Source organism: Boleophthalmus pectinirostris, unplaced genomic scaffold (assembly GCF_026225935.1).
Source record: "Boleophthalmus pectinirostris isolate CB_2022bp ecotype Guang Dong unplaced genomic scaffold, ASM2622593v1 HiC_scaffold_9, whole genome shotgun sequence".
NCBI lineage: Eukaryota > Metazoa > Chordata > Actinopteri > Gobiiformes > Gobiidae > Boleophthalmus > Boleophthalmus pectinirostris.
Window position 1 is genome coordinate 25,714,821 of NW_026571541.1, and position 288,358 is coordinate 26,003,178.

At 38.2% G+C, this 288,358-nt stretch overlaps 1 protein-coding gene and 1 pseudogene across 1 annotated transcript; one reads left to right on the forward strand and one right to left on the reverse strand.

Annotated features, from left to right (window-relative positions):
* The first annotated feature begins 64,328 nt into the window (after window positions 1-64,328).
* On the forward strand, window positions 64,329-198,550 carry si (sucrase-isomaltase (alpha-glucosidase)). Its single transcript, XM_020940582.2, has 46 exons — window positions 64,329-64,593; window positions 66,114-66,234; window positions 67,641-67,750; window positions 69,009-69,160; window positions 71,583-71,754; window positions 73,761-73,860; window positions 76,671-76,783; window positions 76,888-77,013; window positions 82,383-82,514; window positions 84,990-85,109; window positions 91,818-91,931; window positions 92,584-92,668; window positions 94,609-94,726; window positions 101,306-101,477; window positions 106,134-106,250; window positions 112,151-112,305; window positions 115,876-115,960; window positions 140,749-140,805; window positions 147,514-147,638; window positions 148,336-148,424; window positions 149,247-149,296; window positions 150,167-150,346; window positions 153,944-154,093; window positions 154,702-154,908; window positions 154,992-155,146; window positions 157,972-158,140; window positions 160,760-160,856; window positions 163,535-163,647; window positions 163,928-164,053; window positions 165,553-165,684; window positions 166,624-166,740; window positions 166,816-166,878; window positions 166,952-167,068; window positions 167,148-167,238; window positions 167,436-167,574; window positions 168,202-168,335; window positions 168,496-168,530; window positions 168,784-168,900; window positions 177,279-177,427; window positions 178,327-178,411; window positions 178,528-178,584; window positions 182,225-182,349; window positions 184,027-184,115; window positions 188,817-188,866; window positions 193,948-194,118; window positions 198,461-198,550. Exons 1-46 carry the CDS (start codon window positions 64,417-64,419, stop codon window positions 198,530-198,532), a joined length of 5,430 nt encoding a protein of 1,809 aa, XP_020796241.2. The 5' UTR covers window positions 64,329-64,416; the 3' UTR covers window positions 198,533-198,550.
* A 26,213-nt stretch (window positions 198,551-224,763) lies between these two features.
* LOC129407332 (5S ribosomal RNA) lies at window positions 224,764-224,880 on the reverse strand (annotated as a pseudogene).
* Window positions 224,881-288,358: the final 63,478 nt, after the last annotated feature.

Here is a 288,358-nt window from a genome sequence, read left to right on the forward strand (position 1 = left end):
TCATAGCATGTCCTAGAAGTTCCTTGTTTGAAAACTACAACGGGAATGCTATGTATAGTTCTTAAATATTGTAAGTTTAAAAACAGCAACAACAAAAAACGTCTTATCTCTTTGCTCCAGGCCAAATCTCAACTTAGCCTACAACTCTTTTCACAAGTGACAAAAAACGTTTTCTATATTTGATGGTGAACACAATGCACTGAATATTCTAGGTGTCCCCTCCTCTCAACATGTGTCTCTCTACACTTCCCTGTACTCGTGTCCATTCATGCATCCTTGATTCAGACCTGCTGGCCTTGTTGCCGGTCTCCGCGGTTACGCTCGGCCGGCTAGTATCTCCATGACACTAGTTTGGCGCTTGTACTCGATGCTTTGCCTCAGCTGACACGCTCCGAGTCGCTGGGGACGGCGCTGCGTGTGCGTCGGCCGTGTGTGGGAGAGAATGCGTGGGGAGGTTTTTGGCCAGGTGCTTTGCTTTTTGGAGAAGATTCCGTCACAGTTGCAAGCGAACCAAAAGAAGAGGGTCAAAGTAGTTGAAGTAACAGACTGTTCTTTGGAGTCATTGTTTAGTGAGGCCCCTGGGAGTGTAGTTGCTAGGGATCATATCTATCATATTAAGAAAAAATGACATTTGAACTGATCTTTAAGCCATGTTATTATGTGGTTACTTCATCAAAAACATACTGAGAGTTGTTTTTTGTTTTATTCACACACATTTGAGTAAACCTTAATGATTTGTCTGTCTACGTCTCCAAAGCTCAAATTCAGTTCAATTCAATCTTTATGAAGAACACATAACATCTGGTTCATAGTATATATAAAATAAATAAATAAATAAATGCATTAATAATAATAATCATCATCATCATCATCATTATTATTATTATTATTATTATTATTATTATTATTATTATTATTAAATAAATTATAAATAATATTATATAAAATTAAATTGAATTAAATAAGAATAATATATGGTTCCACCTTAAAATGTCATGAAGAGGTAGTTTTCAAATTATCAGCTCCTTTTAACTTTAGTTCAGTAGAGATTGCCAATTCCAGGGCTGAAATGATCCAAATGTTTCTAGTGAATTTGTATGGAGTTTAAAAACAAAATGGAGCGCTTCCTGCATTACCACATGACATCACAAGGTGAAACAGTGTTTTCTGATTGAGAGAAGAACTCAGCCTGAATATCCAAGGTTTGTGGGTTAAACCTGTAAATGAAACAAAACACAAGTCCGAGTATTAGGGATGTAACAATAACCAAAATAGCATGATATTGTATCATCAAATGTCTCACAATAATATCGTGGGCTGTCACAGTACATCAAATTACAAGTTTCTTTGCTTAAATTCATTGTTATGGTGCAGCAACAGCGTAAAAAACAGACAGAACTACGTAGACCATGATCCTTTGCTCTGTTTTAGTCCAATCTACATGATAAAACAACTGTTATTAAGCACTTTTAAATTTTAATTATTTGGATTATGACAGACAAGCAGCATATTCACCGTTTTCTTAGCTTCCACAAAATATTGCAATAAATATTGTACCATGAGATGCATATCATGAAAATATCGTATCAAGAGATTTGGATATCATTACATCCCCATCGAGTATGTTTCTGAGGATGAAACAACATCATAAAATAGTAATATGGGCCATTAAAGCTATTAAATCTTTTAGTAAGCTTAGATATCAGTGCAAGGTTTCATTATTACAAAAGCCAAACCAAACAATAAACACAATTGTGGCGATTAGCATGCTGAATCATTGAAGGATGTAAAATGCAGAGAATTATTTTAGTCTATGGGTCACAAATTGCAGTTACTTTTTAACATTTAGATTTTATGCAACTACAGTGAACCAGAAAATTAATCTTGCTAACATTTTTGACAATCTAGCAAATATATTTTTCCACCCAAATTGTTACCGTGTTACTCTCCGTCTGGACCAAGGTTATTTCAAGGACACCTTTTGCTACAATTCAACAAATAATTTCTACTGAGATTTTGTATTTTTACGACTGTCAACTTCAGTCACAATAATTGAAATGTCTTCATGTAACCGCTTTGAATTTCTCCTCAAAGCAATGGCTCTACTATTTTAACTTAAAGGTGAGGGTCCATCACCGTATTGTTCCTATGGAGATGTCATTGCTTTGCCTGGAATGTTCCACAGTATGTCTACTTTACATTTATTTAATTACAGGTGGTTTTATAGCTCAAGAATATCTTTAAAAAAAATAAAAATAAATAGGCATTCTGACTGTGAGCAGGGTTGTACTTCCACAGATCTGACCTATAACTGGGTCTGGTTTGGTCTCCATGAACACAGAAAGCAATAACATCTCTGTGGAAAAAAGCATTTGACAGGCCCTCCACAGGAAAAGTTACACAATGCACCTTTAATTAATACTACTACTAATAATAATAATAATAATACCACTGGCTAAACAAAACAAAATAATCTTGAACTAAAACGTATTGTTAGAATAGTAGTAGACAGAGGACCCAGAATTGGATCCACTTCCTATTAATTTATATTAGAGGGGGGCCATGTGAGGCTTCTTGGCCTGGGCCCGCAAATTTCTCTTGACGGGCCTGCAGAGTAATAGTACTTTCTTTATTACCACGTGGTCTTATACTGATTATCTGATTAGGGCTGAACGATCTATCGTTTTAGACTGAAAATCACAATCTGAAACAACATGATTTTGAGGTTGTCAAAGCTGCGTCTTTTTGCAGTGCTCCTAAAGCCCAGTTTTGAGGGAGAAGTTTAGTTCTGTGTTGACTCAATGCACACTGTTGCCGTCGCCTTGTCACCATCATTTTTGATTTATGGGTCTGTGTTAAGGTCTATGTGCCGTGAAGTCATTCACCGCCACAATGCTAGGAGGTGAGGATTTAAACCTGGCGTTTGTGTAAAAAACACAATAGAAGCACAAAACAGACTCACCGTCATCAGCACATCTTCTGTCACAGAAAGAACAATCATATTCCACTGAGTCGTGTCCTTTAGTCCGACAGAAGCTGACCACATCAGTGCAGAAAGGGTAAGCTGTTTTTTCTGTGCTTATAGTTTACTGGCCAAGTTTAATTTCTGTAAAATGTAAACAAATGTGAGCAAACCATCCAGCGTCAAATCATTGTTGCAGAAATCTGGTATGATGCAAGTTTCTGTGACGTTTGCAACTGTTGCAAACTTGATTTGAAAAAAAAAAAAAAAAAATTGTGCATAGAATCGAAATCGCAATATCTGCCAGAAAAATCACAATAAAATGTTTTCTTAATCGTTCAGCCCTAGTTCTGATCAATTGGAAGATCCTTCAAAAACTGTTCACGAAAGTCAAATCTTGCCTTGTTTATTCTCAAGAATTCTCTGTCCAAGGTTAGTTCAAGGACTTCAAGGTCTTTCCTACAACTTAACAAATAATTTCAACTGAGATTTTGTAGTTTTATGACTGCCAACTTCACTTACAATACTTTAAATATCTTTCACTTCATGTAACCGCACAGAATTTTTCTTCTACTCAATAGCTCTATTAGCATTAGCATCAAAGCGCCCTCATTTTCACTTTGTAATTTACATCGATGACATTTATCTAATCAAAATGCTGTCTGTGGATGAGTTTTTATCTTGTGTTATCTTTGTACTCACTCATCTGCTTCAGTTAGTAGTTTCGTCGACCAAGGCCACCTGCTGCTAGCTGCTATAGCTAATAGCTGCATAAAGCTCTCGCCGTCAATGCTCCAGCACATGTTTTGAGAGATTTCGTGAAAGGGAGATTAAGGCGCTGATGTAAAAATAAAAGCTTCAAAGAGTATGTGAAATTTATGCCTGAAAAACAAGCCTGCAATATTGCTGTGCCAGGCGAGTAATTTGAGTGAGTTTTGCAGTATTGAAAGCAGATCGGAAGAAAGAGTGGTGATGACTGCAGACAATGATGGAAATGAAGAAGAAGCCCAAATAAGAAGCTGGGAGTGTGAGATGTGCAATTTTATGTTTATGCTAAGCCTCCTAGACTTAAAACATCCATTAAATACTCATGTATGATATTTAAAGGTCCTATATTACACAAAATTGTCTCTTTTGAGTGTTTAGCCATGTTATAATGTTGTTATCTCTTCAAAAACATACTGTACCTGGAGTTGTGTTTTGTTTCATTCACACGTGTTTGAGTAATCCTGCATTGTTAGTCTTTCTACAGCTCCAAATGCTCAAGTGAACAGCTACTATTTACCTTTTGATTAGTAGAGATTGGCAATTCCAGGGCTGAAATGATCCAAATGATTCTACTGAAGGTGTATGGAGTTTAAAAACACGGTGGAGCACTTCTTGTATTACCACATGGCTTTATGTGGTGGAACTAAAAGTTTGAGGAAAGAACTCAGCCAATATAGCATTTTCGAAACAATAACAAGTAGGGCTGGGTATCATTAAGAATTTGGCGATACAATACATGCCTCGATAAATTTTTCGATACAGCGCACTTTAGATTCAATATAATTTGATATGATACATTTGATTTGATACAGATCTGTGAAAAACAAAGGCTATATCGTGGCTGTGATACTAAAAGTCCCCTAAGTTTGTGCAAAGTTTATACAAAAAACTAGCCTAATTCATCAGCCCGGTTTCACTTCGTAGAAACCGTCTGACCTCGCAGCATTAGAATTTGTTCACTTGACGGTAGGTGCGTACTTTTTTCATTTAACCAATCTCTGATTTGTCGTGACATATGTAATGTGCTGCCAACAGGGCTAACTGGTATATTAAGCTTTTCCCAAATCCCATAGGAAGAAGGACAATAAAGTCTTTCCCCTTGATAAAATTCACCAAACATTCTCTTTGGTTCCTGCTTTAAATCCTCGATCTCGGGAATCTTTGCCAACACAGAATGTATGGCTCTTCACTGATTTGGCTGATGCCCAACCTCGCACTTCTGGGGTTTTTGAGAACAGTCTACTGTATTCCGATTCCTGACCTAGTCGCTGGAGAGAAATGAAACCGAGCAGAGGCATTAGGTAGCGCCACCCTGGCTAACGAAAAACACCTATTTTACTCAAAACAGTAAAAATGTAAACACAACTGTAGCTCTTACACAAAATAATTTAGTAAAATATACATAAAAATACTCTTGATGATATATTGATACAGCAACTCAGGATATGGATACTGTATCATCAAATTGAACAATACTATATATCAATATTTGAATATTTTTGCACACACCTAATAACAGGCAAAATGGTGATTTAAATATGTTCTGTTTTAACACTCTTTAAATCACCTGAAACAACTTAAAACTTAAAGGTGAAAACCCATTTTGTATTTTTAGATTTCAAAAACAGTGAATTTTTTTGTCTGAGTCCTATAGCAGTACCAGACCATATTTTTGCAGGGGCAATGACAAGTGCTGATTTGGTGGAATTCTATTAACAGCGCTAACAGTGCAGCCCACCTCAGATCTCCCATTTGTTTGGTTGTTGTTGCCTCTGACTGTTCGATCAGCGTGCTAACTTCCTATAGCTGCAGGCTACTGTGGGAGAAAGGCCAGAGCAAGCAGAAAGGAGTGACTGCCACTACTCGAAAATAAGACATAGTTAGCCCGAACCTTACCTAAGTTTTTCAAAAAGTATTGACTTGCTTTAGATGCTCTAGGTTGACATTTTTAGCAAGTACACAAAAATTGCTAACTCAGATTAACATGGTCAGTGTTAAAGAGACAATATTACACTATTTTGTGATGTGTGTTGTTTCCTCGTCAAAAACATGGCGGGAGTTGCGTTTTTTCAATCACACACGAATCCTACATATTTAGGCTGAGTTCCTCTCTCAAAGAAAAAATACCCTGTTCCACCTTGTGATGTCATGTGGTAACCCAGAAAGTGCTGCACTGTGTTTTTAAACCCCATACACATTCACTAGAATCATTTGGATTATAACAGCCCTGGAACTGCCGATCTCTAGTGAATAAAAGGTAAAAGATAGCTGATAATTTAGAAAACTACTGCTTCATGACATCACAAAGTGGAACAGAGCATTTCAATCTTGGGAGATGTGGACAGACTACAGTAATAATCCAGTTTTACTCAAACATGTGAGAAAGACGTTGAAAAAAATAAACATTAGGCTAAGCAAAACAATAAATACCTGGAGCTGAACTAAAACTTTTGTTGTCAGAATAATAACAAAAATGTGAAGCTTGATTTTCCATACTACTTTAAACAATAGTAGTTTTTTCTAGCAGTAATTTCCAACACTAAATAATACAGGTGTAACAATATCCAGGTCTCATGATATGATATCGTCACATTATGAATCTCACGAAATCGATATTTATTGCGATATCATGGGAAAGTTCACGATATTTTGGGAGGCTCACGATTCGGGATGTATCAATATCCAAATCTCTCTGTACGATATTTTCACGATATACATCTCACAGTCCAATATTTATTGCAATATTTTGTTTTCTGTTAATATGCTACTTTTTCCTTTTAAAATTCCCTGACAAGACTTAATCCAAAGAACTAAGACTTAAAAGTGCTTAGAACTGTTATTTCTTCTTGTAGTCTGCACTGAAATGGAGCAAAGGATCATGGTCTATGTAGTTCCCTCTGTCTTTTTTTTACCTATTGCTGCACCATAACTCTTAATTTAAGCAAAGAGACTTGTAATTCGATATATTGTGATGGTCCACGATATTATTGTGAGACCTCTGACGATACGATATCACAATATTTCAGTTATTGTTGCATCCCTACTAAATAATAGTACTTCCTTTATGTTACCCTGTGATTTTATATTAGTTCGGACTCATCTCAAGATCATTCTGGAAAGTGTTCAGGAAAATTCAAACCTTTTATTATTATTTTTCAGTATCTATACTTAGTTTTAATACCTTAACTAAAAAACAAATACAACTAAATAAACCATTAACCTTCTAGCTTGTAACTCCTGATCACAACTATGAGTAAGACTGACCCTATAGAAATGAGATTGTGTAGATGGCTACTGTTACCATTAGCAACACCCATCCTCTTACAATAATAGTACTGCTTCACCATTGGACAGAGGCTAAACCATCAATGTTGTGAACTTGAAGAGATAAGCACCAGCCAGACAAGATAGCTTTTTCTGACTTTTTGAACCCACAAACCTCACGAGATTTCTCAGGTAATAGCAAAAAGTGAGTGTGTGAAATCGTCCGCTACACTTCTCTCACCGCATTCTTTCCACTATGACATGGTATTATTCATCAAAATCTACAATAACAGAACACGTAAACATTTTGACAAGCCCCACTTAAAAAACAACAGAAAAGGAAGACGAATTTCACCATTTGGAACAAGCCTTGGCAGGTACTGATGACTGGGTTCAAACACCAAGGATTCTGACAACAGGGATGAATCTCAAAATGATCTGAAAATACACCAGACTAGCAGGACTTGCTTTGTGGGCCATATCTCAAGTGACAGTGCAAAGCAAATTTTTGACAAGGCATTTTTCGTATGACAAAGTATTGCATGAGTTTTGCAAAGACATTATCAGCTACTTTTAAGTTCAGTGTAGCTGCCTGTGGGACTGTGTTGTCAAACTTCATAGAGTCAAACCAATGATAAACCAATGGAGATTCTAAACAGATGCTAAACAATAAAAGACATATACTACGCTATTTTCTGCTTGATGTTATAATGTTGTTTCTTCATCAAAAGACACCTGGAATTGTGTTTTGTTTCATCCACACATGGTTAACACACAAATGCTGCATATTTAGGCAGAGTTCTTCTCTTTGATCGTTTCTGCCTTGGAATTGCCAATCTCTATCCTTTACAAAAAAAAAAAAAAAAAAAAAAAAAAAAAAACTCCCACTACATGATGCCACAAAGAGCAAAACTCAGAGTATTTTGAGCTTTGGAGATGTAGCCAGACTCATAATAAAGGGTTACTCACACATGTTTTTGAGGAGGTAACAATATTCTAACACGGCTTAAAGCTCACAAGACTCAATTTTCTGTAATATAGAACCGTTAAACTGTATTCACTACAGTGGGAAATGTATTTACAAGTAGTGATTAGTTTTGTCATGATTCTAAAATACGATTTGGATACTAAGGAATACACTCAATACTCAATACCAATTCCGATACCATGAAAATAAGAAAAAAAAAAAACATTCTTATGTTTTCATTTTCAACACGAAATCATAGTTTCTTTGTATTACCATATGGCCTCATATCTGTGTAGTCCCTCAGTCATCCAAGTAAGTTCCATAGTGGTCCATGGGTGTATATTAGTCTGCACAGTCTTATATTTGTTCTAAAGCTTTTCAAGAAAGTTTTCATTTATGTCTCAGGAATGTGACCTTTTTATATCAATAACTGTTCAAATGAGTATGTGAGGTTTTTTTTTTTTTCTTGTTTGTTTTACTAATGGATCTGAATGGATGTTTTGCCAAAAAAGCATTATGTTTTTTGTTTTGTTTTTTTTGGTTTTACATTGGATTCAAGGCCTTGCACATCTGACTTTCTTTAGGTTGTGAGTCAGTCTGGTTATAGTCTTGCCAGTTAACTTAGCTTTTCCGATATGGTACCAATGAACATGATTGACAGGTAGTTTAGTCATTCAGAGCACCATGGTGGCTTCTATGTGAAAAATAAAAATACAGAAAACTAGGGAGGGATGCACCGATATTGGTATCGGATTTCGACACTGACGGAAAAAAAAACAAAAAAAAACGCTGGATCAGGTGTCAGCTCCATGATATCGGTTCAGTCGATACCCTGGTTGGACCTTTATTTGGCTCTCTACAGCTGATTTTGGCCTGGATGTCTCATAATGTTTACTTATTAATATGGTTTATTTAGCAGGGACCGTGTACATTAATCAGCATTTCTGTAAATGTACCAGGATTAGTCAGAGAGGCTATTTTTCATCCATACTCCCTGGACAGATGGTAAACATGGTCAAAAGATGGTAAACATGGTTATGTTTGAACTTTTATTCTTGCAAAACTGTTCACTAGTTATTTAAAGGATAAACAATTGTGCTCTGTGTAACATGTTACATACACGTGTAATAAGTTAATAGTGTTTTAAGGAAATAAATGTAATTTTCCATCCCAACACTGGTATAGGTCAGTATCGAGTATTGGCAGATACAGCAACATCAGTATCAGACCTGAAAAAGCTGGATCATGTACCACTTCAGAAACAGTGGATATCTAAGGTGAAAGAAGTCTTATTCAATGGATTGTCGATAAGCTTCTTTGTTTCCCATGCATGCGGCACTGAAATAAACATGATTGCATGGCTCTGTGTAAGTTTGGCCTGAGTTGCCGAAGAGGGAATAGTGAACAGACTGAGAGATCCTGTGAATAGAATATAAAGAGAATTATTCTGGCTGCTACTTTGGTAATGGTCTCTTCCAGCCCATCGTTGTTGACCAATCATAGCGTGCACTACCACAGAATGTAAAATGACTGTGCTTAAATGTATTTTTTTGTGGCACTGAACAATAATGGACCAGACGCAGACAACAACTTCCACTGGCCAAGAATAAATGTCTTAAACTTCAAGGGGGTATTATACAAAATCAACTTCTTGGAGCTTTCTATCATGTTATTATAATGTTGTTGTCTCTTCAGAAACATGCCTCAAGTGTTTTACATGTCATCAGTGCATGTTTGAGTATTCTCTATTCAAACTCTCCTTATGTTTAGCAATATGAGCTCACACTTCCTGCACAAGACTCAGCCCACAACGTAACCCATGTCACCCCATGCACCCAAACAGCCATTTTTTCCACAAATATACACAAGCAAGATACAAAACAATACACTACAACTTCACAAACCTGGAGATGTGCAGTAGTTTCATTAGCAGGATGAACTCTGAATGTGTTGTGATAGCGCTCTGAAGGGGAAGCGCAGGGAGCAAAGGGAAGGGGGGACTCAAGAGCGCAAGAGAGTCATAAAACCAAAACTAATTGCACTTTTTGATGCGTTGCTCTTTGCAAATATAGCATTTTTCAATTACAATAAAAGGTAACATGGCGGGCTAAATATGCCCTTCAGAGATGAAGAGGAGGGAATGGTGAACAGACTGAGAGATAATGTGAATAGAAGATAAAGAGAATTATTCTGGCTGCTAGGCAAGCATGATAATGATCTCCTCCAGGCCATCTTTGCTGACCAATCATAGCACTTAAAGACCCAGCGTATCCAGCATCAGAATTTCATAGACAAACATAAAAGAATAATGACCAAGTTGGGTATATGTGCAAATGTAACCTCAAAGTAAAGACATATTTAGACTTTTAGTTATTATGATTTGTATTTTGTATTTCTTTATATTTTGTTTATTTGGTTATATCTTTACAATGTTTACAATATTAAACTGCACAAGGATGGGGGGGAAATCGGGATAAAAAAGCAGAAACAAAACATAAATATTGGGTGTATGTCAGGGATGTAACAATAACCAAAATTTCATGATATTGTACGTCAAAATTCTCACAATAATATCGTGGACCATCACAATATATCGAATCACATGTTTATTAGCTTAAATGTATTGTTATGGTGCAGTGATACCTAAAAAACAGAGGGAACGACATAGACCATGATCCATGCATCATTCCTTTTTTTAGTATAAAACCAAAAACAAGAAAACAAAAAAACAACTATATTCTTCATTATTTGTCTCCAAAACTAAAATGAAAAAACAGATAACGAATAGTTTTCGATTTTGTGTTTAAATGAATAATGGCTGTTTCCCATTTCCGTGACTTAAACTGCGACGCCGGACTTTTGCGCTGCATATGGACTGCACCAGGAATAAACCAGGTCTAGGACCAGACCGTAACCAGACTGGGACTGAGACCATGACTTAGACCAGGACCAGCCCAGAACTGAGACAAGGACTGAGACCAGGAACAGGACCAGGCATCAGACCAGGACTGACACCAGGACTGAGGCTTGGACCAGTTTAGTCCTGGTTCAGTCAGTTTTGCGGTGCAAAAGTCCAGCATCACAATTTAAGTCATGGAAACGATGGCCATTATCCATTTTTTCCATTATTCATCTAAACACAAAATCGAAAAAAAACTGAAAAAAAAAAAAAAAAAGAATCATTATCCATTTTTTTCATTTTGACAAAGACAAAGACAAATAATGAAGAAAACTGTTGTTTTTATTTCATTTTCTTATTTTTGATTTTATATTGAAAAACAAATGAACGAATGATACAAGGATTGATCATGATCCTTTGGGCTGTTTCAGTCCAATTTACACGTTGAAATAACAGTTATTAAGCAATTCTAAATCTTAATTGTTTGGATTACGACGAGAGAAAAGTAGCAAAGTAGCATATTCACAATATTAGTTAGCCTACTTAAAATATCACAATGAATATCATCCCATGAGATGCATATCGTGAAAATATCGTATTGAGAGCATTGGATATCGTTACATCGCTAGTGTATGTCAACCAAGAATATACATTTTTTTTGTATGACATGATAAAGTACAAACAAAAAGGCCAAAAAGTAAAGAAATCGAACAGGTAGACATTTATTAGACTAGTTTAGTTGGTGCCTTTTAGCCCTGTCTTAAATTAGTCCTGAATGAACTACCAGAGAATGTAAAATGGCTGTCCAGACCAAGGTTGCTGGCCATGGGCTAAAACTGGATAATTCTGTGTAACATTCTATCTTCCTTTTCCATTATCATTTTTGAGGCTTCCCAAACACCAGCTTATTTCCACTGACCTATCCTTATTGGAACATTTCTGCTCAGTTAGCTTGCGTAATGATGCATACGGCGTCTTTGCATTAAGCGCGTCTGGACTGTTGTTTGTGTGAATGTGTGTGTAATGGTGTGGATCCTTTAGCTCGTCTGTAACTACCACTACTGCAGACATGGGGAGATTTGTGGAGATTTTTGCCTAATGAGCAGGGATCACTTGCATTGTTAGCATTAGCTCAACAATGCAGTAGGTGGTTTAATTAAGGGCTGGCTGCTTTTAGAGGATCAGCAGTCATCCACGCACACACACGCCCAACTACATGCCCGTATGCAAAATGGAGTCGCTAACGGCTGTATTGATTTCGCCTTGGAGATTTCGCTCTGCTTTTAATTGTAGGGTGCAAAGTGTATCATTCGTTTTTGACTGTCCTCTAAAACCATTTACTTTTACTCTGACGCAACTCAAAAAAAACATCTGCACTAATTATACATTATCTAAAAGTTAGTATATATTTATTTTATTGCATAATTTGCATTACACTTAAAGCATTTAGAGTTTTAGCTTGGGAGATCCAAATGATTACATTAAAGTTCCTATATTATGCAACACTGACTCTTGTGAGCTTTAAGTAATGTCATAATGTTGTTGGTAGAGCCCTGCACCCATAGGACCCAATGCAAAACAGTGTGGCGTGGGACACATTTTGAAAGCTCACTGCAGGCACGGGCGGGGGCGGGTGGGTGAAATAATAAACTGCAGTCCCGCAAACTAACTCTGAGTGTAAAGTAAAATGTACAAATGATCAATGTATGCCTATCATACATGTGTGTTTGTGCTGGATATTTCATTTGGCTTTTATACAAACATTTTAAGCAGCCTAAATTTAAGGACATGGTGTAATCTTGAGCACATTTTAGACAATTCCTTTCTGCTTCTTTGTGTTTGCTAGAGTTTAAGAAAGCGGGATTTGCCTGCAGGAGTGGGACAAAATATCGCAGGTGCAGGCGGGAGCGAGAATGGAAATGACAAATTTTTGTGAGTGGGAGCGGGATTGAAAATTCTGTCCTGCGCATACCTCTAGCTGTTGCCTCATCAAAAACATACCAGAAATTGTGTTTTGTTGCATTCACACACGTTTGAGTATTGCTTTATTATTAGTCTGTGTCTTTATTATTACTCTCTTAGTGGTAATTTTCATGTTAACAGCTACTTTTTACTTTTTGTACAGTAGAGACTGGGCTGAAATGATCCAGATGATTCTAGTGAAAGTGTCTGGAGTTTAAAAACACAGGGAAGCACTTCCTGTATTACTACATGACATCACAAGATGGAGCATACGGTTTTCAGTCTGAGTGAAGAACTGAGCCTCAATATGTAGGATTTGTGTGCAACAAAACACAACTCCGTTTTTGATGAAAAAACAACATTATAACAGAGGTCAGAGGTCAGAAGAGAGTAATAAGGGCCCTTAAAGGTTGGGGAAAAGGTTTGAGCTAACATAGTCAATCAGGAAATGTGTCAGACTTTAATGTTCTAAAATGTCCTTGGAAAGGGTACTGAAATATTAGAAATCCAGGCTAAATTACCACGCTGAAAGATAACACGCTTGTCCGTAGTTAGTGATGTAGCCTAATAAGGACCATGCAGAGTCGTGACAGACCGGCTCTTCACGACTTCATCTTAGTGAGTGTCACTAAGATCTGGCATAATTTCACTGTAATGAGAAATAGAATAACATGAAATAAAACTGTGGGAAATGTACTTAAAGTATTTGTCATTTGCTAGTGTTTAAAGTGGTGTGCGTGTCAGAGGAGCTGTTTCGCGAGCGTGTGTGGGTTCTGGAGAGATTTCTGAATGCGGCGCTGTAATTCAAACAGAGCGCTGATTCACGATCACAGCCGGGGTGATGGTAAGGTGGGCGTCGGGAAGTCATGACTACTCCATATTAGTATGAGCCTATGCCATCCGAGATGAGAGAGGTTTTTATGTATAATTGCCTCTTTCCAAGCTACTTTGAGTTTAAAGCACCTATATTACTCTATTTTCTGATCTGTTATAATGTTTCCTCATCAAAAACATACCTGGAGTTGTATTTTTTTCATTCATACATGTTTAACACACAATTCCTGCCTCTCTTAAACAGAAAATATGCTGTTCCACCTAGTGATGTCATGTGAACTCTATACTACTTTGCTTCAATTATTTTTCTTACCTTGAATTGCCATTTTCTCCTCAACTAAAGGTAAAAACTGTTAACTTTAAACTACCATTACATGACGATGGAAACAGACTAATAAAAAAGGATTACTCAAGCAAGGCCTAAAGTTCATAAGAATCAATTCTGTGTAATATAGGATCATTAAAGCAGTTCCATTTTTTAATAGTTGTTAGCTTGTCAAAGAGTCATATGTTTTTCTTCAATTCAATATAACTTTATTTGTCACTGAGGGGCAACTTAAGCACACTGAACAGTTCAAATACAATTATACTAAATGGCTCAAATAAAGATCTGAGAGCAGCGTAACAGGAGGACTGGTCAGGATCAAGACTCTTATGGTAGTCTGAGGAGAGTAACAGCCCTCTGAACAAAAGTGTCCCACCTCTTTGTCCTGTAATCCAGACATCAGATTTTCTGAATGTAAGTCATTTTAACTTACCTACATATTGTTTTTTTTTTTTTTTTGTTTTGTTTTTTCCAGTGTGGGTCTCCTTTGGGTGCTCCAATGAAAATCCCAAAATATTTGCAGTATAGATCAATCCTCCAGGTAAGCTTCTGACCAGCTGCCCACTGCTAGTTTCAGGTTAGCTCGAGGACACTGAATGATGAGTCAAATGCAGAGGATAAGAACAATAAAGAATACTCAGACCGTTACTTAAACCTGTCACTTTGACTGAGAGTCGGGTTCATCTGAGGCAACTGTGTGCAATGTGAAGTAGCAACATTAACATTGAAACCTGGCTTACTTAAGTGACAGATAGCTCAAGACCAAAAAGCCCCTAACTACTTCCCCCTGAGCTGCTGTCACTCCTCTATCTCCTCTTCCTCCTCCCATCCCTCTCTCCATTCTGCCCGAGGACAAGGGGCCACAGCGCGATAAGAAACCGGCAAAATGATAAGATGGATGGGGACTATGGCGGAGATAAAGTTTGGACACCTCCACTGGGGAGAGAAGACTAAAAGGATTGTTTAATTTTTCTAAAACCGAAATGCATTTAGCTGTTCTGGATAAATCGTTTCTGTCACAATAGCCAATATAGGCTTGCGATATATTGCTGAAGAAAATATAGATAATACTGAATGTCCGTGTACCATTCGTTTTTTGAATATCAATTAAGAACAAAAAACATTCAAATGGGAATGCTGTTATTTCATTTTTCCGTTTTAGTGTCAAAAAAAAAAAAAAAAAACAGATTTCAATTAATTAATTAATTGGGCCTTCCCCCACGGGGCCCGGCCGGGCTTAGCCCGAAGGAGCGACGTGGGGCCGTCCTCACGTGGGCCCACCACCCGCGGGAGGATCCATATGGGACCGGTGCAGAGAGATCTGGGCAGCAGTCGACGGCGGGGGCCTCGGCGACCGGATCTCCGGACATGGAGACTAGCTCTGGGGACATGGAATGTCACCTTGCTGGGGGGAAGGAGCCTGAGCTTGTGCGGGAGGTTGAGCGTTACCGACTAGATATAGTCGGCCTCACCTCCACGCACAGTTTGGGCTCTGGAACCCAACTCCTTGAGAGGGGCTGGACTCTCCATTTCTCTGGCGTTGGCCGCGGGGAGCGGCGGCGGGCTGGTGTGGGCCTGCTCATTGCCCCACAGCTCAGTCGCTGTGTGTTGGAGTTCACCCCGGTGAACGAGAGGATCGCGTCCCTGCGCCTTCGGGCCGGGGACAGGTCTCTCACTGTGGTGTCGGCCTACGGGCCGAACAGCAGTGCTGAGTACCCGGCCTTCTTGGAGTCCTTGGGAGGGGTACTAGACAGTGCACCGACCGGGGACTCCGTTGTTCTCCTGGGGGACTTCAACGCCCACGTGGGCAACGCCAGTGACACTTGGAGAGGGGTCATTGGGAGGAACGGCCTCCCTGATCTGAACCCGAGCGGTGTTTTGTTATTGGACTTCTGTGCTAGTCACAGTTTGTCCATAACGAACACCATGTTCGAGCACAAGGGTGTCCATAAGTGCACGTGGCACCAGGACACCCTAGGCCGGAGGACGATGATCGATTTTGTAGTCGTGTCATCTGGCCTCCGGCCGCGTGTCTTGGACACTCGGGTGAAGAGAGGGGCTGAGCTGTCAACTGATCACCACCTGGTTGTGAGTTGGGTTCGCTGGCGGAGGAGGAAGCCGGAAAGACCTGGCAGGCCCAAGCGTGTAGTGAGGGTCTTTTGGGAACGTCTGGCGGAGCCCTCTGTCAGAGGGACCTTCAACTCACACCTCCGGGAGGACTTCTCCCGGATTCCAGGGGAGGCTGGAGATATGGAGTCCGAGTGGGCTTCATTCTCGGCCTCTATTGTCGATGCGGCTGCTCGGAGCTGTGGGCGTAAGGTCTGTGGTGCCTGTTGCGGCGGCAATCCCCGAACCCGGTGGTGGACACCGGAAGTAAGGGATGCTGTCAAGCTGAAGAAGGAGTCCTATCAGGCCTTGCTGGCTCGGGGGACTCCTGAGGCAGCTGATGGGTACCGGCGGGTCAAGCGTGCTGCAGCTCGTGTGGTCGCGGAGGCAAAAACTCTGAGCTGAGAGGAGTTCGGGGAGGCCATGGAGAAGGACTATCGGACGGCCTCAAAGAGATTCTGGCAAACCGTCCGGCGCCTCAGGAGGGGGAAGCAGTTCTTCACCAACACTGTTTACAGTGCGAGGGGAGAGCTGTTGACCTCGACTGGGGACGTTGTGGAAGGAATACTTTGAGGATCTCCTCAATCCCACCGTCACGTCTTCTGAGGAGGAAGCCAAGGCTGGGGACTCGGAGGCGGACTTATCCATCACCCTGGTTGAAGTCAGTGAGGTGGTTGGCAAGCTCCTTGGTGGCAAGGCTCCGGGGTTGGATGAGATCCATCCTGAGTAGCTTAAGTCATATCCAAGTGGCCTGGGTCGCATTTGAAAAAATCGGATCTGTGTTGTTCAGACTGTCATTAAAAGATCGGATACAGGTCACATAGAAGCCAAAGAATCGGATTTGGGTCACTTCAGGGTGCAGTCTGGACGCAGCCTTGGATATGTGGTCCTGAAACCGATACATATCCGATCTTTTGACATGCGACTTCAGTGTGACCGGCCAAAGCGCATTCATCCGACCTACACGTTATCAACAAGCCACAAACAAGTCACTATTCTGCGCTGAAGTAGGCGAAAATTGTTAATGAACTCCGTGTCACTGAAGCGAAGCACATCGCCACTCACCACTCTTGACTACGTCTCCACATCCACACGTTCCTTTCAACGGACGTCGCTGCCGCTGTCCTACAAAACGCCACGGCCCAAAACCTCATCCTACTCCTTTTCAATCTCCTCCTTAAAACAAGTAAGTTGTACATGTTCTGGCTCCGGTACGAGAGGAAGTTTAAAATCTCCAGGTGCTCAATGCTCGCTTCCATGTTTGGACAACTTCCGTAAACACAGAGCACACTCGATAAGGTTGAGGTCATCGTGTCCTCCAGTGCACATGCGGGACACTTTCGGGCCGTTTTACGTTCATACAGCTGATTACATACAAGTCGCATTTAATTGGAAATGTGAACGCAAAAACATCGGATTTCACAAAAAAATCGGAATTGAGAGTTAAGCCCTGCAGTCTGAACGTAGCCTGAGTGTTGCGACCCAGTCTTTGGGAAACAGAGTTTTAGACAGTAAAAAGCACAGTATTTATTTAACACTTTCCACCTTAAATTCTAAATGGAGTACAAAAAAGTACCCGTGATAAATATTTACTCCCCAAAAATTATTCTTCCATCTATCATGTATTGAACAATATCGTAAAAGTGTTTTTTGCAGTTGCTGAGCAGGTGATGGACAGGTGGAAAAAAACACATAGAAATAACGATGAGCCAATGCCGACCCAGACAGTAATTTTAACTGGCACTCAAAGCCAAAAGCCATGGTGATTTATCATGATTTTCAACGGTCATTACGCTAAATTATTTGAGCAAAAAAAAATTTCAGAGAGCGGATTTGCGAGGGAAATTGCGGCTTCATTCATAATCGCAGCAGTTAGCATTTTCCGCAAGGGACTGATAAATAGAATGGGGAACGCTAATAGAAAGGCTAAGAGAAAAAGATGAGCAGTTATGTGTGGAGGAAAAGGTCACGTTTTTTTTTTTTTTTCTTGGAATGGACACACGCTTCTTGGCTTTCTCCTTAGCGGGAGTGCCGGGGCCTGATGGATAGCCCGGGTCAGTGGGGTTGACAGGCAGGTTGATGTAAGAGACAGGGAAGAAGGCGAGACCCAAAGTGCACGTTCTAGCACCAGTTTGTTAAAGAAAGAGCTGCTTTTTATCTTATCCCGACAATGTTTCTCTACTCTGTTTCCACTCTGACCCCATTTTTTTTCCCCCAAATACATCGCATTACAAGTACATTACCGGACTATAACAGTACATGAAATACTAAGGTATAGACTGAGGAAGTTACAGTGGGTTGAACAGTAAGCTATAAAGAAAAACGGTGGAGAAACAACTGTCGATAAATATTCCAGGCTGTTTTTCTGTCATGGTTCCACCTCACAGTGAAATAAATCTACGTTATTATGTTGTTTCCTCATCAAAAACATACATTGAGTTTTGTTTTGTTTCATTCACATATTTAACACACAAACCCTGCATATTTAGGCTGAGTTTCTCTCTCAAACTGAAAAAAAAACCCCACTTTGTTCCACCTTGTGATGTCATGTTGCAATACAGGAAGAGCTCGACTGTGTTTTTAAATTTCACTTTACACCTTAATCATTTGGATGATTTCAGCCCTGGAATTGCCAATCTCTACTGAAGAGAATGTAAAAGGAGCTGTTAACTTGAAAACTACCGCTTCATGACATCAAGGTGGAACAGGACATTTTGAGCATTGGAGATGTAGACAGACTAATAATACAGGATTACTCTGCATGAATGAAACAAAGTACATCCCCTAGTATGTTTCTGAGGTGGTAACAAGATTCTAACTTAGTTAAAAGCTCACAAGAGTCAATTTTCTTTAATACGGGCTTTTAAACTTATTCACTTGTTGTTCAAAATTGTGTATACAGTAGGTACAAGAGGAGATAAACCATTAGTTGCCCGTTTAGTGTCAGCCTTAAATCTCCAGCAGGGACCAATATTTTGTTTTGGCCTAAAGGATATGTATAAAGCTTTATTTGAACACTTGTAAAAAGGTAACTGGACGTGATACACTGCTCTCTTATCGCTTTATGGTAAAAAGAAAGCCATTGGTGAGTTTGTAGTTGTAGTTGTGATTTAAATGATATAATTTGGGGAAAATAATCCAAATCAGCCCAGAAAATATCGGCAGAGCTTATGGACCATTGGCTGCTCTGGATTCTAAACAATTGGTCATGAAAAAAACCATAGCAGTCGATGTCCAGGTACAAGCATACTATGAGTGTGTCCTTAAGCTAGATACTTTTACCACCATGTTCATGTGTGAAAACTGTAGCTGTGGAAGTGAAAGAATATACAATATAAAAACAATCATTAATTATTATTACTAATGTCTGATCATTTAAACTGATTCTTGGGGATGGTAATTTGTCTCTAGATCTTGAGGTATTTCTTTGTAATTTCACACTTTCTGAATTAATGGTGGGTGAAATTGACAAAAAATAAACATATGTTGTTGTTTTTAACTTTTAAATTTTTTCTTCCAGTGACAATAATCAGACATTGTTTTTGTGCAGCACATCAGGAAGATGCATACTGTGCCTCTCTTTAGGTTCAAGTAAAAAAAAAAAAAAAACAACTTATTTGACAGATTACACAATGGGCCTCATTCATGAATCTTTTCATTAAAAAGTCATAACTTCAATTTACGAAGATGCTGAGAAAACTCTGCACCAGATTCGCAAAGCATTCTTGAGATAGCAAATTCCTTTTAAGTGACAGTTGCCCCTAATTCACCAACACTCAGCTACGAACACATCCACGCTCATTTTACATTTCATTTACATAGAACTTATAATAATAATATAATAATAATAATATGTATTTGGTTAGAAACACCCTCTGAACTTCCACATATGACCAATATGGGTTTGGCATTATGATATGTCTGTTTTACAGCTTCAGCGGTGACTTCAAATGTCCAATTCACATAAACACACTCACTGAGCAAATATGTACATCCTAAACTTGTTGAAATAACCGGTCCCTTTCGTTGTATTTATTGTGCTTTCCACGATCGCAAAGCTGTGGTAAATAGTGAGGGAGAGGGGCTGGGGTGGGGGGGCATAAGAGTGTGCTCTGGTCATGAGGGTGGTGGGAGTGATGGGGGTGAGGGGGGTGTTTAATCCAGCGTGGAGACCAGGTGGAGGGCTTTAACAGTGGTCCATATGGAGAGCACTGGGACTGGGATTTTCAGTTAAGAAAAAGTTTTGTGAATGCCACAAATGCTCATAAGAAGACTTAAGTACAAATCTGTTCTTAAGAATGTTTCATGAATGAGGCCCGATGCGTGGATGATTTATTATTATCACCTTTTTGCTGCCTTTTTGTTATAAACAACAAACTTAATACTCTAATTTTGTATATCTCCAAGACCACAATTCTAATTTAATTCATAAATATCTCCCCCATCTACTCCCTATTCCCAGTTTTAATATGGAGCTCACTGAAAATGGGAACCATTTGATGCTTTTATCCCCAAACTTCATATTGATATTTCACTTCTTTGCATTTCAAAACCTCTTGTTTCACTTCCCATGTGAGCAGAGGGACAGATGTCTGAATGGTGTTTTTATGACATAAATGTGCTGGATTTGTGTATTTGGGGGAAATGTCTGTGGGTGAATGAGTGATGCTGAGAGAGCTGCCCACAAGTGAAGCACTGCCCAAGGACAGATCTGGTACAGCCCCAGGCTCCAGTTTGGATCTTTAGAGACTCCAAACTGAAGAGAATGCATAATAAATACCAGCATTCAATTTCACAGATTGTGCTGCAGTGGATTTTAATAGTGAAGGTAATAAGGGCTGCCAAGCATGTCCTCCAGTTTTAGAAAAAATTGTGAATTTAAATTTGAATGAAAGATGCATTATGTAACTTTTGAGGTGGAGGGTCTTTCACCTGCTTGTCTCATAAGGAAATTATTGCTTTTCTTGGAATGTTCCAAAGTATTGCATTAAACCTATGTATCTCACATTTATCCAATTACAGGCTGAAGAAATAAAATGAAAGGAGGTTTTGACATCTGACCTCTAACTTTGCCTACTATTTCTTTTATATTTATTTAGATGTAGATATTTATTTAAGGCAGTACTATGGAAAACTTACAGCTAAGTGAAGCTTACATGGTGAACTTTTGTTTGCAGTAATGTTTTTTGTATGTCTGCATTATGTTCCTTGATGAAGCCCCAAATATTTTATACTGCCTACATCAAAAAAACACTTCATGTATGGGAAAAACATGACAATATTTCAGGCTGAATTGCTGGGTCTCTACCAGCCGAGTTTTGTCCACAGTCCTCTACTGCTCTGCCTCCCTGTCCTCCTCCTTTCAGGTGACCATTCAGCTGCTCCAGTTCTGCCAGTACTTTCTGGCAGTCACTTAAAATGCCACATTTCTGTGCCAGCATACTCCTGGTTTGACCCATCTCCCTTCAGACTTCTTTGCAGCTATTGTTTGCCGTTTGTATAGTTTTTAAAGTTAGTAAAATAAAAATGAGTATGAAATGTTTCTTCAGGTTCTGATTGATTAAATGGCAAACTCAAAATGTATATCCCGCTGATATAGAAAATGTGGGTGAGGTGTCTTGCCTCAAGGCTTTGGCTGTTGCTGCCCAACCGTGACACCTGCTGTTCTCAGTGGTCTCCCATCCAAACAATGCAGGCCCAACCCAGCTCAGCCATCGAGACCTGACAAGACCGGAAATTGAAAAATATACCGACTTTCTTGCAAACCCAGTAGGAAGACTGTGTCAAAAACGGTCAAGGTATGAAATAAACAGAGGTCTATCCATACATGACTTCCACGTTAGAAAACTGTGGTTTCCAATGGGAGCTGACGTCACCGTAAACATCATCACAACAAGGAGTCTGCACCTCCAATGGATACCTGCAGATCACGCTAGTAGTAGTAGTACAGTAGTATTTTTATTTTTATTTTTTGTACCAAAATGACTACACAGCGCTGCCGAATCCTGCATGTATCACCGAATAAGAACACAGAACCTGACCTCGAAGCATTAAGATTCATTCACTCGACAGTAGGCGGGTACTTTTTTTTATTTAACCAATCGCTGCTATTTGGTTGTGACGTATGTAATATGCCAAATCCTGTAGGAAGAAGGGCAATAACGTCTCGGGAATCGTTGCCAATACAGAATGTATGGCTTCATCTACATCCATCTCGACCACTTTGTTTAGCTGTACCACAAAAGGGACCCAGACAGTCGCTTGAGTATGACGTCCTGGCTTCACAGCTCTTCGCTGATTGGCCGGTGCATGGTCTACAACTACTGGGTTCTTGCAAACCGTCTAGTGTGTTCCGAGTCCTGACCTAATGCTGGAGAGAAATGAAACTGAGCAGGCACTAGGTGGTGCCAGCCTGGCTAGTGGAAACAGGGATTGATCGGTAATATGGCGTCTTGAAAATAAGTGATTAACGGTTGCTCGAACATGCACGAATCACTTTAAATACATCTTCGGGTGAGTAAATGGTAAGGGGAAACAATTATATCATGGTTAAAGGCTCTAATAGATTTGCTTTAACAGTATCTGCAATTGAATTTGGTCTTATTAGTCTCAATATAATATAATATGTCTTCTTCAATGGCCCACTTTCTGTCATGGTTCCAAAACACGTGCCACATTTTACCCCCTACTGTGTATAACCGTCCAATCAAGAAATCCTGCTCATATTACATTATATTCTATTCCCATCCTTTTACATTCATTTAAATGCACATTACCTTATTGCATTATGCACTTACCTTATATGAACGCATTACCCCTTTGACTCAATACTAACGCTTTCCATTTTACACAATTAACCTTGTGACTGCTGTAATCTCATGTGTGAAGTCTTCTCAGCACGTTACGTTCTATATAGAGCTTTTGATGCGCAATTTACTGTAGATAGACTGCCATGTCTTAAGAATCAAAAAGAAAAATATTGATTACCTTAAGGGATACTTGGGTTGTGTTTCTCCATGAAAGAGTAACATTACATCAATGCAGCTTTCATCCTCTACCTCCCCCTGTGTCTCGCTTTGCTGCTACAAGGCCATTGGCGCTTCTGAATTCACTTCATTTTCCTGGGAGAGGAAACAGGGCAAGAGTCAACATTCAAACATATTCTGACTATTTTAAAATGGATGAAATGATGTTGGAGCATGCATGAGTAAACCGGCTGGGGTCGCAAGAGAAGGTGGAAAGGAAAGTCGTATTAAATGGCCAGAAGATATGTTTTGGGCAACTTCATTTTTGTGGTTTTATGTGGAAGTAAAAAAAGAACAGGCATTGTAAAACAGAGGATGCTTGTTTGGCCCATGTCCCGCCAGACTTTTTTGCAGTCATTGTTTGCCTTTTTGTACAGTTTTTACTAGTAAAATACTTGTAAAATAAAAATGTATACAGCACAAGATAAAATGTATATGTTTCCTCAGATTCTGGTTGATTAATTGGCAAACTCTAAATGTGTATCCCATTGATGATAGACAATGTGGGTGAGGTGTCTTGCCCTAAGACTCGTATTAAATGGCCAGAAGATAAGTTTTGGGTGACTTTGTTTTTGTGGTTTTATATGGAAGTAAAAAAGAACAGGCATTGTAAAACACAGGATGGTGAATTCAATATTTTTCTCAGTGTGTTTCTCAAACTATTATTCAAATGTTGTCATTATAAAGCAATGTTTTTTATGGTTGTATAAACCTATTCTGGATCTTATTTATATGAATCCCATGTGCGTGTGACATCTGTGTCTCTGGTGGTCATAGGATCATTTCTTTTCTGCCTTTTTGGTGTTTAATGCTATGCTGTGGAACATTCATGCAAAGCAATAACTTCTTGATGGAGACAAGAAAGAAAAAGTTATACAGAGCACCTCAAAGTTCATCACATCAGAATCAGGACATTGCTGTTTATGAAATGTACTGTGTTGTTTACTCATTTCACATGTCACTGAACATATTTGTACAACAGATGGGGCATAATTACTGTTAATTTAATTACTGTTAAATATATACAATAAAAACTTATGTGACTAATATAATTTGTATCTGACAAATCATGTTAACAGCCCACTTTACATGAGATAAACAAACACATGGCACACCTTCTAAAAGCACTGCAAAATCAGAAACTGGTCTGAAAAAACAAGTGACTGTTACAGAATGGTAGAAATAAAGATGAGAAGTTAGTTTTAACCAGCTTTGCTTTAGCTAGTGTTTGTCTAAGGGTGTATCCCATAATGCTTTTCACTATGATGACACAATCTATTTTTAGCAAGTATTAAAAGTATTGGTAAAGTAAATAATATTAGTAACAAAAAAGTGTTCCTTAGTCAGTCCAAGTACAATGCTTTGTGATTTTTTCTTGTGTAGCTTAAAGGCTACACAAGAGTTTCAATCATCACATTTCTGCCTGTTACTCATAAATTGGGTTTAAAATTAATTGTGCTTTTAATTCATTAATCTCAGATTTTATTTCATTAATCACAGTGTCTCAGTTGCTCTGAACTTACGGCACAAAATGCCACATTACCATATACATTGTACACGTTTTGTCCTTGCAAGCAGTTACTACACCCTCTGTGCTTATTGTGTGTGCTGTGTAATAATGTGTGTAGGTAGTAGTACTGCTGAAAACATCAGGTGTATGAGTCAGGAAATAAAAGACACTTTGCTGCATAGAGGATAAATTGAATGTTCTTTGTGGTATAACAAATAAGCTTGTGTTAAACCTAGTGTAGGCAGATTTTTGTGCCATCTCAAGGTAAAACACTGCATCTGCAATGGGCTCTCAGCATATTGTAGTCCAGTATAAACAATATCACCTTGAATGGGCCTTCTGACCTTTTAAAACGAGTATTAGAGCTGTGGATTTAATGACGGGAAAACAGTGAGGCAAGGTACAATCATAAAGGGATAGTGTGGTATAGAGGAAAGCTAGTACCACTAATAACTATAAAACTTAACCTTCATTTGAATTACTAAATCATAGAAAAAGACAAATACTTAATTAACAATGAACACAGTTTGTAAGAATAATTCAGGACTAGTAATTAAAGGGCAAGCTTTAGGGAACTGAAGTAGTTATTATTTTATTTTATTTATTTTATTACAAAAAAGAAAGAAGAAAAAGAAAAATACAACAGACAACCCTTTTTCCCCTATCACAGTTGAGGAGATGAGCTGAACTGGATATAGCAGAATATTAGTTCACGATGGACTGTTGCTTTTCTATTTCTAATCAGCTTTTTTGGGTGCATTCACATTTGCACACACAGAGCACCAACACTAGGACTAAACTGGGACTAAGCCAGATCTAAAACTGGACAAGATGAGAACTAAACCATGTATAGAACTAGAGCAAACCAAGTCTACATCAGGACTAAACTGGGAAAACCAAACCCAAAAAAACTATTATGTGAATGCACCGCAAATTTGAAAAAGTGTGAAAAGTCGGGACTATCTGAGAGAATGTAATGGTAAAAGACACATGTTGTTACTTGTGTGTGTGCATGTCGGGTATTAGCCGCCTGGAATGAGAAGCACTCCAGTGATTGTAGCAGGCATGAGTAAAGCCTGACATGGCTCTGGACTACTGCTGAGCACGCACTGCCTTATTTACTGCCCCAAAGTCAGTGGGATGTAGTGTGTGTGTGTGTGTGTGTGTGTGTGGGCTAGAGTGTGTGGGCTATTACCTACACCACTGTGGAACCAAAATTATGTGGGTAGGTGTGAGTTAATACTATTATGATGTAACATTGTAACATGTTTATTTTTATTGATTTATTTTTTTCATGTATGTTTTTATTAGAACATGCTGGCATCTTTACAGTCAGTAACATATCAGAAAAATCTTAGTCCTCCCCCTTTAAAACAAATAAATTCAGGCAATACAGGGAATTTATTTATTTTTTTTAGCCAACGACAAAGGTTATTTCAAAAGACCACTCTGCAATTAAGTGCAATTAAGAGGATGAAGAAATTTGACTTTTTTTGTGCTAAATGGCAGAGATTAAAAGTCAGTATTGTTACATTGAGGAGATTATTATACGGAGTCAATTTTTATTTGTTTGTTAATATGACAAACAACATTGAATACAAAATGATCAGTATGAGGGAAAAATTATTTTTGTCATGTCATTCTTTCCTGAAAAGAAATGTCTCAAAGCACAAGGCTGCATTTGTGTAGATAAAACATACAGACCCATTTAGCCAAAGCCAGAGCCTTTTAGCCACAATACCCAGAGTCAGTGTATACTGTCATTGTATCCTTGGGCAAGATACTTCACCTACATTGCCTGTATAAATGAGTTCTGTACTGTTGTGGTTGGAGGAGTCACTGGTGCAGAGTAGCACTTTGTTTTTGTGGGACTGTGGAGTGAATTTATAAATATATCAAACAGCTTGTGTCCAAAAAGTGCAGAATCATTTTAAAATTAAACTAGGCTATTTGTTTAAAGGCCCATATTGTGCAATCTTCTGATCTACTGTTGTTAAAATGTTTCCTCATCAAAAACATAACATTTAACACACAAACCCTGTATATTTGTGTTTTTTCCACTTGAGAGAATGGAGAATGTTCCTGTTGTAATACAGGAAGTGCTCCACTGTGTTTTTAAAGGCAGACACCTTCACTAGAATTATTTGGATTTCAGCCCTGGAACTGTCAGCTGAACTAGAGGTAAAAGGTAGATGTTAACTTGAAAACTATGGATTCATGACGTGACATATAAAAGGTGGAACAGAGCATTTTGAGCTTTGGAGATGTAAACAGACTAATAATAAAGGGTTACTCAAACACGTGTGAATGAAGGCAAAAGGAGAAATGCAATTTGTCAACTGGACAAATGTTTATTTGGTCAAATATGTTTCGCAGCTCATCCAAGCTGCTCTTCAGTTCTGGTCAAAATGCTGGTGAATACTTCTTAGGTCAAACCTATATCAAAACAAAGAGAACAATAGGGTAGCCAGGTCAGGTCCAGAGGTGTGAAAGCTCCATTATGGCCCTGAATGATAATGCTAATAAGACCCCAGTTCAATAGGCCTCAGTTCAATAGGCCTTACAGAACTGTAAACAAGTAGATATGTTAGTTTCAGAGCAGTTTCACTATAGTTAGCTCCTCCCTTCAGGCAGATATAAGGAAGTATCCACCAGCATTTTGACCAGAACGGAAGAAGCAACTTGGAAGAGCTGCGAAGCGTATTTGACCAAATAAAATTCAATTTGTCCAGTTGACAAATTTTATTTCACCTTTTGCCATGGATTCTACCTGGAAGACTGAGGGATTTTTCACACATGGGTGAATGAAACCAAAACACAACTCCATGTATGTTTTTGAGGAAGTAACAACATCATAACATGGCTAAAATCTCGTAAGAGTTGATTTTGATAGATTTATCTAAGCAAACTGACTCATCATTTTACACACAGCACTTGTACCCATAACCATCTAACAAAATCACTATTACATCTTTGTTATTTTTATACACATTACATATTTGAACCTCAAGGACAGTGACGAGGGTTGAACAGAATTGTGGCTGTGGGTGTGTGTGTGGCCGGCGTGTACTTACGTATTTATAACACAAGGACGGCGCTGCGGAGAAGGCCCTGCATACTGACGAGGCCCAGACGAAGAGAGCCTCTGTGTGCTGGCAGGCTGAGGCGAGCGGCACTAACAAGCAGTCATTCACCTCATTTATACTCCAAACTGTTGGGATTCTGCTAACATGAGCAAGCAAATCAAAGAATAGTTGAATACCTGAGTTTCAGATGGCATCATAACATTCTATAGGTCTACATTATTTAATACAGATGGGGGGCAGCTCCAATCAATATTGTTCAACTGCAGATTTTTGATGCAATATACTGTAGCATGGTCTTGGGTATAGTCAATAATAGACATGATCAGGTTCCATCAGGGGTGGGACGAGACAGAATTCTCATAAGACAAGACCAGACACAAGATAAGGTCCACGAGATCGAGACAAGGCGATTTTTTAAATATAAACTATGATAAATAAATTGTGGTGTTTAGTTCACAGTTTTGGCCATTACGTTTTACTTTTGCGGCCATTTTTGCACTGTTTTTTGGAACTACGGCTTCTCAAAATGCTAACTCACGAGCGTTCCATCACTTTTTTGCCCAATCCAAATGTAAACACATGGTGAAAAAAATCTCACGTCATCATTTTCCTCATGTGTGCACAATTTTGTGGCACATTGGTCTCACGAGATCTTGTGGTACGAGGTCTTGTCTGATCCCTAGGTTCCATATTTGAGAATTTACCTTTCCGATATTTCATGGCAGAGTACCGTGTAATTCATAGGAAAAACTAGTTTTTGCCCCTCCATCAGGAAGCATGACATCAACAGTCAGACAGGCAGGAAGATGTTGTGCAAAGGTGTTGTAAAAAAACATATGTATAATCAGGGGAGGGTGTGCTAAGGTTTTTAAGTAAGTCAATTTTGTGGTTGGAAAAACTCACTTATTTCTAGGGTACATAAAAAGAAATATGTGATCAGGTTGGAGAGAGGATTCTATGCGTCAGCTAAGTTGTGAATCAACTATTTACATATGATAGAAATGACTGAAGTTCGATGTAACAACAACAGATCGGCAACAGCAACTTGTGCATGAGTAAAATCTGACTCAGAACTAAAGGTGCCAAAAAAAAAACAAACAAAAACTTTTCTATTTAAAGCATAAGCTCAGACTTAAGCTCAGAATTCACATACGTCTTCAGATCTGTGCCTGTCGATTATAAAGACCCAACCATATCATTGACAGTTCGTAATAAACTAATCTCAGTCTCGATTAAAATTCAATTAATAACCCAGCCCTAGGTTTCCAGGTATATTGATTTGTTGCACCTTTGCTTGGTTGCATTTCTTACTCAGTGTCGGTTCTTCATGTGGGCCTGCTGTGCTGACCGTGCCCTCGTCTATTTGTGGAATGGAGACAATTTATTAGCTCTAATTAACAATCAGGGCTGCCTCATTTTTACAGGCTTTTGGGTGATTATGGAGCTTCTGAGAGCGTGTTTAAACAACCCATATCACATTTTTTCCCCCTGATTTATGATAAAATGTTATTTCTCCATCAAAAACATACCTGATTTTTAATTTTTTTTTTTTCCATTGACACACAAACCCGGATTATTTAGGCTGAGTTTTTCCCTCAAACTGAAAACAGTGGTAATACAAAACATGTTCCACTGTGTTTTTAAACTCCATACACCTTCACTAGAATTATTTGGATGATTTCAAGCCTGAAAATTACAATCTCTATTAAACCAAATTCGATTAAGACCCCCCAAAAATCATGAGCAATATTGTTCACCCTAGGTTCACCACAAAATAAATATGTTTTCATTGCTGTGAGCTTTTTAGTACCAAGTGATTTTATATAAAGCACACAAACCTTGTTTTTGTCAGTTTTTGTGAAGACACTTGAGCGGTCAGATCCACTGACTCACAGGTTGGCAATGCGATTCCATCTCCTACAGATGAATGCTGCTGTTGTGTCCTTGGGCAAGACAGTTAAAACCTTCTCACCCCCAGTGTCTCCGTACACTGGTGTATGAAAGGTTGAGTGGTTCCTTGTCGTAAAGCGCTTTGAGTGCCTTGAAGGCGGAAAAGTGCCACCAGCTCACCACTCTGCTACTCTACAGAGTCAATAGGGTTCAAATATATAGGACGTTAAAGTGCCTATGACAGGTTAGACCACTTATTTTACTCAAACACACTTAAGTTTCTTATATTTAAGATTCTTGTATAAACATTCACACTCGTTTTCCCAATTTTCCAGGCAAAAGTGTGAGGTTTCACTCACCAAAGCATGTCTGAGCGCCATGGTAATGAAGTAGTAGTAATGTGGCACCTGTAGTTTTGTATAAACCTCGACTTCTGTTGTCATGCATTTAGTCATTAGATATTGGCTTCTGTACAGTATTTTTCACACAGTTCAAATTTGACCTTGTACAATTTGGCAGTGTAAAAAAGACAGGCCTTTTTCTATTATTTTTGAAATAGTAGAAGGTTCCAGTTGGGCTGGGGGTGGGGAATGGGATAAAAACATTACAAATTTTTTCATCATATTGATCGATTTACTGGGCTTGACAATAACGGTTGTCCGCTAGCCTGAGGCAACTTAAAGTTTTGTTCAGGTAAGTGCTCTCCCCTGCTTAGTTGCTCGAGTGGGCAGGTGAAAATACAGCAAAACAAATCTAGTCCCTCATTAATAATAACTATTTATTTGGTTGAAAACCAAAGCGACGGGTTGTCTGCTCGTAAACCCGTTACCTATAATCCTGTTTTATTCTTATTTCTTAGTTTAGGTTATTTTATGTACATATTTTAGCATGCTATGTTAATTTACCCTTTTACATCCCTATTAATTAAGTTATTACTTAATTTATACCATTTTTCACCTTGTTTTTTGTTACTTCCCAGACCCCAGCAAACTGGATCGTAACAGGAGATAAGCAAGTAGTGGTCGCTACACCTTAGAAGTTACATCGTGCACCTTTAAGAGGGAGCTAAGACTAACTGCTGCTTCGGAGAGTTCACATTGGTTAAATCCACCTGTCACTCAATCAGAGTATCACAGAGGCTGACCAATAGGAGGAATGGGTGTTGTCTGTGTTTGAGCATAGAGCTGCATTAAACAGAAAAACAATGAATTATCATATGACGATCTAAGCAAAATAAATGACATAAAATCAATCAAAGTAAATTCACACATACATTCATACACCAGTGAACACAGATAATATGGGCAAGATGGGTTAAGTGTTTTGCCCAAGGACACAACAACAGCATTCATCTGTGGGAGCCGGAATATTGTATGTTTATGTCGAAAGTGGGATTCAAACTACCAACCTTCAGATCAGTGGGCAAACACTGCCAACTCAGCTACTGTCGCTAACTAGAACACATTTTTCTCACTAATTTAAAAGAGAAAAGGTGTACAAAATTGACAATTTCTTCCCTATCCCTGCAAACTATTTACTTTATATAGGCAATTCTCCAAACAAGCACATCTCCACACTTCGCTGTGGAGTAAAGAGGTAAATACTGCTTCACTGTCCATCTGACAAAAACATTTACACACCCATAGACAAGGCGAGTGAATCGTCTTGCCCAAGGACACAATGACAGAATGCATTTGTAGCGGAGCCAATTTTTTGATTTGTATGCAGACATCTTTACTTCCATCCAGTGCCAAACAATTTATACATCACTGGTGACACTGCAATAAAAAAAAATCAAGGAAACAAAACCAAAAATACGCTTGAATGCACATCCAGTTTTCAAAATCAAATTCAAACAAGTCCCTTACTCTAGAAAAAACAAAACATTGCGCTCCTTTTGACTGCTTTTCTACCGGTCAGAGAGCTGTTCTTAAAGGGCATTTTTGTCTTGGGCTTAAGTGCTGCTTCCATCTAACTTTTATTGTAGCCTAATAGGTTTTTCTAATTATCCTAGCAGTCATAGAGTAATACAGATTCCATAACTCCTCATGAGTCAGCAGAGAGGTCATTATGACAAGACTAAAGCTGAGTGGAGAGAGGAGAAGGGGAGCCTGTATTCTATATTTGATTCCTCCTTGCTTCTTGCTTAGTAGCTGGATCGATACATCTGCATATTATGGTTAAGGGCAAGAACAAGAAAGTATGGATTCCGAGCAGCTGTAGCGGGGGCTAGATTGTGTTTCCGTGTGCGCAGGAGCCAGGCAAATGGAGGAAGTGTGAGGACTATGGATTGATGGCAAGAGAGGAGGGTTTTAAAGCCTTACAAGACAGGAAAAAAAGGAATGAAAAATGTAAACACAAAAGGTAATAGATAAGGTATGCAATCTAACCTCTCTTTAGAACAATCCCAAGTGTGGATAAATAAAGAATTGTCTATTTCTATAACATAAACCTACACCATGGAAGTGCTCAGTCTACATTCATTATAGTAAACATGAGGCCTATTCACACAGGACAGGTTTGCTGTGGAGCTAAAGAGAGTTGTGATAGGACAGTTTTTGCAGCACCAATCTGAATGGGATGTGCTTAAAGAGAGAGAGACCTTTCCAGAACTTTCTGGAGGTTGAAAATCTACACTGAATCCAAGGAAATAAAAGCTAAAACCATACTTTGGAACATTCTCATTGGAGATAGAATAGTTTTGTCCTATACTGGTGAATATTAGCCAGGCTGGCACCACTTAGTGCCCCTGCTCAATTTCATTTCTCTCCAGGGACTAGGTCAGGAATTGGAATACACTAGACGGTTCGCAAAAAACCCCGGAAGTGCAAGTTCGGGCACTAGCAAAGAGCCATATATTCTGTGTTGGCGACGATTCCCAAGATCAAGGAATTAAAGCTGGAATAAAGAGAATGCTTGGTGAATTTTATCAAGAGGAAAGACGTTATTGTCCTTCCTATGGGATTTGGGAAAAGCTTAATATACCAGTTAGCCCCGTTGGCAGCACATTACATATTGTAGGAGCCATTTTTCTTTCATTTAGGCTGGGGTTAGTTTGGGTCACTGTTTGTCTGGGCACAGGGTGACCTATATTCGGCTTGGCCACAAGGGGGCAGGGTGGAGTCAAGCCCTATATAAATGCACAGGTGCCAGTGCACTGGGTGTATGGGTGACAGGAGGTCACACGGTTTTTTCCGCTCTCTTTACGGCCGGTGGTCTAGTTTTCACTACTCAACTCTGTAATATTATTGAACATCCTTTATCCATTCTACTTCCTACTCCTTTCTGCTTTACGATCCAATCTGCCAATCGGGTAGCGCGTTAGGCCTGGATCCCCTGCACCCAGAGACGACAAAAGGTTAGGACTAAAATTGTCGTTACACAAGTAAAAACTAACAAACATGCTTTTATTTTATTTTATTTATTTATTTTTGGCTAAAAAAGTTACATACTAGGGCTTTCACTCCATTTCTATTTGCAGAAGAAGAAACTGCATATTTTCGAACACTACAATCTATAGCATCTAACTTTAATATTATTATTTTTTAATCAGGTTATGGATGGTTTCTATGTGTAAAATTGTCTATAAACACACAATATGGCACATGTATAGTTTATTACATCATTCTCAACCAAATCTGGGAGAATCCTGAGGGGTTTGTAAAAAGATGTCCAAACTTTACTGCCTAAATTATAATGAATCAATGAGGTGTTTAAATTCCCTATATAACCTATGATTATTGATTACTGTAACTCATATTTGTGTTAAAGTTACACCTTACCACATATAACTAAAACACATTTTTTACCACAAATTTCCACAAAGAGAGGCCCAGCGTCCCAGTGAGGTAAAGAGGTAACTATTGAAACATCCATTCAATGTCCATCTGACACGAACACTGACACACTCATAGAGAAGTTAAGTGAATTGTCTTGCCCAAGGACACAATGACAGAATGCATTTGCAGTGGAGCCAGCTTTTGGATTTGTATGCAGACATCTTTACTTCCATTAAGAGCCAAACAATTTCTATTTATACACTCACAGTTAGACCAATGAAAATGGCCCATAGAGCCTATTTTATAATGGTTACCGTGTTTTTCGGACTAAGTCATACTTTTTTCATGGTTTGGGTGGTCCTGCAACTTATACTCCAGTGCGACTTATACATTACAATTTTCACACTGACAATCGCGAAAGGGTGCTCTAGGCTTGTGTGCCAGTATCTGCTACTCCTATTACTAATGTACCACTGTCACTTCGCTCTACTGCACATGTCTCCTGCAGAAAGAGCTGCTGTCCTGTCTGGTATCAGGTCAGTCGATCGCACCATTACTTCTGTACCAATTTAAACAAACTTATTAAGACAACTGAGAAAACTGAATACAAATGCCCCCAAAAAGAAAATCATATTTTGCAGATTACAAGCTGCAAGTAGTGAAATATGCAGCTGAAAAGAAAGTTTGGAGTGAGTGAGAAACTTGTGACAACTGGGAGGGTGCGCCATGCAAGTTTCCTGGAAGTCACTGAATGGATCGACAAAGCTTGGACTTCAGACGAAACTATTCTGTCGGGATTCAAAAAGGCAAGAATAATTCTAACTGGAACCGCTGCTAAGTCTGACAACAGCAATGCAGAAGAGGAAGCGGTGCTCCGTTTGCCTCCGGAGGTCACAAAGTTGCTCAGAAGTGACACAGAGGATGTAGAATTCACTGCATTTAGTGATTTGGAGTGAGAGGGAGAGTTTGGTTAACTTGTTCTGTTATGTTGTTTATTCTATAGTTATCTTAAGAACTGTTCATATGTGACGTTAACAGGCTGTTGTTCTCTGTTCTATTGTTGTATTGTTACTATAACTTGCATATAAGTGGCACTTACAGTCTGGTGCAACTTGTGTATATATATATATATATATATATATATATATATATATATATATATATAATATATATATATATATATATATATATATATATATATATATATATTTTTTTTTTTTTTTTTTTTTTTTTCTCTCTCTCTTCTTCTTCATTATGCATTTTTTGGCTGGTGTGATTTATACTCTGGAGTCCTGAAAATACCGTAATGTTCTATGGTTTAGTGACAAAAAACTATGTTATCTTTCTATTTCCACTATACATTGCAGTTGAAGAGTTTCGGGGTCACCAGCGTTCTACAGGTAAAATTGGTCTCAAAATTATTACTATTATTATAGAGGCAATGTTGAGAACATGCCTTCACCTTGAACTATTACAAGTCTAAACATAGGCTCATTCAGTGATGTACAGCAGGTGAAATTGCAGTTGTCAGTTGAGAGGATCTGTGGAGTACTTATGGTTTACTGTCCCGCCACCATGTAGGAAAATATACCAAGCCATTGAATGACACAGAATTTGCTCTGAATAACGTTTTACTGTTATTCACATTATTAACATTTTACTGCAGAGAGACAAATGGATAGGAAGCGTGAGTGGGTATGGATGACAAGATAGCTGGTCTGTTAAAAATCATTTGTACAGAAGGGGGGAAACCAATACATGCAACTGGGTGGGAAAGACAGATAATGCAAGATAAAGCAGAAAAACATGGAAGGGGAAGGGAGAGAGAGGAAATAGGTTTGTGCAGGAGGAGTGACAGACTGAAGGGGGATTTGCAGTCTCGCTCGCAGATAAGCACGAGGCTTTCCTTGCTATTTTCTATTCTCTCCAAGTGGCTCTATGTCAGAATATACACACATGCTTTGGGGGAGCATTTGAAGATTTGTCAGTGTCCTCTCTACAACTTCCAAGTGTCCAAAACATACCAGACATTACATTACTACAAGTGCGTTTTTTAACCTATCGACACAAGAGAAAAAAAACTTGGTGTAATTTTGGAGTTTTTGATCAGAGTCCTCCCATTTCTCTCTCAGGCCATTTTTGTAGAGCAAAAGGTTGCTGTGGGGAATGACTTTAATTATCTATGTAAATGTCACCTTTCCTTCACTTTAACTTTTTCTTTCTGGTGGTTCCTCTTAATATTGGCTGTTTTATGATATTTCTGTGGCAATGTGTGTGGGTTAACATAAATGTTTAAGATACAAAAATCTACCTATAAAACGCCACCCCAGAAATTGCAGCTGGAGATGACATTTATTTTATCTTCATTTAGGCTTGTTTGTATAAATAAATAGTTCCAGTGTAGTGACTTAAATAGGCAATAAATCATTTGTGAGGACACATACTTCATTCAAATGTTCATGCAGTTCCATTTTCACAGCGAGTTGTCCGTCAAACAGAAAGGAGGAATATTCCCAGGCAACAGTAGAGCTGGTAAAACAACAGTGGGCAGAGCCGTGGGCACAACATTGGCACGGTCCTGCTAACCTGCACCACATGACCACCTGAAAATGTGAACCTACATTTAACTTCTGAGAGCGTAAATTAATGGGTAATCTACCAAGCACTTAACACATACTGCAGCTGAAAAACAGTACGGAGACATCAGCAACGTGGAAAGTGGACCGGACGCTCGGAAAACAGAGGCACTAGTGTGAGGAGCGTAATGTAGCTATCATGGAAAGGCTGGAGGTCACAGGTCAGGGAAGAAATGATTGCGTGCTTATATAGCATGAGCTTGCCAGTGCGATTGACCTGAACAAATTAAATGCCCAAACTGCATAAATGCCACATTTACAAATCAGCGTTGTGATCCAGTGTTACTCACATGTGGTTGAGTGGTTGTTGGTGATTCATAATGTTGATGATATCGATGATGGTTGGAGGCTAACGCAAACTTTCTCATTGAAAATGCGTTGACATATGGAAATGTAACCATAGACTGTATATATGAATGGACATAACTAACGTGCTACCCTCCGTGTTCCAAATAGAAAGTGTGCCAAGAGGCTCTTCCGGCTCCCATTGACTTACATTGTGATCTTGTCTCCTCTCTCTGTGACTGCAGCTGTGAACCTCGTCATTTTGGTCTTAAAATGTTTGTATTAACCCGTTCTACATGATCCCGAGTATTTCATTTGCTATTTTGTTTCTAAATCAAGATATGAACATAAATAAAAGACCAATCAGATGCCTTCATTCCCCAAGGTCGCGTTACCAACAGGTCTGATTGACAGCTAGTGCGTTTCGTCGCTAAATAAGCCCCCTTAATGCATTTCGGTGAGAAGGGTGGGTACATTTCGTGGTTGGATTTCCAAATATGGAGCCGTTCATTTGAGTGAAGTCATGAACTCGCTTAGTCCAATACAGATTGGCACTGGAAGGGTCTATAACATCTAAAATCTGGGTTAATTCAAGACATTAGGACCTTTAATGTAGCATATACCTCATGACCGCACATGGATGCACTTGTTCTGTCGCAGGGACTCTGTACCTGACAAAAGTTCACCCTTGTTGAGTTACCATAGCAACCGGAAGATTGGTTGTTGCTACCCGTAAAGCCTGACTCCAGTGCGATGAGACAGAAGGAGCGAGAACAGAGCCAATTGAACTTTAATCACCATGCTTGTCATTAGTGCAGTGTTTTTCTTGATTGTGGTGTAGCATGTCATACACTGAGGATATAAAGAACACTGTAATAGTATATTTATCTTAATGTGCGTATGGCAAGATATACAGTATAGCAGTTTGCGAAGAAAAGTTATGTTGATAATTACAGGAAGTAGAGTTCTAAAACATTTTGAAGACATGACACACACGGAAGAATTATAACCAAAAGTTAGGCACAATGTACAGTGTTTCTGATGGGTGATTTGACTTTGTATTTCTGTGCCTCATCAAACATTTCAATTAAGTGTTTTTGTTTGGTTTGTTTTTTTATTTGGGAAAGTGTAAATTAATCCATTCATGCAAAAACTCAGAAAGGAATAGACAATATATGTATCTACAGCCGTGACATTTTCGTATCGGCAGTGTGTCTTCAGTATGTTAGGGGGAAAAAAAGATAAATAAATAACAACTTATTTTATTAAGAAACTGTATTTTATGAACTTAACACATTAACTTCAACTGATGGGCAAAAAATCATGAAAATAAATAAATCTGATGAATATTTTGTATTGGTTATATACATAGACATTGCTATTATGTATGTAACAGTAGTTCAAACATCACAATAAGTATAATAACAAAGAGCAAAAATACAAATGGTAATAATAAATAATCTAAATAAGTAGCAAAATAACAAGAAACTGTCAAATAAGGCATAATTATATCAATGTATATGTACAAGTAAAAATAAAAATATAGAAATACAAATATAGCTCTCAGCTATATACAAGAAGGTGTGAGGAGAAAAAGGAAAATGTAGAATAGTGATTGACAGGACATTGGGAAACGTATTACATAAGGATGAGTTGTTGTACTGTTGTATGGAGTATGGTATGAATGTAGTCCTGTATCTCTCACTGTTTGAGCGGAGCTGTAGGAGCCTGTTGGAGAATGACTTCCTCTGTGCCTCTATAGTCTGGTGCAGCAGGTGAGCTGGAGTGTGCATGATGGAGAGCAGTTTGTCCAGTGTCCTCCTGTTCCTCACTGTGACGCCGATCACCTGACCAGCTTTACGATTCAGCTTGTCAATCAGTAGTTATATTTTTAGTGTTTTATACATCTTGTTTTATCAATAAACATTATCTGAATCAACCATGCTAAAACACGAGGATAACTCTGGATTTTTCCATTTCATCCTTGTCATTGATTGAACAAACGTGTGAGGAGGCCTTGACTGTTGCTTCCCTTTCTTATCTTTCTGTTTTACAAGCGGAGAGGGGGAATGGCATTACTTAGTGACTATACAGAACAAGTGTAGCCCCATAAAATACACAGTGAACATGGAGGAGCAGAGGGAGAGAGAGAGAGAGAGTGCAGTTTCTTCGTGTTTAGGCTCGCTTTCATCTTCTCCACTCACAGGGCCAAGTGATCACAGACTGCTCCATCCAGTTAACAGCGGTGGAGATCACAGAACGCAACGCAACAAGTAATGTAATGAGGTCTGCTGCCAGGGACACCAGAATAACTGCGTGGAGGAGGGTCAGGTGTTAAAGGTGCGCTACGGAACTTTTCTGGTGTGGCGGTCCAGTACCTGCTTGTCTCCATGGTGATTTTCTGTTACCACCTGCAATCATCCCCAGTAGACCTGTCGCAAACACATTTTAAAGCATGATGTACAGCATTGGAACAGAGATATACTGTGATAAACAACAATAAAACTAAACTGGGGTTGTTCCAATACCAATATCGGTACACAGCAAAAAGTGGAGTGTTAAAATTGACTCTCACAGAATCAATTTTAACATTTTCTTAGAGTTTATGAGTCCAATCTGTTCTAGAGTTACTTTGGAAATGTTAATTAAGTAACACTGGACCAAAGTTCCTGTTTAACCCCGAAATCCAGAGTTATATTCACGTTTTGAGAGTAAACGGATAACACTTTGTAGAGTTATTCTGATTTAGCTAAACAACACACGGAGGCGTTTTATTTTATTTTTACTTTATTTGAGTTAATTTAAAATAAAATTATGTACAAAACCGGTTCAAACTGGTCTTCTCTCACAAGAGTTTGAAGTGGTGAATGGGAGGAGCCAAATTAACACCAAGAGAAGTTGAATTAACCTCAACCACATCAACTCCGGCAAATAACCCCAACTCGAACCCCCATTTAACTTTCAAATTGTTAAAATAACACTTTCGGTGTTAAAAACAACTCTGAAATATTTTACCCTAAAATTTTAACCCTCCAGTTTTTGCTGTGTATGGGTAAAAGCTCCTATACTGCATATTTTTCAGGTATCGGTACCTCAGACCAAATCCTGAATGAGGACCTGTAGATGCGAGCCACTGCTGTTTACGTCGCAGACTCTGCAGACTCTTAAAACACGCTTATAATAACAGAAAAGGCATTTGTGTAAACTCTTTGATACCTTCATTTAGCCTTTAGTGTGGACGCTGGAAAAATAACTAAGAGAGTGCAGCCCAACAACAGCAGCAACAGCACCAACTCGGACTTTATTTACTCGCATAATTAGTCATGTTCTCTGAGGATGAGCATCTTTTTACAGGCCTCACTGTTGGTTTTGTCCACACTGTGGTATAAAGTGAAAGTGCTTCAATCAGCAATACTTATCGTCAAGATCATTATACATCTCACTAATATTTTAGTTATCAAAATCTTGTGTATTTTTCCATAAAAAAAAAAAAAAAAAAGGCCTTTAAAAGATTTATTTTTTGCTCTTGTATGTTACTAAATTAAGTAGTAACTGTACTTCTTCCCACTATGGTATTGGACTGGTATCGGTACCGGTGAGTATACCAAGACGGATCAGCTCCCAAATACATTGTATCAGAATAACACTAAAACACTAGTTGAAACTGCTTTATGCCACTGATACAACAATAATGCAAAATCATCCCAGTAAAACACTTTTAAATAGACAGTATCATTCAAAAGGCCTGAACTGCAACAAATAAACAGCAGAATTAACCAAGTAATTAGCAATAGAAGTTATTCAGCTCTCTACTGCTCAAATTTTATTGTATTACAACAGAAACACGCCAAATCTCCCCGCTTTTACTGAGAAAATGTACACATGATAAATACTAATCATATTTTGAACAATGAGTTGATACAGTAAATATCGTGACAGGCATGTATTCTACAGTATATTCAATTAAAAGTGTTTTTCACAGCTTTCTGAGGCCAAAGTGGAGTTTTACCTTTATAGTAATTCTAACAACTACTACTATGCTCTGCTAAAACAGCACACCAGTATTGTTCACAGTGAAAGCTTTATATTGGATGCAGACAGAACACATATCTGTTTTTACAATTTTGGGAAAAAAAACAAACAAACAACTATATATATATATATATATATATATATATATATATATATATATATATATATATATATATATATACACACACATAAATGTGTTTCAGAATATAATCTCTTGGACATAACATTCACAAAGAGGCTTTGTCCAGATGTATGTTTAAACTCTGATCACCTTGAAATAAAATATCTGTTATCTCAACAATGACTGCAGTCAATTAAGATTACCATCCGCTTCCTCAGATATGAAGTAAACATTGTTTCTTTATTTATATAGTATTATAAAAGCAGCACTTTGTGACAAAAAGAGACCGCTGCTCAATTTACAATGGGCTAAGGGTTTGTGAGAGTGAGAGATGAGTTAGACTGATTTAAATGCATACTTTCTCCTCCTTGAAAATAGATATGATATTAAAATAGCAAACTCGAGTTCGATACCCAGGAATAGACTCCATTCTCAATACTGATTCCGATACCATAATGATAATTAAACACACTTTTTCTTTGAACAGTGGTACTTTCTTTATATTACTATATCTTGTGTCTTATATCTGTGTAATCCCTCAGTCGTCCAAGTAGGTTCCATAGTGGTCGTCTGTCAGTCTTCTACTTGTTCTGACACAGCTCAAGATTATTCTAGATTAATTTCTGTCCTGTGCATGTGACTTTTTTAGTATCAATACCTGCTCAGATGAGTATCTATTTTCAATACTAGTTTTAGCATCAATCACTATCTGGTTTCAATGCTTTTGATAACCCTATTTGAAAGTAATAAAGTCTGATATCAGTTGTTCCATGTTAATTCTTCAGATTACATTGTCACATGTGCACCTCTGACCTCCTATAATCTACAACCTTTAGTCTGTCATCCCACTCAACAATATTTCCTCAGTACTGCAACTCCTCCAAAATTCTTCAGGATCAGTACATCAAATTTAATGACGTTATTTTATGGCCACTTTTCCAACCATTTCCAAGTTTCCTCAGCCGAAATGCCAAGTTGTCCTCATGTATTTACAAAGCTATAATTATACACAAATGACATTTAGTTGTGCTTGGAGTGGCTTATCTTGAACACTAATCTGCAGTACCACTATTTTGCACTCTTCAGCACTTTCTGTTTAAGATAATTAGCTGTCAGGCTGTATTAGTCAACATATGAGTGGTGTAGTATGAGAGAAGGCCTATAGGAGGAAAAGGGGGGAGAGAGAGAGGGGTTTTGGGTTGGGTTAAATAAATTTAGTACACAGTTGGGATGTATTTGACTAAAGAAATTCTTAGTTCAACTACAGAGATGTACTGACAATGTATTAGTCTGACGTAAACTGCACTCACAAGATTACAACCGCACTGGAGTCCATTCAAAAATAACAATTTAAACGGTCCTATATTATACTATTTTCTGATCTATGTTATAATGCTGCTTCTTCATCAAAAACAAACATGGAGTTGTGTTTTGTTTCATTCATAAATGTTTAACACACAAACCCTGCATAGTATAGGCTAGTTCTTCTCTCAAACAGAACCGTTCTACTTTTGATGACATATAATAATACAGGAAGTGCTCCACTGTGTTTTTAAACTCCAGACACCTTCCCGGGAATCATTTGGATAATATCAGCCCTGGAACTGTCAATTTTGACTGAACAAAAGTTAAAAGGCAGCTGTTAACTTGAAAACTAGGTTGAAAAGATAATTTTGAGCTTTGGAGATGTACACAGACTAATAATGCAGGATTACTCAAACATGTGTGAATGAAACAAAACACATCTCCATGTTTTTGATGAGATAACAACATTTTAATATGGCTTAAAGCTCACAAGAGCCAATTTGGGTAATATAGAAGCTGTAAGCAGAATAGTAGGTACAAGGAAATGGTATCTTTATGTAAATACCCCAAAAAATACAAACTCTTCAGCTAACTTGCTTACTCACAAACTCATTTGCTACTAATGCACTACTGACCAATTAATCGACTAAACAACTGACATAAGCAAGGCCAATCAGTGCCATTAGTATGGAGTAAGAAAGCTTTCAGAAATAATCATGTGCATAGTATAGAAATCTGTGCATATTTGGAAAATCTGTGCATATTTGGAAATCTGTGTAGTTGAGCATAAAATAAATATTTGTAAAATCTCGAATGAGTCCAGTCGTACATAAAATGTGTTGTGTGTATTTTATCCATCAGAATACAAACTGAAATGTTACAACATCAAGAATTACAATCACAAAATGAAAATTTACGATTCCGCTTTTAAAATTAAACCTCATTTAGACCTGGTTTAGTCTTGGTGAAGTCGTGGTTTAGTCCGGGTTTAGTCTTGATTTAGTCCTGGTTTAGTCCTGGTTTAGACCTGGTTTAGTCTTGGTTTAGTCCTGGTTTAATCTTGATTTAGTCCTGGTTTAGACCTAGTTTAGTCCTGGTTTAGTCCTGGTTTAAACGTATTTTTGACAGTCGAATCGCGTAGGTGAATTTGTATTCGTACTGAAGAAAACGTAAACATCAGTTTTCATTTTGTGATTGTAATTCTTGATGTCTCAATTCATATTCTGATGGATAAAGTACACACAGCACATTTTATGCACGACTAGACTCATTCGAGAGTTTACGAATATTTATTTTTTGCTCAACTACAGCCACGGATTTCCCAAATATGCACGGTTTTCTATGAGATGCACACAAATATTTCTGAAAGCTTTCTTACTCCATACATTAGCCTCTCTAACCATCACCTGCACACACCACTTTCACACTTGTCAAAGTGTCTTGCCTAAGGACACAACGACAGAACATGTCCGAGCGGGAATCGATTCTCTGTCCGTACAACCCTAGTACACACACTATCCAAAGATGAGACTACGCCACCTTATCTATAGCAGCCGGTACACACATGAAATAATGAAATATTGTTACGCTACTGCAGACCGTGCACAGCTCAGCGCTAGTAGTAAATTTGAGAAGTGAACACGTAAAAGGCAAGCAGTTTTTTATATATCATTTTTTCATCAAACCTGGGTCTTACGAAGCACACATGGTTATGGCTGCTACTTTCAAAAATCACTGAATATATATTAAAGAGGTAAGAAAATAGCTGTGTAAACTTTTGACTTCTAAACATATTGTGTGCAGAGGTGGGTAGAATAGCCAAAAAATTTACTCAAGTAAGAGTAATGTTACTTCAAAATAATAGTACTCAAGAAGAAGCACAAAGTAGTGGTTCAACAAATTATACTAGTAAGAGTAAAAAAGTATTTGGGAAAACTATTACTCAAACAAGAGTAACTTAAAGAGTAACTGTCGAGGAGTATTATCTGATTTTTAATTTGTTAATGTAATTTGAAGGACATACCATTAAATTATGCTCAAAATCTGGTATGTTCATAGGATTGACACAAACATGATAAATACTAAATCGTTTCTGAAGCAGCGACACAAGAAATACAAATACTCAGACTGACTTTTGACACTTGTAGACTTACTCACAATGGAAAGAGGAACTACAATTTTTACTTAAGTGAGGGTACTGTGACTTCAATAAAAAATATTAGTCAAGTAGGAGTAAAAGTATGCTGCAAGAAAAGTACTCTGAAAAGTACAAAAAAGTTTGCCAAATCAATTATGTTATTATGTGTTGAATAATTTTTATTACTTTTTGTTTTATGGTTGATAATTAGACAAAATAACAGTACAAGGATGCTGCTAAGAAACTCCTGAGGAAAAGCGCGCCTATGATTGGTCACTAAAATGGTGTGAGGAAGTCACTTAGTTTTTTTTTTTTATATATATCTATCTGTATAGTTGTGTAACTGTCAATAAATGTTGACCAATAACGTTTCCAAAACTCATTCCACCATAAAGTTAGTGCATCTTTAACTAAAACGTGAAGAGCCAATAACTTTCAGGTGATCGACTTAATGATATCTCAATGAACCTTAATGTTGTGTTATCATAAATCATTGATAGAAAAATATTACTACAATGAATCTGCAACTTTGTACACCAAATATAATTCATGAAACTACTAGCTGTCCTAAGACAATTTGACAGCTAATTTCACAAGAGTGTATTGGTTCCAGTTACGAGAACACAATAACAGATTTTGAAATACAGTGTAATGCTAAATAAAATATAAACGATAAATTAAACTCTTAATGATTCATAAAAGTTATTTATTCAACTTTATTGAAACCCTTTATTCAACAGCTCAAATTTTATTGTAGTACTGAAAAACGACATAAATTCCCCCACTAGTACAAACAAAGTCTCCATGATAAATATTGACCCCCAAAAGTAAATGTTCCTTGGATCATGTTTTGAATGATACTCTATCTTAAAGATAAGATACAGTTATTATCGTGACAGACAAACATCACACATGAACAGCTACTGTAATTGCCAGCTCACCGGGATCCTGAGTACCTGATTTCTGCACAGTTCCAGAAAGTCGGCCATAACATCAAACTCTTGAAATGAAATGCAATTGCATGAATTTCAGAACAAGTCTAAACTACAAGTGCAACATTTTTCTATTAAAGAGTCCATTGCGCTATTTTCTGATCTATGTTATAGTGTGGTTTCCTCATCTAAAAACATATCAGGACTTGTGTTGAGTTTCATCCACACATATTTAACACATAAACCCTGTATATCTGGGCTGAGTTCTCTCAAACGGCACACACACTGTTCCACTTTGTGATGTCATGTGGTAATAAATGCTATACTGTGTTTTTAAACTCCATACACCTTTACTAGAACATGACATCACAAGGTAAAACAGAACATTTTGAGCTTTGAAAATGTGCACAAGACTAATAATGAAGGGTTACTGAAAAATGTGTGAATGAAAAAAAACACAGGGGCAGCAGTCGCTCAGTTGGTAAGACCATTTGTCCATTGATCTGAAGGTTGGTGGTTTGAATCACCCTCTCGACATGCTGCTGTGTCCTTGGGCAAGACACTTAACCCACCTTGCCCCTAGGTCTGCGTACACTGGTGTGTGTGTGAATGGGTGAGTGATTCCTTGTTGTAAAGCGCTTTGAGTGCCTTGAAAGTGGAAAAGCGCTATATAAAAATGTGACCATTTTACAACTGGAAGTATGTTTCTGAGAAAGTAACAACATTATAACATGGCTTAAAGCTCACACAAGTTTATTTTATGAAATATAGGACTTAGGACATTCTATTATCTTAAAGCCACACTATCTTTTTACCAAAAAAAAAGACTAAATCCATTTTATTTTGTATGTGTTGCTTATTGCTCTGAAAATTTACTATAAGCAGGCTTGCATCTCTGCAAACCGGACTCTTATTTGGCCAGGGTTTAGGGCTTGCTTCCATGAAATTATTGTTTCTTTGGCTATAACCTATCATCGAGGTATGGTTTTAACATTTTATTTTCATTGAATTAAGCAGCTGACGTGCCACCTTCAGAAAGTCACATCTCTTACCTTTAATAACTAGAGCCTTCGTTATTAGATAATTGCTCCAACTCAAATTGAGATTTTGTTTGTTTGTTGTTCGATTGCTATATTTTCTATCTGGCAAGCCACTTCACGCATCTGTGCCCAACCACACAACGACTTTATCCTAGAAAAGCATTGAACATGGACATCCTTAGATTGACAGATTTTTGCTTTCTCATTATACCGTGTGCACTTCCCTGGCTCTCTTTGTGTTGGAGGCAGACTCACGAACATATTTCCCCCAGGAATGATGCAGCAAAAGCCGTTTCTGCTTTTGCGGGGGTGGGCGTGACTATAGACATATGCATTTTCCACTATTCATTCACATCGCTGTACCTTTCCTATGGGACTTCTCTAACATCTGCGCTTGTGGGAGAATACCGCATAATGGCCACCTGTATTTCAGAACACGAGTGGTGTTTTGTGATAGCGGCACAGGCTTACAGAGAATGACTGGTGTAATTGCTGGATGACACTGTCCCCCAGGAAGTTAAAATGTCTATATCAACATGGACACTCCATTGTTATGCTGCCATTTCCTGCGTTTGATTTATGCCAGGCAGAAAGCAAAGATAATCAGTTCCCCAGTGCAAAGCCTTATCTCGTGGCATTTGTTTTACTGTGCCAGGAAGAGGATATGCTTTCACTGTCCAAAGCCATGTAATGTAGTTAGTGCAAATGCGAAGTGCTCTGAGAGAATGGGGGAAAATATACAAACCCTGATAAAAAGTGGGAGATCACATTTTATCCATCAAGTCTACTTCTATAATGTTTCCTTCATTCCTTCCTTAAAGGGCCCATATTAGGAACATAGGATCTCTGTTATAATGTTGTTTCCTCATCAAATGCATACTTGAAGTTGTGTTTAGTTTCATTCACACATGTTTAACACATAAATCCTGCATATTTAGGCAGAGTTCTCCTCTCAAATGAAAAACGCTCTGAAAGAATTTTGAGTTTTGTAGACAGACTAATAATACAAGCTTACTCAAACATGTGTGAATGAAAAAAACACATGTATGTTTTTGAGGTAACAAGGTAACAATATTCCAACAAGGCTTAAAGTTCACAAGACTCCATTTTATGTCACATGGAACCTTTAAAACTATAAAACATGAAGAATGCATGGTCTATCTTGTATCAAAACAAAAAGCTGTTTTAAATACAAATTGAGAAATACCGTATTTTTCGGACTAAGGCGTACTTAAAATCCTTAAATTTTCTCAAAAATCAACAGTGAGCCTTATGTATTAATTCTGGTTGTGCTTACTGACCTCGAACCAATTTTATGTAGTATGCGGCGCTCAAAAATCTGTCAGAATGTTTTAGTACAACTTTGGTAAGCTACGAAGCCGCACCGCTTGATGGATTGTCAGAGCATTACGGCTTCTGTAGTCAGGAGCCCTGCAGAGTAAGTCAACAGCGCACAAGTAGTGAGCTATTTTCTCAGTGCTTATAGTTTAAGCAAATGTAGTTATAAGTTTCATTTCTGTCAAACATAAACAAATGTGTGTAAAGCTGCATCAAACACATTATTACTCAATGTATATTTGAGTCCTCCTCGTAGGAAAGAAAAAGACAAATTTAAATTATCCACCCACATTCAGTCTCAAGTGTCATCTGTTTGTTTCGTCTAATGTGCCTTATAATCTGGTGTGCCTTATGTATGAAAATAGATGAGAGAATTCAACATTATTGATATTATGCTTTATAATCCGGTAGCCAAAAAATATGGTATCTGTTATCAGACAGATCAGAAACACACAAATCCATTAAAATGTGACGCACTAAGAAATGTTCATTAGAAGATTAAAAAGTTTGCTCTGAATGTTACAGAGATATTTAGGAGATTTATTTCATCGTCATCATGAAATGTAGATAAACGTTCAACACCAAACATGAGAGAGCACTGAGTTAGTTTAAGTATACAGAAACTCCAAGCAGTCAGAGACAGGGACAACGTACAGACTTAGAAAGGCCTCATAATACTATCTGAGAAACAAAACCAGGACCCTCAGACATGAACATTCCCAGATTATAGCCCAAGCGTAGACTGTTTTAATGGACATAGCTAACCTGCTAGCCGCCAAATAGGAAGTGAGCACACGTTTCGGCTCAATCAACTCTGGCTCCAGTTCACTTTCTGAGGAAAATAAACGCTGCCCCTCTCTCTGTAACTGCTGCTGTCAGACTTGTCATTTTGGTCTTAAAATGTTTGTGTTAGCCCACGCTACATAATCCTGGGGCTTTTATTTCACTACGTTGTCAGTAAATCAAGATATGAACATTAATAACAGATCCAATAAGGAGCCCTCTTTCGCTGAGCTTTGATTGACAGCATTGCTAGTTGCCTGACCCTTGCCAAACCAGCGACGCGGGCAGGACAGGGCAGTACCTTCAACACCATTGCTCCTGATCAGTTCTTTGGTTGCCATGATGCTCATGATACGATTTCCAAATATTTGCCTTGGGTCCAAATTAGCCACTAAAACTGCTGGCATAGACTGACTTAATTTGGCTGGAGCTGAACACTATGGTTGATGTCACACTCACTTCTTTATACAGGGTATGAGTCCAAGATATGGCATATTTACATGTGTTTAAATCATTATTATTGGTCCCACTTTTGTTATGTAGCTGGTCACTACTCAAGCACTAGCAGGTCATCTAAGAACTATGCAAGAGTTTAGTTTATTTAAATAATATTCACCAGGATGAGACATGAGTGGCAGAAGACGATTGGAGTAATATGAGCAACAATAAAACAAAACTGTTGTTGACGCTGTATTTAGTCAGAGGATGTGAACAGTAAATGTGATATTAATGACTGTAAAGGCCAGCCCACTTAACACAAAAGTAATATTTGAGTAGAAAGACGTTAAAGGTCCCATATTATGCTATTTTCTGATCTATGTTGCGATAATGATAATGTAGGTTCCTTATCACAAACATACCTGGAGTTTGTGGAGCTTGTTTCATTCACACAAACCGTGCATACTTAGTTCTTCTAGTTTCTAGTTTAGTTCTTCTCTCAAACAGATAACACTTTGTGCCACCTTGTGATGTCATGTAGTAATACAAGAAGTGCTCCACTGTGTATTTAACCTCCATACACCTGCACTAAAACTATTTGGATAACTGCAGCTCTGAAACTTGCACTCTCTACTGAACTAACCCTACAGTACCCAACTATTCCACAATATATACACTATATGGTTAATGCATAAAGTACTAGTAGAATGTACTGCAAATACTACTACACAGACAGTCCTTTATATGCTACTGACACTCCCCACACATTCACTACCACAATAAATCATTTTACAAGAAAGAACATAAAAAAATAGTCTTTTCTTGAAACAAAATTATACAGTAAAATTACTGAGTTCCCTTTCACCTCTACCGACAACAATTAATTTCCTATAAAGTATAACCTGGAACTTGGTGTACTTGTACCTGTGTACTTGGTGTGCAATTGTGAAATGCTTAAAAACAAAAACACCATAAAGTGTAATAAAATCTAGGGCAGCAGATAAGAAGCTCTCTCTAATAGGATGAGATGGATTTTTGTTTGTCGATCATGATTGCCTCTGTGCCAAATGAGGACTGAAAGACCTGTCAGAGCGAAGGCCAGGCAGCGTGCTATTCTACTTAGTAATTGGTTTTAAAGTAACAATTACAAACACTATAGTAAGAGAGACTGAAAATATGTTAAAAGGCCCTTGTGTCAGTTATGAAGATTTTTAACAAGGAATGAAAGGGACCATACAAGTAATAATTAGCTTTTGAAAGTAAAAAGTAAAACTCAATGTTTTTTGTATGGCCTTAAACTTGCTTTGAATTGGCTGCATACATTACTCAATATATGGTCAAAAGGTGAAGGATCTCTGAGTGATAAAAAGCAATAAATCTGTCAGAAATTATAACTAAAAATTTGGATATTGGGCTGGTTAAATAAAACAGGTCTATAAAAGGTTAATCAAGTGAACAGAATGGAAAATAACTACCTTAAAATACAAAATATGCCTGTAAGCTTTAAAAACTTCTTTTTTTTTTTCAGAGAGCATTTACACCAAATTTGTCTTTATTTCTGCAAAATTTGATTAGCTCCAGTGGCCACATACATATTGTATAAGCAGTTCTTGACGTCAAAATATGTCTACTGAATGCTGTCTATATCCTTTATTGTCAGACAATCAGGAAGTGTGTATATTACTATGCTAGTTATCATTAGCTTTACCGTCACAGTAAAATTCTGTTCTCAGGGTATCCCCAGGTTTGACTATCCCACATTTAAGACTTTTTAAAGACCTTTTTAAGACCACTTAAATGAGAATTAAGACCAACATCGCACCCATTATGCGGGCAAAAAACACCAGATCCAATTCTAATAATGACCAACCAACTACCGGTACTATATATATATAGAATCTAAGAGCCTCTGTGGATTAAACCTACACTTCCCAATGATCCATCCAACGTCTTTCTCCACTCTACTGATTGTTTACTTATTGCCGCTGGCGCCAGAAAACAAAGTACTGCTTGCACATACTCCAAATTGGAAGTTCATTCATGTTACGTGATTTCACGTTGTTGTTTCTTTTTCTTCCCTCCATTTAACGTTGCACTGTGGCTCGATTAAGTATACAAAAAAAAGGCTAATGAAATTAAAGATCTTTGTGAAAAAAATCAGACTTGAATGACATAATTTAATACTTTTTAAGGCCTTAATTTAGGAACATGAAATTTAAGACCTTTTTAACACTTTTAATACCCCGCGGCTGTCCTGGTTCTGGTCTGAGAGTTGTGAAAGGCATTTATGAACTCATTGCAGTGAATAATTAGGATGCTTAGGAAATGAGGAATAATTTTGGACCACTGCAAACCATTTAAAATGAACTAGTTCTGTTTTTCATGTTTTTGAGTCTAAATTGTTTTAGAATGGCCCATAATTACACTAAACACTTGCAATTCAATTAAAAGACATTTAATGATTTCATTGGCCTACATAATCCAAAATGAGGGACCCTCTTGCTCTGAGAAGAGAATGTAAACTACTGAACTAATCGCTACAACCTACATGTCCACTGATAACACGCTAACTTCACACAGAAAAGCCCAACCCGGTCCAGAGATTGAACCTCAGACATTCTTGCTATGAGAGCTTACATCCAGCAACACTGTAAAAATACTATTGTCCATGAGTCCCACAGTTATTACGTCAGTTTCCAAATTCACAGAACAACACATAGATGAAAAACAAGGAAAAATCAAATCCATTCAATAAATCAGCCTGACATTTCCTTCCCCTATTACTTTCAAAATTGCCTTTGATTGTAACATGTTCGCCATGGGTCTGTTCCAGGAATGAGCTTACACTGCAGATAATAATTCTCCGTCATGCAGCATATGTAAGGTCACAAAGTACCTGCAGGCCTGAGTAGAGGAGAAGACCCACATTTAGAAACATGGTTGCTTGGCAGCTCTCAGCGTTGAGTAGCTGGTTCTAAAATAAGTTGGGATCGATACGGGGGAGTGAATTGCCAATTTCAGTTTGTTCTATTGCAATGGACTGGCACTGTATTCTTGGAGGTCCACACCTGAAACTGAAAAGGGAATGGGAGGGAGAAGAGAACCACATTTTTATGTATTCACTACATAAACAAGTGCACTATTGTAACGCATGTTAATTAGTTATTACGTAATGTGAACTTTGGACACAATAATGCAAGACCTCTGAACTGGAAACACCTAGAATGGTCCATCATCAACAACATGGCTGCTTTCATTTACTACTGGAAGAAATTAAGAAAATGTTCATTTAGTAATTCACAAAGTCAGACACAATGATATAATGGTATAGAATTCAGTACAATTTACACAATGTACAATTTTGTAGGTAAAACAAAAACATAACAAACATGGTTATAGTTACATAATATTATATAACTTCATAATTATGCAGAAGATTAAAATATGAATTAAAATAGTATTAGTTTGCGAAAATAAAAATATAGAAGATAGTTTTTAAAGTCAAATAGGATAGGGGTGATTCTATAATTAGGGGTACATTTCACTTCGGTAAAAAAAAAAAAAAAAAAAAAAAAAAGGTTTTGCATCCTTTGCTAAACTAATTACATATTTTCAAAATAGATCTTTGAGGGTACATAAAGAATTATTTAGCCATATTCTCCAATGAGGTTCATTTGGTCTTCCAAATACTTTGTAGATCTACATTAATAGAACTTATAAAACCACTTTGCACATAGTCGAGAACCGTCTCCAGACACATAAAACACGACAGAAACAAACCAACCTGACAGTTAAAGACATAACCGGCTACTCCATTTTGTATCCACATTCACATACTTTAAATACAAAGGAAAAATATCGAGGCCGAAAGAGGGTTTCACCATGGCGGACCACCTATTGGCCATAATGAGTGGGTTCTTCATGGAGGATCTGGAAGAGGCCACAAACACAGCACCAACAAAATGTGAACTCACTATGCAGAAAAGGTACGTGGAAGAGATACTGGAAAAGATCAGAAAGGGACACTTACAGGAGCTAACAGACCACCTAAACACAGTAGACAATATTTCAGGCACTGTATTTTACTTGCAATAGCTGTAATTTCTGCCCTCCATAATCAATCGCAATTTTTTTTAAGTGTCTCGTTTTGAAAATTTAAACTCATCAACATGATTTGTAATGACACCTCCTTTCATTACAAATCACACATCTTGCTTACGTCAGTTGTGAAAGGGTCAGTAGGCCACATCACTCAGTGCCCATACTGGCAATCCTCTCCACTCTTGTCTCTGAGTAGCAAATAGCTCAATCAGTTGCTCCAGTCTCTATTACGATCTTTGGAAAAAAATAAAATAAAAAATGCCTACAGCCATCACAAAACTATGCAGTGTTTTCCCCCTTGACCAAAGTCTGGCCATTATGAAAAAATGTACACTTCAATTTTCAAACTTCTGTGTCCTCTCCATTTGCCGTGAGCGAAATCAACAAAAAGAGTGGAGTTTGTTAAACAGTGTCTTTGAAGCTAACCCAGTGCCCGTAGCGATGGACTACAGAGGATGGCTGTTCATATGGACACTTAAAATGCCAAAAATCCCCTCCAAAAAGTAAAATGTCATTGTTTTCTATGGCTTGCCACTGTCTAGCAAATGGCATACGAATCCAGTCATATCTAAAGTCTGATGGAGGTACAACTTTTTCGCTCCGAGGCACATAGCCAGCTGCCGTCTTGGTTTTGGATGACGTTACGCATGGTTAGACAATAAGGCCACTTCTGATGCTGCAATTGTAGACTCACTAACAAAATGGAACTTTTAAAGTGCACTGACCCTTGTCGCTGGAGATCCGCCATGCGCTTGTTTCTGCGGAGATGTGATTGCTTTTCCTGGAATGTTCCACAGTATGGCATTAAAGGCTATACCTTTTTTACTCTTAAATGTGAAAAACAGAACTAGTGTTTTGCAATGATCCAAAATTATTCTTCACTTGCCTTATGCATTCCGAGTATTCCAATTATTCACAGTGAGTGTATGTGCACTTTTAACAAATTTGAGAGGCCAAAGCGGAGTTTTGCAGTTATGGTAATAAATAGTATGCCAACCATGCACTTCCTGATTCTCAGACAAAAAAATAAAGCTTCATAATTAGATGCAGACAGCTTATTTTGACCTCAAGAACTGCTTAATGTAATATATCTGTACTGGCTCAAGAGAAATAATTACACTCAGCCCCCACAAAAAAATCAGGTACAGGCCCTTTTAACGTATTTTTCTCCTTTGAGATGGGTGTTGTTACCAAGCCAGGTTTCATATTTTTATCAACAAACAGCACCTGGTGTTTAGCCAAATCAAGATAGATAAGTTGCTGTCGTGGAAAATTCCTGACAAAGTAATAACATCTCCATGGAGACAAGTAGGTACAAGCCATGCCAGCAGAAAAAGTTACATAGTGCATCATTAAAGTAATTTTGCAGAACTTGGAACAAACAAGCTGAATGCTGTTTAAGGGGCAACTTGACTTCCCCAGTCACGAGCTGTAGAGGCGTAATGGACGACCTCACTTGCTCTTGTACCAAATAAGAGGGAGCGATATTATGTAGTAGCTATTTGAGTCAAGATACAGAGGGAAGATGGGGATTGTAATTTACATGTCATTTGCACGCACAGATTTGGACTGTTCTTGTGCTTTGTGACTCAGGAGCGATGAGAGGAAATCTTTGAGTCAGAGTGTTCAAGAGGGGATTGCTCACACTCTGCATGGTCAGACGTACCATCTTTTAACATGAGGAAATTATGATTTGCCTTTTGATGTGATTAGATTTTAAAGGAGACAAATTGTGCAAAATTGACTTTTTAATCAATCATGTTGTTTCTGCAATCCTGTGCAAAAAGTCCTTGAACTCTGAATCTAAGAGAGGATGCAGTTTGAATTTTCTCAGGATTGTTGCGTCACGTCAAGCCTGTGGAGTCTGTAAATCCATAAATCATTGCACGACTCGTTCAAAGCAAATGTGTCAGCAAATCTCATTCATCACAACAGTATGGGGAGCGTTTGAGCAAAGAAAAAATCAATAAATATGTTCATTATTTTGAGTGCTAAAACATGAGATGCCAAAGGAAAGGTACTTAAGAGCATGTTTAAAGGCCAATAACATGTTCACAAGTTCAGCTGCAAAGGGTCAATATTATTGACAACATCGTTCTACTTAATTTAGTCCGGAGCTAGTACTAATAAAAATGTAAACTGCTACAATAAATTTGAATAACAAATAGCTTCTTTTATGGTTATTATCAAAATTAATTAAATCTTAAGTAGGCATAATTTGATATTAATGTGAGCCATATAAAATGCTATTCTTTTATTACAGAGCTTTTGACCTTGCTATGGATTTTAGTAGCTGTAATAAAGGTGACAGAAAAACGTCTGCTTCTGATAAAAATATACGTTTTAAGACCCATTTTGTCAGTGTTTATTTGGGAAACGTTTTGAAAATGTAAATATTTCTGAGATTAAAAAAACAAAAACCTCCAGGTAGCCATCTGAAGTTTTTCTTTTTTAAGATTAATTACTAATTTAGTTTATAATCATAATTATTGTTATTATTACAGTAGTTTTAGTCTTCTTATCCCTTCTGTTTCTCAGTTCTTTTTGCACTCATAGATCTTTCTTCTTTTTACATGTAAACAGCCATGCTTGTTTTTGACACGAATGGAGCATGAGTTTCTCTGTTTGGTAAATCCACCTGTCAATCACACCGTCTGAAATCGGGGAGACAGGATACGGCTCCAGATCCACTTTGTACATTTTCTGTCAAAGCGCGTTCTGGCTGGCCACATCATCCAAGTCCATTAATCCAAGTTCCTTCCCTTGGCATGTTGAAAGAGTTTATTTCATGGACACGGTAAAGATATGTGCTGTGCCCAGGAAGGCTGTTTTTTGAAGTTCATGTATAGAGATGTTGGTGTTTGCTCTATGTGCTGGTCCATTCCCTTTTTGGTGGATCCGAGAGCTCCCACAATCCCCGGGACAGCTGATGTTTTTAGTCCCCACATTCTCTCAATCTCTATCTCAAAGTCTTTATATTTCCTAGTCTTCTCTGCAGTTTTGACAGAGGGGTTGATGTCAAGAGGCACAGTTATATCTATGAGGAGGCAGGTTTGGTTGGTCTTGTTTTTCAGCACTATGTCAGGCCTATTCGCTGCTATGGGCCGGTCTGTGTGGATTGGTATGTCATCCTTCTCAACGCTCGTGCTTATACCTTGTTGTTGATTTTTTATTTTTATTATTATTGACTTTTTTTGCGTGAGCGAGAGTGCATACATCTGCAAATGTACACAGTGCTGTTATGGTCATTACGAGCTAAAGATCACTCAGATTCAGTCTGAGTCACAGCTTACCTAAACCCAAACTTATCTGCAATTTACCTCCAACCTAAAATGGCCCACGCCCCCACACGGGCAGACACTGGGATCAAATGTGATTGATAGCACAACAATATGATATCAGGATCTTTTTGGCAGCACTTGTTTTCTCTTGCCATCAATGGTTATCTGACGTTTTACAGCTCCAGGCTCGATGTTATGAGATTGTGAAACACCCACGTGGACAAGAGAGGAGTGGTGAGAATACTTCCAGAGGATTATAGGCTACTATATCTCACTACAACTCAGCAGTCCGTTGGCTAGCACTTTGCCCCACAACACCGCCAAGGTAAGAGTCCATCTACGGAATGACATTTTCTATTGAAAAATTGCATTAAATTGTAGTTAAAACCTATGTGAAATGCACCTGGAAAATGCATTATTGTACATAGTTCAAAAAGTTATTAAGAGGGTTATTATTGTTGTGATATTTTGCTGTACAATTTGCATCCGCTCAATGCTATATTTTTACACCACTGTAAATCATTGCTTGTTATTTGCATGTCCTAAAACAAAAGACATGAATAGTGCTTCGCAACTGATTGAGTTTAAAATCATGATGTCAATTAAGCCTCTAATTGCATAAATTTAGTAATCGAAAATACATTTAATTATCTTCAGTTTAGAATGATATGTGTGATCTCACTCTGATACACCAAACTAGAAGCAAATCCACTTTTCTATTTAGGATTTTAAGATAAAGTGTCACAAAACAATACAAATCAAAAATTACATTATAAATACAATATGCCAGTGTGGTAAGTAATTGTTTGAAATATGATTTAAATTATAAATAAATCATGAATATAATTATCACCCTACATGAAATTCATGATCTTGCAATGATATTTAAACTGCTTTTTAGCCTACAAATTTCAAACTTAAACAAATATCTAATATCCATGCATGAGCCACAAACAGCTTGTCTAGTTCACTAACAAAGCTTCTTTTTAAGGTGCAATTTCGTAATAAATTCTGCACATATGGTATGATAATATGCACATTAACAATTTGTAATTCAGGTGCTCACAACACAAAAGTGAAGTGTTGTTATCATGTATGTTATAACTTATTGCATAATGTGTGTGTAGTTTATAATGTACAAAGTGAAAACTAAACACATTTCACCCCAGTTGATGATAAACTACATGATAGCACTGGTGGGAAAGACTTTGAAATACAAAAAGGTAAAAAAAATAAAAAAAAAAAAAAAAAAAAAAAATACACTTTTAAAGTCTTCATTTATCATCTGTTATTATCTGTAGCATCAACTAGTTTGTATAATATTTTAAAAAGCTATAGGAAGTACTTGTTGAATGATGAAATTGTTTGGTTTTTTTTATTCACAAATTTTCTGTGTATCTATTGTCCTATGAGATACTTTCATCTCTTATTGGCCATAGTTTTGAGTGACCGGTAGATTAGATTACAGATGTACATGAATCTGTCCATGAAAATTTGGTTTTATGAAATCTGGTTATGGTCTTAAAAACCTGAAAAACAGAATTATAAACTGTTTGCAATGGTATTAGTCATTTTTCATGTACCTTATGCATTCCGATTTTCGAACCTGCTGATTATTCACCGCAATTAAACTCTTTTCAAAACTTCCAAAGCCCAGAGCAGAGTTTTACCATCAATAGCTAGCATGCTAACAGCACTTCCTGATTACCAGACAATAAAATGCTTCATGATTTGATGCAGACAGTATGCAGCGGACATACTTTGACCTCAGCAGCTTCTTATACAATATTATTGTACTTGTGCAATTTTGCTCAAATACATGGAAATAAATCGGATACAAAGGGTACATTTTTGTCATATTGCAATAAATATCTACCTCATTCATGTGACTAGTCTAGTTAATGGATTTTAAGAAATAACTGCAAATGAGTAGTGCATAACGATTTGCAATTCACTTTTGACTGCCCTATTTTATACCTACAGAAGCACTCTATCTGTAATTATTCAAAACTAACACATATTTAAACTTCACTAAAGTAGCAATACAATCTACAATTTATCACTGAACCAAACTGCATGTGTGAAAGAAGTGTAAGAGATGTAAGTATGGCTGGAGTATTTTTAGAACACTACTGGCAGCGTTGGACAGAAGTTGGGAAGCTTAAGGATATGTGTGCATATGTTTTGTTGGTACAACCATATTTGGAAACAGTTGGCTGGCAAAATGCAAATGTGAAATAGTTTTCTCAACAGACCATTCAATAATTTTTCAGGTGTTATGCTGTAATTATTGAGGTAGTTTAAGAATCTGAGGCATCTCCCATATACCAACACTGATAAAATGAACATAAAATGATGAGAAAATGATGAGAAAAATGTGTTTGATATTCTGTTAAAAGTTGCCAACATAATAATATAGCGCTAACCATTAATTTTATATTTTTTGTGTAATATATTATGCAGCCTCAGTTGGTAGCTCCACTTCATAATGCTAAAAATACTATTACTATACTCAAGAAGAAGTACTAAGTAGTTGTGTAATAATTTTTAAAGTAGCAGTAACAAGGTATTTGGAGAAATTAGTCACATTAAAATAGCTGAAAGAACAACAATGTGGACATAACATCTGATTTAATGTTAATATAATTGGAAGAATACAACATTAAAGGTACACAAGAGTACCTCCTTGTCTCCATGGAGATGTAATTGCTTTGCCTGAAATGTTCCACAATATTGCTTTAACATACTGCATGTATCCTGTATTTATTTATTTACATCTGTTTAAGAAATACCTTCAAAAACATGTATTCTTATTCTTACCTTTAGATATTGTCTTAGATATTATGTATTTGTGCAGCACTTTGGAAACTGTTTGTTTGTGAAATGTGCTATAGAAATAAAGTGGATTGAATTGGATATGGAGATATATACATAACGCCATACTGTGGAACATTTCAGGCAATAGCATCTCCATAGAGACAAACATGTATTCTCCACCAGAAAAGTTGCTCAGTGCGTGTGGGGAAGCTGGCCAAAGTGGTTGAAATAGGGGGCAGGCACAAAAATGTCAGTTTTCACCAAAAAATGTATTCTTCCTTGCACCATGAATTTGTGGAACCAAAAATAAAAATTTCATATTTACAAAAAAAATAACAGTGCTTAAATAAAGGCAAAAGCAACACAAATTAACGAACCAAAGATAAAAAAACCACGTGCACATGGCTGCACTGATGGTGAACCCTCGATTGGCTGAGCTGCTCCCAATTTATAGTTACCAGACAGGAAGTACCTTTCCCTGGGTCAGTGCCACCAAACACAGGTTAGTTCATCTATCAACTTTCCCTGTTTCTACAGTGTGCGGTTTACTTTCTTATGAGGGCCTAAGTCCCCTTTAAATAACAGTGCTCAAAATAAACTAGAAACACTGAAATAACAAAATCATACAAACAAAATCCATAAAACAAAAGAACTGAAACCAAGTCTTCCCTCCACATGGTCTGGCCCAAAACCTCTCCCAGAGCCTACAAATATGGCTGACCTAAGTCACGCCCACTCTTTTATCTCTAGACCATGTGGAGTAACAGGCAAGGTGGTCAGTTGTCTGTGTAACAAAATACAACCAAATAAAATATATTTAAAGTAACTGGTGTGAAGTGATTAACTTAACTAAACAAATACTAACTAAAACAAACCCGGGATAGTGATATTTAGCTATTTAATTGATTATGGAAACAGATGTAACTGAAATTAAATGAATAAATAGGGACAAAGGCCTTCTTTGTCACAGGGCACCTTTAATGTTGTATTTTTCCAATTAAATTAACTTTGAATCAGATATTATGCTCAGACAGTTGTTCTTACAGCTCTTTTAATGTAGTAGTTTCTCCAAATACCCCGGACTGCAACTTTTTAAAAAAAATTACTGTATTACACAACAACTTAGTACTTCTACTTGAGTATAGTAATAGTATTTTTGCTGAAGGCACTGACCATACTGTCGGAGTATCAGGTAGAGCTTCAAACATAGGGTACCTTTAATCTTGTCTTTTCAAAGGAAAGACCACAAAAATAAGAAAAAAAAAAATCATATTTGAAGCAGAATTTTCAACAAAAAGCTGCTACCACTAGACTTGCTCACAGCGGGAATAGTCACCACTCACTAACCACCACATCTGTCAGCCAAATTCAACAATAGAAGACTGAAAAACTATAATTTACTTTTTATTTGACTTAACACCTGAACGTTGTTGTTGCTCTGTTCTGTTTTGAGTCGTTTCTGTTTTTCCTCCATAGAAAATGAAAGAGATGGCAAATGGGCAGGGCAGGCAGACATTTGGCTGTGGGTCTGCCCTTGCCCGCTCTTCACAGGACATTAAACAGCACCACTCTGAGCCTCTCATTTTCCCCAATACCCTCCATCCACTCACATTCTCACACACTCACCTTGTTTTGTGTCTCTTAACGGGACTTTGGAGAGAAGCCTAATTACCAGATTAATTTGACGGCTGCCTTTAACTCTTGTGTGACATTCGGCTACCCATTTTGAAATGAAATATAAATCAGTTATACGGTTTGCGGCTGGTATAAATTCAATGTCACCATGATTGAGAATGGGGAAAATGTTTTGGAATGTGCGCATCATTTTCTGAGCCAATTCGATAAGATATAATTATTTAAAGATGAAGCGTTCTTAAGAAAATAAACTAGCAACATTTAGAAACTGCCCAATTGAACTCACACCAAAACACTAAAGTGAAGAATTTAGAGTAGAAAAATATTCATTGGTCTGAGATTTGACTTTCATTCTGAAATATTAAAATACTATGATGCAATATTAAAATACTACTACTTCCTATGACCTCTTGTATAAAACTGTGTTTTTATATTTTATTACTTATCTTTCTATTTTATCTTTTATGTCTTATTTGACACCTTTCTCTTGCTATCTTTTTTGCTACTTATTTAGAATTTATTGTTACCATTTATATGTTTGCTCTTTGTTACTATATTATATTGTGATGTGTGAGCCACTGTGCTCAAATAATTTCCCTTGTGGATCAATAAAGTTTGTCTCAGTCTAAGCCTACTAAGCAACCGATGAGTGAGTCTGGACGACTGTATTGATAAAGACTGAACTTGACAAAGAAATGGTGGCAAAAAAGTCCTACAGGCATTATTTTAGGGGCTAAGATTGTGTCGCTGTAGCGGAAAGCAAGTATAGATACTACATGCAGGTAAAACAATGGTCCCCCCAAATATCTAGTTTACAATAAGTACTTCCTGTATTATAACTACAGGTAACTATCGCATTGCAACTGATGATTTGATACGATATACAATTAGGGATGTAACAATAACCAAAATATCCTGATATATCGTCAGAACTCTTACAATAATATCGTGGACTGCCACAATATATCGAATTACAAGTTCCATTGCTTAAATGCATTTTTTTATAGTAGCAACAGCTTTTAGACATCGAGAACTACATATCCCATGATTCATTTCAGCACAGACAACATGAAGAGATATGTTGTTTTTTTTTACTTGAATTCTTGGCATTATGATTGACAAAATTTTTGTGTGAATTATTTCCAAGTATTTTAAAAGCAAAAATGTTTCCTATCTACAATTATATTAGCCTCTCCAAAATATCGCAATCAATATCGTACCGTGAGATTTGGATATCGTTACTTCCCTATATACAATACATGGCTCGCAGTACTATAAAATATAAAATGACACTATGCAATAATTAAAATTCTCTTGTGAGCTTTAGCCATGTTATAATGTTGTTACCTCTTCAAAAACAGACCTGGAGTTGTGTTTTGTTTCCTTCACACCTGTTTGAGTAATCCTGTCTACACTCCCAAAGTTCAAAATGCTCTGTTCCAACTTGTGATTTCATGTAGTGGTAGTTTTCAAGTTAACAATTACTTTTTATCTTTTGTTCAGAAGTGATTGTCAATTCCACAGAGTTTAAAAACACAGTGGACATGACATCGCAAGAGTGTTTTCTGTTTGAGAGAAGAAGTCATCCTAAATAGGCAGGGTTTGTGTGTAAAACACGGTAAAGGTACAGGACGTTTGTGATGAGGAATTAACATTATAACATAAAATAGTGCAGTATAGACCCTATTGCTCCTGCTACTCACTATTTTTATGAACCAAATGCTTAACAATAGTATTACTTTTCTAAACCACTACCTGTACAAATTAAATATGAAATACACCCATTTTAATCATCACAACAATGAAAAGTATTGCATAAACACGTAAAACAAATTATAGCGCTGTTACAAAATTTTGTAATATATACCGAAACTCCAAAAGTCACTTTTTGAACACTCTCGGATATTGGAAAATACTGTGACATGCAGGACACCCCCCCATAATAATGATACTGTAGGCTATTACCAATTTTAGTATCACGAAATATCGATAATTTGAAATTTTAGCACACCCAGGCCGTGATCATAACTTTACACCTCTGTGTTAACTACACTGTTCTCAAATTCACTGATATGACTGCTTTCATGTTTTATTTGCTATTTTGGGACTAGAATAACAAACAGGCTACAATTTCCATTTTTTATGTTTATTTTTTGCAGGAACAAGCCTTTAAAATCCAGCTTGTTTGGTTTAATTTGATTAGCCTTCTTTCTCGCTCTTTAATCCAGGGCACTGATTAAACTATTCAAAAAACATCTACTATAGTAATTTCCTCCTTGTTGAGTGCCCTTTTTATTATTTACTTGATTTAAGAGTATAGCCTAGTAGTAATTTATGTGGCTATATTGCGTCTGTGATTTTGTGTGTGTCTTACCTCTCCAGTGGGGCTCATTAGGCGGTTTGGGGAGGACCTTGGAGACCTTGCCTGTAGTCAGAATGTTGTCATTACTGCGTGTTAATGGTTTTGGCCTCTGTGTCCCTGTGTGCTGTTACTGTAGATGGGGAAAAGGCGCTTCTCGGGACTGGAGATGATCCTCATCGCCATAGCCCTTCTGATGTTCATTGTCTGTGTCGCCCTCATCGCGCTCTACGTCACAGACAAGGGACGCAGCGGAGATGGTGAGTCTGGTGCGTAGGTTACAGGACTGCATCTTGATAAAAAGAAAGACAAAGGTATTTATATTTAGAAATGACTTCCCTAAAAGATCCACAGGCTAGAGGATATTAATTATATCACTTACTCAGCAGTGCGACTGAAGTGACAGTGGTGCAGTAGGTTGGGTGTTCGTTCACCTATTGCTGTAACCCAAAGAAAGAGAGTTCAACCATATTGCTTAACTATTCACAGCGTATAAAGGTGTCCTATACACAGATGTGGAAGAAGTACTCAATTTATTTACTTAAGTAAAAGCACAGATAACAGAGCAAAAAAATACTTAAGTAAAAGTTAAAGTATCACTTGAAAACATCTACGTTTGCGCTCTTATAAAGCAGAATCTTAAAAATAAACCTCTCAGTATTTTTAGCAGGTCTCACATTATAACAAAAAAATAAAAAATAAAATGTGTAGAAAGTAAATATCTGCTCTCAAATGTATAGAAGTACATGTAAAAAGTATCCACTTTAAAATCTACATAAGTAAAGATACTGATTTTCTTTCTTTTCTTTTTTTTACATAAGTACAGTACTTTACTACTTTTACTTAGTTGCATTTCACCACTGACTATAATTTTTCAGGTGGAGTATGCCACTTGATTGTCTCCGTTGAGTTATTATTGTTTGCCTGAAATGTTCTGCAGTATAGCAATTAAATTATGTATCTCCATGGAGACAAGCAGGTGACATCAGAGGACCAGGTCACAGGTAAGATCTATGGAGAGGCAAACCTGCTCACAGTGCATTAATATTTCATGTTTTTTAATTAAATAAATGGTTGATTGATAGATTGTTTACTACCATACTGCAGGACATTCCAGGAAAAACAATAGCAGCACTTGGGTGGCTGCAGTGTTGTCAGTGTTTCCCGCGGACGTGGTGGGTGAAAAATATTGTCGGCGAGTTTGGCCAAATATATTTTCCATGTAAAACGTACTGATTTTAGAATAATCCTAATGATCCTAGTGCTATTGAGGACAAATCTTCATAACCAAAACCATCAGCGCTCTGAGCAACTTCTATTTGTTCGAGATGCGGTGGCGGGAGGAGCGCTGCTTTCATATAAACAATGGAAAAATAGAACTACAATACAATAGATCCATAAGTGGAAAATACAGCCGTGCCATGGACTGCGTTTTTCATTTCTGGCAGCGCAGGTTGGTGGAGCCCCCAACGAGAAAAGCTACAGAGTGCACCTTTAACTGCAGAATGGGAAACTATGGCAAAAAGAGGGAAAATGGAAAATATAATGATTTTTTCCCCAAAACGCATTTAAAAAAAATAAATAAATAAAAAATAAAAATTCAAAGAAGGTAATATGTAATGTATTATGTTCTTTATTTACACAGGATAATCAGTCTGGCTAAAGCAGTTGCACAATTTTAAGCTAACACACAAACTAGCATAACACATGCAGAGTGTGCAAGGCGAGCTAGCAGAGAGCACACAGACGAGTGCAGCAAACACACTTCTGCATTGAATAGTTTAAAGCTTCTTTTCCAAATGATAGACTGCAGTTATAATTGCAATGTGTGGATTTGCTTTATGTGTTGGATTTTGTGGTCAAATGCAGACATTGTTTCTGTTTTACCAGGAGGCGCCATCACCATCGTTCCTCAGTGTCCAAATATCCCCCTGGGGAACCGAGTGGACTGCCATCCTAACGCCGGAGCCTCCAAGGTACAAGCTATTATTCTGTCTAAGACACTGTAGCACACCACAGATGGAGATACAGCCAAATAACCTTTACATGCTGCTTACTGTAAAAATATAAAACGTTTAAGCTAAAATGCACAGACAGGCGATGATAGCTATCAATATGATAAGGTTTAATCCGTGAGCACATTAAACTAAGGCCTATTTTCAACTATTATTCGAAAGTAGTCTTGCCATTTTGAAATGTTAATATCTTAAGTGAATGTAACATGACAACATTCACAACTGGAGGAAGTCATTGGAAGTCAGACATCTGTTAACATTTTCCTGTCAGAATGCAAATGTTTCCAGGTTTATGGCTATATCTCTGTAATTACAAAACATGAAACAAACATTTGCACAAAAATCAATATCTTTTCTGTCATCATAATACACTGTCACAATACTAACATTTGAAACTTGATTTTGATTCTCAGACATAGATTCGATAAAATGTGCTTTTCAATTTTAAATAGTAGTGCTTTCTTTAAAATCACCATGTGGCTTTATATCTGTGTCATTCTTCAGTCACTTAGTACCTGATTTTCAATACTTCTGACAATCAGCATACTCATAAATAAAACGTATTTATTAAAGTTTCAGAAAGTGGTGCTGGTACCATTATTGGACCCCAGTGGTGTTTGAGTTACCAGCTGACATATGCTTAAAACATAAGATTAATCTGCTTACTTTGTGGAGCCAGCTGAACTACTACTGAATTTTTTGAACATGCACGCTTTATATAGTTTGTGATCTTGTTACATATATACATATATTCACATAAATGACTAAATAAATACAGTTGGATTGGATTAATTTGTGTTTTTAATAATCAAATGTAAATAATTGACATTCTGATTGAAGCTATACATATCTAGACAAATGTAATGTAATTGATGGTAATTTACAATTTCTTATATAATGGAATGTGGTAAGAATAAAAATGCAGAGGTTCCCCTTTTTGAAAGACTTTATTTAGTTTATCGTGTATTTAAAAAGTTTCAAATTACAATAGAATTAATTAGCTTATGGCCACAAGATCTAATGAGACAAAACTGTCACAAGATCGTGCACACAAAAGAAAAATGTTCTTGTGAGATTTTTATTATTATTATTATTATTTTTCACGTGTTCATATTTAGAATGGACAAAAAGGGTCACGTATTGGTGAGTTACATCTCTCACAGTTCCAAAAGCAGTAGTAAAATGGAAACAAAAATATGAAATCAAATTTAAAAAAATGGTGAGGCCAAATTGGAAACTGAATCGTGAAATGTATATTTTAGAAATTATGTTAAAAGCTCATCTTGTCTCGTTTTTGTGGACCCAATCTCATATCTCTTATCTCGTCTTGTGGAAATTGTGTCTCATGTCATCCCTAGAAGTAATTGTTAAACTTGTGAACTAATCCGAATGAAAATGAATTGCTGACTAGTTGGCTACTAAAATAATCCTTAGTTTCATTACATATATTCCTGTATTAACGTCTTCATATTATTTGACAGCAACTATGTGAAGCGCGTGGCTGCTGCTGGAGCCCTCTGGATGAGAGGAATGTCCCCTGGTGCTTCTTCTCCTCAAATCACGGATACACGGTGACATCAACGGATCACTCCAATCCTAATGGTAAACCTGCTATTCCCTCTACACCCACACAGCTCCCTGCCCAAACTAAAATATTTGACTTCTAGTTTTGCTTAGCCTATTTTCTAAGTCAAACAATCACTGTGTTCCATCAATCTTTCAGCCTCCACATACAATCCCCCGCTCCCTACTTACTTCGCCGTGGGCATAACTTTCTGTGAAATATGACAAGGATGGCATATCAGAAAACATGATTGACTTTGCGGCATGCGGGCTTTCCCATTTCTCGCTTGATTTCACCGCATTGTTGGCAACCCGGTTATTGTGCAAAGAACAAAAATTCATTGGACATTTTTTATATATAAACGTTCACCCAACCTCGAGATAATAGCGTAACATCATTTTAAGGTGAAAAATGTATTGGCGAAGGGTTGTTTTGGTGTGGTAAAGGTGGTTAGATTGAAAAATAGGAAGTGCTTAGAAGTGAGAAGAGAGCTATGAAAGACAATTTTTCACCGTCTTGGTATTCAGTTGAGACTCTCAGCCACATAAATGAAAGACTTATATAATACTTAAATTGTCTTCAAATATTGTATATATATCACTTGAGGCAGCTATGCAAATAAGAGGCATTTCCCTCTGAGCCCTTAATGTGCATGGTCTCTCTAAGCATCAGGAATCCTTTGATCTGAATGGTGAATGAGACACATGGGGATATGGTTGTCTTCTAAAGATATTAATCTCATTTCAAGTGTTTAATTTGAAATCCTTGTGGTATGATGTTTATTGGCAGAATAAAGAATAGTTGCATTAATCTACTTATGTTTATGCATATGGGGGATCATAGAGTTACTGCTGCCATCTTATCATGAAAATACATTAAATAGTTGTCTTTCATTGTGTCCTGTGTAGGATCCATATTAATTAATACTCTATAGTTAAAGTATAGTCCATAATTACTAAGTCTTTTATATAGTCTTCTTGGGTATTTGACTCATCCATCAGCCCAGACCTTTTAAGTGCATATGGAAGATTTCATTAAAACAAACTTACGTCACATCTATTTAAGGTTTCACTTATAAATTTTGTTAGATTTCTTTAACTTTTGCTGAGGTTTATAATTGTACTTAAAATGGGCAGCTTATAGGACATATGTAGAGGTATAAGGGATAAAACTTGTTTAATTGAGTTGTTATTTTTTTAAACAATACACTGTCCCACCAAACAAAGTAATAATTCTAAAAACGTAAAAACCTGTCATACGCACATAATCCAATATTGAAATTGTGTCCTGCAGTATTTAGCTTGAACATTATATGAAAGAAGAAACATGCCAAGACACAAGGATAACCGTAGCCTATCTAGACTTCCACCATTTACTACTCATAACACAAACTACAAATAAAAATGAATACTTTTTAAATATAATCGTATATTTTTTATTTCAGCATTGAAAGCCACTCTTAAAAGGAAGACCGCTCCATCTTTGTTTGGGGGAGATATTCAGGAGCTGGCTCTTCATGCAGAAATGCAGACACCCAAGCGCCTTCATTTTAAGGTACACACTGTGACAAAGGGGAAATACAGTGCAATCATGAGGTGGTTTTCCACCATAAACATAATCAAGACACATGCTCTTTTATAGCACTAAAGGCAGGAAAAGGCGTCATGTTGCCATAACAGTTAATATTTAACAGATGATGAACATGCAAGACTAGAGCTCTCTATTATTTCACCTTGAGTTAGTTCTAATAAAAAAACTGTAAATATGTTCATGCCTTGCAGTCCTTAGATAGAGCTTTTTCTGTGCACTTGCTTAATTATAAAACTATGAACTCCAAAAGTACAGGGTTTGCCCCTACTTCATAACCTGTTGAAGTCTAATATACAGGGATCACAGAAGGAATTTAAAGCTTACAGAGGACAATTTGTTACAGTACAGTGCAGTATTCCAATTCAAACTGAACTTCCAGTTGTGATTACTTGTGCATTCCTAGTCATGTTCATAAACATGAGAAGCTCATCAATAACAGTGAAATGTTTGGATGATGCCAAGGCTTGGCTGGCTATGATTTGTTTAAATTTGAATGAGTTCAAAACGGAAATTCAATTGATATTTTTAACCCAAGCACTTCTAATTTTCAGTTTGACATGGGCTCTTATCAACAATACATCAAACCTACAGTCACCAATTTGATGTCATTGATGAAGATTTTAAGTTTGACAAGCAGATAATGCCCTGATTGAATCCAGTTTTTATCACGTTTGGCTTTTGTCTAGGCTCAAACTGGTTTTATCGGAGGCTGCACAGAGTTTTGGTGTTGGTAAAATGTATATGCTATACAAATAAACTTTAATTTGATTAGTTGCTTTTTGCGTAAATGCTTTTTCTTTGTAGCAATTGGCATTCTAATTTAAGATATACATACTTCTATAAATGTAACTGAAGGCAATTTATAATTTCTTAAATAGGATATGATAAGAATGAAAATGCAAAGAGCCTTCCCTGTTTGAAAGACTTTATTTAGATGATAATGTATTTTAAAAGCCTCAGATTACAATAGAAATAATTTCTGAACTTGTCAATGAATCAAAAAATGTATTGCTACTTAAATAATCCTTAGTTCCAGCCCTATTCTTCTTGTTTATTCTGAAGCAAAACACACATTTACAGCTACATTCATTAAAACATAAAAAAAAACAGTTATTGTGACCAATGATGGTGACAGAATGAAAGGGAACTCAGAATACAAACATGAGTTCTCTGGTCCGTCTGCAGCGCTGGCTTCATGGTGATGAATGCTCTTTCTTCTCAGATCTATGACCCCCAGCAGAAGCGGTTCGAGGTCCCCCATGATCACATCCGCGGGCTGAATGCTCAGCCATCCAGCCCCATCAGCGACACCATGGAGATCACACACGACTCCTTTGGCATTATTGTGCGCAGGAAGGAGAACAAGAAAGTCCTGTGAGTATACACCATGTATGGACCCACCATGTGTGCTTGGGCTAAACACAATGGAGAATTTGCGTGAAGATGAATTTGAACATAGATGTAGATAAGACAATGTTGGAGTTTGCCCTAAGTATAAATGATCCATTTTATGCTCTTTTCTGATCTGTTATAATGTTTCTCATCTCAAACATACTTGGAGTTGTGTTTATTAATTAATTAATTAATCATTGCATTTATATATTTATACTGTTTTCAGTTTGAAAAAAGAACTCTTAAGTTTGCAGGGTTTGTTTTCTTTAACATGTGTGAATAAACATAAACACAACTCCAGATATGTTTCGGATGAGGAAACGTTATAACATAGACCAGAAAATAGCGTAATATGAGCCTGTTAAAATAAATAAGACAGGACTGTGTACTGCAATAAATAAAAGTAGATAGCATAAACATTGTATCCTGTTGAAAGTGCAGTAAATGCCCTATATGTAATAAATTAGACAAGCCATGCCACTATGGTGCCCTGTAAGAGTATAGATGAAATGATTCAGGGTTAAGTTAAACAAACATGACCCATTCCTATATAAAACCAGTAAACTAGAGCAGAACGGTACACTGATTTGTGTATATTACATGTTATGGTACATGTTCTCATACAAATAGAAAGATATGATATATAGCAGAAGAAGCCCATGTTTCTATCGCTCCATCCATCAAGATAAAGTGAAATTCTTGTGCCGTGGTTTGATAATGCAGCCATCTACATATGTGTTTGTGCGTCTGGAGAGATTAAGATCGATCTGTACAGTCAGAACAGCAAGGACGAGCTTTATCTTTTATCAGCTATTTACAGGCTCCATGTATTCAAATGGAAACACAACATATTTTACGTTACCACTGTATAAAGGTATCGCAGCTGACAGTGAGATGTCAGACATATGTCTTCCCTGTGTTTTCTGCTCACCCCACACTGTAGGAATACACATGTTGGTGAATGGTTGCTTTATTCCTTCTACTCCTATTACTAGTATCACTACTACTACAATTTAAAATTATACTACTACTGCTACTACTACTATTACCAATAATAATAATCATCAATGCTGAATTCTGGCTACAGTACCTCCACTGGTTGAAATGGTCCTTGCTACTTAGAAAGTGCACTGTCCTTGGGAAATAATACATGCATATGTGAGAGTAAATAAATAAATACAATAAACTGATATATCCTCAATTTACCTTAACTGTGGCCACAATTAGGTCACATTTTACATAATGGAAAATGTAATTTAAAATGCGTTGTATTCAAACAAATGGAACTGGTATTTTAACTACATTTTAATTAGCCTTCATAAAGTCTAGTGACTACTTAATCAGGGTTAAGAGTTAGAGTTAGAAGGTACTAGTATCGAAAATCAGACACCAATTGACAAAACAAAACTAGCACTGAAACTAGATACTCGTTTGAGCATCACTGCGAAGAAAAAAAAAAAAAGTCACATTCACAGTACAGAAATGAACCTTTCTTGAAAAGACCACAGACCATAGACTTGTACACACCCATGGACAACTATAGAACATACCTGGATGACTAAAGGATTACACAGAAGGCCACATCTTAACATAAAATAAAGTATTACTAAGAAAGTACTGTTGAGTATCAAGTTTGACCTTTCTAAATAAATTATTTGTTCATTATGAATTAAGTTGAAGCTTAATTAAGGCTATTAAAATGCAGTCATTATAAAGTGTTACCTGAAAAATGCACCACTTGAACTTCACAAAACTATTCTTTGTAATTTATGTAATTATGTAATACACTGTTAAACCTTCCAGAAGTTGTCATCAAACATTTTAATGCATAGAATGATCTTTTACAGCACAACTGCACAATACCACAATGTGCATTTGCCATTGGGTTATGATAGGGTTTTATTATTATGGAAATAAAACCATGAATAGGCTATAAAACTGCTATTGTTCCAGCCTTTATAAACGTTTGCCCCTATCATTTTGAATCTTACTTTATTGACCTGTAAAACGGTGAATTGATGAGTCCTAGACTACTCTTTAACCTTATCTTTAACCTTATAAACTTGCTAGTGTTGCATCCTGAAGTCATGTGAATAGGTCAAAAACCAACTGGGCTCCATAGATGTGCTGTCTAGAACTAACCAAGTATATCTTGTTTTGAAGCTGTGAGCATTCCCACCCAGAAGGCTTATTACAGCTTGATGGGCCGTTCTATCTATCTTTTTTTTCTTTTTTTTTTCTTCTTTTTTTTTTTTTTTTTTTTACAGTTCATCTCCCTCGCACATCTCTGTCTCTCCTCTGCTCTGAATCTCACTTGAGTTTTTCCAAATGCTCTCCCTCTTTCACGTTCCCAGTACTGGTCTGCCCTCTTGTTTACTTCTCCCTTTTCTGAATATATTTGCAGGTTTGACACCACCATGGCCCCGCTGGTGTTTGCAGATCAGTACCTCCAGATATCAGCCAAGCTGCCATCCCATAATATTTACGGCCTAGGGGAGCACGTACACCAGAATTTCCGCCATGACACCAACTGGAGGACCTGGCCCATTTTCACCAGAGATGCTTTTCCCAATGGGGTGAGATACGTGCTGTACATATCCGTGGTCTTAAAAATTATGAAATTTTAGGACTGTTGCCACAGCAAATAACAATTTAAAACTAAATACTATGTTATGAACTGGAAAAAAGTGCTCCAAATGCTGCATATAACAATATTATACTTACATTAAGGGGTGAATTCACTTGCCAAGACCCATCTGAATGGAGAATGTAAAGAATGTACAATATACCAAACCTTATAAATGAATGTCAAAGAAGCATTCTCTTTCGCTTATCATGCTAACTTGTCATCCAAAGTACTTCACATGGTCATATCAGATGTTGTATAGTAGTTTTATAGTAGTCCATTCACAAAAAAAGTATTCCCTGATGAACGCTGTGTTGAAACTGGCTCAACATGGTGCTGGCTGTCCATGACTAGTTTAAAGAATCACAATGTAACTTTTCTGGTGGAGGGCAGGCCGTTGCTATTTGCAGCACTCTGAATTGAGTTCTACACATTATTAATCTGGGATGGCTCTCGCTGATAGTGATCGTAAAATGTGGAACATCAATTATTTGAATCTGATTGGCTGTTGTGAAAGCCCCAAAATAACTTGTTACATTCAGTAGAGAGAAAAGCACAGATATATTTCCTGTCCACAAATGCACAAAGTGCTGACCTGCATGTTTTTCACAAACTAAATAGTCTATATTGACACTAAAATATTGACACAAATGAAGTATGTCTGTCGGCGTCCATGTGTGTTTTGGTTCACTTGGGCGCTTGGAGCTTGGCTTCCACACAAACCTCAATGCTCCTCTGTGATTGGTCCACCCACCCAATTACCCTTGCAGTTGGGGCATGCCAAGATGAATTCTCATGAGTTTGTGAACTCACAAATAGCACAAGAATCCATGTTGCTGTGCAAGGTTACATGCCGTCTATTTGTCTCCATAGATCTGTTATTGCTTTTCCTGAAATGTTCCATGCTGTGTATGACATTGGACATGTTGCATGTATTAAATTACAGGTGTTTTATTACTAGTCCCTTCAAACATACATTAGTTACATATTGCAGATACATTTTTACATTTACTGCAGAGAACCTTAGCTCCTTCTCAGACTGCTACTTATGAATATTGCTATATTCTTTGCGAGTCCAATTTATGCTTTACTTAGACCCGTCACAATAACATAATTGAAAACATCTAATTTTATTATGCCCACCAACTACCCATTAAAATTATTCTCTCAAATTAACTAGTTTGAATTCAAAATGAGAAATTTTGCTGCCAAATTATAATTTTAAACTCAAGAGACTAAATAATTGTGGGGACACAGTGGACCAATTAACTGCCTTTGGGCCTGGGTGGACCGTCTGTGTGTGTGCCTGTATCTGACAATGTTGGGAGCACTAGGAAACAGGCGTTTGATTGGTGCCGGGCCAATTCGGTTGTGCATATAAAAAATGCTAATTGTGAGATAAAATGTATTTCTTATTGAACTCTTGACAGATACTGCACATTGGACATCAGATATAATTATTTAATTGAGGTTAAAGGTGAACTATGTAACTTTTCTGGTGGGTCTACTACCTGCTTGTCTCTATGGAGATGCTTTGTATGCTTTCCTCAGTGAAGGTAGAAAGAAAAATAGATAGATATATAGATAGAAGATAGGTTTAACTGGGGAACACTGCAGTCAAAGCAATAACATCTCCATGGAGTCAAGCACATTGCAGACCCACCAGAAAAGTTACACAGTGATCCTTTAATATAAAATTATTATTTATATTATGGAAAAATAAAACTAATCCAAAATTACTGAAATATAAGTGTTGTTTCTGTGATGTCCCCCTACTCAAATAACTGGCAAAGGTTTCATTTTTTGCTGTTACTGATCATGAAAAAAAAAAAAAAAACACCGCTACCTCTCCCGTCTCTCCTCTGTGACCAACTTCTCTCCCTCTCCTCCTTTCATCCTTTCATCCTTTCATCGCTTCATCCCTTCATCCCTGTGACTCTCCTGTCTCTGCTGCAGGGAACACACAACCTCTACGGACACTATCCCTTCTTCCTCTGTCTGGAAGATGAGAGCGGAAAGTCATTCGGGGTCTTCCTCTTAAACAGCAATGCAATGGGTGAGTAGAACACAAGTAAGCATGACGAAACACAGACTTTAAATGCACCAATGCCTATCACTAGCAGAGTCACTGCAGATTGGATTTGATATTCTGACAGTAACATACGTACATGCACTGCACTTAAATAGATGGTACCATATTTTTCGGACTATAAGTCACTCCAGAGTATGCATAATGAAGGAAAAAAAAAACATAAATTGCACCAGACTGTAAGTTGCACTTTTTGGGAGAAATGTATTTTATAAAATCAGAGACCAGGAACCGGCATTTCATCTTGAAAGGCAAGTTATAGTAAAAACAATAGAATAGAGATCAACAGACTGTAAATGTAACATATGGACAGTTATTCAAATAACTATAGCATAAACAACATAACAAGTTTACTAAATTCTCCGTCTCACTCCAAATCACTAAATCCATTGAAATCTTCATCCTCGGTGTCACTTCTGAGAAACTCCGTGACCTCTGGAGGTAAACGGAGCACTGCTTCCTCTTCGGCGTAGCTGTCGTGAGACTCAGCATCAGTTCCAGTTAGAATTATTCTGGCCTTTCTGAATCTCGACAGGATGGTTTTGGTTGTCATTGAAGTCACTTAAATTTAAATTTTTCACTGGTACAGAAGTACTGGTGCGATCGACTGACATGATACAGGCAGAACAGTGACTCTTTCTGGAGGAGACATGCGCAGTAGAGCGAAGTGACAGTGGTACAGGAGTAATAGGAGTAGCAGATACTGACACACAAGCCTAGAGCGCCCTCGTACGGCTGTCAGTGTGAAAAATTTTATAAGTTGCACCGGAGTATAAGTCGGAGGACTACCCAAATCATGAAAAAAAGTGCGACTTATAGTCCGAAAAATACGGTATATGAGAAGATATTACATTAAGGTTCATTAGTTAGGCTTTTTTTTTACTGTCGTTTAAAGGATTTCGTTTAAAGCACTGGATATGTCATTGCTCTGCCTGTAATGTTCCACAGTATGATGTTAAACAGCTCTACCTTACATTTATTCAATTACAGGTGGTTTTATAGCTCAGAAATACCCAGAAAAATAGGCATTCTGACTGTGAGCTGAGTTGCCTCTCCACAGATCTGACCTGTAACCTTTACCTCCAAGAAGACAGAATGGTTAAATACCTTGAAATATTTCTGACAAAGCAATAACATCTCCACAGGGAAAAGCATTTGATGAACCCTCGACCAGAAAAGTTACACAATGCACCTTTAAGAATGAACATGTCTGGGTATGCAAGGATTACTCAGACATGTAGCATAATCAAAACCCAACTCCAGGTATGATTTTTATGAGAGAACATGGATAAAACATGTTGAAAAGCTAAAGTTCAGTAAGTTTACCATAATATACACCTTTCATGTCTCACAATGGTTCAAGGACGCGCAGAACATTAGCCACACTCCATCTCTGAGGCATAAATTGATCTACTTTTGCCTCAATCAAAACTGTGCTGACAAATCAAAGGGAATATTGCATGGCTGTTTTACCCAGCAGAGGATGAGTGAGAGCGCTGGGAATGTGTGCTGACACGCTGATTTCACATGAGGACGGGCGTCTTACAAAGCACATTTACACTTTATTTTATCAACTTACAGCGCATATTGTCCTGCCCACAAGTGCTTAGAACACACTTTTAGTTTGAGATGTTTCCGTCTCAGAAAAGCGCGTGGGTTTTCAATTGTTTTTATTTGATGTGGGTTTGGCTTCGCATCCGGTCTGTAGACTCAAAATGTTGGCAGAGGAATTTTGGATAGACATAGCAATACTGACAGCAGCTTAAAGGAGAGGAATGAGATACAAAGGTAAAAAAGTGAATATAAGCACATATAAAAGCATCCCATGCTAGTGGAGATATAAAAAAGGATGATTTTAGAGTTTTAGTTAAATAATTGGAAGTGTATGTAGCCTGCACTCCTACTGACTGAAAAAAGGAACTACAACGACAACTGAATATGGGTTGCCAGTGTCTAAAACTGCATATAGAGAACACTTTTTTTCTCACGATGTGGACAGGCTTCATGTGAAAGCTCAGAACCTCCAGAATTCACTCACTGAGCTGCAGAGACTCATTAATGATTGGATGTGATGTGGTGGGGTTTAGATAGTGAGGATTCAGATCAGAGAAAGTTCTATTAGGCTCAAAATCAACTGGATTTCAGCACTGAAACTGGCAACCCAAATGTGGGACACATGGAAGGCTTATTCTGCTTTCTGGTTGGATAATTGTCCCAAACCTCAAACTGAAACATAAATAAAAGGGACACCATTGGAACTGTTATTAGTGAAAGCTATGTTTGATTTGAACAAGTCAAGTTTATTACATTTAAACATGAAAAGGCTGTATATATGAAAATGTTATTAGCTAATGTTACAAGAAAATACTATATATTGTAATTATATGAAAATGTTGTTAATAATACAGTGAAAATGATGAAGCTATGTATTCAGTAATTTGGTTTAAGTCATGACCTTCCTAGTTTAGTTCTAATTTAACCAGTTCCCAAAGATATGTACATTTTTTATATTATAGTTTATGTGGATCATAAACTAAGAATACAATACAAAATGTATACAATCTATGGTGTAACCCACTATTCCTACAGCACAGAAATTGTTGATTTGGTCTAACAATGACACGCACAAACAAATTCATAAATCATACCTGACTCGGGGCATCGTCTGTCCTTAGACCCTCCTTCTCATGTCAAAATGATCTATTCAGATACCCCATAAATAACATTTGCTCTGAATTACATCTCTATTACCCTTTGTTTTTTGTTTTTTCTTACAGAGGTGACCTTGCAGCCCGCCCCAGCAGTCACCTACAGGACCATTGGAGGAGTTCTGGACTTCTACATCGTCTTTGGGGATACACCAGAACAAGTGGTGCAGGAGTTCCTTGAAGTAAGCCTCTTCAGATCTCTCAAATGCCTCATAATATAGAGGCTGGCATATGGAGACAGTCCCAGTGCAAATGCATTAACCGTATGTGTAATTATGTTGTCCAGCTCATTGGCAGGCCTGTCATCCCCGCCTACTGGTCACTGGGCTTCCAGCTCTCACGCTGGGACTATGGCAGCCTGAGTGAAGTCAAAGCTACCGTGGAGAGGAACCGTGCTGTGCAGATTCCATATGTAAGAGCTGACCCTTATGTGACACTGTATTTTTAGACTCATTGCCAGAGGGGCTTAGGTGCATGGTCAACACAAAAATACACATTGTATCTATGGTTGTCTTTCCTCATAGTCTTCAAAATGTGGTCTATAAAATAAACATTACATCTGTACCAAAACATACATTTAAACTGAATATGGATGCGAAAATTATATTCTTTGAGATAGGTTGGCCAATATTAGCTTTTTTAGAGTATCAAACTTAATTCTCCAGCACAAGAGTACACATAAAACTTTATTTGAACACTTCTGTGCAACGAGATAACTGCACAAAATGTGATTCCGCTTTCTTAAAGGTTTGTGGTAATATAAGAAGCAAGTTAGTGTTATGTAGCACTTTTCCAGACGCTCAAAGTTGCTTTACAATTTTGGCCATTATTCATTCACTCGACACTTGCTGGTTATAAGGTATTACTGTAGCCACAGCTGCCCTGGGGTAGACTGACTGAAGCAAAGCCAATCTGTGCCATCTGCCCCTCAGACTCACTCAATCACACTCCGTCTTCATACTAACCAATGTGGGTGAAGTCTGTTGCCTAAGGACACAACTAGATTTTCCACTAGAGCCACAGCTGCCCCACTTTTGCACCCAGTATTCCCAGCTGTTTCTAATCCAAGTTTAACCAAGCCTAACTCTGCTTAGCTATAGAGATCAGACAAGATCAGTCACTGAGTTGGACGTTTTGGCCAAATATAATAGGTAGTCACAGATTTCATATACACGTAATTTAAGGTACGTCTGTATTTTGCTTTGTTAAAAATTTAAGTAGCATGCCGGGCTGTTAAAACATATTTTTTCCACTCTAAATCCCCTCTAGCTATCTTTACATTTTTATCAAGGCTTTGAAAAATACAGGATTCCACCAAAATTGACTCTTGTGAGATTTAAGCCATGTTATAATGTTGTTACCTGCTCAAAAACATACTTGGAGTTGTGTTTTAACAGCTCCTTTTACCTTGTTGTTGGGTAGAGATAGTCAAATCCAGAGCTGAAATGATCAAAATGATTCTAATGAAGGTGTATGGAGCTTAAAAACACAGTGGAACATTTTCCGTTTGAGAGAAGAAGTGATTCTAAATATGCAGGATTTGTGTGTTAAACATGTATGAATGAAACAGACCACAACACTAGGTATGTTTTTGGTAAGGAAACAGTATTAGAGATAAAAATAATAGGCTCTTTAACCAGCTTTAAACATTCAGAATACCCCTTGGATTTGCTATATCCACCTCCCCTCTTGTATCCTCCCTTCCAACATATTTGACTTGTTTCTCTTCATCTCTGTAGTCTATATCGTCATCATGGACAATTCATGCTCAGTTCTCCCCCGTCCAAAACATATTGAGCGATCACAGCCCATATAGTCGGTGGGGTCTTGGAGCTGTATAACGCATGAGTCAGGGGGCCTGGGGGGGGGTCAATCGATGGTTCACCTCATGTACCCCCTGTTAAATCTAAAGCTCTCATGCACTACTGTGACTGCACTGGCCTTAACCACCACACTATCTGGCCGGACGTGATAGGAAGGCTGAGCGGGGGGGAGGTGGACAGTCAGTCAGAGTGATAGGAGTGGCCTTTTGACTAGACGGGCTAATCCAGCTTTCTGTCAAATAATGTCACTATATGTGTTCAGAGCTGGGGTAGAGCCATATCTAGAAAACTGCAGTAACTGTGTTTAATATTCCTATGGCAATATTGCATTTTACAATATTTTAATAGAATTTAATTAATTTAGACAGCAACTTTTAATTATTATTATGTTTTTTTATGCAAATGTATATGAGTTACTGTAAGACCAAAGAACAGAACAAAGATAGATTAGGACTAAATAAAGAAAGTCAGTTATAAAATCTAACCAAACACAAAACATAAAAAAACTGTACTTTTGTTAGAATGTTAGAATGAATTAATGATTTCTCCTACTACTTTTCTACTACTGCATTTACAACTTTTATTACTATATTGTAGATTGTAAAACTATATAGTTATATAAGGATTGTTATGAGGATTCGTTAGAAGATCGTATGGTAATAATATCAAATTATCTGTTATTTTGATTTGACAATTGCATTGTATTGCATAAAAAGTCTTCAAAATTGGTATTGAACTTTTTCATTCAAAAATCAAAATTTACTTTGAAATGTTAGTATTGTGACAACACTACTCCAGTCCACTAGTTTCTTTCAAGTTGGAGCCAATCGAGTGACTACTTTTCATTATGTTAACCATCCTGCCCTGAATGGTGAAGAAAAAAAAAGCTTTTGAGTTGTAAAATCAGATAAATAAGAGTTCTACTTGACATTTTTGTGGAAATGAGCTCTGGGCTTATCTTAGGAGCAGGGCCTGGAGCGTTAACTTTTCACACAAAGATATTTAAAGATACCGGGACATCGCGTGTATAGAGCATAGTTTGAGTCAGACCTTTTATTTGATGCCATAAAGTCGGAATCATGTAGCAATAAAAGAGGCCAATCAAGGGCAAAGGCTTTGTCTTGTCTGTTCTAAGAACCAATTGTAATTCGGTCTCAAGGAAATACCTGACATCATCTTCTAAATAGGATGTGATAAAAAAAAAATAATAAAAGTTTTTGCTTTTTTATTACTTTGTTGAATAACTCAAAAACTGCACTTTCTGTTACATCTCTTTGTACAATTATAGTTACACTGAAAGGAATTGAACCCCTACACTTTGACAAGGAGGTATTGCACTTCTATGGGGTATTAAAGGTATTAATTGCTAACACATAACATATCTAGATCACCGTGTTACCTTTTATTTTTTTGAAAATGCTTTATTTGCTGAAAACAAAGTAGGCTTGTGGGCTGAGTCTTAGACAGGTTCAGTATGAACTTGTCCAAGACTCAGCTACTATGCTATCCATAAGCAGGGTTTGAGTAATGCCCAGGAGAGATCGCTAGATTACTCAAACATGGATGATGTATAAAACCTCTTCAGACATGTTTTTGATGAGGGAACAATGTTATAACGTGGTAAAATCTCCAAAAAGTCAAAAATATGGCCTGCAAAAGAAAAAATATATCTAAAGTTTGAAGACATTTTTTTCTTACTTTATACATTTTCAAAACTACAATTATACTCATGTGAGACTTTCACCTGTAACAATTCCCACATATGCAAGGGATGTGAATCAAGCATCAGATTGAATGTTATTACTTATATAAATATATATATAACTAAAAAACTCAGTACTTAGAGGAAGAATTTGCTTGTTAGGAACGCTTCAAGAAGTTATCTGATTTGAAAAAAAACTGCTGTTGCATATTACATTCATTACGATTTTGTAACTGCATTTGCTTCCTGTTTACTGTGTGCACCGTGCCCCATGTTAGTTCCTGAAGTATTAGAACTCTGCCCAATCTAAATATTTCACTCGGCTAATCTCAAATCTGTGTCTCGTACCAGAAGACATTAGCATGCAGCTGCCTCTCTCACGCTGTACTCAGGGACATATTTGATAACCATTAGATAGACCACAGAGGGCATTATCACATTCTCCCTAATACGTCTGGAGCTGATTACCATTACAGCCAAGATCTGGCACGGCCCTCACAACCATCTGCTCCATCCATATGAACGAGGCTCTGGCAGAACGCAGCCACACAACTGCATGGCGTGAAAAAGACAAAAATCAAATGAAAAATGTGTGGTAACTAGTGTTGTCGTGATACTGACATTTCAAAATCAAGTTCAGTATGAAGGAATAAACGCGATACTCAATAGCAGCTCTGACACCATGATCATAATGAAAACAATCTTTATTTTCAATCGTATTAATTAAATTGTATCTGTGTATTCCCTCAGCTGTCCAGGTGATGGTCCATGAGCATATACTAGTCAGTGTGGTCTTATTTTTGCTCTGATACAGCTCAACATCATTCTAAAACTTAGGAAAGATTAATTTCTGTCCTGTGATTTAGACTTTTTTAGTATCAGTATCTTCTTAAATGAGAATCTAATTTTGATACTAGTTTCAGTATCGATTAATATCTAAGTTTCAGTACTTTTCACAACCCTAGTAGTAACATTTCCACTGTCCTCCCAAGGTTTAGTGGCCTATTAGCGGGGTAGTTTGAATGCTGCCCGGGTCCAGTTGAGTCTGGCAATGGCAGGTCAACAAGACAAACTTGCAATTAAAAACTTTCAGCTTTTCATCAGCGCAGATGCTTAAGGCAGTGTGTGTGTATTAGCATTAGCAATGGTAATGTGCTGTACAAGCAGGCTGGAAAAAAAATAAAAAACACACAAGACATATTAGCTATATAAGAAAAAATATAGTTTAAGCAGTCATTTTTAACTTAACTTTTCTCTTGTAATGCTGAATTTTTTGACAGAAATAGGAAGATAAATACGTGACCAAGAAGGAAATTGGGCATGATTGTCATAAAACATCATTGGCAGAGTGATCCGCTGACCCAGAGGGGTGATTCCACAGATGAATACTGTTGTTATGTCCTTGGGCAAGACCCTTAACCCACTTCGCCCGTACTGTCTGTGTACATTGTTGTGTGAGTGAATAGGTGACTGATTTCTTGATGTAAAGAGCTTTGAGCGAATTGAAGGATGGAATAGTGCTATATAAAAGTGTCAACTTTTACCATTTATGGTTCGGTTTTGAGAACAAATGAATTAAAATGAATTCATAATTGAGGTTTTGTGTATGATAGTAAACAGTATTAGTAATAATCATATACTGTATTTCAGTTCAGTGATATTAAACATTGAAAATTGTGTTTCAACAAAATAAAACAAAAATATTCCATATTACTATTCTCAATAAGTTGGTTAGTTATTAAATGAGTAATATGTATCAATTTCCATTTGTTAATTTATGTATTTTTTTAATAAATAATAAAATCAGGATTAGGGTAAAGACATTGTTGACTGTAAGTTACTCCTCCATGAAGAACTTTTTATAAATATTTCTGAAAGGTTTAAATATAAACTTGCTGATTGAACCATACCATTGTTTTTTTGTTGTATTTACAGGTTTTTTACACATACACACAAAGATTTTTTACACATAGTCTTTATATCTATTCCACATTATAAAATCTTAAAAGTGCTTTTGTACTTTAAGATACAATTTCCCACATCCTCCACTGCAAGAATGAACCCTTCTCGCTTTGAATTTCATAACGCTCTGCTCGATGCAAATGTGATTTTTCTTACATATAAGTGGTTCATGCCGGCCAATTCAAATTCCCCATTAGACTGTGAATATCTAATAACATCCAATCTGTCTGATTTAAAGCAGTGAAGTGAACTATGTAATTTAATATTCATAACTCCTGTCTGCGTATTGTGCAGGACATCCAGTACACTGACATTGACTACATGGAGGACAAGAAGATCTTTACCTACGATAAAGTCAAGTTTGCTGAGCTGCCCCAGTTCGCCGACTACCTTCACGAGAAAGGACAGAGATACATTCTCATCCTGGTAAGTAAATTATATTAATATCAGTTAGAGCTGCTGGATTTGAGTGAAAAAAATCAAATCGTGATTTCAAAGTACTGTGATTGCAAGTAGATTTGTTTTTCAAAGGTTAATAACATAAAATGTATTTGTTTTAAATTTAAATAAATTTAATTTGTTTATTTGCTTTTTGAGAGAAGAACTCAGCCTAGGATTTGTGCATTAAATATGTGGGAAAACACAAGCTCCAAGTATGTTTTTGATGTGGAAACAATTTTACAACATAGATCAGAAAATAGCATAGAATGTTGTTCAAAGTGAACATTGCAAATAACTCCATTAGCATTTGAGAGAAATATGAACTGATAAACAAATACAAGAATCCCATGCATTTCAGAGCATGTTTGTAGAGATCTACACTGCAGCTACAAGATTTTTTCCATATAAATATCAGCATATTGTAATAAAACTGCACATACTCAAACTGCAGTGTACAGTCAATTGACATATACTGTGCAACCCTGTTATCAGATTTCTTTCTGCCCATTTGCATAACATGTGAACAGCAAAATCTGATTAGAGTAATCTGATTTCTCTCTGATTATGCCTGTTTGCATGTTATTTTAAGAATCAGACAACTCCAAAAACCTGTCACTACTTATATTTTATGAGCATGTAACCATTCATATGCACAATAATTCATGTCTTTATGAGGTTTATGTGTCAATAACAGTGGTTTGTTGAACAGATGTCCCACTTAGCATTTATGAGGAATGTTTACTGTAATTACATTTTATTAAAACAGGCCAAATGGTGAGTCTTTAGACAGCTCTAGGTTAACAATTTATGTGTTTTGTAGGTCTCCAAGTTACCCAATATAACATTTAAAGCTGTATTTACGTCTAATTAGAAAGGGGTATTTATTTTATCCAGTGGAGCTCAACAGTGGCTGGATGCTTCTGGCTAGATTTAAAAAGTAGGCTGATATAGGGCGTTTAAAAGTTTCATGGTGGTTATCCATTTTGCAGGATGTTTTTTTTTTTTTTTAATTCCACAAATTCTTCTTCTTTTTAATTAAATCTGGGGTACCTGATTTTCAAACCATGAATTAATGAAGCTGAAGTTTATTTAAGAATTTAAATATATCTAAGCTCTCACAAACAGTTTGTCAGATCACTGGTTTTCACATGCACGATGGAAAAGTTAAGCGAGCTCTCATCCCAGTGTGTCATATAGTGACTCACATGGCTCTTTCTTACAAATTTGCCTTAGAAACTTTTTTAAAAATTTTTATTTTTTTTTTTTTTTTTTAGAAACAACGTGTAGCAGTCTGATTTTACAAGACTCTTTCTTGTGAAACTATTTTTTCATTCATGTGCCCTTACTCTGACTGGGTTTGCATCTCCACAAACCTGACTCTTACTTTGCCTGAAGGAGGGCCTACTCCTACTTATTTCCATGGAAATTGTTCCTTTAGCTATAATCTTCCACAGTATGGCATAAAACATACCCACTTCCATGGAGAATGTTCTGAAGTATGGTTTTAACTTGCTACTTCAAGTGAAATCATGCAGTTGCCATGCTATCTCCAGAAATGTACATACTGTATTTTTAAGATACTTCAAATTTAAATGTAGTCATGTCCTCTGCCAATTTTTCAAAAGGTCTTTCTGAAAATATGTATGAATGGGTATTTTACTTCTGGAACAAGACATTCCAGCTCACTTTTTAGCTCAGACAAAGCAAATTGTCACATACTGAAGCTAAAGAACATTATATCATTATTAATCATTTATTAGTTAAATCTTATTTGTCAAAAAGTATTTTCTCAAGACATTTAAATGACCCATATTACTCTATTTTTTGATCTCTGTTATAATGTTGTCTCCTCACTAAAAACATAGAGTTGTGTTTTGTTTCATTCACACAAACTCTGTATATTTAGGCTGAGTTCTTCTCTCAAACTGAAAACACTCTGTTCCACCTTGTGATGTCATGTGGTGCTCCACTGTGTTTTCAACTTTTATACACCTTCAGTAGAATCGTTTGAATTTTTTGATGTTAGTCCTGGTATTATCTCTATTGAACTAAAGGTAAAAGGATAAGACTGTTAACTTGAAAACTACCACTTCATGACATCGCAAGGTGGAACAGAGCATTTTGAGCTTTGGAGATGTAGACAGACTAATAATAAAGAGTTACTCAAACATGTGTGAATGAAACTAAACACAGCTCCAGGTATGATTTTGACTGACAGCATTATAACAAGGTTCAAGCTCACAAGACTTCAAGGCTCCATTTTAAGTAATATAGGACCTTTAAAAAACATTCCCTCTGATGCATCTGATGTATCCATTCCTAATCCTGTCAATCCTGACAACTCCCAGCGCTCCACCTTTGCTGACTCACTTGCTCGTACTTATTCTGCATTCAAAGCTGTATTTATTTGTTTTGCATTGCCATCTGTTCATCTCTGCGAATGTAATCTTTTCGTTTAAGGACCCTGCCGTAGCCACCAGTAAGAGGGTTGGAAACGCATCCTATGAAGCGTTTGACCGTGGAACAGCAGCTAATGCCTGGGTCTTTACCGCCGATGGGAAAACTCCTCTTTTGGGAGAGGTAAGGTGCATTTGTTAGTTTACTTCACACATAAGAATTGGCAAAATATATGTACAGTTAATTTTAACAGATATGATGCCAAGAGGTTTTGTAGTCCAACTCTGTACCAATGTCACTGCCAGCCTGACAAAGTTATTCTTATTACATAATTATAGAAATATATGTAGCACTATTTTTAAACAGTATGGTTCAAGAAATATGTCTGTTCAGTTCTAATAATTCAACAATATTCACTCATATTATTGTGAGTATTGTCTATTTCCATGTCCCTATCTAAAGCAGTGTAATTAAAGTAAAGTATAATTTAAGGTACTTCTACTAAAAATATTATACTAACTTTTCAGGTGTTTGGTTCTTTACCTGCTGTTAATGCTTTACTTGAAATGTTGAGCAGTATGGCATTAAACGCATCAGTCTACATAGATGCAAGAAAGTGGTGTCACCAGGCCAAGTTATAGGTCTCATCTGTGGAGAGGCATGCCTGGTTAAGAAAGCAGAATGTTTTTCAAGTTATCTTAGCAATAAAAAACTGCAAATGAAATGCAATGTACCTAGTTTAATGCCATTCTGTGGAACATTTCAAGCAAAGCAAGTAAGTGGTAGACCCGGCAAATTAAGTTATATTATACACCTTTAAGAGGATGGAGCATTTTCCTTATAATATCACCTGCTTAGAGTCCATAGTGGATGTACCATGGTAATAATAGTGCAATGGCATAGTAATTTGAGTTTAAAGGGACAGTAAGGAATTTTGGACATAGGACCTAATTTCCTAGTTAGCCAGAGTGTTGGAGATGTGTGGAGATACTTCCACTGAGTCCTTGTATTTGCAGAGGTCACTGGTTGTTAGCCTGCCACTAAAAACAGTCTTACCCACTCAACAAAACACCCAAAGCAAATCTATTATTACGCCACAATGTCGATGTAAATGTCTGTGTTGATAGAATAATGTTTGAAATAAAACTAACCTTGCATCGCATGAATTTTGCATGTTTAGGGACTATTTTCTCAGCAGCAGGGGAATTTTACTTTGCTGGTAAGATAGGTGCTAGGTGACATCAGTCCACCGCTGATACATGATTTGTGGAGTGGGTAAGACTGTTTTTAGTGGTAGGCTAGCTATGGCCATTGACATGCACTAACCTAGCACCAGCGACCTCTGCAAATACAAGTATTCCAGATCTTTAGGCATAGAAATCGATTGAGGTTGTCTTTTCCACAAGGGATATTTATTATGAAGCCACAAAAAAAGTTAAAACTGGCTATAACAGCTCTCCGCTCTCATCCTGTGCCTTGCGGTAAAAACACACTCCAGTCTAGTTCAAGGCACATGTACAAAACCAGTGCGGGGTGTTCAGATGCACCTAAAAATAGCAATTTTCAGAATGTAGAACAGTGACACCATAAAAACAATAGGGGACAGTGAACCTCAAAACAATCATGTTTACATTAATTGACAACAATCATGTATAACTGTAAATTTATTAATCGCATCTCTCACACAAGGACTGGGTGGAATATTTTAAAAAGTGTCTCCACACGTCTCCAAGACTCTGGCTCACTAGGAAATGAGGTCCTATGTCCAAAATTCTGGACTTTCCCTTTAAGCCTCACAACAAGGTTTTGAGTTCTTCCATACCACTGAGTCCAACAGTTCATGGACTGTAAATATTATGTTGTGTTTTTGTTTGTTTGCAAAGTATGCCACCATCAAATTCCACATTCTCACGCATTACATTTCCCATTCCATTACCGTCTATATATTTGCTTTCTACAGCTCTTAATAGAAACCTCAAATTCCATACATGCTATTTTGATCTTTTCCAGCTCCCATATTTCTTAGGTCTCTTCCCAACAGCTGGGGTTGACGCGAGGTGCAAAAGCCGTCCCCTCCTCTGTTTTTTTTTACAGTTCTGATTACGCACATGATTAAACCCAAGCCACGTGTTAATCTCCTTTTCACGCTGATTCTAACAGGTCAAACATATGCATTGATTCCGCATTAGTGTTTAATCTTAAGAAATGTTCTGCGTGGCCGGCCTCAGATATTTAATACGAAATAGGCAAGTCGCGTGTGCATCCATTTTGAAACGAGAAGCTATTCTTGGCTGTTTACGCTATACTGTGTCTGTTCACGCATGTGTGTGATTATAATTGATTCCACTTTATTTCCATATGAATGTGTGTGTGCTGCTAGTGGAGACAGCGGGGTCTTTGTAAACGGGACCTTTGTAGAGCAGTGTCAGTGATGAAGGAGGAACCTGGGCGACACCGGTATTTTCTTCTTGCTTTTAAGATGGCTAATTGCTTCTGTAGATAAGGATAAAAGCTTCTCCTGCTGCTCGGGATGTTTAGACTAACCTTCAACCCGCTTCTCAAATAGGTGTTGGTGCTATGCATTTCAAGGCTTTTATATGGAGCAGAATGCCAGCTCAAAATTATATAAAAACATCATTTTCAGGTTTAAGGCGCTGTCTCACAATATTAAAAATCTGAAAAAATAACTAGTTCAGTTTTAAACTCTGCAGTGGTCTAAAGTCATGTTCCTAATGCAGTTCTTGCACGCTAATGACGATGAGTTTATGAGCCCGTTTCACTTGAGTTTTGTTAACGACTAGCATGCTAACAGAGCTAAAAACACGTAATTAAATATAGACAGCAGTGGTATCATTTTAAGAGCTGATTTTACAATATATCTGTAGCCCTGTTAAACATGTGGATTCGTCCACAGGAGCTGAAGTCAATTTGCGTTTGTGAAATGTCTCCTTGACATTTTCAATGTAGTCCAACTGAAATGATGGACAGGACATAACTAATATTGATATAGTGAGGATGTGATGGTTGAACCACCTGTAGATTGAAATGCCAGTTTTTCCATGTAATATAGTTGAAGTGGGGTAACACAGAACAGTCTACAAAGAGTCAGTCCCCATGGTCAACTTTGAATATTAAAGCTTGAGGTGATAGCCAGCTTTTACTGAAGTCAATTCTTGAAGGTCCTCTATTACGCAAAATTGTTTCATGTTAAAATATTGTTACCTTATCAAAAACATACCTGGAGTTGTGTTTTATTTAATTCACATGTTTGCATTAGATTGTCTTTATCCCGATAGCTCAAAATGCTCTGTTCCACCTTGTTATGTCATGAAGCGGTGGTTTATGATATTACCTTTTTTTTTTTTTTTTTTTTTTTTTTTAATCATTTTGATAATGTGTTAAACATGTGTGAAAGAAACAAAACACAACTGCAGGTTTGTTTTTGGTGAGGAAACAACATTATAACATAGACCAGAAAATACATAACATGGGCTTTTTAAACTTACAAGAAGCATAATAACAGAGATTTTAGTATTTTAATGACAGAGAGATTTTAGCATTTTAATAACAGAGAGAAGATTTTAGTATTATAACAGAGATTTTAGTATTAGCACTAATTGTTCAGTATAATATTTAATTTTATTTCTTATTCTTCTGCTGCGAGAATTTGTGGTACACTTAAGCCTTATTAGAATTTTATTTAGCACCACATTTTGGTGAAACTTGTCGCAACACGCCTCTAATTTATCTTGAAACCAATCTATTTGAACACACTATATTTACTTTTAAATGTTTATGATGGAAGAATGAAAAGGTATCATTTGTATCAATTGTTCATGTTTTAGACTTTTAGTGCTGAAAATTATTACTTTTACTATCACGGGGGGTCACCATGGTCCTCTCCACTAATAAGAAACACTTAAGTATACAGTTCTGTCAAATAAAACTTTACTATTCAATACTTTGTTATTTACACACAAAAAAGCACCACACTTCACGCATCCGGTGGCAGTCGATGTTTGTAAACAAAACACTGGGACTGAAAAATCTATGAGGACCTGCAGGTAGGATTGACAGAGACAAGAGCACGGCTGGGGGGACTACAGTTGACAAACAAGCAAAAATAATACATTAGATACAAATGCACAGGAAGACTGCCTTATTGAGTGGTACCGCTCCGGCAGGAAGTCAACCCAGCTGACACAACCAAAGGCTGAGGAGACATTTTATCAGGTAAACGCTTAAGACGCAGAGATTTTCAGTGGCAAATGAAAGTGGAGAGAGGCGTACAGATAGGGCTGGGAGACAGGCTATGAAAGATCAGAAAGCAGACAGGAGGTGGGATATGAGCACAATGAAAAACAGCAGGCATAAGGAAAGCTGTTGTATATATATAGCAGATGAAATAAAAATGGGTTGAAATCTAAATGCATCAAATGGTGGGTTCAAATGGCATTATAATACTCTATAGGAACATAATGGTGGATTTAGTTGAGGATAGTGAAAACAATATTTTAAAAAAATGAAATTTTAAGTGTGATATAGCGAGATTGCAAATTTAATTACTGATTTTAAAAGAGCAATTTCAGCATTTGTTGATGGTGTCTCATGCCACCCATCTGCAAAACAACCACATGTACTAGCACAGCAATAAATACATAATTATGTCATTTTATTAAACACTGTGAAATATAATATAAAGGGCCCGCTAATTTTTCTATCTAACTTATAATGATGTTTTCTCATCACAAATATTCTTGGCATTGTGTTTTGATGTCATGTGGTGGTGCAGAAAGTGCCCCACTGTGTTTTTAAACTCCATACAACATAACTGGAATGATTTTTCATAATAATAATTAAGGATCATATGTTTTTGAGGTAGTAACAACATTCTAACGTGTTGATTTGGTGTAATATAGAACCTGTAAAAATAAATACATACATGACTCACTCACAAGTAAACCTAAAATCTACAAAAATGTGAGTATTCATGAAGGAACTAGCACGATGGGTTGAGCAGTTGCACAATGAACCATTTACAAATAGTTGTGGATATGTGGCCCTAGGAAAATAATAATAATAATAATAATAATTTCATGACAAATAAGCATACATAGGCAAGGTAGTCCACAACAGCACAGGACAACCAATAAATCCTGACCTTACATTTCTGACCAGCTGCCAAAAACATCTGCCGGTAAAACCAATTTGCACCCACGTACCTGATTCGTGTCTTCTCCAACTTGTAAAGTTATTGGCAGTGGAAGTACAGGTAAAAGACAGCAACCTTGGATTTTAATATCTAGCGTTTTCATGCACAGCTAGCAAACCCAGCGCGCACGTAAACACAAGAACTCAAGTCTTTTCTGCCAGGATTAATCTTTTTTTTTTTTTTGTATGTGCCATTAAGGACGACTCCTAACATGCAGCATGTCGGCAGATTGCTATTGTGTTATTGATCAGCCTCTCCTCTGTTCTCTGCCTCAGCTGTTCTCTCTCTCTCCTACCTCCTCTTCATCCCCCTCTTCTCCAACTCCCCTCATCAATACACCTCACACTCTTCATTTTGTCTGTGTGATTTCCTAAACACAGTCTCTCTGTCACTCACATAGACCTGTCTGTTTCTATCATGTATTGTGGATACTGTGCACACTATGTGCATTTGTATAGCTGAGCATGGGTGGTGTAGGGACACTTTGGTGCTGTTATAGTTAACATAAGGCCTCAGACACTGCAGGGACATTAAGTGGTGCTAATGGTGTTTAATAATCCACATAGCTCTGCAAACAATGAAGGCATATTAAGGCAGGAAGATCTGGCCTAATTCTAAGCTAAATATCATGATACAAAAGAAGAATTGCTATAATGATATAAGTGACACCAGGCAGAATACCTAAATAGTAGTAACTTAGGCCATATAAGTTGTAGTTTGAATTCATGTATTGTAACTTTTATATTGCCCTTGAAATACTGATGTATCATGTAATCCATAATACCAATGTGACCCTGACATTTGTGTCAGGCTTCTGCCTTCCAGGATGTAAAAGTACTACATGTCCATTATGCCACTGACATCAGTTTAAAGGACGTGAAATAGATTTCAATTTTCTCATGTAATTTAGGCTAAAATTTATTTTGCCCCAGTACATATAGGTAAAAGCAGCTCTTAGGGAAGGGAAAAGAAGACTAATATAGGCTATCAGCATTTCATTATAAAGCATTTTATTCTCTAAAAACAGGATTTATGCTCTTAGCATGCTAGTTATTGTCACCATTATCATTATGGTAAACACCACTCTGGCTTCTGAATGTTGTGAAAAGCACTTGCATATTAATAAAGTAAATAAGCAAGACAAGCACTTGCATATTAATAAGGTAAATAAGCAAGACATTTGGAGTTTTAAATTAACTAGTTGTGCTTCTCACATTTTTACTGATTCAGCACCTTTAATGTCACTGTAGTTGCTTTTACAGTAGTTATTGTGGACTTTCTATTTCATATTATACTGTTTTGTACTGTCTGTGACACCCACTGGTCCAATCCGTGCCATTGGCTATTCCGTGTCAGTTCTTTTGTGCAACCCAAACTGATTATCTATATCGATATAATAGAGAGAAAAACACCACAACAGGTCTGTAGCAAAAGCAGTGAATGATCGGGGGTTAGATAACAAAAAAAACTATCAAAAACTATTGGGTGAAACCGGGTCACAATCAATACGAACACCCGCGTCTTTTTGCTGTATCATTTCTCCCAGCCCAAACTCAATCCATTTCCAGCAGTGGGCGGATCAGATAACTGTAAAGCCATAATGTTGTTAAGAGTTGTTTTGTCCAAAGTCTATCGCATCTATGGTTGTAAACACATTTCGCTCTTTATCTTTTGCTCAGGTGTGGCCAGGAGAGACAGTTTTCCCTGACTACACCAGCCAAGCCTGCATCGACTGGTGGGTGGATGAGTACGAGAGGCTTTACCGCGAGATCAAGCACGATGCCCTCTGGATTGTAAGCAGTTCATAAGTCTCAACAAACACTCATTAACTCATAGTGCTGCCATTTAAAACCACTAGCTGTTTTACAAAGTCACTCCGAACGTGAGTGGTTGCTTTTTTCCCCCTCTCTTCAATGTAGCATGAATATTAAGGTCAATAAGCGACGCGAAAAACAAGCAGAAATTTGTGTTATTTTAATACTACTTTGGGGAGTTTGAATGGCTCATTATCCAGGGCTTTTGCGGTGCTAAACACGATTTTCCAGCTTGACAATCACCTCGGTTAAAAGAGTCAGGTCTTCCATGTTTAGTACATGAAAGTAAGAATAATTGTGGGAAAGATTGAATTACATTAGCAGCAAGAAAACTGCTGGTACAATCGGTTTTGTAAAAAGGTAATTTGCCAAACTGCTTTTTGTGTGGTTTGTTGATTTAGTTACTCCTGTACTGGAAAATAAAATTGCCAAAACATATTTAGTTAGGTGAGAATATGTTGTGATAATAAAATTGTGATTATAGCAGATTTGCTGGTGCCCGTTTTCTGCAATTAATATAGTTAGTTTGTAAAGCACACATTACAGGTTCCAATATTTTTGTCATTTTCAAGTGTAAATAATATGTTATGCCACCAATTGTACTTTTAAATGTATTTTTTTGCATTTGCAGGACATGAATGAAGTTGCAAGTTTCGTGAAAGGATCAAGCAAAGGCTGTGAGGACAACAACCTCAACTACCCTCCATACACGCCAAGTAAGATTTGGAGTTTAGCATTTTTTTACATTGTTGCTCTTGTTTTGTGTATTGTGCTGCCACTCTTACAAATACTGTAGGTAGGATGTTTTGCATTATTTGATTCACTGTTGGACTCTTTAAGCGATGTTAGAACAGAATGTTAGTTACCTTTTTAAAATGTCCAAACTTGTTATTTTTGTATGGAGTAGGTAGAAGTTGTACTAACTACTCCTTCTTGATTAGCATGACCTGTTTAAAGGTGCACAATTTAACTATTTTTTTTTTCTGACGGATAGTCTACCACCTGTAAAAAAAAAACAAAAAAACATAACATTTAATTGGAAACCATTTTTGCCTGGAATGTTCCATGCCATGACATTAAATGTCCTATATCCCACAAAAGCGTTAAGCTTTAAGCCATTTTTAAATGCTATTTCCTCATCAAAAACATACCCAGAGTTGAGTTCTGTTTCGTTCACACATTTGAGTAACCCTTTATTATTAGTCTGTCTACATCTCCAAAGCTCTAAATGCTCCATTCCACCTTGTGATGTCATATACATGATGATAGTTTTCACGTTAACAGCTACCTTTTACCTTTTGTTCAGTAGAGATTGGCAATTCCAGGTCTGAAATGATCCAAATGATTCTAGTGAAGGTGTGTTAAGTTTGAAAACACGGTGGAGTACCTCCTGTATTAAAGTTCAAAAAGTTAGCATCATTGTCAGTTTCTAGACATACAAAGGACTTGAAATTATGTATCTTTCCATCCCATGCGGAGACAACGATTGGGAGAGCGAGAGGCCTCTAAGTCTGCATGTGCCACCGTTCAAATCATAACACCATTCAAGTTTTGTTGCAACAAACTATACATTTACCATATTACCACATAATATTACAGTGTTTTCTGTTCGAGAGAAGAACTCAGCCTAAATATGCAGGGTCTGTGTGTTAAACATGTGTGAATGAAACAAAACACACCTCCAACTATGTTTGTGACAAGGAAAATAGTGTAATATTTTAAAGTGAACTTAGATGAAAGACTAAAATTGTATCACACCTGGACATATGAAGTCATCCTTATTGCTCTTTTTTAACAGACAAACAGTACATCTTGTGCCAAAACATATTGTTTATTTCTCATATATTCAAGGATACCCATTTATTCAGCCCTCAAGATATAGTTTGGAGTAAATTTATTCACGTTTAGTTTTGTTATCTAATTGCAAACTTGCCCTCAGGTTTCTTTCTAATAAGCCACAAGAAATGCAGCGGGAACATCTATTTTTAATCAAAACCTGCTGGTTTGGTTAAACACTCAAATATAACCCACAATTCAGAATAGTATTGGTATTGTTTTTTTTACAAGCCTTTAGGCATTTTTATTTATTTTTTATATATATATATATTTTTTTTGTTTTGTTGTGTTTATTACAGGTAAATGAGAAGAAACTTATCTTAAATTCATCAAGTCAGAGCTGTTGTCCTGACCTGACATCTAAGCAGTATTTTCATACTCATATACTACATTAAAATTCAAGCAATCCAAGTAATAAGAACCACGAACCCAAACGATAATGCACCCAACCCACTACTTCATAAAGTAGTTCTGAGCTGAAACTCATCTAAAACCCCCTCGGGTGCAATACCCCAGACACCTCTTCTGTCACAACCTGGATGACCCTAAACGTAACCGGACTGGCCACTATTTTTATTTCCCTCCTCTTCTTCCCTCACTCCCGTCGTCCCTCCATCGCTCTCTCTGCCTCCTGTTTTCTCATTGAACACTTGTCCGATTGCGGAATTCATCACCTCCCTCCCGTTCTCCCTGTTCTCTCTCCCTTTCTCTCTCATCACTCAGCTGTCTTCTGCGCGGAGCATTTGAATTCACCCCACTCGCCTCTGTCACCTCACACCACCCTGTTGTCTTCATCACGTGTGTGTATTTGTTTCCATAGGAATCCTGGACGAGGTGATGTTCAGTAAGACCTTGTGTATGGATGCCAAGCAGGCCTGGGGGAATCACTATGATGTTCACAGCCTCTACGGGTACTCCATGGTGCTGGCCACAGAGAAGTGAGTAGTAGTTGTTTGTCTAACATCATATAACTTTAGAATGGGACTAAACACCTAAATTCCACCCACAACCACATTGAAAATAGAGCCTCTGAAATGGGAAATAACATGGAAGACTAAAGGAGAGAGTGAGGGGGGAGAAGCAGTGGAGTCTGGACGTATGAGGAACAGTGTCTTCAGTCTGCAGCCAGGTGTTTACAGTCACCTGGTTTCAAACATGGCAGTCCTGAGTGATGTCACGTAGTACATTTTATTGTCTGTAGTACTTGAAAGTGCAGTAGCCACTGGAGACCTCATACACTTGCACACATACCATATTCAGACTGTAAGTCGCACTTTTTTTCATGGTTTGGATGGTCCTGCAACTACTTCGGTGCGTCTTATATGTTAAAATGTTCACACTGACAGCCGTGACAGGGCGCTCTAAGCTTGTGGGCCAGTATTTGCTACTTCTGTTACTCCTGTACCCCTGTCACTTCGCTCTATTGCGCATGTCGGCTGCAGAAGAAAGAGAAAGAGCCACTGTGCTGTCTTGTATCATGTCAGTTGATCACACCATTACTTCTGTACCACTTGGGATTCAGAAAAAGCCTGAATAATAATAATATTTTAACTGGAACTGATGCTGAGTCTGACGGCACCTACACAGAAGAGGAAACGGCTCTCCATTTACCTCTAGAAGTCGCGGAGTTGCTCAGAAGTGACACCGAGTGACTTGGAGTGAGATGGACAGTTTGAAAACTTGATATGTTGTTGATGCTATAGTTTTATTAAGTATATTTACACAGTTTTGGCTAGTGCGACTTATACTCCAGAGCGACTTGTAGGCCGAAAAATATGGTACTGTTAAAACTTGTCTCATGGGTCCGCATTGCTTTGCCTGGAATGTTTTTCAGTGTTTGTGGCAATAAACGTTATCTATCTACAATCTATGATATATATCTGTAAACTGGCTTGGTTTAATGCTTTATTGTGAAACATTCCAGCCAAAGCAAGAAAAGTTCCTTAGTGCACCTTTTAAGTAATGATAGTTTTATGTTGTATGTTAGCAAAACCTTTTAGTTCAGTTGAGATGTACTATATTATACAAACTGTCAGCAATCTACATTTGAACATTTCCCAAAACCATTCTTTAGCCAAATCCACCTTTTCTCTTCTTGCACCCCCGTGGCCAGCTTACCGCCACTGCCTGAGAGCTTACCGGCTTCATTGGCAGCCTCCAAACACAATGTAAAAAAAAATAACCCAACACACAGAATCAGTGCCGGACAGTGTACTTTTGAGTAATGACCATTGAATAGATTTGCAGAGCTGACTTGCAGATATGAACTGCAAAAATCCACTCTGTTCCAATACTTCCTGGACTTATAACCTTTTTTTAATTATACAGTGACCACCGTCGACCAATACTGTGGCTTATACCATGTGATAAGTGCAGGAATATGTTTTAATGAGCATAGCTGGCGGGCACACTGAATGAATTTCTCATCTGGGCCGGACGCTAAAACAGTTTAAGGGCCCATTACTTAAACAGAAATCAACCTAAGTATAGAATAGAACAGTTGATATATGGTAAAACCGGGTCACAGTTATGTAAATTTATGCGTATCCATCACTAGCTGCAGAGAAGTTGGGATAGCTGTGGTCCGTTTAAAGAAATATATGGATATTTCCTCATTCACATATGCTTCAAAGGCAGTTTATAGACGAAATCACTTCCCACCAGCTCATAAAGTCATGTTCTCTGTTCTAATAGTTAAAGAGAGTAAGAGGAGAAGTGATAATGGGACTACAGGTTAGATAGAATACATTTACAAATAGGTTCCTTTTAATACATCTATACCTTTTTCTCTTTCTCTACTCACACCTACGCTTGAGGAGAAAAACTGCAGGTGAATTTGAAAAATAAAACTTAAGTTATACATATCAATTTGAAACTTACTCTATTGTTTACATAAGAAAAGTGTTTTTTTGGTTTTTTTTTGGCATATATGATGTTGTCTTTCTTATTTTTGTGTTTATCCTTTCAAAATACCAGATTTAAATTACATGTTGAGTAATTTCTTGGACTACTTGGCTACTTTGTACTTCTACTTGAGTAATATTATTTTTAAGTAACTCTTCCTTTTACTCTTGAGTAAAATTTTTGGCTACTCTACCCATCTCTACCTGCAGTCTTAATGTATTGTATATAGTCATAGAAAGTCACAGTCTTGATACACAACATAAATAATATTTTGAGCCAATTTATTAAGTATAAACCAATGTTTGAAACTTGGTAATTAAAGTTAAACATATATTACTAGTAGGGATGTAACTAACCGAAATATCTTGATATCATATCTTCAGAGTTCTCGCAATATATCGAATTACAAGACTCTTTGCTTAAGTTAAGAGTTCAGCAGTAGCTAAAAAAGACAGAGGGAACTACATAGAGCATGATCTTTTGTGCCGTTTCAGTGTAAACTACAAGAAGAAATAACAGTTCTAAGCACTTTTAAGTCTTAGTTCTTTGGATTAAGTCTTGTCAAGGCATTTTAAGAGGAAAAAGTAGCATATTAATAGTTTTGTTAACCTCCACAAAATATCGCTATAAATATTGTACTTTGAGATGTGTACTGTGAAAATATCGAGAGATTTGGATATTGTTACATCCCTAATCGTGAGCCTCCACCACCATATCGTGAGCTTTCCCTTGATATCGCAATAAATGTCGTACCGCAAGGTTCAAACCGTGATGATATTGTATGAGACTTGGACATTGTTACACCTTTAATTACTAGTATACTACTAGTACAGTATACTACATTACTTGCATTTTTGTACTTGATGTTTGCGTAACCTTTGTGGCAATGCTTAGATTTGTAGCCAAAGCATGGATGTGTATCACTGTAGGGATTCAACTAGACTTCCACTGTAGCTGCACAGTTTCATACATAAACCTGCTTTCTATAATATCCATGGCAAAGTTAAAAAGAAAGTCTCTTAGTAGATGAACAACCCTGATGCATTACACGAGCATTCAAATGACTCCGGTCTCAATGGTATAGCAATTTACACAAAGCAAAAACAGCTCTGACTTTCCAGGCTTTCTAATATGCTCCAATAGTGATGGTATGGGAAATTAAATCAATTAGTTATCGGCATGCACCTGCACTAATGGGGTTTGAGCTAATGGGAAATATAAAACAAACACTGCTAATGCAATACAGACAATATAGCACAACCTTCCCACTAGACAATTGTTTCCCATGATCCATAGAGTTCATAACCTTATGTGCTACTAAGTGAAGATGACACGGGAGAAACCAATAAAATGCATCAGATATAATTCATTTTAATATACTACAGAAAAAGGTAGTCCCAGTGGATGTTAAATTAAAGGCTGCACCAAAACAATTAAGTACAACATAAATGAAAAGAAAAGAAGCAACGCTATGGGTACCTGACTGCAGCACTGAGCACTTTTCTTTTCTTTTTTTTTTATTTCTTTTTTTAAAATCTCAGTTTCTAACATCCTGTCATGGCATTTTTATCAATTAAGAAGTGGAGCAAGTACAGTTTTAAGCTCACCTGGCTTTCCCTGGACGCTCCTGCTTGGGTTGCAGGACACAGAAGAAGGGCACTTTTGTCCTGAGGGCTGTTACTCTCCCACATTGCCCTGACGCAGGATCTGCCAACCAGCCCAACTGAGACCTTTGACTGAAATACAAAGGCAACTGAAAAGCACCATGTAGTGTTGCTGCAGCTAAACTTGAATTTCCTTTGGGCTCAATGAAGTATCTGTATATCTAACTGGCTAATATTGAATTAAAAGCATATTGAATCCATTGAATAAAGTGCTTGAAGTAAAATTCCAAAATTTTGAGGTCCATTTCCTGTTTGTTTCCATGGAAATGTACGGCTTTTGCTAAAAAAAAAAAAGCAATAAAATCCAAGTCGTGTACCCTCTATCATCAACAGTAATGCTAGGACCAATAATCAAGTAAAGAAATTCTTGGTTTTTGGTATATATGAATCTTGAGAAATAACAATTATGCATACATTCTAGTAAACATCATCTTAATAAGTGAAAAGGCAGATTAAACTGTCTAGAAGGGCTGCAACTTTTAGGGAACAATTTTATTTGCGATGTTTAAAATGTAGGAGTCATTTCAGAGTGCACATTGTAACTCCAGGAGCATTAGCATTTGAGAGAAGACTTACTTCAGTACCCTTACTGTCCAATCACTCCCAAAACTCCAGCTAACTCACCCTATACCTTCTCCTTTATGTTGTGGTCCAGTTTAACTCTCATAATCTTTATAAAACTATTAGTCGACCAAGAAAAAACTGATAAGCTGAGATGGCATTGACCACATAATCAACTAAAGGACTATAGTCCAACACAGATATATAGATAATACTTTATTTATCTCAAAGGAAATTCATTTTTCAAGTAGCAACAGTCATACTTAATAATAATATCAGTAACTCAATGTTACTGATAAGATGTGTTGTATAGCCATAGATATAGAAATCGCACACAAATGACAGTAAAAATTATGAACATAAGTCACATATTAATATATTCTCTCTCATATCCATTGTTTTAAAGGTTACCAACAAAAGGTTAAAGGTTGAAGGTCTCATTGACATTTCGATTGGAAGCTTTCTGTAGGTCACTCAGCGCAGATGCATGGATTGACCGCTGAGTAGTGAATAAGATGCATGGCCTGTCTGTGAAAAATGACATGAAGTTAATACCCTTGTAAAGACAGAAGATATTTTAGTGAGAAAATCATTTTTTCTTATACAGAGCTGTGTGGACTGGACCGCAGCTCTGACCCGTTGTAAGGTCACACACATTGTATATTCTGTGAAAAACCCCTTTGAGGTCGACGCTGCTGACTCACTACTTCAATAAGGCCAGCTGCTTCTCTCACGTTGACTAATTAAAATGTATTATTGGCAGGAGACACATTTTGTGAACATCACCCGGCCTTTGTATTGTCATGGAAATCAATGCTTCTTCGATTCTCCTCATTAAGCGAAATAATAATGTACAATAGAGTTGGGAAAGTAGCGCCGACTTTGACTTTCTCTCTTTAGAGGTTTTCTCAACAATGCATTTATTCTCCGGCATATGTGTGGCCTTTGTTAATGGTGTGCAAAACTTTAGAAATAGCAAATACTTTATGACAGTGACACAGTCTATCAAAATACATGTTAAATTCCAATAGTGTGAGAAATGTTATTGTCTGTTAGAAAAGTTAAACACGAATTACTTTGTGCTTAAAACATACAATATTTAGTATAACTCAGATTCATTGTATTAGTTCTCAAAATGCATTAATTTAAAAGTCTTCTTGTCAGATCTTGGAAGATAAGTATGGGCGGGCCGGTTAATACTTAGATTGGAGACCACTGGGAATACCAGGTTCTACAGTGAGGCAGCAGTGGCTGTAGGCTAGTTGTAGGTTTTGGTGAAGGCACTTTAGCCACGTTGCCTTATCAAGGTTCTCCAACCTGTAGCTCTGGAGTTATCAGAAGCTCTCCACCTCCTTCCAATTAGCTCACCATTTCTGAATTCTGTGTATTGTGGATAATAAGTAAGATTTGATAAATTACTATTGTAAATGTATGATTTTGATGCCTCACTTGATGCACCAATAAATGGATAATGGTTTATGTTTTATAAGCATCTAACTGTTCCCCATGTAAGGCTCGCCGTGGCTCTTATATTTACTGTTTCTTTGCAATGTCTGAAATTGCTAGCTCGCTGGCATTTTCATTTTGTAAAGGTAGCTCACTGGAGAAAAAAGGTTGGAGACCCCTGCTTTATATGAATGTGTTGTATGCATATATATGCAAGTGTTGGTGGTGGTCAGAGGAACCAGTGGTGCAAATTGCAGCCTCTCTTCCATCAGTTTAACCCATGGCAAGTGTGGCTAGAATAGTAATAGGGATGTACAGATCTAGCTTATTCATTTCCGTAATGGATTCTGATACTACAGCTTTAAATTTCTGCCTATACCCGATACTAACAGATACCTTTACCGGATAGCTTTTATTTCCATAAAACAAAAATAAAATAAGACAGACTTGATGCATATGTATTATGTATGTTATTTATCTCTCAAGTAACTACAGAACTACTTTCTATTAATAAAAAATCAATACTTATTACATCAATATATATGTCCAACCAGGATATTGGCTGAACCAATATTTGGAAGCCAATATACGATCCAGCAAAATTTTTAATATCAGTGCCCATATCCAATACCAGAATCGGACTGGTGCGTAAAGTGCTGTGGGTCTCTTGAAAAGTCCTATATAAATTTAATGCATTGTTTTATTATAATTCTCATTACGTGCTGATTGGTAGAACAACCTTTACATGGTGATGGACTTTGGCTTCCAACACCGTTTTCAATATTTTGTTGTGCTAGTACTTTATCTTAAATTCTTGTAATGTGTTTGTGTGTGTATTTCTGAATAAGTCATGACCTTTTACAAAGCACTACATCCCTCTTGACTTTCCACTGCGCTGCGTCTGACACAGAGCTCATATTTCCTCTGCTTGTCTCTCCCCAGAGCGCTCCAGCGTGTGTTCGGAGAGAACCGGACCCTCATGCTGACCCGCTCCTCCTTCCCAGGTGTGGGCAAGTACTCGGGTCACTGGCTCGGAGACAACGGTGCCAACTGGAATGACATCAAATGGGCTATCCCCGGCATGCTGGAGTTTAGCCTTTTCGGAATTCCTTATGTAAGTAGAGTGTCTGCATATTTTAGATTGGAAAATACATAATACATAATATGAATTTTAAGCATGTTGTCAACGCAAAAATCTGGGGAAAGAAATACACCAAATGCTACATCCTTAAACTATCAAATGGTGAAACAGAGCATTTTTTCATGTGTGAATGAAACCAAACACTACTCCAGGTATGTTTTTGAGAAGGTAATAACATTTTAACAAAAACGTCACAAGTCAGTTTTGCATTATCGGATGCGCTAAATACTTGCAAATACATAAAGAAAATATTTGCTGATAGATTTGGCATGGAAATGTCAACTAGTATTTAGCATAAAGTGTATTTTTAGGCAAGGTTAATTTTTCTTTTTTTTAGTTGGTCCTTGGGAATGAAGAAATCTGGTCTTTCTGAGGTGATCCTTCAGTATAGATATTAAAGTGTTTATTTAGGTCAGGGTTAGAATCTCTCTCCACAGAATGGTTGGAAGTAAATGTTATATTTTTCTTCCTTTTTTCACTGTACTTCATTTCACTTTCCTACTAGCATTCTAAAGATGATGAGAAAAAATGCCATGAAGCTGTTGTGTTCATGTTAATTTCCAAAGCACAGCAACAGTGTTTTCGCCTCCAGCTAGTTACTTGTAATGCTAGCTAAAGAGCAATCAGCGTTCTCTACCCACTTGGTGATAACGCGCACACGTATCCAGCAAGGCACTGCCAAAATAATCTTGTTTGCGCATAATTTCCGTTTTGTGGTGGCAAATGACCATTTAAATGCACTGTGGTTAACTTTCTACGAACAAAATGCGCCAACAGTTCCACCCAAAATTTCCATTTCCATTTGTTGCCAGGCTTTTCAAAACTCATCTTGTACCACTTTTTGAAAATGCAAATCAGCGCCAACTACATCTGTTAATGCTTGTTCCAGTTTAGTTAACACTCTGTTCTGGCATTCTAAAATTGCTCTACATTTTTTGTTGTATTTATTTTATTATTATTATTTTTTTATCTCCTTTAAAGGTGCAGGTCTGATGTTATTGCTTTCCCTGGAATGATTCACAGTATGGTTTTAAACGTGTCTTTCTCCGAGGAGACAAGCAAGTTCATTCACTTTTTCACTGTGCATCCATCTATTCTTTTAGCAATAAAAAGAACTGCAATTAAATAAATGCTAGATTTAATGTCATAATGTGGAACATTCCAAGTAAAGCAATAATATCTGAATATAGACAAGCATGAGATGTATGTTTCGGCATGAGCTTAATGACATATAGGTCCAAATTATATAGTGTGTCTGTCTGTAATAACATGCATTATGATGTCCAGTACACCTTGCAGGTACAGTGTTAAAAAAGGGAAAAGGAAAAAAAAAAGGAGTGCAGAGCTTACAGTATCCAACAGCAATGTGGACTCTGTATATTATGAGGCAGAGGAACACAACAGGGAGTCAGCATATTCTCCCCCAGCTGTGCGCATCAGGTGGGCTTCTAGATGCCAACTATAATGCGGTCGGGCAGTGTCAAGCTGATTTGGAGACATTTTGGTTACCACTAACACATAATGAAGCTTTTTTAAATGCCCAAAGTTGTTCTTTTTTTATGGAGTAGCTGGAAGTTGTACTAACTACTGCCTCTTGATTAGGATGACCTGTTTAAAAGTGCACAATTTAACTTTTTTCTGATGGATTGTCTGCAACCTGTAAAAAAAAAAGGAAAAAAAAGGTAATAACATCTCTATGGAGACAACTTTCAGCTTTGTTTGCCTGGAATGTTCATTAAAGGTCTTATATTACACAAAATTGACTTTTGTGAGCTTTATGACATTTTAAATGCTATTTCCTCATGAAAAACATACCCAGAGTCGTGTTTTGTTTCATTCACACAAGTTTGAGTAACCCTTTATTATCAGTCTATCTACAGCTCCAAAGTTCAAAATGCTCAGTTCCACCTTGTGATGTCATGTAGTGGTAGTTTTCAAGTTACCGGCTTCTCTTTTATTCAGTAGAGCTTCACTATTCCAGTGCTGAAATTACCCAAGTTCTAGTGAAGTTGTATGGAGCATGACATCTCAAGATGGAAGGAGTGTTTTTAGTTTGAGAGAAGAACTCAAACGTGCAGGGTTTGTGTTTAAACATGTGTGAATGAAACAAAACACAACCCCAGGCATGTTTGTGATGAGGAAACAACATTATAACATAGATCAGAAATGGAGTAATTTGGGCCCTTTAAATTAAGCAATAAAAACACCAGTAATGGGATAAATACAACATAGATAAATTCTCTGCCACAGAAACATTCCAGGTAAAGTAATAACATCTCTTTCGAGATGAACAGGTGCCATATCTCCCACCAGAAAAGTTATTTGAGCAAAAGTAGTGCACCTTTAAAGTTGTTTTGTCTGGAGTCTTCCACAGTATGGCGTTAAACATATATCTCCATGGAGATAAGCAGGTGACCCCATCAAGTAAGAAGACAGGCCATTTGAAAAATAAACACATGTAATTGAAATACAAGATCAGATTAAAGCCACACTGTTGGAAATTCCTCAGCCTCTCCATCTCCACTTCTTCACCACGATCAGTGTCCAATCATCAGGAGGCAGTATTCTACCCAACAAATCCATCTTACTCCCCTAATCGCTAATGTCTCTACTTCCTGCCACAGTCTATGCGCCAAAGTCCATTCATACAATACCATCCACCCCACTGCACTGTGCTTGTCCCTGGTTGAATTCAGACTAGAGAGGGTACTAGAGTAGTGCCTGAATCGATTCCAGCATCGCCCTTAGTGAAATGCAGCCAACAGTAAACAATGGCAAGCTTGGCCTCTCTACGGACTGGCCTTTTTCTTGGACTGCACGGTGCAATTAATGTAAATAAAGATCGCCGACCACATCCACCGGCTGCCAATAACAATCAGGGCGACAGAGGGAGCATCAAGGAAGACATTTTCAAAGAGGATTTCTGGCCGGGTATTCTCCTGGTGTCACTGTTTTGCCATGGCAGGGGAATTTGTTGACTGAAGTTTCAATATGGGTTTTTAAAAGAGTGTGGGATGGCTATTAAATAAAATGACACGGAGGAGTGTGAAAGTCAATATTGTTTTTTTCGAGCCAGGCTAAAATATGACAGAGGGAGCAGTGTATTGTCACAAAGAAAAGGGCGAGACCTTTAAGGAATGAAACCCGGTAAAAACAAAGACCAGATGGTATATAATAAAATATGAAGGTAGTTTTCCAATGCAATTTCATGACAATTTGAAGTTATGATCAAAATATTTAGTTTACTGCTTTGAAGAAGAATCAGTCAGGCCTTGTTCAGTCACCATAAACCCAGTATTGAAACATTATACACACTTTATATACTAGTATTACCGTACTACAAATGTCTATTATGCCTAAAACCTGCATAGATGTGCACAGTTATTAGTTATATTTACTTAAACTTTACTTTCTGAAATGTTACTTCAAGTAGTTTCATCTCACACTTGTCTCTTTTACTTCTATTTATAGTAGTACTGGTGCGAGCAATATTATTTTTAAGTAGCAGCAATTATTTCCCACAGAGTAATTAACATTAAAATAATTAAAATGTTTATGTTTCTTGCACTTACCTTCTGATTTACATTTTGTGCTTTTGGAAATGATGATTATTTTTCTCTCCCGGTTATAACTAACTTTAAATCAAGACTTTTCTTCTAACCTGTTATTAAAGGTTAGAAGGGGTCTTAAAAGTCTTAAAAAGGTCTTAAATTTCATGTTCCTAAATTAAGGCCTTAAAAACTCTTAAATTATGTTGTCCAAGTCAGATTTTTTTTACAGATGTCTTCAATTTCATTAGCTTATTTCTTTGTATACTCAACCGGGTTGCAGTGCAGCGTTAAAGGGAAGGGGAAAAAAACAAAACAAAACAACAACATGAATCACATAACATGAATGAACATCTAATTTGGAGTATGCGCAAACAGTACTTTGGTTTCTGGCGCCGGAGGCAATGAGTAAACAATCAGTACATTGGAGGAAGATGCTGGATGGATCATGGGGAAGTGTCGATTTAATCCACAGTGGCTCTAAGATTCTAGATATAGTTGGGTAGTTGGTTGGTCATTAGAATAGCATTTGGTGTTTTTTACCCACATAATGGGTACGATGTTGGTCTTAATTTTCATGTAAGTGGTCTTTAAAAAGTCTTTAAAAAGTCTTAAATTTGGGGTAGTCAAACCTGTGGATACCCTGTAAAGGTCTTACACAATATTTACTCTAGTGAGCTTTCAGGTATGTTATAATACCTCATCTCAAACATACCTGGAGTTGTGTTTTGTATCGCTGACATTTTATTGTTTTGTTATTAGCTTTTTTTTTTTTTATTCCTGGGCAATTATTAGTTTTAGTTATTTATACTATCTTAATATATAATGATGTTACTTATAATTTTAGCTACTCTACCCACCTTTGCATTAAAATACCTAAATCATGAAAATGCAGAAACAAGTCTTCCACGCGAATAGCCAATACAAATGATATTACACATTGTTTCTTAAGCTTCACTATACACCCACACCCTTATGTCTGTACTTCATTTCATCCTTCACTTCTGTCAGTTGTCAAAGCAGCTACAACATCTCACACATATCACACATCCGTCATGAGAATATCATTCTTGTGTTTCAGATCGGGGCTGACATCTGTGGGTTCTTTGACGACAGCAGTGAGGAGCTCTGCCGCCGATGGATGCAAGTGGGAGCCTTCTACCCATTCTCCCGAAACCACAACGCTCAAGGCTACCGCGTAAGGACATTTTCTTCTATACTTGTTCTATTAGTCTGTCAAGTTTCAGATTTATACATCACACATTTGGACCAAAGCTAAACGCTGCGGGGCTTGTAACATCGTAGAGGTGATTTCAACTGTGCCGTTTCCCCAAATAGGAGGTCCGCAGAAGACTCCTTTGAGAGCATTGTCATGTTGGAGTATGGTGCATGAAGAGAGCAGAGGGACTTTTGGGGGTTGTGGGTTAGTTTGGGGAAGCAGAGTTGTTGGAAATGATTATAGCTGCTTTGGGAATGGAGGCACTTGACTGGACTTAAAAAGCACTTTACAGAAACTCACTGCGAAGTCGAGGCATAAATCTTAAAGGTGGTGTACCTCATTTTTACTGTCTGAAAAACAGAACTAGTTCTTTTTTTAAACGATTTCCCGTGGTCCGGAGTTAATACTCACTTTCCTAATGCATGTCGAGCATCGTAATTATTCATTGCAATGGTTTTAGAATCGCTTTTCACAACTTTCAGAGCTCAGTGCGGAGTCCACGGTAAAGCCAAGAACAACTACCATGCTAACACATACTTCCTGATTATCAGACAATAGTGCAGCATGCTACAGACATTGTGACCTCAAGAGCTTCTTATACAATGAGTCTGTACTGGGTCAAGGCCAGTTTTGCCGAAATACATGGGGGAAAAGTCAGGTACAGGGCTTTTAATGTACTACTTGTGTGGAGTACTCGTGTGAATGATGTATTGGACATTTTTGAAAAGTCAGTGATCTGAAGTTTGGCAGTTCGAATCCAGCTCCTGACATAAGCACATACATTTGGACTAAAGCTAAGCGCTGTGGGGCTTGTAACAGTGTAGAGGTGATTTCAACTGTGTGGTTTCCCCATAGAGAAGAAAGTAGACTGGTGCATGAAGAGAGCAGTGGGACTTTTGGGGGTTGTGGGTTAGTTTGGGGAAGCAGACTTGTCCGAAATGATTCTAGCTACTTTGAGAATGGAGGTACTTGACTGGACTTTAAAAAAGTGCTTTACAGAAACTCACTGAGAAGCCTAGTCCATCTTAAAGGCACTGTACGTGATTTTTTTTTTCCTGTCTTAAAAACATGAACACATCTAGTTCACTTGAAACTGTGCAGTCGTCCAGTGTTATAAAGCTAGCATGCTAATGTGCACATCCTAATTATCAGACAATTAACCGCTTTATAATTAAATGCAGAGAGCACACAGTGGACATATTTTGAGTTCAAGATCTGCTTTTGTAGCTGTACCGAGGCAAGAGCAGTTTTGATTTGAAAATGGTCATGTTTGAGTATAGTGGTGCATGAAGAGAGCAGAGGGACTTTTGGGGGTTGTGGGTTAGTTTGGGGAAGCAGAGTTGTTGGAAATGATTATAGCTGCTTTGGGAATGGAGGCACTTGACTGGACTTAAAAAGTGCTTTACAGAAACTCACTGCGAAGTCCACATGCAGGAAGTATAAATCATACAAACAGTATATAAACGAATGGAGGAAGTAAAGGCTTATATGTTGTTATTGTGCAGTGTGAATCTTTCCAAGTGAAACACAGTAACATAATGAAAGATCATGAACCAGCATCGTTGTATGTCCTTGCGTGAACTGATTAGTTTACTAAATATATATGTCTTTTCGCTCTATTGAAGAAATTTAATTGAAAAATTGCTTAGGAATGATGTATGGGGCTTTTTTAAGAGTGACTCATTGATCCAAAAGTTGGCAGTTTGAATCCTGTTCCTGACATAAGCACACCACACTACCGCAGTAGATGTGTCAGATCCACTGCATAAATCGTAAGTTGGCAGTTCAATCCAGGCTCCCACAGGTGCATACCGATGCTGTGTCCTGGAGCAACACCCTTAACTCACCTCGTGCCAGTGTCTGTGTACACTGTATGAATATGTTAATGGCTGAGTGGCTCCTTGACGTAAAGTGTTTTGAGTGCCCATTGATTGGAGGTATGAAAAAACATTATGTAAATGTGATCATTTACCTTTTTGCTCCAGCCTGGACAAGTGCGAATGAACTGACACTTGATTTATGTAATATTTAATTGCAACACTGAAACCAAACAGACCAAGTCTGACCAATTAATTATGAACCAGTAATTAATTTAGACTGAACCTTTAACCAGAACTATGTAGGACACATTAGGTAAGCACTAGAGATAATCCGATATGGATTTTTGAGCCTATATAATATCCAACATTTATCTTTCTGACAATTTTTGCCAATACTGCTATTAAGATTTTAAAATCCAGAGCAAGGCCCACAAATGCATGCTTAAGAAGATATATTGTTTCTGCTTTAGTTATAGTCACGGTCATCATTTATAATTTTGACACTTCAAGTTGCAATATTGACCTAAAATGACTAAATACAAGGAACTAGTTTGTAGACTTATGCGTAAAAAGAATTGCAGTGCCCAATGGAAGCCGATGTTGCTGTAAAGGTCATCACAACAAAGCTCAGTGTAGTTAGCAATGGATAGTTGCACATTACACCAGTGAGTAGCAGATTTTTTTCATTTTTTACAAAAAATTACTACGCATTGCTGCAGAATTCTACACATATCACGATTAATAAATTAAAATAGGAGAACAAAGTAAGTGCAGAGCAATGGCCACATACCGGTGGCAGTTAAAACAGGAGAATAAAGATTACTCACACTTTCATAAATCACGCTAAATACTTGAAGTGGCTGAATGAGAAGGGGGAACCACTATAATACACAAACAAAGAATATTTCTCTGGGACATATCATCATTTGTTGCATGATTGTGTAAACATAGAGCCATATTTTTAGCTGGTCTAATGGCTCTTTTGTTTCCATTTTTACTCATTTGTTGGTTCAAAAGACAAATCTGACGCACAGAGAATAAACTCGGAATGACACATGGGCACACAGAGGCTGGAGCAGTGCAGAAAAAAAAATACTGGTACGAAATATTGTCTAAATTTCCAGTATAAATGTCTGAAGACTCATAAATATCAGACCAATACCACTATGTAGGAAAATAAAACTCACAGCTACCCATACTTTCTAAATAAAGATGTATTATTTATTATTACTGTAAACAACAGGACTAACTTCGCTGTAAACTGGATAAGTAATTAAATACAAGGTTATATATAGTCTAAGCCAGACACCAGAATAACCAGTAATTCTATGCACCACCATTGATCAGTGGACGTCCATTTGAGAAGCGGAGCGCATAGAGAGCAGAGACATGCTCGTGATGAATCTGAAGTATGGCTAATGTGTGACCTTTGCTTTGCCCTAATCACGGCTTTCATTACATGGCAACGCAGGCCAATACGCACATACACGCACACACACATACGCACCCACGCACACATGTAGCCTAGCCTTCTCATCACCAGAACATTCTCTCGGGGCATAAATGATTAGCGCGATGAGAGGAGCACGGCCTGTTAGCAGCTAATCACCCTCTTACTCGGCACTATCATGGAAATTAAATCATACTTTTCAGTTTTGGCGGCTCACTTTTTTCCGCTTTTTGTTTCAATCGCTCAACTTCGCTTCTCATAATTTCCCATTTCAGAACGTTCTATAACAATTCACCACTAATGATTATTAATGTCATTAAGGCCCACTTATTTATAACAGGTCGTGCTGATGAGTGTAGTATTGTGAATCTGTCTCATTGCTATAATAGTCAAGCGTGATAAGGCTTTTTTGTTAATTGTTCTTTGTGGACTTCAGTTTTAAAATCAGAACTAAACAAAAACACATTTAGCAGTATTTGATAGTCAGATCAAAGATTAGTACAGTGAGCACCAGTGTGTCTGATCTAAAGAGTAGGGTTCTAGGCTTTTAGTTGTTTAATCAATTAATTGGTGAATATTAGCCAACTAATACTTTTATTTAGATTATACGGGTTTATATGGGACAACAGCAAATAGAAGAAGTGGGTGAGTGAGTTAGCTGTTATTTTTTTATGTATCTGTAAAACTCATGATTCTTAAGATCTTTAATTGTCTTTATATAAATACATTGTTTCCTTGTAAATTTTTCTGCATACATTGTTGTTTTTTGCGTGAAATACCTCACAGGTGTCGTCTTATGATTGCAGTTAGCGTCAGATACATAGAGATGCATAATCATTTTGAAAGCTTTTTCCACGCCCCCTTGTTAGCTTTTAGTCTTCAGTCGAACAAGAATTACTTTAGTCGACGATGGGTCTACCAAAGAGTAAAGATTAGGAATTGGTTCAGTACAAATCTGATAATGTTGACGTTTTATGTCTATGGTAGGGGGCGCTGTACTGTTCAGTTGTATTAGACTTCATAGTCTGTTACATTCAGACCAGGATCATGCAATTGTGGTTTGAATTTAAGCTCTCTAGACCAACGCCTGTGGCAGTGAGAAGTAATCTAAGAAACAGGAAATTAAGTTGTTTTTCACGGGCGTGGTACAGGCAAACTGTAAGGAATATCCCCAAAAAACAGATATTTTTGGTGAACTTATGTCTCTAGATGTGACGTGCCAAATCTGAGCTCATTTGGACCAAAAACCAGGGACTAGTAGCGTTTTACACACACACTGTCAAAATGGTGTTGAATTTTTTTATCAAATATGGCTAACTTTCTGTTCATCATAGAGGTACGCCACTTGAACTTTTGGCTTGTCTTGTTCTTTGCTATCACTGTTCCGAATTTTGTTTGCCTACACCAAACTTTGCTTTTCCCCACGCCCATAGGATTGTCACGACGCCCGTTTCATCAAATTTTACCGGTGTTATCCAGTTACCCAGAAGATCTGATCACTCGCTATTGTGCATTCTGTTCTCCTCTACTGCACTAAAAAGCTGCTACTGTCAGGGTCACCACAATGGCATTTAATAAAATTAAGACTTTTTCCAATTTAAATTTCAGGCAGTAGCTTGGCCAGTAAACATTATCATGTAATTTCAAGATGCTTGACATGGCTGGTTGTTGGTCCCACCCCCTTTCTCCAGTGTTTACTGCTTTCGTGTTCTTGGGCATAACACCCCAACCACCTGCTTATTTAATGTTGAGGTGTAGTCGGTAGTAGCCACTGGGTGTGATTTAGAAATACATTTATGCCGAACCCATAGACTGTATTTATAAAGGGACATAAGTAACATGCTAGCAGTTGTGTTCCAAATAGGAAGTTTGCATGCGGGCTCTTCCGGCTACTACTGACCCTGGCTCCCTTTGACTAACATTAGCATATTGTGACCCCCTCTCTCTGTGACTGCTGTTGTGAGCCTCTTCATTTAGGTCTTAAAATGTTTGTATTAACCCCCTCTACATGATCCTGGTGGGTTTTTTTTGTTTGTTTGGTTTTTTTTGTGTTTTTTTGTTTTGTTTTGTTTTTTTGTGGTTTTTTTTGTTTTGTTTAGTTTTTTGTTGTTGTTTTTTTCCCAAAAAATTCATGAAATAAATCCTATTTATAATATAGAGCCTGGCTCCAAATTTTCTGTAACACGAGCTTCACATGAATGGAGCTAAACACTATGGATGACGTCATACTCACTTAGTCCTCTTCTTTATACAATCTATTTCCATATAACCATAAATCTATAACCATAAAGTTATTGTGGTGTCTGTAAAAGTTCTGCTTATATGACACATATATTTTCAGTATTAGTATTAATATTATAAAAGCAATGAAATTATTCTTGAATTGCTATATTTCCTTGACACAATCCACCCACATTTCTCATAAGTCATCCACCTCACCACCTGTACCTCCCTAGCTCACATCTCCCCTCCTCTCCCTTCACCTTTTAATTAACTACATCTCTGTACTGAAAGACAGTGGAGACTAATGGTTATTTTCTCTGCCCCTCCCCCCTCAATCTCCCAGCCTGCACCTCTCATCCACGCTCATCCATCTTCCTTTCTTCCAGCCCCAGGATCCTGCTTGGTACGGGGCCGATTCCACCCTGGTGAGGAGCTCCAAGCACTACCTGACCATCCGCTACACTCTGCTGCCATATCTGTACACGCTCTTCTACAAAGCCCACACTACAGGGGAGACGGTGGTGCGCCCCATGATGCACGAGTAAGTCAGCAATAAGGATGTCTTGAAGGGTTGCATGAGAAAAAAATAATTACTGCAATACTTATAGGGTTAGGTTTGTGACCATTAACACAGCAGCGCCCACCCCAACACACCCACACACACAGTATACGTGAGGGGGGACATTACTATAGGAACATTCTGAAACCATTGTGCATGTCTAAATCCACACACATCTTCCTGCCTGCTCGAGCATAAATTTATTAATGTATGTGCACTTGAGTGTCTAACAATATGCCCTTCTCATGTTAGAATAGAGAACTTACCACTGAGAAAAAGACTGAGCTCACACTCCAAGTAGTCGAACATTAAACAGAAGAATGTGTTTTTATTGCTTAGAATTGGATCCGGGCGATATGATAAAAATTTCATTATGATCTGATCCCTGTGAGTAACAAAATTGAAAGCTTTAAACCATGTTATAATGTTGTTATCTCATCAAAAACTGGGGGGAAAAAAAGCTGGAGTTGTGTTTTGTTTCATTCACATGTTTGAGTAATCTGTTATTATTAGTCTGTCTACATCTTCAAGTTAAAAAGTTAGTACAGATTTGAAATTCTGAGGCTGAAATGATCCAAATGATTGTGGAGCACTGTATCACTACATGACATCACAAGGTGGAGAACAGAGTGTTTTCTCTGTGAGAGAAGAACACAGCCTAAATAATCACGGTTTTTGAGTTAAACAGGTGTGAATGAAACAAAACACAACTCCGGATATATTTTTTATGAGATCTGGAGGAAGCTCTGGACAGAGGACAGCTAAAAATACTTTTACCTTCATGAAACGTGGTTAAAACATTATAAATGTCTCAGCTAGACATTTAAGACCGTAGTTAAACAGCCAGAAGGGAAAGAACCACTTACATGTGTGTTAACTAGAGGGGGAAAAAATCCTACACCTTTTTGATACCTCTATTTATATGAAATTGCAATACTTGTGGGTAAACTGATAAAAACAACAGTATTGATAAACCATTGTGTTCTTGCCTGTCCATTAAGTCCATGCAGCTGAAGGTAATCTCTCTGTAAAATCCATTTCAATGAGATAACATATGCAGAAAGTTATTAAAGTGCAAAAATAACCCAATGCATATGGATGAGAGGAAGATTGATATGTCTCTGCTGGCTGCTTGTAAAAATAGAAAAATGGGGCGTTATCTTGCATATTTGTCATTTGGGTTCATAATTTTAACAACATGCGGAGAAACTTTCAGAACTTCACCAAAATGTTAATGACCTCCACCAGATTTCAAACCATGAGTCACGAACATTTTTAGTTTGAACTTTTAGCCCCGCCTATGTAGCTTTTTTTGTCACTGTGATGACACCATAACAGAGAAGCAACTGTCTGGGATGGTGAAATGCAGTTTTTTCATTATAGTTCTCCAATCTCTTCCTACTATATGCTGTTTTGTTACTTGTGGAAATGCACTGTGACGGAGAATCAAGTGTCTGGGATAGCGTCAGGCAGTTGGTTTCCCATAATTCCTAGTAACGATGTGCCTGATTAGATGCTGCAAAGATCATTTATCTTGACTACAATAAATGTAATCTGGTACAGGCTCTTTACATTCAGTAATAAACTAAATAGAGGAGAATCAAGATCATTACTTGAACAATACTATACATATCTCGATACAATGAGCTTTTGACATTTCAAATTTATTCGATTTTGTCCAATAAAAATAGCAAAATCATGGCTGTGATTCTAAAAGTCTTTGTTGAACCACTTCTTGTGCAAAGTTCATATAAAACACACTCATTTTAATCATCAAAACAGTGAAAATGTCAGATGTGTTACATAAAGTTTCTGTCCTCTAAACAAGCAAAAAACTGTAGCACTGTAACAAAATATTTGTGTAAAATATATCATCAAGAGTATTTTTTGGTATATCGATACAGCAGCCCACTATATTGATACTGTATCATCACATTAAACGATACAATATATTGATGCATTTTATTTGTCTTGCCCCAGTACAGCACTACCACCTATAAGCAGCTCTTGAGGCCAAAATAAGTCTCCATTGAATTAAAAAGCATTGCTCAACAATCAATAAGTGCTGGTTAGCATGCTAGTTGTAGCAAAACTCCTCAAGCAAATTGTGAAAAGCACTAACGAACTCATCATGGTTAGTAAATAGAATGCTAGGATGCGGAAAGTATTTGAGGAATAATTTTGGACCACTGCAAACCGTTTTGTTCCTCACTTTTTAAGACAGTAAAAATCAGGTACAGAGTCTTTAGCCTGATGTTTAAAGACAGATTTAATGCACTTCACATTTAGCTTAAATTTTTTGTTCATATTCAATTGAAATGACTTATTTCTTTCTAAACTTGTCACAATTATTATTTGTAAGCTCTTATAATTATATTGTGACCTGAATAATGACCATTACCAATTAACCAAATAATCTTGACATCACTAATGAAGAAGTTTGCATCAACTATTACTGGTAGTCATTCCTTTTGCAACTACTTTGATATTTGACCATTGTAGCCTACTATTAATTAACATTCATTTACAATTAATGGCATATCAAATGAGCATGCATTTTTACACACAACTCTTGGCTATGGCTTCTATTTTTGATGAACTGGGGTAAAACATGAAAGTACAAACAAATAGCCTTTTATATCCAACTTGGTTCACGATTAGAATATGCATGAGTCTGCTCTTGTTTTCAATTGAGGAACAAATATTCTTTGTCCAAAAATGGGAACAGAACAAAAGTGCTGTTTAAATATTTTGTTTGAGAAACTAGAGCAATGAAAGGGAGTTTGTTTTCCATCAATAATGAGACTTTTGTGTTTGTATTAATAAACCAACATGGCCTCTGCATTTGCACGATTCGTTCTAATCAAATGAAAATATTGTCCAATGATTGTACTCTAGGCCTTGCTGGATAAAGTGCTTTGTCTGGATTTCTCCACAGTACAGCATTAAACTGGTCTGTATTGTCTTACTCGGTTAAAAACACCTTGAACAGGGTCTAAAGATCTAATTGGTCAGGTTGAGCCACCTATTTGTCTCCATGGAGATGTACTGTGGAACATAGAACCCCCACCAGAGAAGTTTCACAGTGCACCTTTAAAGGGGCCATATTATATAATTTTCAGAACACCTCCCAAGGGAGGAACAGATGCCTGAGCCACCTCAGCTGGCTTCTCTTGACATGGAGGAGCAGTGGCTCTACTCACAGTTCCTCCATGCGACTGAGCTCCTCAAACTGACACAAACACAAATGTCCCTTGTGGATCAATAAAGTTTGTCTAAGTCTAAGTCTATCATAAGCTGTAACAGAATATTTTGAGTTTTGGACATTTAGACAGACTGCTAAAACAAAACACAACTCCAGGTACATTTTTGATGAGGTAACAACAATTCAACATTGCTTAAAGCTCAGAAGAGTCAATTTTGCGTAATATGGGAACTTTAATTATACGTCTTGTAAGTGACGCTTGGAGGAAAATACTGAGGTGAAGCTTTTTTAAACTTTCCACTTTTCTGTTATCTGTTTTCCTTTTTAATTTATTTTTTGTTTACCAGGTTCTACTCAGACAGCGCTACATGGACAATAGACAGACAGTTCCTGTGGGGAAAGGGTCTTCTTATCACCCCTGTCCTGGACCCGGTAAGCTTGACCCTGATTTATATATTTCACTTGGTTTCAGATGCCACTACAGCATTCTACTGTAGTTTTTCATTGAGACATGGTAGGAAAATGCTCTGTTGTCTTTTGAGTACAAGTATAGTGACATCACGAGGTCTGGTCTAATGAGGGGTTTTGTTATGGAAATGGAAAAGAATTCTGGTGTAGGCAGATAATGCAGCATAATCATTTAACAATGGAGATTTAGTGTGTAAATTAATGATATTACTTGAGTTGGTGTTGACATGAAAGTATTCTGATTTCTATAGTTTAGAGTTTAGCAGGGATCTCCAAACTTTTACCTCCAGTGAACTCCCGTTACAAAAACGAAAATGCCAGAGACTTACTAGTTTTAGTGGTCAGAAGAAATTGAGTATATATAAGCGCTATGGAAAGCCTTTGATGGGGTTCTGTTAGATGCTTATACTGCATATGTGTATAATTCATGGAAGAAGGTAGAGACATACAGCTTTTTTTTTTTCTTTTCTTTTTTTTTTTCTTTACAGCCATTGACCAATAGAGAAACTATTAATTTTATACCAGGATAATTTTGTCTTTTTTTTTTTTGTGACATAGCTCCAAAATGAATTAGTATTATACCATTACCAGGGGTGTTCCACTTTCTGCTGGGTGTTCATTTCTAACATAACATATTTAGATCACCATTTTACATTTGTTGGTTTTGAAAAGCTAATGGCGTAATACCCCCTGTTACGACCCAGCTCGTTTGGGGTGAGGGAAGTAACAAAAATAAAACCAAGATGTAAAATGGAATAAATTAAGTAATGTTTAATTAACAGGGGCCGTAACACCCCTCTTTAATGATTTATGGGTTTCAGGCACATAATTCATTCCTGTTTTGTTTTTGTTTTTTGTGTCAAGAACTTTTCTTGTTCAAAAGATACAATAGTTTGTTTGGAATTATTGATCACTATGTGGTGGATGCCCCTCATAGTGCAACTAGAACTATAATAAAATCTGGAAGGTGAACCCAAGATGGCGTCGCGTTGTTTTGAGTGGCCTGTGCTCATTGGCGCATGGGCCCAAAAATAATTTTCTATTCTGCATTTACTCCTCCCACCTGTGTGACATCTGTAAGGTGTACGTCGTGGCGCGTGGTGAGTGAGAGCTGCTAGAGTGGAGTTAGTACAGGCTTAGAGCGGGGCTTAGAAAACTAACTTTTTAAGCGATTTGAGGATTTAAACATTTTAAAAAGTTTATGTTGTGAAAATAGAAAAGAATCCCTACAAAATCCAACCTTTGTGAAAGTTGTTGATGCCCTGTCAGCTGAACACGGGCAGTTTGAATTTCCAAAAAATGCGTTGCTCTCTATGGAGAATTCTTATTTGGCCCAAGCTCCCGGAAGCTGCAGTATCAGTGGAGCGGCCACTAGTCGGTCTCGAGCCAGAACAAGTGGGGAAATGCCTTATCCAGTTTTTATTATAGATCCATGAGTGCAACCCGTGAAGAGGTCCCCGCTCCTGTCTGTTACATCACATCCTCGACTCTGCAAACAGCAAATATCCTCCACCGTTTCCCTGTGCCCCACCACAACAAACAGAAGCCCCACTCGGATTCCTCCTTCATAACATTACGCAATAACTGTTCCATATGAAAGGACCATATAAAGCAGTGTAAATGTCTGCTGGATCGCTTACAGCTCAATAGCACACCATGTAGGCGAATGGTGTGACCTCCGCTGGGAGACATGACATGTGATCCGCTTTGTTCCTCTCTTCTTTTCCTCTTCTCTCTCTCTCTTTCTCTCTCTCCCTCTCTCTTGTGTGAGCCCTAATGAGAGCTCTGACCTCATTAGCAGCAGATTAGAAGTGCAGATAGCAGTATGTGTGTGCGTGCCTGTTTGGTGGGTGTTTGCGGGGCTATGGTACGCGCCACATTCCCATAGATTGCGGTCATGTTAAAGTGGCCTTATTAATAAGCAATTTAGCGCGGCCCCTTGCGAATTACTCAGAATAGAGGAAAGCGAATTGGATTCACAGAGGGGCAGGGCAATGAAGTAACTTTGTGCAAGTGTGATTGGGGTAAACTTTCAAGTAGTGGAGGAGGGCTTATTTATAAAGGTTTAGACTGGAACTAGTTGCAAATGATTTTATTATAGTTAAAGGCGCTGTTGTACCAGATTTTTACTGTCTTAAAAACATGAAAAACTGAATATCTCAACTCTAATTCATTTTAAAAAAGTTTACATTGATCCTAAAGTTTTCCTCACTTACCTTATGCAATCCGAGCATCCTAACATTTCATCACAATGAGTTCATAAACCCTTTTCACAACTTTCAGAGACCACAGTGAAGTTTTTTTTTTTTCCATCACGATAACGCTAAAACAGCTTGCATGATAACAGATCTGACAAAGCTAACGTGATTCTTGAACAATAAATGCTTTATAGCTGCAGACAGTACACAGCAGTTTCATTTTGAGCTGCTTTTATAATATATTATCTGTACACATTTTGCCAAAATATATGGAAAAAAGTGGGTACATTGTCACTTTAAACACTATGTAGATTTTTAGGTTGCTGAGTACATAACCTGTTTTCCATTGTTTTGTTTGAAATACAGTGGAAATAGTGCTAAGCTTGGAAACTGGGAATATATAAACTGATGTAAAACTCGCTGCATCAATATGCCGATCACAGTGCATTTTGATTTACTTTGGTGTCAAGCAAGTGTACACTAAAGTAAAGCATACTAATGAGAACATATGGTTTAAACTTAGCGTCCATTTTCTTACTACACAAAAAGCTGACATTGTGTGTTTTATACTTACAAGAAATGTAAACACAACCATCTGTTTACATTATCCTTTAAGACTGTAAACACTTAAGTAAAAAAGGAACTTGAGATAAAGGCCACTGTATAGCTTTGCTTGAAACTCTCATTTAAAATCAGCTTTAACTCTTGTTAGTTAAAATAGGGCTGCAAAATTAACCACAATCAAAATCACAATTTCAATGATGAAAATGAACAAATTGTGAAACCTGCAATTATTTAGCAACATTATTTCTTTTCCAAACAAAAAAATATATATACTTGTTATAAAAAAACAGGCTAACCTTGTAGTTTAGACCTCTACAAACTTGTATTAGTTTATCAGTTCAGATTTCAGTCTTCTCTCAAATGTTAATACTTAATAACGCTGATTTGCTGGAGAGCTCATTTTTCTGTTATTAATGATCATATCTAGCCAGGCTGGTGCCATCTAGTGCCTCTGCTCAATTTCATTTCTCTCCAGCGACTAGGTCAGGAATCAGAATACACTTGACGGTTTGCAAGAACCCGGGAAGTTGTAGCTCGCTCACCAGCCAGTGAGCGAATAGCTGTGAAACCATGACATCAAACTCAAGCGCCTGTCTCAGCCCCTTTTGTGGTCCAGCACAACAGTAAACAAAGTGGTCGAGATGGATGTAGACGAAGACAGATATTCTGTGTTGGCAACGATTCCCGAGATCGAGGATTTAAAGCAGGAACAAAGAGAATGTTTGGTGAATTTTATCAAAGGGAAAGACTGTTATTGCTCTTCTTCCTATGAGATTTGGCGCATTAAAAATGTCACAACCAAATAGCAGCGATTGGTTAAATAAAAAAGTACCCACCTACCGTCAACGAATGACTCCTAATGCGAGGTCAGATGGTTTCCATGAAGTGAAACCGGCTGATGAATCAAGCTAGGTCATATCTTGTTTTACAGAAAAAATAGTGAAATAAAAACACAGGATCATGGGTTAATCTCAACATTTTAAGACCAAAATGACGAAGCTCACAGCAGCAGGGGAGATTTTTCAATAGAAAGTTAATTGAAGTCAGAGTTGATGGAGCTAAATTGCTTTCATGCTCACTTTCTATTTGAAATGCGGCGGCTAACAGGTTAGTTACATTCATTTATACAGTCTATGATATGGACATAGACTCCTAACTCCCATTAGTGTGATCTGGTTCCTCTGTGCGGTGACTCTGGCCAGCCTTGTGGATTAAAAACTCCATGCACTATCAGTTACACAGGCATCAGACTGTGACGGCCCACATAAAGCCCCACGCTCTTATCTGTTTGAGTAGGGTCACGCGCTGATCTTTAACAAGCCCCCAAAATCCTACCTCCCCTCTCTCCCTCCTGCTCCCCCTCTCCACGTCCTCCAACTGTCTGCTCCTGTCTCGCCCTCTTTGATGATCCCGGAGCGCTGTCATTCGCATCAGTCCAACTCTAACCTTTATCTCAGCGATAAACTGGATCTCCTGCCCCTCTGGTCTTCAACCTCTCCCCTCCGCCCCCGCCCGTCGGAACGTTACACTCTTCCCTTTCATCAGTCCAGCCCTCCCTTATCTAATCTGCATTCTCTTAATCAGCGCCTGTCAACTCGCCCCTCGTGATCCCCTTTTATTTCATCCTCTCTCCCCTTTCGCCCCTGTCTCTTCCCCTGTCGCTCCAAGGTACCATCTGATCCCTCTGCCAGCGTAAATCTGGGGCCCACCTGATCAAATCCTAGCGCGCGGGCGGCTAACAGGGCCCTGCCTGCCTGCCTTCGCCAAATGAGGATGTAGGCCTCGTGGCTTGTCCTTCTCAATCACGGTTAGCCACTATGCTAACTCCTGCAGTCCCATCACATTAGATAGTATGTTGAGTGATAGGCGCCGCGAGCAAATCAGACACCAGAAAAGGAGGCGATTTCCCCGCGCTGTCATCTCAGCAGCTGGACAGCAGCTTTGATAAGCCATCAGGGAGCAGGCCTGTAGAGGAGGATCTATGGCAGTCAAGTTTACACACTTTATAATCTATCATTCATAATTCTATCATCTCAGAAAAGCAGTAAAACATCTTGACCAGTGCTTGTAAAAGAATTATTCACTATGACCTAAATATCAATGTGCAGTATATGGTATGTCACAAATTTTCCTTATATTTTTAAAGTGGAACTAAATGTCTAAAATGCACCCACTGCCCCAGTCCAAACGAGCTGTTAAAGTGGGCAGTTCCTGGAGGAATAAAGGGGCGAGTGAGGGGGTTGTAGACCACAAAGCTGCAAATTACCTGCTCTAAAGTAACATAAATGGACTAGGGATAAGTGGATAATGCTGTTAAAATGTTCAGTTAGTGTTTAGCAGTCAGACTTTAAGAAGTGGGAGAAATGTGAGCTGTTAAGTTTTACCATAATAAATTCCTCCTTCAATTAATCTGATTCAAACAATGTACAATTTGTTTTGGTTACAAGCCCAAACTGTAGTAGACTTATTATTACTCCGAGATCTTTTGTGGTATATTTGCAGCACATTGTTGTTTTCACCTATACAGTATGTAAACCTTTTTATTTTACTACTGCTTCTTCATTAGAGGTGGGAGATACCCAAAACACAGGGCTGTTCAATTATGGAAAAAAATCATTATCACGATTATTCTGGTCAATACTGAAATCACAAATATTCAAATGCATAATGCATAATTCAACATTTCTCTCTCAAAAAAACACTTTGTTACTGATAATTTACGCAAAACTTTCAAATTGAAAATAAATATCAGCTACAAATATGAACCTTAGAGCAATTTTGCGATGTATAAAACATAAAATTTAAACAAAAAATTACTTCTAACATGAAATAAGGCATAGAAAGACATAAATGTATCCAAAATAAACTATAAAACCAGCTGATCTACAGTCTCTATATTTGAAATATAAAATAAATATACTTATTATTATATATATATATAATATATATATATATATATATATATATATATATATAATATATATATATATATATATATATATATATATATATATATATATATAATACATATATATATATATATATATATATATAGATATATATAGATATATAGATAGATATGCCAAAATAAACTTTGTTAAGCTTTAGCTCGATTATATGTGTGAAGGTCATTTAACACATAAATTGATCAAAATTCGATTAATTGCACAACCAGGAGCACACCCACTGCTCCTGACTGCTTGCTCCAGTAGTACTGAAGGATGGGTCAAATGTAGAGGACAAATTACCCTAAATAAGTGTACCTTAACCTTTGCATATACACATATGTGAAATTGTTGCTTAAGAGATATGCCATGTTTCAATATTATGCATATTCTCTATAATAAAAACTCAATTGTAAAGGTGGCTACATTTTAATAATAATAATGCTTGTAATTTCTGCACATCTTCGAAAAAACTGATATATAGACCAAGCCATAGCAATTTAATTACAGTTTTGGCTCTTGTATTCATAACACATTTTGTCCAATTTTGTCCAATGACTTTAACACTGTTACTGCTTTATCCTCCAACGGGACCTTTAATGCTCCTTGATGACATTTCTTAGTTGGCTTTGAAAACAATGCTCTTAAATTCTGCGGGGGACAATTTCCTCTCAACTCTCAATTACAACACCTTTATTTTGAGCAACAGTCTGTCCACTCCAATGAAGCTATGGGGAAATCTACACTAACATACTTTGTGTTTACTCCTTGCATTACGTGTTACCTTTTTGGCTCCCCCCGGCCCTCCTTTCAGCCCTGTTTCTTGTTCCTAATGACTTTCCTCACAGGGCAATAAAATGGGACACGCTATTGAAGAGAAATGTAGAAAGGAGCAGAGCAGGGGAGACACCAGCGCCTCTGATACATTGGCTAAAATCTGTTTGAAATAGAGCAGGAGTTTCAAATTTATTTTCTCTGCTACTGCTTTTGTGCCACTGCTATTACAAACACTTACTACTATTACAACAGCTTCTATTATTATTTAACTGCTGCTAATTACTGCTACTAAAAAAATGTATTTCCTGCCTCATTCTTTTTCTTATATTATATTTTGTATCCTGTTAGTACGACTGTCACTACAGTTGCTGCTACTACTACTATTACTACTACGACTACTACTACTACTACTACTACTACTTGAGTCACTTTTTTAGGGACTTGAGATTTGACTTGATAAAATGGACTAAGACTTGGGACTTGACTTGGACTTGAATGTCAGTGACTTGGGACTTGACTCAGACTTGAGGCCTGTGACTTGAGAAGACTGGATGCTTCCCCTATAATATATGTCGAAAATACGTGTCTCTTTACAGTTGATAAATGTGGCACTTAATTTTACAGGAACAAACTGGAAAATGCCCCTCCCACTTCTGTGTTTGTTACTTTGGATCAAACTGAAGTACTGTGATACTCAAATGTACTACAATACTATACAGTAATATACAGTACAATACAGTAAAACAAAGGGAACTACATAGAACTTGATCTTTCCGTTTCAGTGCAGACTACACGACAAAATAACTGCATTTTTAAATCTTAATTCTTTCTATTCTAACTGTAATGATTCACACTAAGATCTTGTCAAGACTTTTAAAAAGGAAAAATTTGCATTTCTACAACTCTTATATAAATATTCATATATAAATATACCATGACTTTGTAAATACAGTTTAGTTTAAATGTCATATAAATTGCTAAAATCTAAGCTATATTTGATACTTGAAATGACTGAAGCTCAAAGCAGATGACTTGGTCTTGACTTGGAATGACTTGGACTTATGGGCTTGTGACTTGAGACTTACTTGAGACTTGCAAAAAAAAAATGACTCGGTCCCACCTCTGACTAAAGTTGCTGCAGCTGCTGCTACAGCTACTGCAGTGACTACTACTATGTCTTCAACTACTTTTACAGTACATCTACTCCTTTGTTTGTTTGGGGCATATTTTCTGCCTCTATCTTTTGTAATACTTTTTTGTATCATTACTCCTACTGCAACAGCAACAGCAACTTGCTACTACTATTACTACTACTACTGCTACTACTACTACTACTACTACTACTACTACTACTACTACTACTACTACTACTACTATAGGGCTCTTGCTACTAAAACTTTCATCACTGCTTCCAATACTCCTACTACTACAAAGCTTCAAGTATGTCCTTTAGGTGAGTGATTGCTCTAAACAAAAACATGCAAATATCAGCCAATCTGTACTGCATATACCTAATAACTCTAGTCCTAATATTACTACCACTACTTGTAATTACTACTCCCTCCACATTTGCCTGAGAATATAGTCCCCTGCCTCTTTCTTCTCCCAGTGTCTATGTATCCTTCCGCCGCTGTCGGGGAGAGCGCTGAATTGACAGTGCTATCAAAGGCGCGTCCCTCCACTATTGATTACTCCTGTCTGCCCAGCACCTTAAGCCAGTGGAGCCTGTCACCTATCAGTCTGCGCTTGATGCTGTCTGTTCCATCATCTCTTGCATCATAAAGGCGCAGGCTCAAATGTCACCGCGCTTTTGTGGGAAACTTCATATCAGATAAAAAAAGCGCTCTTTTTATAGAAGTTTCTGAATAGTCCCATCTTATCTTGATACTGTTTCAGAAATAGGAAGTGTGTCTATATAGTCTTCTCGGGGTAAAATGATGGCTGTTGTTTGGCTCAGTGGTAGAGCTGTAGCACATATTTTAGGTCACTCACCTGTCTGGGTATTTGGAGTTTATGAATGTCTCTCCTGAATCTCACTCCTTGCTCTTTTTTTTTCTATTCCTACATCATCTTTGGCTTTTTCTGACGAACATAATATCCAATGAACTCTTAACCGGACAACACTGCTTGGCTTTATTGTTGGTTTGTTATGTTTTTATGTTCAAAAACACGTGCTTTGTTGTAAGATACATATCTGTTTCATTATTATGTAAATATACAGTAGAATGCATTATGTTACCAGATTCTATCTCATCATTTTGAATTCATGAACACTATGACTATTTTTTTCTCATCTGAGAACCAAAAATATGCCTGCCTTCACTACCAGTCAAGAGCTTGTACACATTTTTTTTTTTCATTTTTGTTCTTTCTTTATTTTCATTACTATTTGGATTGTAGACTAATACTGAAGGCATACAAACTACTGGGGTGTAATGGTATCCAAGTCTCACGATACGATATCGTCACGGTATGGACCTCACGGTACGATATTTATTGCGATATCATGGGAAAGCTTACGGTACGTTGGGGAGGCTCATGATTAGGGATGTAACGATATCCAAATCTCTTGGTTTTCACAATATTTTCACAATATACATTTCACAATATTTTGTGGACAAAACTGGTAATATGCTACTTTTCCTCTTAAAATGGCTTGACAAGACTTAATCCAAAGAACTAAGACTTAAAAGTGCTTAGAACTGATATTTCTTGTAGTCTACACTGAAATGGAGCAAAGGATCATGGTCTGTGTAGTTCCCTTTGTCTTTTTTTAGCTATTGCTGCACCATAACTCTTAACTTAAGCAAAGAAACTGATTTGATTTATTGTGATGGTCCACAATATTATTTTGAGAACTTTGACGATACGATATCACAATATTTCAGTTATTGTTACATCCCTACAAACTACAAATTAACACATGGAATGTTTCAAAAAAAAAAAAAAAAATCAAAATGACTCAAAACTTGAAACACAGCTGTGAAAACCATTTCAGGTAACTTCATCATGAAGCTCATTGAGAGAAGGCCCAGGGTTTGCAGCCCTATCAACAAAGTAAAGGGTGGCTACTCTGAGGCACTGCGATATAAAATATAAAAAATTATTTTGTAACTGTAACTTAGTGCTGTCAGGCGATTAAAAAAATTCTGTAATTAATTAATCTAATTAATCTCTTTTTAATCTCACCTAAAAATTGCTGAGAAAAGCCTTCAACTTGAGGTATTTTCATTTAAATTCATTATTACATTATTGTAATGGGGATTGTAATATAAGAAAACTTCTGGCTAGCAATCACCACAGGGTGTCGGGTCAGGGCAGCAATTATAGACTTTCAGGTGAGTTGCAATGAGGGGTCCACAGCCAGGTAATGTTGAACAGTTCTTTAATGTCTGAGCACTTTAAGACGTTTGTGTGTGTGTGGTTCTCTAAAAGAGAAGAACAAACAAATACAACAATATATCAATAACAAATCAAAATGGTGGTTTGTGAAATAACCTACACACTCAACAATGCGCAACTACAGACGCGAGGCTAGCTAGCAAAAACAAAGTTACGCACAAAGACCTCTAAACTGCACCAAAACACAGACAAACCACAGCTACAAACCTTGAACACAATACCACTCATACACACAATGATACTTACGTCTAAAGGACGCACACTATCACCCAGACATTAAGGGGTCAGAGACAAAGCCGATACGCCGAGCGTCACACCGCTATACTAACTCAAAAGTTCGTGACCCCTCCGGTGTGCAAGCGCCCCCCTCTTGTGGTGAGAAAGAGCATAACAACGAACAAAAAACAATAATATAACAAACTAAATGTCTTTTATACAGCCGCCCCCAAATTTGCTATGCAAATTTGACCACTAGGTAACTGTACTGTCCTGGGGTAAAGCTGGCAGTCTGATGAGACGAACAACTGGGCGAGTGTAGGTCCGGTCCTTTACTTGAACAACAGCCGTCCTCACTCGGCCGTCTGCTCCCGGAATCACAGTTTTTACTGTCCCCACCTGCCAGAGAGCTCTGGGAATCTGCTGGTCCACAATGAGCACGACTGTGCCCACAGTAATGTCATCTTTCTCTGTCTGCCACTTCTGCCGTGATTGTAAGGTGGGCAGGAAGTGCCGAATGAAGTTCTTCCAGAAGTGATCCGCTAAAACTTGTGAATGACGCCACCTTTTACGGGTTAGCAGCGCTGACTCAGGATAAACCACCTGAGGAAGGGATGAGTCCGGCCGCCCCATCAGCAAACAGTTAGGTGTGACGGGATCGGGGTCAGCGAGGTCAGAGGACACGTAACCCAGGGGCCGAGAGTTGAGAATTCCCTCTACTTCAATGAGGACTGTTCTCAGCACCTCATCTGGCACTGACTGATCTCCTAGAGTGGTGCGGAGAGCGCTCTTCACAGATCTCACCTCACGCTCCCATGAACCACCAAAATGTGGCGCGTTGGGTGGATTAAACCGGAAGCAGATTTGTTGTGCTGCTAGTTGTTCCTTTAAAGCAGGTTCCAGAGCGAGAAAGGCTTCATGCAGCTCCTTGCTTCCTCCTTTGAAATTAGTGCCCTGGTCGGAGAGGAGCTCATGAGGTTTCCCTCTGCGAGCGATGAAGCGTCTGAGTGACATCAGAAATGAGTCTGTGTCCATGTTGGGCAAGAGGTCCAGGTGAATGGCTCGTGTAGTGAGGCACTTGTACAAAATGCCCCACCTCTTCTCAGTACGTCGGCCCATTTTAACAAGCATGGGTCCGAAACAATCGACACCTGTAGAATAAAAGGCCGGTTTGAAGAGCCTCAGACTGGAGGGTGGTAGGTCAGCCATTTTGGGCACTTGAGGGGTGCCTCTCCACTTCCTGCAGTCCACACAGGTATGTTGGTGTTTCTTAACTGCTTCTCGGCCCCTCAGTATCCAGTACTTCCGGCGCAGCTCTGCAAACACACGCTCAGCTCCAGGGTGTTGCAGCTGGCTATCGTAGCGCTGAATCAGAAGCTTGGAGATTGGGTGAGAGGCTGACAGGAGTATGGGGTGCAGCATGTCTGGGTTTAGAGCGTCACATCTTCTAAGTCTTCCACCAACACGAACCAGGCTGGAAGATCGGTCATATTCAGGAGACAATGTTAGTAATCTGCTAGTGGAAGAGAGGGGCTTACCAGCTCTGAGCAGGGCCACTTCTTCTGGGAAGCTCTCTGTCTGTGCATGTCTCAGGAGAGATAACTCTGCCTCATGGTAGTCGTCAGCAGTGAGAGGCGTTTTATCAGCCGCCCCGTGTAGCCCCTGTGCTGTGGCATCTAACAGCTCTTGATATGTTTTAAACTGCTGTATGTCAGGTACAGCTGGATCTGCAGAACTGGTCAGGCCACAAAACACAGTGCTCCGCAGCTCATCTTTCTCTTCTGTAACCGGATTAACTGGCTTCTCTGGCCACTGGTCAGATGGTTGTGAGAGAAAGGGGGGTCCATGACGCCATCTGTTCTCTCCAGCGAGTTGTGTCAGTGTTCTCCCTCTTGTGATGTCGTCCGCAGGGTTTGAAACAGAATCAATGTAGCGCCAGGCATTAATGTCTGTCAGCTCCTGTATTTCTGCTACTCTTGTGCCCACGAACACTTTATATCTGCAGGAGTCTGACTGGAGCCAGTTCAGGACTGTAGTGGAGTCGGTCCAGTAAACCACTGCTTGGATCTGGACTGTGAGTTCTTTGGTTAGCACTGAAGCTAGCTGTGCTCCTGTTAAAGCCCCACAAAGCTCAAGCCGGGGTATTGAGAGCTGCTTCTTTGGGGCGACTCTCGATCTGGCAGCTAGGAAGGCCACTTGAACCTGTCCATCACCCCAATCTGTCCGCAGATACGCCACAGAGCCGTAAGCACGTTCAGACGCATCACAGAAGACGTGTATGGTCCTGCTACTGGTACTACAGTCCATGCCACGGTTGGTATAGCATCTGGGCAACATAACATGTGACAACTGTGGCAGCTCCTTCTCCCATATTTTCCAGGCCTGCAGCAGATCTTCGGGGAGGTTTGGATCGTCCCATCCTCTTTTCTTGTCCCACAAACGCTGCACAATGACCTTAGCTCTGGTTGTGAAGGGAATGATGTATCCTAGAGGATCATACTGTTGGGCAAGTAGGCGGTAGATGTTCCGCATGGTAAGTTCTGGACACTCACACTGGTGCTGTTTATAATGCAGTGTGTCGGATTTGCACTGCCACAAGAGTCCAAGGGTGCGTTCCTGAGGGTCTGCTGTTTGCTGTGTGAACCAGAGAGTACTGTTTTCAGAGCAGGATTCCTTGGGCAGATGTTGAATCACAGTGGGAACGTTGCTGGCCCATTCTCTTAGCTCAAATCCGCCCTCCTTCAGTAGTGTGTGCAGGCAGTTGACCAGCTGCTTGGCTTGTTCTTGAGACTGGAGGCTCTGTAGGCAGTTGTCAACATAAAAGCAACGTTCAACTGACAGACGGGCATCATCTTCTGGTTCAGTGTGCCTTTGAACATGAATCTGGAGTGCGAATGTGGCACAACACGGACTACATGTTGTGCCGAACGGAAGCACCTGCCACTCATAGATGGTTGGCTCTTGGTCCACTTTAACATCTCTCCACAGGAAGCGAAGGAATGGTTTGTCCTCTTCTAATAGGCGGACTTGGTGAAACATTCCTTTCACATCGCTGCTGATGGCCACCGGGTGCTCTCTGAACCTGAGCAGAACCCCCAAAAGACTGGCTCCAAGGGTAGGCCCGGGAAGGAGGTTGTCATTCAGACTCTGTCCATTGGATGTGAAGGAGCAGTTGAAGACAATTCTGTGTTTCTGATTGTGCTGCACCATATGGTGGGGAATAAACCATGAATAGTTACTCTCTTCAGCTTTGGCAGGAGAAATGGCTTTGACATATCCAGCATCGATGAGCTTGTGGATCTCTCTGGAGTAGATAGCTGCCTTCTCTGGGTCTCTCACAAGGCGTCTTTCTGTTCCACGTAACTGAGCCAGCACTGCCTCCTTTGATGCATGGAGAGGAGAGAGGGTTTGTTTCCAGAGTAATGGAGTTGCATACCTGTTTACGCCATCCACCATTACTCTTGTGGTCTTCTTCTCCAATATGCGAACGGCTTCTGCATCCTGCCTTGACCTGGTAATCAGACGCTCACTCCTGTATGGCAAGATATCCAACTGCCACAACTTCTCCACATTTTTGAGGAGCTCAGCTTCTGGAGGGTTGCAGATGGTAAAAAGACACTGTTGTGGGGACAGTTGATGACATAGCAAGCTTGTAGGGCCTTGTAGAGTCCATCCTAATCTAGTGCGCACTGCTGCAGGTCCGCCAGGGGGGCCAAGACGCACTGGTTCCACTGGAGTNAGTCAATTTTGCGTAATATGGGAACTTTAATTATACGTCTTGTAAGTGACGCTTGGAGGAAAATACTGAGGTGAAGCTTTTTTAAACTTTCCACTTTTCTGTTATCTGTTTTCCTTTTTAATTTATTTTTTGTTTACCAGGTTCTACTCAGACAGCGCTACATGGACAATAGACAGACAGTTCCTGTGGGGAAAGGGTCTTCTTATCACCCCTGTCCTGGACCCGGTAAGCTTGACCCTGATTTATATATTTCACTTGGTTTCAGATGCCACTACAGCATTTCTACTGTAGTTTTTCATTGAGACATGGTAGGAAAATGCTCTGTTGTCTTTTGAGTACAAGTATAGTGACATCACGAGGTCTGGTCTAATGAGGGGTTTTGTTATGGAAATGGAAAAGAATTCTGGTGTAGGCAGATAATGCAGCATAATCATTTAACAATGGAGATTTAGTGTGTAAATTAATGATATTACTTGAGTTGGTGTTGACATGAAAGTATTCTGATTTCTATAGTTTAGAGTTTAGCAGGGATCTCCAAACTTTTACCTCCAGTGAACTCCCGTTACAAAAACGAAAATGCCAGAGACTTACTAGTTTTAGTGGTCAGAAGAAATTGAGTATATATAAGCGCTATGGAAAGCCTTTGATGGGGTTCTGTTAGATGCTTATACTGCATATGTGTATAATTCATGGAAGAAGGTAGAGACATACAGCTTTTTTTTTTTCTTTTCTTTTTTTTTTTCTTTACAGCCATTGACCAATAGAGAAACTATTAATTTTATACCAGGATAATTTTGTCTTTTTTTTTTTTGTGACATAGCTCCAAATGAATTAGTATTATACCATTACCAGGGGTGTTCCACTTTCTGCTGGGTGTTCATTTCTAACATAACATATTTAGATCACCATTTTACATTTGTTGGTTTTGAAAAGCTAATGGCGTAATACCCCCTGTTACGACCCAGCTCGTTTGGGGTGAGGGAAGTAACAAAAATAAAACCAAGATGTAAAATGGAATAAATTAAGTAATGTTTAATTAACAGGGGCCGTAACACCCCCTCTTTAATGATTTATGGGTTTCAGGCACATAATTCATTCCTGTTTTGTTTTTGTTTTTTGTGTCAAGAACTTTTCTTGTTCAAAAGATACAATAGTTTGTTTGGAATTATTGATCACTATGTGGTGGATGCCCCTCATAGTGCAACTAGAACTATAATAAAATCTGGAAGGTGAACCCAAGATGGCGTCGCGTTGTTTTGAGTGGCCTGTGCTCATTGGCGCATGGGCCCAAAAATAATTTTCTATTCTGCATTTACTCCTCCCACCTGTGTGACATCTGTAAGGTGTACGTCGTGGCGCGTGGTGAGTGAGAGCTGCTAGAGTGGAGTTAGTACAGGCTTAGAGCGGGGCTTAGAAAACTAACTTTTAAGCGATTTGAGGATTTAAACATTTTAAAAAGTTTATGTTGTGAAAATAGAAAAGAATCCCTACAAAATCCAACCTTTGTGAAAGTTGTTGATGCCCTGTCAGCTGAACACGGGCAGTTTGAATTTCCAAAAAATGCGTTGCTCTCTATGGAGAATTCTTATTTGGCCCAAGCTCCCGGAAGCTGCAGTATCAGTGGAGCGGCCACTAGTCGGTCTCGAGCCAGAACAATGGGGAAATGCCTTATCCAGTTTTTATTATAGATCCATGAGTGCAACCCGTGAAGAGGTCCCCGCTCCTGTCTGTTACATCACATCCTCGACTCTGCAAACAGCAAATATCCTCCACCGTTTCCCTGTGCCCCACCACAACAAACAGAAGCCCCACTCGGATTCCTCCTTCATAACATTACGCAATAACTGTTCCATATGAAAGGACCATATAAAGCAGTGTAAATGTCTGCTGGATCGCTTACAGCTCAATAGCACACCATGTAGGCGAATGGTGTGACCTCCGCTGGGAGACATGACATGTGATCCGCTTTGTTCCTCTCTTCTTTTCCTCTTCTCTCTCTCTCTTTCTCTCTCTCCCCTCTCTCTTGTGTGAGCCCTAATGAGAGCTCTGACCTCATTAGCAGCAGATTAGAAGTGCAGATAGCAGTATGTGTGTGCGTGCCTGTTTGGTGGGTGTTTGCGGGGCTATGGTACGCGCCACATTCCCATAGATTGCGGTCATGTTAAAGTGGCCTTATTAATAAGCAATTTAGCGCGGCCCCTTGCGAATTACTCAGAATAGAGGAAAGCGAATTGGATTCACAGAGGGGCAGGGCAATGAAGTAACTTTGTGCAAGTGTGATTGGGGTAAACTTTCAAGTAGTGGAGGAGGGCTTATTTATAAAGGTTTAGACTGGAACTAGTTGCAAATGATTTTATTATAGTTAAAGGCGCTGTTGTACCAGATTTTTACTGTCTTAAAAACATGAAAAACTGAATATCTCAACTCTAATTCATTTTAAAAAAGTTTACATTGATCCTAAAGTTTTCCTCACTTACCTTATGCAATCCGAGCATCCTAACATTTCATCACAATGAGTTCATAAACCCTTTTCACAACTTTCAGAGACCACAGTGAAGTTTTTTTTTTTTTCCATCACGATAACGCTAAAACAGCTTGCATGATAACAGATCTGACAAAGCTAACGTGATTCTTGAACAATAAATGCTTTATAGCTGCAGACAGTACACAGCAGTTTCATTTTGAGCTGCTTTTATAATATATTATCTGTACACATTTTGCCAAAATATATGGAAAAAAGTGGGTACATTGTCACTTTAAACACTATGTAGATTTTTAGGTTGCTGAGTACATAACCTGTTTTCCATTGTTTTGTTTGAAATACAGTGGAAATAGTGCTAAGCTTGGAAACTGGGAATATATAAACTGATGTAAAACTCGCTGCATCAATATGCCGATCACAGTGCATTTTTGATTTACTTTGGTGTCAAGCAAGTGTACACTAAAGTAAAGCATACTAATGAGAACATATGGTTTAAACTTAGCGTCCATTTTCTTACTACACAAAAAGCTGACATTGTGTGTTTTATACTTACAAGAAATGTAAACACAACCATCTGTTTACATTATCCTTTAAGACTGTAAACACTTAAGTAAAAAAGGAACTTGAGATAAAGGCCACTGTACAGCTTTAACTCTTGTTAGTTAAAATAGGGCTGCAAAATTAACCACAATCAAAATCACAATTTCAATGATGAAAATGAACAAATTGTGAAACCTGCAATTATTTAGCAACATTATTTCTTTTCCAAACAAAAAAATATATATACTTGTTATAAAAAAAAAACAGGCTAACCTTGTAGTTTAGACCTCTACAAACTTGTATTAGTTTATCAGTTCAGATTTCAGTCTTCTCTCAAATGTTAATACTTAATAACGCTGATTTGCTGGAGAGCTCATTTTTCTGTTATTAATGATCATATCTAGCCAGGCTGGTGCCATCTAGTGCCTCTGCTCAATTTCATTTCTCTCCAGCGACTAGGTCAGGAATCAGAATACACTCGACGGTTTGCAAGAACCCGGGAAGTTGTAGCTCGCTCACCAGCCAGTGAGCGAATAGCTGTGAAACCATGACATCAAACTCAAGCGCCTGTCTCAGCCCCTTTTGTGGTCCAGCACAACAGTAAACAAAGTGGTCGAGATGGATGTAGACGAAGACAGATATTCTGTGTTGGCAACGATTCCCGAGATCGAGGATTTAAAGCAGGAACAAAGAGAATGTTTGGTGAATTTTATCAAAGGGAAAGACTGTTATTGCTCTTCTTCCTATGAGATTTGGCGCATTAAAAATGTCACAACCAAATAGCAGCGATTGGTTAAATAAAAAAGTACCCACCTACCGTCGAACGAATGACTCCTAATGCGAGGTCAGATGGTTTCCATGAAGTGAAACCGGCTGATGAATCAAGCTAGGTCATATCTTGTTTTACAGAAAAAATAGTGAAATAAAAACACAGGATCATGGGTTAATCTCAACATTTTAAGACCAAAATGACGAAAGCTCACAGCAGCAGGGGAGATTTTTCAATAGAAAGTTAATTGAAGTCAGAGTTGATGGAGCTGAAATTGCTTTCATGCTCACTTTCTATTTGGAAATGCGGCGGCTAACAGGTTAGTTACATTCATTTATACAGTCTATGATATGGACATAGACTCCTAACTCCCATTAGTGTGATCTGGTTCCTCTGTGCGGTGACTCTGGCCAGCCTTGTGGATTAAAAAACTCCATGCACTATCAGTTACACAGGCATCAGACTGTGACGGCCCACATAAAGCCCCACGCTCTTATCTGTTTGAGTAGGGTCACGCGCTGATCTTTAACAAGCCCCCAAAATCCTACCTCCCCTCTCTCCCTCCTGCTCCCCCTCTCCACGTCCTCCAACTGTCTGCTCCTGTCTCGCCCTCTTTGATGATCCCGGAGCGCTGTCATTCGCATCAGTCCAACTCTAACCTTTATCTCAGCGATAAACTGGATCTCCTCCTGCCCCTCTGGTCTTCAACCTCTCCCCTCCGCCCCCGCCCGTCGGAACGTTACACTCTTCCCTTTCATCAGTCCAGCCCTCCCTTATCTAATCTGCATTCTCTTAATCAGCGCCTGTCAACTCGCCCCTCGTGATCCCCTTTTATTTCATCCTCTCTCCCCTTTCGCCCCTGTCTCTTCCCCTGTCGCTCCAAGGTACCATCTGATCCCTCTGCCAGCGTAAATCTGGGGCCCACCTGATCAAATCCTAGCGCGCGGGCGGCTAACAGGGCCCTGCCTGCCTGCCTTCGCCAAATGAGGATGTAGGCCTCGTGGCTTGTCCTTCTCAATCACGGTTAGCCACTATGCTAACTCCTGCAGTCCCATCACATTAGATAGTATGTTGAGTGATAGGCGCCGCGAGCAAATCAGACACCAGAAAAGGAGGCGATTTCCCCGCGCTGTCATCTCAGCAGCTGGACAGCAGCTTTGATAAGCCATCAGGGAGCAGGCCTGTAGAGGAGGATCTATGGCAGTCAAGTTTACACACTTTATAATCTATCATTCATAATTCTATCATCTCAGAAAAGCAGTAAAACATCTTGACCAGTGCTTGTAAAAGAATTATTCACTATGACCTAAATATCAATGTGCAGTATATGGTATGTCACAAATTTTCCTTATATTTTTAAAGTGGAACTAAATGTCTAAAATGCACCCACTGCCCCAGTCCAAACGAGCTGTTAAAGTGGGCAGTTCCTGGAGGAATAAAGGGGCGAGTGAGGGGGTTGTAGACCACAAAGCTGCAAATTACCTGCTCTAAAGTAACATAAATGGACTAGGGATAAGTGGATAATGCTGTTAAAATGTTCAGTTAGTGTTTAGTCAGACTTTAAGAAGTGGGAGAAATGTGAGCTGTTAAGTTTTACCATAATAAATTCCTCCTTCAATTAATCTGATTCAAACAATGTACAATTTGTTTTGGTTACAAGCCCAAACTGTAGTAGACTTATTATTACTCCGAGATCTTTTGTGGTATATTTGCAGCACATTGTTGTTTTCACCTATACAGTATGTAAACCTTTTTATTTTACTACTGCTTCTTCATTAGAGGTGGGAGATACCCAAAACACAGGGCTGTTCAATTATGGAAAAAAATCATTATCACGATTATTCTGGTCAATACTGAAATCACAAATATTCAAATGCATAATGCATAATTCAACATTTCTCTCTCAAAAAAACACTTTGTTACTGATAATTTACGCAAAACTTTCAAATTGAAAATAAATATCAGCTACAAAATATGAACCTTAGAGCAATTTTGCGATGTATAAAAACATAAAATTTAAACAAAAAATTACTTCTAACATGAAATAAGGCATAGAAAGACATAAATGTATCCAAAATAAACTATAAAACCAGCTGATCTACAGTCTCTATATTTGAAATATAAAATAAATATACTTATTTTTATATTATATATATATATAAAAAAAAATATATATATATATATATATATATATATATATATATATATATATATATATATATAGATAGATATGCCAAAATAAACTTTGTTAAGCTTTAGCTCGATTATATGTGTTTGGAGGTCATTTAACACATAAATTGATCAAAATTCGATTAATTGCACAGCCAGGAGCACACCCACTGCTCCTGACTGCTTGCTCCAGTAGTACTGAAGGATGGGTCAAATGCAGAGGACAAATTACCCTAAATAATAAAGTGTACCTTAACCTTTGCATATACACATATGTGAAATTGTTGCTTAAGAGATATGCCATGTTTCAATATTATGCATATTCTCTATAATAAAAACTCAATTGTAAAGGTGGCTACAATTTTAATAATAATAATGCTTGTAATTTCTGCACATCTTCGAAAAAACTGATATATAGACCAAGCCATAGCAATTTAATTACAGTTTTGGCTCTTGTATTCATAACACATTTTGGCCAATTTTGTCCAATGACTTTAACACTGTTACTGCTTTATCCTCCAACGGGACCTTTAATGCTCCTTGATGACATTTCTTAGTTGGCTTTGAAAACAATGCTCTTAAATTCTGCGGGGGACAATTTCCTCTCTCAACTCTCAATTACAACACCTTTATTTTGAGCAACAGTCTGTCCACTCCAATGAAGCTATGGGGAAATCTACACTAACATACTTTGTGTTTACTCCTTGCATTACGTGTTACCTTTTTGGCTCCCCCCGGCCCTCCTTTCAGCCCTGTTTCTTGTTCCTAATGACTTTCCTCACAGGGCAATAAAATGGGACACGCTATTGAAGAGAAATGTAGAAAGGAGCAGAGCAGGGGAGACACCAGCGCCTCTGATACATTGGCTAAAATCTGTTTGAAATAGAGCAGGAGTTTCAAATTTATTTTCTCTGCTACTGCTTTTGTGCCACTGCTATTACAAACACTTACTACTATTACAACAGCTTCTATTATTATTTAACTGCTGCTAATTACTGCTACTAAAAAAAATGTATTTCCTGCCTCATTCTTTTTCTTATATTATATTTTGTATCCTGTTAGTACGACTGTCACTACAGTTGCTGCTACTACTACTATTACTACTACGACTACTACTACTACTACTACTACTACTACTTGAGTCACTTTTTTAGGGACTTGAGATTTGACTTGATAAAATGGAATAAGACTTGGGACTTGACTTGGACTTGAATGTCAGTGACTTGGGACTTGACTCAGACTTGAGGCCTGTGACTTGAGAAGACTGGATGCTTCCCCTATAATATATGTCGAAAATACGTGTCTCTTTACAGTTGATAAATGTGGCACTTAATTTTACAGGAACAAACTGGAAAATGCCCCTCCCACTTCTGTGTTTGTTACTTTGGATCAAACTGAAGTACTGTGATACTCAAATGTACTACAATACTATACAGTAATATACAGTACAATACAGTAAAACAAAGGGAACTACATAGAACATGATCTTTCCGTTTCAGTGCAGACTACACGACAAAATAACTGCATTTTTAAATCTTAATTCTTTCTATTCTAACTGTAATGATTCACACTAAGATCTTGTCAAGACTTTTAAAAAGGAAAAATTTGCATTTCTACAACTCTTATATAAAATATTCATATATAAATATACCATGACTTTGTAAATACAGTTTAGTTTAAATGTCATATAAATTGCTAAAATCTAAGCTATATTTGATACTTGAAATGACTGAAGCTCAAAGCAGATGACTTGGTCTTGACTTGGAATGACTTGGACTTATGGGCTTGTGACTTGAGACTTACTTGAGACTTGCAAAAAAAAAAATGACTCGGTCCCACCTCTGACTAAAGTTGCTGCTGCTGCTGCTGCTACAGCTACTGCAGTGACTACTACTATGTCTTCAACTACTTTTACAGTACATCTACTCCTTTGTTTGTTTGGGGCATATTTTCTGCCTCTATCTTTTGTAATACTTTTTTGTATCATTACTCCTACTGCAACAGCAACAGCAACTTGCTACTACTATTACTATTACTACTACTACTACTACTACTACTACTACTACTACTACTACTACTACTACTATAGGGCTCTTGCTACTAAAACTTTCATCACTACTACAAAGCTTCAAGTATGTCCTTTAGGTGAGTGATTGCTCTAAACAAAAACATGCAAATATCAGCCAATCTGTACTGCATATACCTAATAACTCTAGTCCTAATATTACTACCACTACTTGTAATTACTACTCCCTCCACATTTGCCTGAGAATATAGTCCCCTGCCTCTTTCTTCTCCCAGTGTCTATGTATCCTTCCGCCGCTGTCGGGGAGAGCGCTGAATTGACAGTGCTATCAAAGGCGCGTCCCTCCACTATTGATTACTCCTGTCTGCCCAGCACCTTAAGCCAGTGGAGCCTGTCACCTATCAGTCTGCGCTTGATGCTGTCTGTTCCATCATCTCTTGCATCATAAAGGCGCAGGCTCAAATGTCACCGCGCTTTTGTGGGAAACTTCATATCAGATAAAAAAGCGCTCTTTTTATAGAAGTTTCTGAATAGTCCCATCTTATCTTGATACTGTTTCAGAAATAGGAAGTGTGTCTATATAGTCTTCTCGGGGTAAAATGATGGCTGTTGTTTGGCTCAGTGGTAGAGCTGTAGCACATATTTTAGGTCACTCACCTGTCTGGGTATTTGGAGTTTATGAATGTCTCTCCTGAATCTCACTCCTTGCTCTTTTTTTTTCTATTCCTACATCATCTTTGGCTTTTTCTGACGAACACAATATCCAATGAACTCTTAACCGGACAACACTGCTTGGCTTTATTGTTGGTTTGTTATGTTTTTATGTTCAAAAACACGTGCTTTGTTGTAAGATACATATCTGTTTCATTATTATGTAAATATACAGTAGAATGCATTATGTTACCAGATTCTATCTCATCATTTTGAATTCATGAACACTATGACTATTTTTTTCTCATCTGAGAACCAAAAATATGCCTGCCTTCACTACCAGTCAAGAGCTTGTACACATTTTTTTTTTTCATTTTTGTTCTTTCTTTATTTTCATTACTATTTGGATTGTAGACTAATACTGAAGGCATACAAACTACTGGGGTGTAACGGTATCCAAGTCTCACGATACGATATCGTCACGGTATGGACCTCACGGTACGATATTTATTGCGATATCATGGGAAAGCTTACGGTACGTTGGGGAGGCTCATGATTAGGGATGTAACGATATCCAAATCTCTTGGTTTTCACAATATTTTCACAATATACATTTCACAATATTTTGTGGACAAAACTGGTAATATGCTACTTTTCCTCTTAAAATGGCTTGACAAGACTTAATCCAAAGAACTAAGACTTAAAAGTGCTTAGAACTGATATTTCTTGTAGTCTACACTGAAATGGAGCAAAGGATCATGGTCTGTGTAGTTCCCTTTGTCTTTTTTTAGCTATTGCTGCACCATAACTCTTAACTTAAGCAAAGAAACTGATTTGATTTATTGTGATGGTCCACAATATTATTTTGAGAACTTTGACGATACGATATCACAATATTTCAGTTATTGTTACATCCCTACAAACTACAAATTAACACATGGAATGTTTCAAAAAAAAAAAAAAAAAAATCAAAATGACTCAAAACTTGAAACACAGCTGTGAAAACCATTTCAGGTAACTTCATCATGAAGCTCATTGAGAGAAGGCCCAGGGTTTGCAGCCCTATCAACAAAGTAAAGGGTGGCTACTCTGAGGCACTGCGATATAAAATATAAAAAAATTATTTTGTAACTGTAACTTAGTGCTGTCAGGCGATTAAAAAAATTCTGTAATTAATTAATCTAATTAATCTCTTTTTAATCTCACCTAAAAATTGCTGAGAAAAGCCTTCAACTTGAGGTATTTTCATTTAAATTCATTATTACATTATTATTATTACATATAAACCATGAACACTCTAGAGCCACATCAGCGTGTTTGAAATTATAATGTGTTTAATGCTGATTTGCGCAAGTCTCACAGAAACGAAACTTAAAAACCGCATGGCTAATTTGCATAAACTAAGCAAGAAAAAATAAATAAAAAATGCTCTTGTGTCGCTGATGCGGTTCAGCTTCTGTGGGACTGAAGGACATGACTCAGTGAAATATGAGTGTTCTTTCTGTGACAGAGTGTTGAAGGTGAAGGTGAGTCTGTTCTGTGTTTGTGTCGTGATGTTTTCAGAGATCAGACGTGTGCAGGTTTATCGCAGATGCGGCGAGAATGAAAATGAAAATTACAATTGTTTGCGGGAGCGATGTGTTATTGTCCCAACAACACATAAAAACAGATTTTATAATAAGGCCACTCGCGTACAGAAACAGTAAAGTTAGAGATTAAAAATGAGATTAACGCGATTAAAAAACATAATGCGCTAAATATGACTGTAATTAATTAATCGCAATTAACGCGATAATTTGACACCCCTACTGTAACTTTTTTTTTTCTTTGTTACATGATGCCAAACATCATGCTTCATAGATTTAACATCTTTTGTATTTATTTAAAGTGTTTATAAAGTGCTAAACTTTGAATATTTGATTGAAATGATGTGTCCAAAATGTTCAGTGGTAGTGTAGATTATAATACATTGCAATATCACATACTCTTTATGCTCTTTCTGGCTCTACTAATATTGAATTAGATGAATCAGGTTTTATCCCCCCACTAAACCTTTTGTAAGTGCCTTGTAGCCTTGTTTATGTCAGCAGCGGCGCTTTATAAAGACTCATGTTCTTGCCTGGAAAACACAAATCAAACACAGACATGCTTTTACTCTGCGTTTGATGTCGACACCACAAATAAAAGGCACATAATCACGTATTTAACATTCAAAACATTCAGATCAGTGAGACGATGACTGTAAAATCACATCTTTGTTCTTGTTTTCTGCAGGGGACAGATACAATTCGGGCATACGTCCCAGATGCAGTGTGGTACGATTATGATACGGTAAGTAAACCAAAGAACCTACATCCATTTATAATCTATGGGCCTCAGGAGACGTCATTATCATCTGCTTATTGTGATCGGAGTTTTACATTTGTTAGGTCTTGTAAGAAAATGGAACTCGAAAGTCGGTAGCAATGGTTGGTTGCTAATGAAAGATGCTCATTCATTTTTACTGTAGATTATGTTTGGAAATGGTTTAAAAGTTGGATTTTAATTAGCTTCAGGGAGACTTCAGAGCATCTAACACATACATTTTTATCGGAGACCTGTTAAGGCAATGTTATAATGTATTTCTAGTTTTCAGTATTTTCTTTGATAGAATCAGGTCGCACCTTACAGCACAGTTAGATCATGATAATAAAATGGAAATAGCATGGAAACTGGAATAATGCATTTCCTGTATTATCAAGAAAATACTCCCCATGTTCTTGGTATTGGATGTGTCATGTTTTAATGAGTAATTACCATAGTTACCCATAATAGCTTCATGACACTTAGCCGCCATGCTGTCTTTATACTAATATAACATAGTTGAAAAGGTTTTAAAGGTTGCTATCTATGTTTAGGTTTTTTTTTTAATCAGTATTTTTCAGCTGACATTTGGAAGTCCCTTTCTAGATCAGTCCTGCTCAAAGGGAGGAGTTTTACCCTGAAACCTACCCTGGTCTTGTTTACTTTCTAGCCTTGTATGGGTTGATCATCAATTCACTGGCTTTGTGGTCTCCGGTTGTTGTAAACAAAAAATATGTTCAAGGTTCTGACCTTTTTCCATTCCACCCACTTTAGACTCTAAATGCTATCAAATCATTAATTAAGTGGGAATCCCATTCATTTCAAATCATTTGGTAAATTTGAGAAAAATGTCTCAGCTAAAATATGTTATGAAGTTGATTGGTTTGTTTAAAATGTTCTTGGAAGGCTTCTCTCTCCGGGAGGCTTTAAAACAGCTTTGTACTGTGTATAGAACTTATTTGCTGTCAAGTTCAGCAGACCCATGCAAAATAATACAACTCAACTGATGATGTTGGATAACTCCTCCCTTAGTGCAGGACTAATCTAGCTCCCTCCCCTCTTCAGCTTTTCAGAACAGTACCTTCATATTAAAAATTTACTTCCAGATGTTGAAATGTCACAAAACCTTTTCTACCATGAACCAATACTGAAGAAATGAGGGATTACATTGACAGTTTGTCACATATTTTGATACCAAATTGATTTAAAAATGCTTATGTTGTAATTTCCAACACAAGAACATTCAACAGCTATTTAGGAAAGATTTTTTATTTTTTTTTCTATCAGTGTGTGTGTTTTAACCGTATACTGAAAAAATAACAGGGTTGTCTTTGGTAAGTGAATTGTATATGCATGATAAAATGTGCATAAAATCATTTGATCTTAGTCATCTGTGCTGAGAGCCAGTGCTTTTACATAAAGCATCAAGGACATCCGGCTACACAAAAGGGATGTTTCTGATATTGTATCTGTGGATGCACTCTCTGCTAGACATCTGAAGCACTCTCAGCTATATGAATAAGGCTCTTTTGTACAGGAAGTCCAGAAGTGGCATTGGGAAATAAAAAAACAAAGAAGCCAGTACAATGTTTTTGTAGTGTTTCACGCAGAATTGAGAGTGATTTCATGCAAGGTCAAATAACTCTGTATATACAGTGTTCAGTATATTCGTAAACCCTTTTTCTTTCTATGGCTGAGTCTAAGCAGTAAGGGATTGTAACGGTGCACTGTGCATTTCTAATGGAGGGTAAGCCACTTTTTTCCTTTGCCTAGAATATTCCAGTTTGGCAATAAACAAATCTATTGAATTTATTTCAGTAGGGGTGTTGTTATTTTTGAACAGCCTCCTGTCTCCTCTCTACAGATCTTACCTGTTACCTAATAGTGCTACCTGTTTATTACCATACTGTAAATATATTCTAGGCAAAGCAATAACAAGCAGCTATCCTCTGAAAAGTTACACAGTACACCTTTAAAGGAACTGCATGCCGTCTTACTGTTTTAAACTTGCAGATATAAGACACATACAAGTATTTCTCAGGATATAGACAGGCCATGCCTCATGTGAAAGCTCAGAACCTCTAGAATTCACTCACTGAGCTGCAGAGTCTGCACTAGCTCTGATTCATGTTTACCTGCCGGTGCTGGGGTTTAGGTAGTGACTATTCATGTTTTTAGGTTTTAGGTTTAAACCAAGTGATTTCAGCATTGAAACTGAGAATCCAAATGAAAGGCTCATTCTTTCTGCTTTCTGATCATTTTTAGAAACAAAATACTGTTTTTAAGGAAAACTCCCGCACACTGTGGCATTCTTGATTTTTTAGTATGATGTTTTCAGTCCCTCAGACCTTCTTCAGGTATGAGGACAGCGCCTTCTGCTCCCCTTATATAAGTAAAGGGACTGCCCCCTCAAGAATAAGTTAAAAGTAAGTCACTTTTTAATGTTGATAATTAACTTTATATATTTTTTTTCTAATAATTTTCCAGGTGTTTTAATTCACAAGAGATTGGGGTATAGCTTTATTGGGGTCTAACTGTAAATATATTATTTTTCACTGCTGTGATTGGATCTTTACTCTTGAGGGGGCAGTCCCTTTACTTATATAAGGGGAGTGGAAGGGGCTGTTCTCATACCTGAAGAAGGTCTGAGGGACCGAAACGTTGTACCAATAAAAGAAAAATCAAGAGTGAGACAGTGTGTGGGAGTTTTCTTTAAAAACAGCTAAGTGCCTCTCCTCCAACGCACCTGTCGCCCAGTCAGGTATGCAGAGTTTACACAGAAACAAGAACCAAAACACCAAATTAAATAAGATAGATTTATGTGACATCATGTCCAATGTTTTTGTATCAGTTATCAGTGAAAGCTATATTTGGTTTGAACAAGTTTACTTCGTACCTTAGAACACAGGCGTAGAGGTCATGATTATGACATTTTAAATCAAGACCTTACATACAGTTCCTTTAAGAGATTTTAAGAATTTATGAATTAATAATAAATAGTATTAGTACAAATTATAGCTAAATTTAATGTAAATTACAGTATAGACTTACTTACTGTCACTGAGACCACAGTTTGGCAACCACTGTGCATCCATTACACGTAACATGAATATGAACCTAATTGATTGTAAGACTAGATGTTTTATTTCTCCCAGTCACCATTACAGATTGTATCAGGACCATATTACATCAGGGGCGTTAGCACACACACAGCCAACACGTATCGCATAAAAGCTTTCGCCTGAAGTTTTTTGTTTAAGATAAGACACAGGCTAGACTGAGTACAAAGCCCGAGTGAACGGAGGGACAGGGGAGGACAGAGAGAGAGAAAAGGGAACAGCGACTATCTCACTAACGCGGAGATAAAACGAGTGGCGACTTCCTCCAGGGACCTTATTTGGGCGTCACAGTGGCAATGTAAAGCGGCTGCTGATCAGATGAGCGATTAGATTGGCTGTCTTGCCGCCGGGCCCCTTGTCCTGGTTGGTCCCCTGCGATTATGTAGGAGAACAAATGCGTGGAGTGAAGGACGGCGCTGGCTACTGATGTGAGCAAAGTGACCATGGAAAAGCGGAAAAGAATGAAAACAGAGGAGATGGCGTGAGGGTGTGACAGGTGTTGAAAGAATGGTGAGCTATTGTGTGAGTGCAGAAGGTTAAATGTATGTAACTTTTTTGATGAGGGGTACCACCTGCCTATCTCCATGGAAATGTCATTGTGCTTCCTGGAATATTCCTCAGTATGCCTTTAAACCTATTCCAAAATTATAACTGCAAAGAAAATACCTTGATAAATGCATACTTAGGCAGATATTTGCACTTTTGTGTGTCTTGGCTCAGCCTTAAATCTCCAGCAGAGGTCGAAATTTTGCTTGACCCAACTGGCTGCTAAATATGCATTAAGAATATATGTATACAGCTTTATTTGAACACTTTATTCCAAAGAGGGTACTGCAAGAATGTGACTACACAACCCTCTAATCCAGTTTGTAGTAGAACAAGGTCATCAGGTTGTACTACATTGAGATTAGATTATTTTAGTGAAAAAATTGGCCTATATATCTGTTTAAACTTATGGGCAATCAGCAATCTGGAGCGAGTTTGCCTCTCCACTGATCTGATCTGTAACTAGGGGTGTCACTTGCCTCTTCACGGAAAATGCCATAATGTGGAGCAGGCCCATCAACAGACATTTTGGGGCCTGGAGCAAGAAGTGTCACATGGGCCCCCCTCTAATATGAATTTAGAAGAAGAGGGTCTAACTGTATCAACTCCCCGGGTGTGGAGCATTACAGGTCAAGCAAAAACATTTCCAGGTGTGCATTCTCAACAGAAAAAGGACTTGAGGCAGGGTTGTGTTGCAAATCTAACCGCAATGGGGGTGATAGTAGCTCGAGTGTTTGTCCACAGATCTGATGATTGGTGGGTTTTGAATCCACGGTGAGTTCACGGTGCCTTGAAGGTGGAAAAGCGTTATATAAAAATGTGACAAAAAATAGCATTTTTCACAAATTGGTCATCCATACCAAGATAGAAAGTAACAAAACCAGGAGCGATGAAAATAGTCTTGATCTGGAGAAAAATAGAAGCATTAAATACACAATAGATTGCAGGGCAGGTGGATCAAGGAAGTGGAGACGTAGAATGACTTTTTTTAGAGCGTAGGAAGTCCACGGGATTGGCCAGCAGGGATGAAAAAGAAGCTCCTTAAGGCAGACAATGAACGCTGATAAGATCTGAAATTGCTTATAGACGCTCCACTAACTCTGCACACATGTCCATAGTCCACTACTGTACTGCATAGACACACACACACGCTACCTCTGTGAGATTGAAAGCGAAGAATTAGAGCACCACTGGAGAGAATAGCCGAGCTCGGAGAAGTAACCGGGCAGGAGGAGAGCGAGGTGAGATGGAGAAAAGGGAGTTTGAAATTGTTTTAGCCTGGTCTGAGGATTGGGTGCCCACGAGAGAAGAAATTAACTGAGCTACATCTAAGGCCCCTCGGAGAAATGACTGAGATGGAGGGAGAGAGAAGGACTGAAGATTGGCTGTACTATTGCGTGAGAATAGGGGAGAGAGACAAGCGTAGGTAGAGCTAACTGGAGTTTGCGCAGACGATTACGTTTATATTCAAAAGAGCTTTGTCAGTGAAAATGAGAAGATTTATGACGTGAATACATAGGGTTATTGCAAAAAAGAAGGAAGTGAAGTTAAATTTAGGATTAGTTGACTATTCATTTACAGATTCTTAAAGTGTGTATGAGAGGTTAGACTACTAATTTCACTAAAACATAATTATATTGAAGCCTGTACAAAAAAAAAAAAATCATATAATCCCCTTATAATTTTACTTCCTGATTGAACACAGGCAGCAAATGTGACATATTTACTGTAACCTAGTAACCATTATGAAAATCAGGGTCAAAACATGTCTAAATTGCACAGTAGTTATGATTAAACCAATACAAATAAATGGCAAAACCTTTATTTTGTGAACTGATGATTTAAACTGGCAGAAAAATTATCCCTGCATTTTGGATGGAATTTTCAATGTTGATGACATGGTAGAGGTATCTATTTTAGGATTCAATGCTGGTTCCTGTATTTTTGTACTTTTCTTTTGATTTTTTTCCCCCCCCACAGGTACTATCCCACCATGCCAACTAATAATTTGGAAAAACATGAAAACCTGTCATATGCAATTTAAGTTATACAAATCAACAGGATACTGAGAAATAATAGTAATTTCTTGGGTATCTACAGAAGAAAACTGTAGAAGATATTGTTAGAATTTATTTTAGAAAATGTCCAATATAATGCTTAAATGTGGACTCAATAACTTTTCCGTCACATGTTTATTGACATGGAGATGTTACTGCTTTGCTGTGGGGGTCACTTTGTTGTTTCCATGGAGATAGATACGTTTAATACCATACTGTGGAGCATTTAAGACACAGCAGTGAAAGTTACATACATGTGCATCTTTAAATGTACTGTTTTGAGATTTTAACATAACAGTTCCATCATAAATACTATGTCTAATGAGTTGTATTTTATACCTATGCACATTCAAGTTACACAGGTATATTCATTGTTAGCTATGGATGTGCAACCCAAAATCGTAGCTTTATACTCTACCTAGGTACTCCTTACAAAGGTTTTGACTCAAGATATGGAAATGGGTCCTTGGGAGCTGCATCATTGTTATATTCTTCTGATTGACTGATGGGTCAAATGCGAAGGACAGATTTTACAAATGGGGACAATAAAGTACAAATCTCAAAACCTCAAATACTGTATAATCTGGCTAAATCGTGGTCTGTAAATCCGCAAATGTTAATATTTCACATCAGAGGGCTACTGAAGCAGAAATAACTATATTGCTGAAAAGTGTGGATGACTAACTCTTCTGATCATACTGCAGAGAACACTCTATCAAAGCCTGCTCATGTTTACTAATCAGAGTCCACTTCAGGCAGACCCCTTTGCACCCGGGACACCTGCACCTACATGGACCGAAATAGCAAGTGCTCTCCACTGCACCCACGCAGTCTGCCAGCTCACGACCTGCTCTGCTCAACATAACCACACTATTGCATCATATTAACACCAAAAATACTACATGATCTTCTTTATATATTTATATATATAAATAAATATGTTTGCGTTCTTCAGTACATGCTGCGTTTTTCAGATGGAGAGAATTACACCTCGCAGGCAGTTTGTTGACATGTACATCCCTGGAGACAAAATGGGCTTGCACATCAGAGGAGGAGCCATTCTTCCCACACAACAGCCAGCAGTCACCACTACATACAGGTACTGAGTTATGATAATAATGAATTTGATTTACATAGCGCTTTTTGGACACACAAAGACCCTTTTACACAGCATTATTCATTCACCACACAGTCAGTGGGGGTAAGCTACCATTGTAGCCACAGATGCCCTGAGGCAGACTGATGGAGGCTGTAAATCCAGCCACCTGTCCCTTCAACCACCACCAACACTCACGCACACACACCACACTCACACATGGCAATGCAGGTGAAGTGCCTAAAAACACAACTCTTTTTTTTTCTTTACTAAAGTCAAGTTATTTCAGTTCATCAAGTAAAAACATGTGGTTTTTTTCATGCATGTTTTTATAAATTTTTGCCCTTTAAATGGATGACAGGTGATAATTATATCTTTTGTATTAATTTGTTTGAGTTTAACTTTTTGAAGGTGGGAAATGTCAGTTGAAAATGGTGATTAAAAACTACTGTCACCCTTCTTGCCATGATGCCTCTAGATCTACAAAAAAAATAAAAAATCTGTGAAAACTAATATTAATGGAACACTTTTGTAATTTTGTAAATTATTGGTAATAAAAATGATTTTAAAATGAAACTGGATTTCACCAAACTCTTCAGCCATCTTGATATTTTTCCGTATTTCCAGACAATAGTAGAATGTGAGTGAGCTGTTCACACGTGTCTCACATGTGAATCTGTGTGTGTGTGCTTCCTCACAGTCGCACCAACCCCATGGGCCTGATCGTGGCTCTCGACGACAACAGCCAGGCCACAGGGGAGCTATTCTGGGACGACGGAGACACGCGCGGTACTCTGCCTCCCCTCTCACGTTTTCTCCTTTTCCCCAGTGCTCACAAATCCACTCCATCTTGTTCAAATCACTCATTAGCTAGATTCTTTTAAGCTCTTGTGTTGTTTAGCACCAAGTATCTTGTGAGTCAGTTGTGATCCTGCTTGTGTAACCGAGTGTTGTTGTTGTTGTTAGCCTTGTATAATTTTCCCTGCACGTGAAGCACACAGGTAAGCACAGGCTAAGGAGGGATTTCATTAATTTAGTAGCACTTATTTGCGGTGACTTTCTCTGGTTTGCATACTGTCTTACTTATTTTGTTGTCAGTTTCAATCATTTAGTTTCTAATTACCATTTATAGAGTGGTTCTTTTTTTCACATAGTACCATAGACTGTATATAGACGTGGACTGAGAGCGTGTGACGTCACCCTTAGTGTTTGGCTGCAGCCAAATGAAGCTAATCAAGTCAATCGACCCAGTTGCTAATGGTAGAGTGAGCAACGTCGGGGAAACAAGGCACATGATTTGTCCGTTATAGCTTTAGTTTAAGATAAAGAAATAGGAAAATTAAAACACCAAGTTCATGTAGAGTATCAGTGTGTTTTGACGATTTTTCAATAGAAAGTGACTTGAAACATGACAGCCAGCGGGCTAGTTATAGCTATATACCAATATACTTAGTAGAGTCTAACAGTGTAAAGCACACGGAGGTGAACTGCCACACACCTGTACTTGTACACTTGTACACTGCGAGCACAGGCACATTAGCAAGCGAAAGTCAATGGAGTTATATTGTGGGACTGTGTACTAGCTTTTTGTTTTTGCTTATCTCATTGCAGCAACGGTGGAAACAGGAAAATACATCCACTACCAGTTTTCAGTTCTCTATGTAAGTTTTCATACAGTCTTTCCCCCCTGCGGTACTCCTCTGATCTGGACTTTAACCCAGTGTTGAAAGCACTCGGGAGCAAAAACTTCCCCTATGCCCGGAACAGCCATCATGATTGATCCATGGTCCTCTGCAGGAGCTTTTTTGGATCTAGTAGCCAGAGAGCTGCTCACATGTTTAATGCAGCCCGGAGCTGGAACTCCTGTAGATTTTGTAATTACAAAGGATGCCCTGGCTTCACCTCTGTAAGGCCACGATGACTTTGAATATTTGTATTGGAGTTTAGTGGGCAATGTTCAGTCATTTTAGTGGCACTTGAATCTCCATCCAAGTCTATAAAGGACCTATTTATCTCTCAGATGTAACAAGACAAGGCATAGATTAGTAATATAGAATTTAAAATAGAAGACATGATTAGATATTTACTATTTGAGGAATAATTGTGTTTATAATACAGTACTTAAGACAAAGTGAAGTTTACAGTTATATTATATATAGTTCAAGATAATTAATAAAACACTAACGGCAAAGACATTACTCAAAAAAAATAAATACAAAAAAAACTCACTCCACATGAAAAATATTATACAACAGTATACACTTGTACCAGCTATTTGCAGTTCATAATTGCTGTCACACTCATCTACAGCTTTTTAATTACCGATTGCTTATTGAGATGCTACCCTATTTACATTCTAAGCTAGGGTTTCCCCAACTCTTAATAAGTCAACACTGGGTACATTTACCAGAAAACTTCAGATAAAATGATCAGATAACCCAAAAACTTGATTTTTGTTGTGTGAATAAAATGTATTTGTTTTCATAGGAGTAAAACCACTACAGAACTTAAAATTTGCCTTTCTTTTGTAGAGAATTCTCACACTTCAAGCCACCCATGTTGGCTACACAGACCCAAACAACCTGAAATTCGATGACATAACCATCCTGGGTGTACCACTGACTCCATCGAGCGTCACTGTCGTAAATACTAAGACTAGTGAGGTCACTCAGGTGCCCTCTGCCAACATCCAGCATGACAAAACCAAGAAGGTAAGCATGCAATTATTATCTTTTTGTTTGATTATTTTAAGATGCTTCTAGATAACAGGCTCTCATTTAGTTGGATTCTGAGATCATCTACTTAATCTAACCTAACATTTGACGATTAAAGGTGCTGTACCTGAAAAACTAGTTAACTTTAAACTGTTTGCAGTGGTCCAAATTTTGCTAATGCATTCTGAGCATCCTAATTATTACCTGTTTATTAGCACTTTTCATAACATTCATGGGCCAGAGCAGAATTTACAATAAAGCTGACAATAAATAGCATGCTATCTGGGCACTTACTGTTGAAATAAAATAGAACACTCTATAATTATAAGCAGACAGCAGATATTGGTCTTATTTTCACCCTAAGAGATGCTTGTACTGGGGCAAAATATTACTTAATTGCATGAAACTAATCAGATTCAGGCCCTTTAAGCTTCTCTTATCTGAAATTTGGGTTTAAAATGAAGAAAGTTCTTAGGCTACCTTAAGACTACACATATAATTCTGGGACTAAACAAGGCCTAGACCAGAACTAAACAAGTACAGAAGAGAATCAACCCATCTGGACTAAATGGGACCAAACCAGGACCAATTCTGATTCTAAGTCTTTCAATTACCTATGCTAAACAGATTTCCCCATGAGGACAATACAGTGCAACTAAACCTTAATACCTATCCCTAATGTGAAAATCCTAAACCCTGCCAAGTCCAGCAGTTCCACCTGTAAACATACATGGATAAAAAAACATTGATTTCTTAGTAACATTTTATCTGACACAAAATGGCGACTATGGAGACACAATGCCCCGTAATGACCGCTTTGTTCCTTTAGCAGCTTTTCCTCTTTTATCACATCATTATTATACGCCATATAAAGAAACTCCCAAACGCTCCCATAAATTCATTTTATGAGAAAAAACCTTGTGGGTACCTGGCTAGGCAGAAGCTGTGTGTATGGCTTTTGAGCGCGACTACCTTTGTTCCATTTATTTCAATAAAACCAGCAAAAAACTATTACTCTCCGGTCCAAGGTGAGACGCAAAGCATAAGAAATGCTAACAGTTAACATCATGTGTGTAAAATGACTAGTAGGTCAGTTTAAACGGTACTGCCATCATCTTTATTGCTGCTACAGTTTGCACACGGACCCTCATATGTAGCCACGCATGCTGGAATGTGATTGTTTATATGTCAGCACTCAAGGTCCCGGCCTGGTTTTATCAAATGATTCTCAGTTGTAATCATTTCCTCAGGGTGAAGGGTAACTGCGCTGTTAAGTCTAAACTGATTTGTCACGTCCATCGGTCTCTGCACGCTTGGGCCAACCGGACCTTGAGAGGAGCGGCCAGCCGACAAAACGCATTTAGGTCAATAAACAGGTGCAACAAAACGGCAATTCTCGACAGAGTTAGCTCAAGTTTTGCAAGGGCTTGTGCTTCGTTGTAAACAAGGATGTTTTGTAGTTTGAGCAGTGCGTGGGTTTTTAAACAAATAATCCAGCCACATACGAACAGTGTCATGCTAGTTCCTTGCCTGATCCCTTCGACATTCTCTTTGAATCCAGTAGGAAACTTGGAAATGGTCCAGTCACAGCCGCTAATTTATATTCCGTGTCTCTGAAGACATCTTCTCTCAAAAATTATATAAATAAGTTTAGTGATTTGCTTCTTGATTCTTAGTCTTCTGTGTTATTTTTCCTTTTGTTATTTCCAAATTTCTCCTTGTTTTATTTTGTCACGAACACACCATGCATTTCCCTGATTGGTTACTCTGCCTATCAATCATACTTAACTGAAACTGGATTTGTTAGGATACAGTTCCAAATCCATACATCTTTGTAAAGCGTGTGGTTCTGGCTGGTCTGGTGAGCTACTTCCAAGCCTGGCAATTAGGGGTGTAACGATATCCAAGTCTTACAATACAATATCGTCACAGTATGAACCTCACAGTATGATATTTATTGCGATATTGTGGGAAAGCTCACGATATGGTGGGGAGGCTCATGATTATAGATGTAACAATATCCAAATCTCGGTACAATATTTTCATCATATATATCTCACGGTACAATATTTATTGCGATATTTTATGGAAGCTTACAAACAAAACTGTGAATATGCTACTTTTTCCTCAATGCCTTGATGAGACTTAATCCAAAGAACTAAGACTTAAAAGTGCTTAGAACTGTTATTTCTTCTTGTAGTCTATACTGAAATGGAGCAACAGATCATAGTCTACATAGTTCCCTCTGTCTTTTATTTTTTAGCTATTGCTGCACCATCACTCTTCATTTCAGCAAAGAGACTTGTAATTTGATATATTGTGATGGTCCATGATATTATTGTGAGAACTTTAATGATACTATATCACGATATTTCAGTTATTGTTATATCCCTACTGGCAATGAGTTTAGAGTTAAGGAGCTGCACATATGGACATGCAATATTACCTTTTCCAGCATTCCTAAACATAATTTAAATACCACATAGAAGTAAAATACCCCGTCTTTAAACATTTTAATAGCAGACTTCTTCATTGTGTTTAGTAACCCATTTCTTTGCATTTGGAAGTTAAAAATCCCAGTAGCTGCAGGGGTTGCAAGTGAAAAAAGGTATGAGAACCACTGGCATAAATAATAAACAATACGGCACCTGCTATATTCCATTTAACTCGTATTTGAAATCAAAATCATGTGGCTTTTGCTTTGTAATTCAACCGAATTGCTGGATAATTGCAGTCTGAATTGGCACATGAGCAGATTGGGCACAGAAGATGATCCGTGCAGGCCTAGATTACTCAGATGGTGAATGTAGTGACTGGAGTAAATGGGGCTCCCTCAGAAGGAGAGGAAGAGTGACTCATAATTCCCACCAGAGCTTGTTGAAACAGCAAGGGAAATTAACAGCTGTGTCCTAATTGATGGCACATGCAAGAGAAGAACAGCCACTGAATCTCAAACAGGCTCGAATATGCTCCCAGGCATGATGGGAAGTGGCAAAGATGTGGTGGCGATATCCAAATCAGCCATTTTGTCATTTCAGAAAACTAAAGGAGACACATTATAAAAATTGAAGTGTATGTGTCATAAAACATTTTGTAATATTGTTCTTGTAATAGTGTAGTAGTGTACAAATGAGATGACTTAAACTTGCAAGAATGAAACAAAACAAGACTAAAATCCATAAATGCAAAGGTTATCTAAGAGTGAAAACTACACTATCATCATCACCTGAGTGACCTAATGGAATTGAAAAAAATAGATACGTGTAAAATTTAAGAAAATGTGCAAGATTATAGCCAAAGCAACAAATTTCCATGGAAACAAGCAGGACCAAATGTGTGTCAGGTTTGTGTGGCGATACAAGCCTGCCACCCTTTCTTCAAGTGCAATGCAATTTGTGCTGTACTTTTTAAGAAAAAATAATATTCTTTTGTAATGTTACTTTTTCCATTGGCCTTTTTTTGACCATTCAAATGGCACAAGATATTCAAAAACTTTCAGTGTCACTGCAAAAGAAAAACAAAACACATACAAAAGATACTACTTACAGATTTTGAAATAATCCTAAGCATTCCCGTGTGGTTTTACTTTTTTAGGTTTTGTTCCTGCGCCGCCTGGGCCTAACACTGGGCGAGTCCTACACTGTCGAGTGGAACCAGCCAGTAGCCGAGTTCGAGCGCTTCGACTGCCATCCTGAAGAGAACGCAGATCAGGCTAAGTGCCAGGCCAGAGGCTGCATCTGGGAGGTGAGGAAATGAATAGTTATTATGTTGACGTGGATTCATGTGCTGCTGGGGAATTTTGGTTTTGTCTTTAATCTTACACTATGGAACTTTTCTGGTGAGTTCTGCCACTGCTTTGCCTGGAATGTTCCTCAGTATGGCATTAAACTCATCTATCATTAAACTCGTCTACCTTGCATTTATTCATTTACTGGTGTCTTTGTTGCTCAAATGTACCTTGAAAGTAACAATGTGCCTTGATACATTCTTACGTTGGTGTTGCATGCTTTCCAAGGGCGTAAAAGAGTTTAATGCCATACTGTTGGAGCATTTCAGGCAAAACATCTATATAGAGACAAGCATGTGGCTGAGCCTACAGCAGAAAAGTTACATAGTGCACCTTTATTTGAAAGAAATTCCTGTATATGTGATTATAGTACACACACAAAACTATAGTCTCTCAAATAATACAAAAGAACATCATTTACTATATCACAAACCTTCCTTAATAAAACAAATAAATACATAAATATATTGGTGAACTATGCTTAGCAGCAATAGTGATGTAATGTAGAAATTTACTTTTGTCACATAAATATAAGTTGTTTTTTGTTTTGTTTTCTTTTCTTTAGCCAAGCAATCTTGACAAGGTCCCATGGTGCTTCTATCCTAATGACTATGGATACACATACACCAGCTTTACTCAGACAGAATCAGGTATGACTCTGGACATCAGTAGGAATACAAAGCACAGAAGCACGAACCGCGCAGGCTCACCCGACATCAACAACCTACGAGTCGAAATCTTCTATCTCTCAAGTGACATGTTGCGCTTTAAGGTATTGTAAAATGCATTCCTTATCATGAATATATCATTTATGTGTATGGTATTAATATTTCATTTTGTTTGTATTTTTTTTAGATTTGGGATCCAACTACAAAACGCTATGAAGTCCCTGTACCACTAAATGTACCAGCTACACCTGAGACTGATGAGAGCAAGAGGATGTACAGGGTTGAACTCATCAATAATCCATTTGGCATTCGAGTTATTAGGAAGAGCACAGGAACCACCATGTGAGTACCTACTAGTGTTTTTTTAGTCGATTAATATAATTGCAAAACTAAATGTGGTTTCGATGACACCAAGACTTGCACTTCAAATTAAATGTAATCAAACTAAACTTTTGGTTTTGAAGTTGTTGTTTTGCTACCAACAAGGTAGCTTCTTCAGGGCACCAGGGGCATGACTCTCTTCGAAGGGTCTTTTTTTTTCGTCACCACTCACCTCTACATCCTGAGGGAGTCACAGTCACCAGTACAAGCCCAGATGAAGCTACCTAGTTGGTTTAGTTGAACCCGTTGAAAATGTTTTATTCCCTGGATGTATGCATCAATTAGTTAAAATGAAATGAAATAAATCACCTTTTCTATGTGATTATTTTATTTTATTTATTTATTTTTCTTAAAACAGAATCAATACATTTCCATTCCAGTACATTCAAAATATTAGCTTTTAAAATTAAAGTAAAAGGAAGTAGTTTAACTGTAATTTTTCTAGTGGAGAGTTTCTGTTTCTTACTTGGTTTGCTGGAATGTTCCATAGTCTGGCATTAAGCATTCATTCAATTACAGGGGTTTTGTTGCTTAAACAATGCCTTGAAAAACATGTATTTTAAGTGAGCATGGTTGCCTCTCCACTGATCTGATCTGTAAGGTAATGGATAAGTGAAATGATATACAGTGAAACATTCCAGAAAAAGCACTAACAACAATGGAGACAACCAGATGGTGAACCCTTTCTTTTGTTTCCTTCTAAATCAAAATATAACAATGTCGCTGACTATTTTTGACATGCACAGAGGTAAGTTTTCCAACACTAAATAAAGACCTTTTTCATAATATTTCCTCACCAAATATAAAACCCTATAAACCCATAGCGCATCTTGAACACCATTACATAACCCGATTATTACAAATTCTCACTATACCATCATGAGTATTTTTGGGCTAATTGCATAAAAAGTTTCTTCCCCTAAGTGAGTTTATTTTAAGACCCCGTAGTTCCTGTTGTTAACAAGAAATAAAAACAGTAGACAAGGCTCTGTTTGACTTTTTTATTTTAAGAGCAGGAGGCTTTGGGGATTAAAGCTGAAATGCTGACTCAGCCCCGTGGCGCTGGGTGTACCTCATCAGATATGCCCAGGAAAAGAGAGAAAGCCTACGGTAGCTTCCTCTTGTTCAGCACTCACAATATTGTCACATAAAAGAGCAACTGTCACCAAGTCTCTTTAAAAGAATGTGTTTAAAGCCAAGCTAGCAGTATTCTGTAGTCAAGCCAATGTTTGTTTTGAACTGCCAGTCTGCCACAGTTCATTTTGCAAAACAGGACACAGCTTGAAAATAAGCAGTTTTTTATTTGACCTTGATAGCAAAGTAGGTAGCTTTTTTAAACTTTTTTTGTAATTGGGGATAATCCTCATCATGTACTTCCAATCAGTGACATTTAAAATAGTAGGCGTCCCCATATTCCCAATTCACATCTGTCTCACCACGGCCTCTTAGACTGATGTGTATACTTTTATGTATTTATCCATCTGGAGCGGCTCTCACTGAAAACAGTTGGGAAAAGCTGTAACGATGAATTTGAATCTGACTGATCGAATAACATCACAACAAGCCGAAAAATCAAATTTTTGTAACGTCCAATTGAGAGAAAAGCACAGACATCTTCCCTGTCCACAAATGCAAAAAGCTCTTACCTTCTGCACATTTTTCACACAAAAATTGTTTGTATTTTTTGCTACTGAAGACTGAAGTAAGTCAGTTGGTATCAATCATTTTCTTCAAGCATACTTCACATTCACGAAAGGGCCCATATTATGCTGTTTTCTGATTTGTTATAATGTTGTTTCTTTATGAAAACATACCTGGAGATGTGTTTTGTTTCATTCACACATTTAACACACAAACCCTGCATATTTAGCCTCTTATTTAAGTATTTAGGCTTATATTTAAGTTTTTTTCTCAAACAGAAAACACAGTGCCATGGTAGCTGAGTGGCTAGTACTCATGCCTCACAGCAAGAAGGTTCTGGGTTCAATCCCTGGGTTCCCTCAGCCCTTCTGTGTGGAGTTTGCATGCTTTTCCCCGTGTCTGGATGGGTGCTCTGGTTTCCCCCATCAACCCAAAACATGCTATATAGGTCTCCAGGAAGAATAGCTGATAACGGATAGCTAAGGTCAATTAAATATAATCAATCAATTATGGGGACTACAGGTGGAAATTTTCACTGATGCTACAACCTGGTACAGTGCATCTGTCCTGTTAAGTTTAATGTATATTGTGCACTGTCCCTGTCTCATTAAATAAATAAATAAATTGTTCCACCTTGTGATGTCATGTGGTAATACAGGAAGTTCTCCCCTGTGTTTTTAAACTCCACGCACCTTCACTAGAATCATCATTTATAAAAATTTTTAGACTTGGAATTGCCAATCTCTACTGAACTAAAGGTAAAAGGTAGCTATTTTACTTTAAAACTACTACCTGATGACATCACAAGGTGTAACAGAGCATTTTGAGCTTTGGAGAATGGACTCAATAAATAACTCCATAAAGGTTTACTCAAACATGTGTGAATTAAACAAAACACAACTACAGGTATGTTTTTGATAAGGTAACAACATAAAAAAAATCCTTAAAGCTCACAAGAGTCAATTATGCCTAATATAGGATCTTTAAGTGTACGTATTTGTAATTGAGTATATTTTCCTTTATGTTACTGTACTTTTACTTAACAAGTTTTCACTTCTCTTTTCAGCACTATCTATGTTACTCTGTCCACTAAAATTCAACTAACGTGTAAGCTACATTTAACACACTGATGTTTTTGTTGTTAGCTGGGACTCGTCACTGCCTGGGTTTACCTTCTCCGACCTGTTCATCCAAGTGTCCACCAGGCTGTCGTCAGACTTTGTCTATGGCTTTGGAGAGACAGAACACCCCACCTACAGACACAACCTCTACTACCACACCTGGGGCATGTTCGCCAAGGACCAGCCACCGGGCGTAAGTACCAGATCACTATTCACAACTAACTTGGTGTTTGCTCTATTTTACAAGTGTGCTTTGTAACTTTTCTCTACCTGTTGATCTATATGGAAATGTTGTTGCTTTTCATCAAGTTTTCTATTTTGCATTTATTCAGTTACATGTGTTTTTATTGCTCATGCATTGAAAAATATACATTATTACCGTGAATGAGGTCACCTGTTCAGATCTGCACTGTAACTTAGTAGAGTTTCCAATAACATTATGTAGGACACTTTTAAATACAACTCCAACCCATTTGCTTTGTTGTACCTGAACATTTACATCAGTAACAAGGTTTATTATTAAAATATTGAAGATAATCAAACAAAAATGTAGTTTTGTATGCATATTTCTTAAAATTGCCCCAACTTTATTACATGATATAAATGGGTCAGATTACGGCTGGAGGATCTAACAAAATTTTATTTTTTTTTCTCTAAAATCAGAATTCTCCTCAAAACAAGTGCCTTTACTTACAGTGGACTGACTATAGACCTCCCTGTTAAAAAAAAAGAAAAAAAAGCTGATCAATGACGATTAGAAATGACAGAATCTTGTTACTATAATCAATCACAATTTCCCACCCGCAAATTCTCCACACCCCACCTCCTGGCCTAGATTACACTTACACATATGTCATATTTGCTTATCCCACATGTAACCCTCCTCTCCGGAGACTGGCCCAGGTGACTTGTAAATAACCTGGATGTAAACGCCATGTCCATGTCACTTTGATGCGCCGTTGATATGAACAGCAGTTATTGAGTGTCATCATGTTTTCTGAAATGCGTGTCAAGGCCGCTTTCCTGCTCGCGTCAGCACTATCGGCCCCTAATTGCTGAGCTGTCAGGAGTGCCTCCACAGGGTTCAGACAAATGTTACGGGCCCTAGCCGAGAGCAGTGGGATGAGGGAGGAGAGGAGGAGAGGGAGAAATGCAAAAGGGGTAAAGAAGGATAGATTTGAAAGTCCAGTGGAGTAGAGGGTGGATTGAGAGGAGATAGTGTTTTTGTGGTTTTCTGCAAGGGTGGAAATGTGATCATACAGATAGTTGTTAGTTAATTCCTTTTAGGCATGACACGATGTTGAAATTTGGTGTCACAATTAGGGCTGGGTTTCATTAAGGAGTTGCCGATATGATACATACCTCGATACATAGGCCACGAAACAATACATATCTCGATACCGTGCACTTTGAATTCGATATGATATATTTCAAATCGATTCGATACGGTTCAGTAAAAAATAAAGACAAAATCATGGCTGTGATACTAAAAGTCTTCGTTAAACCACGTCTTGTGCAAAGTGAATATGAAACACGCCCATTTTAATCATTAGAACTGTGAAAAATTTCAAATGTGTTGCATAAACAAGTTTCCTTCCATTAAACAAGCAACAAAACTGTAGCTCTGTAACAAAATAATTCTGTAAAATATACCAAATATATATCGATACAGCAGCCCACGATATTGGTACTGTATCGTCACATTAATACGATACAATATATCAATATTTTGATATTTTTGCACACCCCTAGTCACGATTATCATGGCCAAAATAATTGTGATTAATTCTTAAAGGTGCTGACAATTTTTTAAAAAGTTATGGATATGGATAAATAGATAGATAGATAGATACACTGATACATTAATATTTTAGGTTTCAACAACTGCTATAGAATTTTAAGTGAACAGCAATGATCTAAATGAAAACGTTATGGATTCTGGTGATATAATGGCAATTATCACAATTATACCAAATGTCCCACAAGCGTCATCTCTTTTAACATGACATTATTGTTTGTTGTCCCACCTCTACTTCCTATTAGGGCAGCATAATATATTGCAATCATATAGTAACCGTAAAGATTACAGTTAATTTGGTAAGAGAATGTCCTCTGCGAATAATAAAATTCCCTGTTTTGTTTTGTGTTTTATCTTATTAGAAAATAAATTCCAGTCTTCTCTCAATTGGTAAAGCATAACTGCACTCTGAACAGACGTTTTAAACATACAGTCTATCACAAATCGCAATACTTTCACCAGCTCTTCACATCAATAGCATTTAGGAGTACTGTCATGGGATAGGATGCTATATAAACCTCTTTTAGTCTCTCTCATAGCTAAAATGAATCCAGTTTATTTTATAGCATCCTAAAAAAAATTACTACAGTTGACCAATTTTGTTTCTGATTCAGCAGAACAAATTATAGAAGTAAAATCTTACATTACAAATAAAACACTAATTAGAATGCATAAATAAAAAGTAACATTTTTTTTTTTTTTTTATCTCAAATAATAAGCCTTTTGCGTTGTTCCGAAGTGCTTTGTTCAAACTCAAACCTGAAAAAATGCTATTGTTATATCTGTTTAAACATTGATTTATGATATAGAAGTCTTATATTTCATTTGTTCAACTTTATGAAGTTTTTGTGCTCCTCATATGTACAGTGACAAACTCCCTGCCTGCTCTAAAAACAAAGAAGTGACAAAATGAAGTACAGGCAACATGAGTACAAATCATGAAACGCACTCTACTGTTATATATTAATGTATAGTGCATCCATTGTTCACCTGTGCTCCCTTTGCCCTGTACAGTACAAGATGAATTGCTATGGAGTGCATCCCTTCTATATGGGCCTGGAGAACACAGCTGACGCTCACGGTGTTCTTCTTCTCAACAGTAACGCCATGGGTGAGAAAACACACACATCACATCATCAAATGCATTAATAGCTATAATAAATAATCATAATAATACATTTTATTTATAGAGCGCTTTTCAGGACACTCAGAAATGCTTTACAGAACACATTAATACAGTCAACAAATAATATAAATAATAATAATACAGGAAAGATAAAAACAGTGAATCATGTAGAGAAATTATGCTGTCTTATATTTTATGTCTTTCCCTCACTTATAATGGTTCAAGTTATATAACAAGTTTAAATGATATATCACAAAATGTACACTTTCGTAAATGAAAGTCTTCCACAAAAACCTGTATTGTTGTTTTTCCTAGAGGGGACATGTGTAAAATCGACTGTTATACTTTTAACCATGTTGCAACAATCTTTTCTAATCGTTAGCTCACTCAAACTTATATTTTGATTGATTCATGCATGCTTGAGTACTCTTAGACTTACACTTACACAAGCTTTATTGATCCACAAGGGAAATTACTTGGACACAGTAGGTCACACATGAAATTATAATAACAAAGAGAACAAATACACTGTAAATGGTGGTAATAAATTCTAAATAAGACTGAGACCTCCTGCCGCTCTCTCAGGTGCTCAGGTCAGAATGTCCGGTGTTGTTCTGCTTTGAGGTTTGAGTGCTCTTAAAATTTCATATTTTATCTGCACCCTATCTGTGTTCACAGCCCTGTACTTACTATGCGATTGTTCACATCCGGATCATACATTTTTCAACCTCAAATATTGTTTTCGTTTAATGATAAATATTTTTTTAAATCCATATTATTTCCTATTTAATACAATACAGATAAGAAAAATCCTTTATTTGTCCCACAGTGGGGAAATTACAGTTGCAACGTAGAGTTTAAAGGCAGCAGGAGGATAAAAACATGCACACAAAATCTAAATAAATAACTGTAATGACTTCACAGCTATATAATCAAACCCTGTGCCATCAGTGTAAAGTTATAAGTCTAGGAGGGGCAAAGGGGTTTGTTGTCCAGGGGCCCAGGGTCTTAGTGGTCCACAGTCTGCCTATTGCAGGGGTCTCCGACGTTTTTCCTCCGGGTAGCTACTTGCACCAAACAAAAATGCCAGGGAGCTACTCATTTTAAGGTTCACAAGAAATGTTTAACATTTAAGTCCCATGGCAAGTCTTAGATGCCTATAAACCACAAACCATTATCCACTTATTTATATAGTTAAGCATCAAAATTATACATTTCCAATGGCAATTACCATATTTTCCGGACTATAAGTCACTCTGGAGTATAAGTCGCACCAGCCAAAAAATGTGCAAGGAAGAAGAAAAAACATAAGTCTAACAGGACTATAAGTTGCACTTTTTGGGGAAATGTATTTTATAAATAAGAGACCAGGAACGGACATTTCATCTTGAAAAGCAATTTATTGTAATAACAATAGAACAGAAAACAACAGGCTGAATATGCGTTAATATGTTAACGTAACATATTAAGTTATTCAGATAATTATAGCATAAACAGCATAACATAAGTTTACCAAACTCACGATCTCACTCCACATCACGAAATCCCTTAATTCTTCATCCTCGGTGTCACTTCTGCACGACCTCCGGAGGTAAACCATAGATCCAAGATGTTAACTGAGCGTAGCTTCTTTTTCTGTGTAGCTGTCGTCAGACAAAGCATCAGTTCCAGTTAGAATTATCCCGGCCTTTCTGAATCCCGACAGGATGGTTTTGGTTGTCACTGAAGTCCAGGCTTTGTCGATCCTTTCCATGACTTCAGGAAAGTTGCATGGCGCACTCTCCCGGTTGCCGTGAAGCTGTGTTCTTGATCCCCACTTTCTGGCAGTCCCTCACAAGTTTCTCGCTCACTCCAAACTTTCTTTCTGCTGCTCGATTACTGTTTTCGGCTGCATATTTCACTATTTGAAGCAAGACAGCGGCTTTTTCTACAGGAGGCATGCGCAGTAGAGTGTGAAGTGACAGTGGTACAGGAGTAATAGTAGTAATAGATACTGGCACACAAGCCTAGAGCGCCCTCTCTTAGCTGTCAGACTGAAAATCTTAATATATAAGTCGCACCGGAGTATAAGTCGCAGGACCACCCAAACCTTGAAAAAAAGTGTGCCTTATAGTCCGAAAAAATACTGTAATACAATTTTAGTTATTTACCACAGTACATATAATTCAAAAATCCCTTGGTGAGCTACTTGGAAGGGGCTGGAGAGCTACTGGTAGCTTCCGAGCTTCAGGTTGGAGACTCCTGCCCTATTGATGGATATTAGAGGGGGGCCCGAGTGAGGCTTCTTGCCTTAGGCCCCCAAATTTTTGTTGAAGGCCCTGGCTATGACTGTGGTTATGTACAATGTAGTATATGGACAAGAATAAACAGCAGTTAAAGTAACTACAGTGTTATTTTTTTCATTATTAGATTTGAAAATTTACCCTGAAGTGAAAAACATTAGAAAACTCGATTCTAAATCACAGGGTGGTTGCAGTGTTAAATGTAGCAACAGTAGCGTTTTATACAAAAAGGTGTTTTAGTGTGGAGATAATCTGAATCATATTAGCAATTCCTTGTAAAATGAATGTTATAAAAATGCTCCATTTTCTGTTTAAACCATGACTCACCCCACTTTATATAAATCTGAAATGACTAACGCTAATTTCTTTTTGTGTGTCTAGACGTGACTTTCCAGCCCACTCCTGCTATAACCTACCGAACACTGGGAGGCATCCTGGACTTCTTCATGGTTATGGGCCCCACTCCGGAGATGGTGGTGCAGGAGTATACTGCGGTAAGTTCTCTCAGCCTAGTTTTATACCACATAGCTCTGTGCGAGTGTGGGTGCAAGCTCTAAAAACGTGTGTGTATTTTGTGTCTGGCCAAGGGCTGCCGTTGATGGACTGCAGCAGCTGGGAGTTCCTTGCTTCATTGCGCGCTCTCATTTAGCCAATCTAAACACACTCGCTGAAAAAAGGGAAAGGGAATCAAACAAACACTTCGTGGAGGCCGGCCCATTTCACCGCCAAAGAACTTTCTGCCCTAACTTCCCTGTTTGCCTTTCCTCTTAACAGCTGATTGGACGGCCCGTGCTGCCCGCCTATTGGTCACTTGGCTTCCAGCTCTGTCGCTATGGTTACGCCAACGACGCAGAGATCAGAGATTTGTACAATGACATGAAAGCGGCTAAGATACCATATGTAAGTACAGAGTTGTTTTGGTATGTATGTAAACCAGAGGTGGGATTTGGACTCAAGTCAGACTTGAGTGACTATTTTAGGACTTGAGACTTGACTTGGACTAAGACTTGGACTAAGACTTGGGAGTCGACTTGGACTTGAAGGTCAGTGACTTGGGACTTGACTCGGACTTGAGCCCTTTGACTTGAGAAGACTTGATGCTTCTGCTAAAACACAATGTTTTTAGAAAATATTTTTCTCTTTACAGTTGATACATGCAGCGTTGAATTTTACAGGAACAAACTGGAACGTGTCCCTCTCACTTCTCTTTTTGTTACTTTGGTTGTAACTGAAGTTCTGTGAGATGGTGTCATCAAATGTACTACAGTAATATAAAGTAATATCCAGTACAATACAGTAAAGCAGAGGGAACTGCATAGAACACGATCCTTCCATCTCAGTGCAGGCTACACGACAAAATAGCTGATATTAAGCAGTTTAAAATCTTAATTATTTCTATTCTGACCATAATGATTCTAAGAGATTACGATCTTGTCAAGAAATGTAAAAAGGAAAAATTTGCATTTCTACAATTCTTATATAAATACCCATATATGAATATACCATGATTTTTAAGTACAATTTAGAGTAAAAATCATTTAAATTGCAAAAATCCTTGGTTTAAAGACTTGAGAAATGACTTGAAGCTCAAAGCAGACGACTTGGACTTGACTTGGAGTTATGGGCCACTGTCTCAAGACTTGACATGGACTTAGCTGTCTTTGACTTGGGACTTGACACGGACTTGAGTTCAAAGACTTGAGACATGCAAAACAACAACTTTGTCCCACCTCTGACATAAAGTAATGGAATCGCACCCACATCAATTTAAAAAAAATTACAGAATGTACAAAGATCTCAGATATAAGATCAGGCCCATGAGAATGAGAACAAGACGAGACATCATGACATAATTTATAATAGATAAATTGTGTGGTTCAGTTTACAATTTTGGCCTCATCATTTTGATTTACTTATTTAGTATTTTGCTGTCATTGTTGTGTCATTTTTGGATCTACAGCTTCTTAAACGTCCTATATTACATAAAACCAACTCCTGTGAGCTTTTTGACATGTTATAATGCTGTAAACTAAAAAAACTAAACCAAATGTAAAAAAAAAAAAAAAAAAAAAGTCTGTGTGTGCACAATCTCAGCATGAGATCTTGTCCCATTTCTATTATTTATAGTAAGCATACATCTAATAGTATGACTACACAACAGACTTTTCCCCTTTGTGAAAATCCATGCGTAGACTCTACCAGTCAGTTTGCAATGGCCTATTTTTTGTGTTTTCAACCTTGTAGTGGCATAGAATTAATCATTTCAACTAACACAAATAAACTAAATTTCTACAAATTACAAACACAAATGAAAGATTATGACACTATAACACTGCACTGTTAGCTTTTGAGTCTACAAATAAACAGCAGTGATGTTTTGCTGTTTCTCTGTATTCTAGGATGTGCAATACGGTGACATTGACTACATGGAACGTCAGATGGACTTCCTCTTAGATGAAGTGAATTTCAAAGGACTCCCAGCACTGGTCGATTCAATGAGAGCAGAGGGAATGCGCTTTATCTTCATTCTGGTGAGAAAAACATGTCACAAATGATTCAATAGTATTTTGATATATTGTATATACAGTATATACACAATGCACACTGGCTGGTAAAAGACACTGTTTTGCCCAACTACACAACAGCAGTATGGAATGGTCTGACCTGGAATCAAACCACCAACCTCCCAGTTATTATATGACCACTCTACCGCTCTAGGGATGGGTCGATATGGATTTTTTGATTCAATACCTGATATTTGGCCTGCTGCTGTGGGCACTAACCAGTATTACCTGTACTGATATTTAGCTTTTACAATCCATTTCTATATTTGGATGAATGTATAACTATTTCTTAGATCTTTGTGTAAAGATAAAGCCTTATAATGCTTTCCTGTTTGTATATTTACTCATTAGTCTGTTCAAAAAGACAAATCTGATGCACTGAGGACAAATTGATAATGACACACATATATTGGTATTGAATATCTATATCAGCCAGCGCGATACTCATTCAATACAATTTCTCAGTATCTACCGATATGGATAATAGAACCATAATATCACTCATCTGTATCCCAACTAAACAAAAAAAAGTAGACAAAATTAATAAAGTTTAGAGAGTGGGCATTACTTTTTTTTGTTTTGTTTTATTCCAAATAATTGATTTTTAACCACTGTAGTGGGAAACTCTTGTGTGCCCTGAGGTATTGTCGGGTGCACCTTGGAAAGAAAGCTAAATTCAGCTATGTTAATTGCATGCATTTAACTGAATAATTTACAGTTTCTGGAGTGTCTGATCCACATCTGAATGTGAATGCCAAATAAAAAGAATGGAAAAAGATTAGCAATTTTTTTGTGCTTTAGTGATGTTTTAGTGGGTGATGTGCCGGGGAATTTTCTTTAACCAGTGCCACAAGACATAATTGTTAAAAAAAAAATCACTGTTTTAAATTGTTCATCCAATTCCAGGATCCAGCCATTGCGGGCAATGAAACTCAGCCTTATCCTGCTTTTACCAATGGTCTTGCTCAAGATGTTTTTATCAAGTGGCCAAAAGAACTCAGTAATGACATTGTATGGGGAAAGGTAAGACAAAAGAAAGTAGTATATGCTTGTATACTAAAGCAATTGTGATAATGCATTGTTATTTTTCCACAATAGGTATGGCCAGACTTACCAAATGTCACTGTAGATAACTCCTTGGACTGGGACACTCAAGTTAGGGTAAAGTCAATTTTAATTATCCTATTATTAAGAAATCCCCTTACATCATTTTTAATGCAAACTTCATATTCAGTTATTCAGAGCCTATACAGCATTCCCCGACTTCTTCCGCACTTCAACCGCCCAGTGGTGGCAAAAAGAAATTAAAGATTTTTACAATAATGTCATGAAGTTTGATGGACTCTGGATTGTGAGTAAATTATACTAAATTATGATACAACAAACTACTTTTCCTACTGTATTTAACTGTTACACTTTGCCATACACAGGACATGAATGAGCCTGCCAGTTTTGTCCATGGCACAGTTGATGGAAATTGTCTTGGTGATCCTCTCCTGGAGAATCCGCCATATATGCCACGTAAGACAATGGGGTTTTGTCTTGTTTATGTCACCTGCATGACTCCATGGAAATGCTTTTTTAGCCAAATTTAGTATTTTGGCTTAAAGATTATAAACTGAGTCTTTAACTTTCCGTTTTCATGACGTCTGCAGGTGGGGACCCGCTACCAGAAATCTTGTACTTATGTTGTGCCACACTTTTTTCCCTTTGACCAGCTCTGGAGTCCAAACATATGGGCTTGAACCACAAGACCCTGTGCATGAACAGTGAGCAGATCCTCCCCGACGGGACACACGTCAGGCACTACGACGTGCACAACCTTTATGGCTGGTCCCACGCCAAACCCTCCTATGAGTAGGTTTTGAACTGCATATCCATTCACTGTTAAAGTAAATACAGATGAATAGTAATAGATATATTTGAAATGCTCTGTCCTCTCGACACCTGTGAATCTTCTGAGATTGACACAGACACTATATTTACAATGTAATCTGATGTAAAGTTGAAGGATAGGTCTGATATAGTAGAGACACTTTGAAATATTCCAGTAAGTGTCTGAGTAGTGATAGTTCCCATGTTACTGCTTTCATTTGCACCTCCTGGCTGCCAGACTGGTGTGTGAGCATTCCTATTCACAGAATGACCTGCACCAGTCTTTAGATTTAGGAGCACTTTTCCGGCCTGTGATCATTCCTCCCATATGTCCAACATAGCACAGTGCAGAAAATCACCTTCATCCACATCAAAACAGTCTGTGCTCATAATCACCACTGCACTTGTATTGGTCCGAGTGGTCAGATTGTCCCCTTATCACTGCCAGATTGCAGAATTAGCCACAGAAGGGCCAGGAGACACTGGGCTCAGAGCCCAGACTTGAAGCAACAGTTTCATTGAGAAAATGTACAGTCCTTTAGTTTTGCTGAAATAGAGCTATCTGTGTGATGGATAAGACAAATGAGTGCATGTGCTTTGTTTATACAGCGCCCTGCTGGCCACCACAGGTAAAAGAGGCATCGTGGTGACCCGCTCCACCTACCCCTCCAGCGGGCAGTGGGCTGGACACTGGCTGGGAGACAACTTCGCCAGCTGGGACCAACTCTATAAATCCATCATAGGTACGTGTCATGCTGTGTGCTCCTTAGGAACAGATGAGTGAATGATGTGGCTGTATACAGCACTTCACACCTGAGCATGTGTGATAATAGCATGGGTCACACATGTACACCTACAGTCTGTGACAAAGCCTTTCTCATGTCTGCTGCGCTCTTTCTTTAGGCATGATGGAGTTCAGTCTGTTTGGAATCCCTTATGTAAGTATCATCTTCTGATCTTGAGTTTGACAAGCCATAATCTTATTGACGTGACCTTGTCCTTTGTAAGCAGATTACAGCAGCCTGTGTGATGTTATTTTGTTTGCTAGCCCCGTTGATCAAAGGACAGCTTGTGATACAGTCATTCAGAATATTATTATAAGCCCTTCCATGCTATGAGCCTGTGTCTGCCTCTCACTTGTGCTGCTGTTTGTAAATCTTCTCTTCACACACACATGGCCCTGTGTTTCAGACTGGAGCAGACATCTGTGGATTCTTCAACCCCTCAGAGTATGAACTGTGCTTGCGCTGGATGCAGCTCGGTGCCTTCTATCCATACTCACGCAACCACAACGGCTTGGGCAACCCGGTGAGTGACACGGAATAAGGGGACATAGAGAATCCTATACCAGTATAGTTTTTGTCTTCATGCACTTGGGTAAATTTATTGTCAGACAGTTGTAATTGATATTTTAAATTTATGAATCGGGCTGGTCGAGTACAGTACAGTATGCAACAGTACACCATATTTAGCCTTAATTAAACATGCATATATATTACTTAATTAAAGAACACATATTATGCATTCTTGCGGCTTAATTCCATTTTTAAACATGCTTTTGGTCACCTTGAGAATAGTATTTTCACATTTTCAAAATCTTAAAATTCATGTCCATTTCCTGTGAGGAATTTATGCGTTGGATCTCCCTCTGCTGTCAGCAAAGGGAACGAAAAATGGGAAATTAAACAAATCCCAGTGGATGCTATGCCAATAAAGCCTAACTTAATTTGACCACAGCTCGAGTTTGTTGAGTGTTTATGGTCCTAAAAACTGCAACAGTCTGGAATATCTGTGACAGGCAAAATGTGAATTGAACATTTTTAAGTGCTCAGAGAAGAATGAACGGGTGGAAAAATACAACTCCAGGTATGTTTTGATGAGGTTACATGAATATTACATGGTTAAAAGCGAAAAAAAATCAAGTTAATGTTGCATAATATGTGTTCTTTGTAAACGTCTAACCTTAACCCCTTACTAAACCTGATTCATTCTTAGTAAACTGTTTGTTCATTATGGATTAAGTCTTTCTTTTTACTTTATTAAGGCAATAAGTAGTGTTTTTTTCTTATACCATTATACCTTTAGGGTTGGATATCTGTTGACCCTAATCTGTTCACACATTCGGACACACACATACACACACACACATTGCAATAGACCTGTTTGGCGGTGTAGTGTCGCTGGCATTCATTGGAGCAGTGACCTTTAAGAGCGTTAGAACACATCTGAGAAATCCAATAACGCCCGTCCGGAGATCGATCCCAGCGGGTGAAATTTCTCTGCTCCCCGACTCTGCAATACGAGACAGGACAGGATGGTGCGCGTGTGTAAGCGTGTGTAAATGTGTGTGCGCGCGCTCTTTTTAACAGCGTGGAGCCCGGTATAATTGAATTCTCAAGGTGATCTGGGCACCACGGCACACCTCTCACCTCTCCTCCATGCACACATACGCCCCGTGATTCCAATCATTTAATAATGGCTTGCAAATGGGTGTTTAAACATGGGGAAAATTGAGCAAAAAAGGCACACGCGGAGAGGTACAGTGGCTTAAGGCTCAGAAGATAAAGCTGAAAAAAGGGAGAGATATTGGAGGGAGATATCCAGAGATTGTCATTTCAATGTTAGATTTTAACTCAAGGCTAAGAAATTGCTTCCCTGGGTGGCCTATCACGAGCGTGGTGTACTGTATTGACTAAAGGGGTAGTTGTACTGAGGCTGTGGTTCTGCTAATGGAATGTTGTGAAATTGCTTGGTTTAGTTTGTTCACAACATGGCATCATATAGTTAGAAATAATTTTTATTGAATGTCAAAAGTATGGAAATCAGATACTACTCGAAACTATCAGAAATGATCAAAACTATATGCTCATTTGAATAAATAAGAAAACTAAAAGTGTAACATAATCAGTACAGAAATGAGCCTTTCTTGAGTTGCTTTAGAGTGATCTTGAGCTGTAACAGAACAAGTAAAACCTCACTAGTGTACGCCCAAGGACATGGAACATGGAACCTACCACAACGACTGAGGGATTACACAGATATAAGACAGCATGGTAGTGTAAAAGAAAGTACTAAGATTTAGGCTGAATCCCATTACACCCCTTTGGCCATACCACTTTTCCCCTACCCCTTCATGTGTAGGAGTACGGGTGTCCCAGTGACCGTTATAGCAGAGGGGTAGGGGAAAGTGGTAGGGCTATATACCCCTCCAAACGAAGATTTTTCAGAGACACACTCCAAACGGAGGGGTATGACCAATTTCCCAGAATGCCTTGCAAATCACCGGCAAGATGGCTGCTACCATGACCACAGAGGTCAAAGAAGTTCACAAATTGTAGACGGCATGTTGGATTTCTGGCAAAAGCTCATCCCATCTGCTTACATAAAAGCTGGCAGAGACGTATGTGATTGTTGAAGGGGTGTCCCAGTTCATAGGGGTTTAATTTCAATAGGGGAAGGGGTAGGGGTAGAAATTAGAAATGGGATTGGCCCTTAATGTCGAAAGTGTCTGAGTGTTTTTTTTTAATTATCCTTGCATTACTGAACAGTCTATTCCTTTGTATTGAAATTGAGTTTGGAATTTTAATATTGTGACAAAAGCAGAATGAAGTTTATGTTGGTTTTTCATATTATATTGCAAAAAAACAAACAAACATATATATCTATATTTATTTACATGCTTTACATCCAGGACTTTGTATTATTTTATAAAACTAATTAAACTAACTAAAGAGTTTGTTTTATTTATTCATTTTTATTTTGAGGTAATACTGATTAGAAAAGAGACCGAAGTCAAGGTAGTGTATCAGCGGTATTGTAAAGAAACTGCCTTGTCCACATGTAGCACCCTATGTTATGAGACAGTTAGCACCCTATGTCCTGCTCAACAAGGCATTTGACACCTCGGCATTAGCAGTACATATTGGACCAGAGGGTACACAAGGGCACAGACAGTAGAGAGAGAGCGAGAGCGAGGAGGGAGAAGAGAGTTTGTGCACAGTCATTCTCCATGCCCTGTCACGCCCACTGTCTCTTGCCCTCGTCCAGTCATGACCTCCGGATAATTTCACCACACCAGCATTGTACTCTACTGTTCACAGTCAAACGACAAAGTGGAAATTTATTCTGGCAATTTGAGCAGAGGACACAGTCTACCAGAGCACTTGTGCAGAATGACTGTCTGTGCACTTGTGGTATCTTACTATGAAGATAACAGAGCCAAATTATTCTTACTAATTACTGTAACAGATGAGATGATTCAAGGTATTGCAGGCCATTTGCTGGATTGTCTTCATGCAGATCCCAAGGCCAGACATTTGGGGTGATGATGAGAGTTAGAAATGCTGAGGAGTTTGTTGAGCAGGCTGACAACAACTAGCAGGTAATAAAGTAAGATAGATAAATACTTTATTTATCCTGAAGGAAATTCAATAAAATTGTAAATAAAAACAAATAAATAAGGTAAAACTATACAATAATAATAATAATATGGCATTGGCTTTATATACCACCTTTCAAGATGCTTTAAGTACATTACAGTGCTTTATTTATTCTCTCCACACTCAGTTGTAGTAAGTTACTACTGTAGCCACTAGGGATGTAACAATAACCGAAATATCACGATATCGTATCGACAAAGTTCTCACAATAATATTGTGGACCGTCACAATATACCGAATTACAAGTCTCTTTGCTTAGAGTTATGGTACAGCACTAGCCAAAAAAAGACAGTGGGAACTACATAGTCCATGATCCTTTGCTCCATTTCAGTGTAGACTACAAGAAGAAATAACAGTTCTAAGCACTTTTAAGTCTTGTCAAGGCAAGACAGTTTTGTTACCCTCCACAAAATATCACAATAAATATTGTACTGTGTGATGTATATAGATAAAATGTTATACCAAGAGATTTGGATATTGTTACATCCCTAATCATGAGCCTCCCCACCATATCATGAGCTTTCCCATGATATCCCAATAAATATCGTACCTGAGGTTCATAAAGTTACGATATCATATCGTGAGACTTGGATATCGTTACATCCCTAATAGCTGCAGTTGCCCTGGGGTAGATTGACAGAAGCACACATACACCACATTCATACTAGTCATGGTGGGTGAAGTGTCTTGCCTTAGGCCACAAGGGCCGAAATTGGTCCATGTGGGAATTGATCCTCTGGTCTTCGGGTTGGGGGAACAGAGCTTACGTTCTAGAATCTGAAAATCAATACTTTAATTTAAGCATATGCCTTCATGTCCGAGTAGAAGTTCCCAAGTTCCACTGTCCATTATCACAGCATTAAGTTATTTGACATTGGCATTCACCAGTTACATTTTCAAATAAATCTACTCAATGCAATCCAAAACGTTATATCAGATGTAGCGAGGGAGTGGATTAGAGGCAGACAGATGAAGAGAAAGTGAAACCCAAGTGGCCGGGACTGATGAGGTAGGCTGACTCTGCACGATTAACACATTTTTCTTCACTTATGCACACCCGCATCTGTCCAAAAATCAGCGCGTGTCACATGGCCTTTTGCCCTTATAAATGCGCACATAAATTCCTACAATCCATGAGATAGATTCTGTGTCTACACCTCTCACCGCTCCTGTTTTCCTCTCCTCCCTTTTTCCCACAAAACTGCCTGCGCTGTCGGGAGTGCATTGACTGCCTGTTGACAAATAGAGCAAGGTTGGGCATGCTCAGCTGTCAATGACTCATTTAGAACAACAGCATAATTATTAAGTCAATTCTGTCAGCTATTAAAGGCATTAGGCAGATTTACATGCTAATTAGGCTATGCATGTATATCACTGTAATGCTATTTAAAGAGGGGAGCTTGTATCTACATCTTTTCCAATTGCCGAAGATGTCAGTGTATGTTAAAGTGATGAATCAGCAGTGAACAGAACTACAAGTAGACCCTCACCAAAGCAATGGCCCTCTGTGGACTGGAGTGCTTTCTTCAAACAGTTTCAACACTTGATAATTGATTTCTTGGTTAAAGAGGCAGTGCCCGTTATTTTATGTTGTTTTTTTTTGTTTTGTTTTTTTTCCCAACTGTAGATGGCAGATGTGAAATCTGTTCTCCCCTCACATGGCCTTTGTTTATTCTCACCTGTGCTCTCTGATCTTCTTCTGTCAGATCAAAGCTGGCACGCTGTCAGACAACTGTAATGTAGATAGCATCTAGTGGTGTAATGTGAGAATACAACAGGGACTCATGGGCCAGTCTAATTTCAGATCATAGCTTTGAAGCCAAATAAGACCACTGCGTGCTGTCTGCAACTAATTGTGAAGTGTTTTTTGACCATGAAAGAGGGAATGTGCTGCTTGGATGCTACTTGTTACTATTACTGTGACAGAAAAACTTTAGGCTTTGAAGGTTAAAGCGCTTATCAAGTTTTAAGACTGCAAAAATCAAGGATAGGTACTTTTAAGAACTTGGTTTAGAAAGGATGGGTTGTTGTGACTGATTTGAATAGCATTCCTGGTCGCACTACTCTATCTCAATGTCTAAAAAAAGCTTAAAACCACCTACCATCTTTGGATAAGTAATCATCACAATATTCAAAGGAAAACCTGTACCTGTCAATAACTAAAATAGCTTATATCATTTTCTGTTAACTGTTAATAGAGTTAACACGCTTCTCCACCTGCTAATGAAAAACAACAGTACCTGCTCCCACCATCTGTGTTCTAATACCGAGTTAACACAGATTTCACTGATTTGCCCTATGAACGCGCACACATGCTAACAACACACTGACATGTTTCAAGGTGCTAAGGTGAAAATGAAAGCTTACTGCACACGAAGATTGCAACATGCCAAATGTTGAACGTTAAATCATCTTGTGGATAATTTACACCTGGGAATAATATACCTGAGAATAACAGAATTTGTCCTGTATGCCAGATGCCCAAATATCAGATCGGGAGTTGATGTCCAGAATTCCAACCAGGGACCATCTTGTTGTGAGGCAGTAGTTTTAATTTGACAAGGACTCTAACCATATATTTTCATTTATTTGTCAGAGAAAACAGTTCAATAAGCTCAGTATGGTTAAGAAATTATACATTCCCCATTTTGTTGTACTGGATTTATTAGATTTTAAAATAGTTATATTTTATGTTTTTGCCTTTGCCTTTTTTGTAATGTGAGAAATTAAAAAGTAAAAAGTGGATAAAGACCTGAGTAACATCTTTATTTTATTGAAAAAAACAGCATTTTAACATAGCCACTTAAGCAATTACTGCATGTTTTCTTACTTTCCTTTTAGCATTTACCTACTGAACTATTCAAAGTTTCTTTAACTCTGTGACTCAGACACAGAGTTGGGAAGAGTAACCAAAAATTGTAAATATTATTGTAAATAATATTACGCAAGTATGCGTACAAAGTAGTGGCCCAAGAAACTGCTCAAATAAGAGTAACTTAGAGTAATTTAAAGTTAATATAATCAAAAATAATCCACTATTTTCAAAGGATAAACCACAAAAATGCAAGAAGAATCATTTAATATTGTCAACATATTGTCACTTGTAGACTTACTCACAGTGAGAATAGTCACCCATTTTTTGCCAAAGAGTACAGTAGGAGTAAAAGTATGCTGCTAGAAAAATACTTAGTTCTTAAATGTAACCTCAGCACTTCCCCACCTCTGACAGTTAACCTTTCAGTGTTTTCTTTGCATGATGTCAGTGGCACTATCTTGGTTAAATATATAGATAAATAATAAGCAAACTACCTCATTACCATCAAAAGACAGGATCCGTGCCAAAGAGTAGTACGTTGGCCTTGACCTATTCACATTCCATTATCCATTTATTTTGTAAACACAGACCCCTGGCTTGTCAGACTGCCCCATCCTGCATCATGACAAGAAGCTTACACCAATGACGCGCTGGAGCTAAGTGTCTACTACGCCTTGCACTTAGCCGGCCTTAACATTACCCACGCGCAGCTCCGGATAAATGGGCTAATGCATTTATATTGGCCTACATCTCCTAAATGACAGTACACCATGTCCTCTTTCCGCTGGTCCTCGTCCCTTAAGGAGACGTCGTACTTGTTGATGATTAAAATAAGGTAAATGTCAGCGCACTACATTTGGCGGAGAAGTGGCTTGTGGGTAATTTATCAGAGGCGACACTCGTGGGCCATTTGTCGTGGCCCTTCCAGCCTACTAACTAGCTACGGTGTTCCTGTCAGGCGTCCTTCATGCTTCACAGCACTTTGCAAGTCCTTCCTGGCAAGTTGCGAAATCCAAATAAACAGAAAACATAATGTCAAGACAGCGGAGACTACAGCGCAGTGTAAATAGCATCGGCGCATATAAAAAGGAGCGGTATAATAAATCCACACTCGGCTGGATCCTGCATGTACTTGTGAGTGAGGGAAATGAACCATGCACGAGGCGTTTGCAAAGTATATCTTGTTACAGTGAATCTGCTTACTCAAACATGCCACTCGAAGGCAGCTGACGTGGTGCGATGTTTGAAGAGTTTTCTTTGAGTGTGAAATATTCAAAATGGAGGCTAAACAATTCTGTTGGAGCTACTGTTTGAATGTGTAGTAGTGGTGTAGGAAAAGTAAGTATGAGAAAAATGTTTTTGTTCAGAGTCAGTGATGGCAAAGACACGTGGATAAAAGTGTCATGCTATAAAAAGTTCTTTCTTTGGAGTCTCTTTATGAGGAGAAGTGGTTATTGACCTTGGTCTTGACAAAAATACTGGACACACTGCAGTCAGGTGCTTAGACCCTGGCATGCTGACAGTAGTAGTAGTAGTAGTAACAATTTGTCAGATTTGCACAGTGGCTGACTGGCCAGCATTCTCGCCTCACGGCAACAAAGTTCCTGGCCTTTCTGTGAGAAGATTGCATGTTTCTCCTTGTGTTTGGGTGGGTTTCTTCTGAATACACCAGTTTATAGCCTATTCATCAGCCAGTTTCACTTTATGAAATCTGTCTGACCTTGCAGCATTAGGATTCTTTCGCTCGACAGAAGGCAGGTACTTTTTTTTTTATTTAATCAATCGCTGTCATTTGGTCGTGAGGTATGTAATGCACCAAATCCCGTAGGAAGAAGGGCAATAATGTCTTTCCCCTTGATAAAATTCACCAAACATTCTCTTTGTTCCAGCTTTAAATCCTCAATCTTGTGAATCGTTGCCAACACAGAATGTATGTCTTCGTCTACATCCATCTCGACCGCTTTGTTTACTGTTAGTTAGTCTTGACCAAGCCTAACTCAAGATCTTTAAAAGTTAGAGGAAATTGGGAAACTAGATAATAATTTTGGTTGAAATTAAAACATGTTAGAGACTCATGGTTAGTGATCAGGTTCCAGCCCCTTAAAGTGAAGGTACACTTTATTCTCCTTGTAGAGAAATGTTATCCTTTGCATTTGAGTCATCCTTCAATGCTCGGGGTCAACCTGTAGGAACCTTTCCACATCTTAAGACTAATATATATCATTAAAGAGTGAAAGATATGCAAATAGACAATATTATAAAATAAACTTGCAAACTGCTGTGTATTTTATGTATTTTATAGAGTTGTCTATCTGCATATCTGTAAGTCTTTAATCTTTAATAGAGTGATACAGTATATATTAGTCTTAAGATGACACACAGGTAATACAAATGTGTGTTTTTCACATGCTTTTCTTTCTTTGTCTTTTCAGAGACAAGACCCGGTTGCTTGGGACGAATTCTTCGCCAACGCCTCCAGAGATGCTCTGAACATCCGCTACACCCTGTTACCTTACCTCTACACGCTGATGTACGAGGCCCACACCAAGGGGAGCACCGTCATCCGGCCCCTGCTCCACGAGTACGTCTTCTCCGCTAACATCACAGTCCCACATAATCCAATCATTTGCTTATTAGCGCGCTGGATCGTCTTCCTGATCGGCCGGCGAGATAACCAGATTTCATACTGCATTGCCTCTCATTACCATGCGGAGTTGCACATGAGCTGGTGGCCGGACTAAAAAGCAATTTGAGATGCGGCTTTCATTGGAGTGCAACATTTTTAGCATCACTCTGTTTTAATGCTCGGCTAATTTCCCATCAAAGCTGCTTTTATTAGCGACAGATGTTAGCAAAACAGGAAAAAGTAACTGCTTTATTTACATCCACATACTCTTCCCCCATGACCGATGCTAGTTCTATTTGCCTGGTGTAATTTTTCAGTGAGAAGGAGTTAATAAAAGGGGCATGAAACATTTATACATGGATTAATTTATTCAAGAGACTTTTAGAAGGCTACAGATGGTATTTAAGGAACTGGCAAAGGCGAGAATGGCACCGATATTTGGCTAAGATCTTAAGAGCTTTTAATTCTAAATGAGTATTTGAGCAGTCTGTTAGACGGAGGACAGAGGAGAGTCCACGTCACTGCTGTTTATAGTAAGAAATTGTTAGTAAGGTGGTTTGGGTTTACTCAGACCCATTTACTTGAGTAACTGTGAAGTAATAGTACTCCTATATGAATTTTTTGTTATGTGAGGAAGGCTGCATTCACACTTGTTCAGGTTAGATTAGTTCTATAACTTGGTCCTATTTTAGTCCTGGTTTAGTCCCAGTTTAGCCTAAAAGTAGTATGCACAAAATATACTTCTAGTTTTATATGAGTTATTCTTCAGTGTTTTAAATTTTACTTGAGTAAATTTTTGGCTACTCTATCTACTTCTGTTATTTGCGACATAATTTATATAATCTGTTTTCCAGGTTTGTCAGTGATAAAAATACATGGGATATCCACACACAGTTCCTATGGGGACCAGCATTTCTCATAACACCAGCCTTGGACATGGTATGTACACTTTTTTATTACTTTAAAAAGTTTTAAATTGGAAAGCACCAAGTAAAATTATAAAGCTGTTGATTATTTGAATTGTTAATTGACGTATACAATTTTGTAATCAACAGGGCGTCAGAGAAGTGAGAGGATATGTCCCTCGTGACCGCTGGTACGATTATCACACGGTAAGTACATTCGGGAATACAGGGGGAATACAAGGGCATCAGATGTAGAAGTTGAAAAAAATTCTGAAAAAAGGACTTAGTTGAAAAAGAGACAGAAAAAATGAAATAATTAAACCAAATGAAAACAAACTATAATTACAGCCACAGTGTTCATTAGGTCCTATAAATAAAGCAAAAGAGGTAGCACGCAGTTCTAGAGATGAAAGTGTGTAAACATTTCACCAAAAATCTTAAGATCTTTGAAGTTTATAATTGTATTTCCTGGTTTTACATGAGCAGCAGATACAGAGGTAATTCCATTAACACTTACCTAGGCTGAAAATGTGAATAAATTGTCTAATAAACATAAAAGACAACTCTATTTTACAACAAACTTATTTTAAATTAAATTAATGTTAAAAATTAAAAATGTGTTCCTCACAGATAAATTGCTCTTGCATTTTAGATGGAATGACATAGATAGAGGTATTTTGTTTTAGAACTCACATAAATTAATCAAAAAACCTTTCTATCATGGAGCCCAAATTAGACCAAGTTACAGGTCAGATCTGTGGAGAGGCAACCCCACTCACGATCAAAATGCCTGTTTTTCTCGGTATTTTGAGCAGTAAAACCACCTGTATTTGAATAAGTGTAATGTAGAGCTATTTAAAGTCAGACATTCCAGGCAGTGCAGTAACATATCCATAGAAACAAGCAAAAAGTTATATAGTGCACCTTTAATGAATGGCTATGTTTGATTCACAAATGGACAAAGTCAGTTTTCTAAAAAGGGTGATGTGTCAGGTGAAGTTGTACACACTGAGGTGGCCCGTCAAATGAAGGCTAAAAGCTATAAACAAATGAACAAAACTGTACTTAATGAAGTGGCATACTGTACAAAGTAAATGGGTAATTTTGTATTAAAATAAACAACACTAAAAGCTTTTTCTCACAGTGACGATCCTGATTTGAATAATGCTATTAATGCAACATTGACAAAAACAAGCTTTCAGGGCATTGACTTGTATATTAGCACGATCATGAGTCACAGATTTTTTTTGTTTTGTTTGTTTTAACATCCTTTATTGTAATGGTCAGATGAATGAAACAGCACATAACCAGTAGTGAATTTAAAAGCCTTTTAGTCATCAAACTAAACTATATAAATAAAATAATAATACAGAAGAGTAACCATTAGAAACTATTGTGTAAGATACTGAAAATGTGCCACTACAAAAAGAACATATTTAGAACAGTTAACAAATTGTCACAGTGATGTTCATTTAAATATAATTATACCTTCAAAAAATAATCTTAGGAATCATAATATCAGAAAAGCTTTTAAAAATTAATTCATACACACTACAACTCTGAACCAGTAGATGCATGCAAAAGCAATGCTGCCTCATGAGTGGGGCTGTCAAAAGTATTGAAAATTGGATACTAAAACTAGTAAATAAACTCAGTACTCCTTTGAGAAGATATCAGTACTAAAAAAAAATTGCCGTATTTTTCAGACTATAAGTCGCTCCGGAGTATAAGTCGCACCAACCAAAAAAAATGCATAATGAAGATGAAAAAATATATATAAGTCCCACCAGACTATAAGTTGCACTTTTTGGGATAAATTTATTTTATTTCCTTTCATCTTGAAAGACAAGTTATAGTAATAACAATAGAACAGAGAACAACAGACTGTTAACGTCACATGAACAGTTCTTCAGATAACTATAACATAAAACAACAGAACAGAACAAGTTTACCAAACTCTCCATCTGCTCTCCAAATCACTAAATCCACTGAATTCTTCATCCTCAGTGGCACTTCTGAGCAGTTATATGACCTCCAGAGGTAAAAGGAGTGCCACTTCCTCTTCTGCGTCGCTGTCATCAGACTCAGCATCAAATTTTTAATTTTCAGTGGTGCAGAAGTAATGGTGTGATCGACTGACATGTTACCAGACAGGACAGTGGCTCTTTCTCTTTCTTCTGCAGCTGACCTGCGCAGTAGAGAGCAAAGTGACAGTGGTACAGGAGTACACAAGCCTAGAGCGCCCTCAATGTGAAAATTTTAACATATAAGTCACACCAGAATATAAGACGCAGGACCACCCAAACCATGCAAAAAGACTTATAGACTTAGACTTATATTAGTGAGACTTATAGTCCAAACAATACGATACATTCACAGGACAGAAATTAACCATTCCTGAACAGTTTTAGAATGATCTTGAGCTGTATCAGAACAAGTATAAGACCACATAAACTAGCATATCCCAATGAACCATTATGGAATTTACCTGGACGACTCAGGGATTACACAGATATAAGACCATATAGTATTATAAAAGTATAAAGATTTAATGTTGAAAATTGTCTAAATGAAATGTTGTTTTCATTATAATTATTATTATTGTGGTATCGGAATCAGTATTGAGTCTCGAAATTGTGTTTGAAATTTTAGTATCGTGACAACACTAGAGCGACTAATAATAAGGACAGACGTTACTGTAAATTGTAATGTAGACCATAGAAAACAGAAAATCTGGTTACAACAACAAGGAACATCTTTGACATTAAAAGAGATAGCAGTGGTACAGAAGGCAGCTTGATAACACAAACAACCCAGCCATAGCCCTCTACTCTCTCACAGCTGTTCCACTCCACTATTAAGCTCAACACGAGAAAAGTACTTTGTAATGGCCAAGTAAACGGAGTGTAGAATCAGCTGCTACTGTGGCATTCAAGTTTCAAAGTATAGTCTGGAAGTTGTGTGAGGTGAATTGGGGTCTAAGTTACATTAAAATCAATATTACACAAAATGGAGCTTTAAGCCATGTTAGAATGTTGTTATCTCCTTAAAAACATACCCAGGGCTGTTTTTTGTTTCATTCATACATTTGAGTAATGCTGCATTATTATTCTGTGTACATCTTAATTGCTCAAGATGCTCTGTTCCACCTTGTGATGTCATGAATCGCTTAACCTTTTACCTTTTGTTCAGTAGAGATTGGCAATGCCAAGGCTGAAATTATAAAAAAGGGATTCTAGTGAAGGTGTATGGACTTTAAAAACAATGTAGAGCACTTCTGTATTAGCACATGACATCACAAGGTGGAAGAGAGTGTTCCCTGTTTGAGAGAAGAACAATTTAAGGTTTGTGTTAAACATGAGTGAAAGAAACGAAACACAACTCTAGGTATGTTTTTGATGCAGGGTTCCCACGGTCATGGAAAATCTAGAAAAGTTATGGAAATTGAAAATATAATTTTATCATGGAATTATGTAAATTCAATGAAAGTTTTGGAAAAGTCATGGAATTTTTGTATATCTTATACACAACTAGTCTGTGAAGTTATCATTAGGCTATTATGATTATTTCAGTAGGTGCTGACAGTATTTTGAATGTTAAAAAAAACTATAAAACCAAACCATAAGGTGAGTGGAAAGGCTTAAAATTTCATATTTAGCTCGAAAAGTATGCTCAAATCTACAGATGTAGGTGCCGTAAAGTCATGGAAAATTCACTTTAAGTCATGAAAAAGTCATGGAGAAGTTTTGAAATTTTGTCAGTGAAAAAGAGTGGAAACCCTGTCAATGTTTTTGACATAGATCAGAAAATAGCATAATATAATAGTCCTTTGCTTTTTTTCCATTAGGCTAGAGACGTGGGTGTGCGAGGACAGACGGTCGTCATGCCAACACCACTTGACCATATTAACCTTCATGTCAGAGGAGGTTATATCTTGCCATGGCAGAGACCAGAGCTAAACACGAAGTTGAGGTAAGTACTTTACGTTAGGTTGCTTTATTCGTACCCGTAGGTAAATTTGTTTTGCTGGTCTCACATTTCACATTTCATTCATCCACATTATGTGCAAACAAACACGTATAAAAGCACAATTACAAAATTAAGTGTTACAGTGCTCCAGTGCAGAATGGCTTTGTTCCATAAATAATGAATTAAATTCATCCATCACGCTCGGCTAAGATCACAATAAATATTAAATATATAAAAAACACACAATTTTTCCAAGACTAAGTACTAAAATACAGATAGAATAATGCTTTGTAACAGCATCTCAAGCTTTGCCAAAACTGAAAATACCTTGCTTCTTTGTAGGTTTTAGTTGAACTTTTCTTAATACGCAAATATAGATTAATGGGACTGTGCCTGTTGTTATGCATTATATGGTAAAAGCTGCTAACTTAAGCCCGATTCGCATGGGATTAGTATTACCTGTGGACTTTTGGTGATTTGTAATATTTGCCTAAAATCTTAATCCCATGCAAATGCTCCATGTCTGTAATTTGTAAAGTAAAAATTCCGCTGCAAGTTACCTACTATATTTCACCAAACACAGACGTCTGGTGATAATACTAGTCTTGTGCGAATCTGCATGTCAGTGTTTGTTGTTGTAATTATGCACCTTTTCTATCTCTTTCTTTTCTTTCTGTGTTCTTTTCTCTTTCACTCTCTGTGTCAATGTCAGTAAAATAGAGTCATTTACGAACTTTGCTTATCCCATACAAAGTAACACAGAGGTGGGGCGGTAATTTGCAAATTACCAGAAGTCCCCCAGGTTGTACTGCGGATAAGGCTTAAGAAACAAAAAAAAACGTAGGTAAATGTAAAATGTTTGCATAGCATTTTCTAATAACTAATGCAGAACCTACTGACGAAAGCAGAAGCTACTGACAAGGTAAATTTGTTTCACCTAATCAGGCACATTGTTGCTAAGAAATCATGCGAAAGCAACTGCCTGAAACTATCACAGATACTTGAAATGGTTACAGTATATTATGTGAAGTTATGAGGCAAAGAAATAAGAAATATGTTGACTCACAAAATCAATCTATTTAGTCAAAAAAAAAGTTGTCTTAGGAATCATAATATCAAAAAAGCTTTCAAAAACATGTATCCATATATGCTACAAGTCTGAATCTGGAGATACATGCAAAACAAAAAAACAATGCTGCCTCATGTGTATCGAAAATCAGATACTAAAACTAGTATCGAAACTAGGTATTAGTATTTTTTGTATTTGTTTTATTTATAAAGAAAAGTCCAACATAGAATAAGTTGAAAGTTTTATTTTATCACTGAACTGTAATCAAAATGTATTCTCCATGCTTCAGCAACTTTTGGATTTGCATTTTATTTGAATTAGGACAAGGCCGTTCCCACGTCAGCAATGTCTTTCAACTTGTATAAGCCAGACTCAGAGATAGCACAGCAGGTAACCCATTACCCAATCAGACTTCCTCTATTCTCTTGTATGCGCATATGATCCTGATCGTCGGTTTAGGTGCATGGTGTTCCAGCAGCAGTAGCATCGGGATCAGGTGGGCCCCCCTCAGCTCAGATGTTAATGCATTTGTCCTCACAGGCAGGTGTATATATAGAGGCAGTGTCCTTTGGCTACGTGCTACGCTAACCTCTGTACTGCTCCCATTTCAGTCGCACAAATCCACTTGGACTGATCGTGGCCCTGAGTGATTCCAACACCGCACAAGGATCCTTCTTCTGGGACGACGGCGAGAGCATCGGTACGTGCATTTAATCAGATTGGTACCATTCACTATGGAATACAAAAGAGGGAGGGCAAATCACTGTGAAAAAGCCTTTACTTGGATAACAATTACCATATTTTTGTGACTATAAGGCGCACCGGATTATAAGGCGCAATATCAATAACGTTGAATTCTCTCATCTATTTTCATACATAATGCAGACTGAATTATAAGGCACATTAAGCGAAAAAACAAACAGGCACTTCAGACTGATATCTTAGCCCAGGCATCCACGATCCATTGGCAGATCGTGGCATAATTCACCCAGCGTTGGTTCCCTGTCTTGGTGAATGTGTATTATGAATGTGAAAGTAGGTGGATAATTTAAGTTTGGATTTTTATTTCCTGTGAGGAGGACTCAAATATACACTGAGTAATAATGTGTTTTATTCAGCTTTGTGCACATTTGTTTACATTTTACAGAAATTAAACTTAAAACCATATGGCTAATTTGCATACACTATAAGCACTGAAAAAAACAGCTCACTTGCTCTTACTCGGCGAGGCTTCTGACTGCTGTAGCCGTAATGCTCCGACAATCTGTCAATCGTTGTGACTTTGTAGCTTACCAAAGTCGTACTAAAACATTTTGACAGATTTTTGAGCGCTGTGTACAGCATAAAATCGGTTCGAGGTCAGTAAACACAACCAGAATTAACACATGAAGCACACTGGATTATAAGGTGTGCTGTTGATTTTTGAGAAAATTTTAAGATTTTAAGTGTGCCTTATAGTCCGAAAAATACAGTACAAAAATGTCTTAACATAAAACAGTTACAAACCATAGATGCAATTCCTAAATCTTTTACCATTAATTTAAACTGACCTATATGCAGGTGTTTTCATATGTATATCTTTTTCTTCAAGTTTTCTTTCTAAAAATGTATCCCGCTCAGAATTTTTTGTATTATCAAATTCTAAAAAGTTGTCGCAGCCTATGAGAGATTCTATTTGTCATTTGTGGTTGAAAATAAATGGAACCTTTTCGAGAGGCTCTATCTAATATTTTATCTTGAGATTTCATTCATCTCAGCAGAGCACAGTAGGCATGCCAACATTGTGGTTAACCCTGGGGCCATATGTCCACTTGGCAGGCTAATAAAACCGAACTGTCTGTTGTCGTTTGACAGTGAATGTTATTTTAGTACTACATTCAGATTTGAGTGATGATTCATCTTCTACGCCTCGAACACAGCATCTCTTTTCTTGCTCTTTTCCAATTTGTGACATGGCCTTAGGATTTGTACTTGGCACTCAAATTTCAATCACTGGAGTTGTGCGCTAAAGTGTGTGTGTAAAAATGCAGTTTTCAATTTTTGAGGGTCTAGTCTAGTCTCTATCTCAGCTAATAGTCGTGTAGGTGCAAGATTCATTCATTGTCAAATCTGTCCAATAAAAACATTTTGTCACCATATTAAGAACCAATTGTTAAGGTTTGGTCAATGCATATTTGTTTATAAGGTTGGTAGTTCAAATCCTGCAACAAACCCTTTTAATGTGTGCTTGGGAGAGGCAGTTATCCAGCCCTTAAGCAAGGCTTTTCATCACCCAAAAGTGGAATTCAACACCAAATTCCCTTTTTTTTTTCAATTCTAAACTGTAAATTTGTAGATTGCTGGTCAGAAGCGCGTAAATCTAAGTTAGTGCTGCCTTCAGTGGCCTCTGCAGTGGCCAGCAGTTGGTGACATTACACAGAACTGTACCCATTAGATCAATCACACTGTCTCTCTTTAGTCCTTTAGGTACTGCGTTGTTTTGCAGCTCTCTTTGAAATGTGATTGTGGTTTGGGTTTAGGTGTTTAGTCCCACTTTATTTTAGGAGAAGTATTTAAGAACAAACTGTAGCTCAGAAATCACAGGCTTCCCACAGTCATGGAAATCTTAGAAGAGTCATGGAAACTGAAAATGTCATTTTCCAGGCCTGGAAAAGTCATGGAATTTTAGTGTCTCTTTCATGCAACTGCAATGTTCTGTTAAGTTCTCATTAGGCTATTTTGATTATTTCCGAACGTATGCACCTTTTGTTTAAAAGAGATGACAATAAATGCACTGACAGTATTTTGAATGTTAAAAAACTATAATACCAAACCATAAGGTCAGTGGAAAGGATTAACATTTCATATTTAGCCCTAAAAGTATGATCAATTCTACACATGCAGGGTGCCATAAAGTCATGGAAAATTCACTTTAGGTCATGAAAAAGCCATGGAAAATTTTGAAATGTTGTCAATAAAAAAGAGTAGGAACCCTGAAATCAGCAAAGTTCATCCAGTAAAGATTTCATGGTAACACTTTAGTTTAGGGAACACATAATAATAGCTAACTACGTGGTGATTGGTATACTAATTAGCTGTTACTTAGCTATTAGTTGGTATTAATGAAACATTTAATAATACTTACTAAGATTTCAGTGTGTGCACAAAAACAACTGTTGTAATCTCCACTACTTTAGTTGGAAGAAAATAGTTAATGGGCTAGTACTATGCATTAGAAGTTGTTTATAAATATTAACAAAGATGTAATTAAGCACTTATTATGCATTTTACAATTAACTAGCTATTAATATGTGGTCCTTAATCTAAAGTGTTACTGATTTCTTTAAAAGGTTAGTGGTTCAAATCCTATAACAGGCAATGGACACGATTTATGTATTCTTGGGCAAAACAGTCATCCGGCCCTTGGGCAAGACACTCACCTTAATGAGTCCCCTGTCTGGGAATAGCTGTGGACTTCGAGGCTGTAGATTCAAAATAGCTTCTAGTTTTCAAAGCCTCAACATCCGAGATACATGAGCTCCGATGATAATACAATTTTTCACGGTTCAACGCAAAGTCTATTCAACACTCCAAAAATGTCCTTACGTTTAGCTTTAAATCATAACACTAACATTACAAGCGCAGCCGTATGAACCGAACTGTGCGCCTGTGTTGGGACAAAGCCTGGCGGGACAGATAGAGAGGGGAACGAGGGATGACAGAGAAGGGGAGTGACAGAAACTATTACAGTAATTCGCCGTGTCGCTGCCTCCAGATCGCCCCTCCATCACTCCTCCTTTATCTGCTCCCTCTCTCCTGTCTTCTGCCTCTCCCCGTCCGTCCGCAGTCTAACCTTAGCACGTCTTTCTTGTTTTCTTTGCCTCTGCGTAGCGCTTTCCTGCTGATATGATCCATTTGTACTTGGGCATATTACAGCGTTCCACAGGCTGTCACTCAATCATGTGTCATTCAGATTCAGCCGGTAATGTAACAGGTCGGGATGGAGCTACAGTGGAGAGGGAATTCAGTTAGCCTCACTCTACACTCTGTTTTAAAGGATATATCTTATGCAAAGTTGACTTTTATGAGCTTATAACTATAACAGTGTAATGCCACTACGACAGGGCCTAGCAGTTCTGCACTTTTGAACAGGAAGACCAAAAATAAAAATGTGAACTAATTGAGAAGTCTGAAAAATGTCTAGATATTTTTAATCATGCTGTAAAAATCTGTGTATCATCGTTCATTCATTTTTCAAAATAAAGCCAAAAATAAGAAAACGAAAAAACAACTTTTTTTTTTCATTATTTGTCTCCAAAACCAAAATTTAAAAAACGGATAACAGCCGTTTCCCGTTTCCGTGACTTAAACTGCGATGCCGGACTTTTGCGCCGCATACAAACTGAACCAGGACTAAAACAGGACTAAACCAGAACTAAACCAGGTGTAAACTAGGACTAAACCAGGACTAAACCGTCCTCCGTCTTGGTCTCAGTCCCGCTCCTAGTCCTGGTCTGGTCCTGGTCTGGTCAGGGTCTCAGTTCCGGTCTCAGTCCCAGTCTGATCCCAGGCTCAGTCTCGGTCTGGTCCCGGTCTCTGTTCTGACCTGGTCCCAGTCTCAGTCCTGGTCTCAATCCTGGACTCAGTCCTGATCTTGTCCCAGTTTCAGTCCAGATCTTGTCCCGGTCTCAGTCCCGGTCTCAGTCCTGATCTTGTCCCAGTCTCAGTACTGGTCTGGTCCTGGTATCAGTCCTGGTTTGGTCCCGATCTCAGTCCTGGTTTGGTCCTGGTCTCAGTCCCGGTCTCAGTCCCGGTCTCAGTCCCGATCTCAGTCCCGGTCCCAGTGTCAGTCCTGGTCTGATCCCGGTTTCAGTCCTAATCAGGTCCCAGTCTCAGTCCCGGTCTCAGTCCCAGTCTCATTTGCCCGAATGCATGTTTTATCGTGCGTGTGTATTATGGGACTATTTTGACACCACACATACCTCCAAAACATTTTTTTTTTTTTGGAAAAGCACTTTCTTTTTGTTAAGAAATTATATTATTTTTGCGTTTTGTTGTTGTTGTTGTCTAACAGTAGTGCATAAACAAATCTTGTCAGTCTTAGATAGCATTTTTTGTAGTCTCAAAGTCGTTTTATATTCATTCACTTTCACTATTTGGTGGTAAAACACAGAAAACACAGAATTTCCACAAAGCAATTTAATACCACTGTACAGTTATTTTCTATTCCTGCTTCATTGTTACTTGATCCTTGCAGTTCTGCAGTTAATACTACATCTATTATGAGTAACTCCATACAAGTCAAAGTCTTTTCTGATCTGTAAAGCCTCATTGTATTCCATAGCCTTTCTCATTCACTATACATGAACGCCAAGTCTCCATTCCTCTGAGTCTAAATTGCCTTTTTCTTTTGTATTCACAGACACTGCAGAGAGAAACGAGTATCTGTTCACATCCTTCTCGGTGCAATCGGTGAGTTCAGAGGCCAAGCACACGGATTCTGCTTTTAGCATTGTTAGCATCGTTAGCGCCGTTAGCCAGCGTAGTTATTGTTATTAATCCGGTCAAACAGAATGAGTCCGAGCCCCACCGTGCACCAGACCAGTGGGTGGAAGTCAAAGGCTAACCGCTGGAAACCATTAGCACATCATTTCGCATGCCCAACTTCGTGAAGGTGATTTGGGGAGAGCTTTCACCGCTTTGAGTCCTAGCAAGGCTTAAAAATCATGTGTGTTTTTAGAAGGAAGGTGCATTAATTATGTTACAAAATCTCAAAGTCTGTATTTTCTCAAACGGTTAATTATAACTTTGGGAAAGATAATATGCTTTTTTAAAGGGCCCATCTCATGCAAAATCAACTTTTCAGAGCTTTCTACCTTCTAAGAGTGATGTGTGGGACTTGTATATGTTGCCAAAGTGTTTTTTAGATTGATTCGGCATTTTTTTAACAAATTGCAGCGTATTTCTGCACCCTCCCACGTGACAACGAACTTAAGCCTGCTACAACGATGACACGGCCAGCTACACCTATGACGCGTTTGACGTAGCAGAAGGCGCTTCGCACACTGCAGTGTACATGATATAATAAGTTAATCTACTAGCGTTTATTAATACTTTACCAATCAGTAATGTTCAGCTGATGTCGACGCGGTGCTTACGCTTCGTGCACCTCAAACTCCGTCCGATTCCGAGTCCTCGTGTAATGATGAATAACCTAGCACGCAGATGGGCGGAGGAATGAGCCTACTTGACGTTTGGAGGGCGGAGCCTGTGCTTTCTCAGGATGGGCGGGAGGGATGAGTAATAGCCGGCCTTTCATAGTTCCTGGTCTGTGATTTCATAACTATTGTGTAATGGATGTTCCAAAACCCAAATTGTGCTTGTATATGTGCATAAAATACAATGTGAAAAGAGTTATTTTGCATGAGATGGGCTCTTTAAGAAACTAGCACGAAATGTTACTGTCACCCTTTAAAATTTAACATCTGTAATGAACTAATAAATCTAAGAAAGTAAGAAGAGTGGAAGCACAAGTTCAGTGTTTTCCACATTGTTATTTTATTCATTATAATTTGTTGTAGTTACAATACTTAAAGAGGGCTTTTTTGAGCTTTCTGCCATGTGATGTGAACATTGTACCCTCACCAAAAACATTTTCAGAAGAAGTTTTATATCATCCATACAAGTCTGAGTAATTTAGTGATCTCTCTTGGGCCCTGTTTGAACCCTGTTTATGGTTAATAGGGATGTAACAATAACCGAAATATTATGATATTGTATCGTTTAAAGTCCCACAATAATACCGTGGACTGTCACAATATATTGAATCACAACTTCCTTTGCTTAAATGCATGGTTTTATAGTAGCAACAGTTTATAAACACTGGGAACTACATATCCCATGTATCATTTCAGTGCAGACAACATGAAGAGATATGTTTTTTTACTTGAATTCTTGGGATTATGATGGAAATAATTTACACCAAAATCTTATCAAGATATTTTAAAAGCAAAAAAGTGTCCTATCTACAATTCAATTAGCCTCTCCAAAATATTGCAATAAATATCGTACCGTGAGATGTATATCGTGATAATATTGTACCAAGAGATTTGGATATCGTTACATCCCCGTGTGTTAGCTGTTAATACCCAATAGAAATAAAATGCACCCTCGAAATAAATATGTTATTAGATGTTAGTTAATAATTCATATTTAACTTTCCTTTTTTTGCTCTATTACTTTCAGTTCATCCATCTTCAAATTAAGTTTAAAATGTAGCTATTTTGCATCAACTACTAAAGCTCACATTTGTTTTGCATTGTTCTTTATATTACGTTCTTAGATTTTAGCACCCTTGATGATCTATTAAACATAAATGCCAACTGCAGCGCCTTTTTATCGAGGGCTTTATGCAGTATTCAGTTACTATGGCTAAAAATCACATTTATGGCTTTGGTGCTGGCAAAACAGAATTTTATGGAGTAAAATTGATGGTGCAATTTTCAAATGGGTACCGAAATGGCACGGTGCAGTCCAACCTCAGCTGTGTTCCCAAACAACCTTGGCAAATGTTTGTGTGGAGCTCTAATATCCTCCAATCACAGACAAAAGGAGCTGTTGAAAATGGCCTGTACATCTGCTCATTCTCCAGCTATTACAGGGGGTTTCCGGGTCCTAAACTATTGAAGAAGCATTATCATAAAAGCGTATAATGTGGCTCATCTTTAAAATCTTCTTAAAACGCGATTGGTCAAAGCAAAGCAATTTTTTCTTATTTTTCTGATATGTAAAAACTGTAAAATGACTTTCTGGAGGTGGTACGTCTCCTGCATGATTCTGAGTTAAAACCACACTATGGAAGATTGTTCACGGAGAATGCAATTTTTGTTTTGTTTGTTTTTCTGGTGGAGGGTCTGCTGCCTGCTTGTGCCCATGGAGATGTTATTACTTTATTTATAATGCTCCACAGTATGAGATCAACTCATTTATCTCTATGGAGGCAAGTTGGTGTCACGTCAAACCCAAGTTACAGATCAGGATTCTCATTTATACAGTGTACATACATGCAAAAATACATTTCAACGTTAAGATTAAGATCTACATCAAAATAAGTGGCCCAGTTCAAACCCAAACTTCAAAAACCCTGAACTTTAGGTTTGTTTTGTCCCTGTTAGTCCCCAAATTGAGTGATTTGCTGAATTTGCATCAGTCATGCTAGTCATTAGTAGCCTGATTCAGCCGGTTTCACTTCGTGGAAACCATCTGACCTCACAGCATTTGGATTTGTTCACTCGATGGTAGGCAGGTACTTATTTATTTAATCAATCACTGCTATTTGGTCGTGATGTATGTAATGTGCCGGAACACTCAGTGGTGTCTAAGTAATTGTCGGCACAACAGCAAATAAAGCAGGCAGTGAACATTTCTGTCGACGCTCATTGTCGTTTCAGCGAAATGAACTTGCGAACTACAGGTGCAATAAAAAATGCAAAGTTTGTATTTGACAAAGGAAGTCCAAAGGAGGATAGCATATGCAGTCTGCTATCGCAACTCAGGTTAGTTCAGCTCTTTCCTGATTGGCCAGTGCGCGGTCTACAACTTCCGGGGTTCTTGCAAACTGTCTAATATATTCCAATTCCTGACCTAGTCGCTGGAGAGAAATGAAATTGAGCAGAGGCACTAGGCACATTAAATAATACAATAAAATCAGTTGGCCTTGATGTTTCTCTGCACTGATCTGTTTACTCAGGCTTTGTAGCAGGTAAATGCGGGCTTATATTTAGCTTAAAATAAACATATTTGAAGAATAAAAGGAATTGAAAGCATATTACTTTAAGTTTGCACATGTACGTGATTGAAATTTGACTCAAATCTATCTGGGGACTGTCCGTTCAAACACTTTTAGCAAGAATTCCATGTAAAATTTGATAAATGAGACCCCTGATCTCTAAAGAGGCAGCGGCCACTGTAAGAATACATGCTGTAAAAGTTTTACCTTTTTATGCGATTAAACATCAGTAATTTATTGAATGCAAGATCTATCAGTCATCCCCAAGGAGAGATGCAAAAAAGTTACATATTGCAACTTTAAGCTTACCTGAAATACTCCCCAGAGATAAATCACTGTCTGTCTCCTGTATAAGTTCAGTGAGAGGCGAGTACTTAGCCGAGCCCCCAGTTTGATCACTGTTTGGAATCAGACGTGACACACACTCCCCGTAATCACTAGGACTAATGGGACTAAAGCAGCCCCATTTGCTCTGCAGCCAGGCAAACTATTCTATCTCTCTCCCTCACACTATCTTCCCCCTTCCTCTTTTCGCTCGCTCTCTCTCACACACACACACATGCGCACATCTAACCATACATGATCCAACCTCCGCTCAAACACACACACGGCAAAACTACATCCAAACATCTGTGTCTGTCCTCTGCCTACCATCAGACTCATTCCAAAGCAATTTCACACAGCGATAAAACAGCCCCAGTGTCTGACAGCCAAGGGGTACAGAGGGAGTGTGTGTGTGTGTGCATGTGTGTGTGTGCGTGTGTGCATGTGTGTGTCTGAACAAGCAGATGTGAGGAGATGAGGATAACTCGAGCAATGGGGCCAATGCTGCCTGGCAGATTAGCACATCATATGCCATTTTGGAGAGCCAGGTCTTTTCCTATGGGGTTGTGCATCTATAGATTGCTGTGGTTTAGATGAAAAGTTTGAAAATTGGGAGATTTTCTTTAACAGCTTGGGTGAAAAAAAAGAGGAAAATCTCAAGGCGCCACAAAACATGCAGTGGGTGGTCAATACACTGCAAAATGTCTAGGGGAGTTTTATTTGTCATGTAAAATATCTATGGTCTAATAGCTTTCCACTTAAAAAAAACAAAACAAAAAAAAACAACAACAAGCAGAAGGACAACTTTCATCACTTTTTCATCAATAGATATTTTAAGCAATGTCTAAAAGCTTGAAAAGAAGTTAAAATGATTACTGCTCATTCAGCCTAATAAAGAAAGCCAAAAGAAGAAATTTAATTTGTGAACTGGACAAATTTTGGTCGAATATGTTGCGTAGCTCATCCAAGCTGCATCTTCAGTTCTGGTCAGCTGCGCAACATATTTGACCAAAATAAACTTTTGTCCAGTTGACAAATTTTATTTCTTCTTTTGTCATGAATTCTACCTGGACGACTAAGGGTTGTATAGAAATATTAATAAATAGGTACACTTTTTGTATTGTTATATTTGTAAAAGGATGGAAAAAATGTATATTCAACAGCTTGTGTGTGTTTTTTTGTTGTTGTTTTTTACCAGTGTATATTTAGAATAGCTTTTAGGGGATTATGCGTTTTTAGGGTTATTGTGTCACTTACATAAATTTTTATTTTTATTATTAGTGTATTGTCGTCTTCAGCAATATATCAGACTTTATAATGCATTATCCTGACAGGCCTATATCCAGGTTTTCGTCAATTCAACCTTTAAAAACCCTGGTCTCTTTTGTTAACCTTTTCTGCACTTTTCTCCTGGTCCTCACAGTAATACTTTGTCTTGCAGAACAACCTGACCAACAACCCGATTCACACTGGACTGAACCCTGCTGACCGCCTGATGATGGGCGTGGTGAAGATTTGGGGAGCAGGCAGTGTGCAAATCACCCAGGCAACGCTCACTGACTTTTCAGGAACACCGAGCCTACTCACTGTCCAGCACAACCTCGACACACAGGTGAGGAGAGGGCACAAACTCTAACCTAACTCACCAGATAAGTGTATCACTCTGAACTGAGTTTTACACATGATCCATCTGGAACGGCTCTCGCTAAAAGTGTTTAGAGAAAGGAGGGACTTGCAGCAGAATGCCTCGAGCTGATTGCATGAACCACCCCTGTCAAAATGATGTATCCAACTTGCACCAGGTAAAACCAATACAAGTGCCATGCTGTAGAGGGAAGATGTCGATAATTAATGTAGCCACTTTTGCAATACAAATTTGCACATTAAGAGCCTTATAAGTGACCATCACCGTCCACCAGCACTGCCATGTTTGTTTTGCACCGTGTAGGCCATATAAACAACAACAACAACAACAACAACATACAGTCTTGGGGTGGTTGTCATGTTGCCTGAAACTTCTCCCCCTGCCACAGAAGACCTGTGATTGGGCCGACCACTCCTCGGGTCAAATATAAACCGTACAGTGGGAACCCTTCAAAATGTTTTCTTATGAGTTTGTGAACTCACAAATATCACACGCAAGGTTTGCAAAACTCTGCTTTGTTTTCTGAAAGTTGAGAAAATGTTTTAAAAACTCATCACAGTGAATGATTAGGAGGGTCAGAATGCATAAGGTAAGTGAGGAATAACTTTGGACCACTGCAAACTGTAAAAATCGGTACATCAGTAGAACTTTCCAGGGGGGCGGTCCACCACCTGCTTGTCTCCGTGATGATGTTATTGTTTTGTCTGGAATATTCCACAGTACACCATTAAAAGTATCCATCTTACATTCATTCAGTTAAAGTAGTGAGTAGTAGGACCCTTCAGCAGAAAAGTTACACAGTGCTCCTTTAAGGTTCATTATATTTAGTTATTATTAAGTGTTACCAATGTGTTCCTTCACCCTTCATACGATCAGAAATATGCAAAATGACACAAAGGACACAGAGAAACAGTCCATATCAAACGTATCATTGACCTCGATTGCCTCCTGTTTTAGACGCGGGCCCCTCTGCAGCTTCCCCTTCCAAATCACTGCATTTAACAGATTAATTTTTGAAAAGGTGTCACTTACGTCTCGCATTTATTCATATTTCAGGTTTGGCGTTGATGGAGCATTGCGCGGCTGTCACAAACTGTCAGCTCGACACAAAAATTCCCAGGTTCACAAGCCGGCCCCCCGCTGCGCCCTAGTTTGACGCCTAATAGCAGTAATCAAGCCTTCACTCCACCTGACAGTGCACTTTAGTAATGAACAGCCCCGCTCTCCAGGCAGGACACCGGCGCATGTTTAAAGGCACTCGTGTAAAAACAAGGATTTCCTGTGTTGGAAATGATGGGACAAGAGGGAGGTGTGCAAAAGTGATTGGGGATAGTGTGAACTGGATGTGAAAGATCAGAAGACAACTTTATGTGTTTCAAGTCTGTCCCATAAACGGTATAAATGAACTTGGTTTACCCGCTATCCGCCGCGTTCCAATTAGGAAGTGAGCATGTGGGCACTTCCGGCACCATTGACTACCTCCCAGGGTTCCCACGGTCATGGAAATCCTGGAAAAGTCATGGAAATTGAAAATATCATAGAACTTTGTAAATTCAATGAAAGTTTTGGAAAAGTCATGGAATTTTAGTATTCTTTCACGCAACTACAGCGTTCTGTTAAGTTCTCATGAGGCTATTATGATTATTTCCAAATGTATGCACCTTTTGTTTAAAAGAGACGACAATAAATGCACTGACAGAATTTTGAATATTAAAAAAAATGTAATACCAAACCATAAGGTGAGTGGAAAGGGTTAACATTTCATATTTAGCCCCAAAAGTCTGATCAATTCTACACATGTAGGTGCCGTAAAGGTCGTGTAAAATTCACTGTAGGTCATGAAAAAGCATGGATCTATTAAAATAACTGGATACAGTATTGCTAGCTTGTAGCTGCCTCCAGTTGACGTAGTGGCCACTCAGTGGTACTACAGTCAAAAAAATCCCATGGGCCGAGAGAAGATTTTTCTCATAGAGCGCAATGTAATCACAAACTGCTCGTATTCGGCTGACAGGGCACCTACAACTTTCAAAAATGTCGGATTTTGTGGCGATTTTTACCTATTTTTAGATCATAAACTTTTTCTCGCTCAAAATCCTTCAGTTGTCTTAAAAAAACGCTTTATATTCGTTAGCTCCGGCTCCGCTCTGCTCCGCTCTCGTTCCTCTCGCTCTGATTGGTCAAAGCGATCACGTGATACAAGAGCCCGCGCTCCGTGCGTGTGGTCGCGTGCATTCGCGTGTGCCCGTGGGAGAAAAGAGCACTACTGCGCATGCTCGGTCGGCCCACAACCACCGGAAGTACCTAGCCGGGCTAGGCTAATCTGGGATCATGCGCCATTGAGCTCAGCCCATTGACTTGAATGGGCGGCCATTTTGGAACCTGGGGGCTTGTGAAAAAGTCATGGAAAAGTTTACAAATTTTGTCAGTGAGAAAGAGTGGGATTCCTGCGCTATAACTGTAACTTCTGTTGTCAGGGTCTTTTGGTCTTAAAATGTTCATATTAACCCACTCTACATGACCCCGGTGTTTTTATTTCACAATTATCCAAAGCCACTTTATTTCAGTAGGACAGACATGTCAGACTCAGGACCAGGGGCCAAATTTGGCCCGCGGTATAATATTTGGCCCATGAGGTCATATCAAATATGTTTTAGAGCTGGCCTGCCAGCTACAGAGACATTATTTAAAATGTTGTTATTATTTTATATTATGCTTGTCTGGATTCAATGCTTAAGCAAAACTATTATTAAACATTTATTTTAATAAGAAAAGGTTTAATATTACATATCTCAAAAAGAAGAGAAAACATGCAGATGTTGAAATTTTTCAATAAATATTTAGTTTGGCCCACGACATAGTACCAGTTTTTTTTTATTTTGGCACTCTGTGAATTTGAGATTGACACCCCTGTTATAGGACATTATAGAAACAAAACAGTATCCATAGTGCTGCACATATAAAGATAACATTAAAAACAACAAAAGGTATTAAAAACATTAATAAACATTAATAAAAGAGCAATAAGATGCCCTCTTTGTCTGAGGTCACCTTGAGTGTTGTGTGAATGAAACAAAACACAACTCCAGGTATGTTTTTGATGAGGAAACAACATTATAACTAGATCACAATATAGCGTAATATGGCCCTTTGAGAAAGTATTAATTGAAAATCTACTTAAAACCAACTCGTGAAAGCAGCCTAAACTCTACTTATCCAGTTGGGGCCCACTTCTAACTTTAAGCATCTGTTTCTTTCCCCTCAGTATAACACATTCTTATCTGTGACAGCCGAAATACAAAGCTCGAGCATCTTCCTAAATAATCATTGGCCAAAAAGCCGAGGCGTTTCAGATTTATACCACCATTAGACGAGACAGAGCGGATCTGCCAGGGACGCTCAGATTCTCCATGAGCAAAGTCCAATTTGTGTATGTGCGTGCGGATTCATCTGGGAGCAGAGAGGGCAGAGGGGGATGGATCTCACACAGCTTTGGATGAGAGATGACGGACTAAAGCAGGGTGCAGAGGAGACACGGAAAAAGCTATAGTTTTTATCAATTTTTCAGACTGTCATCCGTCTTCTTAAGTGTAGTCTGATTGGATAACAACTGCGAGGGAAGGGGCGCTGCAGTAGAGCCATTGGAATAGACTGAAGACAGCTGTTGTCAAATGGATGCCTCATGATTTTACTTTTTGTAGAGTACAGTAAGAGACGGGCGAGGTGCTAGAGATGAGATTATATTATAGGTGCTACTTTTTATTACTATTATTCCCTATTTGAGTTTAAAGGAGACGTATTATGTAACACTGACTTTTATGAAAATTTGGGATCTTACTTGTAGGGTGCAGAAATGTCAAATATCCTTTTTTAACTATAAAAATACAAATTAAAATCTGCTTGGTACAGTGAATTGCCACTATGAAGGGGCGGGATCAGTTCTGCAAATTGAGACAAAACATCAGTGCACGTATTTCTGTTTTAAAGACACACTATGCAACTTTTCTGGTCCGTTGTTTTGCCTGGAATGTTCCACAGTACGACACTTGCGTATTTATTTTTGCATTCATTCAATTCCATGTGGTTTTACTGCCCAAAAGAGTTCATTCTTACCATGAGCAGGGTCACCTCTCCACAGATCTGACCTGTAACTTGGCCTGGTGGCACAAACTGTTTAACCTTCCAGACAAAGCGATAACATCTCTGTGAAGACAAGCATGTCACAAGTTGTAAATCATGGTGTTTCAAAAGTGTTAGTTCTGTTTTCCAGACTTTTAGTTAATTAGTGTTTTTGTTTGTGTGGTTGCAGGAGCTGATAATCGATGTCACAGCTAAAAATCAGCGAGTGGATCAGCCCTTCTCTATATCATGGAGATCATAGTCAAGTTTTCCACAGGGGTTGGTAAAATGTTGTAAAATGTGATATGTAATTATGAATTTAAACTTTGATTTACAAATACATTTTTAGTAAAATATGATGACATTGTAAATTTCCAAGATAACAAAATTTAATTTGAAATAAAATATTTAAAATGTGTTCATGTGTTGTTGTTTTTTTATTTATTTAACTTGGAAACATCTTTAGTATCATCTAAGACACCTTGACCTCCTAAAGTAAGAGTCAGTGATGTTAGATTTATTACTCCATGACACGAGAGCCTCACAGTAAGAGTGAGATTTTAAAGTCCTCTCCCCACACCTGAGTAACACTTTCTATTTTTAAATGGTTGGGGGTTGTATGCATTTTGTGCTGTTATTTCTGCTCTCACTTTGTTCCATCAGTCCAGATGACCAACTAATGCTATGGTGATCTAATAGCAATGAGTTTTGTAGTAAACAAAACTCATTTAAATGTATGTAACTTTCTAGAGATGCAAAGTCACCTGTATGATTCCATGAAAATAAAAAGTTAAAACCACACTTCAAAACATTCTCCATGGAGATTGATGAGTTTTGTGCCATATACTGTGGAAAATTTTTGCTAAAAGAACAAAATGCCCTCCTCCAAGAGTCAGGTTTGTGGAAATGCAAGCCTGTTCAGATATGTTTTTTTATGTTTTTCAATGCTACAAAAAAAAAAAAAAAAAAATAAAAAAAAACATCAAGGCAAGTTTATTTGTATAGCACAATTCGTACAAAAATTAATTCAAAGTGCTTTACAGAATAAGAAAAACATTAAAATCACAATAAAAACAAATCAAAACATAAATATTCATCATAAAATTAAAGATTAAAATTAAAAAAGAGAGAGAGAGACATTAATTACATAAGTTAAAGAGAAGAGAGCAGAATGAAAACCTTTCTTTATGCACAGCTAAACAGAACCATTTTCAGCCTGGATCAGGAAGTCATCAATAATAATAATAATAAAATAAACGTGCTTTTACTTATGTTTTTGGAAGGGAAAAAAAAGAGAGACTACAACCACACTACATTACAAAAAAACAAAGAAATAAACACAAACTTTTTTTTTTTTTTTTTCCAGATGTGTTCGCAATTAAGATGCATTTATTATAAGGTGTTCACTGTTATGGAATATTTAATTATTAAATTAATCTATACAGTAACAAAATGTGAGAAATAAACTTCTATTTCTATTCTTTTAGACACAAGGTTTTGTCGTTACCTGCACAGAATGCTCCAAACACATACACTAACAAATACCTTCAAAAATCTGTCCTGTAACTTCTTTGCTTGTCTCCATGGAGATTAAGTTTAATGCCATGCTGAGAAACATTCCAGGCACAGACACAACATCCTCAAAATGGTGTCAGTCCCTCTACTCCAGATACCTAAAACGTATACTTAAGTACAGTATTTTATCACTTTTACTTCGTTACGATCCTTCACTCATCTACTTGGCATGAATCACCACAAATACAACTTTTTTGCGGGACCTGAACACACACACACACACAATACATAAACACACACACGTTTCTGTATCCCTCCCCAAGTGTTGCGATTAGAATGGAAATCAATTTGAGGTGCCCATGGCTAAACTGATATCATTACGTTTACTGGCGGTTGAATAATGGATGACTGTATGGTTATTTGGGAGGTAATATGAGCGGGAAGACAGCTTGCCGCAGGTGAGAGCTATAATTAGTGTGTGGTTGTGGGCACACCTGCACGGGCGGCCATTATGGAGCCAGTCAAACACTCAAGGGGAAATATAATGGCGAAAATGCACCAAAAATTGTGTGATTAGGAGCCGCATATTGTTTTGTATCTGAAACCGGTCTCTTCAGCTTGGTCCAATATGAAAATGAAGGGAAGGAAAGGAAGATAGGAACATTAGTCTCACATTTTCAAGGCTGGCATTTTAGATTAGAAATAATTTGGTATTTTTCTTGGAATCCAAAATATGTCCAAATCTGTGTCTGTGGAAATGGAATTGTAGAGTCTCTATGTCGTGACCCAAAGAATTACATCAGTAATACCAGATATATATTCTGAATGTTACTGAAGTAGTGAGGTATCTAAAAGTAGTGATTGACATGCTCATATTGAAACCTACATGAATAATTTTTGAAATACATTGTTTATAGTACGTTAATTTATCTGCTCATGTATTTCATTTTCAGAACAGTTTTAGCTGCTTTGAAGTGAATATAATGAAGCCTCTACATACATACTAAGGTATTCTATTGAGGTGTTTTAAAGGTCCAGGTCCAACCCAGATCTAACCCAGGACTAACCCAGGTCTAAACCTCATACAAACCAGGTCTAAACCAGGTCTAAACATGAACTTGAGCCTCTGCCTCCCCAGTCTGATCCTGTGGTCTGGGGTTGTATTATTTTGTCTTAGAAATTTTAAGTGCTGTATTTTTTGGACTATAAGTTGCTCCAGACTGAAAAATGCCTAATGCAGAAAAAAAAAAAACACAACAAACACAAGACACACTGGACTGGGGGGAAATTTATTTTATAAAATTAGAGACCAGGAACCGACATTTCATCTTGAAAGGCAAGGCACATATGAACAGTTATTCAGATAACTATAGCATAAACAACAGAACAGAGCAAGTTTACCAAACTCTTGATGAATTCTTCATCCTTGGTACCACTTCTGAGCAACTCTGCGACCTCCAGAGGTAAATAAAGCGCCGCTCCCTCCTCTGTGTAGCTGTCATCAGACTCAGCATCAGTTCCAGTTAGAATTATTCTGGACTTTCTGAATCCCGACAGGATGGTTTCGGTTGTCACTGACGTCCAGGCTTTGTCGATCCGTCCAGTGACTTCCAGGAAAGTATGGTGCACCCGCCTGGTTGCTGTGAAGCTGTGTTCTCCATTTCTGCTTTTCTCCAGTCCCTCACAAGGTTCTCGCTCACTCCAAACTTTCTTTCTGCTCGATTTTTGGTTTTGGCTGAATATTTCACTACTTGCAGCAGAACAGAGGCTCTTTCTTTAGGAGACATGCACAGTAAAAGGCAAAGTGACAGTGGTGCAGGAGTAATAGGAGTAGCAGATACTGGAACACAAGCCTAGAGCGCCCTCTAGAACACCTGTCAGTGTGGAAATTTGAACTTTTAAGTCGCACCGGAGTATAAGTTGCAGGACCACCCAAACCATGAAAAAATTACGATTTTTAGTCTGAAAAATATGGTAGAACTTTGAGTATAAGAATCGATAATAGCGTTAAACACGTGACACAATGAAGTACTTCTTCCACCACTGAGGTAGAGTAGGATTTGGAAGATAAACACGGCTGTTTTTTAACTAATAGACACAAAAGCTGTAGAGATTTCCCGGACACGTTGTATGGCTGAGAAAACATCCCATTCAAACCTATTAGAGAGAAGAGTTAGACAGAAGTTGTTCCCCAAAAGTTAAGACAAACTTTGGAGTATTTACAGCCACAGCATTTGTTGACATTTGAAAATTGAAGATTAAAACTAGTCACGGAGTTTTCAGCCACACAGACAGTATAGTTTGGGCAGAGGTGGATAGAAAAGCCAACAAAAGTAAGTCTAACGATACTTCAAAATAATTTTACTTAAGTAGAAGTAGAAGTGGTCCAAAAATGACTCAAGTAAGAGTAAAAAAAAGTAGAAACTAATTCAAGTAAGAGTAACTTAAAGGTGCACTGTGTACCTTTGTGGGGGTCCGTCACTTGCTTGTTTCTATGGAGATGTCTTTGCTCTGCCTGGAATGTTCCACAGTGTGACATTAAACAGCTTTACTTTACATTTATTCAATTACAGGTGGTTTTATATTTAAAAATACCTAGAAAAACAGGCTTAAGGCTTGAGGATTAATGCCATACTGTGAAGCATTTGATTGAATCTCCAGTAAAAAAGCACCTTTAAAGAGTAACTGTGAAGAGTAAAATTTGAAGTAAACATAATATAAAATACAAAACATAAATAAAGAGTCTGGTATTTTCAATTTTCAGATGCAAAACATGAGCAAAACTAAATCATATCTGAAGGAGTGGTGCAAGAAACAAATTTTCAATGTTATTTCTATATAAACATTACTGAAATAGGAGTAAAACGCTGCCAGAAAACTAAAAAAGTACAATTTATTAAAAAGTTTCTCAAGTAAATGTGAGTTCTGCCCACCTCTGTGTTTGGGAAAAGGGTAGGCACTGCTTTGTTTTGTCTCGTTTTGTTGTGTGAAGTCTTGAGTCATGCCAAGTTACATCATCGTGAGCTTAGGCCAAATTCAGAAATGTTTTCAGTTGTTATTTGGGAAAATTGTGAAGTTTTACAAAATCAGGTTCAAAGAGGGTCCTCAGTGCCCCTGACTAGCTGCTCCCCTTTTTGAAGTGTGAATGAAGAATTGGTCAAATCATCACACAATAGCAGACATCTCACCCCACAGCAAGAATATTCTAGATATAATTTAACTTTTTCAATTTTAGTATTGCAATTTTGATAAGACAACTCCAGAGATATATAAACTCAATTGGATAACGGTCCATTTATGTATTCCCTGTAAAACTCCAAAATACACAGTTGGAAAAAGTTAAAATGCCCATATTACGCTATTTTCTAATCTATGTCATAATGTTGTTTCCTCATTACAAACAAACCTGGAGTTGTGTTTTGTTTCATTCACATGTTTAACACACAAACTCTGCATATTTAGGCTCTGTTCCACCTTCTGATGTTATAAGGTAATACATATAGTGCGCTACTGTGTTTTTAAACTCCGTACATTATCACTAGAATAATTTGTATGACTTAAGGTGTGGAATTGCCAATCTCTACTGAACAAAAGATTTAAAATTCCTGTTAACGTGAAAACTACCGCTGCATGGCATCACAAAGTGCAACAGTGTGTTTAGAGCTTTGGCGACGTAGACAAACTAATAATAAGGTGTTGCGCAAACATGTGTGAATGAAACAAAACACAAATCCAGGAATGTTTTTGATGAAGTTACAACATTATAAAATGTCTTAAAGCTCACAAGAGTCAATTCTGTGTAATATAGGACCTTTTAACCTTGAGGAAAACTGGACTGGAGCATAGGAAAGCTCTCTAAGGCTACGTTCAGACTGCAGCCTGAAGTCACTCAAGTCCGATTTTTTTTCACCCGTGTGACCTGAATCTGATCTTTTAATGACAGTCTGAACGACACAGATCTGATTTTTTCAAATGCGACCCAGGCCACTTGGATATGTGCTCCTAAAACCGATACATATCCGATCTTTTGACATGTGACTTCAGTTTGAACAGCCAGGTCGCATTCATCCAAACAACATGTGTTTCCTCCTGTGAGAGTAGTACAAGTATACGCTCCCAAATGTACACAAATGTTCTTCTCGTCATATGAAAATTCTGTATGAACTCCATGTGAATGAAGCAGTGAAGCACATCACAATCCCAAAAACTCTTGGCTGCACCTCCGCACCCACACGTTTCTTTCTACGGACGTTACTGCCACTGCGCCACAAAACATCATGGCCAAAAACCTCGTCCTTCTCCTTCTCAATCTCCTCCTTAAAACAAATAAGCTGTACATGTTGTGGCTTCAGTACGACAGCAACTTTAAAATCACCAGGTGCTCAATGCTCGCTTCACATTGGAAATCACATTCAAGTCGCATTTAATTGGAAATGTGAACGACTTCACACAAAAAATCGGATTGCACAAAAAAATCTGAAGTGAACATTAAGCCCTGCAGTCTACAGAAGAGGTCCAGAAAAAAAACATATTGGTACAAAGAATTTGACAAAACACTACAGTTTAAAATGTCCTTAAAAGTCTTCTCTCTTCTTCTTATTATTTCAGAGAATATGAATCTTCTGTACAGTGTGATTGTTAGTCATAGAGTAACAGTGAGTCTTTGTTGCCGCGGTGACGGACATCTCGGGTCTGGGATGGGCGAGCAGATGAAAGGACAGAAAGCGGGCAGTACTTGAACTACATCAAACACTTCTCTGCTCTAGTGTTCTGGACGCGCCTTTGCCTGCCACACAACATGCAGTACACTGGTGACAGTAGACTAACAAATTCAGTAAATAAATATGATGTCAGTCTGTTATCCAGCCTGTTTCACTTCACGTTAGACGAGCTGGTGAATGAGTAAATAACTTAAATTTTGTAAAATGGGCCAAAACTGGACTCAGAATTATATGGTAGGATTTGTTGTTTAACTGTCAGATTGTGGATTAATCAACCTGGTTTGTGGTTCAAGAAAAGTTGATAAATATGTTGAAATTTACAGGAGTTTGGCACAATTTACACCTAAGATACACGTTTTGTCTCATACTATAGACATGATTTCAATAAAATAAAGGTGATTTCATATATATTTTATTTGTCATATAATCTGTGTAGGAGTTTTGGTCTATTGTAGGTGCTTGGTCACAGTTATAGAATTCTCTAGTGCAGGGTTCCCCAAACTGATGGAGAGCTATAGCAGGGACCCCCTACTGTGTAAATGACATACAGTTGTGCTTTATATCAAATTGGGCCTAGTGTTGTGTGTAAACATACAAGGGAGGTCTTTCATCGGAGTTGCTTAACAAGTCCAGGCTTATCTTGAAATCCTGAGCTGAATCTAGCTCCAGCTCCAGTTTAAGCCTCAACTTGCTCCATGACAGAAATAAGCCTGCGTCTGACCAAAGCTAATTCGGTTTAAGCTTCACTTTGTTTACGTTCACGGTGAGTCTGGGAAGGCCAGAGCAATGGAGCAACGACATCACAGAAAATGGGCTCAAAGTGTGACTTTTTTAATGACCGGATTAAATGAGAGAGAGTTTGATTTGGGACACGGAACTTTTCTAGTCATTCTGATCTGAAGAGTGAGAGGAAAGACACAACTCCCCCCTCCTCTCCTGGTCCATGGTCCATGTACATAGAGGTTAATGCGCCCAGGGAATGAAGTTGTCTCACCACTTCCCGATACGCATGCAGAGCTTAATTTCCGCTGTGAGTAAAAGTAAATCCGTAATGGTACTCTTCAAATGTGGCCTAGAAGAAATGATAAAATCCGCACCGACGTGTTTGCAGTTTGACAGGGAGTGAGAGACAAGGGAATGAAGAGAGAGACACAGAAGTGATGAAGAAGCACACAGCCAGAACCCACTGAAAACCAGTTCATCGTCATCCCTCAAAAATGAAGAAATATTAAATATTCAAAAAGCCTAATCAACCAACGATTTCGCGACCCCGTGGAAGTACGTCCCTGTGGAAGACTTCCGCACTAGTGTGATGTCATTCTTTCCTACCAGGAAGTCAAATTTTAAACCTAAAAAATGCCCAAACTGGGAAAAAAGTGTACATTTTTTAATCAGATCTTAAATATAATGATTTTAACTGTATTTTAGTAAAATGTGTAGTCCAACCTGTCATAGGCACTTTAAGGTACATTTGTTTCTACTTTTGATTTTACTGCACTCGGGGACCCATCTCCAGGTCTTGAGCTGGAGTTGGTCAGGACTAGTTTAGCTGCATATTTTTTTTGGAGGAGCTGATGAAGGAAACTGGTCTAGACACAGAGTAAAATGCACAAACTCCACTCAGAAAGGTCACCAATACCTCATGAAACAAAAACACTGGCACTCTCATTATTGAACTTCAAAGACACGATGATTGTGATAACATTAATATAGCAAGTCTGTGGTGTCCTAAATCCCAAACAAATGAATAACATTGTTCAACATTTGTGTACTATAACTTACTACAACTTACTATATTGTATTTCCCTTGCCCTGAATCTGAAAAGATCACAAATTTTACTATAGAATGTGAACACAAACTATCTGACTCCCTTTGCTTCTTAACATTAGTCATTCTTCAGTCCACTCCTTTCTTCTGTCCTTGTGCATCACTGCAACCTTGGGGAAAAAACAAAACAAAACATGTAGCTTTTTTTTTTTACTCCCTGCATTCAATTTGACGCATTAGCCTGATATGAAACGCTAAAACGCCACTTCCCTCTTAAAACGCCTCGTCTCACACGATCACTGTTACAAAAGGGAAAAAATATATTAAAAGAGTCACATTCTATTTTTGTCCCCTTTGTTGTATTGGAATGAATGACACTATAGGGCAGCCTGGGAGCCAGTTGCGATCCTATTTTTGCATAAATTACCCGCACAGGTGACGTGAGTGACAGAGAGACTGGGCTAGCGTTCAAAGACCAAATGCATGATGGGAAAAGTTGTGACTGGGGTGCAGATGACATCCTTTAGTCACATTAGCCCAAAATGATGAGGGCGAACTACTTATGAATCTTCAGAGAGCACTCCACAGCCATTTGACATTACAGGAGAAGAGTGTAATTAATAAATGCCGTTAAAATACATCTGTCGACAGCTGCCTGGAGCTTCAGGTGGCAGCCGCGCCGTCACCGTGGCAATCATAATCACAATCATCTCTGTCATTACTCGCTCAATATGGAGTCAGGGAGCGAGCTATAAAGAGATGTCAGGGTTTTATGGGGCAGAAAGGTGACTGTTATCAGAAGAAATACAAACTACAGATTGTTATTGACATCTAAATGTATGTTTTGTTTTACATTGGCCTCAGTCTCAAAAATGGGTTGAACCTAACATCGTCTGCTATACTTTTTATTTGTGTTTTTTCTGTAACCCTAAGGACCAATAATTGAAGGGTCTGTTCTTCCGGAAATATTGAAAAAATAAAATAAAATAAAATGTGGCCATTTTAGTGTATGTAACCTTCATTTCTTGACAAGATTTTTTTTTTATTTTAAATGTCCTGAAATCCTCAGTCAGTTGGGTAAGCTATCAATAAATGCATTCCAGATGCAAAGAACACATGTGGTGACAACACTCAGTGTAAAAATAATTCTTAAAACACACTTCTACATGATTTTGGCTCAATTAAATGCAAAAAAATAAGGCGTTTTTGCACTTTTTTCTAATATTTTCATCTTTACCTCATTGGCAATCAACTATTACTAATATGTGAAGTTTTACTGGAATCTTTATTTTGTCTGCTCAAACTGGTGACTTCTCTCACTCACTAAAGTGCTGAGGTTCAACTAGCACTGATTGAAAAGACATATTGAGCTTGAGCCTGCTATGTAGGAATATTCTTTGACACCAGTGGATTATTCAGGGTTCGGACTCTTTTTCCACTGACAAAATTTCAAAACTTTTCCATGAAATTTTATGACCTAAAGTGAATTTTCCATGATTTTAAGCCACCCTGCATGTGTAGAATTGATCATACTTTTGGGGCTAAATATGAAATGTTAACCCTTTTCACTCACCTTATAGTTTGGTATTATAGTTTTTAACATTCAAAATACTGTCTGCATTTATTGTTGTCACTTTTAAACAAAACGCACACATGTTCGGAAATAATCATAATAACCTTGTGAAAACTTGTGGGAACCCTGATCATTATGTTTTATACATGTTTTTATTTTTTATTTTATAACATTGTAGTGCACAATATTGATCTAAAATGACTTAATTCACAGGATTAATGGGAGCTAATGTTGCTTTAAACTTCATCACAATAAAGACTTGTGAAGCTGTCGGCCCCACCAAGAGCTGAAGATCGTGTGATCAAGTAGCAGGTTTTTTTAGTTTTTTTTTCCATTTGTGCCAAAATGACAGAACTATAATAAAATCTGGAAGGTGAACCCAGGATGGGAGATTTTTACTTACGTATTACTTCCTGAATACTGGCCTTACGACGCAACATGTGTGACGTCAGAAATGTGTAGTTCTGACCAATCAAAGTGCTACCTGCTACAGAGTCTTACAAAGTTAACTTTTAGGCACTTTGACTTTTACAAAATTCTAAAAAGTTCATATTGTGAAAATACAAAAGAACCCCAACACAATCCAACATTTATGAAAGCTGTGGACGCCCTGTCAGCCGAACACAGGCAGTTTGATTTCACAAAAAAATGCATTACGCTCTATGGAGAATTCTTTCTGGGCCGGAGCTCGTGGGAGCTGCAGTACCTATAAAGCAGCCACTAATTGATCTCACTCATGGACAGAGAGGAGTATCTTATATAGTTCTTATTATAGATCCATGCAAAATGACTACAGGACGCTGCTGAATCATATATATATATATTATAGATTAAGTAAATCAAATTGGAGAATGATGTAAGTACAGAGCAGTGGGCGTATGCTGGTGGCAGTAAAAACAGAAGTTGATTAATAAGTGATTAAAGACGACTCAAACATGCACAAATCACTCCAAATACAACTTTGAGAGGGTGAATGAGACAATGACACAACCACAAAGCTATAAAAAGCTCAAAAAAGTCAATCCACAGAATAGGTCTGCCGTAATGTTTGGCTGCAGATGCTGGTTGCATGAGATCCAGAATACACACTTCTCTGATCACTGTTGTATTACTCAGAGTTCAGATGGGTGTGACTGACAGATGAATTGGCCAATCCTGGACACTCATGATCTGTCTGTTTCAAAACCAATATGGCTGCTTGTGAGGAGAAAATGAAAGGAAATTTACATCCAAGGGGACAGAAAACAGATACACAGATTTCAGCAAGAGCAGTGAACTAAGCACTAAACTCTGTCAGTGGAAGGCGAGAGAAATGTTATTTTACTCAAAATGATGGTTGCCCAATGAGCACTGAATAAACCCGATTGTTCGACCATGTTACAGTTTGGTTTGAGGTTTGAGGAAGTGGAGACCAGAGACCAATCTGAATGTGACAGGCAAAGTGCAGGTTAGAGCCCTGCACCCACGGGACCCGACGCAAAACAGTGCAGCGCAGGACCCATTTTGAAATCTCATCGCGGTCGCGGGTGGGAGCAGGAGCAAACTAAATGAGTGTAAAGTCAAATATACAAATGATTAATGTATGCTTATTACACATAATTTATGCTGGATATTTTATTTGGCATTAATAAAAACATTTTAAGCAGCCTAAATTTGGTCTAATCTGGTCTAATCTCATCCACATTTTTAGACAATTCCTTTCCATTTCTCCGTGTTTGACAGACTTTAAGGAAGCGAACGTCCCCGTCTTGCTGGATTTGCGGGCGGGAACGGGACAAAATATTGCAGATGCAGGGCAGGAGCGGGACTGAAAATTACAATTCTTTGCGTGAGCGGGACTGAAAATTCTGTCCCACGCAGACCTCTAGTGCAGGAATTGTGGGAGTGAGAATTCAGAACAGAGATGCGTTTTAGTTTTAAACTGGATTCGTCATATAAACTGGTAACCCAAATGAGAAACTCATATCAACTTAATCATTATGTCCAGTGTTTTTTTTATAATTAAGAATAAATCAGTGTTACAAATGTTATCAGCAAAAGCACATTATCTTGCACGTGAGCAGCAGGATCCATCCACCTAAGGGCCACAGCAAATCCGCACAATTCTCCTCCTCAGTTCTCCAACATTAAACACATTTAACGTATAAGCGATCCTCTCTGACAGAATGCGGATTAAGAGCTAAAAACAACCACACGCACATTTCTTTACACATCACATCACTAGAGCAACCGCCCACGCCGCTATTACCGCACGCAAACACCAAAACAGCCTTTACAAACCCGATCGCCACCAGGCCCCACGCACCCCGAGACAAGCCCGCGTCAACCCATTCACACGAAAAATGACTTAAATACCAGTGGAAATGGGGCTAGCCAGATTGCATCACTTCCGGATCAGCTGAGCCTATCCAACGCCTCTGGTGGCCAAGTAATTCAATATTCCACATATGCTGCAATTTACCCAGCATGTAATCACCACGGTGACGGAAATCAGGCAAGAACGGAGCCAGGAGCAATGTGTGCAATGTGTGATCTTATAATAAATACGGTATGGCTTTGAGTGAGTCCAACTGTTGTAAAGGGCCGGAAAGAACAAACAGAAAGAAAGAAAAAGTATAATAATAGTGATTAAACTGATTGCTTAATGAATACTTGAGTTGATGTGCGCCAGAATACAAGTACGTACAAAAGTTTTCAAATTGTTCACAAAGGTTTTAAAGTTACTGAAGTTTATTTGAGGTTCATGTAATGGGAATAAGTTGTAGATTCTGGTATTTTTAACCACAAAAAGGAGGAATAAAATTGGATGACTGGAAGGAGTGATGCAAGAAACACAAATGTTCAAATCACTAAATCCTCGTGTCACTTGTAGACTTACTCACATCAATTTTTTTACTCAAAGATGGGCTGTTTTTGCGAACTCTTAGGCTCTATTTGTCCTCCATGCTCTACACAACAACAATTCTCCATAAATATAAAAAAGAAAAATACAAAACTGTACACAATACTTTACAAACCTGATGTGATGTGCAGTAGTTTCATTAGCGAGATGCATGTTGATTATGGTGTGACAGTGTTCTGAAGGGGGAGTTACTTAGTGCAGGGAGCAAAGGGAGGGGGGCTCAAGGCTTCAAAAATGAAGGTGAATATAGTATTTTCAAAACAATAAAAGGTGACATGTAATCTGCCGCATTTTCTGGACTATATGTCACTCTTTTTTTCATGGTTTATGGGTGGTCCTGAGACTTATACTCTGGTGCGACTTATATATTATATTTCACACTGACAGCCACGAGAGGGCGCTCTAGGCCTGTGTGCCAGTATCATGCTACTAATTCTGTACCGGTGTCACTTTGCCCTCTACTGCGCATGTCTCCTGCAGAAAAAGCCGCTGTCCTGCTTCAAGTAATGAAATATACAGCTGAAAACGGTAATTGAGCAGCAGAAAGAAAGTTTGGAGTGAGTGAGAATCTTGTGAGGGACTGATGGAAAGCAGAGATGGAGAACACAACTTCATGGTGCACATGCAACTTTCCTGGAAGTCATTGTATAGATTGACAAAACCATCATGTCGGGATTTAGAAAGGTTGGAATAATTCTAACTGGAACTGATGCTGAGGCTGATGACAGCTACACAGAAGAGGAAGGCACTCCTTTTACCTCCAGAGGTCACAGAGTTGCTCAAAAGTGACAGAGAGGATGAAGACTTTAATAGATTTAATGATTTGGAGTGAGATGGAGAGTTTGGCAAACTTGTTCTGTTCTGTTTATTCTATAGTTTATCTGAAGAACTGTTCATATGTGATGTTAACAGTCTGTTGTTCTCTGTTCTATTGTTTTTACTATAACTCGCCTTTCAAGATGAAATGTCAGTTCCTGGTCTCTGATTTTATAAAATAAATTTCACTCCAAAAAGTGCGACTTATAGTCTGGTGCAACATATATATGTTTTTCTTCTTCATTACGCATTTTTTGGCTGGTGCGACTTATACTGTAAATATGTCACATGTTAGCAGTTAATTCCCAATAGAAGTAAAATACCCCTTGTTTAAGTAAGAGTACTATTACACAACAATAATTTTGCTATAAAAAAATATAATATAATTAAATATATGCAGTCTTAACTGAGTACTACCCACCTTATGTAATACCATAGGATTACAGCAAAAGGTCAATGAAAGGTCAATATTTTGTGTCTTCCTTGTTGGACATCTCAGTGCGTCAGACGAGCCTCGAGCTCGGTCAGACAAGCTCCACATGAACGACACACACATTATTCACTCTCACTACGAACACTCCCATGTCCATTTTCAGCACCAAGGAGGAGAATGACGACAGCTCTGCAAACTTGTGATGCTTGATAGTGCCGGCAGAACATCTGATTTGGTGTCAGCCATGACACACGCACACGCACACACGCACGCACGCGCACACACACACACACACACACACAGAACATCTAACAGAGAATTCAGTCTGTTGAAAAAGCATGTTAAAAGTACTCACATGTGGTCAGTACAAATTCTGTTGTAAATGCATAAATGCATAAAAATGTTACAGTTTTTTTTTTTTTCTCTCTCTCTTAAGGGTGCACTGCATACATTTCAGGGATTGTTTCTGTGGAGCAGAGTCCTGCACGGGTCCACCCGCACCCACCCAGACCCGTTAACATTCCACCCGTTACCCGCCCATACCAGCGAAAAATCGGGGTCAGCCCATTAGTCCAGGACTAAACCAGGACTGAACCAGGATTAAACCAGGACTGAATTTACGCCGTGTCATTAGCGGAATTATAAATATATACAAGCTGCAAACCGCCAAGCCGAACACCAGGACAACACCAGGACTGGACCAGGACTAAACCAGGACTAAACCAGTGTCATTAGCATAAATATATACATTCCGCGACTTCCAAGCCGATCGCCAGGACTACACTGGGACTGGACCAGATTGCAACCAGGACTAAACCAGGTCTATACCAGAACTTAACCAGATCTAAACCAGGACTAAACCAGGAGCGCAGTTTTGGTAGAGTGCTCATCCTCTGATCCAAAGGTTGGTGGTTCAAATCCTGCTCCCAACCTTATAATTGACGGTGGTAGAACACAAAATGGAAGAGTGCTTTCTGTTTGAGAGAAGAATTCAGCCTAAATATGCAAGATGTGTGTTAAACATGTGTGAATGAAACAAACCATAAATCTGTGTATGTTTTTGATGAGGAAACAACATTAAAACATAGAATAGAAAATAGTGTAGTATGGGTGCTTTTAAGCCACACTGAGGAACATTGTTGGAAAACCAATTATCACTCCATGGAATGAATTTTTACAGTCTTTACTTTTTTTTTGGTAAGTTTAAACTCACATTCAGAAAAGATGAATAAAATAAAAATGCAGTTGTGTATTTGTGTTTTTTTGAACGGAGGTGTTTAGTCCTTCGCTCTCCTCTGACCCTCTCTCTTCTGCTCGGTCGTAGTAGTGGGTTTTGATTGTGCTGTTGGTTGATTTCATGCGAGCCCATTGACTAAGTAACCTTGTTGACATTGATTGGTGAGTCCTTCAGAGAATGCATTAGTTTACCACTGTTTAATTTAGTATTCCCGCTAACGATCCGGGCCAAAACATGGATTTCTGCAAGGTTGCTGGACATGTGTTTTCAACTTTCCAACTTTGTTATAGGTTACTTCAGCTATAGGTGAGAGATTTTTAGAACTTGAATTGTTGCTGTGCAGTTACGAGTGTTGATGCAGATTTTCCTGCAAGTGCCAATGTTCTGAGGTGAAAAGGTGAAATTGTGTCCAAAAATAGAAACATAGAAAACTTGTCAGTTTACCTTGAATAGCAACTCACTTAAATAGTTCTTCTTCTCACAATAAGGTGATACTTTGCTGTGATATCATGCTGGGGGTGTTGTACATGTATCTTTATTGGTGTAATGATGCTGAAATGATGATGAAAAAAAAATATATATATAATGGATTTACCTGTTTAAGTGTTTGATTTTCAACAAAAAGGTGAGAGTGACTAACTTAAAATGCTTATCTAACTACTTATAACTGAATCAGCTCTTTCTGATTAGATTGTAGTAGCTTAAAACTCAGATTCAAGTCGATCTTGAGTAACAGAGCTTCTAACAGAGCAGTGTAATTGTAGTGTAATTAAGAATGGAACAATTTCCACAAGATGAGATGTGAGACATGACATTGGGTCCACAAGAATGAGACAAGATGAGATTTCAGTTCATAATTTTGGCCTAACCATTTTTGATTTACTTTAATATTTTTGCTGTCATTATACTGTTTTTTGGAACTACAGCTTTTCAAAAAATGTTAACTTACCACTCTTTTTGTCCAATCCAAATGTGAACACATGAAAAAAAGATAATTTTTCCCATGTGTGCACAATCTTGTGACAATTTTGTCTTGTGGTACGAGATCTTGTCCCATCCCATTACCTGCTCTGCGTGACTTAAATGCAGACGACATCTCCTCTCAAATTTCCCTGCACCATTCAAACCTCACATTTCTCACCTCTAATGAAAACATTTAGTGCTTCACTGGCTGATTCATCACAAGTCCATGCTGCTTCTAAGTGCTCTGTGTGATTCCTATTGGCAATGCTGTACCATACGGCGGTGCAGCCCACGGCACTTTGAGGGCCCATTGTGGGCTTGGATTGGCCCCCCTCCCCTGTATAGACTCAATATAAACGACTGTCAGAATAAACAACCGTACCGAATTGTGTCCCCCACCCCGTCCCCAATTTCCCCCGGCCCGAACTGAGCCCCCCTCAGACTTGCCAGATTTGCACTGGGGCCTTGCGCAACTATGCTATGCCACTGCCTATTGGTTTATTGTTTACAATTTTCCATACTTGTATAAGGCGCCATGTGCCATGTTTGTGTTGGATCGTATAGACCAGTGTTTCTCAACCTTTTTTGAGCCACGGCACGTTTTTTTACATTGGAAAAATCTTGCGGCACACCACTCTCTGTTTTTAGTTTTTATAGCAGTTAAGCTTGAAAAGCTCTTCTTCTGGGTCAGAATCTTGTCCAAGGCCCAGTTCGGAGTTTGCATTCGTCCGTTTTAAAAACTTCTCCATGACTGTCACCACGCACATGCGTTACTAATTCTTTTAAAGCAGGGGTGCTCACACTTTTTCATCATGCGAGCTACTTACAAAATGACCAAGTTAAAATGATCTACCTAATACAAAACCAAGCAAACTGCACTGAAACACTCTGTGCCCCTTTTTTGGACCCTCACCCACAGTTTGAGAACCTCTTCTTTAAGAGAACTTCCTCTGGCACTTTACACAAAACTGTGAAAAAAGTGAAGGAAGATTTTTAAACCTGTTTTTTAAAGTTCTGAACTGGAGTTGCCTTCTTTTCTGGTTTTGCAGTGATATTTACCAGCCTCTGCACGTTTACCAAATCAAACGCACATCGTGACAAACACAGATGCATTTGTGCACTTTTGTTAGACAAACTTCAGCCAAATGTGGCAGTAGGTCTTTTCTGTAGATCCGCTCTATGCTGTAGACCTGCTTTGTGCCAACACTGTAACACAAATTTAGACTCGTTTTTGCTTCACGTTTGGTCTTGCTCTTCTAATCAGCCGCACTGTGGGAGGGGCTTGTGTTCGCTGTACGCAGGAAGGAGCGAGAGCGTGAAAAGGCGAGGGGCGGCGTGCTGACGTGAGGCAGATGGACAGGTAGGATGTTTAGGAAGTTGAACCTGCCCTGTGATGCACGCTGGTACACGAGGGCACACGCTGTCGCAGACGAGCCGTGCATAGGGAGCGTGTGTGTTTGTGATGTGCAGTAGAGTCTCTGCGGGCTGCACTGAGACGCCCCACACGCTCCTGCACACCTGTACAAGTTTATTACCAACAGCAGCGGCCGTAATGAAATATGATCGCACTTGTTGAGTGTCAGACCTCGAGTGACAGACAAGACCGAGTCCAAATGCGAGTCCGAGACGATACACGGCGATCTACCCACACGACCTTGGCGATCGACTGGTAAATCGTGATCGATGTATTGAGCACCACTGATTTAAAGGAACGAGGCAATTAGCTGCCTGTTGCCACCCGGACGAATATTAGATCACTCTGCCAGTCATTATATACTACACTGTAGTATAGTGTCCGTGCTGTACTTACTACAGCACGGACACTCGACAATGACATAATGTTTGCAGGTAATAATTAATAAATTTTAATTAAAAAAAAGTGATATTGGATAATTTCTCACGGCACACCTGACGATCTCTCACGGCACACTAGTGTGCCGCGGCACAGTGGTTGAGAATCACTGGTATAGACCATGGGCTCCTGTCAATCGTGCTCATCTCATATGGTTAAGAAACAATGCTGCATCCTTGGATCGAGCTCACAGATTCTAGGGTTAGAGGATCTATGTGAGGCCCATTGAAAGTGTACAGTATCTTGTTCTTAACATCTCTGTTTGGTTTGGTCATTTGACAATGACTAACAAGAACAAGCACCACAGAATAGTAAAGAACACAGAGAAGATCTTCAGCAAAGAACAGATAAAAAAATGGAGTGCTGTGCATATGGCCAGAGTCCTTCACAAGTGATGCTGACCATTCTCTGTGCGAGCAGTTGAAGCAAAGTTTTGCCTTTAGAAGTTGTACAAAGGATAATTTGTGTCCCTATTGCGCTCCATATCCAATGGAACTAAATTTCCATGGAGGCAATAAGAGTCAGGTTTGTGAAGATTCAAGCTCATTAACTGTAAAGACTTGTTTTTAATGTTTTGTAGTGTCATATTTTATCTTGGCTAACATGATTCATGACCAAGACCCTCTTTTGAACAGTTGGAACCTAATAAAAACCAAATCTTTTTTTTTTTTTTTTTTTTCAAGAACCACTTTGCATTTTTATGCATTTTTATACCGATTTATGTTGAACCAACACAAGAACTGGCACAGAACTGGAGTAGGCAACATAAGAGCTTTGTGCACAAAACAACATACTCAGCATCATGACTTAAAGCTCACAACAGTCCATTTTGCATAATATAGCACCTTTAACATACAGAGTCTGACCTGGCCTGGCTTCGTACCTTTGATTTTCCGGACTATTTCTCCAGCTGCTGAACTAGACCAAGTTGAAAGTAGACTGTGGTAAATGCTCGGCTCCTGCACATACGTTAGGGCCCCGTGACGCAGCCAGACTTACGGATTACCATCACAGAACAATGATGACGAATGGAGCGTGATCATCGCCAGTGGATGCGAGGGGACGAGAAATGAAGCCAGGAGTGTGAATGTGAGCGATGAGAATGACTAGCACCGTGACACAGTGGGTCAGGTAGGATAAAGCACCCCGCAAAGCCCCACATGGAGGAGGGAGATGAAGAGAGAGAGAGAGGACCAAAAAGAAAAGGATGGAAGGGAAGGAGTGAGGTGGTAGAGTCGCCAAAGATTGTATTCAAGTAGGAGTAACTTTACATCAAAATAATATTACTCAATTAGAAAGTAGTGGTACAAGAAATGACTTAAGTTAAAGGGACATAACATCTGATTTATTATTGAAAGTTAATGTAATTTAAAGAATAAAATGTGAAAAAAGCACAAAATCTGGTATTGTGGGTTGTAGATTGACACAAAAATGAGACAAAATAAATCACTGCCAGAAATACAAATGTTCAAATCATTTCATATTGTCAACATAAAACTTTTGTCACTTGTAGCTCAGTTGTTAGTGTGTTGCAAATCCGAAGGTTGGCGGTTCGAATCCAGCTCACAACATACCGCTATTCCTCAAGAAGTAAAATATGCTGCAAGGAAAGTACAATTCCATTAAAAAGTTACTCAAGTAAATGGAACTGAGTAAATGTAAATGAATACTACCCACCTCTGGGAGCGATGCGTGCTTGCTGGAATAGTTTTGATTGAGGTCAGTCTTCGCCGCCGCACGAGAGTCCACTTAAATCACCTCCTGTCCATCTCATCTTGTAGGAAGTGGTGGTCTCATTATAACGAAAAGAGGGGAGGACGTACGTGACAGAAAGACGACGAGTATGAGCGGAGCGATGCATCCAGGAGGGGGCAGAGGTGAGCTGAGCGAGAGGAGGGGGAGAAGGTTTGATAAAGAGGAGGGGGATGGAGTGATGGTGAAATACACGGGTTAGTCTGTTAACGAATATCTATTATCTATGCAAATTTGACTTTTTGGAGTTTTAAAATTGTGTATATTGTTATCAAAAAGCTGGACTTGTAATAATGCTTTTTTTTTTTCATTCATTCGTTAATCTAAGGTAGTCTACTCTGTGCTTTCAGAAAAAAATAGTGTAACTCTAATTCTGAGGCTAGGCAACATGACTATGGCTAAAGATGTTAACAGGACCAGAAGAGCGGGTCACTGAAGGAGCCTGGGGTGCAAATGAAAACCAGCAAACAGTATTTTGATTAATGTATAATTATATTGCAGATAAAGTGAAAGGCAAAGATAAATTAGAAACAAACAAAACACAAAAGTTCAAGTTCAACTTTTTGGGGGGGAGGGGGAAGAAAAATACATTAGAGTCTGTCAAGAAAAAGGTAATTTCTGTTCAAGAGAATTCCATTATAATCCACGATTTGGGAATTGTAATTGTTATAACCCACGGGTTGGAAATTGCGATTGATGACTCACGTTTGACAAGATTCGGGAGGCGGCAGAGGAAAAAAAACAGTTTGTCCTACCGCCAGTATTGGGAAGGTTACTTTTTAAATGTAATCCCCTACAGATTACAGATTACATACCCCAAAATGTGGTTTGTAACATAATCCATTAAATTACTTAAAGTGAGTAACGTAATCTGAATACTTTGGATTACTTGATTTTCTGCAGAGACGCAAAGACGAGGATATCGTAACATAAGATTTTTTATCTGCTAAAAGACAATAAAAAAGCTCAGACTATACTTAACCGTATTAAAAATATTATTGATAGAAGAGGAGGAGACAGAGTCCACGCAACATGATTTAGTCCTGTTAAATCCTGGTTTAGTCCTGGTTTAGTCCTGGTTTAGTCCTGGTTTAGTCCTGGTTTAGTCCCAGTTTAGACCTGGTTTTAGACCTGGTTCAGACCTGGTTTAAACCTGGTTTAGACCTGGTTTAGACCTGGTTTGGACCTGGTTTAATGTCCAATGGCAATGAGCGGAATTACCAAAAAAAAAAAAAAAATAGATATAGCCCGAAATGTGAAATTCATGTGTAATCCATTTATTTCAACAAAGTAACTGTAATCCAATTACCACTCATGGAAACAGTAACTGTAACTGAATACAGTTACTCATAATTTGTACTCTGATTACATAACTCCGGTACATGTAATCTGTTACTCCCCAACACTGCCTACAGATTTCTAACTCGCCATCTGGTGATTCGTTGAGTTGAGATTTTTCAATAAATTCAGTAGTAGATTCCATCCATTAAAAAAAAAATAAAAACTGACCTTGAGTTCCACGGGCTAAAACTACTCCCTGTTGTACGGCCCAACTTGTAAAACTGTACTGAGGTGCTTAAGATGCGGGGTGAAATGCATCTTTTGTGAGAATTCCAGAACTTTGTTTGGGAAGTTTACCGACAGACCACGTCACAGCTGCAGTGGAGACTGAGGGGAAGTAAACTGCACTTAAAGGAACGGGAAAGTACGAGGCAACAGGAAGTGGACCCACCAAAATAAAAGTCTCAGAATTAGACGCGGATAACAATAGCATTTTGCCTGGATTGTTGCGTCACAGATAAAAATTCAGACTTCTCTTGCAGTTTTTAACTCTACAAACCATCACTTATTTTTCTCATTGTTGACAGCAGAGGGCGCTCTAATGCCTAACTGCCCCATTGGAAACAGACAGATTTGTAGTTTAAATGTTTCCTAAATGTAGTTATTATTTTCAGTTAGAAAGTGTGAAATACTTATCCCAAGGTGACCAAAAGTTTAAAGAATGCTTAATATGTCCTTTAACAAAAGAGTTATTGCTATTCCACAAAATGCACAAAAGGTTAAATTCCTGAAGTCAAATTAGTGCAAACCTGTATTGAAAGTGACAAACTGCTTTTTAGTATTTTTTAATGTGGACATTCCAGACACTTCCTCTCTATCTCAACACTCTGGAGGCAACATTCAAGGATATACTCACCTTTACACATAGACAATGATGGGATAATGACAGCAGCCTTTATTTCCAATTAATGTAACCCCAATCCAGATGCAAATGTATACTTTTATCCAGGCTTGGAAATGGCCTAAAAGTAAAGTTGTGACTCTTTTTGCACTACTTTGCAGAGACATGCCAAGTCCCAAAATAACATTTTCTCTTATATTTTTATATCTTAATGTGGAACTAAACACTAAATCAACATTTTTATTCCTGAACTCTTTTATTAACATTTTCTACTACTAAAATAATTTTTGGGCAACTTTAGAGCAAACTAATTACATTTGCAACTTTCACTTCAAACACAGCCAAAAAGAGTGTGTGCTCAGTCGTAGTTCAGTAGTTTGTCCACTGATCTGAAGGTTGGCGGTTGCCGCTCTAGACGTAAACATCGGTAGAACAGATCCACTGACGAGGTTGGGGGTGTGATTCCAGTTCCCACAGATGGTAAATGGTCACATTTTCATACAGCGCTTTTCCACCTTCAAGGCACTCAAACCTAGCCTGAGTCATCACTTTGTGGAAACCGTCTAACTTTGCAGCATTAGGATTTGTTTTCTTGATGGTAGACGGGGACCTTTTTTATTGAACCAATTGCTGCTATTTAGTCATGTATGTAATGCGCTGCTAAAGGGGCTAACTGGTATATTAAGCTTTTCCCAAATCCTGCAGGAAGAAAGGAAATAACATATTTCCCTTCGATAAAATTCACCAAACATTCTCTTTGTTCTGGCTTTAAATCCTTGATCTTGGGAATCGTTGCCAACACAGAATGTATAGCTCATCGCTGATTGGCTGGTGCCTGGACTCACACTTCCAGGGTTCTTGCAAACTGACTTCTGCAAACCGATTCCTGACCTGGAGAGAAATGACATTGAGCGGAGGCAATAGGTGGCACTAGCTTGACTGACTCAAACCGCTTCACAACAAGGAACCACTCACCTATTCACACACACACTCATACTCCAGTGTATGAAGACACACACTGGGGGCGAGGTGTCTTGTCCAAGGACACAACAGTATTCATCTGTGGGAGCCGGAATCACACCAGCCAACCTGTGGGTCAGTGGATTTAACCGCTCAACCAATGATGTTTATGTCAAGAGCAGGATTCAAACCGCCAACCTTCGGGTCAGTGGGCAAACGCTTTACAAACTGAGCTACTGCCGCCCAAGCCAATGCTGTCATGTCCATGGGCAAGACACTTATCCCACCCTGCCCCTGATGTCTGTGTACACTGGTGTATAAATGTGAGAGGTTCCTCGATGTAAAGCACTTTGAACACCCTGAAGGCCGAAAAGCGCTGTATAAAAATGCTCTAGTGGCACTTTGAAGTAGCTGGTCACATCACACAAGACTGCCCTGAATACAGCCCGGTGTTTTAGATTACAAACATAACACTGATCCTTCTACCCCCAGACACCAGCCTTCCAGGTACTTCCCAGTTTAGCAGCTCTATTTGAAATATCTGTGTGGCTGGAACACTTTAAATGTGACATGTCAAAGGTACGTTCTGTCTGTGAAGATCCCATGTTTCCCGTAATAGTACCTGAGCGTGTTTATCTGACTCACATCTGTCACAACACACTACGGTTTGAACCAGAGTTGTTGTCATCTTTTATATTTCCACCTTGTTCACCGATGTGTGTTGGAGAAACATTCAGGTATATTTTTCAGAAGAATCCTCCCAGAATGGTAGTAAAAGTGGCTGAGAGGGAGAAGTTTGTCAGCGCGAATGCCTAGATAAAAATAAAAGCGGAGTAGAGATCTGAGCATGGGAGGTAGAGATAGAGCAGTGTGTGGTAGTGAGTGTACATGAATGTAGTAGGATCACACAAGTGGTTTTGATTCACTGATCTGCAGAGGGAGTGATCATAATTACTCTCTCTCTGTTGTTGGGGCTGCTAGAGGATACGCACGATTTTATTTTTGTATATTGTTCTAGCACTAGTGACGAAGCTGGGTAGTACTCAGTTACATTTACATGAGTAGCTTTAAAAAAAAAATCAGAAATTCAGAGTAATTTTCTAGCAGCATACTTTTACTCTCATTCGAGTATTTTTATTCTAACTTGAGTACTTGAGTAACCACTATGAGTAAGTCCACAAGTATAATCTTAAACATATGACCTGGTGATGGCATCAGGTCTAGTTACAAGTCACATCTGTGGAAAAGTGAGCCAGGAAACAGTAAGAATGCATGTTTATCAAAGTGTTCAGGCAATAAAAACACCCAATGAAATAAATGGTAGATGGGTATGTTTATTATACATCCAAATTAGATGTAAAGCTATGGGTAGTCACAAAGCAAATGACTTTGTGGCGAGGTTTTGATACCAATGCGCTTCCATTTCCATTCCTACAGTGGTGGTTCTTGATCTTATTTCTTCTTATTTATTTATTTGTAAAGGGACAACACATATTAATGAACAATTAAGATGTAAATATGTAAAGATTATAGCCAACATGGCTAATTTCCATCTTCAGTCCCTGAGCAGGTTGATGTCAAATCATCTACAGGACAGAGAGAAAAGTACAGTAACAATCACACAAAAGTACATAACACCAGCACACTCACTATACAATTAATTTCAGACAGGTAATTTGAAGTTCAAAGATAAGAGTTAAACTAGGTCTTGGTCTCGAGACTGCTTTTTTACAGTCTCAAGCGTATTAGGACTCGGTCTTGTCTTGGTCTTGATGGTGCTTGGTCTCGGTCTCGTTTCGGTCTCAAGGTCTGACACTTGATGAGTGCGATCATATTTCTTTAAGGCCGGTAAATGTGCAGAGACTGCTAAATATCACTGCAAAACCAGTAAGATAATGTAACTGTGAATGTTATGAACTTGAAAGAACTCACTTGATTCACTTTGAAGTTGTTTTCTGTGAAGTGCCAGTGGAAGTGGGATTAAAAAAGGTTCTCAAACTGTGGATGAGGGACCAAAAAAGGGGCACAGAGTGTTTCAGTGCAGTGCAGTTTGCTTGGCTTATTTTAAGATTAAATGAACATGAATCAGATCAAATGGAGATAGGTTTATAAAAACATTACAAAAATATTGATATATATGTGCCAAAATAACTGTAAAATACAAATAAATGTAAGAAATTACTTGATTTGGTCTTGAGGAGCTGTGGTCTTGGCCTTGTCCCGATCTGGACCCTCTGAGGTCTTGGTCTTGTCTTGGTCTCAGGACCCTGCGGTCTCGAACAGGTTTTGTGTCGATTAGTGCGGTCTAACACTAAGTTAAACCAACAAACAATCAATATAAAATCAAATTTAAAAAAAATGTATTTTGTTAAACATGGTGACATATTTGACCACTGAACAAACATTGTTTTAAAGCTTTAGAAAATGCTACCAGTGTTGAAAGGTCTTGTATATGAGCAGGCACCATGCTCCATGTTTGACCTGCCCAATAAGCAAAAGACAGCTGTCCAAAAGCACTTGTTCGATTAATACCACAATGTTTCTGTGAGTTATCATTATTATTATCATCATAATGTTGTTGTGAGGTGGTTTCAGACACTAACTTTTTCGGTCCAATGAGGTTCATTTGGTCTTCTGATAGTTTGTGATTAGGTTCTTTCTCCAGACCACGTTTGTTTTCATACCTGTCAGTTTCGGCTTCTCACTCGTGGTCTGCCTCACATCACATGACCACTCTGAGGAAGACCACTAGTGAGCAATCGAAACTGACAGGTATGAAAACAAACTCTTGGTCTGGAAAAAGAACCTAATAACAATAACGTTTTTTTAACTAACCTTATTTTTAACTCAGTATTTCAACGTAAAAAATACATTTCGACAGTTATAAATGACATAAAATGATTCCCATGTTCACCCGGACGCTTAAAAGTAAGTCATTGTAATCCAGTCTAATGAACAAATCCTGATGGGGGAGCGGTTTGACGTTTCCCAAATTAAGGAGATTTTAGGAGTTCAAATTCATTTTTTGCTCTCCTGCCAAGACATTTTCCTATTAACACAGCTGGGGCCCATTGGATCTCCTTTGCTATGAGAGCTGTCAGAGGTGGTACAATTACACACACTCCTGAGCTAGGATTGACTAAAGTAAAAAAGGGACATTTCAGTTCAAATTCTGACAAGTCTTAATATCTTCAGTTCTCTCACAGTTGTGTAGTGTATTGAGTGACCTGGAATTAGTGGTCTATCATAAAGTCATTTCATCTAGTCTAATTGGGTATTGTTGCCAGTCGAGACAAGCTGTGATGTGGTCCTGGAGAAATACTGGATCTACATTGTCACGCTGTGAGGTGAATTAGTAAAAAGAAATATTGGAACAGCAAATCAAAGTTCATGGGAAGGTTTTTTTGTCCAACGTTTGAATTGGTTTACTCAGACAAATGTTAATTTTGAGGGAAGCTTTTGATCCACTCTTCAATGCAATAAAAAGAAATATGGTGGATTAAAAAAGGAAAAAATACAAAATGCAGAGGACTGAGAAACAGCGTGGGCTTCTGTAGAATCAACAATCGAAAAACCAAACTCTTATTTATCTGAGGTAAAAGAAGTTAAATATCTTGTTCTGAATGATATGAGAATTTTTGAGAGGAAATGTCTGGTTTGGAGAGACATCACAGAGACTCACAGAAGCGAGGCTGCCAATCTGCGCCATCTGCCCCTTCAACCACCACCGTCTCTCACGCACAAAACACTTTTTTACTAGGCAATGTAGGTGAAATGTCTTGCCTAAGGACACAACAACAGTTTTTGCAACAGGCGCCCCACTGTGGCACCTGATTTTCCCAGTGGTCTCCCAACCATGTACTAACCAGGCCCGGCCCTGCTTAGCTTCTGAGATCTGACGCGATCAGGCTTTGACAAGCAGGTATGGCCACCAGTTCAGATATTGAACTGGGACCAGAATTCAATCGATGCTTGTGGCAAAAAGTTATTTTTGTACTATTTAGAAAGTGTTTTTTATCCATTCATTTGAACCAATTTTAAAGCTGCTATTGTTCCTTGAAATATACTCAAAGGTGCATTATGTAACTTTCATGGTGGAGGGTTTGTCAAAGGCTTTTCTCCATGGAGATGTTATTGCTTTGCTTGAATGTTTTACAGTATGAGATAAAACCTTTGTATCTTCCTGGAGACCAAACCAGGCCAAGTTACAGGACAGATCTGTGGAGAGGCGACCCCTCTCACAGTCAGAATGCCTGTTTTTCTAGGTATTTTTAAGTTATAAAACCACCTGTAATTGAATAATGTAAGGTAGCACTGTTTAATGTCATACTATGGAACATTCCAGGCACATTAACCCAATATATCTGTCAAAACAATCACCACTCTCACCTCATAACAAGAAGGTCTGGGCTTGGTTGAGTGGCTAGTGCGCTGGCCTCATGGCAAGAAGGTTCTGGGTTTGAGGCCTAGGCTCTGTTTCCCGCATCAACTTAAGGCATAATAGGTCAAATCCTCCAGCTAAGGTAGTCCTGACCAAGCCTAGCTCAAGATCTGAAGTCCAGTGCTCCTGACATGTTGCCACAGTGAAGTTGAAGAATGGGTTAATTGCAGAGGACACATTTCCCTACAAATATACATACAGACAATTAAGTGTAAAAACCTCCCTCCGTATTATGCCACACTCCACATTACAGTTACATTACAGCTTTGTCTTAAAGCCTTTCTATAAACAGAAGGGATTAACAAACCAAGATATTCACTAACACAGCCTTTTCTTCTGTAACAAAGCCTCTGAAGTCCCGTTTGTCCTTCTCTTTGGCTCAGCGCTGAGTGGAGTGGCCAATAATGCACACATCTCCCAGAGTGCACTTCTCCTGCTCTGGAAACATCTCATTTCGGACAGAAGAACATGGCTCCCCACGGCTTCCCACAGCACGAGGATTAACAGTAATAAGAGCTGCCAGTGGGTCAGTGCCAAATCTGGCATGCATTCTTTTAAAGGTGCACTGCGGAACATGGGAGGTGCTAATTCAATTTTAATAACTGTTTTATGATCTCTGTGAATGGCAACTGATTTGTTGTGTAAAGACTTCACCTTGACGTTTTCAAAGTGGTCTGGGGTTAGTTTTTAGAATATCTGTAAAATGTTAAATGTTCCCAATGCAGCAAAAATCACTGAGAGTCTGATTTGGTTATGGACGTGCTAACCAACAAAAAATCAAGGGCCAGTATTAAACTGTAACAAAACTTGCTGCTCTCACAGTGCCTGTAAAAAAATACAAGTATGTTTATAGGCTGTGATTGGTAACACTAGTCTCGTTGGTCAACTTAAAAACTCAAATAAAATATGTCTTTTTCTTTCCAGGTGCTTAGGTCATAAGAGAAAATATGAGTGGGTAAAGATGTCATAAAAGAAATGGCCCCATTGTTTAAAAGGTGAGTTGTACAAGTCAACAGTTATTTTTACCTTTGTGCTGCAGGCTGGATTTTCACAATGTTTGAGTTTTCAAACTCACAAGAATCCATCTTGTATGGCTCCCGGCTGATTCAGTTCAGTCCACACAAGTATGTTGTGGAGCAGGAAGTGTATATTTTCTGACTAATAAATAAATAATACGTTGAGAGTTAAAAACAGTGGGTTTGATGCAACACATTCAGTCAGTCACAGTGATATTGTTCGTGAACTGGCTGTTGTGACTGGTTAAAACTCCACTGAGAGTCCCACCTCTTCTCTATGATATTGACAGGAGTCATTCTAGACCAGACATGTCCAAACTGTGGCCAGTGGGCTCAGACAAATTTTTCTTGGCCCTCAGGTGTCCAGATGAATTGGCCCAGATTGCCTCACATCAATTAAAAACATTTTTTTTTTACTGCAGGTTTTTTGAAAATCTACTTTGATAAGGCTAATATTTAATATTTAGTGTGCTGTTTTAAGGATCTTAGTGTAAAAAAAACTGATGGCTCATTCTAACATGTTAAACATGTAGACTTGTATTGAGCACCAGTCTACGGCACTCGATCTGCTTCATCTCTATTTAGATATGTGGCCCTCGATGAGAAAAGTTTGTACATCCCTGTTCTAGACTGATCATGGGTAACAACATTTATTACTTGTATTTTTACCTTTTCCAATGCATTTGAATCAGTATATGGTAAATGGTCACATTTTTATATAACACTTTTCTTCAAGGCACTCAAGTCACTTTACATCAAGAAACCATTCACTCATTCACACAGACACTGGAGCAAGATGAGTGAAGTGTGTTGCCCAAGGACACAACAACAGCATTCCTCTGTTTGAGCTGGAATCGCACCACCAACCTGTGGGTCGGTGGATCTGACCGCTCTACCAATGAAGTTAATGTTGAGAGTGGAATTTGAATCGCCAACCTTCAGATCAGTGGAAAAAAACTGAGCTGCTGTCACTTGTAATTTGTTAAAAAATACAACTTTGATGAAAATAGTGATGAGGAAACATGATTATAACCTGGTAAGAATAAATTTAAAATCATATGTCCCCTTAAACCAACACTGATTCCACAGTGAGAGCAAGTGCCAAGTGTCTGTTCCTCATTAGACAACAGTGTGCTGACAGAAGTGGGTTTCAAACTGGCAACCTTCAGTTTAGTGGGTGCATAACCACAGCAGTAACACTTGACATTCCCATCACATATATCCACTGTATTTCCCTTTAGCCTCGCACACATCCTCACCATGCACCCTCATTAAACCATCTCATTTAAATGAAAGTCAGCTTTGTCCCTCCCTCGTGAAGTTTACAGCCTCGCGCCCTCCACTTCACCCCTACATGTCCCGTGTATACATTACATAAGCGCTGTGCCGATGGTGCTATTCCTGGACCAGAAGCCTGCAGGATGTGTTGTCCTCTGTCCCACAAACACACAGTCCAATAAGAGGCGCGTCACGTAGCCCCCCGCTGTCTGCCATGCTAATGAAGACAGCAGCTGCACGCCCGAGCCAGCACCAAAGCCCATCGCCAGTCCTGCTGAAGGCTAACATGAGCGTCTGTCGATTCATGGGTTTGAGAATAGTGAGAAATTAGGACTGTTGCCATACTGATTAAGAAACTGACACTAAATATTACATGTTTTGAGCTGGAAAAAAGTTCCTCAAAATGTTGCATATGCTTACTAGAAAGCTGATGAATTCAAACAATGGCTCTAAGGATTTTTTTTTTAAACTTTTGGTTTGTTAAATTGAGTCAGATGATTTAAAGTTTTAAAGGTTCATTGTATAATTTTTCTGGAGGAGCCAGGCTGGCACCACCTAGTGCCTCCAGCAACTAGGTCAGGAATCGGAATACACTACATGGTTTGCAAGAACCCCGGAAGTTGTAGACCACGCACCGGCCAATCAGTGAAGAGCTGCGAAGACATGATGTCAAACTCAAGCTCCTGTCTGGGTCCCTTTTGTGGTACAGCACAACAGTAAACAAAGCGAGATCGAGGATTTAAAGCCGGAACAAAGAGAATGTTTGGTGAATTTTATCAAGGGGAAAGACGTTATTGTCCCTTCTTCCTACGGGATTTGGTGCATTACATATGTCATGACCAAATAGCAGCGATTGGTTAAATAAAAAAAGTACCCGCCTACTGTCGAGCGAATGAATCCTGATGCTGCGAGGTCAGATGAAGTGAAACCGGCTGATGAATCAGGCTAGCCACAGTCTGTCTCTAAGGAAATTTCCTTTTTAGATTGGATTTTTTTTTTTTTTTTTTTTTTTTTTTTAGCCCTTGGACTAAAGTATCCAACAGTATGGCATTAAAAATAACTTAACTCCATGAAAACAAGCTACTGGTCAGATCTGTGGAGAGGAGACCTCACAATAATAATAGAATAACCACAGCAATAACAATAATAATTGTTTTTCTTAGTGTTTTTGAGGAATAAGCACACCTGCAATTGAATACTTGAAGATAATAATTGAAGATAACCATTATCATATTGTGGAACATTCCAGGCAAAGCAAAATCTCCATGGAGACAAGCCTCCTCTTCTCCTCTTCACTAGAAATGTTACATAATGCACCTTAAAGAGCTCTTTTTATTGATAACCCCAAATGTCAACTAATGCATTCTAGGATATTTACCTAATTTTAGAGTCATTGGTCAAGGTTGTTTTTAAGAATAAAGTATCAGTATGGACTTTCAAAACACAGAGGAGCATATTTGTTAACCATCTAATAATGTGGGTCCAGTGTTTTGAACTCTATATGGGAAGACATTTTTCATAGGGAGCCAGATTATATGGTCAAAAATGGAAAAGGTCAATTGTGCATAATTCATTTCAAACCTGGCTTTGACCTCTGTCTGATCTTGGTGCCGGTGTCTTTCTGAATAGATGATACCAAATATATTCAAAAGGAGGCAGACACATTAACAAATGCATGTGCCAAAGAAGGACGTGAATTGTTTTAAATACAACTTTGAGTGCGCACCATCATAATGTGGTTAAAATTTCATACACGTTGACTTTAAGCAACATGTCCCCTTAAAAAAAAAAAAAAAAAGAATATAATTTTCAACACATAAATAAGTAATTCCTTTAAAGCCACATTATGGAACTTTTCACCCCAAACAGTCTAAAATAAAAGCATGTTTATTTCATTTTGGTGCTCTGAAAGACAGAAAAACATGCATCCTTGCTATGAGCAGGCTTGCATCTCCACAAACTGACTCCTAATTGGCCTGGACGATGGCCTCCTTCCGTTTGTCTTCATGGAAATATTGCTCCTACAATGTTCCACAGCATGGCATTAAACGTACCTCCTATCTCTATGCAGAATGTTCTGAAGTATAGGTTACATTTTTTATTTCCATGGAACCCTGCAGGTGACGTGACACCTCCACAGAGTTATAAACTGTTTCTTTAAAGGTCCTGTATTTCGCCAAATTGACTCTTGACTCTCTTAATCCATGTTGGACTGCTGTTACTTCCTTAAACACATACGTGGAGTTGTGTTTTGTTTAATTCACACATGTTTGAGTTACGCTTTATTATCAGTCTGTCTACATCTCTAAAACTCAAAATGCTCTGTTCCACCTTGTGATGTCATGAAGTGATAGTTTTTAGGTTAACAGCTACTTTTTGACTTTTGCTCAAGTAGGGATCGGCAATTCCAGGGCTGAAATTATCCAAATGACTCTAGTGAAGGTGTATGGAGTTGAAAAACACAGTGGAAAACTTCCTGTATTACCACATGACATCACAAAGTGGAACGAGGTGTTTTCAATTTGAGAGAAAAACTTGGCCCAAAAAATACAGGGTTTGTGTGTTAAACGTGTCAATGAAAGAAAACACAACTCCGGGTCTGTTTTTGATGAGGAAACAACATTATAACATCAGAAAATAGTGTAATATTGTGCCCTTTAACTTACCATGTGGTAGTCTGGGTACTATTTTTAGTATCGATTAGTATCTGGGTATATATTTTTAAAACTACCTTGTACCTTCTTGTCAAAATACTGAAATATTTGAAATGGCAATGTCTTCAGAAATCAGAAAATGAACGTAAAAGCAAGAAATGAGCTTTAAAAAGATAGAATAGAGCCGTCAGATCCAAAAGTCCATATTGGGACAAGATAATGCATCTAATCGCATAAGGCAAAGATTACACATCACATGCTTTCACAGATAAAGAGAGCTAATTTAGTGATAATTGTACAAGCCATCTTCCTTTGGTCTTGTCTAAACATAAAGAGGGCTGAGACTATAATTTGCTTACAAGAAAATTACACGCTATGTGGTATTAGAGATGGTTTAATTCTACGTTGAGGCCTTTAAGGGATCATCTGATGTAAGGAAATGTAATCCAATAGTATTTAATAGTACTCTTCGTGCAAATTCTGGGGTTAGGTCAAAACACTGAAATAGATACAACTTACAAAATATGGATTCTAGCATTTTACGCTCTTTTTTTTTCAGATCTGAGACTATGCTTGGGGGTAGCTGCTAATAGAGAATCCAGTCCAAGGCCACATCTCATTTCGCTTCCCTGGCTTCCTTCTCTTTGATTCTTCTCCTCGAAAATGGGTGAGGAAGTCCCACTCACAGAGGAAGGAGAGAGGATGTAAACTCCTCACTGAGACCAAGAAAGTTTGATTCTTTTATCTGATGTCTGCCTCCTGAAGTCTCCCTCATGTTTACTCCTTCATTCTGTGCTTTTCTTTGGGACACCACTTAATATGACACATTTGATTGACAGCTAAAAAATGGAGGGTCGACGAGAGGAATAAAGGAGAATGAAGTGAGGAAAGAGAAATGAGTCGCGGCCCAATACAACAATGGGTTGATTACAAAAACAAATACTATACCTGTAAAAAGCTGTCTCATACTTCAGTTCATTTAACCAAAGTTCTACAACACTCAGCTCACAGCCAAAGGCATTTTTATCTGCAGGACCCTTTACAAGGTGTATTTGGGAGTTCTTAGTTTGTCTAAATATTTCCTTTGATTACGGGTCTCCAACCTTTGATCGCCAGTGAGGTACCTTTATAAAACAAAATAGCCAGAGAGATGATCATTTTAGTGTGAACGAAAAATTGAGTATGAGAGTCACAGCCTTAGAGGGTACAGGACTTTAGAACTGTGCCCAAGCACGGATCGCCCCTAACGGTACATACTGTACGTTTGTCCAGTGTGAGTGCAATCAAACCATGCCAAGGCACATCACGGTTGGGACTTTGGCCCGGTTGGAGGAGGTGGGCCAAAGCACAGTATCATTGCTCATGTACGCGCACACGCACAACTTCACTATACGTAACCTGTGTGTGTGCTGATGTTATTGGTACGAGGAAAACAGTGGATAAACTCCACCCCAAAACACACAGCAAATTCGCGCTTACCTTTGTAACCCATGAAAACATATGGTTACTAATATTTTATCGCCTAAAACCTTCATTTTAAACACTCCTTGAATGCACCACTCCTTTCCTATGTCCCCTTGAACGTATCACGTGCACATGTGGCCTGCACCTACCAATTCTAACTGAGTGGAGTGTGATTGTTTTCTTGGAAACTCTGTTGAGTTACTAAAATATGGTAAGATAGCAGGATACTCTTTTGCTAAGTTTACACATGTTAAATACTGTGTTATAAAAGCTAAAACCAGTCAAAATGTACTAAAGTACTAAACTGACTGTCTTTTATAGATAAAAGCCTTCACCATAGAAGCCTATGTGATCGTGCTTGAGCATGGCACGGTTCAAAAGTCCTAGTGTGAGTGCGCCCTAAGATGCCATTATCCATTTATTAGTGCACAGAGTTAGCCATCCAACTGATACATACAATGGTAATGAGCATTTAATTAACAAAACTGTAGTTAATTTCAGCACAATACATAATTCAGAAACCCCTTGGCGAGCTCCTTGGAAGGGGGTGGAGAGCTCCTGGTAGGAGACCCCTGCTTTGGATCAGACAATACATCCATCCATTTTTATGTTGTCTATTCTACAAATTATAACATAAATAATAATGAAACAACATATGAACAGCTTTGTCCCCTCCTCAATCATGGCTCTTCATAGATAGCTGTTGTTTTGTTTTTTTTAACAAGTTTGCACAACAGTTATTTCCTGTATTGTTTACTTATTTTTAACATTTGCACGGTAATTGAGTTGTGTATTTTATACAGAAAGTGTGTGTCTGTTGTCACTCTAACCATGAAGTGTGTTTTGTCAGAATGTCAGCCTGTTTTAATGCTGAAAAACAAATCTACCCACGGGTGCCAATAAAGTCACCTGAACCTGAACTTAAACCTGAACAATACTTTCCCTTTCTTTTTCCACTCTGTGACAGCTGCACTGTTAATTCTGTTCTTTACTTAATTTATTCCTTTTATTAAAAAATCCAAACAAACCCCAAAATAAACAAATAAATCCCCAAAGTGTTCATACACACACACGCGCACATTTTCTCTTCTCTTCTATGTCAACTGCCTGTTGTCAACTATTGTAACTACTGGGGCAGACAGGAGCAGTACAGGAACAGGTACATTTCTTCGTAGTATAATTATTTAAGAACATTTATGAAGTGCTATAAAGTGCATTGACCTAATATAGACAGCTTGATGTATTGCACATACCCTAAAGTCCTGGATGTATTGAACGTGCCCTAAAACTGTGTTTCCATTAGAGAACATTTTGACCAAAGCTAGTTTTTCTCATGTAAAACTACCCTTGTACCCCTGTTAAATGTGAATTTCTTAAACCAGTGCTCTGTACATCTTCAAACACATTTAAATATATATCCATTGGTCAATTTTTTTAATGCTTTTTTGTTTGCATGGACGTCTTGATGTCAAAGCAGACAGGAGCGCTAGAGCTTGAAGTTCCACCATTTCCTCTTCTTCTTGGTGGTCCATTGAGATGAAGGATCGGCCTGGATTGACGCCTCCTTGACCTTTGCCAGTTTCACACTGTGCATATCTGCCAGTATCCACCTGTGCTTCAAAACAGCAGGTCTAAAGTTGTACACTGTGGCACCAGCCTTGTCATCTGCTTTGTACAGAGTTGTAGCGTCTCTTTCTAAAGTAGGTTTTACTTTCATTGGAGTAGAGTTAACCACAAAAACGGTGAGCTCCAATGGTTTTACAAGAGGATGAACCCCTTCAGTGTATGGATCTTCTACTTCCATTTCAAGATGTTTTTGAACCTCTGTAATGTGTGGCTCTCCGACCTCTGTTACTACATGAACTGACAGCTGTACGGTGCTCGGGCTGCTGGGGTTCTGGTTCTGGTTGGTCCGTCTCTATCTATTTGAGAATCTCTCTCGCTGGAGGATTGACTAGTTTATCTAAAGAACAAACTAGTGTCTGTTCCTCAGTTGACACAGTTAGTGCCACAACTTTATCTTCCAGTGCACCGGCCGGGGACTCTGGTGCTTCTGGTTGGGGCTTTTCAGTCTCGGTTAGGACCTCTCTCGCTGGAGGGCTGGCAGGTTCATCAGAAGGACAAACTGGTGTCTTTTGAGATGCTGCCTTCACCTCCAGGTCTTTCTGAACTTCACTGTTCTTGACCTCCAGTGATGAAAGTTCACTTTGGGTGATGAACACTGATTCTGCCTGGGGTTCTGGGTTCTGTTTGTATCCCAGATCTCCAGTTCCAGATTCTGCCTTAACAGATTTTTGTTTTCCGTCCCTCCTGTGCAGATGTGAGGGAGTCTGAAACCACTGGTGGCTCTGTCTCTGATGGAGCTGGTTGGTCCATCATCACAGGATCTTTTTCCACTTGGAATGGATAAGTCTACTGATGGATAGCAGCTTTGGAAAGCAAGTTCTCCAAAACACTGACTTTCCTCAGCAGTTTCTCCTTTCTCTCCACAAACCCCTTCCTCTCTTCACACCAAGCCTGCTGTTTTACCCTCCACTGTTCCTCGCTCTTTGTGTAGAGCTTCCCTTTGGCAAACTCTTCCTCTCTCATTATCTCCTCTCTTTTTTGGAAGGCCTTTTTCTCAGCCATCCACTGTATCTCTCACTCTCTCCATTGGCTGTTTTGGGCCTCGAAGTCCTCACTGAGAGCAGAGATAATTTAAGGTATAATTGACATAATGACTTTTGTCAAGGGAAATGTTTCACTGAGAAGTCGATGAGTTTTACTGGAGCTGTTTGTAGAACCTTTTTGTTTATCTGTCTGTATAACTTTTACATATTGTTCACTGGGTTAAATAAAATAAAGAAATAAAATCAATGGATAGATCAATGGTAAACTGATTCACTGATATTAAAAAAAAAAAAAATGTGTGAATTTTTTATAAACAACAGAATGACTCATCTATACTGAGACAAAATTGACTTCATTTTTCTTCAGCTCTGTAAGTCACAGAATTCTATAAATATGACATACTCTAATATTTGAATAATTAATAGATCCATGGCAACTCATATCCTACCTAGGCCTGTCACACAATAACACATATAGACAATAAACAAAAACACTGAAGCCAAATCGTAAAGCAGAATTATCTTCCAAAACGTATTCTAAATGTACAAGATCGTTAAAAACATGAACTGCAATACATAAAAAGTAACTGAATGAAATGTTAGTTTTGCATCTATAACACGTCCTTTTACAACTCAAATTTCACTGAAGTAAGAAAAACAACCAAAAATGCTCCCACTACTGTAGAACAAAGAAAAGAAAAAATACCATGATAAATATTGACCCCCAAAAGTTCCATCTGTTCCATCTGTTATGTATTGAACGATAATAGAGGTGTGAAGGGGCTCAGACTGCATGTGCTTATGTGTTTGGTGAATGCTGTTGTTTTGAGAATAGTATTTGAACACTGTGACCCTAAGTAATATCGGTTTTACTTGATTTGTGGTCAGTTTATCTCTATACATTGAACCTGTATTCTCAGTATTTCCACCAACCTGCTCAAGGACTATAGATGTAAATTCATGCTCTAACCTGGCACCAGCATTTTTCTTCTAACTTTTGTCTTGGTTAATGTGTTGTTGTGCACTGTCCCTGTACAAATAAAAGCATATCATTCCATATCATACCGGCTTTGTTCATCTTTGGCATTGAAATGAGAGAAAAATCATTGTCAAATTGCAATTCTTCTCACAATGCAGATTCACTTATAGACCGCTATTATTCATTGGTACACACCACTGTGCATACATTTCCACACCCGCTGCAAGATTAGTCATTCCAAAGGTTGTTAGGGCTTTAGAATAGAAAATACCATTGTTCTTCTCTTGTATGCAAAGTGTGACGCTCGTTCATTTCACTTGTTACGTCAAAGGCGAAGCAGCGTAGCATGTATTGTTGGTATAATCCCTCTCTTTCCTGATACATGCGTTTGACAGGGGCTTATGGACAAGTGGGTAGCTAGGAGGAGCTCTCACAGACACACAACATGCCCGTGGTCTGTAAGCTTTTGTCGGGGAGAGCTATCCGGTGGCGGAGGGTTAAGCTGGTCTCTTGGCGCTAACACAGAGACCGCCACTGGCCATGGAGCTGGAGTAGTGGAACAGAGCGGAGTGGGCACAGGGAGGGAGGGGTGGAAGGTTAGGGGAAGGGCGAATCAGTTGGTAGGTTTAATATGAAGAGTTTATTTGCAAATACAGATATTAAAGAGCCCATATTACCCCATTTTCTGATGTTACAGTGTTGTTTCCTCATCTCAAACAGACCTGGAGTTTTGTTTTGTTTCATTCACATATGGATGCACTTCAGACCCAGAATTCCCAACCTCTACTGAACTAAAAGTAAAAGATGTTCACACAAAAACTACCGCTTCAGGACATCACAAGGTGGAACAGAGGATTTTGAGTTTTGGAGATGTAAACAGACTAATAATGCAGGGTTAAAAATCATATGTGAATGAAACAAAACACAACTCCCAGTATGTTTTTGATGAGGTAACAACATTATAAAATGCCTTAATGCTCACAAGAGTCAGTTTTGTGTAATGAAGGACTTTTAATATGAGTTTATTTGCCAAAACAGATATTAATGTTTTGAAAATTCTTTGTCTTCTTGGTATTGTCTTCTATACAAATGATTAATGACAGAATAATTGAAGTTATCTGCTCATGAAGAGATGGAATAATGTTTTGAACTAAAATAGAATCAATCTGAAAACAAGGTAAGACAAAGATTTTTTTTTCTTCAGTTATCACTTTTTTGTCACTCTGATTTGAATATGGTGTCTGGCGTTTATATATATATAAATATATATATATATATTGGATGGCGTTCAAGATTACATCACTTTAATAATGTTGGGAAGGGCCAGTTAGGATTAGAACTGGCTTGAAAACATTATGCACAATTGACTTTATTGACCTGTTATGTCATATTGTCCACTCATCAAAAACAAACTGGGAGTTGTACTTTACTTTATTCACACTTGTTTCATTAATCCAATGTTGTCTTCTATCTGGACTTCTCCTACGCAGTTTTGAGGCAATAAATCATCACCGGATGTGTTCTATCGTCAAACTGTGTTCACAAATTGTGCAAAAGAAGAAAGAGATCCACACTGCAGTTCTTTGTAGCTCCCAAATTTTATATCAATGACACCACAATGTGACGTTGCGGGTGAAAGGGACAGTCTGGAATTTTGGACATAGGACCTCTTTTCCTAGTGAGCGTGGAGACACTTTTTAAATATTCCATCCAGTCCTTGTATTTGCAGAGGTCACTGGTGCTAGGCTAGTGCATGTCAATGGCCATAGTTAGCCTGCCACTAAAAACAGTCTTACCCACTCCACAAAGCACCAAATCTATTTTTACGTCAAACTGTCAATGTAAATGTCTGTGTCGATAGAATAATTTTAGAAGTAAAACCTTGCATTTGAAGGATTTATGTCTGAGCAGCAGCAGTGAGTTGTACTTCCTAATAGAAAGCTTGGCAGCGGTGGACTGATATCACCTACCACGTATCTTACCAGCAAAGTAAAATTCCGCTGCTGCCGAGAAAATAGACTCTCAACATGCGACGATTCATGCGAAGCAAGGTTAGTTTTATTTCAAACATTATTCTATCAACACAGACATTTACATGGACAGTCTGGTGTAATAATAGTTTTGCTTCAGGTGTTTTGTGGAGTGGGTAAGACTGTTTTTAGTGGCAGGATAACTATGACCATTGACATGCACTTGCCTAGCACCAGCGACCTCTACAAATACAAGGACTGGATGGAATATTTAAGAAAGTGTCTCCACACGTCTCCAACACTCTGGCTCACTAGGAAATAAGGCCCTATGTCCAAAATTCCAGACAGTCTCTTTAAGCCCTTCTTGTGCAGTGCAGATTTTGTACAATTTTTGTCTTTTTTTGGATGTGCATATCTCTGTCTACCAACTTATGTTCACAATAGCATAGAAGCATAACACCTAAACAAGACCATGGACACTTGTACTGATCACAGGCTCCAGAAAGTGTGTTGTTTAAATCCATTTTGTATATTTTCTTGAGTTTTCAAACTTTTTTATCTGTGTTTGCTGTGTGCATTGCGTCACCATGGAAACTGCTGAACATTCCTCCAATAGAAATACATTATTGAAACCCATCAGCGTAATGTCACAGTGTCACGAAGTATCAGTAAGCTAACCTTCAGCCTATACCATCATTACTGTACATTTTATCTCTTCAAAAAGATCCCCAAGAGTCATAGTCACATGGCCCTGCTTCTATATGTACTGTGAACTCTACAGTGCTCCTAGTGGTCGGGGGATAAACACGACTTACCCTCTGGCTCCTCTGACCCCTGTTTCATCTGCCCTCCTCTTCACATGGGCACTACTCCATCATCCTGAATACACATCACTCAAGTCCGTGACAGCCAACCGCGATAAAATGACCGACCCAGACTCTCCCCGTGACCCGCTATAGAAATCTGCAGCTGCCCCAACCGTACAGGAATAAATAAAAGATCCTCGTTTGAATTATGCAACAGCAGTCTGGGAGCTGGTCAGGAGGAAACACTGGAGGAGAAATGAGACAGAAAGACGTGATTGGCAGAGAGAAGAGAGGACCAAAAGAGTAGCCGGCGAAATCAAAGAATTCAGTGACGATTGGGAGGAATAAGGAGAAAGCGAGTTGAATATCGGAAAGATTCAAAGGGAAAGAAAAGATGATTTCATTGTGGCATATGATTGTAGCTGTAACTTTTCTGTCTCCGTGGAGATGTTATTGCTTTGTTGGGAATGTTGCACAGTACGGTATTAAACGTGTCTATTTTGAATTTTGACGTGTGGGGAAAAGAGTCTGTGTTTTAGCCTAGAACTAGATTAATTTCAGAAACACTGAATCACCAATAGCATTTTCTCATAACAATCAGATCCCAATTACATTTTTATCATCATATCACCCACCCTTAAGCAAACTGAATTTTAAAGCAGATGTATTATGCAAAATTGACTTTTCAGAGCTTTTAACCATCTTTTAGTTGTTTCCCTTCTCGTGTATCCTCTTGAAGCTGTATTTGGAGTGATTCAGGCATGTTTGAGCAATCTTTAATCACACCATATTACTGATCAACTCCTGTTTTCCCCGCCACTGACATAAGCCCACAGCTCTCTACAGTATTTACTTTGTTCTCGAATTTGACTAAACTGACTTGTCTCTTTTATTAAGTTGTTTTACATCGATATTGTGAATTAAAATGTGCTCATTGTACAAACATAAATATAATGCTTCACGGGTGTTGTACACTGCAAAACATTAAATCTAGCCAAGTTAAGATGTCTTGAATATACAAAGTTTTATCACTTTTTGACTTGACAAGTAAAGTTATCTAGCCTGGTTCATCAGCTGGTTTCACTTCGTGGAAACCGTCTGACCTCTCAGCATTAGGATTCGTTCACTGGACGGTAGGCGGTACTTTTTTTTAATTAACCAGTCGCTGCTATTTGGTTGTGAAGTATGTAATGCACCAAATCCTGTAGGGAAAAGGGCAATAATGTCTTTCCCCTTGATAAAATTCACCAAACATTCTCTTTGTTCCAGCTTTAAATTCTCGATCTCGGGAATCGTTGCCAACACAGAATGTATGTCTTCGTCTACATCCATCTCGACTGCTTTGTTTACTGTTGAGCTGTACCACAAAAGGGACCCAGACAGCCGCTTGAGTTTGACGTCAAGGCTTCACAGCTCTTCGCTGATTGGCCGGTGTGTGGTCTACAACTTTCGGGGTTCTTGCAAACCCTGTATTCCGATTCCTGACTTAGTTGCTGGAGAGAAATGAAATTGAGTGGAGGCACTAGGTGGCGCCAGCCTGGCTAAAAATGATCTGCTAGTGGAATAAGACTTTTTGTACTTTAAATATGAAAATACATCTTGCTACACTTAAAATAATAAGAAAAAAAAAACTATTTTTTGCACTTAAAATAAGAAACAAAATCTAATGTTGCTTGAATTAAGAAATACACATGTTCCTCTGGTAGATAATTTTACTTGTCAAGTTGAAACTACTCAAATAAAGTAAAAGGTTCTTAATTTAAGTCATTTAGCTAGATATTGTTTTTTCCAATGTATATTATAACTATATAGGCTCAATCACGATATGTTTTCTTTAAAGGTCCTATTTTATGCTTGTTGTTACCTCATCAAAAAAGGTACATGGAGTTGTTTTTTGTTTCATTCACACGCTTGAGTCATCTGTTATTATTAGTCTGTCTACATTTCTGTTCTCAAAATGCTTTGTTCCACCTTGTGATGTCATGTAGTGGTAGTTTTCAAGTTAACAACTCCTTTTACCTTTAGTGCAGTAGAGATAGGCAATTCCAGGGCAGAAATTATCCAAATGATTCTAGTGAAGGTGCGCAGGATTTGTGTGTTAAACATGTGTAAATGTAACAAAACACATCTCCAGGTATTTTTTCAATGAGGAAACAACATAACATAGATCAGAAAATAGCGTAATATGGGCCCTTTAATACTAATAGTGAAATTCTGGTAGTAAAGTACAGCACAAGTTGTTTTGGAGCAGATTATAGATTGTAATACTATTCCTGGCAGATGCACTGTTCCTCTTTTGGCAGCAGTGCGTCAAAGCTAATACTCGACTATGACAATCTCACTATTCTTCTGTGTACCGGAGCTTCCTGATTGCGACGTGTCACTCCAGGTGGGTGTTGCCATCAATTGCTTTTCAATCACAAAGACTATTTTGGTACATGCACGCAGCACAGTGTCTGGTCTCCTATAGGCATCACTTTACATTTCAGGACGCAAGAGTATTTGGAGCGCTGAGAAAAATGGAAGCAACTTTGGGATAATACGTGGCCACTTGGTAGTAGCTTTAGTAGCACGGTTTGTAGACGACAGCACAGTGAACATATGTTAAGCAGCATGTTTAAAGGTGCATTATGTAACTTTCCTGATGGGGGTCCTTGTTTGTCTCCTTGGAGATGTAAGTTCTTCGCCTGGGATTTTCTTCAGTATGGTATTAAACGCTATGGAGAAAAGCAGTTGACACCCCATCCAGCTTTTATTGAGTTACAGGTAAGGCAACAGTAGTTCAGCTGTAATCTCATTCAAAGGCTGGTGGTTCAAATCCCACTCTTGACATTAACATCATTGGTAGCATTGTCAGATCTCAAGAAATCTGATGACTGTGCTTGTATGTTATTAACTTCTTTTTTCAGACCAAGAGTTTGTTTTCATACCTGACAGTTTTGACTGCTCACTCGCGGTCTTCCTCAGAGTCACATGATGTTGCTGTGATGAATCTGATCAGCTGATTTGTACAGGTTTTGGCGCTGTCTTCCAGTCAAACTTCCTTAGGACAATATCCCTGCCTCCACCGATATATAAATTAGCTGACGTCACAGCAACATCACGTGACCACTCTGAAGAAGACTGCGAGTGAGTCAGGCGAAGTTGAAACCGTCAGAGAAAGAAGTGTAACCGGGTGTTTAGACTATATTTTCTGACTGTAGTGCGTCCATGAATGCGTCCGCCTGTGTGTCGCTGTGTGTGGCTCCCGGCGTCACTGATTAGCGATTAGAAAAGGCTGCGGGTGTGGCAGTCGGGGCTTTCGGTGGCTTGTGAACGCGGCGCGTGTAAGTACTGGAGTTGTTCCTTCAATGTTTCTCTTAGAACTTGTTTTAATGGTGATTACAATTAAAGGTGTTGTATGGAGCAGGCGGTAAGCTGCCCCATGCCCATTCTAGAATCCAGGTAGAGGCTCTGAGTGGTGTATGTTTGGGGGTGGTGGCATTTGACGGAGTGTGTGGTAATCGGCGTATTTCTATGTGGCAGATTACGCTGCTGCTGTTTGTTTCTGATAGAAGACGAAGAAACACGTCTGCGCAGCATGGTTTAGTCCTGTTAAATCCTGTTTAAGTCCTGGTTTAGACCTGGTTTAGTCATGGTTTAGACCTAGTTTAGACCTGGTTTTAGACCTGGTTTAGTTATGGTTTAGACCTAGTTTAGACCTGGTTTTAGACCTGGTTTAGTTATGGTTTAGTCCTGGTTTAGAACTGGTTTAGACCTGGTTTTAGACCTAGTTTTAGACCTGGTTTAGTCCTGGTTTTAGACCTGGCTTGGACCTGGTTTTAGACCTGGTTTGGACCTGGTTTTAGACCTGTTTTAGACCTGGTTTTAGTCCTGGTTTTAGACCTGGTTTTAGACCTGGCTTGGACCTGGTTTTAGACCTGGTTTGGACCTGGTTTGGACCTTGTTTTAGACCTGTTTTAGACCTGTTTTAGACCTGGTTTGGACCTGGTTTTAGACCTGTTTTAGACCTGTTTTAGACCTGGTTTGGACCTGGTTTTAGACCTGGTTTGGACCTGGTTTTAGTCCTGGTTTAGACCTGTTTTGACCTGGTTTTAGTCCTGGTTTTAGTCCTGGTTTTAGACCTGGTTTAGACCTGGTTTAGTGTCTGGCAATGAGTGGAATTACCTGGAAAAAAAAAATAAAAAATACCGCTGTGTAATCCATTTATGTCAACAAAGTAACTGTAATCCAATTACCACTCATGGAAACAGTAACTGTAACCGAATACAGTTACTCATATTTTGTACTCTGATTACGTAACTCCGGTACATGTAAGCTGTTACTCCCCAACACTGCACAAATGTAAGGCAGAGCTGTTTAATGTCATACTGTGGAACATTCCAGGCAGAGCAATGACATCTCCATAGTAACAAGCAGGTAAAGGACCCCCAATCACAAAGTTACACAGTGCACCTTCACCTAATATGTGATGGGCCATAACTTTAATGAATTAATTTTGACAATGACTGATGCATTCCTCAACCATCATCATTTTGTACAATTTATGAACACAAAAATGTCAAAATTAGTTTCCATGGAGAATGAATTAGGAGTTATTTGTCAGTCGTAATGGCAGAGGAAACTACTCCGAACACATGACTGATCACATCGTCTGTTCACAAATGATAAAACTTTTTCAAATCATCACTTGTATTCAACAAAGTAGGAGCTGTTCCATATGTATTAAGTCCGGAATATTTTTATTATCCCGATCCTTCAAAACTGTACTTTTTCCCTATTTGAAATCACCCCAAACAAGGAATTTCCATGTGTTTGATGTGTCCTCCTCCCACTTGCATCTCGTTTCCATATTAAAAGACACATACTCGGAGTTCTACCTGTCGGCATGGAATTGTGAGGAATTCCTGAGGGGAGGAAACTCGGAGCTTGGATATCTGTGCGTTCCGCGTTAAAAATAGCGCCTCCCCTGCAAACGGGAAGGTTATCCAATTAAAAGTAATTGCCTGAGAAGACACAAGGACAGAAAGTAGTTCCGGTTAAAGAAATAAATAAGTAATGACAACAAGTAGTGCGTGTGAGAGCGCGGCTGTATCACTCGCTCAGGTCCCCGCACCCAAGACTCATATTTTAGCATAAAAAAACTTGGCACTTCAAAGAGATTTAAATCTTAATTCAGGAAAGGTGTGATAATATGAGACGGCGTGAGGTGGAATAGAAAAATAAAAGTGGATAGCTCAGAATTTAAATGGATTTACAATGATGAATATTGGTTAAAAAGTTGGAGATTCTGATTTGCTAATAAAATAGTGAGTTACAGTGCATTCTGACAGCCACAGAATAAGTCTGATTGTTTTTTTGTATTTTTTAAATTAATTGTATATGTTGAACAGCAATAATATATAAAAAACATCTATTGAAGAACATATATTGTGCTTGTGTCTGCTATAGTTATAATCTATGGCACCTGTTGGATCATTTTGTCATAATTTAGACATCATAAATCGCAATATTCATCTAAAACAACATAATAAAAGAAACAAGCCCTCTGACTTCCATGTTAGAAAACTAAAGTTATGTTCAGACTGCAGCCTCAAGTGACTCAAATCTGATTTTTTTTGCCCCTATGTGACCTGTATCTGATCTTTTAATGACAGTCTGAACGACACAGATCTGATTTTTTCAAATGCGACCCAGGCCACTTGGATATGTGCTCCTAAAACCGATACATATCTGATATTTTGACATGCGACTTCAGTCTGAACGGCCAGGTCGCATTCCTCCCGCCTACACGTCACAAATGTACACAAATGTTCTTCTCAACATACGAATATTGTGTATGAACTTTGTGTGAATGAAGTAGTAAAGCACATAACAATCCCACCATTCTTGGCTGTGACTCTGGACCCACACGTTACTTTCTACGGACATTGCTGCCACTGCCCCACAAAAAAACATGGCCAAAAACCTTGTTCTTCTCCTTCTCAATCTCCTTCTTCAAACAAATACGCTGAACATGTTCTGGCTTCGGTACAACAGCAGCTTTAAAATCTCCAGGTGCTCAATGCTCTCATCCATGTTTAGGCTACTTCTGTACTTCCATGCGGGACACTTTTGGGGTGTTTAAAGATCACACTGGAGATCACATACAAGTCGCATTTAATAAGAAATGTGAACAACCTTCACAAAAAAAATCCAAATTAAGCATTAAGCCCTAGTCTGAACGTAGCCTACGGTGCCCAGTGGGAGCTGATGTTGCCGTAAACATCATCACAGCAAAGATGTGGAAACTCAAATGGATAGTTTTAGATCATGCTGGCGAGCAGTTTTTTTTATTTTTTATTATCACATGACATCACAAGATGGAATAGAGTGTTTTCTGTTTGAGAGAAGAACTCAGCCGAAAAACGCATAATATGTGTGTTAAACGTGTAAATGAAATAAAACACAACTCCAGGTATGTTTTGATGAGCAACATTATAACTTAGATCAAAAAATAGAGTAATATGGGTCATTTAATCATAGCAGCAAAGTTAATTTCTTGTGTCCTGCCCCTTTTCCAATTCCTTTATAGTCTCCTCCAACAACGTTACGACCTGTGAGGATTCTTCTGTGTGAATGTGGCTGTCTCATTTCAAAGCCGACGCTGTATCTGAAACTCCTCATTGTGTTTGTGGACGTTCGGTGAAAGAGTTCCATTTGTTTTTCTCTGCAGTGTCTTACAAACACTTCCAACAATGCATCGATTCTTTTCAAACCTGTACGTCTCCGCAGAATGCTTGCAAGCTGCCGTCACGTAGCCTTTGTTTAATCTAAAATCAATCTTAAAGAAAATGGAGTCACAAACATTGACAGGTTTGTGTGGAAAAATGACGGTATCGACTGGTGTTTCCAATGACTTTGTACAGGTCCATTGTTCACGTGGAGGCGCGTCAGTGTAATGTGTTCAGCTGTGACAAATCGCCTGTCACTTTTTATGAGGGAAAGTCAAAACAGCACAAAAGTCTGTTTGAGTGGAATCCAAAAAGTTCTTTGAATATTTTAAAGTCTTATTTTTACTTTTACCTTTCACCTATCTTGTTTCAAAAATCGTTAATCTACACTTTGTTCTTAGAAGTGAAAAAGCTGGATCGGTGCATCCCTGTTACCATATCAATACAGTGTTGACCGATATCAGTGCAGATACTGAAACCAGCATTTATTTCCTTTCAACAAAAGCGAAAAAAACAATCCAAATGTGTTATGTCGCTGTTTTTTTTATCCCCTATGTAGCTACAGATCACCTTTGTATAAATAAAAGTTCAAACATTATGAGACTTTCTGGACCAACTGAATCCGTTTATCATTTGTTCATTCGTTTTTCATAATAAAACCAAAAATAAGAAAATGAAAAAACAATTATTTTCATTATTTGTTTCCAAAACAAATAATGGAGACAAATTTTCTAAATTTTCAAGTTTTCAATTTTGTGTTTAAATGAATAATGGAAAAAAAAAAAAAAACGGATAATGGCTGTTTCCTGTGTCCATGACTTAAACTGTGATCCCGGACTTTTGTGTCGCATATGGACTGAACCAGGAAGACTAAACCAGGACTGAACTAAGACTAAAATAGGACTAAAACAGGACTAAACCAGGACTGAACTAAGACTAAAATAGGACTAAAACAGGACTAAACCAGGAGTGATCGGCAGTTATCCGTTTTTTTCCATTGTTCATTTAAACACAAAATCAAAAACTGAAAATAAAAAATCAGTATCTGTTTTTTTTCATTTTGGTCTGGAGACAAATCATGAAGAAAATTGTTTTTTTTTTTTTATTATTTTTTAATTTTATTTTGAAAAATGAATGAATGAATGATACACAGATTCAACTGCCACCAATAAATAGTCCTATTACATCAATTTATACAGTCTGTCCAAACAGGATATCAGCTGAACTGATATTTGAAAGTCAATATCCAATCCAGCTAATTTTGTCAGTATCAGCACCGATATATCCCATACCAGTATTGGATCGGTACAGCCCTAGACCTTGATCCATCACCTGCTTATCACCTTGAAGATGTTATTGCTTTGCCTGGAAAGTTTCACAGTAGGGCTGGGTATCATTGAGAAGTTGCCGGCACAATACTTAACTCGATACAGAGGACACAATACGATATGAGCTTTCGAATCACATTACAATTCGGTATGATATATTTTACATCAACTTGATACGGTTCAGTGGAAAAATGGCTAAATCATTGCTGTGATGCTAAAAGTCTACTAAAACTACTAAGTTTGTGCAAAGTTAATATGAAAAACAGTGAAAATGTCAACACAATTGTAGCTCTAACACAAATTAATTTAGTAAAATATACCTAAAAATACAGCAGCCCACGATAACGATACAGTATCAGAACATTAAATTATATGATATATTGATATTTTGATATTTTTGGACACTCCTTTTCCACAGTATGGTATTAAACTTGTCTCCATGTGGACAACAAGGCAGTGGACCCTCCTCCAAACGTGTTATATGGTACACAGACATTAAAACTACAGACACATGCAGTAAGTGCACAATATGAACATGTTAATATGCATTTCCACAACTTTGCAATAGAAATTATGGTAGTATACTCCAATACTAAATACACAAAGTCATTTTCAGCAAGTATGACTCAGTCCAATCATTTAAGTTACAAGGACAGTACTGAACTAGCAGTTTTCTTAACACAATATCTGAATGAAATGAAATGTAATATTTAAAGCTCCACTAGTACTAAACTAAAATAATGCAATGTATTATGGCTGCTTTTATTGCACAAAAGATGTGACTCTGCAAAAAATCCACCATGTTTTTCAGTCTTCTGTGATATTTTTTTTCTTTATTTTTTTCGATATCGATGGGCCATTCGTGTCCCTGATTGGCTAATACACTTGTCACCTGATTCACAGATGACCAGACTCAAATCTTCGTAAAGTATCGACAAAAGAAAGAAGAAGTGTTTATTCTGGATTCCTGGTAAGCATTAAAGGTGTGTTACAGGTATTTTAATGCTCAAAAATACCATAAAAACATGCATTCTCATTGAAAACGTAGTCCCCTCTCCACAGATCTGACCTGTAACTTGGCCTTGTAGCGTCGCTTCCTTCGCTGGAAACTGATATGGCAAAACTAAGACATCTCCATGGAAACAAGCAGCACATTGCACCTTTAAGCTCAATTTAGCACAGATTTCACATCAACACTCTATTAATTGTTCTCAAACTTACTTCAATGCTTCACTATCCCATTGCTCCGTCACTATATTGCTTGTTTGCATTGATAGCTGTAGTTTGTCCACACATGCGTCACCACATAATGCAATCAAACCACCATCTGTCCTGTCCATACGAGTCTACATAAAGTGCTTGTTGTGTTGTGAGACATGGACAGGCCTGGAGATGCCGTTGTCAGCTTGGATCATGTGGACGTTTGCTGGTTAATTGTCCTCTTTGGTCTCTCTGGGTGCTGCTCGTGTGAGTGGGGCTGAGCCGATAGGAGAGAGACGAGAGGAGGCCATTAGGGCAAAGCACCACAGATGTCCCCACCAGATGTGCTCCCGTGCTACAAGAATCCTGTTGTATGTGTGGAATGGAGAGCAGAATATGCTCAAATGGACTTGTGTTTTATTCGATTACAGTTTATCAGAATTTTTGGCTTTGTTAGTAATGAGTATTATGTGGTGTTGCCCTGGTACAAAATTGCATTTGCTAAGGAATAGGCCAGGTACTTGATAATGACTAAGATACCACAATGGAAAGAAAAATTCAAAAGTATGTCATTTTCATCACTAAATAATACTATATACCATATTTTTTGGACTATGAGGCGCACTTAAAATCGTTTAATTTTCTCCAAAACAGACACTGCGCCTTATAATGCGGTTTGCTTTATGTATTAATTCTGGTTGTGCTTTCTGACCTCGAACCAATTTTATGTGGTACACGGCACTAAAAAATCTGTCAGAATGCTTAAGTACAAATTTGGTACGCTACGAATCCACACCGCTTGATGGATTGTTGGAGCATTACGGCCAACGTAGTCAGGAGCCTCGCAGAGTAAGTCCGACAGAAGTTGACCATCAGGGCACAAGGAGCAATATTTTATGCAAATTTGCGATGTGGTTTTAAGTTTCGTTCCTGTAAAATCTAAACAAATGTGCACAAAGCTGCATTAAACACATTATTATTAAATGTATATTTGAGTCCTCCTTGTAGGAAATAAAAAACAATCTTAAATTATATACCCACATTCACATTCATAATACACATTCACCAAGACATGTATCAATATATTGTCAAGAGTATTTTTAGGTAAATTAATTTGTGTAAGAGCTACAATTGTGTTGACATTTTCACAGTTTTGATGGGTGTTTTTCATATTAACTTTGCACAAACTTTGCTTTTAGTATCACAGCCATGATTTAGTCTTTGTTTTTCACTGAACCGTATTAATGTGAAATATATCATGAGGCGAATTACACCACGATCTGCCTATGGATCGTGGATGCCTGGACTAAGGGATCAGTCTTAAATGTCATCCATTTGTTTCGCTTAATGTGCCTTATAATCTGGTGCGTTTTATGTATGAAAATAGACGAGAGAATTCAAGATTATTGATATTGCTCCTTATAATCCGGTGCGCCTTTTAGCCCGAAAAATATGTTACAAGCTCTGGCAAAGTTCAAGATCATTCTAAAACATACCACCATAAGAATGCCTAATTCTTCTGGTCTGATCTGATGGGCCTGGTGCTGTGAAGAGAGACTGAGAATATCAAGAATTATAACAAAATGAAAAGTAGTACTTCAGTTCATGGTCTCCTGTGTGTATTTTCTGTTCTTTGTATATGGCCTTTTGTGATAGGCTTATGTAATGTGTTTTTTAGTTGTTAAGTTTTTCTTTTTTCTGTGTACTTTAAAAGTTAGTTCTCTAAATGCTAGCCAATATGTTCACAAAAAATATTTAGTTTTCAACCAGATATCAACCTAAATCTCACCAAACTTTGGATCAAGAACACACACTTCTTTAATACTTTATGAAGGGTTTGAGTCTCTGTTTTCAGATGGGCGTGATTGACAGGATTACACCATCACGTTTGGCTTGAGACATAACAGAGGACGTGGAGACCAGACTGATATCAATCTATATAAAAAAATACAGAAGAGCTCACTCTCATATAAATCTGAAACACGTTTTTCGAAAGGAGAATTTGGCAGATTCTTTTGTAATAGGATTTTGAAAAAACATATTTTATTTCTTATAAAATACATGTGTAGTCGTGGCCCACATTTTCCTAGAATTTCTGTCGACACAGCCTTCATTTCTCTTTTTGTGAGTCTGGTACAAAGCACTATCTCCTGCAGATATGGGCTGTACCTTGTTGTGAATGTGCATCCACTGTGCCTCATATCTATTCAGATGTAACAGAGACATTGCTGCAAAACAATACAAAAAAGTCAGTAGGTAACTGTTTGACAGTAGGTAACTTTTGCTGTTACTAAATTTCATTCTAAAAGAGCCTTGTATCAGATCTGAAAAGCTTTGTAAATGACATCCAGTGACCAGAGAAGCTTTATTGACAAAAGTTATACATTGCTTTCAATAATATATATATGCGCCTTTTTTGCATTCTTTAACTCATATGTGAGTAATATAATTTCAAGCAACAGTATCTTACTTAAGTACAATTTGTGCTATCACCTTTGTTAATTGATCGTGTTTAATCGTTTTCATATATACTTAAGATATTTTGTGCCTCCTGTTGTCAAAAGTTAGAAGGCAGCATTTTCACGTTCTGCAATTTTTTTTTTAAGTCAAACCATAGTATTACCTTCAGCTTTTATAGTTTATAGTCAAATACTGACCACATTACTGTTTTCACGGGTTCCCTGTCCAAGTTGCTCTAAAACGTAGTACTCCCTATTCCCTCTGCATGAAGACTAATTGGTGCGCTAAGCATGCCTCCGCCTGTTAATGTCCTACTCCCGTGAATAGCATGGACCAGTTGGAAAAAATAATGTGCCAAAAAACAAGATGGCAACCGTTTCCCAAGGCTCATCCACCCCCTCCACCACCTGTGCCCTGGCAGGCACTGGCAGGTGCCACTGGGCCCACCTGTGCCACCTCGGGGAGTTACAGTGGAGGAGAGCCCCATGGTAAGGCCTGGCACGGCTCACCTACTCCTGTACCCTCTCCGCTGTCCCACGGAGCAGAGCCGAAGCCAGCTACTCAACATGCAGAGGGGAGAGAGGGAGCCACGGGGGCACTCAGGCAGAGCAGCAGCCGCTCTGTCCAGCCCGGAAGACATTAGTGACAGACTGGAGAGAAGGTAGGCTCAGCTTCAAGTGCTATTATGACAACATGCAAGAGCTGCTAAATCGGTTCTAGGTGTTGCACAGAGGTGGGTAGAGTAGCCAGAAATTAGAGTAACATTGCTTCAAATGAATGTTACTCAGGTAGAAGTACAAAGTAGAGGTCTAAGAGTAATCCAGTCCAACTTTATTTGTATTGCACATTTTATAAACAACAAAATTAATTAAATTTTTTAAAAATCAGCAGAATTATGTTTCAACCATAAGGAAACTAATAGAATCAATAAATAAAATAATAATAAAATCAATGAAACAAATAAATAAAATAGATTAAAAACTAAAAATAAATAAATAAAAGACACAAAGGACCACCCGACTCAAGCGGCATTAGATGCCAGAGAATAAAAGTGGGTCTTAAGACAAGACATTTCACTGTGGGGGCTGTTTAGACTTGGAGGGGCAGAGTGTTCCAGAGTTTGGGGCCTGTCCTCCCGGTTTAAAGTCTTGTTTTAGGCACCATGAGCTGGAGCTGGCCCTCAGACCTCAGAGCACATATCCTGGAAAGCTAGACTCAAGAAAGAGTAACTTAAAGAGAAACTGTATAGCATCCGATTTATAATTTGAAGTTAATGTAATGTGAAGGACAAAACATTAAGTAAAGCATAAAAGCTGATATTTTCAAGGATAGAGCCAAAATGAGAAAAAAATGGCATTGTATCTGAAGGTGCAATAAACACAAATGTTCAAATCATTTCATATTGTCAACACAAAGCTTTTGTCACTTTTGTCACAAATATAACTCAAATAGGAGTAAAAGTATGCTGCTAGTAAAGTACAATTTCTTTAAAAAGTTACTCAAATAAATATAAGCTGAGTTCTGGCTCTGGTATTGCAATCCATGGTAGTGAGTTACTTTTGTAGACTGACAAAAAGCTGCTACCAATGACCTTTACACAACAATGATTCACACAACACAGTCCAACATACGGTGACTGAAGTGTCTCAAGGTCATATATTTAGTTGTAGCTGGGTTCTAATCAACAGAAAACAACCACTGTCAGATCAGCTGTTCCCATAAAGAAATGCATCCTCTGCATTTGACCCTTGACCCATCCTTCAACTCACATCAGTGTGGGAAACCAAAATGCCTGGAGGAACAAAAAACTTAACACTGGCCAGGAGTCAAACCCAGGAGTTTTCTGCTGTGAGGCGAGAGTGCTAGCCAGCCACTGTACGCGCCAAACACTATTTATTTTACCTAATTATTGCAACTTAGGGCGGAGCAATTAATCACATTTTAATCAAGATCGAGATTCTGTCATTTCTAACTCCCAATGATCAGCTTGGCTTTTTTTTTTTAAATCCTGCGTTCCACAGCCAATCCTTTGTGAATTATGTCAGCATAATTCAGACTTTGATTTATGTTTTTGTTATATTGCCCAGCATTATTGAACTTTATTGCTTAAAAAGCTTTTTTGTGTTGCCATATTCCTAAAGGTAAATAAAAAGAGATTTGCATGAGCCTGTACACCTATCATTTTGATCTGATGTTTATCACAAACACTGCCAACATACTAGGGTTGTCAAAAGTATCCAAAATCAGATACTAATTGATACTTAAACAAGTATTGACCCTACATACTAATTTGATTATTAAGTATTGGCACTCAAAAAGTCACATTCCCCAGGACAGAAATGAACCTTTCCTGAATTGCTTTAGAATGTTCATGAGCTGAATCAGAGCGCACTAATAACCTGGAATTTCCACCTAGAGCTGTAGCAGCACGTAACGTAGGCAAAGCTGCGTACGTGCACATTTTTTAAAACATCAATTTACCCCAGAGGCAAGAGAACTGCTCCTGTAATGCCAGCCTCTATATATTCTCATGTTTAAACGCCACACTGTTTTATATTGCTCACATCTTCATTGTTGGTTAAGTTAATTATGTTTTAAAACTATACAGAAGTTTACAGGAGGGATGATGCTTTGGATTGTGATGACAGGCCGTGGCTACATGCTCACATTAATTAGACTACTAAGTTTGGACATGTGCCTTTTCCTTCAAAACTGCTTCTTGTTTAATTTATGTTTGATGTCGTAAAGTGTTTTATATTTATCCCCAACTACAAAGTTTCCGTAGTCCATCACAAATCTTTCCCCGAGCACCTGGATGCAACAAATGTTGTTCACGTGACAGTTTTGTTTTTAGACAATTACCGTGTTTTTCGGACTATAAGTCGCACCAGCCAAAAAATGTGTCATGAAGAAGAAAAAAACATATATAAGTTGCACCAGACTATAAGTCACACTTTTTGGGAGACATTTATTTTATAAAATCAGAGACCAGGAACCGACATTTTGTCTTGAAAGGCAAGTTATAGTGATAACAGAACAGAGAACAACAGGCTGTTAACGTCACATATGAACAGTTCTTCAGGTAACTATAGAATAAACAACAAAACAGAACAAGTTTACCAAACTCTCCATCTCACTCCAAATCACTAAATCCATTGAATTTTCCATCCTCAGTGTCACTTCTGAGCAACTCGGCCTCGACCTCCGGAGGTAAACAGAGCGCCGCTTTCTCTTCTGTGTACCTGTCGTCAGACTCAGCATCAGTTCCATGTAGAATTATTCCTTCCTTTCTGAATCCCGACAGGATGGTTTCAGTTGTCACTGAAGTCCAGGCTTTGTCGATCCATCCAGTGACTTCTAAGAAAGTTGCATGGTGCACCTGCCCGGCCGTCACAAGTTTCTCGCTCACTCCAAACTTTCTTTCTGCTGCTTTCTTGCAGCTTGTAATCTGCAAAATGTGATTTTCTTTTTGGGGGAATTTGTGTTCAGTCTTCTCAGTTGTCTTTATAAGTTTGTTTCAATTTTTTATTTTCTGTGGTACAGAAGTAATGGTGCGATCAACTGACAGTGATACAGACTGGACAGCTGCTCTTTCTGCAGGAGACATGCGCAGCAGAGTGAAGTGACAGTGGTACAGGAGTAATAGTAACAGCAGATACTGACACACAAGCCTATTACGCCCTCTCAAGGCTGTCAGTCTGAAAATTTTAATATATAAGTCGCACCAGATCGACATGTGGTGTAAATTTTGGCTAAAACCACACAGACTGGTATAAGCCCAGGTATAAGGACCACTATGTACTGAAGTGTTCTTCATATCATCAAGGTATTGGAATCTTCGTTGAGCACTGAGTCTTTTCCTTAGTATCGAAATAGAGTTTGAAATTCTTGTATCGTGCCAACACTACAACATACACAGTCAAGTAAACCTAATGCCTTTATTGTATATTAAATAATACATCCGCCAACCTCTATTATGTAAGCAGAAGCCATTGCACGAGCTTTAATGTGCAGTGTATAATTAGACCCATTAACCTTGCATAGAAATGCACGTGTCTGGAAAGCACTGTAGAGTTAAAACATGAATGAGTGCTAAGCTGGTCTGGGTCACAGTGACACGGCTGGCAGCAGTTTCCTTCTTCCTGTTCAGTCCTAAAGGTCACGGCACACACTTGAACAGAGCGCGGCTAATTGATGTGAGGTTCAGGCTGAGTGCATCACAAGTCAATACAGATGAAGTGTACAGGGAGAACAGCAGGAGAGAGGGCCCTATGTAATTGCTTTACCATACAGGAGTGGAAACAGTCACCTAACGCTGTGTTCATGTGGTGATGCTGATGTGTATTGGTATTAAAAGTAGAAGTGGGTTAAGAGTTCATCCATCAAAAGTATGGTGACTAGTCCAAACCTCACATCACATGGGAAGAATCCTAGGTATGTTTGGGTTTGAATCTACCAATGTGTGAGTGAGTGATTGATTCGGAGCGGATGATCCATGCTTTTATCTCTACATGTCTTGACTACTGTAATGCATTATACACTGGTATCAGCCAAGCTAACCTGTTACGCTTACAGTTAGTCCAAAATTCTGCAGCACGTCTGGCACACGTCGTAGAGAACACATTACACCTATTTTATCCTCATTGCACTGGCTCCCCATTCATTTTAGAGGTGATTTTAAAAATGTATTGTTTGTTTTTAAAGTACTTCACGGACTGGCCCCAACGTACATTTCCTCATTGTTCCTACACTCCTTCGCACGCGCTGAGGTCTGAGGGCCAGCTACAACAAGACTCTAAAGCGGGGGTGTCCTGGGCCTTTTCTGTGGTTGGTCCAAAATTTTGGAACACTCTCCCCCCTCACATTACATTCTTCTTATCTTTTCTTTTAAGTCTTGTTTAAAAACACACTTTTACTCACTGTTTTTTCACGCATGAGAATTGTGTGGTCCTCTGATTGTCTTTTTTTTTATTTGCTATTTTTTAGTGATGGGCGAATGGAGCCTCGTGAAGCATTGACACCTCAGTCGCAATATTGTCTCAAATGGTTCGACGTGTTTGAGGCCTTGGAGAAACACTGACCTCTAGTGGACAAATTTAACCATTGGCACACAGGTGTCTCAGCATTGATGATGTATTGTTAGTGCAGAGCATACGCCGTACCTAACAACAACAATAATAATGATGATTTAAAATAATATGTAAAGAGCAACATAAATAGCAGCTGTAAATAAGAAAATAGGTGACCTTGTTAGGTGGAATTAGATCAAAGTGATCCCAAACCACTGATCCCTTTTTTCCTCTTGTAGATGCCATCGAAAATGAAACAAATGCCAAAAGTTGCCAAAAGTCACCAAAATCACCACTAACATCACACAATACTCCTCACTAGCCAACATTTTTAAGAAATATTGGTGCATCTTTTATACTGTAGCAGTTTAGTGCTTGTCAAACCACAGAAGTGCGCTGAACACTCTGAAGCACTCTGAACCAATCGCAGAGTGGAACATTCGCTGAGCCAATGAAACGCTTCGATACACTGAAGCGATTGACACGCAGAGCGAAGCAGTAGGGGGAGGGACCGACACTTCGACACTTTGGTCACGTGAGCGGCTGCTGCGAGACGAGCTCCGAGGCAGTGCTTCGGAGCAATTTGTTTCAGAAAGAACAAGACGTGCTCCGGAGCTCCGTCTCATTTGCCCATCACAACTATTTTTCTATTTGCTAATTTCAGTTTTTTTTTTTGTTATTGACTTGCTTATTTATTTATTTATTTTATGCTTTAGTTCATTTAATGTGTTAATTTATACTGTGCCTACTCTGTGCAGCACTTTGGAGACTTTGTGTTGGTAAAAGGCGCTATAAAAATAAAGTTGGATTGAATTGAATGTCCGTGTTGAAAAAAAACAAAACAAAAAAAAACACACACACAATTTCCTTCCACTTTAGGAACATATACTATAATAGCAGCGCTCAAAAGAAGTAGACACAAGCAAAGAGACCTTCCCATTTAACAATAGCGACAATTGACTGCAAGAAGACTATAATTTCCAATCTTGTTGTAATCATAATTTTCCCATACAATCTTGACAAGTCTCTTAAACCTTTATAGTCATTTCATTTTTATTTTTTTTTCCTGTTCACTCCATACTCCATACCACATAGTGGTGGTTAACTACTTCTGTAGCTACCAAGGAGTAAACTGATAGAAGCGATGTTGTCGATCTGTCACTTTCAAACCATTCACACAAACATTTTAATCTTTTAGGGAGAGGTGTCTTGCCCAAGGACACAACAAACACATACACTGGTAGAGCTTGGGGTTCAAACCAATGGATTTTGTGGTTGCTGGACTCACTCACACTCAGCATTTTACATAAGCGGCTTCACAAAATAAAAGTACACTACTACACTACTGGTCAAAAGTTTTAGAACACCCTAATTTTTCCAGTTATTTATTGCAATTCAAGTCGTGCAAGTCCAATGAAGAGCTTGAAATGGTACAAAGGTAAGAACTGAACAGACAGAGGTTAAAAAAAAGATAAAAGATAACAAAACACAAGTCAAAGCTCTGCCAAAACTACCTCAGGAAAAAAGAACAAGATGGTAAGATTGAAAACATGCAGTGTCCAGCACAGTCTCCAGACTTAAACCCCATCGAGCTGGTTTGGGATGAACTGGACAGAAGAGTGAAAGCCAAGAAACCTACAAGTGCCACACATTTATGGGAACTTCTGCAACAGACTTGGGAAGAACTTTCTGAAGAATGTTTGATTTCTATTGTAAAAAGAATAAGCCATGAGTGTGTTCAGATGTTCTTCTGCCAAAGGTGGACACTTTCAGGATTAAAAGTTTAGAATACATTTTGGTCAACAGTAAACAGTAAAAAAAATGGAAAAAGTGTGGTGTTCTAAAATGTTTGATCAGTAGTGTATATAGACATTTGAGTTGCTAAGTGTTTGATAGCATGAATATAAGTCTATGGATTACAGCAAATGGCAAAGACACAAGTTAGATCTGTGGAGAGGCAAGTCCAATCAGAGAGAAAAATGATTCAGCAAACAAAATGAGGGTGTGAGTGTTGGAACAGTGCAGTCTCCTTAAAACTATCAACACCAACCGGATCCATCAATAACCAGCTCTCACAGTCTTACACGGGGAAGGAGAGGCTCTGCTCACAACTAGAGACGTGATCAACTTTGTCAGTCTCTATATTACATAATAAATAGGGATGCAGACTGAAACATTTGCTGGATCGGATTTCAGCATCTAAATAACGGTTCAGATGATATACTGGCTGAAGATATAAATTGAGTAAAAAGACTATTTATTGGTCAGAGTCGGTCCAGAAAGTCTCATAATGTTTTAACTTGGATTTATACAAAGTTGTTCTGTAGTTGCATGAGACATAAATAACAGAACACATTTCAATAATTTCTGACTTATTTTTGTGTTAAGGAAAATAAACTCTTTCAGATTCTGTACTAGTGTGGCATGTGCGAGTGAGTCTACCTTGGTGTCTTATGGTAACTACTGGCTGAACCAATAATTAACAATTACAGTAACATAACTCATCATAGAGGAAAAGAACCAACAACGCCACCTGGGAGCTGGCCCCCATAGGTTCGTTGTTGATGAACAGAGGCATAATTCACATGTATCAAAAGTATACAGTTTATTTATACATTATCTGTAAATTTGTTCATTGTGACAGTAACAACAATTCGGTTCATAGTTCATTGAATGACTTTTGGTTCCACAGACGTAAATCCAAGTACACAGAAACAGAAGAAAAGGCAAGGCGGCGACAATGCACTCAACTCCATGGTTCAAGATCTATAAAGTAAAATGCACATAACCCCCAATTGTACAACTAAGCGATAGTTTTGAAGGTCTGATATTACTCCACACACACCTGTATTAGTTGCTGGACGAGTGCGGCGAAGGGCAGAACTCAAAAAGCTAACCCGCCCGCTAACCGGCATGACGGGCGGTACACAGACGCCGCAGCAACATAAGCCCATAGCAGCAAGCACTAAATAAAAGCAAGTAATCAACGCTACAGACCTTAATGAAACTTAAACTTTACACTGAATGTGGAATACTACGTGAGAGTGGTGAAAATCGGAAGCAAGAGCGCAAGGTCAGAGGGTGAGGGGATGGAAAGGGGGTGCTTTTATAGATTAATTGATGTCACCGCTAACAAATAGTCAGACTGCACCCTCCTGTCACACTAGTATCAGTTGATATAGTCGGTACTGGAAGACACTTAAAGGTGCATTATATAACTTTGTCACCTGTTTGTTTCTATGGATATGTCATTGCTCCACAGTTCAACATCAGCTCTACCATACCTTTATTAAATAGCTGGGTTTCACGTGATGTCACAGGGCTACGTTTGTCAAATGGAGGGCAGGAAGTGAACGGACTGGAGGAAGCTAGTGAAACACTGTTGCGTCTTTGTCTACACAAATGCCTATGTGTTGTGTAGTTTATAGCTGTGCCAATCATTCTAACCGAGAGAAGGAAAAGCGATTTTTTAGAGTACCAAAGATAGTCGTCCACAAAGGTCTGAAATGGGAAAAGCTGACAGAACAACACCGTAAAAAGTGGATTACAAACCTATGTTTGCGGTCGGGAGGAGCAGAATCTGCAAATGCTCGTGTCTGCAGTGACCACTTCTTCAAAGGTATATTACAAAGCTAAATTGTTTTTTGTGGTTTACCTAAACATAAATAAATCATTAACAAATAGCGGCTAACGATGTTTGTTGACATTAAATAGTTTGGACAGATAAGTTACTGATGATACACTGCAGTTTTTTCCATAACGATCTATACATATAAAATAAGAGAAACCCTCACCCTGGTGAAGACCAAACGATAATCACAACTTTTGTTCACCTTCATCTGTTGTCTGGTGTAGAACGATGTCTGGAGAACTCGGTAGTTTGTAATATCCACTGCCTCAATTGTCGACAAATCTTTTACTTTGGTCAAAAATTCTTTCATTTTCAATAAGATGGGGTCAACTAACTGCTCGTACCTTTGCCTTGCTACTGGCTCTAAATCCTTACAATAAGAACTCTTCTCCATATTTGTGTTCTCCAGAGCCGTGTTTGTCGTGTATGTCTTCACTTCCTGACCTCCACCTGAGATTTGCACGTCATTGTGATCACGTGACTGAAACCCTCCTATTGCAAGTAGTTTTATAATTCAAAAATAATTGGGAAAACACGGGTTGCCTCTCCACAGATCTGACCTGTAACTTGGTCTGGTTTTGTCCCTATAAAGATACAAAGGTTTAATGCCATACCATGAAACATTCCAGACAAAGCAAGAACATGACCATGAAGAAAATTGTTTGAAAAGATACTCAATGTACCTTTAAAAATTGGAACTGAAAACGCTGGATTGGTGCATCTTTAGTTATAAATAAACGGCTTAATTGAAAACAGCCCCCCTGTGTCTTGTTGTGTATCGGTATGTTGTTGAGGAAGTTATTGGAGTGACCTCTGTAGTGTGACAGCAGCAGAGTGAGGCAATCTAAAGCAGACCCAGCAGGAGACTTCACAAAGCAAAAACACAGTGAAGATGAAGGCAGCCGCTTAGAGCTAAGCCCCTGGTGTGCTCTTTGTTAAAGGGACATTAGTGTGCATACTGGTTCCACTGGCCCGACGGCGGAACAGGCTACATGGTGACCGGCATATTGGTGTGGTATGTTGTTGCTGTTGTTTTTTTGTTTTTTAACTCATTGTTTTAATTCATTTTTTGAATGCTGTCTTCCAGTGTGAAAGCAAACATTAATTATATTTAAAGAACACATAATTAACACCATACACATCCTGGTCCAATGTGCACCAGTACACTATTGCTACGGCTCTTCATTTACAATAACAGTAACATTATTATTAGTAGTAGCAGTAGCCATAGTGTGAAATTTTCTCAGTTCGTAGAGCATTTGTCCACTGATCTGAAGGTTCCCGCTCTCGACATAAAACATCGTCGGTTGACTGGTGAGGCCCACTGACCCACAGGTTGACTGGTGTGATTCCAGCTCCCAACTACAGATGAATGCTGTTGTTATGTCCTTGGGCAAGACACTTAACCTCCCTCGCCCTCAGTGTCTGTGTACATTGGTGTATGAATTGGTGAGTGGTTCCTTGATGTAAAACATTTTGAATGCCTTGAAGGTGGAAAAGCGTTATATAAAAATGTGGCCATTATTATTATGATTATTGTCACTATTCTCATCATTAATAATAACCACAACAATAGCAAATGTGAAAACAAAGACAGCAAAAGGAAAAAAAAAAATTAAAAAAAAGACCTGTAATTAGTGACCTAGAGCATTGTTTTTCAAAGACTGGGTTGTGACCCTCAGGTGAGTCCCAAGAGATTTTTTTGGGGTCACCTTGTCACGATCTGCATGTAGGTTTGTAATATACAGATCAGACACATGTTGAAATGTTAGGACATGTTTTGTATAATTTCTAATATTTCTGTAATTATTTCATCAACTATTTTGTTCCAAAATTGCTGGTTCAGTTTAATGTTGAAAAGAAAAAGAAATGGGCTACATTTAATGTCCAAATAGGCGACTTATGGATCCTTTTATTGTTGGTTCGGTTACTGTTTTTCATTGTTTAAAACTTGAGTAATACTAATTGTTAAGAGAGACATGATCACTCAGTCAACAGGAGGAGGAGCATGGTGTGGTTTGAAGTCTAGATAAAGATATGCCAAAATCTTGAGTTGTAACTTTGAAAACTACTAAACTAAACCTGGTTTGATTTTTTTTTTTTTTATTCGTCCTGTGCTAGTTCTAGTTCAGTTATAGTCTTAGTTAAGTCTGGATGAGGATGAATGCAATCTTATTTACATGAATTTGAACCATAATGAAGACACTCTTTTATAGCACATTTTATAGACACTCCATCTGAAATTTTTACTGTTTTAAAACACAAAAAATTAATTTGTTGGTTAGAAACAGTTTGCAGTGGTCCAAAGTTATTCCTCACTTACCTTATGCATTCCAAACATACTACCTATTCACAATGATGAGTTTTTAAGCACTTTTATCAACTTTCCGATTCCAGTGTGGAGATTTTCCATGACGGTAGAGCTAACAACAACAACAACTAGCATGTTAACTCGCACCTCCTGATTATCGGACAATAAAATGCTGACAACACACAGCAGACCTCAAGAGCTGCTCATACAATCTAACTGTACCGGGGCGAGGCAAACTTTGCTCAAATCAAGTACAGGAACTTTAAGATAATATGAATGCACATTTTCAGTTGAAACCACCAACGTAATGACTTATTTAAAAGATCCATGTTTTTTCAACTATAAAAAGTCCTTCATAATAATTCTACTCAAGTTCAGTATGACCAGTGTGACCTTGTAGTGTCCCTTGTTAACACAGTATCCAATATCTCATTTACGGTTCATTTCTGATCCATACTGTGTGGGCTGGAGCCTAGTGCAGGGATAAGTATAGCTTCAAGGCATAATTACACAACAGTCAATAGCCATAGTTTCATCAAGTACATTGTAGTTTTTTAGCAAACTAGATTCTAATAGAAAATGTGAGGGTTACTTTATGTCACCAATTCATGCTCTCAGATATTTAACTTTGCAATGATTAAGAATAGATTTGAGCATGCAATGTGGTATTAAAAAAAAAAAACAAACAAAAAAGACAAACAAAATCTTCAAACAATCAGTTTATATTTTTGTTGTTGCTATGTCACTGTGTCATATCTTTGGTTTGAACAAATCTTGATAGGTGATAATAGACCAAAGCAAATCGTTCTGCTGTACGATTATGCCTTTTGCAAATCGACTTTAATGACTGAATGATACAGTGGTGCAGTGGTTAGTTAACTCGCCTTGCAGCAAGAAGTTTCTGGTTTGATTCTAGGGTTTAATAAGTTCTACATATGTTTGAGCACAGTTTCTTTTCCACTTCCTCAAAAAATGTATATGGCATTGCATGACTCCCTTTCAAAACACGACTTCTTTCAGTGAGTATTTTGATAAAATAAATACAATAGGGGCACTATGTAACTTTTTCAGTAGAAGGTCCATCATCAGCTTGTCTCTATGAGGAAAATTTCACACTACGGCATTTTGATCTGTCTCTATGAAGACAAGCAGGTTTAACCATAGTCATTCATAAATGTGAACAATTCAGACATAACCTTGAGTTGGTCAGATTGAAGAGGCCAGGTCATCATTGTAAATGAGAAGGTTTTCTGAACTGATTTATCTGGTAAAATATTGAATAAATAAAAATAAATGATGAAGCCACTCCCCATGTTAAAGTATATAAATGTTATTTCATAATATGTATGTCATTTATTTGGTCTTCTTACCAGTAATACATAAAAGAGGTGCGTACCAGATGCACACACAAGTTTGGAAATCTCAACTGAAAGTTGGTTAGCCATTTGCTCAAATGCCACTTTTACACAGTAATTATGTTCTAAAATAAAATACTAAAAAGTTTACATACTCAACACTGACTTTTAACTTCACTATTTATACTTTGTGGAAAAAATACAAGGTACTTGCTCCAGTGCTTCACCAGAAATTTTCCCTGACTCCCTTGCTAAGTGGTTAATAGCATGGGCACCGAACACTGCGTTTACTAATTATATGTCTGTATGGGTGGCACCATTAGGCAAAGTAACAGATTAGATCTGTGGAAAGGTATTTTTTTCAGAAAACAATGTGTGGGTGTGAGTTTTTGCCTGAGGTATTGAGGTGATAGGTGGGGACAGTGCAGTCTCCTCATAACTATCACCACAAACTGGACCGATCAATAACCAGCTCCATGTTTGTCTTTGGTCACGCTCCCACAGTCTTACACGAGGATGGAGAGGCTCTGCTGGAGCTACCACAGGCCTTATACTACAGACAAAGAAATATAACCAAAGCTTAATCATGAGAATATTTGAAGCAACAATATTTTGAATTCATTATATTCTGAATTGTGCAAAAAGATATTTATAAAGCTGATCACGTACTATAGATGGTAATGAGGACCTTCATGAAATCGTATTACAAATGCAAATGCTGCAAAATAAAGGCTTTTTACTAATAAGATAAAATATATGTTGTCCATGCACCAGCTACTTTTCTTCAGGTCTGTATGGTGGGTCTAGGGTTTTGTTACTTAACATCACAACCAGGGCCCTACCAATGTGGATTTTGCTGCGGCTGATATGATATGATACCGATAAAATAGGAGTTGGAGCTGCTGATAGCTGATATAATTGCCGATATAATAAGTGATGTAAAAATCTTGAATTGTTTAAAAAACTTAGGTTTGGCTCTATTGGATTTTAAATTGAGTTTATTTAGGCAACATTTACTGTTATTCTGCCTATTTATGTCATATTTACAGAGAGTAAGTCGGCCTAATAGCATTTTTGCATCACATTCTAGCTACCGGTGATGGGGATTCAAGTTCTTTTTAGCGAACCGGCACTTTTGGCTCGGCTCACTTAAAGCAGCTGGCCCTTTCGTCTCTTAAGCCACTCTTCAGGTTGTTTTGTTGCAAGCAGGACTAAACCAGAACTGAACCAGGTCTAAACCAGGACTGAAAAAGGTCTAAATCAGGACTAAAACACATCTAAACCATGTGTAAAACAGGACTAAACCAAAACTGAATCAGGACTGAGTGTCGGGACTCGGTCTCTATCTCTCTCCCTCTCTCGAGCCTAAGATTAGTCCTGGTTTATTTATGTTATGCTGAACTACAGCCAAATATGCAAGTTTTTCTGTCCTATGCGCACGCATATTTCTGAAAGTTTCGTTTTCACCACGAATCTGCATGCGGCGTGAAGAGAAAAAAAGTGAGAGAAAGAGAAAACACGGCTCCCAATAAGTAGCAGGCTCCTGTCATTCGCTTCAAATAGAGCCGTTTCGGTCGCAACCGACCCATCACTACTAGATAGTAAAGAAACTACCACTATTAGCCTTTAATCGTAAATGCGTGCACGCCGCGGTAATTAATTATATGCATAAATGTCATGTCATTCACACCTCTATTCACAGCTCATTTACAAATCAATGCAGGTCCAGTAACGGCCAATATAGTCACTTTACAAGGCAAGGCAAGGCAAGTTTATTTGTATAGCACAATTCGTACACAAAGTAATTCAAAGTGCTTTACAGAATAAGAAATACATTAAAATCATAATAAAAAAAATCAAAACATAAGCAATAAGCCAACAGAAGAGAAAACAGCCTGTTTAAGTGTGGGAGCTACAGCAGCTAATTGCCAACCAATAACCAATGAGAAATAATAAAGTCGACATATTTCCAACACGCAGCGCTCACACAGGCTCCTCCTCACATCACAAGTCTGCACTAATAAATGTCCTTTTAATCCAGACTCAAACCGATTGTCCGTAAAAAGAATATAACCTCAGTGTTGCACATGGATCTGTGTCTGCGGGTGTAAACAAACGCACATGAGTGACGTCACTCTGGGGGTGTGTTCAGGGACAGTACGGCCACACACACAGACAAATGACTCCACAGATAAATATTGATGCGGAGCCACATATTAGGACATTTACCTGTCTGTAAATTGGATTAAATTAACACAATGTAGAGAGTCTATGATAACATGCCCACGTGAAATATAGGCAAGATTTTCGGCAAGATTGGCTGATCGCCGATATGTTTCCAGATGCCCATATCAGCCAATAATATCGACCAACCGATATATATATATCGGTCAGGCCCTAATCACAACCCAAGGAGAGACTCTCAGTCCTGTGTTAAACAGGACAGTTCAGTGTCTTTCTATAAAGGAGCCCAGTGAATTACTGATAATGTTCTGTTTCACTCTTCTCACACACCGGCTGATACTAAAGTATACATAGGAGCCATGGCAAGACTTAGATGGGGTACAGCTAAATAAAACATAAACCATTATTTATTTATGAGCACACAGAATCAGGCATTAAAATGATAAATTTACAATAATAATAGGCCTTTAATTCATCAAATCTGAATTATTCAGGACAATACGTGTAATTCAGAAATCCCTTGGCGAGCTACTTGAAAGGGGGTGGAGAGCTACTGGTAACTCCTGAGCTTCAGCTTGGAGACCCATGCTGTACATGTGATTAAAGGGCCCATATTACGCCATTTTCTACTATTTAGTGTTGTTTCCTCATCAGAGACAGACCTGGAGATGTGTTTTGTTTCATTCACACGTCAACAATTATTTTAAAAGGAGCTCTGTTTCAGCTGCTATTGTACTTATGAATAAAGTGTAATCTATTTATTTAGCAATTTTAGTACATTGTCTTGGAAAAATTGTGTGTGTGTTTTTTATATATATATATTTAATATGCATTGTGATCTTAGCCAAGTGTGATGGATGAATTTAATTAATTATTTATGGAACAAAGCCATTCTGCACTGGAGCACTGTAACACTTTATTTTGTAATTGTGTTTTAATAAGTGTTTATTTGCACATAATGTGGATGAATGAAATGTGAAATGTGGGACCAGCCTCTCAAATCTGCAAAACAAATTTACCAATGAGTACAAATAAAGCAACCTAACCTAACATTTAAACGCACACCTTATGATGTCCAGAAGTGCTCCACTGTGTTTTTAAACTCCATACACTTTCACTAGAATCATTTTGATGATTTCAGTCTTTGAATCGCCAGACTCGACTGAACTAAATGTAAAAGGTAACTGTTGAAAACTTCTACTTTGTGACAACACAAATTAGAGCAGAGCATTTTAAGGTTTGGAGATTTAGCCAGACTAATAAACCAGAATGACTTAAATACGTGTGAATGAAACAACACAACTCCTGGTATGTTTTGGATGAGGTAACAACATTATAACATGGCTTAAAGCTCACAAGAATCCTTTTTTTGTGTAATATAGGCTCTTTAAGCAGTGACTCAAACATCCACTTCTGGTCAAATCTGGTCAGCATTTTATGAACTTGAGTCTTCCATAATGTTCAGTGCACAAAACTTTTAATATCACTTCCTAGCAACAGTGCTTACTCACCTGTCTGCCTCTGCCCATTGGTGTTTCGCCATAACAGATCATCACATTATTGGTTTTGGCCCAGCCTTGGTCAGTGCAGGCAGGTGTAGATCAATATATGTAAGGTATGAGCTAAAGAGAATGAGAGTTGGGGCAGAGAAATGGAAGCGCATACGGAGCACAGAAGTTTGGGTTTGGTATGAATCATAAGTCCCCTCATCACAGTCGGACTCCCAAGGTCTGAGATCAATACCAACAATACGTCTGCTGTCTCATAATGTCTGGGGTTTTGTGAGTGAACTATTCAGCTCCATTTTCAAATGCAGAATGATAAATTTTCAATTCATGTTAAACGAGTAAAAGCTTTAAAACATTTTAGGTTGGAACATTTATATTTGCACAGGGCTATTTCTTAAAAGATACCTGGAGTAATATGTTTCATTCACTCATAATTTCAGCCCTGAAATTTCCAGTCTCCACTGAACAAAATGTAAAATGCAACTACAAACGAGAGACTACAGATAGTACGTAATCAATGGGTTAATTCTGGCATATTTGCATTGTATGCTCATTAATAATGAATTAATCAATTATTAATAAATAATACAAACGCGCAGTTATATTCTAATGCAGTTTACAGTTAGACACATAATGCAACTGTTCTCTGTGCAGTTGACTGGGTATTTTAGAGATCATTTTGTGCAAGTTACACATTTTATTTACCGTGCTGAAGAAGTCATGTAGTGTGGACAAAATGGTCACAGGGATCAGGTTTATTTTTGTCAGGTTTGCCATTTAAAACCGTGGCAAAAGACATACATTAGTGGCCAGCAAGGTTTGATCTCTCTTCAGACAAGATGAAAAACATGGCCATCCACTCAAGTCAATGCGCCGTGCTCAATGGCGCGTGCCTCCAGATTAGCCTAACCCGACTAGGTACTTCTGGTGCCTCTCGCCACACCAGCTTTGACCAGTCAGAGCGAGAGTAGCTAGAGTAGCTAGAGCAGCGCTAGAGCGGAGCCAGAGTTAATGAATGAAAAGCAGTTTTCAAGACAACTGAAGAATTTTGCGCTGAGAAAAAGTTTATAATCTAAAAAAAAATTTAAAGCTGTAGGTGCCCTGTCAGATGAACATTTTCAAACACAGTTTGTGATTACATTGAGCTCCGTTGGAAAAATCCTTTCTGAACAGGGATTTTTTCACTGAAGTATCAATGAGTAAGCCAAATCAAGACAGCTCCAAGATACCAATAACCTAGTTATTTTAATAGATCCATGAACATGCAGGCTGTTGTGTTCTGAAAGAGGCCAGAGGCAGCTGCACACATGTAAAGCAGGATGTGTCACACTCACTACAGCCTCTGCTCAACAGGTACAAAGTAATAAGTATACCAAAAAACAAAACAAAAAACAAAAAACATTACAAACTTATTCAAAATGGAAAATCTTACAAAATAAAACATTTTATCACTGTTGTGTTTTGACAATGTTTACCAAAAAAATATTTTGCTACAGTCACATGAGACTTTTAAATTGTGGATCACTGTCATATCATTAGTGCCAGTTGAAATATTTAGGGAGAAAATATTGTGAAGAGTGGTGACAAATGCAAAAAGATGTGCCAGAAATACAACAGATCTGGGTATTAGTGGATATGCCCTGGTAAATTGTGTTTGGAAAACTTGCACCATATTGGCTGTTCACGGCTGACTGGAGGTTTGGCTTCATGGGCTCCTGTAAGGCTCCTATTGGGACTCTGACAGGTGTGTGTGTGTGTGTGTGTGTGTGTGTGTGTGTGTGAGTGAATGTGTGAGTGTGTGTGCGCCTATTGCACTGAGAGGAGAAGAGAATAGAAAATGTAAAGTGGTAGGAATTACACCAGCTGGAATGATCTCAATATGAATAAAAAGTAATCTAAATATGAAATAAACATTTAATTTCGGGTTAACTCATTCAACCCTGTTAAGCTGTAATGTGTTTGTAGTGTCTAGTGATCAGGAAGAATCTGTGCACTGTCTAAAGCTCCACTGTGCAACATTTCAGACAATAAATACACTAAAATTAAAGCTTTGATGGACAGTCCAAGTTGCAAGGCATTTCTGTGAAGATTTTTTTTTTTTATCATTCTTTTCAGACTGAAACTTTAATTTAGTAGAATCTAGTTTAAATATACCATATATATTCACGGATTCATGGATATATACAAAAAAGTTGTTTTTTTTTAGGTGATGGAATGATGAAAAAATAATCTTCAATAGAATAGGCTAGTGAATACCAATCCCATATCTAGAATTGAAAATTGATTATCAACAAGTATTGCCACTGGAGAAGTCAAACCGGAATATTGCTGAACTGAATGACTTTGAGAACATAAAGAACTAATGCGAGACCACACAGTAATAAGAATATTATTGTGTTGTGTTACAAATTAAATTCTTACACAATTTACAATTCTTTCTATCACCATGCCATAGGGCTGAGCAACCTGTGATACTGAATTGTGATTTTTCTGACAAGCATTACGATTGCGATTTATGTTTTAATAACATAAGACTTCAAAGTTCACATTTTTTAACGTGTCTTCAGAGTAACAGCAGGAGAGCTCGGCCATGAGCAGGACAGTCTCGCCCTGATTCCCTCTCATTTACTCACTTTTACAAACTCAGAAACACAACTAGCATATATATTTTTACATTTCCTGAGACAACCATACAGACACAGACATTGTAGCCACTTTCTGTTAAATTCCGTAAAAAACTGCAGCTTTTCCATTTTGTAATTCTGTCAATTGAAATTCCAGTTTTGATTTTGTTTAATCTCATATCCCTACCATACTACTGAAATCTGTATAGTGTACTGTATAGATCTATCCTGTACTATGCTTAGGGTGACCAGATTTTCAAAATAAAAACTGGGTCATCCCTGGTTTGGTATATGTTATTAGGTTCTTTTTTCAGACCAAGGGTTTGTTTTTCGTACCTGACAGTTTTGACTGCTCACTAGCGGCCTTCCTCAGAGTGGTCACGTGATGTTGCTGTGACGTGTCTGGTCAGCTGATTTATACAGGTTTTGGCTCTGTCTTCCTACCGGTGGAGGCGGGACGACAGCGCCATCTGCAGTCCGACTTCCTCAGGACAGTATCCTAGGTGTGTGTGAGTAAAAAAGGCCCCTTGTCCAAGTTTATAGCCCTGTGGGCACGTTTCCATATTTTGATTGCCTCTTTAATCCAGCGCAGTTGTTTTCCTCTGTCCCAATGATGTTTGCTCCAGCTGACCGGACACATCACAGCAACATCACGTGGACCACTCTGAGGAAGGAAGTGAGCAGTCAAAACTGTCAGGTATGAAGAACAAACCCTTGGTCTGAAAAAAGAACCTAATAACATAAATTATCAGAAGATCAAATGAACCTCATTGGACTATCCCTGATTTGGGTTGGTAATAATAAAATTGTAAAACAAATGCATAATTAAGGAGAATTGTTATGCGCTCTGCACTAATGTGACATTTTCTTTGTGTTTTGGTCATTTTTAAGGAGCTTTATTGTATTTTACCTAAACAAATTACAATGTATGCCTCGCTTTACTGTTGGCAGGTATAAAATTAGTCAAAAATAAGGACACCTGGGTCATTTCTTGTATAAAACTGGGACAAACTGCTGTTTTTTTTGGGGACACAGGGCTCAAAACTGGGACTGTCCCGGGTAAACAGGGACATCTGGTCACCCTAGACTAAACTTATCGAATTTTGAGTTTTCCCCTTGGTCAACAGAACCCTGGACTCTTGCGTAACACGGCAGCTAACCTCTAACCAATCAGCTTGAGAAATGTGCAAGTCTGTAATTTCCTTTTTTAGAAGCTTGACTTGGCACACCTTGGCACACCTTGGCACGCGGTCAACTCGGAAAATTCCACTCCGAACTCAAGCTGTTTATGAATATGTGTTAGTCCCTTGTTCCCATCAGCCACCTGTCTCTCTTTCTCTCCCTGGCATCAGTTCTTTCAGTCTACCTGTCTGTTCGTTTTCCTGATCTTCCTCTCATCAAAGCGTGTGCAGAAAACGATCATGTTTCTGCACGCCGCACAGTAGTCTCCGGAGCTCCATGCCAGCAGACCTGTAACCGTCGGCAACAGCTCTTGTTTACACTGCAGATGAGCGAGACAGATCGTCACTCTGCCTAAATAGCGGCCCAAACCCCCAGACAGGTGGTGGCGACGTCGTGACTGGCAATGTGTACATTTCAAATATCGGGTGGCAGGTGGTAGCATTTTACTTGTTTTATTTTTTTATTTTGTCCCTTCTGACTTCCTTCCAGTATTCTTTTTTTCCCTCCTAAAGCGTGCAAATTTAATACAAGAGCGGCGTTCTTAAAATTCCTCGGAATTTGATGGAACTTGGCACGTGTCCAGACATTTGAATTGGGACTAGTTTATGTGAAGCGCCATATGTAGCAGCAAGATATGGGGTATTTCATGTTCCCTGCGAAATGGAATTCTAAAAAAAGACATGTTCAAAGACAATGCGTTTTAAATGGGGCAGCGCAAAGAAGGAAGAAAGGAAGAAAAAGGAGGGAGAGATGGCGACGGCTTTAAGTGAAGGTGAAGTATTGTTCGGCAACAGATCGATAAGGTTGACTAAAGAGCGGCCACTTCGATAAAAGAAGCAGCTAAAGCTATCATTTCTGAGGCCCAGCAGAAGAAATCAATGTGTTTTAAACAAGGTGATCATATTTTTTTCTACGCAACCATATGAAAACAATCCGTGCATCTGAGTTATGCAAGGTTACCATTGTTTGCTATTTGTTTTAGAAATTTGGGGAAGGTTTAAAGGTGCATTATGTCACTTTTTGTTTTTATGGATATGTCATTAGTTTGCCTAGAGTGTTCCACAGTATAACATTAAATTACAGGTGCTCAAAAATACCTATAAAATGAGAATTCTGACTGCGAGTGGGGTCGCCTCTCCACAAATCTGACCTGTAACTTGTTTCGGTTTGGTGTCCATGAAGATAGAAAAGTTTAATTTCATACAGCTTTTTTTTCATTTGTACTGAAAAGACTGTGAGGATTGACTTGACTTTGGAATAAATTTGTTTGGAAAATACAGAACAGAGCAGTGGGTATGTAGTGTTAGTGACAGTGAAAAATGGAACTGATTGGCAAAATGGCGTCTAGATCATTGTTTCCCAAAGACTGGGTCGTGACCCTCAGGTGGGTGGGTGAAGAATCCCTCAGTCGTCCAGGTAGAATCCATGAGGAGAAAAATTCAGTTTGTCGACTGGACAAAAGTTAGTTTGGTTGAAGACGTTTTGCAGCTCATCCAAGCTGCTTCTTCAGTTCTGGTCAGACGCTGGTGGACACTTCCTTATATCTGCAGGGAGGAGCTAACTAACTGAAACTAACACACCTACTTGTTTACAGTTTCTGTTAGTTCGGCCTATTGACCTGTACAGGGTGTGGGGTCTAATTAGCATAACAATTAAAGGCCATAATGGAGCTTCCACACCTCTGGACCTGACCTGTCTACACCTATTGTTCTCTTGTTTGTTTTGATTTAGGTTTGAGGATGGAGTTGTAAATAGGAGATAGATGGTGTCTGAGGCCTCCATTTCTGTTTAGAGAAGGATTCTCGTTCTTAACAAAAATGGCTTCTTTCACTCCCCTCTCAAACCAATTTTTCTCTCTGGCTAAAATTTGTACCTCACTGTCCTCAAATGAGTGGCCTGTGGCTTTTAAGTGGAGATGTACAGCAGACTGAGGTCCACTGCTGCTCTCTCGTCTGTGTTGGTACATCCTCTTGTGAAGTAGCTGTTTAGTTTCTCCAATGTAGCGTTCACTGCAGTCTTCACTGCACTGAATGGAGTAGACCAAACAAAGCAATGTGGTCTACTCCACTCAGTCAGCTTTGGTCTTTGGAAGGTGCTACAGAAATAAAGTTTGATTGATTGAAAGAACAAGAAATGGGCTACATTTAATGTCCAAATAGGCGACTTATGGATCCTTTTATTGCTGGTTCAATTACTGTTTTTCATTGTTTAAAAGTTTAGTAACACTAATTGTTCAGATAATAATAATAAAATATCCTCATTAATGTTCAATAATGGTCAAATCCACCTTTATTTTGTGATGTACAAATAATGTCTATTCACTTGGATCTCGAAGGTTTCTGACTTTTAATATATGGGACCCAAGAAAAAAAAGTTTGGAAAACACTGATCTAGATAATTAAATAAAAATAATTGTGTTTTGTTTCATTCACACATGTTTAACTCACAAACCCTGCATATTTAGACTGAGTTCTTCTCTCAAACAGAAAACACTGTTCCAAATTGTGATGCCATGTGGTAATACAGGAAGTGCTCCACTGTGTTTTTAAAATCCATACACCTTTACTAGAATCATGTGGATTATTTCAGCCCTGGAATTGCCAATCTACTGAACTAAAGGTAAAAGGAGCTGTTAACTTGATAATTACTGCTTCATGACATTACAAGTTGAAACAGTGCATTTTCAGTAGACAGACTATGATAAAGGATTACTCCAACATGTGTGCACGAAACAAAACACAACTTCAGGTATGTTTTTGAGGAGGTAATAACATTGTAACATGGCTAAAAGCTCACGAGTCAATTTTGCGAAATATTGGACCTTTAAAGCTTGCTCAAATACACACGAAACACCTATAACAAACAAACAAATAGGAAAACCCTCATTCAAATATATAGCTTCCTCTTATTAGAACAATCTTCCCTCGTTGATTCGTGCATTAACGTCTGTCTCTTCATTTGAAAATGCGCTGGTTCAATACTTACGTATCCTAATTGTTTTGGATCATTTTGTTGAATTTTGTTATTCATCTTGTTGTATTTTGTGACTATATTTGAAATGTGTCTTAGTTTTTATTCAGATTTGATTTATTATATATGTAACAGTCAAGTGTGAGTGAGTGTGTGTATGGTTGTGTTCAGTTTGTTGTTTGGTTTTTTCTATTTTTATGTGAATTTATATAGCTTATTGTCTGCCCTGTTGTATCTGTCATTTGCTGTTGAGGAGACATGAAATGGCGAGACATCTTAAAGGGCTTATCCTCCAAACAAATACATTCAAATTCAAATAACATGGTTAAAATCTCTGAAAAGTTGTTTTTGCATAACAGAGGCTGGTGTTATAGGTTTATTTCCTAGTTTAAAGTGAACTGTTTTCTGATTGGATATTCAGCTTGTTTTCAAACATTAAAGTTTGATACATTTATTTCAAGTTAGTGCCAAGAAAAATGCATAATTTACATAATCACATATTGTAAACAACATAAAGCACATTTCTCAAGGAGTGGGAAGAAGAAAAACTTGTACAAAGCCACCCTTGTTCATTATAAAATTACAGTATAGGTATGGCAGCACTTGTTTATTAACAGAATAAACTTCATACCGACAACAATAAATATATATATATATATATATATATATATATATATATGTTACCATTGTTATTATTATTATTATTAGTTAAATGTACAGTATTCTGCTATTAAATATAAAGTATTTAACCTTGATGATTCTAAAGAAAAAGAAAGTTAAAACCATACTTCTAAAGATTTTCCATTTATATAGATAGGTTTTGTGCCATATACTGTGGAAGATTATAGCCAAAGAAACATTTTTATGGAAACAAGGGCAAGTAAGAGCCAGGTTTGTGGAGATGCAAGCCCACTCAGACTAAGGACACAAGTTTTTCAGTGCTGTCACTCCCTCTTATATGCTGGTGGAATGTAACAAAGTAAAAGTAATAAAGTACCATACATTTTAGGAATTTGTACTTACTTAAGGACATTTTCAAGTGAATACGTTTTACTTTATTTTGCAGGACTGAAAAGTAAAAGTGTTTTTTTTTTTTTTTAAATTACTGTGTGAGCTGAAAAAGCTGATTTTTCATTCATAGCTTGAACAAACAATACATAAATAACAACAGCAAGAAAAAAAAAAGTTGATTGTTTCTACTAACCAAATAGAAGACAAGTCAAATACAAATCTTCACCGACATCTCCACATTTGAAGTTTTATAGATTTCAAAATCTGCATGAAATCCTTATACTTTTTACTCTTTAAGTATATTTTTAAACACAAATTTTAATAGTTTTAGTTTACATTTCATGGGATAATTTTTCTCTTTACCTAAGTTTTTTTTTTTTTTTTTTTTTGCTCTGGTATCTGTACTTTTACTTAAAGGTACAATGTGTAATTTATCTGGTTGGGGGTCCGTTACCTGCTCGTCATGTCAATATCCTGTCTGGAATGTTCCACAGTGTGACATTAAGGAGCTCTACCTTGCATTCATTCAGTTACAGGTGATTTCACAGCTCAAAAATACCAAGAAAAACAGGCGGATTTTCCTCTTCTCAGATCTGACCTGTAACTTGGTCTGGTTTGGTGTCCATGAAGATAGAAAGGTTTAACACCATACTGTGAAACATTCCAGACCGAACGATAACATCAAGGAGAAAAGCGTTACACAATGCAACTTTAAGTAACAAAATCGAGTACTTCTTCCATTGCTGCTCTCATACCATGAAAGCAAAAATATCTTCATAATTTCTAACTAATATTCGATTTATAATTTTGGTCAGTTGAAATGTACAGAAAGAAGATGGTAGAAAATGAACTGAAATATTGCTTTTCTCTTGTCTTTCTCTTGTCTCTATCTTCAGACGTCTGTAATTGGCTACTGTTGTGTCAATGGATGGTTGTACAAACTCTTGGCACGCCTCTTATCCAATCAGATTGCCTGGACTGAGCGTAGTATAAAGCCTTTTCATTGTAAGAGCTACTTTTAAACAATGGGACAAACAGCTTGGAGCCAGCCTCTTGTGGATCCAATTAAAACAACTGCTTTTGTGTTCAGAAACTCAATCGAGACACAATTGAAATTACGTCAACTGCGCCAAGAGATGTAATGAGGACCACAAGGGACATTTAGCTGAGAGAGCAATTGCAATTACGAGATGAGTACTTTTGAGGAACCCTTATATTACCTTGTTGCCCCCTGATAAAATGTATACAAGTAATTTTGGCCCCAACGATATACTGACATTTTCTAGCAGTGATTTGAGGTCACTGGAACCAACCTCCTGGCAGCGTGTTGGGGCAAAATAAATCTAGCCTACAGGTCCTTGTCTGTAACTATACTCATTACAACTCCAGTAAAGGTGCAATATGGAACTTTCCTAGTGGAGAGAACATTCCATCGTAGCATTAAAGTGTATAAGACAGGTTAGACTACTAATTTAACTACTACTAATATTAAAGGTGCACTGTGTAACTTTTCTGGTGGAGGGTGTGGTTGTTTTGTCTGGAATGCCCCGGTGTGACCTTAAACAGATCTTTCTAGCCTTTACTGAATAACTCAGGTTTTTGTTGACATAAAAACTTGCAGTCTTGTTCAGACCGGCGTGTCAAAGCGTCCAATTTATATGCAAAGTCTATGTGGATGCACGTCTAGGGCATTCTATGTTTTTGCTGCATGTCTTCAGGCGTCAGCGCAGCACGAGTCTGGCGTCAACCAATCAGGGATGACTATCCAGAGACGAAGTGACGTTATTATCCGGAAGAAGGAGAAGAAAGAGAAAGACATGGGAACCGGTGCGGCAAACCACAAATGTTAGTGAAGTATAAATATATATGCCGCAGCCACCGAGCCAATCGCCAGGACTACACCAGGACTGCACTAGGACTAAACCAGGACTAACCCAGGATTAGACTAGGACTGGACCAGGACTAAACCAGGACTGAACCAGGGCTGAACCACTGTCATTAGCGTAGTATAAATATATACACTCCGCAGTCGCTGAGCCAATCGCCTCCGCTGATGGTTTTATGTAATAAATTCACTAAAGTTACTCTCTCAGCTTGGTCTGCAATCGTTTCGGGAAAAGACCCAGACCGGGCACTTGCTTCCAGGGCAACCGACGCGCATCAAGTATTTTTCTCCCATTTGTCCACGGCTTCCAAGATGTGCGTTGGGGATGTCTAAACTCAAATGCAAAGGCGTCCAAATAGAGGTGTCTAGTTTGTTTTTTGACACCGCGGTCTGAACGGACCTTTACTGTGAGAGAGCTCGCCTCTCCACAGATCTGATAACTTGGCCCTGTGGTGTCTACTGTTCTCTATGTAGAGATAAATAAGTTTAATGCAATTCTGTGGAATATTCCAGGCAGAATTTCCATGTAAAAACGCAGATGATGAACCCTCCACCGGAAAATCTGGAAGCCGTTTTGTATCTGAAGGTGGGTCTGAGTAACTGAATTTACACTTCGCCAAAGAGAGGTGACCTAGATTATTCCTAAAATGTTATCCTAATCTGTTGTATTTATTAAAAACTCTCCAGAAACATTTCCAGACTACCTCTTCCACCATGGACCACTTCTGAAAAAATTAAGAAATACCTTTAAAGACTACAGGGACTAAAACTGAGGGAGTCTGAAGGAAGGTAAACATAAGGAAAGCTTGTGTAGGTCTGTATGTGAAGCAGCAGTGAACAGATGTGGTGGTTTAATCTCTGAGTACAAACAGTGGTGGGAGCCTGTACAGCAGCCACACAAACAGCTGTCTCAATGACAAGGAACACAATGGACCATCAAAGACTCTGCAAATGTCCTGTGCCACGTCTCAATGCAGAAAGGGCTTGAAGTGTAAAGCATTTTATATTATACTACACGCTAAGGTTTTTGTTTTTTTTTTCTTTCTGCTGAATCAGAAAGAAAAGAAATCAAAAAGTTGTTGATTAAACATATCCATCTTGCATTTGTTCACTTACATGTGTCCATATATATAAAAAAAAAAAACTTACTTAAAAACATGGATTCTTACTTAAGTGGAGTCGCGTCTCCATAGATCTAACCTGTAACTCGACCTGGTGCCCGTTTCCATATACATATCCATACAGTAGACCTTTAATATCAAACTGTGGAACATTGCAGGCCAAGCAATAACATCTCCACAGATACAAGCAGAGAACCAAAGAGGGAATCTAATTTATTTTTATTTTTTAATGTGGGCCTAATGTTAAAGTAAATGTTGGCTTCATACACCACAGATAAATTGTAAGATATGAAATGTCAAAATAAATAAAATGTCACTGTGTATTGTCTGCATCTAATTTTGAAGTGTTTGTTTTATCATCACTGAACCAGGAAGTGTGCTGTTAGCATTACCGTGATAAAAAAAAAAATAAAAAACTCTGCTCAGGCCGCCAAAAGTTGGAAAAAGTACATATAAACTCATCACAGTGAGTATTTAGGATGCAAGTAATGTGTATAATGTTTACAATTAATGTTCATGTGTTTAAGACAGTAAAAATCAGGTACAGTGTCTTTAATGAGTTGTTTTATCTAATATTGCTTATCTGTTCTTTTCTTTTTGGAGTGACTTTGCATGTTTTGATGGGTTTCATGTGCCATCAACCAAAACAAGTGTAATAATAGATCCTGAAGCCATTGTCCTGACCAAGGTCCTGACACAAGATGGAAGAGGGAGCTCAGGAGATGAATGGGTCCTGCTCCTGACAGGTTGCTCCAGTGACACTGACGAATGGGCCAAAACCTGATGAGAAATTCCCCTACTGAAACAATATAGTACATTTTTAACTTGTACTTTGACTGTGAAGTGCACAGTCACTTCTGTGATGAAGGATGTCGCCTGCTTGTTTCCATAAATATTGCTTTGCTTGAATGTCCACAGTATGGCATCTTTATTCCACTGCAGGGTGCAGGATCTCCTCTTCTTAGAGATGGACTGTATCTCGGCCAGGTGGCAACATGTTCTTATCTCCAGGGCAAAATTTAAAGCAGGAATAAGAAACATTTTTACCTTATTAAACATCTGTGTAAGTGTCCGTCATCTCCACATGCTGTCTCCATGTGGAAAACCAGCCTTACAATATGGCTGACTCGACCTGAAGAGAGTTCTCCTGGGAAATCCTGGATCTTTTTATTTTTTTGGCAACACAGTGTGATGTTTTTTGTATGTGATTATACCATGGATAAGGCATTCCCCCTGTCCCACCTTAAGACTGACTAGTGGCTGCTCCAGGTCCTGCAGCTCCCGGGAGCTTGGGCCCAGAAAGAATTCTCCCATAGAAGCACAAAACATTTAAGGATTCAAACTGCCCATCTTCGGCTGACAGGGCATCCAGAACTGGGTCGTATTTTGTACAAATTTTACAGATACAGACTTTTCTATTTTCACAACATAAATTTAAAAAATGTTTAAATCCTCAAATTGCCTAAAGGTTAGCATTGTAAGACTTAGCCTAGCCCCGCTCTAGCAGCTCTCACTGTGATTGGTCCAAACACTCCACGCCGAGCACGTATAAATGTCACACGGTTGGGAGGAGCTAGCCCCTGATGACGAAGTAAATACAGAAGTGAATATTTTTTATGGCCCCATGTGCCATTGAGCACAGACCACTGAAAACAATATGGCGCCATCTTGGATTCATCTTCCAGATTTTATTATAGTTCTATGGATTATACTGCCTAATTTAATCAAAAAATTAAAATAAAAGACTGAGTCTGTTCCCTGTCAGTGTATTCTCATAAGGGAGCTGCAGGGGGAGCACTGTTGCTGAAAGGTCTGCTTCAATGTCATACAGTGGAATTTTCCAGACAAAGCACTCAGTGGAGACCGGCTGCGGACACTAGAAGAAAAGTTATATAGTGAACTTTTACGTCCATGTTTTCCAATCTTATGTTTTGTTGAAAAGAAAGTTACATAATTAAAACCTTCAATTATTGAGGTAATCACAAAGCAGATCATCTTTTGTTGCATCTTTGAATAATCATTTCCTTGAAGGTTGTAACAAAGACATTGTAATTCACAGGCGTTGAACAAATTGATTTGGCATTTGGATACACAACGGGCCCAAATCAATGGACATGTGGCCTTTGAGTTTGATTTAAACTTCAGGAGCACATCTAACCTCATTATCTGTTCGGTTCAGCACATTTACTAACTGTATGGAAGCCTAGAATACTGTAATGAGACAAACCGTGTGCCATGTTTCAGAAGAAGTGGACAAAAGGAACACACTAAAGAAAGATATTCCTGAAATTCCAAACTTGCAAGCTGCCCAATACTTCAGAAGCTCTACCAAATCAGCTATAATGTTAAAAGTGAAAAGTAAAAGTAAGTAAAAGAAAAAAAAAATCTGAAAACAGAACTAGTTTGTAAATAGTTTGCCATGGTCCAAAGTTCTTTCTCAGTTACCTTATGCATTGCGAGCATGCAGATTCAATTCAAGTTTATTTATAAAGCACATTTAAAACAACTTCAGCTGACCAAAGTGCTTCACATACAAGTCAACAGATTATTCAAGGTGATTAATTTCTAAATGTTTTTCACAACTTAAAGACGTCAGAGCACATGACTCAGATTTTAGACTTCACTGTACAGGCTTCCAGTTCATTTTAGAGTTGAGTTTAAGATTGTATTGTTTTAAAGCTTTGAATGGACTGGCCCCACATACATATATGCATCTGAGACCTCATCCAGATTTACACCCCTGCACGCACTCTGAGGTCTGAGGGCCAGGTCCAGCTTGTGGTGTCTAAAATGGGACTTAAAACCAAGGGGGACAGGGCCTTCTCTGTGGCTGGACCTAAGATCAGGAACACTCTGCCCCCTGCCTGACCAGCCAGTTGTTTCTACATTATGTTTGAATTCCAGAAGGGTCTGGATCCGGGCAATAGAGCATGAAAATCCTCCTTTCTAACTTGAGGCAATAGAACCACAGCTGCTAATTTGTAGTTCATGTCTCTCAAATGCTGAAGATATCTTCAGTTGAAAATTCTTGTAATATTCAGAACAAAATACATTTTTTTACCTGAGATACATAATAGTTTGGTGCATTGATTCTGTAAAAATTCATGTTGTCCTTTAAGTTGTTTTCTCCTCTTTTTAACATGTAAACCTCTATGTTTGTTTTTGACGTGAAAAGAGCATGCGTCTCTCTTATTGATTAAAGGGACAGTTCAGAATTTTGGACATAGGATCTGATTTCCTAGTGAGGGAGTGTTGGAGACGTGTGGAGACACTTTTTAAAATATTCCACCCAGTCCTTGTATTTGCAGAGGTCATTGGTGCTAGGTTAGTGCATGTCAATGGCCATAGTTATCCTGCCACTAAAAACAGTTTTACCCACTCCACAAACCACCCAAAGCAAAACTATTATTACGCCAGACTGTCGATGTAAATGTCTGTGTTGATAGAATAATGTTTGAAATAAAACTAACCTTGCACCGCATGAACCATTTCATGTTGAGGGACTATTTTCTCAGGAATTTTACTGTGCCTGTAAGAAAGGTGCTAGGTGTTATCAGTCCACCACTGCCAAGCTTTCTATCAGGACGTACAACTCGCTGCTGCTTCTCAGACAAAAATCCTTCAAATGCAAGGTTTTTACTTCTAAAATTATTCTAATAGCACTGCCATTTACATCGACAGTCTGGCGTAACAATAAATCTGCTTCAGGTGTTTTGTGGAGTGGGTAAGACTGTTTTTAGTGGCAGGATAACTATGGCCATTGACATGCACTAGCCTAACACCAGCGACCTCCTAAGTCTTATCTTAATTCCTACTTTTGTTCTCTGGCTTTTATCACCAAGTGAGCTGTGTGGTCCTCTGTGTCGTCTGTTTATTTATTTTACTTATTTATTGCTGTTTAATGCTTTAACCTTTATTAAATTTTATACTGGTTTTATTATTTTAGGATTAGTATGATAAATTTTTTAGCAATTATACCTTTAATTGTGTTCTTTTTATGATTCCTGTTTCTGGAAATTGCTTTGTTTGTAAAATGTACTATATAAATAAGTGGCTATGGATAGTTGATAACAGTTTTCCTCACTATCCCTGTTGTTATTTCATTTAGCAGCTTCACGCAACCCTGACGCCATATTGCCAACACAACAACGCTGTGTTTAATTCTGCATTTAGAGCATGTCCCCGGAGCCGGCGCGCGTGTGGAGGTACCGCAGGTGTGTGTGGTAAACGGGTCGCACTCCTGGCTGTCAGTCCTGGTTTCTTTCCAGAGCATGAAATATTCAAAACCATTACAATGAGCCCTCATCAAGTATTTACAAGGAACCTGTCCGCACCTCTTTGAGCTTTGTGATATTAAATGAAGGAACAGTCGATCAACGCCTTTTAATAATGCAGTAATAGTCTGCATTACATGAATGGTGAGCAGCCAGTGTTGATTCATGCATCCAGCTTTGTACAGGAAGTCTTTCGGATGTTCAGGAACGCAAGCGGAATTGCAAAGTGACAGGTTTTAGCGGAAATGTTGAACTAGCATCCACACACCAGAGACATAATAAGCTTTTTTTGGAGTTTAGAATTAAATAATGATGTGACATTTGAGACCGAGTCGGATCTTTTGAACGGTTTCTTAAAGGTGCATTGTGTAACTTTTCTGAGTCTACCACTTGCTTTTCTTAGGGGAGATGTTCTGGCTTTGCAGAGGTGGGGACTTGCAAGTCATGACTTGGACTCGAGTCAGACTGGAGTCACTATTTTTAGGACTTGAAACTTGTCTTCATAAAATGGACTAAGACTTGGGACTTGACTCGGACTTGAGAAGACTTGATGCTTTTCCTAAAAATATGTATGTTTTTATAAAATACTTTTCTCTTTACAGTTGATAAATGCGGTGCTTAATTTTACAGGAAAAAAATAGAACATGTCCCTCCCACTTCTCTGTTTGTTACTTTAGATGTAACTGAAGTACTGTGAGATGATATCCTCAAATGTACTGCAGTATATACAGTACAATACAGTAATATACAGTACAATACAGTAAAACAGAGGGAACTACATAGTACATGATCCTTCCATCTCAGTGCAGACTACATGACAAAATAACTGTTATTTAGCACTTTTAAATCTTAATTCTTTCTATTCTGACCATAATGATTCACACTAAGATCTTGTCAAGACTTTAATTTCTTCAAGTTCTTATATAAATACTCACATATACCATGACTTTTTAGAATTTACTTTAAAATTCTTATAAATTGCTGAAATCTAAGCTATATTTTGTACTTTGGTTTAAAGACTTAAAACGACTTGAAGCTCAAAGCAGACGACTTGGACTTGACTTGGAGTTATGGGCCAGTGAATCGAATCTCAACTTGGACTTGCCTGTATTTGACTTGGAACTTGACTTGGACTTGAGGTCAAAGACTTATAACTTACTTGAGACTTTCAATACTACGGCTAGGTCCCACCTCTGTGGCTTGGTCTGAAATGTTTCACAGTATGGCATTAAGCTGTAAGCACCAAAGCTGTAACCATTAATCTAATTTAGGTTGTATGTGTGTGTGTAAAGATGTGGGAGTTTTAATCCATGTCAAGTTTTGGTGTTGTCGCTCATTGTCATTTGTCTGTCTTTTTCAAGTGAAGGTGTATGGAGTTTAAAAACACAATGGAGCTCTTCCTGTATTACAAGGTAGACAGAGTGTTTTTAAAGTGTTTGTGGTAAATTTGTAAATGAAACAAAACACAACTCCAGATACAACATTATAACATAGATCAGAAAATAACGTCATATTAACATCAAAATGTGGAACTGTTCAGATGAAACCCCAAACAAAAAGTGACATATTGACCCTTTACCAACTAACTACCACTTGCAGACACACCGTATCAAAATTTATAAGGCTAACTTGGATTTAGTGCATGTATTTGGTGCAAAGAAACGTATTTGGAGGCAGAAGATTAGCTGTGGTAATCCATAGTGAATTGAAATAAAAAGTAAGGAAGACATGCCTTAGTGTACGACTCAATTTGATCTACTGCACTGCTGTAACTTTCAAAAGCTGTCATACGCAAAAGATGTCATGCTAAGCTTCAGCACAGCCAGGAAAGCGTTAGAATTTCCAAGCAAAAAGCGTAAAAAGTACTCTTAGATACATGGATGAAATGGCTCAATTTTCTAAGATTTTTCGTTCAGTGGAGATTGGCAATTCCAGGACTCAAATTATCCAAATGACTCTAGTGAAGGTGTATGGAGCTTAAAAACATAGTGGAGCACCTCCTGTATTACTGCATTACAACATGACATCACATCACATAGTACTGTTAGATACATGGATGAAATGGCTCAATTTTCTGATCTATCAACCACTATTCCACGGTATATGATTTTTTTCTGATCAAATGAGAGCGATTATTTTGGAAACCGGCACCACTTTAGTCTGCAATGAAAACCAGAACATTATCAGGCAGAAATGGTGGAATAAAAGAGGAAGTAAGAGAAGAATAGTTGGTGTGATGGAGGATGCCTGAAGCCTAATCAAGAAAGGAACAAAGTGTACACTCAGCTATTTCAGCACCATATTGATTTTTAAAGAAACTGTATCATGCGAAATGAACTTTTTATGTTAGAATTTAATATATTTCAAAGAGGGCGTATTGTGCAAAATCCACTTTTTGGAGATGTCTTTCATGTTATAAAGTTTTTCTCTCTTGAAAAATATGTCCGAAGAGGTATTAGATGTCATCCATGCATGTTTGAGTAGTTTAGTGATCTCTCCTGAACTCTGTTTAATGTAAGAGCCTTTCCAGTGCTCAGCCCATGCTCCCACACGACAATTCTCCATAAATACAAAACTGTACACAACCTTGACAAACCCGATGTGAAGTAGTTTCATTAGTGGAATGCACACTGATTGTGTTTAATATCACTTTGAAGGGGGAGTGACTTAGTGTGGAGAGCAAAGAGAGGGGGGACTTGTCAAAAACAAACAAAAGTGAAACTTATAAAACACGTTACTACTTTATTTGCACCAGATACAGCATTTTCAACACAATTAAAGTTAACATGGTGATCTAAATATGATATGTGTTAGCAGTTAATACCCCATGGAAGTGGAATACCCCCTCTACCACAAAAGTTGCATAGTATAACTTTAATTAATAAATACTGACAAATGTTCATTTAAAAGGCCCGCATTATGATATTTTCTGATCTGTTTCCTCATCAAAAACATACACAGAGTTGTGTTTTGTTTCATTCACAGATATTTAACACATAAACCTTGCATATTTAGTAGTGTCATAGTACTCAAGATCGCTTTTTTACTGTCTTGGTTTCGTCTCAGACTCAAGAGCATTTGGACTTGGTCTTGTCTCGGACTCGAGGTTTGACACTCAGCAAGTGCGATCATATTTCACTTCAGACGGTAAATGCGCATAGGCTGCTAAATATCAAGGCAAAACCAGTAAGATAACTGTAAATGTAACTGTAAATGTTATGAACTTTGAAACCCACTTAATTCATTTTGAAGTTGTTTTCTGTGAAGTGCCAGTGGAAGCGGGATTAAAGAACAGGTTCTCAAACTGTGGGTGAGGGTCCAGAAAAGGGGGAACAGAGTGTTTCAATCAGATCAAATGGAGATAGATTTATAAAAAAAAAACAAAACTGATACATATACATGCCAAAATAATGGTAAAATACAAATAAATGTAGGAAAACTAAAATGGTCTTGATTTGGTTTCGATGGGCCGTGGTCTCGATCTTGTCTCGGTCACGACTCTCAGAGGTCTTGGTCTTGCCCTGGTCTCGGGTCTTGGGTGCCTGTGGTCTCAGACTGGTCTCGGTCTCGATTTGTGAGATCTTGACTACAACATAATATTTAGGTTGGACTTCAAAATGTAGCTGTTAATTTGAAAACTACTGCTTCATGACTTCAAAAGGTGGAACAGAGCATTTTGAGATACAGGCCGACTAATAATAAATAGTTTCTCAAACGTGTGCGGATGAAACAAAACACAACTTCAGCTTTGTTTTTTGATGAGGTAACAACATTATAACATAACTTAAAGCTCACAAGAGTCAAGTTTGTGTAATAGAGGGCCTTTAAATAAATGGCAGACGGCAAACAAATGGTTCTTTTCTCAGATTTCATCACAGCTGATTTAGCAGAACATTAAAGTGGCTGACCACAATGTGTCAGTCATAGTTGAATGAATTTGTTGCTTTTCATAACACTGCCGTATTGACGGAGAGTGGTGTTTGAACTAGTTTATTTTTGAGGGAACTTGCATTTACAATTCATCCTTGAGTGTTGCCCAAAAGACCATTGATCATTGAGTGTGTCTAGACTTTAGAAATCTGCTTCTTCTTGTAGATTCGCTTCACAGTGGCTCACAACATTTTGCACCACACTGAACACAACTGCGCTTCTAAGAAGTAAACAAATGTACTTTTCTCAATGTTTTCCAAAGTCTTTGTTTAAATATACTTTGATTTCCTTTTTGGGCTGAACTATATTTCTTATCTAGACAGTAAACAATAATAATAGTAGTTGCCTATGTTGGTGACTTGAAATGTAAAATTGCACTATGTAACTTTCACTCAGTCTTTGGTTTGATTGCAAGATGCTTTAACTTTTGATGGATGGTATAAAAATATTTGTTGATATCATATTCTACATCTGATTTTCAAATAAATGAACTGAAATTTTAGTTTTAAAACAAAGTTTCCATTGAGATCTAATTTACTTAAAAAGGAAAAAAAAATGTCCAAAATGACCTCTCTTCACAAATAACCAGAAAATTCAAACCTATTTTTGAGATTTCCCAGATATGTGCAATTTTGGTTGTTTTTACATATTTAATGCCATATGAAAATATTACAGGAGTTAAAACATGAAAAACAGTAACAGCAACAGCAGCTCAGGGGTGAGAGTAGCTCACTTGGTAACTTGGAGCGTTCGTCCTTTGATCCGAAGGTTGGTGGTTTGAATCCTGGTCTCAGTATAAACATCATTGGTACAGTGGTCAGATCCAGTAATCCACAGGTTGGCAGTGTAATTTCAGCTCCCATAGATGAATACTGTTGCTATATCCCTGAGCAAGACACTTAACCCACCACACCCCAATGTCCGTGTACACTGGCGTATGAATGTGTGAAGGGATTAGTTATTTTTTGATGTAAAGAGCTTTGAGTGCTTTGAAAATGGAAAAGCACTTTATAAAAATGTGACCATTTGCCATCTAGTTCATTTTTTCAATGGTCTAAAGCAGCGGTCACCAAATTTTTGGGGGCCGGGGTCGGACGTATAATAGAATTGTTTGACCCTGACGATGCAGATTATATTTTTTGAAAACTGCCAAACTTTCTTTACATATCAGACAAACTGCACGGTCATCCACTGTTCTTTGAAAACTCGGCACTCTCTGTCAACTTTAACACTTGACATTTTGCTGTCCTTTACTGCACTACAGTACTTGATCCTGAGCGTGTCAGATGACGAAAATTCAGAAATACGTCAAATAATTATTTAAATGTAAATATAAATACTTCATATAAATATATTTTTTAATTGAACAAATCAACAAAATACAAGTTTGCAGAGTTGTTATTATGTGCCAAAAAGTCATTTTAAAAAATAGGCCATGACAACTTTTGAGGATTGCCTCAAAGGGCCAGTTCGAGTGGTGGGGGACCTTCATTTGATGACCCCTGGTCTAAAGTTATCCCTCACTCATCTTATGCATTCTGAGCATTCAGATTACTTACCAAGACCACAATTTTCACAAGCCCGAGCAGAGTAAGCATTAAAGCTAACAGCAACTAACATTGCACTTAGAACTTATGTTATACATAAAACATTTTCTTTCTTACCTTTATGTAAGTAAACTACAGAAAAAGTTTCAAACTGATATCTGTTTTTTTCCTTTTCACCTGCAGCGTCTCGCCTTAAATTTAACTTTGTTTTCAGAGATTCACAACATCCCACACATGGTTCATTAATCACTTGTGCTTCCTATAGAGAGGCCTGTGTTGTTGGCACAGTCTCCTTGGCCTCCTGCTTATTTTTAGTCCGGCGCATTCAAACCACACTGTTCTATTCCTTTGTATTGCATTTCTTTTGTCATAGCTGATATCCAGTCCATTGACATCATTGAGAGCTGAGAAAATGGTGGCCCAGATGCACTGTTCAAACTGTACAGGAAGGAAATGTGCGGTGGTTATTCGAGCTGGCGACATTATTTCAAGACTTTATTTCTATTTCCTTTTTCCTGGCATAGTGCTGGCTGCTTCCCGTCTCCTATAGCGATCAAGAAAGCCAATGCCGACCACATGATCACCCACAGCAGACGTACAATGCTAATTTACAAGTGAAAAACACATCAAAACCGCAGCTTTCCCCATTCATACATTTCCTCGATCTCTGTCACACAGCTGCACCAGGAGACCCATGTGTTTGTCTACTGGGAATGTGGAAGGTGGAAAATGTATTAAAATCACAGACTGTATAAAGAAGTGGACCGAGTGTGACGTCACCTATAGCGTTCTGCTCCAGACCGCAAATATCACAGCAACCATGGCAATCCGGAGTGAGGCTGCTCAAAGTAACGCCCCTTCCCACACTCACCGCTGATTTAGTAGGGAGTGGGCGCTTGGCTAGGCTGTCAATCAAACCTGTTGCTAAAGCTGACCTAAAGAAAGAAAGAAAGAAGGCGTCCGTTTTGTCTGTTATTAATGCTCATAACTTGATTTATGTATAAAATAAAAAATAAAAACACCAGGATCATGTAGGGTGGGTTAATATAACATTTTAAGACCAAAATGAGGCTCGCAGCAGAGATTAATTAGAGTGAATTAGAGTGGATGAAGCCCCATGCTCTCTTTCTATTTGGAACATGGTGGGTAGTGGGTTTTTCATTTATATGTACAGTCTATGATTACAATGTTGTTCAAAAAATGTGTAAATTTGAACAACGAGTATTTCATAACTCATTTTCATAGTAAAAGGTGGTTGGAAAAAGAGAAAATATCATGATGATGGAACTTTGAAGGTAATTGGTAATTGAAGCTTTATCACAGCGAGCCCAAACCGCAATGCTGCTCTGTGATTGGTCTGTCATACTGGTAGGTCGGCCCGATTGGGACAGAGGGAGCCAGGCCAGATGCTTCTCAATACTTTGTGAACTCATAAATATTGTAAGAATTAGTCTTGCTGGTATGGTGGCAAAATTGGTATTGTAAATAATGTAATGTCAATAAACGACTGATATATATATTTTTTTCAAATGAAACAGAAAATGCACATCAAAGTTCTTGGTCTGGTTTGGTCTCCATGAAGATAGAAAGGATGAATGCCATACTGTGAAACATTCCAGACAAAGCAATAACATCTCTATTTAGAAAAGCAATTCTTCTATGTTATAATCTTGGTCAGGACTACCTTAGCTAGAGGGTTTGACCTATTGTGCATGTTTTGGGTTGATGGGGGAAAACTTAGTGCCTGGAAAAAAAACATCCAGACTCAAAGCTTGTATGTCCAGGGAATCAAACTAGGACTCTTCTTGGTATCAGTATTACCTTAGTTCTTCTTCTTTCTTTATTCTTGCATCTCCACATGCTTCTTCTATCACAGCAGGGAGGAGATTTAACA

Coding starts and splice junctions, on each gene's coding strand:
- si (XM_020940582.2), top strand. CDS start 64,417: ATGATAGACTGCAGTTATAATTGCAATGTGTGGATTTGCTTTATGTGT. Junction 85,110..91,817: donor AAACTCCTCTTTTGGGAGAG/GTAAGGTGCATT, acceptor TCTTTTGCTCAG/GTGTGGCCAGGAGAGACAGT. Junction 178,585..182,224: donor GCTGGTACGATTATCACACG/GTAAGTACATTC, acceptor TTTTTCCATTAG/GCTAGAGACGTGGGTGTGCG.